At 33.2% G+C, this 281,374-nt stretch overlaps 16 protein-coding genes across 38 annotated transcripts; 7 read left to right on the forward strand and 9 right to left on the reverse strand.

Moving 5' to 3' along the window:
- Positions 1-25,494: 25,494 nt before the first annotated feature.
- MnM (myomesin and myosin binding protein) lies at positions 25,495-29,981 on the forward strand. The gene is made up of 3 exons (XM_068761737.1): positions 25,495-25,573; positions 25,868-27,304; positions 28,327-29,981. The coding sequence occupies exons 1-3, from the start codon at positions 25,504-25,506 to the stop codon at positions 29,979-29,981; spliced, it is 3,162 nt and encodes a 1,053-aa protein (XP_068617838.1). The 5' UTR covers positions 25,495-25,503.
- A 202-nt stretch (positions 29,982-30,183) lies between these two features.
- On the forward strand, positions 30,184-31,983 carry LOC137918827 (cytosol aminopeptidase-like). The gene has a single exon (XM_068761749.1). It carries the CDS (start codon positions 30,194-30,196, stop codon positions 31,790-31,792), a length of 1,599 nt encoding a protein of 532 aa, XP_068617850.1. The 5' UTR covers positions 30,184-30,193; the 3' UTR covers positions 31,793-31,983.
- Positions 31,984-32,609: 626 nt separating this feature from the next.
- LOC137918635 (glycosyltransferase 25 family member) lies at positions 32,610-37,911 on the reverse strand. Its single transcript, XM_068761476.1, has 10 exons — positions 37,641-37,911; positions 37,155-37,386; positions 35,941-36,056; positions 35,440-35,666; positions 35,056-35,365; positions 34,880-34,954; positions 34,491-34,548; positions 34,000-34,121; positions 33,714-33,911; positions 32,610-33,154 (listed from the first exon to the last, which is right to left on the reverse strand). Exons 1-10 carry the CDS (start codon positions 37,841-37,843, stop codon positions 32,986-32,988), a joined length of 1,710 nt encoding a protein of 569 aa, XP_068617577.1. The 5' UTR covers positions 37,844-37,911; the 3' UTR covers positions 32,610-32,985.
- A 3,044-nt stretch (positions 37,912-40,955) lies between these two features.
- Positions 40,956-46,173, reverse strand: hig (hikaru genki). 3 transcript variants are annotated; one of them, XM_068761804.1, is made up of 10 exons: positions 45,994-46,173; positions 45,755-45,846; positions 45,573-45,675; positions 45,383-45,471; positions 44,706-44,865; positions 44,454-44,627; positions 44,086-44,220; positions 42,364-42,507; positions 41,538-41,747; positions 40,956-41,370 (listed from the first exon to the last, which is right to left on the reverse strand). In XM_068761804.1, exons 1-10 carry the CDS (start codon positions 46,073-46,075, stop codon positions 41,108-41,110), a joined length of 1,452 nt encoding a protein of 483 aa, XP_068617905.1. In that variant the 5' UTR covers positions 46,076-46,173; the 3' UTR covers positions 40,956-41,107. The 3 variants fall into 3 exon arrangements, with proteins under 3 accessions (XP_068617905.1, XP_068617920.1, XP_068617912.1); XM_068761819.1 differs by lacking the exon at positions 44,454-44,627 and having other exon boundaries at positions 44,766-44,865; XM_068761811.1 differs by lacking the exon at positions 44,454-44,627.
- A 3,801-nt stretch (positions 46,174-49,974) lies between these two features.
- Positions 49,975-52,447, reverse strand: LOC137919220 (heparanase-like). Its single transcript, XM_068762229.1, has one exon. The coding sequence runs from the start codon at positions 52,412-52,414 to the stop codon at positions 50,873-50,875; it is 1,542 nt and encodes a 513-aa protein (XP_068618330.1). The 5' UTR covers positions 52,415-52,447; the 3' UTR covers positions 49,975-50,872.
- Positions 52,448-56,322: 3,875 nt separating this feature from the next.
- On the reverse strand, positions 56,323-92,708 carry Fkbp14 (peptidyl-prolyl cis-trans isomerase Fkb14). The gene is made up of 4 exons (XM_068761151.1): positions 92,432-92,708; positions 62,144-62,232; positions 59,442-59,629; positions 56,323-56,814 (listed from the first exon to the last, which is right to left on the reverse strand). The coding sequence occupies exons 1-4, from the start codon at positions 92,659-92,661 to the stop codon at positions 56,632-56,634; spliced, it is 690 nt and encodes a 229-aa protein (XP_068617252.1). The 5' UTR covers positions 92,662-92,708; the 3' UTR covers positions 56,323-56,631.
- Positions 92,709-109,788: 17,080 nt separating this feature from the next.
- Positions 109,789-152,774, forward strand: MESK2 (misexpression suppressor of KSR 2). 4 transcript variants are annotated; one of them, XM_068765412.1, is made up of 11 exons: positions 109,789-110,109; positions 110,345-110,531; positions 110,827-110,907; positions 118,394-118,572; positions 123,733-123,850; positions 141,894-142,035; positions 142,777-142,923; positions 143,908-144,153; positions 146,109-146,193; positions 149,551-149,656; positions 151,054-151,145. In XM_068765412.1, the coding sequence occupies exons 2-10, from the start codon at positions 110,350-110,352 to the stop codon at positions 149,622-149,624; spliced, it is 1,254 nt and encodes a 417-aa protein (XP_068621513.1). In that variant the 5' UTR covers positions 109,789-110,109; positions 110,345-110,349; the 3' UTR covers positions 149,625-149,656; positions 151,054-151,145. The 4 variants fall into 4 exon arrangements, with proteins under 4 accessions (XP_068621513.1, XP_068621444.1, XP_068621594.1 ...); XM_068765343.1 differs by lacking the exon at positions 149,551-149,656 and having other exon boundaries at positions 151,054-152,774; XM_068765493.1 differs by lacking the exons at positions 110,345-110,531; positions 149,551-149,656 and having other exon boundaries at positions 151,054-152,774.
- A 2,787-nt stretch (positions 152,775-155,561) lies between these two features.
- LOC137933481 (syntaxin-12-like) lies at positions 155,562-161,752 on the reverse strand. Its single transcript, XM_068777443.1, has 8 exons — positions 161,599-161,752; positions 161,356-161,459; positions 161,204-161,273; positions 160,568-160,718; positions 158,941-159,034; positions 158,229-158,350; positions 157,161-157,316; positions 155,562-156,662 (listed from the first exon to the last, which is right to left on the reverse strand). Exons 2-8 carry the CDS (start codon positions 161,456-161,458, stop codon positions 156,576-156,578), a joined length of 783 nt encoding a protein of 260 aa, XP_068633544.1. The 5' UTR covers position 161,459; positions 161,599-161,752; the 3' UTR covers positions 155,562-156,575.
- A 597-nt stretch (positions 161,753-162,349) lies between these two features.
- Positions 162,350-174,288, forward strand: PAN3 (Poly(A) specific ribonuclease subunit PAN3). Of its 4 annotated transcripts, none has more exons than XM_068777390.1 (17): positions 162,350-162,663; positions 162,771-162,870; positions 162,938-163,024; positions 163,235-163,354; positions 163,437-163,463; positions 163,558-163,642; positions 164,689-164,802; positions 166,213-166,311; positions 166,954-167,193; positions 167,694-167,848; positions 168,230-168,351; positions 168,636-168,738; positions 168,974-169,110; positions 169,319-169,397; positions 169,656-169,771; positions 171,127-171,289; positions 171,429-174,288. In XM_068777390.1, exons 2-17 carry the CDS (start codon positions 162,796-162,798, stop codon positions 171,543-171,545), a joined length of 1,839 nt encoding a protein of 612 aa, XP_068633491.1. In that variant the 5' UTR covers positions 162,350-162,663; positions 162,771-162,795; the 3' UTR covers positions 171,546-174,288. The 4 variants fall into 4 exon arrangements, with proteins under 4 accessions (XP_068633491.1, XP_068633497.1, XP_068633504.1 ...); XM_068777396.1 differs by having other exon boundaries at positions 164,692-164,802; XM_068777403.1 differs by lacking the exon at positions 163,437-163,463.
- A 2,225-nt stretch (positions 174,289-176,513) lies between these two features.
- On the forward strand, positions 176,514-185,733 carry sl (small wing phospholipase C gamma 1). Its single transcript, XM_068765171.1, has 12 exons — positions 176,514-177,017; positions 177,220-177,358; positions 177,438-177,600; positions 177,780-177,980; positions 178,277-178,392; positions 178,471-179,401; positions 179,913-180,094; positions 180,832-181,009; positions 181,230-181,295; positions 181,777-181,971; positions 182,776-183,607; positions 184,173-185,733. The coding sequence occupies exons 1-12, from the start codon at positions 176,660-176,662 to the stop codon at positions 184,421-184,423; spliced, it is 3,612 nt and encodes a 1,203-aa protein (XP_068621272.1). The 5' UTR covers positions 176,514-176,659; the 3' UTR covers positions 184,424-185,733.
- A 2,808-nt stretch (positions 185,734-188,541) lies between these two features.
- Positions 188,542-200,638, forward strand: babo (TGF-beta receptor type-1 babo). Of its 3 annotated transcripts, none has more exons than XM_068777418.1 (10): positions 188,542-188,858; positions 189,803-189,920; positions 190,745-190,896; positions 192,623-192,853; positions 193,478-193,708; positions 194,774-194,941; positions 195,065-195,237; positions 195,731-195,964; positions 197,179-197,310; positions 197,416-200,638. In XM_068777418.1, exons 1-9 carry the CDS (start codon positions 188,759-188,761, stop codon positions 197,302-197,304), a joined length of 1,533 nt encoding a protein of 510 aa, XP_068633519.1. In that variant the 5' UTR covers positions 188,542-188,758; the 3' UTR covers positions 197,305-197,310; positions 197,416-200,638. The 3 variants fall into 3 exon arrangements, with proteins under 3 accessions (XP_068633519.1, XP_068633527.1, XP_068633534.1); XM_068777426.1 differs by having other exon boundaries at positions 197,789-200,638; XM_068777433.1 differs by lacking the exon at positions 190,745-190,896 and adding an exon at positions 191,199-191,317.
- A 1,293-nt stretch (positions 200,639-201,931) lies between these two features.
- wrm2 (wurmchen 2) lies at positions 201,932-202,538 on the reverse strand. Its single transcript, XM_068762659.1, has one exon. It carries the CDS (start codon positions 202,450-202,452, stop codon positions 202,276-202,278), a length of 177 nt encoding a protein of 58 aa, XP_068618760.1. The 5' UTR covers positions 202,453-202,538; the 3' UTR covers positions 201,932-202,275.
- Positions 202,539-204,732: 2,194 nt separating this feature from the next.
- LOC137921450 (uncharacterized) lies at positions 204,733-206,066 on the reverse strand. The gene is made up of 3 exons (XM_068764219.1): positions 205,732-206,066; positions 205,539-205,635; positions 204,733-204,933 (listed from the first exon to the last, which is right to left on the reverse strand). The coding sequence occupies exons 1-3, from the start codon at positions 205,840-205,842 to the stop codon at positions 204,782-204,784; spliced, it is 360 nt and encodes a 119-aa protein (XP_068620320.1). The 5' UTR covers positions 205,843-206,066; the 3' UTR covers positions 204,733-204,781.
- Positions 206,067-206,719: 653 nt separating this feature from the next.
- Positions 206,720-208,547, reverse strand: LOC137920493 (anaphase-promoting complex subunit 15B-like). 2 transcript variants are annotated; one of them, XM_068763867.1, is made up of 4 exons: positions 208,258-208,543; positions 207,955-208,051; positions 207,079-207,108; positions 206,720-206,995 (listed from the first exon to the last, which is right to left on the reverse strand). In XM_068763867.1, exons 1-4 carry the CDS (start codon positions 208,375-208,377, stop codon positions 206,817-206,819), a joined length of 426 nt encoding a protein of 141 aa, XP_068619968.1. In that variant the 5' UTR covers positions 208,378-208,543; the 3' UTR covers positions 206,720-206,816. The 2 variants fall into 2 exon arrangements, with proteins under 2 accessions (XP_068619968.1, XP_068619978.1); XM_068763877.1 differs by lacking the exon at positions 207,079-207,108 and having other exon boundaries at positions 208,258-208,547.
- Positions 208,548-208,960: 413 nt separating this feature from the next.
- On the forward strand, positions 208,961-243,052 carry Mical (Molecule interacting with CasL). 10 transcript variants are annotated; one of them, XM_068764435.1, is made up of 28 exons: positions 208,993-209,029; positions 211,827-211,905; positions 213,418-213,600; positions 216,830-217,006; positions 219,526-219,693; positions 220,158-220,239; positions 221,020-221,207; positions 221,878-222,048; positions 222,754-222,951; positions 223,732-223,936; positions 224,406-224,582; positions 224,777-224,950; positions 225,755-225,891; positions 226,397-226,460; positions 226,729-228,002; positions 228,955-229,230; positions 229,322-229,453; positions 229,698-229,769; positions 230,943-231,097; positions 232,426-232,665; positions 233,276-233,445; positions 233,921-234,027; positions 236,049-238,286; positions 238,548-238,577; positions 239,343-239,472; positions 239,795-240,028; positions 240,977-241,061; positions 241,443-243,051. In XM_068764435.1, exons 3-28 carry the CDS (start codon positions 213,427-213,429, stop codon positions 241,477-241,479), a joined length of 7,095 nt encoding a protein of 2,364 aa, XP_068620536.1. In that variant the 5' UTR covers positions 208,993-209,029; positions 211,827-211,905; positions 213,418-213,426; the 3' UTR covers positions 241,480-243,051. The 10 variants fall into 10 exon arrangements, 9 of the variants coding, with proteins under 9 accessions (XP_068620547.1, XP_068620536.1, XP_068620561.1 ...); XM_068764460.1 differs by having other exon boundaries at positions 233,276-233,382; XM_068764501.1 differs by having other exon boundaries at positions 226,729-226,799; positions 241,443-243,049.
- Positions 243,053-249,237: 6,185 nt separating this feature from the next.
- On the reverse strand, positions 249,238-280,535 carry LOC137918472 (uncharacterized). Of its 3 annotated transcripts, none has more exons than XM_068761300.1 (11): positions 280,408-280,535; positions 268,814-269,002; positions 263,323-263,535; positions 261,399-261,831; positions 259,047-259,255; positions 258,598-258,774; positions 258,100-258,279; positions 257,359-257,538; positions 255,321-255,691; positions 254,434-254,618; positions 249,238-249,797 (listed from the first exon to the last, which is right to left on the reverse strand). In XM_068761300.1, exons 1-11 carry the CDS (start codon positions 280,451-280,453, stop codon positions 249,458-249,460), a joined length of 2,523 nt encoding a protein of 840 aa, XP_068617401.1. In that variant the 5' UTR covers positions 280,454-280,535; the 3' UTR covers positions 249,238-249,457. The 3 variants fall into 3 exon arrangements, with proteins under 3 accessions (XP_068617401.1, XP_068617394.1, XP_068617409.1); XM_068761293.1 differs by having other exon boundaries at positions 249,238-249,800; XM_068761308.1 differs by lacking the exon at positions 268,814-269,002 and having other exon boundaries at positions 249,238-249,800.
- Between the last annotated feature and the right edge of the window lie 839 nt (positions 280,536-281,374).

The raw sequence follows: 281,374 nt of genomic DNA on the forward strand, positions 1-281,374 counted from the left end.
ATTTATACTTTAATATAATATCATTCAAAATAGAAAGCACATTCAAAATGATTCTTACTGGCTTTATTACAGGCCTTTGAACGTTGAAGCCGAATAGGCAATAGGCACAACTTTCAATGGAAAATTGTCAACTGTTACGGATTACTTCAGTGACTAAATTATAATATCATAGCGTTAAGAACATGCCAGCATTATAAATTATATGAAACTGATCGTATATCCTAATCCTGCGTATTAAGATCCGGATTAGATAACGTTCAGTCTTCAACCCTGAAGTCCGAAGCGTTTGTTTCCTACAACGCTTATGTGGGTCGAACTTCATGACCCGGCGAAGAGTTCTGCAACGAGGACCATTCTTGGTTACAGAAGCATGGTTATGTTAAGCGATCTAGCCACCTTATCCAGGATCGTATAATGTTATACTTGAGACGATATTTTGAAACATTTCCCTCGAAAATACCACTGAATCATTTCTTGAGAGCTAACGCCCTAATACGCAAAACTGCGGTAGATAAATGTCCACGTTATACTTAGTTGAGTAATTGAAAGGGCCTTTTGGTGCATAAACTCGGTATTTATGATTACTAAAACATTAATCAATCGTAATAAGTTTCTAATTAGTAGATATTTTTTTCCACGACCTACCTTTGACCCTTTAAATTTTAAATATAACTAAAAATTGCTATCCTAAATCTTCTTTTAAAATACACGACATGGTTCAAAGGTGCACTATTCATTTTCTCAGATAAAATATTTTGCTTTCAGACTGAATTTTTATGAAATTCTTCTTCAATTATTTTGACGGCCCTTTACATAAGAAAACTACGTAATAGACTAAGTATTTTTTGTTACAAACAGAGGAGGTTTAAACATTAAACATTAAACTCTTACTTAACGGATAAAGTTTCAAAAATCACATTTGGCTCCACATCTACTTAGTCTAATGCTATTACAGTAACTCGAATCTCTTATCAACCTAATCCACTTTATTATCACAAAAATATTTACCACCGTATAACAATGCTTTTAAATTAAAAAACATGCTAAATGGTCATACAAGAATAAGGAATTTCATATTCAAATGTAAGAATCATCATCAATATCATTTCTGTTTTATTAAATTGTAACTAAATTCAAGATTTGAGACTTTTCATATAAAATAAATAATATATAATAATATTTTCGTAACTTATTACATAGTTTTAAATGGACTGTTTGAAAATATAACAGACGTTTTAAGCTTGTGTTTCACCGATCTGTTTATGTTTTCTATGAAATTTGACACCTACTTTTGTGACGTTATAAATCTCAACCAAATGTGTAATGCTTGAAATCGTCTATTATACACGTAATCGGTATTAAACATGATGATTTTTTTAATAAACGTCAATGACGACAACTTTAAAAATAATATTAAAAATAAAGCATTAAAAACTCATCTAGCTTTCGTGAAATAAAAGTAACACCCATTAATATTCTCGTGCGTCATTCCAAAAAATCTTATTGCCGAGTGCTGGTCAATATTGATTCATCCAGAATGTCGCTGAATACGAACAAAATTACTCTCAAATGTAATCAGCCAGATCAGTCATGAACATGACGCATATTCGCGGGTTATTTTCGTACGTAAGTGCAACTGGGCAGAGGGTGAAATATACGCTTCAACGCTGAATAATAAAAGATGCAGTCAAGAATTGAAAATTTTATTTCATATTTTTTTATGAATTTTTTAACAAATTAATGACAGATTTTTTTTATTAAAAAGCGTACTGGCTGAATACATCAGGTCATTTCCACAGCAAATCAATAATTTGTTGACGATTGAAGGTCCTCCAGCCCTGCCAACGCCAACCCACCTGCCAAGCATAGCGATTATGGCATATCCTCCCAATGAATGTTTTTGGCTACAGTAGCAGCAAAGGCAATACCGCCAGAACAAGGGGTGCTAAGGATCCCCCGCATAAGCCCAGCTACCATAACCACCAAAGATTCGCTCTTGCAACATACAACAAGAGGACGAGAATCTGTTCGAACGCGAGGAAGAGTTGAACAGGTTACACAGGGGTCTCTTGAGACTGTCCGAGGTTCATAGAGAGGGAAAGGACACAGTACGTTTTAAATTAAGTAACTTTTTCTACTTCCGGAAGGGCGACCAAACGTCCCGTAGATGCAACAGGTTTCTTGTCCAATTATCTCATCAACAATGGTCTCAAGATCGAGAATGTGTCACCTACTCGCAGGAAGAGACAGGGCTTCGTTATGATGAACTCTTGCTTCAGGAAACGCGAACACAGAAAGTGGACCTAGGTGAACCCGAACGGTGCGACGAAAGACAAAATTGACTTGATCATATCGATGAGAAAGCAGACATTTGACGATGTCTCCGTGATCAACGTGGCAAAAACCGGAAGTGATCACCGAAATTCATGAGGCACGTTAAACCTAAACGTTAAACTGATAAACTGATTAAGATCGCGGCTGATTATTTTTTTATAAAACAAGAAAGACCGGAACTAATACATGAAACTAAAACAATATAAATTCGTTATTTTTCGTAACAGTTTGTAGTTTTCACTATACTTATTATTTGAGGTACAAGAAATTAGTTAAACATAAGCGCTCAAAGTCTCAGAGTACGGATAAAACTGCTATAAAAGTTAATAACAAATGCACTGGAGAACACGGTACTCTATCGTTTTAAAAAAGAGCTTCAATATATTTTTTAATCGGTGAAAGGTCATTGTAGATTGGAGGTGCCAAACCTGTATGCGCCTAATATCTTGTACGTGGCTACTGTTCTACGATAGTTTACGAATAGATTCAATAAAAAACCACGTATTATGACTAAAAGACGTCATAATGATTCATATCATTACGACGAAGGAAGGCCACTGAAAGAAATGTTCACGTATTAGAATCGCATAGTGAGGAAGGTCGAAGACCTCTCCGAGACGTGGCTTGACAAAGGACACACAAACGCCAGTGTATTCCGCAAGAGCACTTTGGGCCCCTCCAAAGTACTGAGGACAACCACTGAAAGCGTAGGAATGCAACATAACGCTATGTTGTAAATACTGTCAAGATATTCACCCCAACACTAAAAAAAACAAAACCTTGTCAAACAGTTCATAATAATGTGATCCTATAACCAGGCGTTATAAAATCTACAAAGAAGCATACAGTCTAATTTTAATTCCATTAGTTAAACAGTCTCTGCGGCTAGAATCGCCTAAGATTATAAAGTAACATTTATGTACCAAGTTAAAAGAGCCTAAGCAATTCCTTGTTTGCTAAACGCTACAGTGTAAAAACGTAGACCTATAAACAATATAACTTAATGAACGGTTACAATATATATCACGGAAGTTATGAATTGCATAAAATTAAAAGAGTCGGAGGTTCTTTCGTGACAATTAAATCTGTGTTATCGCCGAACGCACGCTAGTTTGTGGTGTACTGGTAGCGTGTGGATAAGCCACAAATACTATTGCACCTAGTTTACCTAAACAACAACTTCCGTCTTTCCCTCTTTGGATCGACCGATTGAGACCGCAACGTAAAATTACTCTTAATTACAAATTGTTATGGTATGAAGAAATTATTCCGTAGTTTAATTAAATCACAATTTTGCGTTTTTTTTTCTATTATTAGACCCACCCAAAATTTAAGCAAAAAGTGTTGTAGTATGAGCATTGGCAGCTCAGCTGTAGAGGTCGGAGACATATGGTCGTAGGACAAGAGTTCGATTCCCGGGATTTAGTCTCATACATAATTTACAATTTGTGCAATTGTACATGGAATTTTTGTATATGGGATTGATTTTATTGTCTATAGAAATATTACATTTACTGTTCTGGAAAATGTGTGTTTTAGTTTGATAACTATAAAATACATGTGTGTTATAAAATGTAATGATCGGAGTCGGCGTACATGTCGAATGTAACGCTTGCCAGCTCCCGCTTGTAGGTGGACGATATTTTCGGCAGAAAACAGAAAAACAAGCGAACGTCGCCCACGGACGGACGAATGAAATCTCTGCCATTGCTGACTACAACCTGTTGGTATTCGTGAATAACCACTTTGCGTAATACAGGTGATTTATTTTAAGAAAGGCACAGGAGACTAATCTTAATTTTAGTGGACTTTAGGTATATGTTTAATGTACTATACAACTATTACCTTTCGCACTTTATGCGAGATCTAGTCTGAATTGTCAAGCTCTAATTTTATGATATACGGACAAATTTCTATCTTTTATTCCTAATTTATAATTTGGTTACAGAACATTTTAATCACGTCTTTTGTTGAGTTCGATATGGCATTCGTATACTAAAGTGATGAAATAAAAAAAAGAAATACGAGTATCCATGTATACATAATTATCATCACAGGCCTGCATCAGTAGGTATTATTTAATTACAAAATAATATTACACAATGTTTTTTATTCCTTGAGATATTCATACGTTTAGAACCAATCGCCTAACAGAATAATTTTGAATTGGTCTTCTAAGATTAAGTTATCTAAATATAGGTTATTGATATTTAAATTACCTCTCCCTAACGTAGGTTCTATATCTTCAAAAGTTACTAGTATCCTCAATAGTTCTAGATCCTCTATAAGTTATACGATTTTCATTTGTAGTTGGTGAAAGTTTTTAAAGACAAGCCGTTATAAGAATTGAAATAAAGTCACAAACTAATGATAGTTATGTGGAATATGTCCGTAAATAGCCTATAAAGAAATTTAAATTGAGCAGACTTACGCTCAAGCTGTGAAAGAAGCAAGATCTTTGGCATTATCAACAATTTCCCAATAAATCGAAAAAATATACTGTTTATGTATACGTTCATATATTTACATATATATATATATATATATATATATATATATGTATATATATATATATTTATATATATATATATATATGTCACTTATGTACATAGATATCTGTCAGCTTCTAGGGGCTCAGGTTGCCTTCCATGGGTCATTCAAGACCTATAGTTTGTAAATAAGCCTTTTTCAATGTACGCCTTCCAAACCACTTTTACAAGCTATTTCGTACTTAAGCTAGTTGTTCCACAAAGAAATTTGTGTCTGATCAATATCACATTGTTTATGAATGTATCAACAAAAATAAATTCTCAAGTTATAATATTTTATTTTAAACGACTTTTCGCACAACTTTAATTAAAAACGTTAAACATTTTTCATTTGGCGAACAGTCATCGGTATATTTTGACGATTGAAAAAACATATTCTGCTTCTCATAATATTGCATCAGAAATGTAATACGATGCGAATCCAAGTCGAGTCTGTAGAGGTTTTAATATAGACTTGCTTTTATTAATACACGCCTCACCTAGTAACTGGCCGCATCGTACAACTCGTCTACCTGAGCCGTAGGAAAGCAGCTCAACTGTTCCAAAATAGTGCTGGAGTAAAAATACACAAACATCTCCAATGTAACCGAAACATGATCATAATTTGAATTATCATTTTGGCTGGCTCTCTAACCTTTGTTAGTGCTCTTTATTACTAAATAAAACTATACAAAGAACGCATAAAAGCGACGTTACTCTCTTAATGTCTCCCATACACTGAGCAAACTGTCAACTGTCTCGTCTTAAATAAAAATTATCTAATCGACAATTATTTCACCTATTGGATCGTCTGAATGTCGGTATATTTAAATATGGTATTTATTACAATCGAATCATGATAAAGACAGTCTGTCTTAAAAGTAGTCAGTACTGTTCTGTCAACTTTTTTACACAAAAAGAAATATAACCGAAATTAATTGAGTTTTCTAAAAATTAGTAGAACAGTAATTAGTAGGTTCTATAGACCTGTTAACCCTTAAAAGTTAATACCGCAATAATTGATTAAATACATAATCAAAAATTTTATATATTCTTTTGTCCTGTTTTTGAATCTCCCGAATAATAATAGAAGTAGAAAGAACTACCAGTACAAGTATGCGTGAACATTTCTACACTACCATTTATCCATCATAAATCTTGTGGTGAAGATCACAGAAGCAATACGCGGAAAGATTTCTATTTCAAAACCCCGAGTAACAGCATACTACCACAATTGCGATACGGTTGACCGTGTCAGCAAAGGCCTGGTTCTGAGCCAAGGCCCTCAAAGTTCTTTTGGAACTTGATTAGTGAAACCGAGGTTCAGATTAGGCGCCCTCAGCACCCCGAAAAAGCGCCAGTAAAGCCAAACTTCCTTCAACACTCACTCAAAAACTCTTCTCCCACTCCCTAGTCTACTGATTTTTTGACACCAGATCAGTAGACCATTAAGAGAAACTTTTTTTAAAATACTTCTTTACTTATCATTACAAAATATTAGGTAAAATATAATAATTCGTTTAAGTTTATAACAAATTATCATATTTATGACATAAAAATATTAATTACCTGACATCATTTCTATTATTTATAACGAATATACCTAGAATAAGCTATGAACGTCGAGTTTGTTCAAGTATTTATGATTGAACAAACACGAGATAGAAAGAAGGTCGAGGTCTCATTATCACATAGTGTTGTAGACGGAATAAAAAATAAATCGATGTTATTAAGGTTTTGTAATTTTTTTTAACATCATTTTAATCAATATTACTGTTAAGATCATCATAGTGTTTTGACTGAAATTACTGCATTCTTTATATTTTTCACAATATTAGGACAGATTTTATTTCATGCTTCTAAAGGAAACTGTAACTTTTTTGTAACCAATTTTTATGTTTTTTAAGACTAGGAAATTATCGATAAACATAAGAGTACTTCGGACACAGCACGAAATGCCGTTTCATAGTAGATAGTTTTTCACCACGTTATCATCTTTTAGATAAAGGCTCTCTCTCAATAAATGACGTAAAGGAAATTATTGTGTATCTACGATATATATAATGTATCTGATATTTTAGAATTTACCATTAATATCTCAGATGGAGAATATAAATTATATATATAAAAATAGAATTTCTTCACATGTACAATGGGATTACCGAGGAGTTTCTTAAATTTATTTCAACGATTCATATGAAAGTTCATAACTCATCAGGATCATGCCAGGCGATATTCACCCGCTGCAACGCATAAGTCTCTTCCGAAGATCGCCAGGATCGCCGGTATTGCGCTGCCCGCAACCAGTGACTTCCCTTAACTTTGACTATGTTGTTGGTTTATGCTTAATCAATTGTAATTTACTTATACTTAAAGTATTCGCACACAACAAATATGTTTCTTGTTGAAAACAATTTTAAATACAATACTACATTATATCTATTTGTCTAAAGTGTTGAAATTTTAAAATTAATTACTTAATCATATGTTATTATTCGAATTATGGCATATAACTGTATCAAGTAGATGTTTCGTGTATCTCATTACTTATCTAACATATATATAATGAAAAAACTACAACATCTGTTCTTTAAAACTAAATTCGGCTGATTACATAATTATTCGTGATAATTAATCAGAATCATATTTGAAATAATCCCCGTCATAGAAGACTTCACAGATGAAACAGATATTTCCAGCTATTTCTATTGGTCAGAAAATTTTAAAAAAATTGTAACTCGTGTGCGGACAAAATAAATTTTAAATTTTTTCTAGTGTTAATTGAATCAGATTTAAATAATTGGTCTTTACTATTTTACTTTACAATGTCGTTTTAATGCAAACTTACAGCTTTGTTTAATAACGCCAATTTATACCTTTGTTTTGCCTGACCACTACCGTTTTTAATTAATTCGTATCAGTTGCCAAAAACATTTTCGAACGACTGAAGTAAACAACTTTGATAATTAGTGATTTTATTATTTCATTTACTGCTTAATAAAATAAAATTTATGATACATTATTTTAAAACGTGTACATACATGTATATACATATATAAAGAGGTATATGCTACTATCCGTCTCTTTAACCACACTTGCTTATAGAATTTTATAGAATCCGTTACAACCTGATTTAATCGGCAAAAAAAATATTTCTAAGATAAGACATAAAATTCAAGTCTCTAAGTCATATAGACCCAGAGATATTATGGTGAGTCAGTACAAAGTTGAAAATATTTTTTTGTATATATGCCTGTAATAACATGATTTAAAGTAATAAAAAAATGTTTCAAGGTCGTAAAATAAACGTATGTATTTAATTTCGCAAAGATTGGAGAATTCGGATGAATGGAGCAAAGGATTACGGATATTATGTTACACAGCGCAAAGTCCTGAAGAAATTATAAACTCTTTAAGGGCTCTTTATTTCAATATTTAGTTTTACTTAATTAAATAAACATTAAGAAGATCTACTGCATCTATAAGTAATTTCCCTGACTGAGTCATTTTTAAAACGAAAGACAGTAATAATACACTTACGGACTACTGTAGTACATTTATGACATATCGTATGACAAACTGACTGATATAGCAAATAAGCCATCTCAGTGGTCACTATTAGGACTAGGATAAATACCTATACTATATTCTTATTATATCCTTTAGCAATTAAAAAAAGATAGAAGTAAAGAGACAAAATGCATGTCGCGTTACTAAAATAGATATCATACTTTCAAATATCCGACCGTTTTGTAATAACCATTTTTTCTGTATTTTTAACTGCAACATAAAATAATAGAATTCTAGACTTGTTAAGTCAAGGATCAATATACACAAACGATGTCGATAAGTATTTATGGAACTGACTTAATAAGCATCGAACTAAATAAATTTGAAATTAAATGATTAAGTTATCTGTTAGCCAGAACATGAAAGTTAAATTTTACAATAATTCTTAAGTTCTTATTTCATTTCATTTAACATTGCAATCGCGCTAACATTGGAATAATGCCCCTCTTACTTGGAATTAGTCCAAGCTATTTTGCGTTGTTATGAGTTGGTCTACTAAAATTATTACACGGTTTAGTCACAAACTCAGTTTAGAACCGACTTAGCCATTATAACTGTAGATATTACATTTTTTTTAAAAAAAGACTTATCTATTCAACACCTTTTATGAGAATCATGTAAAAAGTCTACAAGATTCATCATGCTTTGTTTATAAGTCCTAGTTAACTATCTGAAAATGTCCAGAATTGTACAAAATATTTCTCATTAACTTGTTATTTGCTTTAAACTTGTGTGAATTGACATAATATATTTTAGAAGTGTTGCCGACTTTAATAAATTAAAAATTGCATGCTTAATTATAAAATACCCCTGAAAAATATAAACTAAAAACCAAAATTGAGCATGCCGGTACCTTAACATAATTACGTAATTACCTTTTCAGTTTAAAAAGACTAAATTATGTAAATTGAAAATAATACATTTATTAACTATAGCCTGAAGACAAAATATAAAAAGTGGCCAAGATTTATCCTAAAACAAAATTAAATAAATCAAAACCATTGAGTTATCATTTATGACATTTAGTCAAATATTTTATGATCAAACTGTTTTAAAAAGTTGAGTTATTATTTTTTCCGTTTAGATTCCTAATTGTCGTTTTTATAATTTGTGTACGAAAAGAACAGTTGTTAATTCTTTCAAACTGCAATACTTGTTTCAGATTTTAATCTAAAATTAGTAGCAAGTGTAGAAACACTTGGTCCCAGCACACATGCCAGAGAGATAGTACAGGCAGTAATCAGCTACTTAGACCAATAGCGAAATTGTCGACGTCGCAATTTTGGTGTAGTATAATTCACATAGTGCGCTGTTTCTTACGAACACAAAATCCCACGTCGGGACATAAAATGAAACCCTTGACTACAAAGCCGTCAATTGTTAGACATTATGCTGCAATAATTTTAATGACTATACGTCATTGGACAAATAAGTCAAAACAGTAATTGTAATGACTCGCTGAAATCTGATATGAAAATAATTGAATTATTTAACAAACTATAGCTTAAAATTATAAATAATTATCATTCTTTTTATTAAAAATTATTAAAAAATAGGCAAAAGTTTTTTAATTTATATTAAGTACTAGTAAAATTATTGTATTGACTGCTATTTTTGTTTTGGAAAGCAAATAGCAGATGGCTCGCATGTATTCTAGTTTGTCAAATGTTAAAAGTACAAAATGTAACACAAGCCACATTTTTGTTATTTAAAACGAGATTCTAAATTTACATAAATATAATGTATTTAAAAAATTAACCTTGTCTTTTATTCAGAATGCCAACCTACTCTCTTGCAATATTTTATTAATACGCGTACTTCTGAATTTAATCTAAACTTACTTAATATACGATACAAAAACACTTCAAATATGTAAAATTATTATGAAATATGAATATAACACAACATCTGTTGTTACATTGTTTCAATATTCATTCGCACAGAACTTGTATAGATTGCGTTTGCCAAGTTTAATTATTAATACTCATGCAAAGCTTATTAGTTTTGCATTGAATCACGTTCATTCCTATTCAACCATAAGATAAATTTCTGAGAAAACTTCGTCATGAACATTGTATAAACACAAAAAATTCAAAACTTTGAACAAAATAATTAAGAATAAATTAAAAAATAAATGTTGTTATTGTATTTCTTTACGTTATATTACATTTAATTATTTTATTTATTTTTGTATGAAAACCATGAGACATTGAATGGTTACTAATAAATTTATCTTGTTTTGAAGACTTTAGTCAGTGACATATTATAGATTTTTAAAATTAAAGGGGCTAAGACCGAAAATTATTCATTCGGAGATCATATCGCGGAACGATAGTGCTTTTCACCCTTTTTTAATATACATAATCTGGCACAGCGCCGCTGCTTCTTTAATTTAAATAACTATATATAAATAACTATATAAATTAGTAGTCCCTGCTGGAAGCATAAAATGCTTCACCTCTCCTCACGAGGAAAGGTGTGCTCAACCGCAAATTATTTCTCGACTTCTTAACTGCAAGTGAACTTCAGACTCCCTTGGGTCAGCCACTCCTTTCTCTCTGCAGAACAAATATAGAGTATTACTCTTATTTTCACCGCAGCGAACTATCAGGCCCTCCAAAAATTCTCATTGTGCACATGGGTTTAGTAAGCTACTTCGGGTCTGCACTATGCTCCAACATTGCCGTAAATATTTCCCTTTGTTTTCCTCTGAGCCGTCATGATAACTTGACAAGGCAGAATATACATGAATATACATACAGGATTGACATGCGTCATAGTCATTGCGCACCACCATTAGTAAGTAGATTATAATAAAAATTACACGTTATAAAATAATTTACTACCTTTAGAATATGGTTTATTAAGGCATCGAATCTGCAATAGAGACATTGACGAAAGATACAAACAAACTAACCCTTCATTATCATCTTTTTAGTCGCAGGGCTGGACGTCCACTGCTAGGCATGGGGCTAATAAATTTCTGATAGTATCAATTGGATCTGACTACTCCAAACTCATCTGTCCACGTTGTCTCCTCGCCAGAACCTTAACGCTCCGGCGGCCATCGCCATGCTCGCTATGTGGCTGCTGCCAATTCAACTTATTCTTACTACTCACAAAAATATTGGTTCAGAACCTTATCGCCAACACTATATTAATAATAAGTGAAAGCTATATGATTTCATTCCGGACGTAACAAAAATAAAATGGTGTTTTTTTATTTTAACTGCATTTAAAATAAGAATACATTTAATACCACTTACAAAACTTTCGTTTATTAATGCATAAATGAATATCTCCATTCTTACATCCGCTATTTTTTTCTTTCACATCAATATCATGTCTTTGTTGCGCCATGGCATCTTCACATATCCATTTTAAATTTTCGCATCTTGTATTATTTGATGACGATTACCAAATTTAGTAGCGCTCATATTGGATAATGTTTCAGACAAAAATTTTAAACCGTTTATTTTTAAACTTCTCTGTCTTAATTAATTATGAAACTTTTTAACTCTACCAACTTAATACATACTTAGTTTTGATCACATGGTGTGTCAGTTCACTGTTACGGGAAAAGTAATCTTTCTGTTGTTCTATCAACTAATATTTCTTTTATTTTTAAACAGCCTTAATGTTAAAGAATAAATATTAAACTATTGATTTCTAGATGTACAAAACAGAGTTACAAAAAGCCAACGAAATGTTAGAATGTTCGAAAAGTACTTTTCCTTCAATTAAACGGACTTTCAACTACTAGCCATTTGAAAGTCTGCATTGTTTATTACATTTATGAATATAGAAACGAGTATCTTTTTCGTAGACGTATATTATTTCTCCAAATACATATGTCTTGGTGAATTTAGATGGAGTAAATTAAGAGGAGCGGGGGCTTTTAATTGTATTTATAAGTACGTTGTATTTACATACTAAATTGAGTCGTTGCAAATCTAACGTACAAACTCTAATTGATAAGTAACGCATTGCAATTTTTAGAAAACACCAATGCTTTTGCTTACATCATGCAGATTTATGATAAATTTGACATGTCCCCTTTGACGCAACTTGATTTACATGCAAAGTAATGAATAGGTAAATTACAAAGAGCAAATACAAAGAGATGGTAGCCGTAAATACAGAGAGATCTCTTTGGCTTTAATCTACAAACATCTTTTAGGAATGGAAGAAAACTTAACACATTTAAAATATTCTTGCATAACAAGAGGTACCCAAAGGACTAGACACCTCTTCTGTAAGCTTTAAATTGTTAGTTGTTTGAATAAAGAAAGCGACAGAGACTCTATTTTTTTGATTGGATTGACGTTGGGCTTTACTAGTATTTTAGGTATTTAGACTCAATAAAAAGCATAAAATACAACAATCATAAAATACTTATTTTTAGACCACGTTTTAGCTTTCGTCTTTGAGTCAATCTTTTACAATTAGAATTTTTTATTTTGACACCCCTATCTGGAGCCATCTGGATTTAATTTGTATAGACAATGTAAATATTCTCATTGCCGTATAAATAACAAATTACTGGTGTAGGTACTATCCAGTTATATGTATTATCACGTAAACTTGCTGCTCATCTCGTTACTGTGCATACTCTTAGGGAAATATAGTTTCCATGCGACTACTTTAGATTACGTAGAAAAGATAACTCAGTCCGGAAAAAAATTATTGCCAACCCGAAAACCTGCTATACCAGTTCAACATAGTACTTGGTACTTGTTACTTAATATAACTAAGATGAAACCATCGACGGCATTACATTCATTATTGTAAACATGAGAATAAACCGCACCAGGTCTAGACGAGTAATCCTAGGTTAATGCATTTGTAATGTTAGGTAGAATTTATTCGGTATATTTCTAGGTTTAAATATAAGTCAAGTAGTAAATCTTGTTACACCAAACAGAGAATAGAAACTGTAAATATAAAAAGATTTTAAAGGACTCTTCCGAGTGATGAAAGAGAATTTCAGGTGGCTTCATATAGACATGGAGTTTCCAAGATTTAACCAGTGAGCATTACCAGAAGACATAACAAACGAGGATGCGATGCAACTGTAGCAACGTGGGTAGCACAATGTCACCTTGGAGCGGTGCCCCCGGGATATTTGCGTTCTCGCTGGCTCCGTTCCAAGGATATATAGGTCGAATAAGAGCTGCGCTAACACATCCTATACCGAAGATTATTTTTTGAAAGCTCTGTGTACATACTGATGTTATTGATAATTTTTTTCCTGGATATTTTGAGGCTTGTGAAAATCGTTCAACAAATTGCTACCCATCATTATAATGCGTTAGGTTATTAAATTAATCTTAGTGCCATGAAACTTTTCGAAATTGTTCGTGCAAAAGATTTTTCATCGCATAGTTTTCATACATATAACTCAAACACTAACCATTTACAAACCGAAAATTGCATAGACTTTCATAATCTTTTATAGCCAATTCTAAAAATTATAAGGTATAAAAAAGAGCTAACTAACTATTAGATAAAAAGTATTTAAGATATTTCGAAAATTGAACCTAATTTAAGGAAACTGAACTAAATTTTCGTAAAAGTTTATCTCCCTTTGATAGTAAATGTGTTTAAATGCCGAAGTTATGACATAAATCTAATGCAGGATTTTGACTGTTTGCAGCTCTCTCTGCGGGAAACTCGGGGGCTCCAACAAGAACGTCAGCACGGGCCGTCACATTATTCATTTCATCGACATAGAAGCCGCCGATTCGCTAAGTTTGCGAGGTAAATTGACGCAAGAACATTAGAGAGATAACCTCCGCTGGGCCTTTTACTGGATGATCGTTTAGCAGGATGGCAAAGAGTATATCATCACGTTACAGCTTTATTTTTTATTATATTCTTTTTGTGAAAAATTCGATTATACATTTACAATATAGTGTTATCAGAATAGACAATATTACTTTAAAAGCCAATGTGGTAATGGTTACAGTCGTTATAAATTAAATTTTATTACGCTCCGTTTGTCACTGAAATATTCATGTTTGATTGTTTTAAATTTATATTCTTATTTTATTTCTTATTAAGAAATTAACTTATTATTTTATTCGAAACGTATATCGACAACTGTTTTTTTTTCATATTCTCATCATACCAAAGAGTAAAACATTAAATAATAATTAACATTTAAAATAAAACGCTTCAATTTAATATTAATAAAGAGGTACAAAAAGGTGATTTCGATAATTAAAATTATGACATCAAATTACATAAACTACTTAAACGTATTTCTTATCATATAAGTATAAACAATCGTAACATTTTAATTTAATTTAATTTACTTTTTAACTAAGTATTTAACATAAAATGAAAAAAAATAAGAAACTACAACTTATGTTAGTCGTGGTAAAATGGATCACGGACGTGTCTAGTAAAATTAAAAAATAAAACATTATTTTAATTAGAGCTGTTTGCGTCATTTTATTGATTAATGAGTGACACATGTTGCGCTTCAGTAAAACTATGACAATAGTTCCCAGAATAGAAAAGCAAATGCATAAAATGCCAAGACCAGAATTTATGTCGTGTTACAAAAATAATGTAAAATAGATCAATGAGTTTACAAAAAATTAATCAAGATTTAGACCGATTTAAACGCGAAAAAAAGCAATTCTCGTAATTAGTTTCGACTTTCGCATTAATTTGCTTAAAATAATAAATAATTTAAATGTTTAATTAGTTCAATTGTAGTCTAAAATGTTAATATTTTGTAGTCTTGCATTGAATTAAATTATTTTATGATTTGAATTAAATCTGTAATTTATCTTCAATAAGATTAGGTAATTTATTGTAATTTATTACAAATAAATATTTTTATTTGCACGCAATTAAAATGTTCATAGACTAATTTCGTTGCAAATGCTTTCAACTGAGACACGGTTTTAATATGAACTTAGCGAACAAATTTAAGGTATTGTTAATAATTTTTTTTGGGTTAAAAACTTTTTATTTCTCAATTAAGCAAAGTAATTAAGTTCTTATAAATACAATATAACAAATATAAATCAAGAGGTCTGTTTCTTACGAGTTTTCATATATCGGTTCACTCTAGAACTTATCTTTTATTACAAAACACGTATTATACTTCAAATTGAGCTATCACACCTTGATAGACAGCATTCTGATCTAAGGGCGCCTGATAGGACCGAGCTTCGACTAGGTCAGTTGATATTAACTGGCTAACATTGCTACTACTTCGGAAAAAGTGCTGGAAAAAGTGGCGGAAGAAACTCCAACAACACTTTTATCTAGAATGAGAGGAGGTTAGCGACCCCTGTGATACACGAGCCGTCTTCGATTCCTACGAGGCCTGTTGGTTTTCGAACGGCTGTGTGCTTCTTTGTAGTGTTGTCTCAAAGTATATGGAGCCCCGCCATTTAAATATAACATGACAATTTTAATATGACATATACAAATATTTTGATGTGGGTGACTTGGTAGAAATGGTCAACCGTCTCATATCAACGTCTATTGCCATTCCGAATTCAATTTCTGACTAAGACTAATTTGTTGGCAACGCCCGTCTGCCCTCCTTTTTATTTTTGTTCTGCAAAAATCATTTTACAGCCCAACGACAACCTCAATAGACTTATTTTAAAAGTTATAACACTTTTTACTATTTCTTGCCTCATTTACAATTAATACATAAGTTAATTTCGTAATAGTTGTTACAACAATTAACTAGAATAGTACTATTATTACTGGTGATTTACGCTCAACTGTGACCATCGAATTTTGGGTACATTGAATGGCATTTTACTAATGCAAAACTCAAAAAGTTTTATTTTGCTTGTGTTAATTGATGGCCCGGGTCTTTTGTTATATAGTTATAAATAAATAAGCATCACATCTATACGCAATTATAATCACGTATAGTATAAATTAAAAAAAATAATGTTTTTGCTTATTTATAAAAGAAAGACCTAGTGCTAAACACAAGCGATATCCTTTCTTTTACAATTAAGTAGACAGTATTCATTGTTGAACATAAAAATATATTTATATTCTAAACGAGTTAAAAAGTCATAATTTAAATATTAATAAACGGTATACCGCGGAAGCTTGGTTAACAACGCGTAAAGATCTCCTTGTGAAAGTATCAACGATTTGCATGAATTTAATGTGTTAAGTTAACACTTCGAATGAATAATAACAGTTAGTAACAGGTCAGTTGCCTACGAAGTGGAATAGACAATCATTATTAAAAATTAACATTTTATTCACAGCTGCATTTGACTGGCTTTACTATGAATATATTTAATAATAAAGTTTGTTAATTAAGTTTAATAATAAAGTAAAGTTTCATGGCACGATGTCATTTACCTCTACATCACTTTTAACCACTTTGGTAATATGTAAATATTTTTTTATTATTGATGTACCTGCCAGTTGTACATAAATAGAACAGTGTGTAATATATATATAAAATTATGTGGGATTCTTCTCAGGGCTGGTAGTCTTGAAGATAACGATAACACAAAGTCCAAAGTAAGTTATCAACGGTTTGCCGATGCCAAGTTTGCGGTTGTCTGTATGGGATGTGCGACTCTGTACTTTGCAGGTTGCTTCCGAGACATGAGTCGAAGCATACCTAGATATTGCTTAAGAATGTCGTTGAAGGATTAGTTTCTTGCAATGATGTGTACCGTTTCGTTGTGGATAGCTAGTCCGAATGCGTCGATTGATAATTCCGTGACTTTTTATAGGTCGACCAGCAGCTTCAAGAGTCACTCAACTCCCAGAATTGAAGTTTTGACGTCGGTTACAAGGAATGTCCAGAGCAATGAGCCTCAAAGCCCAAAATCGAGTTTCGAGTGTTATATTTTGATAGGCGTGTTATTTAGCAGCGCAAAGCTTATTGCTGCATACCTCATATTTAAGACGATTGCTCCGTGTTAACGCGGAAATATCTGCGCCGGCATCAACGAGGAAACGTCGTAGTTGCGGGGCACACCAACGTTCGCCACGATCGACGAGTGATGCTCACAAAGGGTGACACCGGTGATATGAACACGCGTTGTGATGAATGACCGGCGCAACAAACTATACTATCATATCGATGGGTATCAAGCGTGCTGTTGCAATAAAGCTGTGAAAGAAAAGATATACGAATAAAAAACCCAAGTGGTCATTTTCAAATTTACGCAAGCTGCGTCTACGTCGAAACTCTCCAATTGGATGATGACTATGTGACACTCGCTGAATCACAAAAATCGGATAATGAACTTAAACATCTTCACACAGACTCATCGCTTGATTTAGTGGCCACTCCTATTCCTGACACCAATATCGGGTGCGACATCTCAACCGAAAAACTGAGACCGTACTTACCGCATGGCCATCGCCGTTCTACTTTCACCAGGCTACATAATCTTAGTCACTATGGATCGCGTGCAACAGCGCGCCTAATTTCCGAACGTTACGTCTGGCCTGGAGTTACCAAATACTGCCGCACCTGGGCACGTGAGTTCATAGCTTGCCAGCTAGCAAAGTCTCACGTCACATGACTACCCCCCTCGGAATTTTCACTACTCCAACTGGCCGGTTTAGGCACGTGCACCTGGATATCATTGGCCCATTACCTCACTGCAACTTATTCTCTTATTGCCTAACTGCAATAGATCGCTTTTCTCGGTGGCTAGAAGCCCTGCCCATGGCTACTATTACAGCCGAAGAAGTGGCTGAGAGATTTATATTTGGCTAGGTTGCCAAATTTGGTGTTCCTATTACAGTTACGACTGATCAAGAACGCCAATTCGAATCGAACCTATTCCAGCGTTTGATGGGCTCTGGGGCTTCATGTCGCATTCGGACAACAAGTTACCATCCTCAAACTAACGGGATGGTGGATCGTTTGCACCGGCAACTCAAGGCATCATTAATGACATTAACAATAACACTTGGTATAAAGCCTAGCCGCTGCTTCTTTTAGGAGTTCACACAGTTCGAAAGGAAGACCTCAAATGCTCTTCGACAGAAATATTGTACGGAGAACCTTTACGCTCACCAGGTAAATTCCTGGTAGCCAGTACTCCTCAATCAAATTATACCCCAGCAAAAGATTTTGTCACGCAACTGCGACAAAAGATGGCTGACATCCGCCCTGTATCCCCTTCACGTCACTCCCAGCTAACCCCCTTCATTTTTAGGACTTTGCTGATGCTACCCATGTTTTCATTAGGGATGACACGGTACGGCGCTCCCTCCAACTACCGTATATTGTACCATTCAAAATACTCGGTCGAAGGGATAAAACCTTAACCTTGGATATAACAGGAAGGCGTACTGAGATCAGCATAGACCGCGTCGAACCAGCACATCTGGACGCCACCCCACCAACTGAAGCGATACCTGAACTAACAGCTGTGCCTACTTCAATTGTGCTTTCTCCTGTGGTGCTAACTGAGTTAGCTCGAACACAACCAAAAACTACAAAATCAGGGCGCAGGGTTAAATTTAAGAATGTTCTAGATCTGTAAGCTAAGTAGTTAAAAGACGTTTTTGTTTGCTTAAGTATCCATCTGTATCTCATAATTTCTTCTTAAATGTATAATCATTCTTTTTTTTTATATAAAGCATGTTTATAAAGCACTTTCATATTGTTATTGAAATGATTATTACAATATTTACATTTAAGTTGGTTGCCATACCCATTTATTCCTTTTCTATTTAAGTTGTTGTTTTTTCTTTTATATATTAACCTATTTTTTTTCTCCTCACTTTAATTTTCTCCGTAGGGGGGTGGTGTAGCAAATAGCCACATACTCGAGTAAATATTGTTTAATATTTATAGCGGCAACATTTAGTTAGGAACGGGGTGTAACACAACCGAAAGGAAAAAATGATAAATGGTCATACAACAATGTCGAACACATAAAACTGTAAAACATTAACAAGTAATAAATACAAATTGTACACAGTAAGAAGTTGCTTCAAGAGTAACGCTCCTACCTCTGTTCGATGCGCCACCGATGATGACGTAATGTCGCTCCCACAAGTATATTACAATCAATCTTGTAATATTTTAGTGACGCTTTGCAAGATTTGAAGAACTTTTATTACCTAATAATTCAAATCATTTAACTAAATCAAATAAGTACCGCCACCTATGCCCACCCTGCTACAACAAAAGCAAAGTATAAAGCGAAGCATTTTTAGTATTTCAACACTAGATGGCGTAGAAAAGAAAATCTTTTATGTAAAAATTGCAATACAAAACATGGCATAAAGTATAATATATTAAAATCTAAAAATTTCTTTAAATTTCAAATCAAATTATTGAAATAAAATAAAATAAATCTGCTCTAGAACCGCAGATAATTACATCATATAGTATGTCGAATTAGGTATTTGAATCTCTTAAAATTAGAATAACTATAACTGCTATCTGTGTTATAGATTATTAGATACCGTTAATAAAAGAAACTATCTCATTACCTTGTTCATTGTCCGCGACTAAGTCCCAAAAAAAGCTAGTTTCATCCAAGAAAGGAGTTTTTAATTTCAAATGTAATTAGTCACAGGTGTGAAAGCTGTAACTGAGTGAATATATATACATTCATGCTTTAATGCTTTTTGTATATATATATATATATATATATATATATATATACCGGTTATGTACATTTATATATTGTTATACATATTCTACACCTGTTCTGTACATTTCATTTCATTACATTTTTGTACATAGTGCACTCTTAAATGTGTTACATTAATTTATTTAAACTATTGCAATACTTGCAGGAAAATAACTTCTTGAAGTTTAGCCTCTGGAGAGATAGATAGTAACTAATACTAAATCATAATTAATATATTACTAAAGTATATAATATTTATAATTTTTAATGATATATAATTATAAAAAATTTGTACGCTAAAATTAATCGTTTTTTCTTACTATGTTATCACCACGTTTTTTTTTAAGTTCAGTTGGTCTGTGAAGACAAGTTAGCATTCTGTTACGGAGGACGGGGTGGAAAGGTCTTATAATATAAAGTTATATTATAATGTTGAATCGACAGATAGAAGAGTCGTATAAGCGAACATTGTTGCAACAATCCCTCGAAGAAGAGGAAACTTCGAACTTACAATTCCGAAGTTTACGCGATTATTTCCTTTTTGAAAGTTCTCAGTCGCATAGGATTATTTCAAGTTTATGCTCGAATTTACTAAAGACCAAACTCGTATGGTACCTCGGATCAAACGATCTAGAAGGATCCGGATGTGATTTGAACAAGAGAAGTAAAAGTTGAACGGGAGACATGGCCATTTTTCTCTCAATATATTATTACTCTGTACATAATGTAGCAGCTTATTAAAACAGATAGTTATATAGTGATTAATGAGAAATGTGTTTCATATGTTAGATCAAGATGTTTTAAATTTAAGCTATCTCAATCAAATTTTTAGACGAATTCTGTGGCCCCGGTGCATTATGCGATATTGCTTATTTTTTATTATAAATAACAATGTTTAACATATTTATAATTTCATAAAATCTTAACCTCATGTTAAAATATTTCCAATTAATTTTAGTTATTCATGAACTCAGTGATAGGTCTGAAATATTACATAGTAATCTCAACCTATAGGTAAGTTAAAATTATAAATGGCATTGGCCATAAAATTTCGACTATAGATACATAGGTTATTGAACCTATGTATCTATAGTCGAAATTTTATTTTAGAGCCATCTATATCATCTGAGTAATGGTGAAAGCATCGTGATAAGTAAAACGACTGCCGGACAAAGTAGCCAGATGAACGATTGCCTGAAGCGCCAAATATTAATTTTTGACAAAGAGCATTACAAAAATCTTTTGTGCTACGTTTGCAATAGAAATAACATTACTTACTTTTTAAACGTGCTCAGTATGGTATACCACAAGGTGCCTCACTTATAAGTAAATAACTATTATTTATTTTTTAATAAATATATATTTAAATTCTTTTGCACAGACCTTTATTGTGTAATTTTGACATTTCGCCACTTTTATTATTTTTATTAATTTGCAGTAAATTTGTATGAAAGGCCTCCAAATTTTAATTTTCCCGGTGCGCTCAAAACTCTAGAACCGGCACTGTGTAAGACGGTGCTTTTTAAAATTTAACTTTGAGAACCGTCGCTTATTACATTGGTACCTATGGCATTTTGTGTGGCCTGTGTTTTTGCAATCTCGACATGTTATCGTTCAGTTCTGAGAATTATTATAGAAACGTGGCTTCTGTTCGTAATTGAAATTATTTGATTGTAAGCGCATTTAGATTAGTAATTCTTGTTTCTTTTACATTTAATGACCCTTATTAGGAGGATGTGGTCTTTGACTGCTTTGAAAAAAATTCTTCTCTAATAGAACGGAATTAATTTATTTAATATTTCAAGATCTTGATAACGGACTACAGTAGACAGAGTGGGGTGATAGAATCTGTAAACAAAAAAATATAAAACAATTTGCATGGGCATGGCTGCTGTGCAGTAGCAGTGCAAATGGGCTGACGGATTCTGGCTTGCTTAATTTTTATTCGTCAAGGTCAGAAAAGAAAACTGTGTAATCCTTTAACTGATAAAGTGAGCTCTTTGAATAACCCTAGTCCGCTTTGTCCTGTAAATGACTAAGAATATAAACGTAAATAAGGTGTTCTTTTAACTTTCGGATATGATCGCGAATGCGTTTAATATTCTCTGCCTGTTCCCACGAATTTATTTAAAATTTACTTTAGCGCTCATTTTGATCTGTCTAAATTTTCTATATGTATTCCGTGTGTTTAAAAAGTCCGACCTTGTAGGGATTAGGTTTGATACGATGCCTTAAGATACAAATTGTTCAATGTTATAAAAAACACTATTTAGTTTCACTAAAAAATGATAAATTGGGAAAAAATGTAATGACCCATGTTGGCAAGGATGGAGACTGCCGGATACAAGCTCGCTGTCGACTACTTGATCACTAATTTTAAAATTATAAAGTTGCCTAGTTCAGTCTCCAGAAGAGTAAAACTGTTTCATCTGGTGTGCTTAAGAAAGAGTTTCCCAGCCAGAATGGTAAATTGATTATTTGTGATCTCCTTGATGTTGGAAGGTACACAGATATTGTGATCGCTTCATAACTAGCCGACAGACTGAGGTCTATATGAGTGTATTAGAGCGTGTAGATAGGCACGCACGCACTCAATTATGCCATTGCATATATAGTAATGTAGGTATTTTGGGATTCCTAGCCGATAAGCTAACACTAGCACTGAGAGTACACAGGCATGGTTTTTACGTGCCAAGTAGATTACTTCAATGCGTTAGTTGGTCATTTCGTTAGAGTTATAAAACGCTTTTACCAGCGACATAGGTTTGACACTGTCGTTACAGTTTTTGCGCTATTGGTACTCAATAAATCGTGTTAGAACGGGAATGTAGACTGCCGCGTATAAATCAATACAACTAAATAGATTGTTTAGCTTCTTGTAACTTCACGGATCCTTTCGCTCAATGAACTCAGCTCAGATGAAGCTGTAAAAGCCTTCAGGCTAACAGCACCAACATCAACAGAGTATAAGTTTAACTTCATAAAATTATATAGATATTTTTCTCAAGTTTTCAAGTTCAAGTTTGTAAAACTAAAGGGTTTGTAAACAAATCCTGGTATAGTGCGAAGGACTGATGCGGAATAAAAACATATCACACTCGCGCTGATGACCTCCAAGATTTAACCAGCTCCGCGCTTGGTAAAATTGTTGAGTGGGGTGAAAGTGTTAAACTGACCTTTAGCCCCGAAAAAACACAAGTTATTGTATTCACACCCACAGCAAAAAAAATACTCAATAAGAATGAGCCTATACTGCCTTCCGTTTATACACATACATTCAGTTCTACTGGGAGTCATCATTGACGAGAAATTACTCTTTTATAAACATGTTCAGCACACTATCAAAAAAGCCTCGTGCATATTCAACAGACTTTGTCTTTTCTGTAGACCAACCTGGGGGCACATCCCGAGAACATCCGGACAATCTACATCAGTGTTATTGTGCTAATTATGACAAATGCTGCTGGCATATGGGGGCAAGCGGCTCTAAAAAAGGTTAATAAGGCGGTTGTTGAGTATGCAACGAGACTTTGCCATCAGGATCAAACAGGCGTTCAAGGCCATGTCCACCACAGCCGCTCTAACACTCGCAGAACTCACCCCTCTCGACCTCTAAGTCCGGGAGGTGCAGGTACTGGAACTCACAAAACCTACCGGCGTCTCTCATCTTTTACCTTGTGATACAGCTCTAGAACGCCTCCTCTCCACCTCCACCACCACACAAATTATTGCACTCCGCTACCAGAGTATCCATTTCTGTCCTTTCCCCCTCTAGAGATCATAATTATACTCTACTCTATCCCCATGCTTTGAATGGGGATAGGGTGGACACTGATGGAAGCAAGTCGGAGAACTCCTCCGTGGGCGCGGCATTCGTTGCTTTCCTGGAAGGCCGCCAGACCGCTTCCAAAAAATACAGACTTCACTCGTTTTGCTCGGTCTTTCAAGCCGAGCTCCTCGCCATTTTAAAAGCCTGCTCGTGGGCTTGTTCAACACACTTGAACACATACACAATTATTCACACAGACTCACAATCGGCCATAGCCGCACTACAGAATAGAAGCAACACCCGCCCCATCGTCACACAAATTCGCACTCCGCATACAGGCATGCGTGTCAGCTACATTATACTTTACCTGGGTCAAAAGCCACACAGGCGTTGGTAACGAAGCAGCAAAGAGCGCTGCCGCAACGCATTCTACATCGGCTTATGTTTACTTCCCAAAGAGTTTCGTGAAGAGCGCAATCCGCGCTAAACACAACCGCTTCTGGCAGGCCAGATACGAGAACTCAGCTCAGGGTCGACATACCATAGGACTCCTTTAGAATTATCCGACATAAACAAACTGCGAAAACTCATCAAAACATCTTGCCATCTCACACAACTACTAAGCGGGCACGGGCACTACAAGCAGTTCCTGCACCGTTTTATAATAATCGATAACGATAAAAAATCTTTTAAAAAAACACATACAAATTAGAATTAATAAAATAAAATAGGGGAAATCAATCTAATTCAGGTTTCTATCAATTTTTGTTGTTCTGGCATACTTCTTAAGACGTGCACAAGTGATAACAAAGTTTACATAAATTGTATATGAATATTAATAAATTAATAAATGAGAAAAATAGTATAGTCATTCAATTATGCACGAGAAGTTCGAACGAAGGACAGGCAAGGCAGACCAACTAGACATTGGGATGTCATTGCTAGAATGGCGTGAAAAATGTGACATAGAGAGGCAGGAAGTAAAAATGGAAAATGTAGAAGCAGGCCTTCGCCAACTGGAAAATAGATATGCAGAAAATCGATAAATTAAAATATTAATCTAACACTAGATAACATAGCCTCTGCAAGGTCTGATAAAAAAAGTTGTAATAAAAATAATAAACACTATCAATACATCATCATCGGGTTTTGTGCTCGGTTCTATTTTTATAAATCCATCGGTATAAGTTGCGTAAAAAAGTGTGTAAAAAGCCATCTATTGATTCTCTCGGTAAAAATACACGAATCCAATGTACCATAATTATATCAACTTTCTTAATATTTCTACTAGATGGCATTAAAGAACAAACATTTACGAAATAAGTGTTCCCGTACATGTTTTATTAATTATATGGTTATTTACTTATATTTACTGAAGGTGTTTTTAATAATCAATTTTAGAGAGTTAATTACTCTTATATATTTATTTATAAATTTGGCCCTTACGCATAAAAACAAGTAAGTTTTAATTATATTATTTTGATCTCAGGTGTCTATGACACATTATAGTCGGTTAGATTTACCGTAAGCAATAGTTCTTGGTTAAAGAAAAGCTATCCGAGTAACTGATCGGGATTATATCCGTGCGGTTGCGCAGAGTTATTCCCAGATCGGAGGGGCCGCGCGGGGCAGGGGACGCGGGGGCGTGCGGCATTAGCTCAGTGTGTCGGCGCCCGCCGCCGCCGCCATGGGCAACCAGCACTCTGCCTCACACGCCTCTCACAAACCCCGAAAGAACGTGCACTGGAAGTCTGCAGGTAAATGCAAACAACCCACTCTATCGAACACGTCATCGCCCGCCTCTGTATCGAGCCGCCCGCGGCCCCATCCTCTACAGCTATTTTTAAAAACATCTCTCGCTGAGATTCCTTAAGCGTGGCACAACAAAACAAATCGCGAGACTACTCGCTCATGTAATGATAGTACGCGTCTAAATTTGTATGGTGTAATATGCCAGAACGAACCCGTCGTATGGTGACTGATGAACTGAGGCGTTTGACCCCTATATACTTTACGAAATGGAACCTAAATTTACAACGTTGTGATTACAGGGCGACCGGCGGCGCCGGGCAAGCCGCATATAACCCCGATTATATCTGACGATGAACCGAACGCAATTACTCTACAATGGGCGCCGCCCGCGCACGACGGAGGCGCGCCGCTACAAGGATACCAGGTGGAATGCAACAGGCTGGGCGCACCGGACTGGATCCGCACGGCACCTCCTGTAGTCGCCCGGCCAGAACTAGTTCTGACTGGGCTTGGTCCCCCGCATAAGTATCAATTCCGCGTCGCGGCACTGAACGTGGTAGGCCGTTCAGACTACAGCGAAATTTCTGATATACTAACTGTATCTTCTGAACGTGGTATGCAGGAGGCACCAATTTTCCATCAACACTTAGAAGACGTAATAGTCCTAGAAAACGAAAAAACAGAATTTCGTGTTGTCTTTACGGGCATACCGCCTCCTGTTATTGGTTGGTTTAAAGATGACTATGAAATTTTTAGCAGTAGAAGAACTGCGATTACCACAACTGAATCCACAAGCGTCCTAGTATTTCATCAAACTTTAGCCAGCGATGAAGGCGAAATAAAATGTACAGCAACAAATCGAATCGGACATGCAGTCTCGAAAGCTAGGCTTGTTTTAGAGGCTGCACCAAAATTACGCTATCCACGCCAATACGAAGATGGTCTTTTATATGAAATCAATGAAACTGTCTTCCTTAAAACTTCAATTGTCGGTAAACCTGCTCCATCGGTAGAGTGGCGCCATGACGGTCAACCTATTATAGTTGATGATCGGGTGGAAATCACTACCACCCCGAAATTTTCTATGCTAAAGATACACTCAGCGCGCCGGAGTGATAGAGGAGAATACCAAATACATGCTCGCAACAACATAGGCGAGGACACGGCAGCGTTCCTAGTTACCATTACCGCACCGCCTGACCCCCCTCAGCAGGTGTCAGTTACTCGACAGGTCGACAAATCAGTAACTCTCGACTGGACAGCTCCTGAAGATGACGGGGGATGCCGTATTGGTAACTATGTAGTTGAGTATTATCGCAGCGGGTGGAACGTGTGGTTAAAAGCGACGACTAGTCGAAAAACAAACGTAACGCTTTTTGATTTAATAGAAGGAAGCGAATATCGATTTCGAGTGAAAGCAGAAAGCCCGTATGGTATGAGTGCACCAAGTGCAGAATCATCCCCAGTTCGCATTCCTGGGCGGCCTGTGGATATGGAATTTCTTGAAGTAGAGTCGCGTATTATCAATCAGATGTTAACACAGGAAGGCGAAGAAGTAGTTATGACACCAACACCGCGTCGCAAGCGAGCACACAATGCTCCTCTGACGACGCCAGAACCGGCGCTCTCAGAGCCCCCGGCACAAAAACAAAAGCCGAGCGCCCCAACAACGCGACCACACGAGAACAATGAGCTAGTCTTACGCCGGAGCGGTCTAAAATCAGTCGACCAAACTGGTAAGAATCAAGTTATCGTTGCATAACTTTGGTCTATTATTTCTTAATTTTATATTATTAAGTAACTGTTTGATACCTATTGTTCTGACTATGTCCGTACATAGTCAGAACACTAATATCTTTGTAAATTTTATTTTTATAAAGCATTTAAAAATGTTGCTTATATAAATAAACAATAAAGCTAAAATATGCCAACCACGAATCAAAATTAAGCAGAATTATAATTAACTTTTAATTGCTTACTTGGCTACGATTTGATAAGAATATTCTGTTAACATACTGTATAACAAGAGGATAGTCAGGGTACTAGGTATGAAATATTTCTCAGATTCGCGAGCATCTTAACCTATAAATATAGACTGCCGATTAAATAGTTTCTAAGCGAGTGTACATGCAATAAAATATAAACTTTCATAGTAAGCGTGTTTCAGCGCCTGCGAATTTGTATTGATACTAAAATTGCGAATGCATTTACATGTGTGTCGATTTTCTATAGGATTATTCTTGAAATATATTTTATTCTCTAAAATTATACAATTACAAATAAAAGTCTATGTTGGTTTGTAATATATTTTGTAAAATAAGGCAATCAAAAGTACTAAATTTTAACGTGTATTCTATTTCCATCATCTCTAAATTAAATTAGACTAAAGTTTATTCTTCAAATTAATCTCTTATAAATATAGTTTATTGTAATAGTACACTTTTTATAATAAAATGACTGTTAACGAACATAGCAAACGTGATAATGATAAATCAAATAATAAAACCCTTTAGATTCTTAAAAAAATTGATTTTAAACAATAAATCAAAATAAGCTATAATTGATATTTATAGCAATTCTTAATATTATGTAATATAAACCATAGGAAATCTCTTTTCCTTGCAACTGCGAAATTAATATAATGATTGCATTGGATCAAGTATTTTCCTGCTTTAGTAAAGTTACCGAAATAAATTAAGTACTTAAGACTAGTCGTAGAAATATTTAGATTGTACATGAACATGTTTCTTTATTACAGAAAAGAGGAAGTCATTTCAACTTGACTTGGAAGACGCGCTATCACCACCGCCACTTTCACTTTCTGCTCCAGAGTTAAGTACACGATATATGCCATTTAAGCCATTGCGTAATGCAGTCAGTTCAACCGAACTTTTACACGAACTAGCAATGGCACGCTTTTATAAAGCTGTAGCTTTGGAGGAAAAGCAGTCGAGACAAAGTGAAAAAATAAATTCAAAACAAGAAAACATAAACCGAGACGACATTCCGAATCAAACAGACATAGAAGGAGAAGAAGTTATTAAAATGATAGGAACGTCTAAATCATCAGAATCTGCACACATAGGAAGCTTTAGGGCACCTGAAATTTTTATAAAAACTGACTCCATTGAAAATAAACAGTACAAATATTCCACACGAGAAACATCCCAAGATTCAGAAACATCTGAAAACAAATGGCAACAGATGTCATTCGACGAAGATTACACGGCTAGTACAGTATCAACGGATGGAGAATGCTCAGATGAAGGTAGTCTTAATGAAGAAATAGATAGAGGAGATAATATTTTAGAAGAAGAAACATACAATCCTAGAAATAAAATTACTCGGCCGGCGGTAATCAAAGAATCCTTAGAAGAACAAGAGGAAGAGGAAGACGAAGCAGAGGATGTGGATGATGGATATACAACTAAATTATCTCCTCTACCTGATCCTAACTTTATCCCAAAACCTATACTAAAAAGAAGAGAAAAGGATAACCTAAACACAAATAAACGTGACGTTTCACAAAGTAAAGACAAGAATGTGGCAAATAAAAAGAAAGACGAAAAAATGAATCTGTTACAAAGAATTTCAAAAATACCCGTACAAACACCTTTTAGTTTTCCTAAAATTCTTAACAAGAAACAACAAGAAAAAGCACTAGAAGAAAAATTGCCAACTAAAAATGGCAATGACTTAGATAACGAAAACACCAGTATTAATGAAGAAAGGAAAACTGTCATAGATTATTATGGTAACATAGTAAAAGAATATGGAAGTCACAAAAAGAATACAACTCCGCTATATCTTAATACTGACGACTTAAAGACAATAGCTGAGAAACAACAACTGTTAAATAAAGAGGACACAAATACAGACAGTACCAAAATACAGCTCCAATCCGATAACAAGCAAAAAAGGTCTTTGTGTAAAACTTCTGAAAACAAACCCAAAAACAAAGATTCTCCGAACAAAACAAAAACCAAAAAAGCTTTGAACAAAAGCAAGAAAGATGATTCCCAATTTCTTTCAAAGAAAAAAATATCTACAAAGACAGAAGAGCCTATGATACCAAAAATACAAGAAAAAACAGACCTTAAAACTCAAATTAAGCCCGTACAAAATACACAAGTACTCCTAAAAAAAACTGAAAGGGCTACTATAATCATACCAATAGATTATCAAAAACTAGAAGAGCGAGCTAAAAGAAATGTTAAAACGGTCATTGATTATACCGTCGATTTTTGTTTATTATTACTGGCTTTTTGGGTTTATTTGTTTAGAGACGAGAAATTAGTAATACCCATTCTAATTTTAATTATTTACCGCCAAATACAAGAGACTTTTCTATTTAATCTTCCTATATGGTTAAATACACACGCTCCTGAATGGCTTAAAAAAAAAACATCTTGACCTTTTCAAAAGACACGAGTGTTATTATAACTTAGGTGTGAAAAATGAATGGTATGTATTGTTGTCTTCTTATGTACAATATTCAAAAACAAATCGAATTTTATAACGAATTTGTTTAAAATGAAAGTATTATATCTAGTTGGCGATGCTCTAATAAGCAAACGCATATTTTTCGAAAATCTGTTTTTTGGACATATTTGGTATATTTTATAATGATTTGCTTAAGGAATAATACAGTGTCTCTTCGTTTTATATCACAATTTAAACTGCAGCGTAGCGACTGCATCCCTAAAATTACTCCACGAAAATTAAAAGACCCAAAAGCTTGTGCTATACGTGACAAAGGTCTTGTTTTAGGAGTATATTACAATGACAATGTGAAAAACGAATCGGCAATTCTAACGGCTAGTGCTCAAAAATATGATTCACAGTGCAACGGAAAGCTATGGAAGCAATTAAAATTAGCACCTATTCCAAAACTAGGTGAAAATCGAATATTTTATGATTTAGATTCTAGATTTGCGTACGTTGCCGTTGCGGGCCTAGGCACAGAGTGTTTTTCTTTTAACTCTTTAGAACAGCTAGACGAAAGTAAAGAAGCTATCCGAATAGCAGCAGGATCAGGAACAAAAGCTTTACATGGATTAAAACCAGCAGCGATTCATGTTGAATCTTTTGGCAATGCAGAAGCAGCAGCGGAGGGTGCAAACTTAGCTATTTGGCAATTTCAAGAGTATAAAAATATAATAAACCAAAATCTGATACCTATGACCAAAATAGTCTTACACGATGATTGCGATGTTGACGGCTGGAATATCGGACAAATAAAAGCCGAATCACAAAATTTAGCTAGATATTTGCAAGAAATGCCAGCAAATTATTTAAATCCGACCTCTTTTGCAAAAATTGCAGTAGATCTGCTATGTGAACTAGATATAAATGTAGAAGTAAAAACCAAGGGATGGGCAGCAAACCACGAGATGGGTGGATTCGTAGCAATCGGAAGGTCTTCAGTGCAACCTCCTCTTTATGTTGAAATAAGTTATTATGGGACAAGTGAACTAACACGACCTGTTGTATTAATTGGAAAAGGAGTGACCTTCGATAGTGGTAGCCTAGACTTGAAACCAACTAAAGATTTACGTTTTATGAAAGGTGACATGGCAGGTGCAGCATGCGTTCTCGCAATAACAAGAGCGGCATCCATGTTAAAATTACCTATTAACATACGAGGAATTCTGCCCCTGTGTGAGCTAATGCCTAATGGAAAGAGTCCAAAATTTGGAGATTTGGTGAACAGCGCTAATGGGAAATCTATTCTTATTAGATTACCGTCCCGCGAAGGACGGTTACTTATTGCAGATTGTCTAGTTTACGCTAGGAATTACTGGCCAAAGTTTATAGTGGACATTGGAACCATGTCCAAAGAATTATTACATACACTTGGTGGAGCCGCCTGTGGGTGCTACACAAATTCTGAAGAATTGTTTTGCTATTTACAGTCAGCTAGCAGCCAAACAGGGGACCGAATTTGGAGGATGCCGCTTTGGAAATTTTATGAAGATCGAATATGTGATACTAATTCTGCAGATGTTGCGAATACTGCGCGGTTTAAATATGGAGATTCGCCCAATTGTGCAGCCTTTCTCAAACAGTTTGTTTGCGATAGCAACTGGATTCATCTAGATACATATAACATTGCATTCAGTAAGGGACGGGACTTTCCTTACCTAGGGCGTGGAATGACAGGTCGACCTACGAGAACCGTTATAGAATTCCTTTACCAATTGCTAGCTGATGCCAAAGTTTAAAAAAGACACAATTACAAATAGGAAAGTAAAATTGTAGTTAACTACATATACTGTTTAGATCCTTATGTATAAAAAACAAATTTTCGAAATGAATTTTATTAATATCCGTTTTCAATTAAACAATATTTCCATAAATAATTGTTTTTACTTATTAACTACATTTTCAACGTAATTAATGTTTAACTTTTTTATTTTGTAATATTATACAGGTATTTAAAACGAAAATATTACAAGTAATTACTTGCCCATTTAATTTATGTTCCAATCGGGAATCAAGTATGACTGAATTACGTAATTATTCAAGTACTACACTTTTAAAGTGAACTGTAATTATTTTTAATACCATTATTTTGATGGTATAATCATAACTTTCTTTTCTGTTACTTAAACTTGTATACCATTTATCGAAATTCGTTAGATCCGTATCTACAGAGAAACATTCTTTGACACAATTGGCTTTCCGCTATGTTTTATAAATTGCTTTTCTATTAAAATCTATAGTATTGTTTACAGTTTATCATAGTAGTAGTTCAGTCTTTTTGACTCACTTAAACCAATGCGCCTCACTGGAACACTTAAGCAATCTCATTACTTTATTTATTAGATTTATGATACTCTTATTTGAAGCCTTTAAACTTGTTATTTTGCTTTATTTAAAGAATTCAAATAAATTAAGACAATAATATGGGAAACACTGTGTTTCTGAAATAAACAGAATTTTATCAGTTATTCTTTATTTGAAAAAAATAACACTATAAACAATATTTCATGATGGCACTTAATAAAATTTGATTCATTAATATAACTCTAACACAAAATATAATTTTAAACTTTAAAAAATAAATGCACTGTCAGACCTATTCATTGATATTCAAGGTAAAATAGGAACTTAATATGATATGATCCATACATAATAATAAAACATTAAAACAACATTAATACGTTATGCTTATATTAAGGTATTTTCTACAATTAACAGCCTACTTATATACCACTTTCTGACAAATTCTCCTTAAAAAGAGTAGAGAATTCTGATCAAATTGTTTTTAGATATTTTCGATAAATATTTTTTTCTAATAGGACTAATAGAAAATATGGAATCTTTAAATTTTATATCCTCTATATAATATGTTATATTTATCTCTTTCCTAATTTCACAAGAATTCTTATTTATCACGAAAAATGTTGAAAGTCTATAGTTCATTCCTCGGATAATCGAAATTCTTATAATCTACCACCGTAGAATCTTCCGTGTCACTGATATATCCATCTTGACCCGTATAGTGGGTGGGATGCACCAGCAGGGGTGCGGCCGAGAATGCTTTTAAATTTCTGTTCGGAAAGTAGGATTTCCAGGTATCACTGCAATTGATATAAAAAAGTTTCAAATGTTAGTTGTTTCAATCAGTAACTAATACGTTGGGAGAAGATGTTTTTCGTATTTTATACAAAAATTTAAGACATATAATGTAAATAAAAATAAATGTTAGTTTAAATATAGTATACACAGGTGTTAAATTGTTCTATGGCTATTGCCATATTGTATGTAATGACATAATACCATTGCTATTGAAGTTTTAAAACTTGTAACAAAAAAACGCTCAAGTAGTTTTGGCAGTCTTCTCTTCATGTTAACCAGACACTACTTAGAGAATTCTAAAGGGACAATGAATTTCAACACAAATTTAGTCAGCTTGATAAACAAAATTTTACTTGTGTAATTTAAATTATCGTTAAATGCAGCTAAGTAGGTATCTTTTAATTTAAAATTTAAGTTATATAAAGTCAATATAGGATATGTGAGGATAGGTATGAATAAAAAATTACTGATGTATAGAGAAATATGAGCCGAATGAATTTATCATTAATTATTTGATTTGGATTTACTTAGCATAATAAGAGTTAGTATTGACTGACTTACTTGGTATGCTGATCAAACATAATGGGAAGGAATTCGTCGACGGGAAGCAATTTATCCAAAGGACTTGCATCTAATAGTTTTTGTGCACCTTGTTCACTAATCAAGTATCCTAGAGTCCAATAAGAGTAAAGTGGTATAGTCGTATGAGGTGTAGCATATTTCTCTTCTCCGTCAAGCAATATCTTCCTACCAATGTACCTGTTGAGAAACATATCTACAATGTTTACCCATTATCCCTAATAATAAATTTTTGCATTTTTGTTTTAAAATGTTTAGAAATGCTTACACAAAGTCCCAATCCAGTTGTTCAAGTTCCTGTAACAGCAACAGAAATTGTTGTCGAAAATAAGGAACAAAATGTATATCGTCTTCGAGAACTAGTGTGGTCTTGAAATGTTTCTCCACAATCTAAAACAAATAACACCTTCATTACATCTTTTGTTTTTTTTTGTTGTCAATAAAAAAAAATTAATAAGACATTTTATACTTATATACAAGCGTCTAGTGAAACAACAGTCGTCGAAAAAAAAAAGAAAGTTCGCATAATGTCTGCTTATGAAGTATAATGGTTATACATTTTAGCAATTCGTTGTTATTTCGAAGGTTTTAAATTATTTTCTATTTGAGAATTTCATTCACCGCCTAAAATATTTTCATAACTGTTCCTGAAGTTTTTGATGATTTTTGTTAAAACAAGTTTAAGGTATGCCTTACAAAATTGATATTAGAAAACCAACCAAAAACTAAAATCTAGAATAATGAACTACTACTCTTCACCTGTTCCCAAATGTAATAGTGACTTAAGAAGCATCCCACTTCTCCAGCTTTCATTGGCCTGTAAATGACACAAAAAATTCACATTAACTAAATTAAATTAAATTTGTTTAGCTGGTTTATGATATTTCCTTTAAAAGTGTAAAAAAAAAACCAATACTCCATCAGTAAATTAGAGAATTGTTTACGAAGTATAACATTATTTTATGAAAATTGCATCTAATTTAATTATTGTCTACTTTCAACAATAAAATAAGGCGCTTGAGTAATGCATCTATATCATTACAGTTTATTATTATAAAAGATAAAAACAATATTAAAAACCATTTCATGTGATAATTTGCACAAATTCAACTTACTTATTAAAATGAATGTAGATAAAAATTGCTTACCGCTTATGATACGGGTCTTCATAACCTGGCAAAAGAGTGATAGAATACTCTTTCAAATTGCAAAATTCCAGGTTTCTGAAAAATTTCATGTTACACCTTAGTTTAAACTTTGTTTCTTTCTCATTTTAAATACAATTGCGTATAATTACGGAAGGACAATAATAAAATGTAATTACCTTCCATCAATAGCATTAAACATTGTAAAATCAATGCCAAGTTCTTTCAAGCTCATTTCCATATAATTTCTTCGCTCTTTTCTTCTTTCAAGATTTATAACATATATTTCACTACATCCTAGTTTCCATGGTTCTGAATACTCAACAAACTTCTCCAATTGTTTGTCCAGAGGCAGGGGCATTCCACGGCTGATTGCTTCTAGTTTCACATTTAATAACAATTCATGATCATGTTTTACGTCATCACCATCTTCCAATGGAACTGTTACAAATCCATATTGATAGTCATTACAGATACTAAGTGTTATACCTATGGAATAAAAACAATAAAATTACACAATTAACATTAATGATTAAGTAAACAATTTTAAATTAATAACTAACCATTATTTTTAGCATTCAGTGCAAAAACTATGATATCATCTGTAGGCCCGCTGTAGTCCTTAATTATCAATGGATTATATGAAAGAAGATCTGACTTCTGGTGTCTCAAAGATATCAAAACTGCTGTATGAACCATTGGTACATCAAAACACCCAGTTTTTTCTCGATTTAAAATTGGCTTATAATCATCGGCCCTTTGGTAATAAAATTGATCTGTCATAGCACACCTAAAAAAAAACAAGATTAAGCTTTTCTTTGTATTAATAGTTTGAAAATACTAAGTGATTAACTAGCAATAACAAAGAAAACAAAATGATGAAAAAATAATCAAACTTTTAAAATAAAAGGTGTTTTACATAATGAATAATAAAAAAATTAAGACACACATGCATAATTTTGTAATGGATAAATGATGGGTCTGTTACAACTTCTGTAAAAGCAAACATTTTAATACAGCATGCAAACAATATTAGTTAACTCTATCACAAGTTAACAGCTAACCAAAAGTTTGAGTATAGTCCTTCGGAGGCCAGCATTGGAGCCACTACCAGCTTATCCTTATTCACTAAAACTTTTAGAGTTGAAGGATGTGTCAAAAATACATCAGCATCTATCATCTAAAAATTGAAATGTAGTTTTAAATATACATAAATGTCTTTCTAAATATTGAGCTTTGTTTTAACTTCAATGCTTATTATTTTGTTTATAATCATCAGCTTTTAAAAGCCCGATATGAAAATTTAGTCCTTGTTTTTGAAGAAGATGAAAGATGTTTAAGAATTTTTTATCTTCCTAAGTTTCATCATACATTATTAATATTTTTTTAAAACAATACATAACAAATGCTGTAAAACATAAAACACCTGTTATTCTCCAGAATATTATATTTTATAACCACTTTACGCAGATATACATAACAGTTAAGCATTACACAAAAATACAAAAGAAAACCTGGTGCACCACTTCATCTACATTGGTCTCTTCAAGACATAAAATAAAATATTGTTAATTTGCTGAAAAACTGCACTAATTCTGCAATTTTAACATCTGTTGTAAATATGAAAGAAGTAATATTTTTTGTCCAAATAATTAATAATTATTTAAACCAAAAATCAAATCTAAGTTAAGAGATCACTCACATCTAAGAAGTTGATTCTACTTGTATGTCACTTATGAACGTTAAATGATATTATCATTGTTTTATTACTAAATATGATTTCAAAAATGAACGAAGAGTAATTGTTTATGTTTTAATTCAATTTTGTGTCCACATAGAGAATTTAAAAATTAATCTTTTTTGTTATACATTGGCTCGCTATATGCAGACAGCCTATGTTTTCTAATTATTTTATAAATTAATTGAGGTAATGTTCTATTTTTGGAGTTACAATCATAACATTGAAATTACAACTTTGAATTTTACACTAATTTTGACTATAGTACTGGTTCACTTTTGATTTATGTCACTATGTTCACTTTTGCAATTTGATAAAATAAATAGCTCATAATTTTTAAACATTTTATTTACACTAACAAATGCCATTTAATAAATAACTGTGAATATAGACCGACTCACTTAACATTCTTGGTCAGCTTACAAAATTTCATTTAAATCAGGAAGTGACAGAATTTTTAATAGAAGTAAGATAATAATAATTTGTTAAACATACAAATCATTATTTTTATAAGTCGTTTAAAATTAAACTTTTACTTACAAATATATAATCAGCCCACATTCTTCTAGCAAACCTAAGTGCCTCTTCCCTCAAATAGATTACATGGCGAAAATGATGAGGGCTCCAATTTGTAGACTTTTTTTCATCCACATGGAGAGGGCCATTTGTATCGTTTGTTGTGACATATACAGCATTATATTCTGATCCATATTGACCAACCCAGTATTTTATTAGATCAATGCTGTTATCCTGATTATAATCACTATAAATCCTAATAAAAAAACCATAGTTATAGGAATTTTATATGCTTATTAAAGTTTATTACATAGAATGAATCAATAATGTACTGACTCCCGAATATTGATCCATCCTATGTAATAAATATTATACATAGATATAACATTAAACTGTTGTGATAACAAGTTTTTATTTCAAAACGGTTGGCCTGTTAAAAATAAATGCTTTTGAATACAGTTTTGATATTTTTAGGACCCAATGACCTTTTAGTTTGACCCATTTACTTACCATATAAAGATTCTGTCTTTCGGGTAATCTAGATTATTTAAACTTGAAAAAAAATAAGGTAAAGTGTGTGCTTTATTTCTAACCAAAATAGAAATAGCGACTGTTGGCCATTTATAAGTATTTTTAGGCAAATTTTCACAAAAATATGGAGAAAATTTCACTACTACAAAACCTAGCACAAGAAGTTGAGTAAATATTCCCATTATAAGAAGTGAAAAATGCAATAGAGTGATTTATATTATATTTTAATAACTATTGCAAACCAAGAACAACTTATCCGATAACACGGCGTAATGGTACTGACTCAATTTTTTTTTATAATTGGTTCAATAATAACAATATTGACAATAACGACCATAGGCAATATACCAGGGTTGCCATGAAAAAATGCTTTATAATTTGTTAGATAGATGAATTTTACTTGTATAAAAATAGTAATATTCAAATTTCAGAAATAAATTCGTTGCAAATAACATTAAAATTTTCAGAATGTGTTTTAAAATGCGTAATTAAAATTTTATCAATAATCAGAGTCTTCTTAAAACAAAAAATTTAATTTTAGATTTTCATATCTTCTTTGATTTTAGGTTACATTATTCTCATTTTATCTACCATTTTTTCAATTCTTCGGCTAATAGATTCTTTTCTTGTCATTTTCTTCTATTTTTAACTAACCTCCCTTTTTAAAACTTTTCTTCTTTAACATTTTCCGGACCTTTTCTTATTTCAAGTGATATTGTATTCATTGATTAGTACCAGCAGAAGGTAGTTTTAGTTTGCCCGATGGGACTTTTAACTCTCTTTTTTTTTAAGTAATTGGGAAGTGTCTATACGGCGTTGTCAAAATGCATGGTATCCAGAATCAATTTCAGAAAATATAACAAATATTATTATTAGTATACGTTTCTTTACACTTTGCTAATAACTAATTGACTAAATGATTGAACCTTTGAATTTTTGTTGATAGTTGAGGTAGCAAAAGTAGTGGTAGTAGCAGTTTCGATGAAACTGACAATTTTCTATTCTTTCGTGGAAATATGAGTACGGAAGTGCACGAGCAACATGAGCTCTGTACATAAACAAAACAGTAAATCTTGCTTTTACAGAATTTACGACCTTGTATCTAGAAAAGAATCATTTAGCTAATAATACTTTCTTTGAGGGGGCATAAACTTAAAATAAATCTCATCACAGTTGAAAATTCTCGTAGGAGTCCTTATTATTTTTTCCCTAAACTTAGCTTGTTCTTACATATTTCAGGACCTCATCGGGTGTTGTTGGTCAACTGTGAGTTACGGGTGTCCACTTAAAAAATAAATCGATATATGTATTCGATATACAATATCGGTACGTGACATCGATGTTTTCCGATATATCGTTTGAAAACATCGATATTTTTTTAATATCGAATATTTTTACAAAAGTTAGTTTATAAAACGCACAGAGTTTGTTGTCGTTTATATCTTAAATATGAAAGTATAATCAGAACTAGAGTAACATATGAGTATTGCTTTACTAGAATTGTAGTTTGCTCTAGTACCAGTGGTGAGATGATGTAAACGAGTTTATTTATGTTATTAAGCATTAAATGATATTTGTTTATTTTTCGGAGGTATGTTTAATGTCGGATCATCAGAATCAGAATTTTTACCACTCATTGTAATAATATTTTATCGTAAAAGATTCATCGATTACTTTAATTAGATTCAATATGCTTGAGGTAAATTATTTATTTCCAGAAACTTTTTCTTTCAGTCGTATATTTAGAATATAACGTAAGGTTAGGTGTAAAACAGTTACATATTGAAACCTTAAGTTTTAGAATGGGGCCCCTATAATAGTACATACACACTGATAACTGTTAAATTAACCAATCATATTAAATGCAGATCAAAAAAATTCGTATTATGGCTGATGTTGTCTACACAAGGCGAACGTTACGCTATTTGGCATAATAGTAAATATTTACCCAGTCTTCTTGGCGGGATAATACATAATATTTAAAAACTTGTTTTATAAATTATTTTATATAGAATTGAAAAAAAATGCTATTGTTCAAAATTATTGTATTTTTTTTTAAAAAATATAAAGGTGTATAGTGGTTTCAAATATTTTGACTTGCCTGGTTAATAATGTGCAGGATTTTTCTTATTTTGATAAAAATATTTGAACTGAGCTAGGCTAGCTTGTGTTAATATAAAATAGCAAGGTATGTTCTACTTTATACACAGACTGATCAGTGTTTATTTTATTAATACAGACTCAAGAATAACCACCCAAGTATTTTAAACAGATACATTACATGATCCTGAAAAGTTATCCCATTAAAAAGAAGAAAAATCTAATACACTACAATAGAGCTTTCTATTGTAGTGTATTATGATTTGTACATGCAAAAAACTTAATTAACAAAGTTGATTTTTCAAATTATTGTTCAAAATGTTGTGGGTATGACTTCTAATTTTAATTCACTTTACTAGTAATGGACTAAGTTTTATAAGTAATTTACACTGAATATATTAAAAAAAGTTTATTGGTAACTTAACAATATATGATGAAAAAGTAAAACATACAAAATTGATTTATCAACATCATTAATCAACAATGCTTGTATAAAAGTTAAATAAAATTTATAAAGTAAATCAACCATTATCTGAATAATCGAATTAATAAACATTTAATACAAAATAACAATGTTTTAAATATTCATATTTCTCTTCTCTGTTTTACAGAAATCAAGACATCTAACATAATTGTAAAATTAAATGCAAGTAATTGTTAAAGATATAATCAGAGATCAGACATTTGGATACATATTAGCCTAAAATTAAAGCATTATTCATTATCTTATTTAAATCTCTTTTAAAAAGCGTTGTGCATACCTTCTTGTGCAAATTGGACAAAAAAAATTGTCAATAAAAAGTTTCCTTTGTTGTCTTATGTATTACTAATTAATTGGAGATGCAACTATTATTAATTATCAGAGAAAAATATATTTTTCTTTACTTACTAAACTTCTAAGTCTATCTAATTTATTACTCAAGACAAATATACATCACATAATCAAATCTCTTGTTAAGATAAAGAAGTAATAAAGGTTCATTTATTTAACATGTAGAATAATTTGTACATTGATCTGTTAATACTTTAACACAAACATCTTTTTTTATTTTAATAATAACATTAAAGTTTTAAGATAACTTAATAATAAATAAAAATGGTTTTTATAAAAACATTATTTACTAAAACTAGACAAAGATTTTGGATTACATATTTTTAAATGCTAAAATGTATTTTTAAATACACCATTTCATAAAACTTCCTATGTACTATATAAATTTTTGGTAACATACATGAATTTTATTAAACATCTTAGAGAAAAACTGTAAATATTTATCCTTTGAAAGCAATAAATATTTATGAATTTTGTTCGACGAAGTTATCTTTACAAAGAGTATATTACAAAGTTAATCTTCAATATGTATTAATGTTGTATTTTCAATATATATTGTATCTGCTTTCCGAATTTCGGATGGTGGTAGGCAAAATGGTGGAGGATGGGACCAGAAACCGTTTTCAGTGCATACAATGGAAGATTCACCTAAAACTTGGTATCCTTCATCACAAGCATAAGTTATTAGATCACCCACCAAGTACTTCCCATTCTTAGCTGGTGTTTGTGTCAATAATTTTACTTTTTCGGGGACCAATGGATTAGGGCAGTAGATAGCTGTAAAATATAAGAAACAACAATTTAAGTTTTATCTTATTTCATACATGTGATCTAATTATATGGTTACTTACATAAGTATATTATAATTTATTGAAGTTTTTGCCATTATTATTTATTAAATGTATGTAGACTGTATGAAGAAGAATAGAAAATAAAAGTCTTACGTATGCAATGTGGTATATCTCCTGACCAGAGTCCATCAAGTTCACACTCGAGACCAGGTACACCCACAAGTCTGTATCCCCACGCACATTGAAAAACTGCTCTGCCTCCAAATGAAGAATTGTATTCCACAACACTCAGGTGTGGTCCCAAAGTCTTTAATGAAGGGCAAAAAGTTTCCTCGCATGTAGGAGGCAATGTAGACCAATGGCCTTAAAATTAGAAAAATATTATTTTCTTTATGCAATAGTTTAATTAATTCAAAAGAACCATCATTAATATATATAAGTCATAATATCATAGATCATTTTATGGCTGAAAAATGAAATAATATGAATCAGATTAAGTTGGTGAGGAAACTAACACTGAGTGCCTTAAGAAAATTTGAAAAGAAACTTTTGGAGAAAAAAAGAATGCCATGAGACTCCAACTTAAAAGAATTTCAATATTTAACGAATTAAACCACTTTTATCAGAATATCAAACAAAGCATTTACAATATAATTTTTGCATCGAGTTTAATAAATTATTTTTGTAAATTTTTAGATTCCTTAATTTTTAATTAGATTGTGGCTGAGTAACTCAATTTATTACATAACTAGCCTTAAACAATATTTGTAACTGAGGCAGAATTTCATCAGCGCTTGATTTGATGTTAACAATAACATTTTGAATTATTTTTACACAGGTTTTGAAATTAATTTAGTATTTTTAACTTTAAATAGTTTAATTAGTTAAATAGTTTAGTGTAAGTAGTTTGTAGTTTAGTTGTAAATTAATTTAGTTAAAAGTTTTCGTAATAATACAATGTAATAAAAAAATAACTTACCACTTCCCATGCAGTTAATTACAGCTGAACCATTAAGGTGGAATCCAGGCTGACAACTAAAGTGAATGGAATGTCCAAGTTTCCAGCCTTGTGCGAACTGTCTAATACGTGGGGAAGACACATTTATTGGAGGACATACCACACCTACCACAAAAAACATAAATATTAAAAACGAAGTAACAATACGACTAACATATCATCATTGTATAAACATACGAAAAAAAAGCAGTAAAAACTTAAATTAAGTATTAATTAAAAAAATCGTAATATCCAATTTCTTATTACATTTTTAAAAAATGTGTATGAGGACATTAGCTAATTAAATTTCTTTATTTTCTCTACATGTTTAGTGTACTAATAAATAAAATCAACATACAGTTCACAGGTTTGACGCCTGACTGGTGCACACTGTTACAACTTTTAATTCCCCATTAGTCTTTTAGGGGGTTGGAGCCCCCAGAGTCCGTAGGTTTTCCTTCGAGACCCTCGAGACCCTACAAGTGACCCCTGGGAGGCTAAATGATGAGAGATTGATTGACACCAGTTCATAGCTACTGATTCAATAAATTGGCAATCAATGCTGGGGTCGTTCAGGGGCCTGTTCTTTATCAAGCCCTCTCCTGATGACCTGTTAAAGCCGGGTACTTTTGGATATGCAGATGTCAGCGCAATTACAGAAAGACACATATCTGATTCAAAAGCCAGAGGAGCATTTATTCAGTCTCGCATGGAGGCCCTAGTTGTCTGCGTAAACTTGTCCTTACAGACAGACCGCAGATATGCATATTCACCGCAAAACACAGGACCATTCAACTGTCTCGGACTTTCCAAAGTGCATTAATACTAGTGATAGATCATTTCAAGCTATTGGGTATTACACTATCATCAAATCTCAACTTTGGGTCATTAACATCAATTAGTCATTAATTAGCTGCCAAAAAGCTTGTCGAGTATTTTAAGAAAGGTTGGGCAATATTTTACACCAGAACAGCTCTTAAGTCTGTATGTAGCACAAATCCAGTCATGTGCAGAATAGCTCAAAGCTATGAATTCCATACAGAGATGACCCAAGAGAATGATTATCAATGCTGTAGTGAGCGCTAAGCTTCAAAGCTTGGAGCATCATTGAAAAGTTGCCAGCTTATTGGTATTCTATAGACTGTATTTTGGAGAGTGTGTGTTGAAATATCACCAAATAAATCTCCCATTTCCTTTTTTCCATTAGACATCAAGCTGAACAGATTCATGACATCTATACATGGTTCATACTTTCCACCCGCACTAAGCATTTTACTATGATTTTTATAATGCAAACAGCCAAGGAATTCAAGAACCTATCAGCCTCATTAAACAATGAAACCTGCTGATGATGACTCCTAAGTTATAGTGGCCTGGATACTCAGGCAACTATAATTTAGGAGTTATCAAAAAAATTATTAATAGGTTTCTTCAAGGCAAGCATGTACCATGATAGACCTCATCATTGTTTAATATCAGGCAAAAGATAGGTGAAATGCTTCATCTACAAATGTTGAAGTGTTTTTGTAAACACTAATATAATCAACATATTTCATCAAATATTTTATGTTAAATAACAAAACCAATCTTAATTGTGCTCATATTGTGAATTATGGCCTTCTTTCGTTCCTGTAGTATATATATTACATCAATTTTGAAATCAAACTCGGTTAGCAAAAGAGAAAATAATAAAAACAAACTTACTAACAACTTTAATTGTGACAGTATTAGTGTGTCCTGCTGGTGAAGTACAAGTATATTGATCACTGTGCCGTGCTGACATTTTGGTCAAAGTTAAGCGATAATTTGTTTCCTGTTCACCATCATTATTTGCCCAAGCTGTAAATTTAAACATTATAATTCTAATCTGATATTAAAATAATTATAATACTTATTTTAAATGACTCTTGCCTATCACATCAACTTCTGATTACTTCTGTTAGAATTTCATGAATGCATGAATTAGGTTAATTAATTATTTTTTTTCATAGAAAGTGTTTTCTAATAGTGCAAAAGCTCTTTAATATCATAATAGTGCTATAAACATTTTCTAAAAATAAATAAAATCTAACCAGCATTATGCTGTCCTAAAGCTTGGGTCCAACTCCATTCAGGATTACCAAGAATGCGAGGCACAACACAGTCAAGCCATAATGCACTTTCTGGATACACAAATAATTCTCCTGATGGCTCCACAACTGCTGAACCACTAACAACAACATATTGAATAGTAGGAGGAGCGTCACCTTAAAGACAAAGTTAAAAATTAATTGTATACATATTTCATACTGATAAACTATTACCCTAGTTACACTTATTATTACCTGTAAAATTAGTCACTAATGTTGTTGGAACACACTCAGGAAATTTTGGGCTCCACTCACCATTTTCACATCGTACATGGCTTTCACCTTTTATTTTATATAATCCAAAGTGTTTACATTTTGATATGACCACTGAACCATGAGGGAAGTAAGTTTCTTTCTGAGAAATTATAAAACATTAAAATTCCTTACTAATTTTGTCCAGCATCTAAAATTCTTTACTTATTATCAAAAAAAACTGTACTACTTCCATTAAATGCATCAAAGCATAAAAAATTTAAATTTAAATTCATATTTATAAGAAGTATCTCGACTAAAGAAAGCCGTAAAAAGCTGTCATTAAAACTATTTGATCATATCATAGTGTATAATAACCATTGTTCAACTTATTACTTCATATTTATAAATATTTATCACTATAAAAAAGATAAGAAATACTAAGTTTAAATACATCTAAAGCTATAGTCAACAATTATTTGGTATGACTCTATTATACATTAATTTGAAAACTAGTAATAAATAATGTTCAATTTGACCGGAGAACCCAATAAGCAGGTAAATAGCATTATTTACAAAATAGTTCAAAGTGGTACTTCAAAACTTATTAAATGGGGCCTCTGTTAGTACTCTTTGACTAAATGAATATAATGGTATGTTTTGTTTAAAAAAAAACTTACATCGATGGACGAATTCTTGAATGAAATTGATAGTAGTTTGTTGTCATGGCGGTAAAAACACTCTCGTAATATCGGTTGAAATCTACCATCTAAAAATTGTATAGAATATTTTATATATAATTTAACGATATTTGAAACTAATGTTTAAAACTAAATAATGATAAACTTACATAAAAAACATAATTTTTACCTGGAGTAGTGGAACATAAAGGGCCAACCCAATTACCGTCTATACATTTAATTTTGCATATTAATCTTTCATTTAGGGGACCTATAAGGCCTGGAAATTTTACCTAAAAGAGATATTATACTGTTTAAAAAGAAGATAAGATTATTATTTAAAAATAAAAAAGCTGCCAATACTTCAATCACCTCAGAAATTTTTGAGAAATCAGATCTAAATCGTGTAATATCTAGATTATCATCTATACTAGTAACATCTGGCAACGAACATTTGTATTCATCTGAAAAATAATTTAAGTATGGAATAATTAAAACAGTAAATTTAATTTTTAAATTAAGACCTGTAAATTCAATTTCGAAGAACTAAATATTACATATTCTTACATTTTCCTAGCTTTTTATTTACTTCAATACAGTATCTTCATTACCTTGAGTGATAGTGGAGTTTTCTTGGCTTATACAAAACTTCAGATGCATAAACATAGTCAGAACAAGAGATAGTAATTTCATTCTTCCGAAAATTAATACTACGGGCTCTCATAGACAAAAATGATTATATATTAAAGCTAATATATTGTATATAAAGAAATGTTTTATTTAGGATTATTTAAATTAGAAATAGGTGACTTCCTTCAGTTAGATTCAAGGCTTTGTCAATAGAATGGAGTAATTGATTATATTTATTCTAACACCACAGAATAATAAACTTTGAACCTATGTTATGTTGATCGTAGCAAATAACAATTACATTATTAATTAAATTATTAAATTTTAGTAAAGCATTGGATAGAGATTTGTTTTGTTCTTTATGTATATTAAGGTACTTAGTCTAAGAAGAAAACAAAGACTTGTGACATCAATGGTCTGGATTTTAACAAATGGACTTTCTTCATGTTCTTGACAATTGTGTTTAACACTTCAATATGGGAAATTAATTCAACCTACATTTTTAATCGATTTTTTCATGTAATGAGAAATCGTACCATGATTTAACATGTCGAAAGTTACCATTAAAAAAGGTAGCAATGAAAAAAGAAGCATTTTCTCTTAACATCTGAAAACTACAAATAATCCTTATATTATTAAATAAATATGCTATCTTATCGTGAATTTTTTTTTATTCACCTGTTTATCACTTTCCCTACTGGTTATTTAAATGCAACTTCGACAAGCTTAGCTGTATAACAAAAAACCTACGATTTAAGAATATCTTTTTTAGAAAAAAAAGGCTTTCACCTTTGTTACAGAATTAAAATGTGCAGCTTCCTTATAGAATTTATGGATCTATGCATAAATATTATTTCTATAAATCAAGGTTCAACCACTGACTGCAATCCAATAAATAGTCACATAGTCTTTATTGTTGAAATACATTGGCCTGGTAGTAATAGGAAATACTAATATAATTCTGAAAAAATACTGGGCTTTGAATGAAAGTGCTCAGCAAATGGATAGATTCCTGCCGCATGTGCTAAAGTCTAATAATAGAGACATGCAATTCTAAACAAACTAAAATGAAGCTTATGTTTGTTTGTATTGATGATTATTTAAATAATCATCAATACATGAAAATACTCTTCCAGTAATAGATACACAATGATCACTAATTCCATAGTTGAGTTTTAAATAGGTGATGAATCTATAGACTTTATTAGAATTTTTTATGAATATGTATATAAGGAATTTACAAAAAATATCTTATCTGGTTCATGATAGCATATTTCCGCGAAACATTGGTAACCTAACTACGAACACGATCTGAGCTTGTCAACACGAAAGTATCGACCACGTTAGAAGCTAATCTCGCCCGCTCAAGTCTCACGGCGCGGGAACGACAAAAGAATCAGTTTTAAAACACGCCACCCTTGTCTCGATGCGCGACGTGGTGCCACTCACCGGCGACTCCAACCGGTCCTCTCCCAACTCTGATATCTTTTCAACTAAAATATCTTTGGAGAAAAGGTTCACATCTTGCTTCAAAAACCAAGTAGATATCAATTAGTCAATACAATAGGCAGACGCATCTGATGTTGATTTTTTTTATTTATTTGCTTTAGTTTTCGAATCCGCGTGCCCCGAGTCCGAAGAAGCTGTAAAAGCTAGAAAGGCTAACAGCGTTAACCGAATATAGCTAGTGCTAAAAACATACTGTATACGAAAAAATACGAGCTCCAAATCCAAATATGTTCAGGAAACTACATACATGTCCTTATATTCTTTACATTCAGGTTAAAATTCTTAGTTATGGAATGGATCAAATTAAAAATACAATTAAACATTGATTAAATATTTAATCATATTGTTTATTATAGTAACATTTTGTAGTATTTATTAATGGCAATAAAGCCGCTAATACAAAAGTTGTAAATTACAGGAAATGACTTTTTAAAAAAAATAAGCAATAGAATATCAAGCTTAACATTGAAATGTAAAGTCAATTACAGCTTTTACTACCAATGCAGTGTTGCAACAGACTTTTAAAGTGCTAAGAACTTTAAAGAAATATTGTTATTACACTGCAATTATATCAAACACTTTGAACAATGACCTACAGCTATAATTTAAAAAATAAATAAATTGGAACATAAATAAATCACTAAAATGCCAACCTGAAGCATTATATTTAAAGAGACAGAAAGTTTTTTCAGCATTTGCCACCAACCTCTTTTCTTCAAAAAGAATAACATTACTGTAGTATAACAAATGCTAAAGGCAAGCATTAAAAGCCCCATTATTTATTTAAAAATAGTATCAATACTGCAAGTATGCGCTAATGGCAGGATTATCTTTTTATATTACAATAGTATACACATTAGAGATGATCTCTTGATAAATACTCTGAATATAAACTTTCTAATATGGCACCCAAAGCATTTTAAGACATTACACAAATAACTTTATTAAAAAATTAAAACATAAATGCACTTTTCTTGTATTTAATACAAACTGTATTCAAATTCTTTTTAATATTATACAATTAATTTTAATTTCTTTATCCATGATAATTTCTAAAGCATTATTGTCTAAGAATTAAAAAAGAGAGAGCTTTAGCTACAATGTTTTAATTCCAGAAAGCACTAGCATTGTTGTCAATTTTAGTAAACATAAATACGAGAAAGATTTTGTTATTTAACTTAAAATTATGTCTTTAAATAAAACACACAATTTAAAAAAAGTAAATTACAATGTTATTAAACTATGTCCAGAATTACATACACTTGATAACTCTTAACAGTATAAAATAGAAATCAGAATAATATTAACAATAAATGTTGAAATAAAGATCATTAATATATCAAATATGTTTGAAACTTTACAAAATTAACACTGTAGATCTAGTCAGTCTTACATTAGGCACCGCATTATATCATAATCACAAAAGCTTATAACAATTTTTATCTCTGGATCTTGTAAGTATATGAAGTTACAAAATGATGGATATAACTTTAAACTTTGAAGAAATTTATTAACAATTTGGTATAAGAATTTATACAATACCAATCTTACAACTACTCATCTTTCATTTTCCGTTTATTAATAATTTAAACTTTCTGAACATACAAAGTTATTTTATCTAAAATTGTGCCCCAATTTTTAATCATAATGAATAAACAAAAACTATTACATATTTTAAAAACAGATCTTGCACTGAATACATAGTTGCACATTACACTACTTGATGTTCAATCTTATCAAATAAGAGCCGTTCAATGCTAAATGCAGTTCAATGTCAAATGAAGAGCAATTCTCAAGTAATGAACAAGGCTGACAGTTAAAACAAATTACCAGGAATCATATGATAGATATACGAGATAAATATAAATTATTAAGTTACAAAATATTTTCATTCTTTACTTAACATAGTCATGAATAATGCTATCAAAGCACAAAAAATAAGGTTTAGAGTAAGGAATTTTAACACTAACATTAACTTAAATTATATTTTAATAAAGGCATCAGAATCTATTTAATGTTACAGCTTCTTTTTGGGTATATGCTTATAAACTTATTTGGTAATTTGTGTCAACAACACTAAAAATAATAGTATGCATGACACAAGGTAGGCAATAAAATATTTATTATTTAAATAAGTAGTGTTCATTGGATTAGAGTTGAGGTCTTTTATACTTTGTTCATTGTATTAATTATAAGGTTAAATACTATACTTTCCACATAAGTTTTTTTGTAATTATTTTAAAATCATTTGCTTAATATTAAATAGGTTATTTATATATTAATTAAGAATCCAAAAATTTAAATCAATTAGTATCAAAAGCATATTTGAAGAATTCTTAAATTCTTTGATGATTGTACTTTAGAATTGATCTAAGACATAAACATATAAATGCAATATATAAAAAAAACCTTGGAAAACCAGATTATACACCTTAATAAAAATATAAATTGAGATTGTTGAAAACATCAGTTTTTTATTTTTCTTACAATATTAGCCTAATATAATTAAAACAATATACAACCACATTTTAATAAGGCAAGTATTATAGAGTAATATATTTTTTAAAATTTTTCTAGTTAATACTTCTATTTTAAATTGCTTGATTTAGTACTTGTTTAACTTCAGCTAATTTATGGGCTTTAAAACTTTTTACAATGTACCTCTTCATATATATATATTTTGGTTTTAGAGGATGTGTAGTTTTAAATGGTCCCCCTTTCAGTTATTTTAGAATTCTTGTAGTGTTTAATATAAGGTTAATAACACATTATTCTTAAGCACTTAAAAACTGCTGGTAGAGCCAATACAGCTAATAGGTGTTCTTTTCTTTATAGGCAATGTATAGGTGTACTAAGTAACCCTTTATAAGTTTTTCTTCACCATTCTCTACAATGATTGTACTGAATGGCTTTTAAACAAAAACATTAATTGCACAACTTCAACTATTGAACTGTTATAGGTTACTCTCTCATCATCTTCTCAGATGATATAAAAAGCTATCTCAATTTATTTGATTCTAAGTTTTTTGATGTACTTATTATTACTGTCTGTAAAATACATCAATTTAAAGATTAAACAGTAGTAAACATTAAATTATAAGTAAATTCAAAGATTAAATTAATATAATTACAAACACATTTTAAAATATTTATAAATGTGGACTGATATTTTCTTCCATGCTAAATATTTAATTTGTTGTTACTAACACATCTTCTATTAATTCTATTTGGCAACTTTATTATTGTTATGTACGCAGAAAACTAATATCATATCAAATAGGAAGATATAATTGACAGGAAAGTCAATGCTACATTCCTGGAATGAACTTGCTTAGATATTACTTTTTCATTTTACTTACATACTTTGAGAGATGTGTTTTTGATTACCCAAAATGCTATAGAGTATGGTGGCATTGAAACATGATGTCCATATTTTAAATGACGTGGTTCTAAATCAGGTAATGGGTGTTCGTAATACAGAGGCCAGCTATTAAGTAAAACAGTTTTTGTAATTCTATTGTTGGAAGGGGCACTAATAATATATTCATCAATATTCAAATCATTTCCATGTATAGCAGTGCCATTTAAAAAAAATCTTATTTTATCCATTTCTAAATTAATTGCATAAATTGTTATGGCTGATGTGTCATTTGTATATTTTCTGTTAGCACAGTGGGCATACATCCTTTGTAGAGGAGAACATTTGCAATCAATGTGTAAAACCTTATTACCCACTAGTTTCTTGTATAACACACTCACCCACCAATCTGGAAGGGGTTCTAATTGTTCATCTACTAAGCTATAATTTCCTCCAAAGAAACTCTGCCTAATTACAGTTGTAATATTGTATTTAGCACATAATCCCAGTTTGTCGATCCAGAGAGGAGTGCCTGCATAAGAATTTGACAATCCTGGTGCCCCTCCTCCATAAGAGCTGCTTGTTTCACTTAACCACATTGGTATTTGGATATAATTTCTAGTATAATTTTTCATAGTAATTATTTGTTCATTTAATAAATTGAAGGTTTTTGGATTCCAAAAGTCTTCAAGTTTAGCTGTTTTACTATTTAGGTAATATTGATGCCATGATCTCACATTTATATAATTTGAGCCATTACCTAAAAATTCAATCATATATGTAAGGCAAGTATGACAATTTGGTTGTGGTCTTGTTGTGTCTGGTCCCACTAAAAGTGACTTGTGATAACCATGATGATCTAAAGTTTTTCTCAGTTTTTTGAAGTCTTGAGCCAACATTTGTGGAGTAATAGTAACATTAAAAACATGATGCAAGGAGTTTGGTTCATTACCTAGCTGCCAATCGATTTTATATCCCTTTTGCATAGAATATTCTAAAAGTTCCACTGCATTATGATTGTTCCATTCATTACCATCACGCAGCAGTAGGTTGAAAGGAAATAATAACTTTATTCCTGTCACATTGCAAAAATCATTTATTTCCGACCATTTTCTTCCAGATAATATGAAGAATGGCAAAAATTTATGCCTACAAAATTTTTTTACTGCATGACATACAGATTTGGAAGCATTTAATGGACAATTTTTGCAAGAAATTAAAGGTGTATCGTCGCGACTGAAAATCAGTCTATCTGACATGGTGCCTCCTAGTCGCAGCTTTGCTGGAGCTAACGCAGCAGCAAGTTCTCTGAAACGCGGTTTACTGAAGTCAATCCTGTTATAATTTTGTAATTCTGAAGCGTCAATGCCGATACTTAAGAAGTCGTCGGGGAGAACGCTCATCACTTCTTGATGTTCATTAATTGTAATGTAACATTTTTCACCAGATTTATATTTAACAAATATAACTAGTAAAGCTATATTACAACAAATACCTATAGCATTAAGGGTGACTAAACGTTTATTAGACAACATTTCTCACGAAAATCAACTATTCGTATAATACGACCACGCACAACTTTGAAATGTGAATCTGAAATTTGCAGTGTAAACATTAATTATTGTTAGCTAACCAGCGATCATAGAGTAGAAAGTCCGATAATAATAGACTTACTTTAAGAGAAATATGATTATAATGTACCATATTTTACATTAGAACATGCATTTGTCTTAGCATAATTTCAAAATAATTGAAGGATTTTATAAACAAGCTTAAATTTTTTTATATTAAGTAGAATCTTATTACTACGATGTAGTAATGCCATAAATTATATTTTTTAAGCGTATATTGTATTCCTTTACTGATAAGTTTACTTTTACTGATAAGTTCGAATTAAGGTCAAGGGCCTTATTATGCAAAAATTTTTGAGGAATTTCATGTTTTAAAAAAAATAAAGAGTAACCTTAATTACATTTTTTCGAGTTAAGTGATTATTTTATCTATCAAAACGGTAATAATTAATATGAAATTAGTTTTAGTTGAAAATATTAATAAAATAATAAGCACAGAAGGTCATTCTTTTGCCAAATTATAAAACATAAAACGAACCGAAACTTTTACATTTAACTATTTTCCTTTAATTTTTTTTATTTATAGTATCAAGTTTTTTTAATGTTAATACACTAGAAAGTATGTATTTATAAGTATATATCTCTCTCTCTCATATAAATATATGTATATTCCAGAACGATGTTCTTAGCTGTCGCAGGAAGCGCCGCAGCACCCCCTGAGACGGCGGCGCCCGTGCGCATTGCACACTCTGCACTATACGTTAAGCCGCCCCTGGTTGTTCGTTCAAAAGGTAGAACAAACGATTTTGTTGTAGGATGTTGGACGAGACACCAGTCCTGTTCAAATTCTACGAGGAGGCTTATTTCCAACTGTTTCGAATTGTTGGATAAACAACTAAGGAATAAACACAATACGTATTTTTTTTTTACTTTTTGTGTTTTTCTAACACTTGATTCTATTGTTATTACACCCATTACTGTTTTAATTAAACAAAAACAGTTTATTATTTATGCAAATTGACGTGGGCTTTTAATATTTATCCCCCTATATTTTATTGTTTACAGAAATAAATTAACATAATTAAATGTATTACTTATATTAACATTCATTAATATAATATTGTAAAAACCATATAAGATAAAATTATTTGTTATCTAGATTTTAACCATATGTTTAATAAACTTAGTGACTGTTCCTAAATATGGCCCATGACCTTATTTTGACTGCCGAAATATAAATCATACATCGTTTATCAATATTTTTAGCCTTATGTCCATATCTGGGCAATTACATTTTGAGTATGACACCTTTGTTGTAAACGAACTTGTCCTACTGTAAATAATGCATCTTTAACTTCATAGATGGAGTTGCTTCGTAGAAAAGACTTCGTCTCTTTCACTTCCATTCATTTACAGGTTAATATTGTTTAAATATAATAATAAATATCTATGAAATAGACGCTGTTTTTAATATTTACTAAATATTAAAAAAGTAGAGCTAAAATATCTTCATTACTTTATTCAAATTCTCGTTATTTTCATAATGCTCCGATCCCAAAGGTTATAAAAATTATGATTATTTTGTGACTGTAATCTATACACAGAGACATTAAATTGCACTATTTTATTGCTTTTAGGCATTCAAAAATACATCTAAACTTTTTTTCTTATATCTTTCATGATTTTACTTATACGAAAGAATGAATGTTGAGAAAATAGTTGTAAATTTTGTAGGCGCAAAACGTGTTAAGGTTATTCCCGCGACACTTCTCAATAATGCTCATGTGGAAAACAGTCTCAACAGCATGGGCAAAAAATACAGGAACTTTTCTATTAATCTAAACTACGACGTGTCAACGAATGGACAGCTACAAGATAGCGAGCTACGTTTTGCTGTTGAAGACGATGATGAAACGAATCTTCCTACCCGGCTCTACAAAGAAACTCATCACCTGTTCTAATGTACTGCATGGTACATACATCCGTAGGTACCTTTCGACAATAACAGTGGAACAAGTCAGTTCTTGTAACAAATCACCCAGTTATAAGAATTTCGAAGAAACCACGATTATTCTTGCGTAATAAGAACTTGTACTTCGGTAAAATAGTAAAAACCTGCATCCTCTGCCAGAAAACACGTCAAAGTGAAACAAAAAATTTTTCACTACATTTACGTATAGTCGTATATATATTTATATATTCAATTGGATACATAAAGTGTTGTACAAATGTAAATACATTTTTAACAAGACATTTACTGCTCTGATAAATTATTAATGGTTCATCAGAAAATAAACTTCTTAGAGTATTTTGATATCTATATTATATCATCTCTTGGTGAGGGGACTGAAACTTGCGGTCATTCATTTTTGCAAACAATTTAAATCTGATTTCCATAAAGACAAAACTATTATACAACATCAAAATTACGAGAATTTACAAACCAGCGGTAGCCCAGTGGTAGAGGACTGAGACTTGCGATTGTAGGTCGCAGGTTCGATTCCGGAAATACAACCTTATATAATTCGCAGTATGTGCATTAATTATATAGAATTGCCAATGCTCACAAACTAGTTTCCAAAGGACTGATAGCAGCGATCTCTGCGTACCATAAATAATATACTAAATACCACATTGGGATCGTAAATCCAGCCAATCGTCATTATTACATTTGGGGATATATCATAATCGCCAACGTAGAGATTATGATATCTCCCCAAAAGATATCTTTCGATGAGGCCTATGCCGCTCGTTTCATATTCATTTGGATCATACATGATTATCACATTACCTGCGTCGTACACTGCTACTGCGTCATAATCATCTAACAGTATGTACCATGACACGAAGCAACTCACCATTCAAGACATCACAGCCAAATCTGACGCGAAGACACTCTACACCACATGGGTTTTCCGTTAAGATTGTCCACAAATCTCTCAAATCCACCCATCTACACTCAGTCGAGCATAGCACCGACGCTCTATAAAGTTCAACGAGGTCAACTGGCGAGTCAAAAACGCGCACTTCATCTACCGATTTATCAAACTATCTATATGCTTTGCTTGGGTAGAGTACTGAAGTTTTTATAGTGGACGCTGCATACTTACCGCACAACTATTAATACTCTTAGCACGCTTTGACGGACGGGGCCGCGTCGTGCAGCGATCTTTATATCACTTCTCAATTTGGTATAAATCAAAAAATGTTATTAGCTTTATTTTGAATAGACAATATATCTTAAGAGACTTTAGTATTATTTTAAATTTGTTATGAAGTGATTTTAACATCCAGAAATTGTTTCACTGTGTTCCCGTCTGAAAGAGCTTAGGAAGACTGATAATGCCAAATTTTCACTGTTTTTGATATAATGATCTTCTCAAAAAATTAGAAATCATTTTTTTTTCAAAAGCATATAATGTATGTAACATAGCATTAATGAAAGGAAAGCATTTTAAAAACTGAAAGAGTGTTTCTTAATATCTTTATTAAAATACACCAGAAAAATGTGATTGTAATAATTGATATGTCATAACACCTGTAGGCTGTTTATAAAGAATTAACTGAGATGAATACGGATACAATTCGATATAAGTTTGCAGTATAACTTCTTAAACTGTTATTTGCATACTACAAAGCCTGATAGCATCTATTAAAATTTCGCTATTATTCTTAGGTTAAATAACATTAACTCAGTCTTTTTAGCCCGAAATATGAAGAGTAATAAACGAAAAGAGGAAATACATGAATATTGTCAATTATTATTAACGCTTTAATTTAAACAAATATTCAAACGATGTTAATTTGTACCTGGGTTATTTTATTGATGGAACTTCAGAAGTTCAGCAAAACCTTTTAAATGAGATGTGTAAGAAATTTAAAATGTTTAATGACAACTATTTTAAGTTTACAATAAACAACACCTTAGAATAACTAAGTACAAACATTTTAACAAAATGAATAATTAAAATCCTGTCAAAAAGTATTACATTAAATTCTGACTTCTGAAAGACAAAAGTTTCAAAATAATAAATGTTGGAACAAAAACGTAACAGAACAAAACAATTTTGTTTCCTATGATTTTATTTCTAAACAGAATTTTTAATGCCGCATCCTAACAGAATATACAATGTTATTATTTGGATTAGGAAGCAATTAGCTTTTATTATTATTAAAAACTTTTACAGTTCGTCATGTTTTGGACCAGAGAACTCTTCATGGCTGATAAAACCGTTCTTGTCCTTGTCTTCGTGCTGGAAGATCTCTTCGACAAGCTTATCGTGACTTTCCAGCATCTGCTTAATATCTTCACTGATTTCAGCACCATCCGCTGGTACCATTTGCTTTTTCAAATATTCGCTTACCTAAAAGACAGGAATCGGTTTTATTTAATATTTTTTATAGAAAAATCATTAAATTTATTACTTAATTTTTACAAAGATAAATATATAATATCAATTGAGTATAATTTTAACATAATAAGTATGCTATAAGAGTTAAATTACTATTCTTTTTATCACTCTTGACGACTAGCATAAAATATTAAACAAGTAAGGCCTAATAATGTAAAATATTTGACGTTAAATTTTGTATTTGAGCAAATTCCCAGTAGGTGTAATATCTAAGGAGAAAAAAGTATCTTTGCCACATTTTGCGCCTGCTTAGGTAATTTATTAAATAATTAAAAAATTGTGCGATTTTTAGTTTTATTCTTTTTATTTAGTTATTCATACCAAAATAGCTTTTTATTAAAAACACTGAAATATTAACAGTTATTATAATTAGTAGCTTACAAGGAAAGTGTTAAGATTTCTTTTGCATAAGTTGGTTACAAAAAAGACTAAACGGAATGTACATTAATTTAATAATATATTATGTATATTGATATATATTTTTGAAAAAGTTTTCTTTCACTTGGAAATATTACTTTCGTATTATAATAATACCAAACATGTTTCCTAGCATTAGTTCCTAATTTATTGTATAAGTTGCACAAGAAATTATAAATTCTGTTTATTTTGTATTTAGAAATAAATGCTATTTGGTACGGTTTTCGCCAGTAATGTATGTTTAATGGGGAATTAAAGGCATTATTATTTTTTCATTCATATCACTGGGATCATTATAACCGGCGGGAAGAACTAGAATAATAATTTTGTCAACAGCGTACACAGCTTCTTGTTGTATGCTTTGGTGATCAACCAAAGATACTTAAATCAGATATCAGTTTGAAACCGCCGTTAAACGCAATATTATTTTAAATCATTTAGGATTAAGCCACAAATAAATAATCTAAAACGAAAACTTTGATTATAATGTGCAAGACAGCGTAATATGAGGGGAATGTACTTTCGATTTTGTGATATGATTTGATTTTTAAAATCGAATGAGTCTTCGTGTAATCACCTTCTCTATGAGAGGGGAATGGAATAGTAATTGCAGCCAAGGCTCCTGGAGGGCAAATTACTTTAGACAAAACGGCCTTTATCGAAGGAAATGTCAGAGCACTTTCAACAAATTATGGACAATGTTTCATATTTGCACCTGCAGTTTGTGCTGAACAAGTGAATACCGTTCTTCGTGAACAATGTCTTTCCACAGATTGGACGAAGCAAGTTTAGATCCTTTACAAGCCCTGTTTGTAATTAGATAAGCAGCCATTCAATAAGAAAGGCTTCTATGGTAATTCAAATTCTCTGTATTTGTATATATCTCTCTGTATATATTCTGTTCGTATTATGATACTCTTAGTGTAATAATTCCAACTAATTTCTACCTAGATTACTGGCTTATATTCGACCTGAAAAAAGATACATAACTATAGGATTAAATCTTCCGTTTATTAAAAAATATATATTGATCATTCAGGTGACTCATCCCGTATGACAAAACTTTATTTTATTTATGCCAAAGACTAAATATTTAAGTTTAAGAAGTTCATTTAGAAAATTTGTTTTTACAATTGCAATTTTCAATTTTGTAAAAAAATATAAGGCCGTTAAGAGAATAAAGTGGTAAAGATATTTTAAAAAAATACTGAAATAAGAAAACTTGGTAATATTTTCTGAGTGTAGAGAACACTCTACTCGTATATAGACAAAGCATAAAAAGAAGTTCGAGAAATAGACTAAAGGTGTAATAGATTATAAAGGATTCAAATTTTTAAGTTTTAATATTTTTTTTTATTTCATGGTCATTCATATTAAATGAACTGATATGATTTACTATATTACCTGGCATTGGGTTTGGCACATTGTTAGACTCCCAAGAAAAATTAGCTAGGCCGTTTGTGGACTGGTTTCTTTATCGCTTAGCTTTAGCCTTCGAAGATCAATATATCCAAAATACTAAATTTACCGGTTTTTTTCGTCATTTTTACAATGAGATTTTCTTTATGTTTTACGATTAAAATCTAATTGTGAGTAATGTTTTAAATCTCGGAATTCCAATACATATTATGTTTTGAAATTTGGATTTGAAACAAGAATGAATAGTTTTTTACTTATTTTTCCAAAACCCAAATTTAAACAAATATTACTCGAGCTTTCTTCCATTGAACTCATGACGATAAAAATAATATTTCCATTTTTTAAATAATAGGAAACTAGAAAATAGGAAAGTAATATAACCAAAGTAGAAAAAACGTGTGTTGAAAAAAAATATGTTGATCAGTAATAGAGATTAACATATAACTAATTAGAACACATAGTAATATAAAATATAATGAATTGTGTCCATCAATTAAACATGACACAGGGGATAAACCAGGAACCAAAAGGTTAATTTTAGTAGCTACATTGAAATGGGTAGAAATTACTACAAAATATAACAAAGGAGAAAGCGTTAAGAATTGGCAAGCAGTTAGAGCCAAATGGATATAGCCTTATTGACCAATCCTCCACCGGTGAAACTAGCCAGAACTGACCTCCTCGCGGGAGAGCTCATTGTCGCCATCAGTGTCCATTGCTTGAAATGCTAACTCTATACTCACTTCTTCGCGAGACAGCATGTTATCCTTGTCGTTGTCGATTTCTTTGAAGACATTGGTTGTTGGCGGGGAATCCCCAATGTTGATCAGTTCAACTTCGAAATGTAAGACGGCGTTCGGAGGGATAACATTGCCAGCCCCACGTTCTCCGTACCCGAGGGAAGACGGGATGGTCAACTTGCGCTTTTCACCTGCAAATTTTAATAATTGATTGGTTACATAGTGTTTGTGTTCTTCAAAAGTGTAATTGTTATAAAATTACTATTACAGTAAATTTTTGTTTGCACATAATTACAAATATATTACGACATTGCATAATATAATATCGGTACAGCCATTACAGCGTTACAACTCGACCGATTAGAACATTATTTAGCAAACAGTGTTCATATTAAACGTGTATAAATAAACCGGACTGTAAATACGAATGCGTCTTCAATGAAAAATATTAATTAATAAAATATTTTAGACCTATGTTCAGCAGTGGATGTCTGATGGCTGAAATGATGAAGACGATGATAAAAATGTAATGAAGATGATAAAAAAGTGAATCAAGTTCATGTTGCATAGAGACGAGTGATTTATAATATTTTTAAGTACTTTTAAACAGTGTAGTGATCAAAACACAATCAAGGAGAGTATAATAATCGGCGGGATTCAGCGGTGTTTCTGTAAATAATGTTTCTCAAATGGTTATATGATAAAAGGAAACAAATTCTCTAAAACTAATCGTTAAAAATAATAAAAGTATTACGAAGAGAAAGGGGAATATTTAAAAAAGGAAACTGGAAATTTGACTAAATTATGTCACTATATGACAAAGACACAGACTCCATTTTTAAACTACTACTCTCTACAAAATACTTCACGAACTCGTTTCGATTGTGTGAAACTGAGGCAATCGTTGTTAGTCAAAAAAATTGAAATGTAGACAACGACACTTAGAAAAAACGGGGAATACTGTGTAAAAGATAAGATTATACTTACTTGACGAAACGCACATTCGATGATCAAGAATGAGAAGGGTGCTTACCGAATCAGTTTATCCAATCGTCAAGAAACATCCAGTTAAAATGGATTTGTGGAAGGGGATTTGAAATTACTTAAATCTAAAGCTATAACAGATTACCAGGAAGAGATGAACGGCGGAAATTTCTGATTCATATTTAAACCTAATTCATAAACATCATATCAAAACTTGAAACAAAAATCAATGGCAATGAGATCTTGTATAATAGTGCACGGTGCAGAGAGCATCTATTAGATTAGAGATGATACCGACATCTCAATAACAATAAGCAATAGATGCGCAAAGTTATGACAATGGATACGTGTTGTTTTAAAAACAATGAATTCCATGTTCAAACTTAGGGAGCTTATCTCTTTCAAATATGTAATACAAACATTTCGCTTAGAATTTCTCTGCCGTAGTACCATTGTAAACTCGATTCAATTTATTTGGTGTGAACCCAATTAAAAAAATGTCTTGGCGCTAATTAATTATCGTTTGAACTTAAGGATTTATCAAACCTGTTATAAGATATAATAAAAACGATAAACTGCAATAAAGTTAAGAGATTATGTAACTACGTGGTCAGTGAAGAATATAAAACTGCAAACTTTGATTATAATTTGAAACGCTCGGAACCAATGATTGTTTAATTTATATTAAATAATGTGTAATAAAATTCTTAATGTAGTATAAAACGTAAAATTATTAAAGGTTTAATTTTTGCCTCACTATAATGACGCGGTTATACACAGTCTATATTTTTTGGTTACATATTCTAAAAGTCATCTTAAATTAGGATTAAATACAACAAAGCTGTAAAATTATGTATCTTTGTAACAGATCTTGAAAATAGAATGTGCGTTATGGATAAATAATGACTATTATTATACTATGGTCAAAGTAACGCTGTTGCAAATAGGACCCCTTTATCCCTTTGTAACTGGCCAAACTGTACCAATGAAAACATTGGTGGCAACATGTAAACTACGCATAAATTGCGAAGTGGCTTAATTAAAGTGTTTTATTGGTTTAATAAATATAATTTTGAACGGAGCCCTCCATAAAATATAATGCGTAAAAGTATCATATTAATCTATAACTGATGTAATAAAGGTAAAAAAATAACGTCCGTAAAGATAGATTTTTAATTACGTTTGTCATGATGAGTTTCTTCGATTTGTGTGATACTTTATTGAAATTTAAATATGATACGAAAATTATCGGGACGTAAATGTAGCAGAGTACTGTTGATCACGTGTTATTTTTTGATTTTATTTTACTCTGTGCTAATCTCAGATTGTTTTATTGTTTCATAGTAAATTTGCCGATCTCTTAATTTTTTATATAACATATGCTGTGTGTCGTTAGCCTCATTATACTTTTACATACTGCCCTGTACTGTATTTTAACTTGTAATTATTTCATGTGTAATTTTTTTTAATAACTTAAATTAAAACTAAAATTAATCTTGATAAATCGACCGGTAAATTTGTAAAAACTAATTTACAAATTACTAGAAATATTCCAGTATTTAATAAACGAAATTTGTAGTCTATAGTAAATATTAAAATACTTGTTATAACGGAACTATTATACACGGACAAGTGACCGCTGTCTTGCAGAACTTTATGTACCAATATAATAATTGAGTTAATAGTAGACTGATACATAAAAATTAGAAAGAGAAACTTACCAACACACATGTCCAATAATCCTTGGTCCCATCCTTTAATCACCTGCCCAACGCCGATTTGGAAAGTGAAAGGTTGGTTCCGATCAAAACTGTAACAATTTTTTTTTATCAAAAATTTTATAAATTTGGTCGAATGTTTTTTACAAGTAAAGAAATAAATATTGTATAAGTATATTGAATATTCATAATAAATAGAGGAAGCGGAATCATAGGTGTACATGACACGTATTCATTTTATGTTTAAAGTTCTAATAGGCTCTATCCTTATATTTAGGCAATGTGACTGGACCATGAAATCAATTAACCAATGAAATAATAAGTCACAAATAATTTTACATGTACTTACGTAGTTTAAAGTAAATAATTTAATTTACGTATTGCCTGATACGTATTTAATGAAAAAATGAGGTCCGTATTAATACAACTTTTCTAAGATAAAAAATTCTTACAATATTGTCATTCGCAAAAAATAATTAGCTTGTTTTTTATATAAATTATCATGAATTTTATTGGTATTGATAATTAAAACGAATGCAGATTATAAAAAGCTTTCGTAACTTAATTAACGTGTCCGGGGCCGAACAAAAATTTTATTCGCCGGATGCAATTATTAAATGGCCATAATCGGACGCGACACGCATTTAACGCAGCGGTGTTAATAATGTCGAAAAAGCCGATTTCCACATACAAAAAATAGATTTCAGAATAATAAAAGCAAAGAGAATCCTTATGTTAAGTTACTCTTGGCAACCAGTCTATAATAAGCAAGTGCTGGTATCATTGCTTTAATGGAATACAGCTATTTATAAGTTTTTTTTACATATATAATAGCTAGTTTACGTAACTTAACATTAATTTTCTATTATCTCGTTTTGGGCTATACAATTACAGTCTGTATAATATCCGAATCTACAATTTTCAATTTGAATAGCACAAAGAGCCTTTCTATACTCGACACGAGTAATTAAATTGCTATTTGTCTCTGAAAGCGCAGGATTTCGTGGTAATCTGAAACCGATTACAATGGTCCAATAATATTTCAAGATATTCTTATCTATTTGTACCATACAATTATATTCGTTACTTCTTTAATTGTTTACATAAAAATTGGTTAAATTAAAGTACATGAAACACGAAAAAAGGTTTATTACTGATTACTATAATTTAATTAGACGTTCATTAAATGTCAAGAATTCTTTTAATATTTAAGCTAAAATATATGTTTTGCACAGAGAAAGGTCGATAGCATAAAAATATACATTATTATTTATAATTTTCCTTTTTTATATGTTTTATTACGATTCAACGTCAATATGCATTTAACACGTGAAAATTTTCATTGTATTATTTTTATGATTTTCTTAACGATCTCAATTAACAACAAAATCAAGATAGTCTTTGATTAGCTTTTGATGATGAAGCTGGTGAGATAGACATTTATAACTGGTTTAATGACTCCAAACATAATCGTAACGATAACCTGCGTAAAGGAAGTCCTTCTAAGAATAGTTATGCAAATAAAAATAAAAAAGAAAAAAATTATAAATAAATCATCAAATAATGGACAGTTTTGAATATAAAAACATCACTTAGTCATCTCACTACTCGAGTTATTACCGTGAAGGGAAGGAACTCAAGAAAAATACTTTGTACAATTTATTATTTATATAACTTGAAGTTTTGTTTAGATAACGTTAGGCAATGAATAGAAAATTTTAAATTGTACTTTTCTATCAACGCGGATGTAAATATAAAATCTTACGTACTTAAGTTTTATCTGTTAAAGTTTCAAACAAGAAATTTCTATAACAAAGTACGCGTCTCAGCCTACATGTGTTCTAAAGTTGTGTGCAACGTTTATACACTACTTGTGGAAGTATTATGATTTATATATCTTTATTTTTAAATAAAAAAAAATTATTAAAAATTAATTTTTTAATCTATCTTATAGAATATAATTTCTATCTTATACTATGCACTATACTTTCTTTAACTGGATATTTGTCAATGAAATGTTGTCAATGAAATGCAGGGATATCAAAGTCTAATTTCAGAGACTGAGTTTTATAGTAGAGTCAAAAATAAAATATAATAAAAATTCATAAAACAATAATATGTTAACGTAAGCGTTCTGTTAAAAGTTCTAATATCGAATAAAGGAATTTTATTTTAACTTTAACAACATTTTATATGTATTTTAAACTGCCAAAGCAATGGTACAGCGTGATAACATATCGTATTACCATTACCGGTTAAATTATTGTCATACATTTTCATCGGCATTTATTTGTTTCCTCTTATGGACAGATTTATCTATAAAAGAGATCGATGGACGTTACAAATCTTCTTGGTTTATAATTCTAAGGCTCCATAGACCACACGAATGACTTTTCATTTGTAATAGAAATTAAGTTAAAAATTCGTACAAATATTAAAATTGTTGGGATTTAACTTGTGGCCTACATATTTCACTACAAGCTATAATGTACATATTCCCGACATATAAGTCGCTTCATACTGATGATATACATTATTCATTAATATATATATGTATATATATATACTGATACTGGTCCAAAAACAATTTAATAAGCGAAAAGTAATTATTACGCGCGGTCATGAGTACACTGGATACCTACCTCAGTATTGTTGATATAGTAAGTATTCGTTCGTAGAGAGCTATTTATATTTGAAAGCAAACCAAGAACATCATATATTTACTCACAAACTTACTTTAACTCTTGGTGCAAAGTAAGTTTTTCATATTTATCTTATGTTTCTTTTCCGACAAAAATTTAATAGACACGGTTACATTTTACATTTAATAACTGAGTGAATAATATATTCATGTGTAACTTGTACTACAAGCCTGAAAATTATCACAGTTGAATTAGTTTGTCGCAAGTGCCACAATCTACTGTAATTTAACCTACTTAGGCGTGGGACGTCGTAATTTTAGATATGCGTCCACTATTTGAAAGTGCGTACGATAAAAGTAGTTCGACAAAAGTAAAGTGAAAACCGCTGTTTGTGAACTATCACCTCTCTCATACGCTGGTAACCTAGCTATGAAACAATTTAGCGCTAGAAATTTTTATCAACATAATTGTTTAGATTGGTCTAAGCGGTCAAAAGCTATATTAACAAATATGATAGTGTACTTCATGTAGTTAGTCTTAATACGGTTTTATTGTAAAGTATAAAGGTTTGATAAATAAAACGATATAACAAGTGTATATCAGACTATAAATTAGGTTTTAGTGGTGTCGCGATATTAATGGCGCACCATAACGGTCGCGCCAGCACATTTTACCCGATAATTGACTCCTGCGGAACACAATAGTGACATGATTGGATCGTCTTGATAATGCTTATAACAAAAATGTAATTTCAAACTTAAACTCGCTGCTTTTTTATTAAAATGTGTTCAGCGGTAAGTTTTCAGCAATGTGTACATACAAATATTTTAAAGCTTTGTCGACTCATTCAACAAAAATTGAAATTGATTCAATATATTTACATATATATACATATAGATAATTTAAAGGCGCGTTAAAATATTGAAACTTAAATATTTAAACACAATTTTGTTCTTTCTCTCATTTGTAAGATAATAGTTAAATTTTCACAGGAAAACAAGCTTTCATATTAATGTGCATGTATAATTCAAATTTATCAGAATAAAGAGTTAAATATGAAACTGCAGTCCTTATCTAACAAAATAATTTTCAAGTAGAACTCCTTGAGGTAGAAAAGAACTTGTGATAATAAAACTTTTATGGCCTATGTGCGCAACGCGGAGAGTTTGTCAAAAATTGTCCGTTAAGAGAAGACATGGGGGAGATGCTGTGCAACATTGTTAATACATGTTTCACAAAATTTAATTTAAGTTGGTTGAGAAAATAAAGTTTTGAGACGTAAATAATTTTTTGTTTTTAATACTATTTCTTTACATATTCGCTGATAATTTTTTAACCTATACTTTATACACACTTAATACAGTACTTTATAAATGTTACCCTAAATAATAATGTTTGTAATTTTTTGGAGAGCTTAAAAGATAAAGTAAAAAGGGTTCTTTAATTATTACCTAACTTTTCACAACATTACTAACAGTTTTATAATTATTAAAATGTTATTTTAATTTATTAATTACAAAAAACTTACAGTCAACACGTATTTGCTTATTAAAAATAGTAGTAGAAAGCCAATTACAAGATCTTATTTATAAAAGCTGTTCGTTCTAAAGTTAAAACGTTACAAATTGGTAATGTACATAATATTACGCCTAAAATGTGTATTAACATGAAAAATTTTTTTTGGATTACATGAACCAAATGAATGTATCTAACAATAAATACGTAATTAATAAAATATATACACCATACAACGCAAAAGAAGAATGCGTCATTCATAATCTTTTAGAGTCTTGCTAGAAACATTTATGCAAAAAAGTCTAAGTCCATGTGATGCATTATAATGCTGGACCGGTTGTTGTCTCTTGTAAGAAATTCATTGCTACGATAATTTGAGTTTACACGGAGAATAGTTATCAAGTTGGGTTTTATCACGAGCTTGGTATTTGCGCGAATCTCCAATCCTCTCAGAAGTTCGGGAAAATCGATCGTATTGTTCGCTAAAGAAAAAACATAGGCTAGATCAGCAATGCGCTTACAATCCTGAAGGGTAGTAAGTGATCTTCTTTGCAGAGACTTAAATAATTAGCAAGGTATGTTTTTAAGCAACATTGAATGAATCTCAGGAATTTCTTCAGGATATTTTCAAGCCTATCGATATAAAAATTGAAGTGGGGATTCACACTTCTGAGCATTATTCGAGATGACTCCAGACGAAAGAACAATACAGAATTTAGATGGCTTTTATGCTTTCAAATTGAAAAGATAATCTCATTACAAATCCTAATGCTTGAGAAGCTTTTTTTACAATGTTGGAGATATTACAAATATATTATTATTATTATTAAAAAGAAGCTTAGAGTCAAATGATATGTCCAAATCTTTTATGCAATCATTTAGTGTATATGTGAAGTTTAATGGAGATGGTTTGCGAGATAAGGAGCATATGTAATATATCGATGCATTTAATTCTTTGTTTATTACGCAATAACAGGAGAATCGGGTGAGATAGGATTAGAGAGCAATGGCATCAACCTCAGTTGAGATGCGGTGCAGTATTTTCATGTCATCTGCGTACAATATTATTTTTGAGCGCGTAAAGCATTCGGATGTTATTGATAAATATTGTGAATATTAATAGGGCGAGCAACGACCCTTGAGGGACTCCAGGTGTACGAGTGTTGCTCTAGATAAGTAACCGTTAAGAACAATAGTTTGACATCTATAATAGATATACGGGGAAAACCATCTGAAGAGGTTTCCTCTGATACCTGCCAGGTACTACCTGCAAGGTGGATGTTATCGTCCACAGCACTCGCACGTTCTGGTAAAAGTTAATTAGCGCTATTTGCAATTAAAAAGCCGACAATTCAGCCTTAGAAGTGATGAGCTGTATTTGTAAAACAAAGTCAATGGAAATACAAGCGTGGGCATCACCAATAATTATTGACAAAATTGTGATGACGAGCAAATAGCGACTTAAGGTTGATAGAGTAGTAGATAGGTTTGTTTATAAAAATGTATTAACAATCAACAAAAAAAATCGAGTGTCAGAAATCAATACGTTAAAATCAGGCAGTATGATTCTCAAACTGTTCCAAAGAGATTTTGACCAAATATTGTGATCATCTATAAAAAAATCTTGTTTGTATTTATTTATAGCACTGGTTATGATGAGCTGTTTCTTATTGAACTTTTACAGATCTTAACCCAAACGAAGGAGAATCTTCACTCCTTCGCATGCAATATGGTCCTATTTAAGAGAATTTTGTTTTCCACTATTAGGTGGTCGTTGACGAAAATCATATTATTACTTCATAAGCTAATGTCCGCTCTTTATAACTTTACTTTTTAGCGGCTGCAACAAAATTTTCTTTAAGAAATATATTTTAATGAGTTTATGCATCTTTAATTTTTGTAATCAGTGTTGTTTTTTTTTTTAAACTACATCGCAAGAATTCATTACCTCTTTATAACAGTATGAAGAACAAGAGTAAAACACTTCCTAACCACAGACGGGCTAATTAATTTTTGTTTGCACCTTGCCGGCTCGTTGGCTGGTATTAACAAAGAACTTTGTTGTACAAAAAGAACTTTTAATATAAAAGTTCTTTTACATTGGAATTAAAAAATAATTAAATTTTAATTATTTGATACGTATCATTACATAATGATTTTTCTTAACTCTCTTAAACATTTCACAACAACACAGTATTTAAAATACTAATATATTAAGTTCATTTTTACCGTAAATTTCTTTCGCATGTATTATTACATAAATAAACGAAAGTTAAGCAGCTGACATACGCTTTAACAAGTTAACATATGGATTCCTTAGTTTATCAATATGTACTAAAACAAATCTTATGTACTTTCGAGTTCGCCTGGTAAATAAATTTAAATTAAAAAAAATTGTAATGAATTGTGACAATATACATGAGAAAGTTTGATATAAATGAAAAAGGTTGCTTTGTTTTCATAATGCGACCAATATTATTTCTCGTTTACATTATATGGGGTGGTTGATTATAGGTATAAAAGCTTTCAATTTATGAATGTATAGCTCGTTCGTCAGTAACAGCTTTTACACATTTTCATGTCTGCATGTATGAAGGTGTGTAAGTGATCAGCACTTAGAAAAATGTATCTTTATTTTATCTTATAATATCTAATATAATTCTCTATAAGAATGCAACAGGCCAATGATTTTTGGTGTGACAAAGTTTGCATGAAACAATAATTAATTTTAATATGAAGTAACAATATTATGATTATATTATTCATTATTTCTGAATCCAATGATTATAGATAGAGTGTACCATACAATAATTTACAGCAACTGAGTAATAGATTCGTTCCCTTAAAAGCTTCTATAAAAATATATACTTATTTGATACTTTATTGATGGATTTTAAAAGTTGAAATTTTTAAGTGTCGAGTGCTTCCCAAAATACCTCGTGCCCCACAGGTTTTCATTTTATAAATGTACATTAGTATGTTTTGGATGTAATGCCCATAAAATACAATTTAAATTATGGTTTACGTGTAGAAATCTTACTCTTCGTTAATAGTTAAAATGGACCAGCTTAAGTTAAATGGCCTAGAGACCCAAGAGTCATAAATAACTATTTTTATAAAACCAGCGTCACGTTCTGTGCGAGGGCAGCGGAGCGCGGCTGGTAGCGTTGAATTTTTCACACCCCCACCTATGCCCCCGCGCTTCCCACCTTACTTAATAAAATATCAGACAGACTTCGTCACATCTCAAAAACATAAAGTCCACTTTTTCTGTTTTATGTTACTTTCCACTTCTTAAATACTGTACACATTCGTTATTTTAAAATAGATATTTGCCTGTTAAATAATATTCCCCACACAAATCGTCCCAACTTTTCGTGCACGCTTTTGGAAATTCTGTATATCAAGGCATTAAAAAGTAACCACTACTGCATTTGGTTGCTATGCAGAAAGGTGAAACTAGAACAAATTTTAACATTTTTTTGGCACCGGGATCAGTTTGTGGCAATAAATTCCGAATGAACGAGCACTTTTAGAAATTTAAGCCGTCTACGCTCTGTAAAATATTTCATTCGCTACAATGTGAAGAAATTTACTTAAAGCTATGTTTGCGTTATAATATCAAAAGATACCAATGACTTTGTAAATTTGATTGAAAAAGCGCTTTCTTTTGACCTACATGCAAAGATCATTTTATCCAGATATGTTTAGTAATGTTTATAGATAGTTTATAAAGGATAAATTCATATTCTTACAACCGCTTTGTTCATTTTCTCGCATTTATCATATTTATTTGAATAAATTTACATAATGGTTTTCGACATTTTTTAAAATGCACAACAACAAAATAACAAAAAAGAAGTTTTTTGTCACTCTTAGAACAATTAATAAAAAACAATTTATAGAAGTATACCGCGAGGAACATATAACGCCGAGAATGCTCCATCGCAACTTTAGATGTTATGTGTGCATGGATTTGATATTCCCAAGATATCGAAATATATTAAAATCCAATTAACAATAAAAACACAGTGGAAGGAGCACACCGCTCGTGGTTGTGAGTAGGCTCCCGCTAGGTGATCCGACGACATAGTCAGGGTCGTGGGAATTCGCTGGATGCGGGAAGAACAAGACCCATCGTGTCTGTGACTAGCTGTGGTTGTCACAGACTCGGCTCACATTATGGTTATAAATACAATTACTTAATTATATATAGTCTGATTATTCAAATAAACTACGCAATACAATGCAAATGTGGATGGTATACGTTATTGCGCCTGAAATTAAATATCCGTAATGTCAAACAGCAATTTCAGGTTTACTTCGCTTTTTGACAACATGAGGTCAGGGATCTAATAGATAAAAACAATTATCTCCTCATACGTTAGTAATAGCGTTTCTTATCACTACTTTAGAGTATTGTACCTATAGTTTTAAATCAATACGTTGTTATTTTAAAAATACTGGAACTGGAGCTAGACAATAATAATGGAAATTAAGAATGCGGTGCCAAAAAGGATCATTAAATCAACATCATAATCGTGCTGTATTTACCGTACCGCAATAAATATCAATCTGTTGATATTGTTGACAAGGAGTGTAGCAGCCGCCGGCTGCAAATTTCGCCCAAGACACAAAATGTGGCTTTAGTGACAGAAACGAAATTTACTACGTTCTATTTTATGAGTTTGAGATACGCCTTACACTTATTTTTCTGATAATGCGTTGGTAAAAACAATATTGAATAAGTTAAGGTTTTGCCTAGCCGTGAATTTAAGTATCGTAACATCTAGAGCTTAATTTTTGTAATGTTACAAATATAAAAAAAGACTCACTACAACGAGTACTGAGTAAGCAAATCGATATATTATGATTATTATTTAGAATATATGTGAATAAAAGCCATGTAATATGTCTTGTGCTAATCTGTTTTGTTGATAGAACCCTCAATAGTTGAATAGAAGTATTAAAAGCTCTTCTCGTCGATATTAGTTATAAATTTATAGCAGAGAAAGGTAATATCATTTTATATACAAACTTAGCTAGATTTCAGACCCATGACATTCTCATGACCCACACCCCGAATCAGTTAGTGACAAAAAATTATTAAATATCAATAAATACAGTCAATTGTACGAAAGATATAATATTGTAAATGGATTATATATATATTCTAATAAATTTGAAATATATAAAAGTTTACTAAAAAATGAAGCAAGAAAATATAAATGTATAAAACATTAAGGATATCAATATTTATACAGGAATGTTTGCGCAGTTAAAATAAATATACATTCGCCAAATATTTTCTGTATAAAGGAGAAGAAATCTATTATTATTATATTTCATCTCGCCAGCGTGTCTGTTGCACCGATCAACTTTAAGGTTAGCCAGAAAAGTTCAGTGTTAATTTTCTCGGCAAAGTTGTCAGTTTCATAAATTATACAGTAAAAATATAGATAATCTGTTAGTGAGATTGATAAACATTTAGTAGTCATTGCCTAATGGAATACGTATCTATTCACGCGCACACCATCCGAATGTACTATTAATTAAATGCTTTACACTATATATGTAGGTATTAATACGTTAGTGGCGATTGTTTTAATGGATTGTGGAGGATAATACTTTAATGCCTTGAAAGCAGTTTATTGCATGAATATAAATAAATCAATGTATCTCTATTTCTAAAACCAGACAGTTACATATTAGCTTTATGTATATTTATGGCATTAAATAAGAAAACAGTTCCATAGTATTAACGTTACAACTGTAAGGAGAAGTCTGGGAATAATATTCACCTTCTTAACTTTAATTCTGAAGCTTATTTAATGTAAAGGAAATAAATTATGCAGTATGGTGTTAAAAAAAATCACTAGGAAAAATATACGTCGGATGTAGACGTACAAGATTTTATATTTATATCTAATTTAGATTTTAAGCTATTTTATAAAGTGTCCGTACACGTCACTGTGCTTTGCGAATGTTATTTGAATTTTAGCCGTGGGCAATCATTATACTAGCGTTAAATATGTATCGAATTTTAAGTACTGTTGTTTGTTAATATATAGTAAATTCATGCCGACGTATGTTCTTAATTTTAAACTATCTTTATTTGAAAAGAGTATAATGAATGAATAAATCAGTTATAGTTTGAGCTTACTTCGTCGTTGTATTATCTACAGGAACAAAGACTGTCACGATAACGTCTCATTGAATTTTTAATAAAGTTGTTAGTTGAGAAACCAGATGTCCACCAACAAATTCGCACGATGTTTCAAATTTAACATTTATTGTTGATGTATTTTACGGCTCAGCGAACGAAAAGGACGAAGCTTCTCTATTATATATATATTTTTTAATTATACATTTAAATCGCTAAGTACATTAAAAAGGACTGTTAAGTGAGAATATCAACCAAAATTAAATTCTTAACCTATGCATATAGACAGCTTATAGCAATTTGTATATTATATTTTAAGCATGTATAAATTTATTTTAAGCTCAGCGAACTGTTTGTAAATTAAAATCTAATCGATTTTACATTAATATTTACCAAACTACTTTTACTGGTTAACGAACTTGTCTTTTCTCTGTTTTAATAAATAATGCCCTGCAGAGGGCGTCTATCAGCTGATGATGATGACCATGATCGCGTCTGCGTCTGTACTGCGGCGGAGGTGAAGTTTTATTATGCGAAGAAGCGCTAAGGCATTGTAACTCCAGTTGATGTTGGAGCTAGTTATACCGTAGAGTACAGAGAAAAGGTTGTAGTCGAGAGAGAACGTTATCTCTGCATCATTGGCTTCTGGACGGCAGACTTGGTGCAGTTGATGCTGCCTTTGGAAGGAGAGAAAGAAGGTGGAACATGAGAGTGAGATAATCGCCATATCAATCAATAGGGCGATTATCAAAGTATAGATAGATGAGGCCAGCACTCATAGATCACAGCAAACACAGGGATAGACTATGAAGGGAAATTGTATATCTGGAGTCAATAATCAGCGATCAGAGAAGGAGCGACAAGGAGATTCGAAACAAAAATGAGAATAGTAAAATTCTGATAATTCCAATTTTTTTATACGCATCTGAATCCTGAGCAATCACGGTACACCGAAGGAAGATCAACGCTTTTAAAATTTGGTGCCGGCCAAGGATGCTATGCAAAGTTTGGACTGCCAGGAGGACTAACAAATCTGTTCTCGATCAACTCCGTATAAAAACCAGGCTCTCCATCATTTGCTACAAGCGGATCTAGACCACTTAGGCCACCGTTCTCAAAGGCAACCTGAGAATCTCGATAAGCTGGTTGTCGTAAAAAATGTAGAGGGAAAGAGACCAAGAGGGCGATTACCATCCCGTTGGGCGAACTCACAATAACGGAAGCACTCAGAAAACCGAGTGTTTCCGTTATTGTGAGTCCTGGTTTTCCACAGTTGACACCTGGAAAACCAGGTTATAGAGAACTGTGGAGGCATTACAATGAATCCTCGACCAAGGCTTTCCTTCAGAGGCAAGACCTTCAGCAGTAAAGATATTTGACCAAGAAGAAAAGATACTCTGAGCAGGCTACCTGTACTGGCTTATTTACGGATTTGTGAAAGCGTTATGGTAGCCCAGCCGAGTGGCATATAACGACGAAGAATAATCATCGATAGTGCTTTAGTTGAATATGTTGGCCATTATCTAACCTTTGTTCCGGAAGGCGAGTATGCCGAGAGTAGTTATTATATCAAGGTTTAATGGTTTTGTTTTGTCGCCACCGCTCAGACTTTAAATCAAATATACAGATAAAAAACTAAATTTGAAGTATGCCTCGCTTTGAGACAAACTTTGAATAGGTAAGTTCTGCGGCGTTATGAAATAACCGTGAAACAAGCAGATCTTCATAAAATTTAGATTGTTTTCTGTCTGAATTTTTCAGAGTTGTAACAAAGCTATATGGTATATGTGGTGAAGGAAGAATGGTAAGGTAATAAATATTTATAAAATAGGTAACTAGTTATGTTTCTGTATTTTGAAGCTTTCATGAACTTTATATATTAAATTTTGTTCATTTTCAGTCTTTATTTGAAGTATTAAAATATTAAAACCTTTCTACCATTTTCCAAACAATAATCTATAAGCTATAAACTTTTTCTAAGACTATTATTTTGTCATGTATTGGAGAATTTCTCAAACGTCTCCTCCGCCGGACAGTTTCGTCTTATAGCGTCCGCTTTTAGTCTATAACTGTATTAGGAAGAGGAATATCACAAAGACTTTCAAAGACACTCGATAACGTGCAGACTGGACGTTGCGAAGTACCTTAGTCTGAGGTTGTCGTTGTATTACACGCCCGGTAAAATACGAAAAATAAACCTCATGAATCTTGAAAACTGATGTATGAAGTAAAATAAAACAATGAAATTCTTATAGAAAACAATAATTTTATAAAAAAAATTACTATATTTAAAGAAAAAAGATAATATTGCGTGTCATCAAACTTTCATAGCTATGAATGTGTATGTATTGTATTTAGTTTACATATTAACTAACGTATGCAGTTAAATAAATGTAACTAAATGTATAAAAAAATCGTTAATTAAAATACACAAAAATTTTACTTTATTTACGTAAATGAAACATATGAGCATTTGCCACATGTATCAATATATCATTTTATCGTAACTAAGTGAGATGGATAAATTGCTCACAAGTTTATATAATATTTATTGGACAGAAGGGTGAGCAATCGATCAAACGAGCAAAGGAACGGACGCACGGGTAATACAGCATAGCTATTCCATCTAAATAGTTCGTGCTGTTTTTAATTGAATCTATTGCAGTCATGCTTTCGTATCGCAGAATTTTATTTTTCATACCAGGCAAGCACATAATAATGACTTTCATAGTCAAGCAGGCACGTCTAGAGAAAAATTAATTTGTCGTTTAACTTAAATAAATTCCAGGATGGATTTGGTCTCAATAATATGTTATATTTTAATATTATGTACATGTTCCTTTGTTAAAAAAATAATGTTGGTGTTAATATATTTTTTATTTGTATTAATAAACTGTAAAAAAAACTTATAAATAATAGTATTGAATTATCTTGATCACGGAACGTTAAGAAATAATAAATTTCTTAAAATAAGATCATTGTTCTCTTCCTCTTTTAATGTGATTTCGATCGAATGAGTTTACATAATATGTAGTATGTAAAATGCACTTTATATATCTACATATAAATTAAGTGCATTTTTGAAATCTGTACGCTTTATTTATTTCCAATGTTATTCCGTTTGAAACTTTATATTAAATAGTCATTGAAAACTGACTTCATTATATAATATTAGTAATATTAAGTGCAGTACGAATTTTTTACTTCCTCTCATTTAAGTTTTGCTCCTTGTAAATAAAAGCGACGAGTTAATTAACACTAATGGTGTGTGATTCTAGTTAGCCGTCTATAAATATAGGGTAGTTAGCGCTCCCGTAATCGTAGATCCTACTCGAGTAGTCAAACGGTTAGTTTACACTAAGCGACGCGCTGTGAAGTAAACTGGATGTACTATATTTACATACATACGTAATTACCAGGCAGATGAAATCTACATTATAACGATCCCGAGGGGATGGTAGGAGGTTACACTTTTCTAAACTCTAGTAAGTAAGTATATAATAGTTACAAATCGCGTCCCTTATTCAGAATAAAAGTACACGTCTCTTCGTCATAAGAACGAGAAATTAATCAAGATGTCTTACTTCAGTTTATTCTGATGATGGAAATATAAAATATTTTTTAACTCTCTATCCCAACCCCAAAATTAATATAGATGTAGCCAATATAGACGCCAATATAAGAACCTTTACTCGTAATAAAATATCGTGTTCCTGAGGTGAGATGTAAGCCTGGCTGTATAAAATCAACCAAGGCTCACATTACATTGCTACTCCACCATCGTAGCGTATCAGTTTATCTTTCTTGAATCCGACACATACGGGCTTATACTTCTACAAAATAAAAACAAACAAGAATGGGAACATTGTGAAAATAACCGTTCATCTTGAACATTTGTCAAGAGAGGCTTAAGTTAACTTAGTAGGGAAATGCGTATACCGAAAAAAAATGATCACCGCACAACCCCCACACTCATATTTACCTGTTTATACAATATGTGTTTGTTTAAATAAAGCGTTGCCTGGGATGTATTATAAGCAATTATATTTGGTAAATATATTATTGGAGTCTTTTTTTAATAACTTTAACGAGTAAAAGGTCTAGAATTTCCGAGATATACTCATATTAACTTACATTAATATCTGTGTTAGTTCGATAGAATAAATAATAAATAGATTATAAATAAACGAAATAAAACTTTATACGCTCTTTTTATAAGCAGATTTATGCAGCAAAATGATTATGGCAAACTCTTCAAGGCAGCTTCAGTGGTATATAATGTATAAGGATTTATTTATATACTGGTTATGCAGAAATGATTGAATAAGGAGGCTAATTTGTCTTTGAGCAGGCATAGGGTCGCTCGCTTACGTGGTTAAGCAGCGGATTGCGCTCGGGTGTGGATAATGCGGTTTTGTAAGACGCAGCTGGCGGTGGCTGAGTGAGCTATAGCGGCGCTCTGGCGTCTTGAGAGCGATCAGTGGAGCGCTTTTCTCAGGCGTCGCGTGTAAAAGAGTTCTTAATTATTAACGCAGGCTGCTCGCCTCGGAAATGCGTTAAGTACTCGTGTAGACCTACGAACGTAGGCTGAATAAGTTTCAAAACTCGTGCGGCGCCAGCATTACATAAAATAGCTCGGTGTAGTGAAGCCAATTGTCTGCAATAAAACAGCCAAAGACCGCTGCTTCGAACGTTGTTCGTGTATTATTCAGAGGGTGAAGTTGGGCACATCTGTCCACGGACAATTCACGCTCGACCGCGTACACACTTACAACGCGATCACTATGGTTTTGCCTTTATATTACAGTGACACTGTGATTTTTACTGAAATTTTACACATTGAAATTCTTCGACACAATTCAACTGTTACAATAACCTTAGCTTTTCGAAAACTATAAATATGTATCCATTATGCTTTATAAAAGCTTATTTATTTATTATTCCTCGTTATTATTTCACTCCTTGATAGTTATAATAATTAAGTATATAATGTAATGATATATGTGAAAAAGTAATATATAATAAGCTTTAAATGTTATTGACACTATTAAATTATAGTTTGTTTATGATAAACACACACACACACATATACATGCATATATATTGTAATAAAATAAAAAATACAAACGTATATATAAACGCTTATCGCTTGTTTAGGAAAGCAAATCTAAAAGCTTCTGTATTTCTCTTGTAATATTTAGCCACAGTACCTCAGAGCGCACTTTTGTTAATTATAAAGAGTTCGCTTTATTCCTCTGGAAGAGGAACCATTTCAGCGATTTCATTAATTTGGAGCCTCCCTAAATGGCTTAAGCAATGAGAAAACATTGTAACTAGGTGAAATATGAAGGAGCTCGGTAAGTTTTAATTCTGTCGATTCAACTTCTTGGATGGCACGTGTTTAATATTTCAGAGAGATGCGGGAGAAGACCGCATCGTTACCGGTACGCCGGGTGGTAACGGTCTGAACGGATATACAGACTCACTGGAACGCGTAACAAGAAATAACAAAACTTATCAGTATTTGTACAATACAAAGATTATATTAGTGTATGATTGATCATTAATTATTATTATAAACATTATATAGGAGATAAAAAAATCTGAGGTTATCACGTTGATTTTCACGAAACAAATAGACGATTTATAACAGAATTGTTAAGTTAGCGTTAAAGTAGTAACTATCAAGTTTCTTGTCTGGTTCGAACCAGGCAGTAGTCTATTTATAAATATTTATTTAAATGTTTATTGCAATAACGCCTTGACTTTTCGAGGATGCTAAGAAAAGCGAAAGAATAAATAATAGTTTCATTGTTTGTTATATTAAAATAGCAGTCGCAGCAGAAAAAAGCATGTTGTTAATTTCTTTAACACAAAATGTGACCCAGTATATAAAGACGGTGATGGATTACATAAAAAATAGAAAAAATTGTGAAATATGTGGCATAATATATATATAAGAGATTTACACATATACTTACAACATTGGCTTACAAACTTTGGAAGTTTAGTAGGAATATTTGGAATGTATTTTACAATATTTCATCCTCAATAGTGGGTTTACAGCTAGGATATTAGTTCAAACATCATCATCATAATTTCAGCCATGAGTCGACACATAACATTTCTTGACGTAAGCCTCCTCCTTAGATTTCCGATAGGACTGGTTAAAAGCAATAAGTTGTTTAATGAAGATTTCAAATAAATATAAAAAGAGAGACACGTGCTCTCTTTCTGTTAAAGTCGACGCTGATAGGCTCACGTGCTGTTACAGCTTCATCGAAATGAATTAGCGGAAACAGAGTGGTCCGTGAACTAAAAGAAACATGAATCATCAATAGATATTTTCTTTGAAATCTTTAAAGTGGCTGATCCAGTTTTGGTGCAATCTGTTAGTAGAGCTGAGGCGCACGATACGGTTTACGACTGTTTCTCGCAAGTTCTTGAGGGCAGCGGCCGTGAGCGAGACGCTCCCAATAGCCTATCTCGCTTTTTTGCTCAAAATCAACAGCCGCGTCACAAAAACTAAACAAACTAAAATACCTAATCGATAAAATAAAACAACAGTCTGTATTTTGAGGTTCCGCGCAACTTTCATCGCAATGTTAATTAGAGATAGACTCCTATGGGACAAAGAGTGAAGTTTAACTAGTTTTTTTAAACAACGTCTAAGTAAAGTTTGTGTTGTAAATTCTTTGGCTTACGCTGCCATGATCAAATTTATTTATGATATTCATTTAAATAGAAAAATTTAGGGCAAATATAGTAACAAAGAATTTATACTAATATTGATTGTAAAGACTTTGAAGATGTTTTAGTTATTGAGATGTTTAGTTTACTTTAGCAACAAAGCTTTATCGATAGGATTGCGTTGAACATCAACTAAATAGCGCTTGTATTGAATCATCTTCCAATGGACGGGCTGATTGTGTAACATTAGTATTTGAAGTTATAAAATATTAGTTAAGCTAACATTCCGCGCCTGATGTCTATTTCAAATCTTGTTCTTAAGGCGGATGTCTTTAATCTTATAGATACATAGAGCATCGCAAACGGGTACTGCAATAAACAAGTTTCGGTTCGAGATTGCGATGGAAAGCGATATTTTTTCAGTATTAAATATTAAACGGCAGGAAACCTCACCCGGGCTATAAAATTTGGCCGCTATGTATCACCTGGGCCTCCGTTTCTTCCCGCAACCTATAATTTTATTTTATTGACTTAGCTTGGATATACTTACATTCGTTTAAACATAGATGGACAAACAAAGTATGTACATTTAATCGATATAAGCATTTGTAAATCTCTTTAATAAACTTTCCTTTATCAAAAACATTTGAGAGACAGACCTTTATTATAACATTATGTATAATTTCAATGAAAATACTTAAAATGAATAACTGCTATTTATATTTTTAAAGAAAGGATACCGAGAGAGATTTTGAATTGGTATACGCCGATTTTCATTTGAGCTGTATTCAAAGTTGGAATCTTCGCGCGTAGCGACGGATTACGTCCGCTCACTTAACTACGAAATTCATTTTATTTGCACTAGGGGCGTAATCCTTGTATTGCGACGTTCTCTTAGACTAGACGGTTTCGTGATGTCTGAATTTGTAAGATAACAATGTTATCAAAACCTCTTTGACATCTTAGGTGATTTAGTACATTGTCACTATTGTCTCCTTAGCTTAATCCATTTGCATCACAAGCGTATATATACGCCTAATTTTCCTGGACACCATCATCGGAGTGTATATATATACTTGGACCTACATAACGCGCTCCCTAATAGTGTAGGTTAACACAGACAAGTACTGATGCTTCGGCGACTCTGAGGCGGACGATGGTTCGACGTGGTCTCGAACCATCGTGATAGTACCACGAGGGTTTCGGGGGTAGCGTATCCACGCATACCCCGGGACGGGCTATCGAAAAATAGCAAGGCGCAAGGGAAGACCGCGTGGCGATTCCTGACCGGGAGATACCGCGGTCCCCCGTTTAGCGCAGAGGGCGACCACCGGGGGGGGTTTTAGTGGGTAGGAATCCCACATACCCCTGTCCTCCCCCCAGAGGCAGGGCATCTTGAATACCAGAAGATTTCCCCAACCGAAAAAAAAAAGACAAGTACTGATACCGAAAAAAAGTTCAATTACTTAAAAGCAATGACGATTTATTATTTTAACTCTTTTTGATGGCAGCTGAATTTATTTTAACCCGAAAGAACAGGAGGGAAACTATATACTAATTTGCAAATCGTGCAGTGACTTTATGCATCCCACATTTAAAACATTAGCAAACTGTACAAAATTACAAATAAATAATGCTGTAATAAGTTTTTTCTTACTTTTAAACCATTTACGTAAACAGTTATAAAATAACTTGTTTATAAATTTTTCATAAAATGGAGAAAAGCGTCACGTACATTTCTTAACATATGTATTATGTGTAGTAACCACTAACGACATCTAAAATTTTACTTAAAATTAAAAGTAAAGTAAAAATGAATTAATATAATTTATTTAGTTAAACCAAAACATTGTAATACCAAAATATTGGTTTTGGCGGACTGACAGGTTGGGGTGGCAGTAGGTAGGCCACATAGCGCGCAGAGCAGATGATTGCTGGGACTTTAAGGTTCTGGAGTAGAAATCACGCATCGACAAACCCAGCGCAGGATGTCCATCCAAATGGTGGACTGATGACCTTGTTAAACCTACCGGAAGACGATGGATGCTGATCGCTTTGTATCTGTCTAATTGGAAATCTATGGAAGTAGCTTTTGCACAACAGGGGATGTCCTATGGCTGAAAAGATGATGATTATAATAAAACAAAGCACTCAAGAAAAAACATAAAAAACCTCAAGTAATGTCTTCATTAATCCGTAATAAGTATAGTACGCACGTTTTTATTATGAATAATACCTTTAAAAAAATAGGTATTTATACCACTAAAGAAATTTAATTTAATTGGTGAAATATTTTATTTATTATATTACATTATATGTTCTATTATATTATATTTGTTCAGAAGAATGTTTTTACATTTTTTTAGGGGAGGTCCATGTCCAGCTATAGACATCCAACGGCTGGAATGATAATAATGATGACATGTAATATGTTAACTTTCTTAAATCAACTTTAATCGCATATATTTAATTTGATATTTTATTTGTAAAATTTATTACTAGATATCAAGTTAAAACGAGATAAAAATATTCATGTAACGGAGCTTTTATATACAATAGCAAAGGTAACGACGATGCTTCCGGCAAATACACTCTTTTTTATCTACCTACCTTTAACTGACGGCCAGGCTATCCTGGTAAAAGCACGTACCCCAACGCCATCTAACAAAAAGCATACATTGGATTTTTATTTCATATCATAACGCAAAGCCATTCAATTCGCAGGAGCAGCTTCTCGCAGTGCCAGCGTTCATGTATGCTTTTTGATAGAAAAATTGGGCGTACTGAATGCAATTATTTTCGTGAAAAGCTTTTTCAGTGAATCGTTACAGAAAAAATATATTTCGCTTAGCAACTAGCAGGTAGTATAAACATAAACATTAAAAAAACTATTATCGTTAACATAAACTTTGTATTCGGGTAGTGGTTGTTATCAAGTGTAATCATGCCTATTCTTTGAAGGAAACTTCAATGACACCCGAAACATTATCGATATTGACCCAGAGTTATCAAGTATAAAGTCGATGTAGCAATATTTATTCCTTATCTTTGTAATGAAAGCACCAGGTAACCTTGACGACAGTGAAGAACATTTACCATTATATAACTACAATTTGTTTATTACGTTTTGATTGTATTCTTTTAATTATATCATAATTAAAAATTGGTAAATTCTGTAAGATCCTTTGATATCAGTTTGTTACTAGTTATTATTGTTATATTTATCTCATTGACTTATCAACTAGTTACTTTTAGTTTTGAGTAGACAGGCATTGATTAAAAATTAAGTTTTTAGTTATTTTGTCTAACACCTAATTTAATTTCACTGAAAGTTATGCTTAATCTGCAAAATTTCTTCTATAAACTTGACAAATAAAACAAGAAACCGGCTTTTAGATAAAGAAAACTTATAATAGCATAACGCAAACATAAAATAAATAAATAAACAAATAACACAATATATAAAACAAAGAAATTAAAGTAGTAAAACTTTATAAAATAAAACTATATGTATTCAATAGCATAGAGACGTGTTAACGGCAACCATTTGAAATGAGAGAAGAGCATGAATAGTTTTGTGCAGTCTATGCTTACTTCCAGTGATAAATCTTTCCTATAACTAATTAAATTTTGTTATTTCGTTTGTTTTACATTAAAACACAGATACGTTTTAACCAAGGAAAACTATTATTGAGTAACATTTGAAATATCATATAACATGATTTACTACTAACAAAAAAATAATAAAAATAACGACGTTTCTCCAAACAAGTCCGGTGTACAAAACTCTCCTACGCCTTCTTGTTTTATCTCTCATTATCAACATTACTTTCAGATACGCTCGTAAGGCTCAATGGACAAAGGTCATTGTTTATTCACCAAGTGTGTTTATGAATAGTTATGTTCAAACATTGTATTAAAAACAGGATGTTGAAACGGCTCCCGAAATCGTCAAGCATATAAATTATGATACCATATATAGATAACATTCGTTCTTCTTTGATAAATTTACAATAAAGTCACTAGTATTTTTAAACTTTATTTTAAGAGCGTTACATTCATTGGAATTATTATTTACTATTTAGTATAACTTTAATCGATGTTCTATAAATCTACATGTTTATTTCATGGATAATCAAACTATTTGTTAATACTACTATAAGTAAAGCTACAAAAAAGGTTCCCCAATTTTTGTCCAAAACGTATATTAAAAGTAAAAAAAGTTTAAGGCATTAGTTATATTAAAAACTTTTTGTGTAAAAGGGCCAAAAATGTTGGCGAGCGTGTTGACTGTATAAACGGATTAAATAAATAAAAAGGATGGCAGTAATTTACTTATAAGTTTATAAAACCAGGTAACAGTAAAATAATACGTTATAATAGACTGAAAGAAAAAAAGAACATACACGAACTGCATCGCTGCATAAACGGTCAATATAAAAAGTATAACAAACCAATAAAAATGTAAAGAGGTTTTGAATGACCTAGTCAGTTGCCAATATTTTACTGTTCTTCTACGTAATCTTGTGAATAAACATGATTTTATAATTTTTCGGTATGGTTTCAAGCAGAAAGTAAATTTAACCGCGTAATTAATTTACAGTTCGTCGGTGATTTCGTGGTAATGCAACTTAAATGCCAAACCGCCAATGTTGACAGTATTATTGAATGTGTAGTGAAAGTTAGCTCACAGATTGACAAGCTATATTGATAAATAGTCGATTAACAATTTTCTTAACGGTAAAAACCTTGGACTAAAAATATAAAGTTAATTATCTTGATAAATAGGTAGATTTAAAAGACGAAATAGTTAAAATTCTCATAAGATATATTTGTTATTTTACTGTACTGTATTTCAATATCATATTAAATTTCCGTGTAATAATAAATAATTTAATCCTCTGGAAATTGCCATGTTTTGTACATTCACTTGCCCTTGTTAGTAACGTTGACGGAAGCGAAGGATCATAATTATTCTTTTTAAATCGAGCATTTTCATGATTAAGTGAATATTTTTAACGATGCATAGTTAATATAAATCTGTACGAAATATAGAGTTAAATAGCTAATATTGCAATTTTGAACAGAAAATTGTGACTACATAAATAACAGATTTTAATTTATATCTGTTTCAAACACAAATTTAGTTCATACAAATAGAAATGAAAAAATATCGGATCGCGACGTCATTATATCAGCATGCAGAATTATTTAGTCTCGGACGTTCTCGTGCCTATCGTTTCTACTGCGACTAATCTTTTAATCGCAGCGGGTATTTTGAGCTTGTGCAAGGAATATGGATATTAATAATTATTCTATCTGGATTCAATTAATAGCGTTAGCTTTTTTGAGAAAACTTACATAAATTTACGTAATCAATAGTACTTATTACTATTTAATGACTTAATATCTGCTTTAAAAAAATATTTGTTTAACTATTTAAACTATTTAATTATAAATTTAATTAGCATTTGAGAAGATCCGCATACGAACCAAGGTCACTGATGTAGCTCGAAGAATAACTCGTCTTAAGTGGCAGTGGGCGAAGTATATCGGGGCAACCGACAACCGCTGTAGCCGAAGGTTCTCGAGGGGCGACTACGAGCCTTCCGTGTGGTTCATCGATCTACCTAGTGGGCTCCCCACTAGGTAGATCGATGACATAGTTAAGGTCGTAGGAAGTTGCTGGATGCGGGCAGCGTTTGACTGGTCATCGTGGCAACCTTTGGGGTGGCCAATGCCTTGCAGTTAGCGTTTATCGGATGATATGATGACGATGGTAATGATTTAGGAGTTGAATTAAAAAATACAATTTTAAACGAGTCTGAAGTACAAAAAGACGTAGGGAGATTCCTTCCTCCGATGATGCATACAATTTTAATTTCAAAACATCGGGGTAATAGGATTGTATGAATACATCTTTGAATTGAAGTCCGTATTTGCCATAATAACTGGACTGGTATGGTCGGCAACCTGTGAACTCGTGTGATTCCTCGGCCTAAAATAGATCAAAATCCAATAAATCAGCTCCCCGCTTAATGGGTCAGGGAGTTAACAAAGTTTATCTGCCCCAAAGTCGAGTTATTATAAACGTTTCTGGAGCCTTATTAGAATTTATAAATATTTTAGTTGATCTTATGATTCATCTCATTCTTTGCTTCTACATGTCAATCATTTTATGGCAATTACACAAAAATCTAAAGAAACACACGGCTATATGACAAAAAATACAAAAACATGTTATGTAATTATTAATAAAGAAAACATTCGTGGACTCTATTCCCAAGTGAGTTGTACCAAATGTGCTTGGGTTTATTGAATTCTTAAGGTGAATAATATCCAATCATGAACGTTTGTGTTCACCGCAGAACTTATACTTCAAAGTAGTAATAATCAACGAAAAATTAACCATTTATGAAATCAAAATACAATAAAGATCTAAACATCGGTTAGTGCTAGACCCACTAAAAAAAATTATTAGAATCGTATAAAGGTTAATTAAAATAATTATAATAGCATTCATCGCCAATCTTGAGAGATTGACAACTTTGTTTAGTGCAAACAATAAGACAATTGTTTGGTGACATTGTGGTTCGTTCACACGATTCACAGCGTCGCTGTCAACAATCGCATCGCGTGAAAATGTCAGCTAAATGGATTCCGACACAACATTTACAAATCTTACCGCACTTTTAAGTTTGATGAGGTAAGTAAACATGTTCTTTGATTAAGCCTAATAAAGCCATTTAAAAATGTAAAAATATGAACAATCAATTTATTATTTAAAAAAAAACAATCAAGAATGAATTGCTAGAAAATTTACCATACAATTTCAAACCTAAGATTTTTAATTGAACAAACAATTCATTTTTTATTTGATCATTCGAGATATTTATTAAATGTAATATATTAAATAACTATTCATCCTATGTATATACGTAATGTATTAAATTGCCTAACTAATATATGCTTACGGGGTGTAGGTCATATACATTTCCGTTGATTGATTATAGGAAACGATTTTCGAAATCTCGCCACATTTCAAATTTAATTTTCTTTTAGGCGATTGAAACTTTCTCATTAAATTTCTATCAGGGACGGCGAACGTCCGACAACACAAATACAAAGTAATCAAAATTGGTAATGAAACCGCCATCGAATAGAAATGAAATTGATCGCTGTCCGCATTGCGAACATTATAATCTCGAGTCTCTATTTGTTTTATTACACAACTTCTTCTTTTTCTCATTCGTGCATTTTTGTCAGAGTGGTCGTGGTCATGCGCCGGTTGGTTCTGGAGCCCCTGCTGCATTCGCTAAGCGTCGCCATGCAGCTCGTTATTGGCAGAGTGAACGCATTCATTTACCAACTCGTTTTGAGGCTATTTGTCCATCTCGTCAGGGAGCGTCCTCGTGATCGCTTGCCTTCCACTTGCACTACCAAACGTTCCATTGTCTTCATTACGGGTGATATGTCCAGAGAACAACAAAACTATATATATATATATATATATATATATAAAAATTCCTAAATTCTATCTCTGAATCCTATATGAAGCTTTTACACCTCTAATCGATCATCCTGTTTACGGAGTACTTAGCACGCCCTATCCTGTAATCTGCAAACTTAGTAACTTCTCTCTTTAACACAAAGTGCTTCTATATAATAAAAATCGTTAATGAGCTAACAAGTCTTACAAAACTCCTACTGTTGCACCTCAAAGCACATTTACCCCGGACGACGACTAAAGCTATGGTAACTATGTCCCAACTCTGTTCGAAATTATTTATAACATTTGCCAACAATCTGACTTATTCTACCTCACGAGTAGTTCACGCCCCAATTTGTGTTCGGGAAGCCATTACGCCAACATACAAGGGCTATTCCCCAAGACTCATTGAGTCCCGTACTTGTTGGGTTACTGAAACACCGCCACTGTTAACAGAGCTACACGACACTGCATACAACAATGCAATACACTTGTTTGATTTATATTCGTTCTACAAAGCTAAAGTCCCTCACAGACCTATAATGCCACGTACCCACGTTCCGTGACTGGTTCCGCCTCCCAAAACATCCTTTTGAGGATCACTTAGCAACCAACCAACTCCAAATAGAGACATAGTGGCCATCAAAATCATTAATCACAATTGGACGGGTACACATTGTTTGAACACCGCCCGACCGTTGTATCTCTACTCTTGCGTGATATGAAAAATTTACACATATTTTTAGCATCTCCGATACCTAATTCAAGTGTTTTCGGATTCTGAATCTTCAGGTATAATACATTAAACAGTATTTTAAAGGTGCACCTATCAGTATTGCTAAAATGTTTTTACACGTTGCAAACTAATTAGAAACAGACGTAAGTCTATCAAACAAAGACATGTTTACTAACATTCGGAGCGCATCTCATTAAACTCAGACCCGCGCAATGAGTACATTCAAAGTTTGTTAGGTAATTTAAATCAATGAAAACCGGAATATTACTGTTTGTAAGTATTTGTTACTAATTAAACATAAATATCAATAACTTGCCATTGTTTCATTATTGCACTAACTAACTTCACTTATTTAGAAAGGATTTTCACGAGCCGCCATCTATACATGAGCTAGTCTTTACGGCCATCTATATGATTAACAGAATTTTTTAAATACTTTAAATCTTAATGCGTCCAAGTGCATTCATAACCACTATTTCATCATCATTTATTCATAATCTTTTAATTTATTTGTTACACTTAGTCTACTCAACGTAAAACAAGCTTAAATAAAACAATGATATGAACTGCCCCGCAGGTCCTGGCAAACATCTTTATTCCTTCTGATTGCATATAGATATCAAGTGTTCGTCTGAACTGGTAATATACATGGTACATTGCCCCTGCAACCGACAAGATATATTTTAAAGACATTTTTCTATTTAACAGATAATAGGCTTAAACCGCAAGCGGTTACTCCAACATAAGCTCTCTTCTCGGCTACTTTCAAAATTAAAGAAATATTTACGTCTGTATTTTGCTCTATCACCACAGCGCGAACCTTTCTATGTCTGACCTCACTAACCGCAATTTAAAACGGAATATTTATCCCCGGCCTTCGCTTCAGAGACATCGCCTGGTGCTCAAAAATTTATTTTAGAGCAAATACGTTCCAGGCCCCATTACTGTTTGACTTTGAAAGTGAGGTAGAGAAAATAAATATCTTTTCACGACGGACTTTGTACTCTTAGGTTCTAACAGGCGCTTGTTACACGGGTAATAAAGTTCCACAGCACTTTATCTCACGTAAATCTTTGAAATTAATAAGTTGTCATATCAACGGTATTCTAATCATTATAATGCAAAACTAAATGAGAATTACCTTAGACTATTTTTAGTACTAATTATTATTTTATTTTGACTTCTATTTTGCAATATTTAACATTGATAACACATTAATATAGAGAGCATCCGTACCTATAAATAAACCTGTCGTTATTCATATTGAACCACTTTAGACCCTCTAAATATTTAAGAAGTAAAATGTCAAATAGTCACAATTAACTCTGATTAAACCTCATTAATATATTTTAATAATAAGATAATAATTTACCACTATGTAAGTTATGTTTATAACAAGAAGTGAACAAAAGCTTTTAAACAATATAAATTTTGTCTGTAAGAGACCGCTCCCTGTAAAAGATCATATTAAAACCAACGCTATAATACGAAGTTTTCCCGCCGATATGACATTAACGTGGAATTAAGTTTTGCGCGAGTACTACACTACACTTCGTGTACTGTTAATAAATTTCCTGAGTTTATAATGGCCATCTATCTTTATTTTTAGACTTCCTAATCAATAGTATTTATTCATTCGTAAAGATCAATATTGAGGACAGCAGCGCCTAATAGGTAGGACAGGACTATTTAGCGTGAGTGAGAAGAAGAAGGATGTACCTAAAAAGGTGTTAAGTACACCTGGAGCCGCATTCCAGAATCAAATCTCGATCCTCAGAGAATCTAACATGAAGAAGCGACTTTAGCGAATTTAGCCGCGTTTTGGTCAGGCGTCTAAACAGTTTTGTGTCCATAGAACGCTTAGTGATATTCTTTTTGAGCGTTTGCGTTTTTGCTCACAAGGGTACCAAGTACATCACCCAAAAATGGATGGATTAGACTAACTCCACTTTAACATTTACGAATATGCTAGAAATGCGAAGAATGGAGTCTTGTGATTATATTAGTAGTATGATTGGAACAGTTACCACGCCCAGTCAGCGAATACTAAAACAACAGAAACAATAAATATGAAATGTAATATATATTATCTTAATGAAAAGACCGCTTATTGAATAATCTAATCATTTACATCAAAGTGGGTAATAAAGTTTTTTTTTTTGCAACGCAAGTTACAAGCGTGGTCTAATATGTGAACATGTTTGCTATACAACAATGGTATTAAGTTTGATTAACAAATGTAAAAAAAGTTTAGAGAGAATTGGAGAACTGAAATGAACAAATTTGAACAAACATGTCTGTTGTACAGGTAAGTACATGTTTCACCAGTATCAAAGTAGCTGTAAATAATCAATTCTCATCTCTAAAGAATGACGTTAACTGATGAGATATCCGTGCTCTTGAAACTAATGACCTCCGCCTCCACTTCCTAATCATTTTTACACACGTGCTATTGCACATGAAGTGTAACGCTACTTAGTGAAAATATAGCATCTATAAACGGCTGTTTTAAATATGAAACAACATGACTCATCATTAATAACTTTCTGAAATAATCAGGTCAGGTCAAATAATAATGCAAAGCAATAAAATCGTTGGCGCTAAAAACAATTCAGAAATAAGCCGTTAACGTACACATTGCAGAAAATGCGTGTAAGTAAGTTTCATTTTCATTTGAGAAGAGTTACATCTCGAAAATTAAAAAAAAATCAAGCATTAAGCCTCGTCGCAACCGGATACCCACATTTATACAATACGTGATGAAAGTTTGTCACTGTTAATGTTGTATAGTTATCGCGTCATGTGCTAATATACAATTTAATTTTTTAAAACGGTGTTTCAGAAATTTTGATAAAATAAAAAGAAATTATTCTGATCTAAAAACGGTTAAATTCCTAAAATACTATACGAAAATCTACTAATTATTTTTAGAATGTTCGCTCTTTTTGTCCTTTGAAAAAAATTCACTTTCATTCATTTATTGAAAAACTCGTACATTTTTCATCTGCCGTGAACATTTTTAACCACTTACTGAATTTACCGAATGATATATAAATAATTGTTATAAAGGAAGAATTTTAAAATGTATTAAAATCTGATTCATTCAATGCAATTGTATATCAGAGTCTAACTCTCTAAGTTGAAGTAACTTGGAAGGTAATAACAATGGGTCGTAAGTAAGGTTTTTATCGTATTGATCTTAATTTATTTTGATACTATACTCGTCAACAAAATGGTATTATGTTTTACAAACAGAAATTCTAGTCGAACTTCTTGCAACAGGAATCATTATACTGAATGACATTAAAGCAGCTTACGCCGAAATTAAATTAGCCGTGTTAGTAATTAAACGTTAAGTTTTCGTACACTCGTATAAACGATAATAACAAAAGTTTTCCTTCGAGTGTAAGAAACAAGCGCAAGTTCAGTGAGCTAATCACATATCTTAGTCTCGGATTCGGGTTTCGGCTCGCCGGCAGCTTTACTTCGAGTCATTTCGCTTCCGCCATTGCAGAGACCAAAGTTTTTAAATTTTCCTAGCACTCTATATAAATAATCTAATCGAACAATTTATTTTTCATGTAATTTCTCTTAAATTAAAATATGTAAATGGAGGTAAGTCTGTGTTTAATGTAAGGTTTAAAATTATGCTTACACTGAGTACCCGAGGATGAGGGTGTGGATGGAGAGCCAAAATCCGCGACAACTATAGAGAAGATATTTGTTTAAGAGGCCAAGACCCACAAGAGGTTATTGCAGGACCGGAACAAGTGTAACATAAGAAGCATTACGGCTATATAACATTTTTTTCCAAGCGTCGCTTTCGATAAATGTACCATAAAGAAAAAAAGAATACGATACACCGGTTTGAAAATTTTATAACGGTATTTTTAGAAAATACTGTGATTCCGTTTTCCATTAGAGAATTTTGTTCGTTTTAGGGGATAATTGAAGGTTTATAAATATCAACCTTTGCTGGCTTACTGTTGCATATTTTCCATCTCGTTCATTATTAAACAAGATTTAAAAGCGTTGGCCCTAATCACTAAAAATAGGAAGACCACTCCGATGACCAACGTGCCTATTTTAAAGAAAATCGACCAAATTTATAAAATTACATACAAATACAATTACATTGACAAAATTATAAAATACCTGCTTAATTTATTCATCTAAAATATTTTAATCAGAAATTAATTATACACTACTATAATTATAGTAGCGCGCGCATTCTTAAGAAATTTTTAGAAAAATTGTATGATTCAGAACAAATATCATCCTCGTTCTTATAATCTTAAATTCTGGAATTCACGTAAGAGACAACCTCCTATATCCTAAAACGTTTCTAAACAGCAAAGCTCAGTTAACACGTTTTGTTTTTCTAGTTAATTTGTATTTCTAATAATTAAAGTTTCAGATAAATTGAAAAGGAAAAAATCGGATCAAATCTTATGCCTAAATCCGTACAATGCGTAAACTCGTTTCGATTGAAATGGATTCTAAGTTTAAAAAAATTGTCAACAAATTAAATTACAAACATTTTATTATTTATAATAGAAAAAATTTAATAAATGCATGCGAGGTATACAAATAGTTTATATAGCAGAAAATTGATAACGAACGGATACGGTTCATAGGAACACGTTGGCGAAATAAAGAAACAATCACTTAGCATGTTTTTGCATTTAGCAGTTTCGTAACTTATTCCAGCAATTAACTTGATATTTTCAATAACCTGACATTTAAAATTATTGTAATGGAATATTTAGAAATTAATAATTATTAAATTTAATAATACAAACAATTTAATGTTTCGTGTATAAGAATTTTATAACAAAATATTAATATCATTATTGCTTCGGATTCTTAAGCAATTTTTTTAATAATTGTTGTACTAATGATCGCACTTTATCGGCTTTTCCGTCTATAATCTACAACCGGATTTTGCCCCGCAGAACGCGTCGATTCGATGCTTTGAAATGTTATGTTGAAACAAACGAAGAAACAGCAAACATCAAACAAAACGTTTTTTTTTATTAAATAAATAATTGCTTACCTAGAGTCAAACTTGTGGCCATCGTCGAGGGTACCGGTGTAGTGCATGGTCAGCGTATCTCCGTTCTTAGACTTTACGGTGCATTCTTCAGGGACGCTTACAACATCAATCTTAAGTTCTGTGACCTCAGTATCAGCAAACGTAGCTATCGTTAATGCCAGCAACGCAAACACGCAGCGCAAAGTCATGGTAAAGTTACGAAAAGTTATCGGGTAAAGCGATAAAACCATGTGCTTCCAACGACAGCTACGGAACAACTGAGCTGGGAGCCGCCAACTTGGAATTCGTACCTATAAAGTTTGCTGCCCGCTAGTGTTGTTCGAATAGTGGGAAGTTGCACTGTCTCGTTTTTACCAGTAAGCACCTAATACTTGTTAGAACAAGACAGAGTGTTATCAGTTGTGTGACGCGGCGCCTCTAGGAGCATGCCACGCTAGCGATGACGTGATCTCCTCGTTGGAAGAAACAGTAACATGTTCCACTTTTACCAAAAATCTTGAAAAGTAACAGTAAAACTTTTTTAGAATAATTAACCTATTGAAAGACTACGTGCTACTGTCCTAATTTGTGATGAACAGGAACATAACCAAAAAAATTTAGAATTTTCCATGCCGGGTTAATTCCATCTTCTACCAATTTTGGAAAGATAATAATTTTGTTTTTGAGGTTTTTTCTTGAATACTTAATGTTCTCATTTAGTGTTAATGAAAGCGTTCGCTGCAAACCGCTGTAATTTTCACCGAAAATGACCTGTTAATTATTTACTCGTAAACTTTAGAACGTAAAGTTTGCTATTATAATAACATTAATGTAATATTTTCTGAAAGTGCAGCGGATATCAAATCTTTTATTTAGACCTTGAACCACCAAATATTAAATTTATGTTATGATCGCCTCTCTAATAAATTACAAACTTTCATTCTTTATATAAATAGTTATATTTCTGACGATTTACGTATATTTTACATTTTTACGTACATTTTCAATGTAGTTATTTTTACAATAATTTTATGAAACTAGACAATCCACTTAAAGAAAATGACTAACCGAGGATTTTAAAACTGTTGACTTTAATTTGCTGAGTAAAACTTTAACTAATCGATGATTCATAAAATAAAAGTTTAAAAAGGGATTTTTTAGGAAATATCTCGCTCATCGATTTTTAATTTGTACATTACACCTAGTTACCTTTACTTAGTTTTTTTAGCAATTTATTTAGTTTAATAGTATCAATCTACATCTTAATAGACAAAAACAAGTCGACATTGTCTTGTTATTAAACGTACATATCTTCCTTTATTGTCCTATTATGTCGATAACGATGAAAAGTAAGAAAGTCAAGAAACAGGGGTTTAAACAAAATTATTATTTTTAGCATGAAAAAATAATTTTTTTGAATTACATATAAATGATACTTGGACACAAGACTGTTAAAAAACCTTATTTATTTATTTATCTAATTTCCAAAACGACTACAATTTGATTCCGATTATCTGTTACGTAATTTCTTAATTGTGAGCTGATTGTTAATGTTTATTTCATTTTGTTAAATACAAATACAAGTTCAATGCTAACTGCCAACCTTTCAGTTAATGGCATGGAAATATAAAAATGTAGAAGATTTTTAATGAATGATGTAACAAATGAAATAAATATTTATTCTTTCAAATAGGCTGTGCTTTAAAAAATTCTCTTCTTTAAAAAACACTCTTAAAAATCAAGACATTGATATAACTTACCTTTAAATTTGTAATTATACATAGACTACTGCCAGGTCCGGAATGTTAATTCTATCTAGAAAAACTCAGCCAGAAATTCGAAAATTACCCTTTAAATCCCGAATTTTTAATTTTTTCCCGTTTCTAATGATTGCTAACCTTAGGATTGATAATAACTGTAAAAATAATGTTTCTTATTGTTCGTATATATTGAAATAAAGAGTAATAAATATTGAAGTTCTGAATTAGCTTGAAGGTTTTGCCTTATTTACGGTGTTCAGGACGTTTGTAAAAGTGATCACAATAAAACCCTGATTGTGTGTAATTGCGTATAGGCTCTTTTCAGGACACCTTAGCAACCTTCATAGTTTTTCTTTTAAACTGGGGTATTTCATCATAGAAAAGCCCCTTTTTAGCATTGTTTTGTTGCCCTATTGACAGATTACATTAATTAAAAGTTAAAAAAGGGATAAATAAAGTGTGAATGAGTAAAAACAAACCGGAAACCGTATTTATTTAATCATCAAGACATTTTGGGAACCAGAAGGCTTAGAGACTTGACATTTGCTAGTAATATCCTTTGTTTTAAATTTGCGAAGCGAGCAGTGGACAACTAGTATCCTGTATTGTGCCTTGTAATTCTTTTTTACCTTATTCTAGACATTATGTTATTAATGACAAGAACAAAATATCACAAAGTATTCAATCACATAAGGGTATTATACCTATGTAATAAAATAAACGTTAATATTATGATAATCAATAAATATCACATTAAATTGTTTCTAGATAACATGATTACGATTTATACTATTTAATTTTAATTTTTATTATACCATACAAAAATCTTTAAAGTTTGAAAGATTGGAAGGTTTCTTTACGTCATAGTAGGCTATGGATCGAACTAATTATTTCCTTTTTTAAACCTATCACTTTAATTTCATATAAATCTTACAGCAACTAGCCGTCGCTAGCTATACCTCTGGTTCTTCACTAACCGCTGATAACGTGCAATAAAGAAGCGACACTGATGCGAAGTAACTTGGAAACGAGATTGGGTTTCCCCTAAGTTACGCCATTAGACACTTCGCCCAGAGCATAAAGCTTTGCGTTCCTATTCTGTCCGATCAATGATGGACAGACAGAGAATGGGTGCTTTTAAGGGTAAGTGACATCAAAAGCAAAAAAAATTAGCAAAAGAATTATAATTAGTGGCTTTAAGAAGAAAATATATATAAGAGAAAATTTATACAAATAAGAAGAAAAGGAAAATTAGCTTTAATGCGTATGAAATTAATATTATGTATGAAAAATAAGCATATTTTAAAATAGAAATATGTACTTTTTGACCACATAACTTGATCATATTAAATAAAAAATTTACGAAAATACTTTCTATGTTTATTTCGAATGTAACTTCAAAATATTAAAGTTTAAACAAGTTCTACTTCGAGACGCAGACTCTCTCTAAGGACGATTCGATACAGAGGCTACCCGTTCACGCAGCACTACGAATTAAATTGATGAAAATGTAATTGGAAATATAATTGATAGGGGCTATCGATCTCCTATAACTTGTTTATTTTTCACCAATAGGCGACCACTTTATATGTTTTTTTTTTTTGTGTATAAAAGGTCACTTATATTTTCAAATTCACGCGGCTTGAGGAAGCAGAGCACAGGAAACCCTAGCCTAGAACTTATTTTAGTTAGAAAGCTTAAAGGCTTAAGAGGCCGCTTTATAATAATTTCGTCACCGGATTGGGAAACCGCCGAGCTTAGACACTTGGGTGGATGCTCCATGGACGGTACAGGCACAACAGTTCCCGATAGGTAACCTTGGCACGAGGCCGATATTCAGTACCCGATTAGTTTTCCGACTTAAGAGAGCCTCGACTAACATTACTATTACCCGGTTAACATTACTACAGTCTTAGAAAGACTCTAAGGGTCTAGGCCACGCAATAAAATTCCCATAAATTTCTTACCAAACCGGTAGGAAGCGGTCTGCATTTAGCGTCTTTAAACGTATACTACAGAAACTTTACATTAATTCGTAAATTAACATTTGTTTTTAATGTTTTTTACGGTACTTAAATGTATTACTTTAAGGGGCTTATTAACTGTTATATTACCAATGTTGATTGATTCAATTTTAATTTCATTAATGTTTTTGTGTTTGTTGATTTTTCTTCTTTTCAGCCGTAAGATAGGCCTCCCCCAAAACATCGCCACGATGACCACTCTTACGCTGCCCGCACCCAGTCACTTTCCGCGGCCTTAACTATGACGTCGATACACTTAGTGAGAGGCTTACTCACGTGGCGTCTACCGACGGGTGGTCGCCACTCGAGGACCTTTCGGACCCGACGGCCGTCAGTTGCTTGAGCGATGTGTTCCGTCCACTGCCACTTCAGACGAGCAATTTTTCGAGTTACATCTTGTATTTTGCGAGACTTGCATGTATAGAAATTACCGACAGTCATAAGCTACTACTACTAAGAAAGATTAAAAAAATTAAACGTGACTCATATTTTTGAAGTCTTGTCATTAAGCTTTTAACAAACTCTCCTAAAACCCACGTCCATATGTAATTTAACAGAAAGGTAACAAAAAGCATCGTCATTAGTAATTATGACTATTTTTGTCATTATATTCTATCATTCTCGGATAAAATCCGCTTTCGATTCACTTTACTTCAATTTAGCTTTACTAGTGTTTCAGTTTTAGCAAAGATTTACGATTTTAAACAGTATTTAGTTATCTGTGAATTATGTCATCGTTGTGTTGCGGTATTACTGGAAATAAAAAAAAAACTACGTTAAATGTTCTTGTATTTTAATTTGTGACTGCATTCGACAGTAATTAATAAAACATATATTATATTGCATCGAAGTTTTTCCACGGCTTTACGTAAAAGGTCATGTTGCAATAAATCGACACTATAGTTCCTTGGAATAAAACACGCTTATTTATTGCACACTTTGTTCGATTTTTAATAAAATTGACTTTATGTATGCCTATGGTATTGAAAGTAATTATTTGAGAGATATGGAATGACCCGCACGCGAGAGATAATTTTGTTCTGTTTTTTATGTTCGTATCTGTTACTACGCTGTCTGTTTTTTTTGTCATGTGAATACATTGTAACATAATAAAGAATAGGATTTATGAGTCTTTTTAATACATGCAGAGAGTTCAAATTAATTTAGTTTTTACAATTATTCACTCATACATAATTTTATTACTTATGATTATTTGATTGAACTGAAGTGAATTGATATCATGTATAATTGCATCCTTCAACTTAAAATAAAGCTATGACGATTCCAAACGTGACCTGATCTAAGAAGAACTTATAATAAACTCAGAGGGATCACATAGCGATCTCTTTCACAAATATAGAGGATATGTTACCACTTTTTACGGCGACACAAAAGATAAATGGGAATGTATTGTAATACAAAAGAATTAGTAACTTTATGGAGTCTAGAGAAAGGTACAACAAGCTTGTAATATCATCAATTTATAATTTAAATCGGGACAAAAGTTTGTTCTACAAGCCATCGTCTCATTTTATAGATTGCACTAACACTGCACTCTGTAGTGCAAAAATTCGATCGATATCAGCAGCATTATCCTGTAAAAATAACCCGCAGGACATAATGCTGTGAAAAATATATACATTCAATATTGTAACTATGACTTATTGAAAATGTATTATTTTAAAAATCAATGTACAAAACTATTATAGTTATTTTGTTATTACGCTTACACAGAATAAATAAATTTACGTTTAAACCTAAAAATATGCGACAATGTTCTGAAAATATCGTATTTTTCACAAAACTTTTAGAAGGAGTTACCTTATGTTTGAATCAAAAAACTTTCTTTATGATATGATAGATAGAGTGTAGAGTTAGTTTCAAATTCAAGATGTTGATGTTACTTATAATTATTTATATATTATTAAGAAAGCCATAAATGTAACAGATTGCTAATAATAAGCCTCCTCAGTGTTACGTATATTGTTTACGCTCTAACATAGGTGTGCATAAACTTTAAAATAATAATATCAAGGCAAACGTTTATTAAACAAATTAAAAACAAAAAGTCAAAAAAGCTGTCGTAGCGCCACTTACTGAATACGTCTTTATTTTTTTAAATGTCATCATCCTTTAACTTAAAAAGATGCCTACTGTAAGGTATAGGCTACTCCTCAATACATCTATTGGAGGATAAATCATGATCGCCAAGCTTGGCAGGCGGGTCGGCGATCGCAATGTGAAATGTTCGCAAAAAACGCTGCTGCCCATCCTCTAGAAATTTATTTTTGAGCAGTAGCAATCTACAATGATAATTCACTAACAATGAATTAAATATGATTGTGTCACGGGACCCGATCACGCGACCAACGGTCTCTCGGGCCTCTACCGCTAGGCTACCGCTGCCCACATAATGTATATAGTATAATAAATAAATCCATAGTAGTAAGAGATTTGAGTTGAAGGAAGAGATCATAACCGAAACAAATACCAATTTTGAGGGATTTTGGAAAACCAATATTATTTGTAATAAATAAAATATGAAGGCCAATAAAGAAACTTTAAAATTGATTACAATAGCGTATTGGGAATACTAGATTTTATTTAGAGTTCTGTACAAGTTAATCTCTATTTAAGTAATTTTGTTATCTTTCGAACAGCTTGTGAAAAGTCACATTTTTTCATTATTTTGTCTTTAAAATATCTTTTCAAAAATTTTAAGCCCAGGAAAGTAAAATATCACATAGCTATTCTACCAGTTTTCACTGTACATTGGTTTGTGCCCGGACTAAAAGCACTATCATGAACTACAGACACTAGGCCACTCTCCATTTATGAGAGAACTTTTATCGAATCGTAAATTGCTCAGTAACGCGGCGTAGCAGCGCACTTATGCTGTTTAGACTCCTTAAACTTTAAATTACAACATTTTATTTTTTTAATAATTTACTTGGAAACTCTACCTCAAAGAAATGAGTGATTAACACTTTATACGTATCTAAATAGAGTCAATGTTTCATTTTAGTTGTAAGTTCGTGCGCATAGAATAGAACGGGAGGGTACCGTCGTGTTTCTCTGATGACGCCTTTGATACTTCAATTATTATTGAGCAGATATTGAAACTCAGGTACTATAATAAAATAAACTTCGTTTATGTTAACTCTGCGGTACGGTACCAGTCAAATTTAAAATAAGCTATACAAATGTATACGAGAAAGGTCGATGATAACATGTAAATTACGAAAATGTTTAACTCAATAATAAGAACTAAAATTGTATTATCTTCAATAAACCGTATAATTACATTAACATACATTTAATAAATGACGTAATGCGGCTAAAACATGATTGTACTAAAACCGTAGAAACTATTACAATGCGAAAACTTAAACTACTCCACAACCAATACACCAAAAGTAAATAGTGGTTTTGATCTGGGAAAAAAAGTCTATCTCTGTAAAGTCATAACAAAATCTTTATTATCGGACGACTTTGGTAGTGAAGACGTTAAAAATCCGGCGGTAATATTGTGGGGTTTCTTTTCTATAATAATCGCATAAAGAAAACGACGTGGCGGGAACTGGGAATTCTGACAGATGATGCCCGAGGACGCATTTAATTCGATCCAGAATAGACATGTACCTTGTTAAAGATAAGGGAATACACAATACGCATTGAATATTACATTTTTGTTTATAACTTATGATACAGAAGTGGAAGAACACTCGCAGGAAGAACGTAATTGAATAAACATTATTCTATTAAAAGAACTTGACATTTAGATTTCGTATAAAGATGTTATTGCACCGAATTTTGTATTTCAAAATCCTGTATAACACTGCAAGTAATTGATAGGCTTGTCGTGAATCACTATCGGTTGATCGACTTCTTTATAATAATCTATTTCATCAGTTTCATCGTTCATTAGGTTTCCCTATGTTTATTATACACGACAGAAATAAAGACAAAGTTATAACACCACAAATACAACCATTAATGGTAATTTATCAAAGACGCAATATTGATAGGAGAAAGCCACATACAGTACTAAAATTACAACAATATTTTAGCGTAAAATATTCAGTAAATAGGAGGCAAAAAGGAAAGTTTATGAAACAAATTTATGAAATGGATCAAACTGCTCGGGAAGGCCCGGATAAAGCGGAATTTCCCGCGCAGCATAAGTCATAAGAGTTGTGAAATTTGCGTTATATCCGCACGTTTCAAAATTTTTTTTTTAAATTTCTGACATTAATAAATGACATTGGTCAATACAAACTGAATTCATAAATAAGAGATATTTAATCATAAAATCATTTGCGCTGATACTTACACGAAGTTTAAAAAACTAAACTTATGAAATGCAAAACAAATAATTAAACATGATATTTATCTAGTTTAAGCTAGTATATCTCTAAGGAGTCAGGGTAAAATATCTTATAGTGACGTTCATGAATTTCACATTTATATACCAGCGGTTATTTATTAAATACTAAAGAAAATTGGTTGAAAGAAATTTGGGCGTTTATCAATATCATATTGTCTTCATTTATGGTCACCAGCGTGTTGAATTCTTAAAATTTACGTTATTTTAAATTAACACAAAATTTTCAAATTGTACGAACTACAAATAAATATTCGAATATTATATTAAGTAATAGAGAAAACGTGCTTATTTGACTTAGACATCATATTTGTAATCCAGAGCAAGGTATAGTAAGGAGCCTCAATCACTTTGCCTTGTCATGTACGGAACCCCAACACTCGATGAGATAGATCTAACATGTAGAGGTTTGCCTCGCTTATGCACTTTATCTATTCCGAGATGAGACTTCGTGTAATCTAAATACACACAAGCCGCCAAATTTCCAGCCAGCTATTTGCTGTGTCGGAAATGTAATTTACACCGGAATAACTATTTATATAACTAAGCTTCTGAAATGTAATACTTAATCGACAGAAAAAGAAATAGTCTCTAGATTTTTTTATTATTTATATCTCAGAAAATATTACCTCTTAGTTCAATGTTAATATAATAGGTTCCTTGTAGATCCATGAATTCGGGTAATATTATTATTAAAAATTAACGCTTTGTTTATATTTTTGGGAGTTTGTCAGAATCTTAGGTAAACAAATACTAAAAAGTTGAACATTTATACTTACGTAATTGAGGATAAAGAGATGGTAATAATGTTTATAAGTAATCGGAAGAAATACTTAAGCCGGTGACCTTTACATTAGATGGATATTTTTATAGATATTTTAATTTAAAAAATATTTTTGAATAAGAATGGGTTTCAATGACAATGTAATTTTTATATAAAATTTGATTTTAAATTTGCTGTTACTTGCAGTTACGATCAAAATCCAAACTACTTGTCCCAAAATATTAATTTACTTTACTTTGTTATATGAAGCGGGGACTGCTGAAAACTTCCTTAAACATGATGATGGAACATGCACCACCGTTGAAACTGTGTGCTTAGTCGATGTATTTACTGCTCTATGTACGCCTATCACGATGTTAACTATCAAGGTATGTGAATCTCATAAGTACGTGTGGTACGTATAAATAAGTAATAATATTTAAATATAAACTTAAAAAAGTTAAAAGTATGTATCAGTATCAAATTAAATATTTAACTTGCATTAGTAGTGATTATCGTACGTGATGATTGGACCTAAAACGTGGTACTTGTGTTGTGAATAAAAAGCATTTTCGTGGCCTCTAGAACTCTGAATTAACAATACACGGCAACACCGCACCTGTATATTCGCTAGCAGAAATTATTCAGTTGTTTCCGGAGCTCTCAACGTACTAGTATCACCGTTAACGTATCAGAAGACAGATACAACAAAACCGGTGAAAATGGACAATTTTGGTTTCGTTTCGGAAGAGAATGTATACGCGCTTAATGCAAGCACTAATTTGTCGTTTTGCAATCAAGATGTGGCAGTATACACGTCAGGAAGCGATAGCAAGTTAGCGAAACAATCGGAAAGAAATTCTAGCTGGTGAGTCTTAATATCTTTTGAATTAAAAAAACATTTTTGAACAATCAATTAGAATATTACTACGGGTGAAATATATAAACACTAACACCTCATGTATTATTTTTATACCATGTGGAATTAAGTTCTTTAATATACAGTTCTTTTAAAATACTAAATTTTTATTAAACTAATGATAAAATTTTGCGTTTTTTTTATCTAATCATTAGTTAATGTCATGTATTAATGTCAAAAGGTATAAATAGTTTTTTTTTATTACGATTCACACTCTTAAAATGAAATTGAAATAAATTCTAAAAATTTATTTTACTAGATTTTACCATATTGGTATTTCAAAGAAGAAAAAACAAAACATTGATCGTAGGATATAATGATTTGAAATAATTTGCATAAATATTATCATGCTGTTGGCATCGCTCGGTTCTTTATTTGGCAAAAGCACTTAAGTTAATTTTATTTTTATGTTTGTATGCTTTCATAGAAGCGTCATTTTTCTATTATTTTTATTGATTATCTTAGATTATTAATATTTTTTTGTTTAGTTAAATTACCACAACGCTCAATTTAGAAGCTTTGTTATAAACTTTATTTAACTATTTCTTAAAGTCATCTTCTTACGAAGATCAACCATTAGGGCAATCTTAATCTTTGACATTGCGGCTTTGAAGATCGAACGGGTGTTCTTTTCAAAACAATCGCGTAAGCGCCAGAACATGCTTTTTCTACCAACACATCACTTTCCGTGAATCTTGCCCTGTACGATAAGTTGGACTAGCCCTTAATTTAATCTTCTCATCATATGGCTAAAATATTGTGGCTTTATAGTTTTTAATGTATATAGCTTTCCTGATTTCTCCTCGTGATTATTGATGTTTGATGGTTCATGTCCCAGCATCTGCATTAGAATTTTATATCTGAAAAGTGTATCTTTCGTTCCCAATCCAGAGATGAAGCCAAATTGTGATCTTCATATTTATTTCATCATCTTTTTTGTAGATTCTTTTAAATACTTTCATAAGGAAATTAGGATATGACTTATAAGGGAAATAGTTCTTTACTAATTGCATTTGTTCGCAAAGGTAATTTTTGGTAAGACGGAAAAGTAGATCTGAGAATTAAATAATCTTACTATTTCCAAGTTCAGTGGGTGCACAGTTCTATGGATAGATATTTTAATTTCTTATGAAATTTTACTTTTATTGATAGTTTTCCAGTGAAATCATTTTTTTTGTAAAATTGAATCCAGATCAGGTGTTTCGTGATAAAATAAAGTTTTTATATATTTTTGCCAAATATTAAGCTTGTCTTCTATTGTTTTGGCAAGATTTTCCTAGTCATCCAGCAATAAATTATAGTTAGTGTTGTATGTATCGTAATTAACTATAGATTCTTTAATATTCTTATGTACATTAAATGAGGCATAGCTTGTCTCAAATTTTTCAATAGCAGTACAATGGTCATCCATCCATTTCTCTTTCACTTCAACAACTTTTCTTTGGATTATGTTATATATGGCTTTACATTTTAATCATCAACTATATACGCTCTTCGCTGTTCCTTTAGGTCTAAGACCACCTGGGTTACCCAGCAGTTTTTAGCTTCAGTATCTTTATTATCGATTAAAGAACTCTTCTACCTATATCTACTAGATTCTCCCTTAATTTGCTGCAAGTTTCTTCGTCGTCTATGCTTAGACCAAGCTCTTTATTCCGGCAATCGCAGGATCTTTTAAACGGTTCATATCCACTATCTGTCTCCTTGATTTTCTCTTTTATATTTTTTTTAATCTTGATGTCTAAATACTATTTGTTTCTACATCTTTTTTTGGCAATGTTAATATTATAACTATCTAATCCGACAGACGTCCTATCTCGTTATGAATAATCAATTCGAACCACAAAGCGAACTTTAGAAAGCGCGAAGTTTATAGAGAACTGTAAAATGCACAGTTTCAATATTTATTATGTTTTAAAAAAAATCAATATTCTGCGTAATGTTAATGATTTTCTAAAAGTTCTGATATAAAACGTATAAAAATATCATGAAATAAAGCTAAGATTAAGAGAACCTGAATGGAGATGAGAGACATGAGAGGGCAGTTTAGGGTGTACATAGTAAAAAAATAAAAACATTAAAATATTCCACAAGTTATTTTTTATATAGAGTAATTTCCATAAAATATTAATCTATACGGGGCATCCACCAACAGAAATTCCGCAAAATTATCTTTAGTTATAAACGCGGCTTACACACATTTTTTTTAATTTTCCGCAATTCTTGTCTGTAATTTCACACTACTGGACCGTAAGCGCCAAGCAACGGCTCGCTATTAAATAACGATATTAATAGCTAACTAAACCAAGGATCGGAGTTAACAAGAGAAGACCAATCAACATCGAACCTCAAGAGGTCAACACTCAGCATCCAACAAGAACAAGAGTCATCGGATCATCAAGAACAACAAGCCATAAAGACCATCCACAAGATGACATCCATCATCAACGTCATCAAGTGACATCACCCATCGAAAAATCGACTCTGATCGTACGAAGCAGACGCACGCTCTGTCCACGCCCTACCCGCGACCAGCGCTGCCGCCTAGAGCTCTCCCCGCCGACTTTTCGACAGCTAGCCGACTGTTCGTTCACTCACCGCACCGCACTGCAACTCCGCTCGCGTGAGTGGTGCGCACACACCGGTTCACCCGCAACACACCGACTGTCGCGCAGCCGAATTCCCGCTCGAAGCGGGACACGCGTCTCGTGCGGCTTGGCTCACCAGAGACGCCTTATCTGTGGTGTAGCTAGTTCAACATCAACATGGGCTAACCCCGTTCCGAACACCGTTGTTCGGCACAGGGGTGCCTAGTTCGGTTTAGAAACCGATTTAGATTAGGAAGTGCCGTTCGCGCTCCATCCATCAGCTCCCGTGAGCAAGTGATGTTTACTCCCTGCCTCCTGGCAGGGAAGTCGCGTGTGTTAGTGCAGTACCCGATTTCGGTAAGTACACTTTACTGCTTACTACACATTAAATTATTTTTTATACACTCGCAATGTCGAACCAGCAACTGTTGGACTTTATGGCGCGTCACCCCGCCCTGTGGGCCGCTCACCTAGCCCACTCACACCTCCCAGCTCGGTTCATCACCGACTCCCCGGCATCCCCAAACGCTGGTCCCACGGCCGAGCCCGAGCCGGGCCCACTACACTCCCGTCCCTCGTCGCTACCGTCGTCCCCAACGACGCCGGCTCGGACTCTGACTCTACAATGAGGGTAAACACCGCTTCCAAACTAAACCCTAAAAACGACGAGGGCTTCACCCTCGTCCAAACCTGGCACAAGAAGGCCGGGAAAGCCCGTGCCTCCGACGGAGCCTCATCGGGGGAAGTTTCCCCTCCCATCCCACCCAAACCCATCAAAAAAACCACTAGGAGCCTCAAGCCCCTTGCAACAACCCTCGCCCCCTCGCAAGAGGGCCCCGCGGTGCCTAACCCGCCGACCCCAATCATTCTCCAGGACAAGAGTGCCTAAATCAAAATTTCGCCCTGGCTCGACAGCCACGGCATATCCTACCACAAAGCGCACAACACCGCGCAGGGGATAAGAATCCACCTATTAACGGTGGACCGTTTTCGGACGCTCACACGTCACCTCCGCTCTTTGAGACTCTCGTTCCACACCTACGCCCTCCCGGAACAGCGGTAATTAAGGATCGTCGCTCGCGGCCTCCCTCCAGAAATCCCCACGGACGAGATATTGTCCAATTTAAAACCACAAGGCATCCCTGCCCTCTCGGCAAAGCGGATGATAAGCGCGCGCACCCGGAAGGAAATTCCGCTACTGCTTCTCGCAGTTGAACTCCCCCCAGAGGGTAACCAAATCTTCGACATTAAGAAGATATGCGCCCCCTCAAGCATCTCATTCGAAGCCCCTCGTAAGAAGGGCTTAATCGGGCAATGTCATCGCTGCCAGCTGAACGGGCATTCTGCCCGCAACTGCTACGGACGCCCTAGGTGCGTCAAATTCTTGGGTGACCATGGCATACAGGATTGTTCCAGAACTCCCGACGTAGAGGGCCCTCCAGCATGCGTCCTCTGCCAAACGGCAGGCCACCCCGCCAACTACCGGGATTGCACTAACGCGCCCAAGCGGCGGCCGGTAGGCCTTCCCAGCGGTACACACGTCGCGCAGGGCCGTCCGGCCGCCACCGTCATACGCTCCCACCCCCGCCCGCCTTAATGTGGGCCAAACCCCTCTCACCCGCACGAGCAGCGGCTGCCCCTCAGCCCGCGGTAGCGACTCCAGCGCTCCCATTTAAGGCTGCCCCAAAACCGCAGCCAAAACCAGCCGAACCCTCCGCAGGCCTCTCTCAGGAAGGGAGGAGGGAAGGAGGGAGGAGGCACTTTGATTTATTTCAAAAGGTCTCTGCACTGTTCCCCTCTTGATCCTTCTCCACTCAACAACTTGGAAGTCTAAGCGTGTGTTTACCGGACACCCTTCACTAATACTAATATCTGCATACCTCCCTGGTAACAAAGAGATACTCCGTTCGGATATTAGGACGCTCACCTCCTTAGGTCCGACAGTCTTGATTGCTGGTGACTTTAACAGCAAGCACGACAGCTGGAATCTCAGCTCTAACAACTACGAGGGACTCTCCTTGAGTTTAAACCCATGCAGCTACTCAGTGAGTTTCACGTGCCCCGTAAAAATCTGAACCAGAACCGTCTCCAGCTCTAACCGAAGCACGAGGTAGGCTGACACGGCGTTCGGGGAAAGCTTCCGTGTCACCGAAGCCATCGTACCTTCCATATACCACATATTCCATTCGCCAAACGCGTCCAGCTAAAGCTGTCGCTTGACAGAGCATCTCTCGTACTCTGGTTTGCTTTTACTCTTCAAGCCGCATCCATGGCCAGAAAGTCTACTCTCTCATTTCCCTCCGTCGTCGCTTGCGCTTTCACTTAATATAATCAAACATTCTTCTCTTTTTCTCGTACTTTCACTATGCTTTCTTTTATTATTGACGCTTCTGGATGGAAGGTCTTTCAGACCCGATCCGGATCTTCAGATTGTCCCGAGGGCGGACTGTCAGTCGCTCACTACAGCGTACGACTGAGTTGACCCTGTGGCCGCGAACCTTGTTTTGAGCTGAAGAGCACATTTTAATTTTACAAATTAACTTGTAGATACGGAGTTAGGAGTAGCAGTACAAAGTAACTCAGTGGATTTTGGCGACCCTATTATGAATCAATAGATGCTGGCCGATTCCTGCCTCTGTTATTGGAAATTTAAATGCGAGGCCTATATCCTGCAGGGAAGGTACTGAGACTGATGTGATGGCGATGATGGTTATTAAAGAACAAAACACTTGTATATCTTGGAATGAATCGAGACGTAATCCTACTAATGTAAGCAGGTTCTCTTTCATCTATTTAGACAAAATAGAACCTTCTAATCAGAAGCAATCTGCGAAAGCAGAAGACAGAATGGCACTGAAACAACTTACCGTCGTCTAGATACGATCACGACTTTCGATAATAAAAAAAATTATTAAAAAGTATGATTCTGTTTTTCTTACTTCTGATTTAGCTGTTGACTTGTTTTTACATTAGACCGCTAATATGATTAAATGTTGTAAGTTTCACCTTATGTTTAGAGTAGCTTTAGCTTTAGCGACGGTATAGGTTGTTAAAACCTAGTTGCAAAAAACTGCGCGGTTATCTAACCTGAAGTGACGAATATTATAGATTTTAGCAATTTCGGAGCGCTAACCCTTTTAATAAGACAATGACAAGGATGGATGGATGGATGGATGAATTGAGGACCTATATGAACCAGTTAATGTGATGTATACCTCGACATAATGAGCATAGTAGGAGCTAGTAACAACAAGCTATTTAAAGGCAAGTTTTAAGTTTTTTTATATAAGGGTTTGACCTCACGATATTTTAAATGTTTTTTTTCTCAATTTGAAGGACTAAATTAAGACATATCCAAAAGTCATATTCATTTTTTGTGATCTTAGTTCCATCTAACGGCAATGATTTACAATCTCTAAAATTTTTTTAAAATTTGGTTGTCAATAAACAATATATGGCCGATGTTAAAAGGTATATTTGAAAGCAATGGCAAAGGTACTAATTAACTCACCTGAACGAGAAATTGCTCTAATACCACATCGATCTTAAACACTACTCAAAGAGGAACAAAATGGAATTCTGCTTCTTTCAAACCATTTTTTATCTTATTAGTTGCTGATTACAACGTCATAAAATACATTTCCTAAACTTTTATTCACCAAAATAAAATTTCGTGCCAGTAAAATAGGTACTTCTTCGGTTTTTTTTTGGTAAAAATAAAAAATTTCAGCGATTGAGGAAAAAATTAAAAAGGAGAGTTTAAAACAAATGATCATATTGCGCCATCTATACATAATATTACTGCGGAACTACTGTGTTAATTTCTGTTCGTGTTTTCTTTCAATGGCGCTAGATGTCGCAATAATATTAATTAATACAAATTGAAAATGAATGATGATTTTATTAGTCATTCAGGTTTTACTTTTCGACTTTAAAGTAAAGATTGCTTTAATTCGTTTGAATTACTAGTAATAATTATATAATTTATTAATTTCTGGAAGTTCAGCACATGGGACCTCCAAACCAATATAAAACAAATATTAAACATATTTTTTTAACGTACTTAAAAAAAAAACAATTTTTTAATAGTACTGAACAAACATAATATATGGGAGTTATTGAAGCTTCTATAAGTCATAATAAAACACTTTATTTACCCTTTTGTATACTGACATTTTAATAATTTTGGAACCGTCGACATAGTCTCTGTTTAAAATATATAGTATAATCGTATAAAGCATAATTGAATTAATCTCAGAGTGAATCGAGTACAATTTATATTTGCCTCAACAAACGGCAAGAAAATAACATACCTCAACACATTTCCCTTATTGGCATTTGCAAATACCACAGGCTAGAGGGAGCAAGTTTTTAAAATTATTCACTAAACGTTTAGATACAAAAAGTTTTCGTAATATCCTCTGCAAAACTTTTATACATTGTGTGTACATTTTAATAATTAATAATGATTCAGCAATGGCTCAAATTACGCGTTGAAAATATCTTGTGATAATAAAACCAATCAGTTCATTACTACATAAAGATATTTTTATTATTTTGGTACTATTTAAAAATATATTTTTCGAATATTACATCGTTTGGTTTATTAAAAATACAAACCTAATTGAGAAATTATTTTGAACTCTAATCTTTACTGCGCGTTTATTGATTATTTGCCGTTTAATTATATAATAATGTACGTTTATTTTAACTTCACTTTGAAAACCCTTACACAGAGAAGCAGTTTATTATATTATTGTGAAGTGGGGGTTCTTTTTCAGACTCTCAATTTCACTGGCAACTTTGTATTTATGAATATCAGTGCCAACTAATTAAAAATTAAATTTTCAAATTGTTTATAAATAGCAGTGTTGAAAATGTGATGATATTAAATAGTGTTTATTAAAGTGATATTCACATGTGTGTAAAAATTATGTATTTATTTCTTTTAAACAAAATATACTTTTTGTAGACCACTACATTAGGATGTCTAGTAATTCCAGCGAATTCCCTTCGCTACAACTTCCCGGGCTTTCGATTGAATAATTGACGTGTTAGTGCGCGCATGCGTACTTAGGCCAGTGAGAAGGGAGCTACGAAGTTACTTATAAGTCTGCACTGCGAGGAAAGTCTAGACCAACGGTCGTCGTCGCTCAGGAAGGTTGGCGTTTAGTGTCTTGTGAGATTATTTTTGCTGGTGCTCGATCGCTTACTTAACACCTCCTGACTGACAGAAATTTAACAGCACAGTTGCAAGTAAGGTAGGATATCCTTCTCGTCTTATTTATATTTTTTTTATTTTGAATTTAAAGTTTTTACACATTGCCTTGAAAAGTACGAAGTTCACCTAATAGTTTCGTACGTTTGAAACTAGTGCAATAACTTTTGTCTTGTAGTTCGGTGCTTTAATTGTTTTTTCCTCTTAAATTGTGCATGAACCTAGCATACTCTACCTGCTTGGTATTTTTGAGGCTTATTTTTTGTTTTGATGTTAAGTTGGCATGCAACGTGGTCTGCTGAATGGCGATTCATACATGGCTCTGGGCCAGGTATACCAAGGTACAACTCTTCCTACTAAAAAGAGTGATATTAAGAAAACTCTTCAAATTGGAGGAACTGCAAAGAAGAAAGTAGTATCATTTTTCAATAGAAGGAGATCTGAAATGAGCAAAGTGTTGACCGAGTAAGTAGAAATGGGTGTCCAGTTATGTGCACTGCTTAATTTTCCCTATTCAATTTTATAATTGCTTCCACATCTTATATTTTATTTTAGTATTGCATTGTGGTTGCCTGTTTTAATATTGCTTAATCTACAAAATAGCATATTCTACCATCATGAAACTTATAAAAGTATAAAAATTATTCTGATATAAAAAAGGAACAATATGTGTTTTTGCATAAATAGTTATTTGTTTTTATAATTAAAATCACAGTAAATGCCCCTTTTTAAAAAAGCTAAGTTCACTGCACTCTTACAGAAAATCAAATTTGGGACCGAAGGACAAGAGAGCCATAGAAAAAATGCCTTCCCTCAATGCCGAAGAGACTGCTCTTCTCAGGTAAGTTGTACATACTATACATTCAGCAAAAGAATGTATCAACCAAAAAATATATACTTGGTTTTCAAACCAATTGTAATAAATTATTTTATTGCTCTTGAATTTGTTGTTTTTATTTGTCTATGTTTCGCTTAATTTAATCTGAATATACTATTTTTTTTTAAATATTAAAGGGCAGAGGAGAGTTTATATGTAAATGTAAATGTAAATTAACATCTTAATTTATATGACATATTTTATATCCTTGGCCAGAATTTACCTTAATGCTTGCTTATAATAATTTTCATGTGTTGTTTATAAAAATGCATTGTGAAATTTTTAACTACACAATTAATATTATACATAGCAATTTTTTTGCTAACAATGTAAATACTATCAATTACTATTTTATATGATAATTAATATGAGTGATATGAGAAAAAAGTTTTTTTCATAATGACATATTAATTTTTTTACAATTTTCAATATTTCAGTAATGTAATAGGCGCTTACGCGGCCTTTACTTTGTTGAACGATTTATATAGCAATTGTTTTAGGATACTTTCGTACATATTGTAAGTGGCGTTTTCAGCACTGACTGACTCCGTTTTGGCCGCACGCCAAGAAGCCCGGTCGATGCCAGTCCTGTACTAAAGCAGGCCATTTACAGAAATATACGTTTAAAGACATTTAGATCTGATTAAAACCAAAAATCTACCAACAAACTGAACTATTCGTGTACAGTAAATAATAAAAAAAAATAAGACAGTTTACTCACACACGACAACTAGATAAATAATATTGCATTTTGAATACAATATAAATTATGACATCCTTTCAACCTTAAAGGAGTGCTTTAAATTGAGGTAGAAAATAAAATAAATATATCTACTGGCAACGCTTACCAGCGTCTACCTCTTATAGAAGTAAATTCAGAAGATCGAAACTCGTCGACCTCGCTGATGACGCAACGACTGTAGGTCAGAGCCAATTTAAGCTAGCTCAAATCTAAAAATCGGTTACTCGATGTACGATTGATTACACCTCTAATTGACGTCAAGTTGAGTTGACCACCTGTATGTAAGCAAGACACCAATAATTTAGAAAAATATTTGAATTTAGTTTAAGATTAAGTTAGGAAATAGGTTAAAGTTAGGAAAGGCATAGAGGCTATTGGAATTTAGATTAAATAAATGGAAAAGTTTGAATATTTAATTAAAATTTAAATGGGCTAGTAGCGAACAGATCATTCCACAAATTCTCCCAGCGCAAGTAGAAACTTCTCGATAATATCAACCGATCCGGTTCTACCATCCCAGGCATACTCAAAAAGGAATTCTTAAAACATTTTAAGCGACGGCCAATTGCGAGGTCTACTCACTGGGACCTTTGTACCATTCACTCCATAGAGCGTCCGCCTAAGTGCTTAAAGCTCATCCAATCCGATAAATTGTATAATGCAATTCCACGAGTAGCTCTCGAGCGTATTTACTGTATATATTTCCAATATAAAACTAGGAAAAACTCTTAAAGTAAACGAACGACCTCGAAACCTGAGACTGCGTGGTCAGTGTAACACACAACGTCATTTGAGTACCTTAACATACAATTCGTGGTGTTGTTTTCATTTTATAAAACGTTACAATTGTTGTGTTTCCTAGGATTTTGTATTAAAATTAGTCTACACGTCATACGTTAACCGTTTTTGTTTTGGATGAAATTTACCATTACCTTTATGATCAATATGTGATCACAAAGGTTTGGTTCTTTAACAAATAATTTAACATAACATTGCCAGGTGACTGGCAATACCTAACTTGTCATACATTCTTTGAACTAGGTAATATATGCTTTTAAGCGATAGTTTTCGAGAGGAATGATTGATTGCTTAAGATAAAATCTTTTCTTTCAAACATTCATGAGTGATGGCAGGCGCTTTTATAGCTCTTGCAGCTCTGTGGGGCTCGCGAAACTCGCAACATTATAATTTATTGCATTCTCGGCGGATCTCCTCTCATTCTTGATTCGTTCTCATTGAGCAATTCCGAATCTTCTCCGTGACTGCGAATGTGAGCCGGCCAAAAAAACCTGACGTGGGAGACCACATTTCTGCAATACTATTTAAAATAATATCTTTTAAGATTAGATATATCCAAGTACGTACAAACAATTTTGCAACTTAAAAATATTAAATAAATATACAATCTACTGTAACATTTTATATAGTCACTTCTAGCATGACAAATAAATATAGCTAGTAAGATTACTAACTATATTTAAGATAATCATCATATCTGGTTAAAACTTTTGAATCCTCAAAATAATGCACGCAACCGTTTGTGGTTTGACGACGGATTGTGATTTAGATCTGTTCATGAGGTTAAAACACATTTTGATATCTTTATTTTTGCAGATGAATATAATATTACAAACCTATATAAAAATCATATGCTTCGTGGTTCATGAATATGCTTGTTCAACTTGCGTTTTTCGCTAATTAAATGTCGGATTATCGTATTGCCACATTTTCCATTTATTTACAAACCCATCGTCTATTGTGAAACGTCACGTTTGCCATAAATGTATAAATAAAAAAATGACAAATGCAATATGAATACACTGACGTCAAAATACAAAATTTAAATTCGAAATGCACTACTATTCACACTTGCACTTTTAAATCGTCGATTATAATAACATGACACGTAGTAAGCTACCACCACCGTCTCGGGAAAAGCATCTGATGATAATAACCGCCCAGAAACTCAACGGTTGCTCTTTTTAAATGAAATCTAACAATTTTTGATGTATACATTATAATATCAAGTCCACGCATTTCGATCAACCAATAACTCTTGAATGCTATATTAAGATTTATTTAATAACATACTTTTAATATTATATTCAAAACTAAGAAAAGGAAGAGCTCAGATATCTCGCGGAAGTTTATTTGATACGTATTATATACCTAAACTTAGACCCATGAAGTACTTGTTAAGTTTTTGTAGGGGAAACTTAGCGTTACACGATTATTTTAAATTCTTGTATTTACCTTGTGACTGCCAGAATACTAATCTCTTTAAAACATTTATGATATATGTATATATATATATATATATATATATATATATATATTAAAATTTTATATATTGATGTATATATATATATATTAGTTTTATAATACAAAATTTTTAAATAATTAGTTTTCACTGTTCTTGGATCGATGAGCTAGAAAGGAAAACTCACGATGTACACGTTCTTTCTAGAAAAGTTTCTACTGTTAAAGGAAACAATATAATACAACATTGGTTATCTTGTTACAATACCCGGCTACTAAATTTTAACCACAAAACCGTTTTGTACCATTTGAATAAGGTCGGTCCCATAAAAAGCTTGATTTTTCAGGCATCATATGAATTGAGGTAAAACCTTTTGGAGCGAGTTGATCCTTTGCTGAAGCATAAAGAAATCGACCCATTTATAAAGCGAATGATTACTAGGGATGGAAAATGGGTTACATAAAAAACTATAGACTTAGAAAATTATATTGCAAGTGCGGTTAGACGACCTAAATTACCACTAAGTCCCGATTGACTACCAACAATATTTTACTGTGTTTTGTGTGATTGAAAAGCTAATTTTCACTAAAATGCTACCCCTGTTGATAACTCCATTTGTAGAACGACGACTAGTGTCCAGAATTGGCTAAAAAGGACTATATGTATTATTTGATATAACCAGGTCGTATGCATCTTTAACGACTCGCTTAATTCTACTTCTAACTTTGATACAAGGTTTTTACCTTTTTAGTAACCAAAGACGCGATCTTCTAACGCACAGTTATGAAATTGTGTTCAAAATAGATAAAACCTATATATAAAACACAACGGTTACATCGAAATAAAAGAATAATACTTAGAACTTCATATGTACTCAACGTCAGACAGTGATCATAATCGGGAACGTATTAGAAAATTATTATCATTTAACCGGAAGTACGGGTCTAGAAACAATTAAAAATTTCACCTGTTTGCCATTCAATATAAGCAAAGGAAGGGAGGTTTGTAGTGAAAGCGAGACACCTAATTACGATGTTCAAGCCATAACTCGCGTACAAAAATATGGAAAAATCAAATCATAGGTCTCTACATTAATCAATCAAGCCAACTATTAAACCGCGCCTCCTTAAATGTTCGCTATATATTTTCTTTACTTCGCATCGCATAGAATTCTAATCGAAGCAGAGAGAAAGCCTTATGAACGCAATATTTTCTGGACTTAATACCATACGACTATCCATCAATTGTTTGCGAACAGCTAAATATTACGAGAACCGGAAAGTAATGTCGCTTCTTAAGTTAACTTCACACTACTACATTTTTAACAAGTTTTTATTTCCAATCAACAATATATTCACCTTCGTTATCAACAACATTTTACTATCTAGTATACAAATTTTAAAATCAATCGGTTTATCTGTAAAATATGTCGACGGAAGCGACATTACTTTCCGGTCCCCCTAATTCATTCGGTCATATAGCTTATGGGAAACCAGATACTATACTAATGGTCGCCGTCAAAGTGGCCGGACAATGTGGTCATGGCTTTATACCATTCCAAGATGCTCTGCAGTTTAGGACAAGACAATACTGGAACTTCATAAAAAGTTCCTTAAATTTGGGAGCCGCAGGCAATTCTCTAAGAAATAATAACTTCATCATTTAACTGCTTGTCAAATGTTTCCATGAGATAAGCACTTTCAAAATAATATTAAATTTAATCTCTTTTCTAAAATTATATATTTTTTCTTTTAACAATTTCCACGATAAAATTGTCGTGCATTATACAGATTACTCATTATTATTTAAAACGCGTATATTTCGCGTATATGTTGAAAATTCATATTTTGTAGGTTATATTTTTTGTGCTATGAAAACAAAAATACATATGTGTAAAATCCGGTTAACAGAACTTTGATAAAAAGAGGTCTAAAAATTAATGAGAGTTTTGTTTGTTATTAACATGAAAGATTGCTGCTAATTGATAGCATATTGATAAATATTATAATGTAAAATTCTGTCGTACAATAAACCGATTTTATTTATGTGATATTCATTATTGAAAAACATTCGTTAGATAGATTGAGCTTGAGCTCACAAACAAATTGAAATTTACATTTACGATGGCTGTATTAAGGTACGCATCCAATAATAGCCTATTTATATTTTATCACAGTTGTTTTATTTTTTGTTATTTTTATTTTTGTTGTTGGATTACTCTGAAAGTAGAGTAAGTTGATATAAATATTTGAGTCCATTTTGGTAGTTTCAAAGAGACTCACTTCTTACCAAGAACATTTAGATTTGACAGATTATTTGTTGCAAGCAGTCTAACATTTAAAGAAAAAATATTTACAAAATATATAATCTTATCTCTTAAGAAATGTAATTATTATAAAATTAATTAATCACAGTATACTGTAGCTGACGTCCTACCGCCATTGATTTCAACGTTACAGCTTTGTTATTTTATTAATAATTAAATGAAGGTCTACAACCAGTGTATGTCACCAGTGTTGACTTGCGACACAGAAACAAGATCTATCATTTCTAAACTCATTTGTAAACCCACTGTCGCTCAACGAACCATCAAGACGATTTTGTTCGAGATTCCTCTATGAGAATCAGTATTGAGGAGATCCGTAATCAAACGGAAATAACCGAAATAGCCTAGCCGATTGGCAAGTTGAAGTGACAGTGAGTAGGCCACAATACTTCAGAGCAAATGGCCGCTGGCGCTTTAAGATTCTAGAGTTGAGATTGCTTAAATTATGTGCTTCCTTAAGTTTCTTATAACTGTGATTTATAAACCGTATGCTCAAAAATAAAATAGATAAAAGTGAATGTTGCCTTTTAAATCATTTTTATTATATCGTGATTTAAATAGGAGTTTAAAAAGTTATGTCCGAAATATTGTATTTGGTCACGAACGAAAAAAATATGACGATCAATACGTTATTTTTCGTTGCCTTTTAAAACTTTAAAAGTAAATTTCATGTATTTCACTTAATACTTCATTACATTTCTGTGAAATGTATGATCAATGACTTAATAAATAAATATTATAGATAGAATTAATATCAATTTAAAACAGAATGCAATCTTAATAGGTTTTATTAATAAGTACCATATGCTATATTTCTTATCATAATAATATTAATAACAGTTAGATAGCTATTAATAATAAATTATGGCAACTCCAAACTCCTGAAATAGCTCCTCTAACATTACGCTATAACTACAGACCGACTTTAACGTTTATTTTTTATAAGTTTCACACTCATTAGAAATTCCTTATAGAGAAATAATTAGTAAATTCTACAAGAACTTGTAAAATCTCGAAAAATTATATCACTGTATAATCTTTGCGCATTTAGCAGTTCACAAGATAAAAAATGTCGATTTATCAGCTGCATCAGCATTTGTCGTCAAAAATTTAATTCACATGTAATCCATAAATAAAGTGTGTACTGGAATACATAGGACAATAACTTCTGGTAGTACAAAGTCTGCAGGGAAAGATAGTATTTTATAGAAATAATAGCTTTGAACGTATCGACTACGTAACGAATAGAAAAGTTAATGCATTGCAATTTAGAGGCTTCGGCTTGTCGTATTTAAGCCACTGTTTTAGCCTGAATACCGAGTTAGTATTAACTGCAAATCTAAACCGCTGTAATTAGCTTTGTAGCTCTTTATTTCCTTTTGTTTTACCTTATGTTAAGTACGAACGAATGATGTTATCAAAATTTGATGATCGTTTGATATTAAACGATTGTCACATTTTGTTTATGTGACATATAAATGTAATACTATAATGTGGTAATTGGATATATTTAAATGAGGATTTTGTCTAACTTGCATTTGAGATTTTTTTGTACAATGAGCATATTTTGGTAGCCACAAAAATGTTAACGTAGTGCAATGTAAGCCGTAAAGAGTAAGCTAATGGAAAATTTTATTATTAACTTATCTAGGCATTATTGGAAAAAATTTTACCTTATGAGGCTTTAAATATTCTTTTTTTCTTAAGCAACTAGACATGTAGTATAATTTTTATCAGTCAAAACACGTGACAATAAATGTGTGAGTGTTTTCGTTCACGTTTTACCTAAAGTATTTTTGTGGCTTTAGGTTAATTATTTATTACTTTTTATATTTAAAAACATTATACTGCGTTCTTGGTCAATCTGGTTTGAAATTGTATAATCAAATTAAACGAATAGCTTTAGAACATTGTTAGCTACAAAAAAAGTTACATAAAACGATATAAGTCGTAGAGTGCAAAGAAATTATAATTTTATAATTGAACCATGGGCAGTATTATAAAATATATCTTTTAAAATTAATTGCGTTATTGGACACTATTATATTATTTTATAGTTTTCACCTCCGTATGATTTTTTTTATTTCGCTGCCCTTTAATGAGATGAATTTTTTGAATACAGCATGGATGACATCGAGTTGAAGAACATTCAGCTGCAATTCCCAAGCTCGCGCCGTTTCAGCGGCGACGGTGGCTGCGTGGAGGTGCGCGTACGTACGGACCGCGGTGATATTCTGGTCGCCGTGCAAGGGGACCGCTCTAAACCAGCCATCTTTACCTATCACGACCTCGGATTAAACTGTAAGTTATATTTTATACATTCTTCTTTTTGTCTGGTATAAGGTAAATTCGTTTGAAAAGTTATTGTAGGTCATCGCATACATCATACCACGTCGAACTCGTGGGAACTGCAAATGCTATTTGGGCAGCAGTGGAAAAAAAACCGTATGACGTACATTGTTTGACGTAGATGTGACCCATAGATTTCCGATAGGACCGGTTGGAGGCGGTATATGGCGGTATATATAGGGTTGCCGAATTATAATAAAAAATATTTTTATACCTAACATTAGTTCAATGGCCTGAGTGGTTAATAATTTTAATTACTTCATTTTTCATATTCTTGTCATAAGCGTAAAAATTACTTATTTATACCCTGAGTTTTATTAAATATGGGGTCTCTTTATTGGTTGGTAGATACGCCTAAAATTATAATGTAGATTTTTCTAAATATTGCGTGACAATAATCTAAATATGAAAAAAGTATTTTATTAATAATAATAGTTTGCAGGTGCACCCATTTATACGTTGCTATATTACGCATCTAATTAAAAATCTAAACAAAAATGCAGTTTTGATACCATAAACATAAAAAAATGGTGCAAGAAACAAATGAAAAAAGCATTTTTTCAGAAACATTCCCGGCGATATACCTAATAATTTACAAAATTTTCACGGCGATTAGATATACATATAGTGTTTGAATCTATCGAGAACAGATAGACAGGCAGACACAAATTCATTTTTATTTATATATAGATAATATATAAGAAAGAAATATGATTATTTTAAAACTTCGTGTTACGTAATACATAATCACCGATCAATACTCGGCCGTTGGTCTAGATTATTTGCTTCAAGCTGTTTTCAACTATAATGGTGTACAATAAAATAGGTTTTTTAAAACGACATTCAATTCGATACTGTCGCGACGTAGTTGCATTGTACTGGAGTTGCTTCTTTGTTTCTTTTTCATATCCATCCAAAAGCTACTTGACATTAAAAGCTTCTTGTATAGAATGTATAGCAACTTTTATACCACTTTGCGATAATCTAATAGAACTTAACCATTTATTTATAGATATATTTAACTTATCTCACATTGATTTTTAACCAAGACAGGATAACGTTTGGCTGATCCTTTTTGATATCTTAAAGCACAAGACGGCAACCTTTTCTTATGTAATAGCCACTAAATTTATGAGCCATATCACATCAAAAGAATACTTTTTTTTTTAGATAAAACAATTTTTGGGATTTTTAACCACATTTAATGATACTCTTCATTTTAATGTAACAGAGACAAAATTTGAACTTGAGATTTCTTTAGGGTCCATCTGTTCTATTTTAAACGTAGAAACGCGCAAGAACGCATCTAAATGTCCATTGATCTAAAGTGCGCACAAACTAGTATTACGTGGCAAACGACGTATCTGTTAAACAAACTTTTTTTAATTCCCAAACCTTTGGAGTGTATCGATTTAGCGTTTGCCTTGAATTGCGTTTTTATAACGTTATTGCTTTGCAATTCTTGCAGTCAAATAAGATCTTTTATAAATTGAGCTTATTTATATTATATTCATATTTGTATGTGTTTGATTTGTAATGGATGCACGCAATTAGAGTACGTCGCGTATGCGATGCCTATTCCTAAAGGAAAGAGATACAATTTCGTTTCATAGTGTAACAGTTCGTCTCGTTCTATTAGACTTTAATCGCTATGACTAATTCTTCGGTTTCCACGGACAAAAAACTACCATTTAAGAACTTATATTAAATTCGGCTCTTAATCATACCAGCTTACGGCGCACGTTACAAAACCCCTTCTTAAAGTAATACTTAATTTAATAAACTACCAAATTTATATTTAGACATGGTTCTCTGTGATTGTAGTCACAATCTTTGTTTTGACAATACATTTAATTAAATGAGTCTCATATAAAAATAAAATCTTCTAGTTATCTTTTAAAACATTTCGCTGTTCCGATTCAGGTTATTGTATTTCGCTCTACGAATTTACTTTGAGACCAAAAGATGTTCAAATCTTTTTTACGTAATAACCACAAAGGAAATCTTATAGTTCCACTAATGTTACTCGTATTTGATATGATATATAGGTGATTTCATGAAATTGATTTGATTATTTTATATTGCTTTGAAGGATATCGATAAATAATACCTTTTACTCTCAATGTTGGTTAGTCATCTGTCTGAAAAGGCAAAATTTCGCACATGACTCCCCTGTATTCATCAGGTGACTTAATTTTTCATACTTTTTCTGAACTTAAAATTTTGAAATGATTGCGACAATGACGTGAATTTTTGCGAGTAAATCGTGACTTTTATTAATTATGAACTTTTTGTATTGTTATCTGATATCTTGACAGCACAGTTACATTACATATGATAAATCAATACGTCTACAGGCACAAAACATTTAATACTTCAACATTAAAAAAGAGTGCATTTAAGTAATGTTCAAAACATACTCCGTATGTAGTTAAAGTCAAGATTTCTGTTTTTTCTATAAGCAATTTCTTTTCAGTTTGTCTTGCCTACTAATGAGCGAACCATGTGCATTCTCTACGCTCACTGTTAGCTGACTATCATTTGTTAAGGACAAAGTTTGAGCTTTTGTTTTTATGTATTTAAATTTAGTTTTAAAATTTATGTCCCATTAGATATAGAAATGAAATGTTCCATTTGTTAAACTTCAAAGTTTATTTTGATAATGTTTCAAAATATCTAGTTACTACTCTTTTGTAATATTATTTATCACAAAGTGGACAGAGGATCTTGGTCTTAGGAAGTCGTTTATGTATAGGCCGCTTCCTAACGATTTTATTCTGAATTTATAGGGGAGGCCTTTGTCTAGTACGTTTACGTACTATGTCTGAAAGTATGATGATGCATTTAGTATTATTTTAAATGTGGTTTTAGTCGCATATTAAATTTTACCTAAGATTACAAAGGAAATAAATAATGTCATGGAGCAAAAAAATCAAAACTTCTTATTATATATATATATATTATTCATGTTAACCGTGCACTAATAGTGGTTGCTCACAGGCGTTTTTACTTATATTCTTACACTAAACAAGAGTGATTCAATACACGCCATTTATAAGAATAAATGAAGTAAACATGTAATGGATCTAATAAAATAGTGGTAAAACTTAACACCTAAGTCTAGATGGATGTGTGGTGGTCATTATATATTCTGACCACCAGGATGCGGTAAACATCAGTTGTAACAACGACACTTGTACAATAGTTATTTAACTAGTTCCAAAACATTTTTATTGGTTTTATCTAATTAAAAATAAAAATCAGTTACCATTAAAATTTGATATGCATTTTAAATGCAACACGTTATTAGAACAAACATAAACTCTGTCTGCATTATTTCAACGTTTATACAAATACTGGTATAAAGAAAAAGCTCTTAAAGAATTCACTTGGCATTTTTAATGTTAACTCCAGCTCCGCATGGCTTTTACTAAAAAAAATAATTGTCGTTTCATAGTCACTGGGTGAATCTGAATAGCAAATCAAATATAAAAAGTTAGCAGTACGAAAATTTTGGATTAAAAATTTTATTGCTATTATTATGTTTATTTAGCTTTTGATTATTATAATGAACAGTTTTTACGTCGTAAATATTGACTGTTCATCCCATTTAATATTTTTTTTGGTACCGCCTTGACAGTTCGGTAATCTTTTGGTTAATGATCAGAATAGTGTATTTGTTGATTTTTGTAACAAAAAATCTGCGCATTTCGACTTGTAACTGAAAATCAATAGTTATTTAGTAATGAAACCGTTGCAGCTCGGTTTAAAATTAAGGGACATCCGTCAAGGTGAGCTTTTGTAAATGTTATCCGGCCCGTAGTGAATAACTAATATTTGGTATACTCAAATCACAACAGAATATGCCTCTTTTTTGCATTTCAGAATCGATTCTGCGCGATCGCCTTGTTTTCTTTGTGGAGTAAATAAAAATGCTTTGCATACTTCATGCCCACCCAACTGTCTTACGAGTTCCGAGTATTATAGACTAAAGTCGATTTCATTTATTGGAATTTTTATACAGTGTTTACTGTGCATGTATTTTAGCAAGTTGCTATTCAAACTGTTCGATATTCAAAAGGAACGAAAATTAATTTAATTTTCAAATTGTACACTATAACGAATCATAGTATAAATTACTACATATCTAAATTATACTAAAGTATACTAATGTGTATGCGAAAAAATTGCCATAATTAAATAGCAACGCAAGTGATTTTTTAATTTTTAAAGTTTTCTTTCGGCTAACAATTATAATTATATATTTTCAGTCCATTCAGTAAGAAACTCGTTTTGTAAACCGCACTTAAGAAACACTTTCGCCATAACGTAAACTTAAAACTTTGCCTTATTACAATTTTTTTACTCTTTTACATCTTTTATATGAGATAGTTTAACTTGTAAATCAAACTCCATACATAATTTCGTACACGTAAACACCAGTGCTTATAGTATATTTCGGGAACATAATTCACATTTAGTCGGCCGGCCTTCCTATTCGATATTTGGGCCAACATGGCTCTGTAATTGCTCCTATAAACGCGAAATTCTAACGTAGACTGTTTACTTTCGGGAAATATTAAATGATCACGAGAAATGGACATACTGTTTTTGCTAGAAATTAATTAGAACAATTTGGATATTTCGTTGGTAATGGATTATACTAAAAAGCATCCTTATAATCTATTGTTAAACAGCTTAAATTTAACGTAAAGATTTTTTACTATCACATATTCATTAAAAAAAGATTTAAAACGTAACGAAAATTTAATTTGATTGAGCCACAGTAAAAAATTACCATCGTATAATTTTAAAAATATATTATTCAGAGAACATACTGCCCAATTCAGCAGTGGACGTCTTCGGTGGAAATTATAGTAACTGATTTTTTGTTGAACATTTCACTTAATTACATTTAAGTGTACTTCTTACGAAAGTAATTATTCGTTAAGCCAGTAATAAATAAATCTTCGACCGATTCCAATTTATACGTGTTATATATAAAAATTTCTTTGCTGATTTGTGACCTAACACAAATAATATGCGTTGATTTTAAATAAAATTATTAACTTTAACATGGACTAAATAGACTTATTTTGTGTTTGTCAACAGATATCTGTTTCCAACCGTTCTTTAACTTTGTGGATATGCGGGCCTTGTTAGAAAACTTCCGCGTGTACCACATCAATGCTCCGGGTCAGGAGGAAGGCGCTCCGTCGCTGCCCGAAGAGTAAGTTTACTTTCAAATATTTTATTAATTTCACAAATTTGTTCGACATTCTTCTATGCAAAATTTGATTTATTTTATCTTTGTTTGAGTTGTTTTTTTTACGAGACCTGCGTATTTAGGATATATTTAAAAATTAACGGCAATTTCCTATTAGTATACAACATTTACTGTTTTATAATGATGGCTTTATTAGAAAACAATAAGTGAGGAGTGTCAGAATAAAACTTGATGATTACAATTTTTCTGAAAAATTACATCTCCGGTTAGGCTGGTGCGGTTTAAATCATGCATATTCCTGTAGTAAAAAGTTTGACATAAATCATTATATTAACAAAACATAATACATTTTATACATCTTTGTTACGCAGATTGAAAGTTAATTGAAAGGTGACATGATGTTGCCAGACAGTTTGAAACTAATCTAGATATTTTAGTCAGATTTGACTAGAAAATTACTTTTCCGTTTTTTACGTATGAATAGGTGCTTTATTTTAAATAAAAAAATATAAAACCTAATAGGATTTACAGTTATCAATTCATTACAATTCATATTTTTAATTGCACAGAGACCAGGTAGTCATGGAACTATCATGTTTTCTTCTGTCACTCCTCTAGTGTTGTAGCAGTTGTTAATTTTATGGAGACAAAAATAATTACTAACGCCTTAAAAAAACGGAATTAGTTTTGCACTAAATACTATTACACTTTACTACACTAAAAGTAAGTATAGAACTGTACATAATATGAATATATAGGTAAAAGGGCAACTTCCCTGAAAAACATACGTACATTAACTAGTTTTACTCTTTACTAGGGCGTCCTTCGGTTTTAATGCGCACTATTTTGAAATGATGTTAGAAAAATAATTGACATTATGTAATAATAAATATAATGCATGTATTATCCGCCGATGTCAATCAAAAACAGCTAGTGGGCTTACACTGTTTGCGGACTGAATTTATGATAACAGGATTATTTATTTTTTTAGTATTAATTCATCGAAAAAGTCGCCTATTTTATTTTCATATGTCGTCAATGTTTGTTAAAACGTATCAGCGAACTCTATACGCGTGTATCTTATGCTATCGATTTTAAGCACAAAATTAATATGTATACGATCATGCTCAAGGAAAAGAAGTTTAGCTCAGATGAAGAAGTAATTGCGAGTTATTTTATAAATTTTATTATTAACTTTTGACTTTTTTATCTTTAATAGAGGTCATTCATTACATTTATCAATTAACGAGCCTCCAATCCAGCCTTTTGTTCGAGCCGACTTTGTAAGACAAAATCGTTCACGTGATATCCCCTACTCTCACAATGAGGAGGCAAGTGACTGACATTTCAAGGCCGATAATAATTATCGATCTAAAGCAGGCCTGTCGTCGTCGACCTACAACTTTATAACAACCTAATAGCATTCATTCATTGTTATCAAAACATTCACACAAAAAAATTATTATTGCGAGCATTATAATGTTAACAGAATGGTTTAATAAAACATTTTAAAACGATTCATTCGATTCATTCTTAACCGGTACATCAATTACTTACGGTTTTTAGGTAATTCTGCAAGGCTGTACAAAATTATATATATATATATACATATATATATATATATATATATATATATATATATATATTATTTTTTAATGTAGACATTTTTTTCTTCACATGATGAAACTCAATAATAATACCTCGCTCATGTCTGCCATGATAATAGCAACTAATCGTGTCGTGGTACAGCTTTCTCGAGCACATTTAAATTGGAATGCTTAACGCGTATTGAGTGACAGCCCCAACCAAGGTCCCTCGACAGCCATTGCACCCAATCCGTCCTGGAACTGTCTAACCTAGACCTAGCTTGTTGACCGGACAATCCGGTGAAATATCTAATGAGCCCTCAAGCTCATTTACAATAAAAAGGTCTAAATTAAAGAGCCTTCAGACCTCTGCCACCTCAAACCAAACTGTTGCTTGCGACGTTACCTTGTTAGCTGCGTCATCTTTTAGATGTGATGGCGTAATGCTTTTGCATTAGGGCTTTTCAGTACTTATAATAGCCATAGCCTATTAACTTAAACGACCTTCCCGTAGACCGCAAGTAAAAAGATATTTAAGTATGTAATAGTGTTAACAAAAGGATTCAAAATTATTTTTCTTTATGTTTTACGGTTTTATATTAAAACTCGTAAATTATATATGATTATTCAATAATAGTAACATTCCACTTTTATCTGTAGTAAACAATTGCATTTGATAATTATAATTAGGTATTGCTTTTTATTTGTCTTATAGATCATAAAAATTTAATTTATTTACTTCAATGCATTCCTTTCTCTTCGGCACCGTTCTTAATTGCATGTTAAAGAAAATAGCGCCAAGCGTTCTTCACTCCAAGCGCTTGAGTTATGAAAAGGAAAATATTTTCCAACGGAGGAATTTTTTTACTACATGAAGTCACGAACAAAAGCTAAATAGTTTTATTATTTTAACACTATTTAGCTTTTATTCGTGACTTCATGTGGTCACAAACAAAATAAAAAATAAGTATAATCTTCAGTTTCAAAAAGTTGTAACTACTTGCTGTCACTGCTTTATTAATAGGTCTACCATGTAACGAGCAGAAATATTTATGTATTTTATGTCAATATCGTGTATTCATGACGAGAAACAAAGAAATATATATACTAAAATTTCATAAATAGCAAAGTGACTAAGGGTTAATTATTTTTCCCTAATATCTGCAGCAAATCGGGTACCATCACAAATACGAATAACAAACTGATCTAATAAATCTTTTAGATAAATTGTTTTAAGCTTTTTGGATCTTAATTTAACGTATGTCCATATTAGGAAACACGGTTTAGAAATATAACAAATGTTTTTTTTTCTACATTTTACTTATAACAAAGTCGTTAGGTAAATGATCTGAGATTTCTTAATTATATTACAAACGGAATAAATTAATTTTAATTCAGATCTTACCTAAACATCGCGCTTAAAGGTTTAAAATTGATTATATATTGGCTCCAATAAATTTTGTAAATTTGAATAAGATATTTAATTTTTATTAAATTATTGCATCGTATTTTTAAAAGAGTTTAACATGCACTAGAACATGGATGCACAAACCGCGGGCCGCATGCGATCCGCCGGTCGAATACTGGTGGCCCGCCGACTGAAAAAATAATACTCTCGAACATTCGAAAAATATTGAATTCTTTTCCAGAATAAAACCAAAAAAAATTAATTACCTTAACTTCTGGCGGCCGGCCCGCCATCAGTTCAAGATTTGCCCGAGTGGCCTCTAGTCTTAATAAGTCTGTGCAATCATGCACTAGAACAACGAAACATTCATTTAATAAAATTAAGTGACTTTAGCAGTCTGCTTCCACTGTCCTGTAAACGTTTGTGCATCGATTCCACTGTATTAGTGTGTACATTCAATACATAAAAACAATTTCCACAACTTAAAGTTATGCTCACGCAAAGTACATGTAATGCGTTTTCATTTAGAGTGACAGTTTTTTACAATTTTATTCCAGAAGTTTTTGATCAAATTATGTCGTAGCAGTTGTCGAATTTCTCCCAAACTTTTCCGATTTTCGAGCTATGCTCGTAACAATAATAAATTATGCGCAAAACATCCATCTTGCAGAAATTTTACGGGTACGTATTGTTGTACTTTATAGAAGTTTTGATAAAATATCTGTATAGTCTCTAAAGCAGTAGTCCTCAAAGCGGTCCAGGTGGACGCATAGTAGCCCACAAGAGATTATAAAATAGTGCATATTGATCACGCGTGATGATTTTTTACTGTATTAGTTATTTTAAGTAGTACAGAGAGCAGCATCAACCGGTACTATTTTTGGATAAATCTTTCCATAAAATAAAAATTAATATACTTAACTAATCAATTTCTAAAGACTTTTAAAATATAAATCTAGATACAAGGGTTCCCTGTCCCAAGATTCAAGCTTTCTTCGTAGGATAGAAATACTGTATGGAAGTCGGTTACGCTCACGCCTACCTTTTCAGAGATACCGTGATAAATTTATATATTGCGTGAAGTTTTATATTTTTTTGCAATATATATTTTTCTATTACTTAACACTTGATATTTCAACGTATATGATCACGATGTTGAAAATGCATTCAGTGAAGTCGAAGTGCTATCTGAAGCAGTCTCCTGCACTCGCTATAAGATTAGAAACGATGTATTTTCTACAGCTGAGTAAATCCCATCTCGCATGAGAGGTTATTGGATTCGCTCAGGCAGATGCTATATAGAAGTCGTTGAGCTGAAAATATAATTCTATATGTCACATTTTAAATAGATTGGAATACGTAAAGTCAATTTTTTTATCACGTTATTTTCATAAACGCATAAACTTTTTTGTTCACTTTCACACCGATTTAAAGAAATCTATATAAATTTATTTTTAAAACTGAATCCATTCATTTTAAAGTTTTCGATACGAGACGTTGGGACAAAAAAAAATAGATTTATTGATAAAGGTATTTTAAGAGACGCTGCTATTGAAAAGTAGCTGTCTTTCAATAAATATAAAATGGTTTATTCTATAAATATGTGATGTATTATGTCGAAGTAGATTCGGAGGGCATTTCTTCTATACATAAACTACTAAATACACCTCCCTGAAAAATTGATAGTTCGTTTTGGTTAATACCAAATCCCCTGGTCACCAGATCTTACCACTATGGACTTCTTTTGTGGCGCTATCAGAAGGGTAAAGTCTTCGATGCAAACCCAAGGACTATTTCAGTGCTTAAAAATATATCGATTGCGAGGTTAATGTTATCTCACGATCTGCAGAGAATTGCACGAAATACTGATGCCAGATTCCAGGAGTATGCCCGACATTATTTTTTTTCAATTTAGGCAATATAACATTTAAAATATTAAATCCGCATAATCCTTCTTTTTATTTTTAATTGAAATAAATGTTTAGTAGTAGTATTGTTTTTTTTTTCAATTTGAATATAAAATTCGTATTTTGCTACCAGACACCGTATATATACTAGCGCTCCCCTGCCCGCTCTGTCGCACGATATATAAATGCGTTGCACACTGGCCAAGTTTTATACCTATAAGAGCTATAATTTAAAATGTGAATTCTTTATTGAACCACCACAACCACCTTGTGGATGGAACTTCATAAAATTTGCTGACCTCTACACGGCAAAAGTTATTTTTCTACAAATTTCAATCCTCTTAATCTAAAGGTTGCAGAGATATCTTGGCGAATCAATACATAGGTGATAATCTCTAATATGCATAGTTAAATAGATGAAAAAGTTTGTTTTTTTATGGCAAACGAGAAACACGGAAAATAATAATTAAAAAGCATATATTTACTTTAACATTTTTTCTAATTTTGCTTTTTATACATAAGTACAAAAAATAAATAAAAAATCGTTCAATTGTGCAATTATACCATTATATCATTTGCTTTTACAATAGCAACTACTTTAGTCTTAATGACAATTTGTTTACGAGATCGCTGTCTCAGAAGAGAAAATAAATTATAACGATTTTAGTTGAGAAAAGCTCGGTAGACGGTAGTCTGTTATCTATTAAGTATATTATATCTGTTTGTAAATATTTAAGTAAGCATAGTTCAGTTTCAACATAATATCGGAGAAAAAAGTTTATAACGGAAATTTCAAACTCAATTATCCATATTTATTCAACATTTATGACATATAAGAAGTATCAGATTAAAATATTAAGTTACTGATGATGAATTATGAAACATATTTAAAAACGAAATAATGAATACGTTGTTATAAACATAACACAATCAGTACATTAACTTCGCTGAAAAATAACAAATAAATATATTTATGTTATCTCTTCTTAGCTGTAACTTTGGCGTAGCTTCCTACTTTTGCACTGAAAACTAAACTCAACCAAACAAATACAAATGAAACCTGACGCGCAAATGAGAAACAACTGGAACGGTCTCCAATTACTCTCGCCCTCTGCACCGCTTGCTGTCTCTCGAGGAAAGTGAAACTCGAACGAAATATTTGCACGGGTTTTAATTTAAATATCATTCCATTTAGTGATTGCAAAATCACTTACACGAACCTTATTTAATTGATCTATACAAATGTAATTTCGGCAAATTAACCTTTAATGTTAGTAACAAACACGTCTATCAAATACCCTATAATTTACTTAACTTTGTAGACTTTTTTAAGACTAGAATTAATAATAATAAGATTTTTCAAATATTTCTGAAATATAAAATATTTCTCGTCTGAAGTGGCAGTAGGGGCTCGTGCAACTGATGACGTGTGAATTGTTTGGAAAGGCTCTCGAATGACGCACAAGAGCCGGTAGATGCGGCGCGGGTAAGCCCCACTAGACAGAGCGACGTCATTGTTAAAGTCGCGGGAAGTCGCTGTTTGCGGGCAGCTCGAGACCGGCCTTTGTGGCAAACTTTGAAAGAGGCATATACCTTGCATTTAATGTCTATCATTAGGATTATCTAAACTTGTTTTGTAACGAGAAATTTGGAAAGTGATGGAACATGTTATAGAAAGATAATAATTTTATAAAACGCTTTTAACATTAAATGAAAGCGATGATAAGTTAACTGCATAATGAAAATACTGCGACACGTATTTACTTTCTGTATAATTTAGCCCTAATGTTTGTGTCCTTGCTATCGCGAGCGAGTTCATCGTGCGGGTTGTATTGATTTTTTTGTTCGGAACGCGCCGGTGACATCCAAGTAATATCCATTTTAATAAAGTCAAGCTACTTACCGATTACTCCTTTTTAATTTCGCTAAAAACGTAATCAACCGATATTCAGATTCTACTGCGGTTGCTTCATATCGCGCTCCTCGTTTACGAAATTCTATCAAGCCCAGTTACAACGATCTACAGAACAACGACAACAAGACACAAAAATTGGTTAATAGTCCATACCGCTTTTTGTAATTATCTAATAAAATTATGAAATAAACTGTATATAATAGGTACTCAAATGAGTCTTTCTTTTATTATTCGTTCTTAATTCGATAGCAAATCTAACCTTTTGAAATATCGTACAGCGTTATTTTGCTACAAATGACCTTTATACGTAGTCATTATTGTATTTCTATTGTATTAAAACAATACCCAGTTTACATGCTCCATCATTGAAATGCCTTGAAATTGAACAATAGCGTGCGGACTATAGCCCCCACGCAGAGGAAACAACTCATTAAACTAGTTAAAAGTTTAAATTAACACTTATTTAATAAAACTACAACAGATTTATCTATTGTCGTCTTAAATTAATTTGATATCATGAACAAAACTAGTGAATATCGAAGATAGTAAGAATGAAAGCAATACTATATAGCAACTTAACATTACGTCGCGGTGTTTTAGAGCATGCAAATTTATATGATCAGCGTACTAGTCTTAGATAATTTTTCTTTTCTTAAACAACTAACTTTCTATGACTGAATTCGCTTTTTCAATACTTTATGACGTTGATCTTTTCCATCCGTGACGTCCTAAAACATTCCCGACTGGACTACGCGCACGTCTATTTATAGCTTTACACTCCGTCGTGGGTAAATTGATGTTCCCTCGCTGCGATTAGGTTAAATATGAGTCGGCGAGTGCAATGCTGCCTTTTATTGGTATAGTGTGCGCCTAAATGCTAGTTACCTTCTGACGTATGTTAGTCGCGGTAATATGGGAGGTTAGGTCGACAAACGTACTCACCAGTCACGGGTACTGGCGAACACGATGTTCTCTAATATCTCATGTGCGTTTTGTCAATCGCGTTTTTTAGCAAAATAATTTAAATTTTTCCAAAAATGATTTTAAAAATAACCTTTGTGTAGGAATAGCCAGTAATATTTATTAATCGTCAATATTAAAAATATTTAAAACAATTTTCAATTACATTATTATTTGAACTTAATAAAAATTTGGTGGAAAACCTGTTAATCTAACTTAACCTAATGCATAGTTTTGTAAATATCTATAACATCCTAAGCTTTACATTTTTACTTGGGAAAAACTGGCCGTCTCTTTTTCTTTCAGATCATTATTGTTAATTTTATTAATTACTACTCGTTAGTAAAAAAAATTCTTACACTCTTAATATTAATACATTATGAAATACTTAAACGTTACTAAATAATGCAAGTGCTACGTAAATTTTGGTTAAATTTATTAAGATTTATTGTGTTTCTGTCCGAGCGTGGAGTCTTCGCTCAATAAGAATTATTTCTATTAAAGTTAAACTATTACCTAATCAAGTTAAGGACTCGTTGGATATATTCTAAGTGAACAATCTATCCAATAGCGAAAACCACTTAAGGGTGAAACATTTAAGTCTGCTCAATTAGCTTTTGTAACCAATTATTGGAGTGTTATAAAACATTAATTGCTTTTATGTTAGTTAACAAAATCTTTGTTTGTTGTGCTTGATATATTTATTATAGTATCTATAACAGATTTTTTATTGGATGTACACTGTTTGGATTAATTTTTAATACGGCTACATAATGTCATCGTTTCAGCTTACTGCAAGGGATAGGCAAAAGATATTTGAGGTGTTATATTATGGTACGCAGAAGCTGCTTCCCATTCTGTAGAAACTTATTTATGAGCAGTAACAATACTATATGTGTGCAATACACAAAGTATGAATTATATAAGATCTTATCCCGGGAATCGATCCAGCGACCTACGACAACAGGTCTCAGTCCCCAACCGCCGGACTGGCTACCACTGTTCACATGTAAAGCGTGCGTGCGTGGGTACTTAGCAAGCTTTTTTGAATAATAGAAGGTGCGAGGGCAGAATGGGAAAACTTGTACTAAAACCAACGTATTTTTGTGAGAAAGTTGAGGGGCAAACTGACATGCGCTCCGAGTCACAATCGTAACGGGACTGGATTCCGCGCCGGCGCAGCCGCTGCACTGCGCGAGCAGGGGTTGCGCGGGCGCGGCGGGCCGTGACCTACATAGCCGGCCGGCAAGCATATGTCGCAGCTAGACTGCTAAAATAAATGTTGCGTACAATGTCAGTTTGACCCTAGAATATTTATTTATTGAATACATATATACAATTATAAGTAGATACAATTGAAATTAATTTAGGTGTTTAGGTTTATGTAAATAAAATCTTTTTTATTAAAATAAATGTAAATAAAAATTTTGACAAATAACAATTTAAATAAAGTGACTAGTGGTAGTGAGATCACTACATCAGCCCCCCCTTGAGACCGTCAAGGGCGATAATAGTTAGGAAACCTTACTTTTCGTCCAGATCGCGTAGTGTGAGTATTTTTCTCAGGATCTGGTGAGCTCTGGTTTCCTGAGCGTGTCACATGTGTTTTTGTATCGTGTTTGCGTGTGTCATGTGATTGTGTCTGTGTTGTAAGAGTGGAATTAGTTGAATGTGTTGCTGTGTGTGTTGTGTGTTTAGTAGGTGTGCATGGAGTGGTGTCTGTGTCACGTAGTATGTAAGCGGGCTTAACTCGGTCTACCGATACTGTGACTTTTTTACCATTGACCAGGATAGCGAAAACTTTATCGTCACGCTGAAGCACCTCGTACGGTCCGGTATACGCGGGTTTTAAGGTACCGCCGACATTACAGTCACGCAAGAATACGTGACTGCAAGTGGCTAACTCCTTAAAAACGAACGTCGGACGCGTACCACTATGGCGAGCTGCAGGTGAAGGCTTCAAGCTCTGAATTATACTCCGTAGTCTTGACGTAAACTCCATCAAGTCTAGGGTATAGTCTGCCTTTGAGTCAAAAAATTCACCTGGCAGGCGTAGTGGTTCGCCATATACTAGCTCGGCTGAGGTAGCGTGCAGGTCTTCCTTGTAGGCACTTCGAACACCCAACAAAACAAGCGGGAGAGATTCTACCCAATTCCCATCACCGTGACAGACTATGGCAGACTTCAACTGTCGATGGAATCTTTCCACCAGACCATTGCAGGCCGGATGATAGGCAGTGGTACGGCGGTGGTTGAATCCAGAAATGCGTGAAAGATTCTTAAATAACGCGGATTCAAACTGCCTGCCACGATCGGTAACTATGTCAGCAGGACAACCAAGTCGGGATATCCAGCCACTGAGTAGGGCTCGTGCCACTGTCTCGGCTGAAATATCTGCCAAAGGAATTGCCTCAGGCCAACGCGTAAAGCGGTCGATGGCGGTGAGACAATACCTAAAACCTTGTGACAGAGGCAATGGTCCTACCAGGTCGATATGGACGAACTTGAAACGGGCTGCAGGAAGTTTGAAGGTGCCAACGGGAGCGCTTGTGTGGCGTGTAATTTTCGAACGCTGACACGCTAAACACGTTCGCACCCAGTTCCTGCAATCTTTTTTTACCTCTGGCCACACGTAACGCTCGGAGACTAGTTTGGCTGTTGCATTAGCCCCGGGGTGACTGAGAGAATGAAGGCTCTCAAATACCCGTCTCCGTAGCATCTTGGGGACGAAGGGCCGTACCACGTTGGTACTGACGTCGCAGAACAGCTCCGTGTTGCAGCCTGGAACCTTAAGTTTTTTCAGGCACAGTGACGTGGAGCCTTCTGCGAATTGAGTGAGCTCTGGATCGGAGTGCTGAGCGACTGCCAGCTGCTCCGGATCTACTGGCTGGGAAATTTCTGCAACTCGCGAGAGGGTATCGGCCACCACATTATCTTTACCGGATATGTGCTGTATATCGGTGGTAAACTGCGCGATCAGATCCAGGTGCCGGAACTGTCTGGGCGAGCAGTTTTCTTTCCTATTGTGAAAAGCGTAAATTAGCGGCTTATGGTCTGTATAGACCGTGAAGACTCGGGCCTCGAGCATGTGGCGAAAGTATTTTATACTTTCATATACGGCGAGCAGCTCTCGGTCGTAGGGCGAGTATTTTTGCTGAGAAGAACTCAGCCCACGAGAGAAAAATGCTAGCGGCTCCCACGACCTATAGTTCCTCGACTGCTGCTGCAAGACGGCGCCAATAGCCTTATCGGACGCGTCGGTGACAAGCGCTAATCTAGCGTCACAGCTGGGATGAGCCAGCAAGGCGGCCTGACATAGGCCTTCTTTACATGTCTCAAAAGCCTCGAGCGACTGTCCAGTGATATCAACAGGATGTGAGCCTTTCACTGATCCTGTGAGAAGCGCGTTGAGAGGAGCTTGTTGTGAAGCTGCACTTGGGATGAACCTGCGGTAAAAGTTTACCATCCCGAGGAACCTACGAAGTTCTTTCACTGTTTTAGGGACAGGGAAAACCTTGATCGCCTCAACCTTCGCCGGCAGCGGTGTGGTACCTTTACCTGAAATGCGATAGCCCAAAAAAGTGACTTCCGGCGCGCCAAACACACATTTGGCCGTATTGACGACCATGCCGTACTGCTTCAGCCTAGCGAAAAGTTGTCGCAAGTGATCTTCGTGCGTCTTCTGGTCCCTAGAAAAGACAAGAAAATCGTCTAGGTAAGCGTAGGTGAAATCCAGGCCCCGTAGCATCTCATCGACGAAGCGCTGAAACGTCTGTCCGGCATTACGAAGTCCGAACGTCATATAAGGAAATTCGTACAGACCGAACGGCGTCGTGATGGCTGTCTTCGCGATGTCATCCGGATGCACTGGGATCTGGTTGTAGGCTTTTACCAGGTCAATGGTAGAAAAGATTGTGCAACCTGACAAACAATGGGAAAAGTCGTGTATGTGTTTGATAGGGTACCTGTCGGGTACAGTTCGGGCATTCAGCATGCGGTAATCCCCACAAGGACGCCACCCGTTGTCCTTCTTGGGGGCTAGGTGAAGGGGTGAAGCCCATGCAGACTTCGAAGGACGGCAGGTACCGTTCTGCAACATCGCCTCAAACTCCGACTTGGCAATCTTAAGTTTATCAGGCGCAAGCCTGCGTGGTGTGCAAGAGACCGGTGGCCCAGGTGTAGTGCGGATGTGGTGAACTGTGTTGTGAGTCAGTGTGCGATGAACGCCGTGTGGACGAGTGACTTCAGGGAATTTGGCAAGTATGTCGTGATACACCGAGTGACCAGATACCACCTTCACCGAAGAAATACTCTCGTTAGTATTCGCGGGTGACGCTACAGTCGCGAGCGTTGTGACGCCGTCGATGAGTCGCTGGTTTCGTACATCTACTATAATATTGTAGTGTGAAAGGAAATCAACGCCTATTATCGCCCTCGTAACGTCAGCTACAATAAAATTCCACGAAAAGTCACGGCGCAAGCCTAGATTAAGCACTAAGTTGTAAAAACCGTAAGTGTGAATAATTGAGCCATTCGCAGCACACAACTCGAAATTTGTTTTTGAGCGATATTGTTTTAAATATTTACGGGGAAACACACACAAGTCACTTCCTGTATCGACTAATAACTGTAGTTTAGTTCGTTTATCCGTGACGAATAGGCGACCGGTAGTCGGGCAGTCGTCGGTCGCCATCACCGACTGCCTTTTGCGTTTCCCGTAAAATCGCAGGGCTTGACACACTTATTTGCTGAGTCCGCGAACTTGCTATGGTACCAACAGATTGGGAATTTTCTATAGTTTGAGTGAGACCTAGTGGATGATGCTGATGAACGACCTCGACGTTTTGAGAAATTCCGATTTTTTGACTTTGACCGCGACATACGGTCGACTTTTTCCGTCAATGCTTGTATTTGTCGGGTCAATGCGGCTATCTCACTAGATCCACCAGAAGACGTACCCGAAATTCCGTGTTCATCCGATCCTTTGTTCTTGTTCTCCTCATTCGCCATTTGTTCCAAAGGGGTCACCACTAAAGCGTGCGTGCGTGGGTACTTAGCAAGCTTTTTTGAATAATAGAAGGTGCGAGGGCAGAATGGGAAAACTTGTACTAAAACCAACGTATTTTTGTGAGAAAGTTGAGGGGCAAACTGACATGCGCTCCGAGTCACAATCGTAACGGGACTGGATTCCGCGCCGGCGCAGCCGCTGCACTGCGCGAGCAGGGGTTGCGCGGGCGCGGCGGGCCGTGACCTACATAGCCGGCCGGCAAGCATATGTCGCAGCTAGACTGCTAAAATAAATGTTGCGTACAATGTCAGTTTGACCCTAGAATATTTATTTATTGAATACATATATACAATTATAAGTAGATACAATTGAAATTAATTTAGGTGTTTAGGTTTATGTAAATAAAATCTTTTTTATTAAAATAAATGTAAATAAAAATTTTGACAAATAACAATTTAAATAAAGTGACTAGTGGTAGTGAGATCACTACACATGTTTGTCATATAGTGAATAATACCATAATAGTAAAAGATTTGAATCGGAGGAAGAGGTCATAACCTAAACAATGTATTTTGGGGCCTTAATAAAACCTGTTATTTGGAAGAAATAGAAAAATGAAAAAAACGCTGAACTAAATCTATTGATGTAATAAAAGATTATGTAGAAAAATTAAAATGAATTTGCCGATAAAAAAATTAATGCTCGTTACTAACTTTTCTTATGAGTTTTCCCGAATTTAAATGTTATTCGTGCAATAAAGTTAATTTTTTTTTAAAAAAATTCTTTAGAATTATAATAAGTCTTTATGCTGGTAAAATCAGAATAACTTACGTAAACATGTTAGTTGATCCGTTAAATTTGCAGTAATTTAATTCAAAATACAATCAGTAATAAAGGAAAAAGTACAGCTTCCAGTATTTATACTTTAATTTTCTCTCTTTCCAGAAAAAAATTAAACCTAATTTAATTCTCAATTTAAGGGACTGGTGTTACCGTGAACACCTTGTAAAGTAAACCGACTGTTTTTAAACCTTACTAAAACGACAGTAAACTGATTTATAAGTTTTAATAACGTAGGATATAATTTAAATCTAGGACATCGATTGCCGCAGTTCCGTTGCCAACAGTCGTCACGAATAACAACATGCATTATATACCGTATATGCACAGATTTGTTTGTATTTTTGTTTCTTGGAAGCAAAGTAGACGTTTTGGTTTCTTTGTTTTAAATGTAGGACGAAAACAAAGCGCCCGGTTTGTTATGGGATACGCATTTTGAAGCGCAGGCTAACCTTCACCATTAAGCTCTTTTCTTCTTGTTCGTATCCTCATTACTAATTGTTGTGGCCACACATATAGGTCACCACCACTTTTCTCCAGGTTTTACGGTTTCGTGAAAATTTGAGAAACCGTGCACAATCAATGGTGTTTTGTGCTTTTGGAACCGCTTCAGTCCAGCGAGAAGGTGACTGTTTAGCATTTATGTACACAGTAGCCGAAGTAATAGACTATAATACCCAAGCAGATTGTGGATAGTCGGGTCTTTAATCCGAGCTTTTAGGATAGCCCATAGAATCAGAGCGACGCGCCGTCCATGAGATTCTTAAAATTCGGCGCCAAAACCACATCTCGTATATCATTTGCCTTGTAAAAGTCTTAATCATCCAAGACTTAAGCCCTTTTTTAAACTACGTTTATAAAAATCTATCTCGTTGCTACTATGTTTATTATATCATTACTCTCTTATCTCTGCTCTCTATTTTTTTCAAATCCAGAGGCCTTTTCAATCTTCTCTTCTTCTTCACTTTATTTTAATATCCATTTTATTTTTGTTTTCGGCAAATGATATAATGTTCTTCCTTTATGTAGTAAAACTGTACAATTCTACAAACGAATAAATTGTAATAGTTTAATCCGCAGCATTATTAATATGAATCTAAGTATGGAAGCTATTACCCTATAACATTTTATGATTAAATTATTGCATAGAAATACCTACCAGAAAGTACTGCAGAAGTATAACAACAACTTTCAGTGTTAATTAATACAAAGTTAATTCTACGTGACGTCGAATGTCGGTTTTATTAAAGGGTACTCACAGTGACAGCGCAAAAATGAGATTGATTATTCATAACGTTATCTCTGCAAAGGATAGGTGAATAAATTGCAATAATAGGTTAAAGTCGCGACAAACTGGCGCCGACATCGCGCATGTCAAACGTGACCTCATACCGGTCACATTAGCTTATACAGTCACGGGAATATAATTAATGAAAGAGTTATTTTACCTCATTATATGTTCAATATTTCTGAAATACAGCTTACAATATTGCCTTACAATTACTTTTAATAACCTTGTTTATTGTCTAAGGTTAGCTTTTGAATTGGATGTTAGCAGAATATAAGAAATTTTCAGATTTAAGTTTCAAAGGCGGAATAGAACGCCGTGTTCCGTACCGCAGTGTTATGTAACCGGGCGCCGCTCGATAGAGACTGTACTAGTGGCTGGGATGGGGCGAGCTACTAACTTACGTCTGCCCATACCTTTTTATTTTGTATTAAGAAAATTGTAAAAAAATATGTTCGTGTGATATTTTTTTTCTTTATTTTAATTAATTTACGATAACAAAGCTAAGTTTCTTCTAAAAAGAACAAAACGATTCAGTTTTGTTCATAAAATAATTTATTTCACAGGCATACACAGCTACACAACTAGAAATGTTTCTTATAATTATGGGGCTTATATCATAAATAAGTCAATTTATGTTATCTTCAAAAAATATAACACTAAATATTTAAGACTAAATTCAAACATCAACTACGTAAATTAAAAGTCATAAAATATATAATAAGCAATCGAATTATAAAAGAATTGGTAGAATTATTGAAATATTCACTTTAGAACTATTCGATCATATTAAAATTATTGATTATATTGATGAATGTAAAATTAAAAACTTTAATAAAATCAATTATTCGTAAAATAAACCTATTAGTGTAGGGAGCGGTGTATTTGTGTAGGTACACAAAAGTCGGTTTGAAATAATAGATTGGTTTGTTGCCGCAGTGTTACGTAATTACTCTAATACGAATGCCCTTATTAGCAACTGCCAATGCGCTCACCATTAGACTTATTCATGCTATCTAACTTTTTCTTAATCATTACTGCTTTGCGATGAACGTTTAATAGTATTATCGTGATATAGACAAAAGTTTCAGAAGTAAATTAACACTTTTATTGTCGCATTTTAACAAAAGTGTAGTTTTACATTTGTTAAATTTTATGAATATTTGAGTCAATTCCCATTATTGTTTCTGTATTGATTGATTCTTTTATATGTATTATCTCTATCTTTTTATCTACCTTTACAGATATTACCGCAAGGTCTAAATTACCATATTTATGAAACATTTTTACAAAATTATTTCGTGAACTGTTATTTTCGTTTTTCTAATTAATTATTAAAGTCTTAAACTTTTTATTTCGTAAAAACAGGTAAAGCATAAACAAATTCGGTGAGCGTCAATACAAAATATTCACAATTTTATCACTGCGTGTATCTGTATATCGCTGTGATTGTGTTTGAATTTTACAACGAAACTTGTAATTTATGTAGACGATACCTAATTAAACTTTGAAAAACTTTTAATCACTGGGAAGATAGATGAACAGCGACCACGAGGCCGCTACTTCGTGCGCTGGTTTAATCAATTCCGAACAATGCTTGATACCATTACACACAAAGCAATATACACTGCCGAAGATCTGCACAGATGGCGTAACAAAGTGCGTCACGAACTTTTCAAAAAAGAACAGGATCCTCAGTAGTGAGGATACGACGCGGTGAGGAGGAGAACCGCCTAATTTGAGTGTATATATGCCATGACTTAGCTTTATTACTGAGGTAAACTAACCAATCAATATATGTACGTTACTTATTGATCCTTCCAGATTTAAGTAAGCCTTTAGGGGCAAATTGGCTATGTCTGCTCCTTTTACGAGACTATGACGAGCATGGGATTTTTTACCTATTAGAAGAAGAGGATAACATGTATGTCGGGCGAGTTATCAATGGGGGCATGAGCGTGCCTGTTCGCTGGCATTAGGTGACGTAATAGTAACTTCGGGAGGGTTTTCACCATCTATATAAACACGAAAAAGCCGCCTTTGGAGCAGATATGCAAATTAATTTCTACCCACTTAAAACAACAAAATACTTTGATATAAAAGTATTAAATTCGGACTAAAAGATATATAAGTTTAGGACACCCGATATACTTGTCTTTGCTCAAGTCTCAGTGCATCTATGACGTTGCAGCGCCGTGGATCTACAAAAATAAATTAGCATGTTTGGAAGATCCGCGCGCCCTAGCTTTATAACATAATAGAATTTGAAAAATACTTACAACTTGTTTTGATGCTGGTCTTGCGGTTATTTCATGGAAAGACGTTGTTGACACTGAAAGTTCTTAAAGCTGTTGTTCTTAAAAATAAAATTAAGAAAATAATTTTATAATTCGTTAAGTGAACTTTACTAATCATTTTTGAGACTAAATACGATTCTCTTATTTAATTACACATATTGAAGACAACTTAGAAATTACGTTTCGGCTATATTTTGGTTTAACATTTAAAAATTTTGTTTGTATGTTTTTTACGATTTTTGTTACGGCTAAGTCAGAAGTAAAATCATATTGCACTTCGGTTAGCTTTCTGTAATGAAGCTTCACCACATATTGCTATTTAAAACTGGTTTTCGGAGCTCAGACTGAGAGCTGATGATCTACGCGAAGGACGTCCAACAGCGACTACGGAAACTAGAATTGAACTTATGCGGTACATGCTGCAGTCGGACAATAAAGATTCCTACCAGGTATTTCCTGCAAGCTCGAACTTTGGTATATGTCTAATTCATACATAACCACATCCACGCAGTAGAGTCCACTTTTAAAAAGATAACGCGTCAGCGCATAAAACCAAATGAACAAAGATTTGCTTATGGCGTCTGCGGAATTGTTGGTTAATCCACTTGTAAGGAGTGCTCGCACCTTTAGATTCTTATTCATTATTATAAAAAAAGAAAAATTATGGAATACAGTTTCAAGATGTCGGAGAAAGCAGCGGCCGCGTTTGAAAATGCCGTTTCACAAGACACATCCGGGGAGTGCGAACACTACTACTCGCAATGGTTTTACAGTATGCAACAATGCATATATTTTTAGGGGGATTATTATATATTAACAGTTTTTGACATGTTTCAGTTACATTTATCCGACTATGGATGAATTGGCTAATCAATTGAACTACGTGCTCGGTCATTTTGGTATCAAATCCTTTATCGGATTCGGTGTGGGCGCAGGCGCGAACATTCTCGCCAGATTTGCTCTCGCTCACCCGGAAAAGGTAAGTTTTTACTTAAACCTTCGTCAGGAGGAATGGCACATGTTTTTTTACGTAGACATTATTCGATTACTCTAGCTACCATGCTTACAGTAATTAAATACAAAGCGGTAAATAAAGTCTTTATAATTATTAATATAACAGAATACTTAATATTCACTAACAAAACCAGCAAAAAATATAAATAATACCATCACTCGTTAAAATTATATATATACTAGTAATCTTCACTTAGATACAGAGTTTAAAAATAAGTCTTTTACTCACGTCGGCAAATCAAGACGAAAGTCAAGCCATTGTGTTATGGCTGATGACCCACGGATCCGAGACGTGTTCACTTACGGAGAGGGTTATTAGAAGGCTTAAGGTCACCCAGAGAACAATGGAAACGGATCGGAGCTTCGCTGAGAAATCGAATCGTAAATGAGTATCTGCAGAACCAAGAAATGAAATTGAGCTCGGAGAAATGAAAACGATGGCTGTTGGGGTCAAAAGATCTTCGACGAAGAGTGGCGACCACGAGTCTACCGGCGCAACGTTGCTAGGCCCCCACTAGGTGCATCGACTACATAAGGTCGCGAAAAGTCATTAGAGATGGGCAGCGCAAGTTCGATCATCGTGGCGACCTTTTGGGAACGCCTTTGCTTTGCAGTTGATAACTAATGGCTGATATGGTGATGACGAATCAAGATACTTCTTTCAAAGTATATGACCGGTATGCAAAGAAAGTTGATTTTATTGCAGGTAGATGCTTTAGCGCTGATCAACTGCACGTCAAACCAGGCGGGCTGGATCGAGTGGGCTTATCAGAAGATGAACTCCCGCTCTTTGCGCTCCCGCGGAATGACGCAGGGTGTATTGGACTACCTCATGTGGCATCACTTCGGACGAGTATGTTTTTAATTAAGACAGATATTGTACCTTTATAAAAAATAACTTCGAAATAATTGGTTTTTCAACTTTTAACAAAAGTATTGAGATAAAAATGCTTGAACTTATAATGTTAACCAGTGTTGGCAAAATTTTCACGTGCGCCGAATGCTCTTCCCGTTTGGCCCGCGTTCAAATTGACATGCCGCTTGTTCTGTTAAAATTTAAATGTACTCCTCTTGCTAAATACGTATACTTTCTTATATATATTCAACATACATGTCGTATTTAATTTATACAAATTAAGTAGCAACGAAGGCGTTATTCGTGAAGAAAATTCTTTAATATTTTCAGGTTTTAAAGTAACTTTAGATGCTTTCAGTTTTAAATTAAAGTTAACGCAAACAATGTCGGCATTTGCATTGCAAAGGCGAAGTGTTCATCGATGCGTTCACAACCGTGTTAGCTTTGTGTGCATAGCGAAGCTGTACCGCGACGCTGTTCACGCTCTTGTGGCGTGAGGTCCGCCCCAAACGTTCATTTGAATTCCTATCCACCTATCTAAAATAGCTCAGTGTCACCACAAACATTTAAACTTACGCTACAAATTTCGCCATGTAAAACAATCTCTCTCATGTATCATAAGCTTTTTCACTTGTAACCTTCGCCTGTGGTCCGATCCACCCTTGTTTTCTAAAAACACTGGAATTTTGAACTAAAAGCGATTGTAATAAAATTAATGCGGCGTTGCAATTCGCCGTCTAGACAATGACTTAAACGTTTTTCATTTTATGCAGCTCGGCGGCGAAAGTTTAAAATAAAAAGCTCTGCGAAATTTTCTGCCCTGGAATTTTTCATTTATTTTATTAAAGTGCTATATGTATGTTAGCGAATAAAATATTACGACACAACTGACATCTTGAAATAAAAAATAGAATTGTTATATACCTTTAACGAAATTTAAAGTGTTGACTTTTGAATTTGAATGGAGTATTTTGTCGTCAGTTCCCCGAGGAGCGCAACCACGACCTAGCGCAGATGTACCGCGCGTATTTCACGCGCAATGTGAACCCCACCAATCTGTCGCTGCTGATCGATTCGTACGTGCGTCGCACCGATCTGAACATCGCCCGTGACGCCGCCACCATCCGAGCGCCCGTCCTCAACATAACCGGCGCACTGTCCCCGCACGTCGACGATACCGTTACCTTCAACGGCCGACTGCAGCCCACCAACTCCACTTGGATGAAGGTGAGTGATCAACTCCAGTTTCAACCAGCATTTTCAACCAAGTAAGTGCGACCATATTATTGGTAGTATATTTTTTTATTGATTGATTTGATGGATTTATTGATTTTTGACAACTATACAATAGAAATGGTTTTCTGTCATCATTATCATCATAATTTCAGCCGTGCGAGGTTCACTAATGGACATAGGTCTCCCATATAAATGTCCAACAAGACCAGTGGGAAACGGACTCCACCTGGAAGACGCTAGCATCTTGTGATAACCTTAACAAAGTCGTCTGTCTCAATACTTTGTGTTAGATATTGTGTAACTACACGTTGTAGCGTAGGAACGCTGCGATTCGTAGACTAGGAGACTAATATCGTCGTCTTATGTTACTAATAGTTCGTGTATTAACTTTTGTGTCCTCTTTGGCAACATTCAAAGCTTAAGACAATATTTTTTTCCGAGTAGAGATTAAAAAAAGAAGCGCAGGCAATATACAACATCGCAACTTCACTCCACTTTGTGGGCGGCCGCACTGTGCAGCACCTGTCGGTCCGTGGTCTCTACTCTAGAATTTCTGCGCGTTGTGTAGCCTGCGCACTGCCACTTCAACTTACCAATCCGCAGGACTACATTAGTAACTTTCGTTTGTCTGCAAATTAGTTCATTTCTGATTTGATCTTATAGAAAAATCCCAAGCATAACCCTCTTTACGGACCGATACATTAATCGTAAGGACCCTGATCACATACCGAGGCAAGCCCTAGAATGGAATCCTCAAGGAAAGCGAAGACGTGGCTGCCTAAAGCAAACCTGGGGGCGGACGATCACTGCAGAGGTGAAAGCAGTTGGAATGACGTGGAGCAAAGTAAAGCACGAGGCTCAAGACCGCACGGGATGGCGACGTATTGAGCACGCCCTCTGCCCCATCTTGGGGACATAGGAATAAATGATGATAACATTGGTCGTAGACCTTCGTCTTTAACCGCTGAATGTATTGTACGAGGTGTTTCATAATTTCCAGACCGCTGCTCAGCGGAGCTGGATGCAACGATAACTGTTAAAACCGCTGTTCATTGGTTCCTTATATACACCCATAATACTAATAAGGCAATAACTAAATATCACAACATTTTTAAATCCAATTACCCGGATTTTCCTGTCAGCGGTTCAGCAGTAAGATGTCATTTATAAACTGGTTTTTACCGATAAAGCAACTTTGTAGTTATATTATAACGGTCTTTTGAATAAACTGTTTTGCGTTAGAAAAGAAATGAACTTGCCCTTTTTTTCTACAAAAAATTAAGAAATTACATCTAATTTCTACCATTTTTCTAGCGAACTTCAGCAAATGGCAAAGTATCATACAAACAGTTTGATAAATAATTTCCTTTAATTCAGTGTAGTAGATGTTTCAATTTTCCTGTTATCAAGTACCGAATTATTATTAATTTTATTTCTTTATTTTCGAAAAGTTTAACAAAAACTTGTCGATGTTTTGTTGACCTTTTCTGCTTATTAAAAACTTTTTTTAGTAATAAATTTACGAGTTTAGTCTTTAACTTATTTGAGTTTTCAATATGTCACTTCCGTTTATTAAACCATCAACGTAAAAGCTGGGGAATATTGGCTGAGAAGCCAGTGGGTAAATCTCTCTATAACTAAGAGTAAGTCTGTTTCATTCGACGACATTAACATAGTATTAAACTTAAAGTCATAATGTGTAAATCTGCTGTCGTATCAATAGATCTGACCAAATCTCACATCTTTGCATATTTTTTGGACAAAATAACTATGCTTCACTGGTTCTGGCTTTTATAAAGCATTGTTTATTTCCAAATTTTTGTGACAATCCATGAATTAAATTTTATAAAATCCAATGATACCCGGATTTTCAATAGAAGTCTGGTAGAAATTTGATCAGAAGTGGAAATGAATCGAATTTCTGATAAATAAAAATTATCTCACAGATATCTGACTCAGGCATGGTGCTCGAAGAACAACCGGGCAAAATCTCCGAAGCTTTCCGTCTCTTCTTACAAGGAGAGGGCTATGGTAAGTAAAAGGATTAGTCATTCTCGTTTGATTTGTCTGGGAATTAATTATAAAAATAATATTATAACTTTCGATAACGTCAAAATATCCTACAACATCCGCATGTCAAGGATACAAAACTTACTTCATCATTTTCAGGTGACCATGTAAAGTGATTTGATTAATTTTTATAATAAATATTGACATTCGTTGAATGCTGTAAGATATTTAAAGAAGCTTTTTCAAATTATTTTTCTCACAAGAGCATTTATACTTTTTATAAGAATTATGCATGCTGCAAATCAGAATAACAAAACGTTTACAAAGGCTTTTTAATCTAATGTATCGGTTACTAAAACCTATTAATTTATGTATAAACTTATTAATTTTTATGGACTTCAATTAATGCTTTTGTACAAATATGCGATAAAATAATTATAGAATATTTCGATTAAATACAAATACTTCGACTGCTCTGGTAAATACTCCACTATGGACAACCATTATCGTTATTAAAGAGATGGAGTTATCTAACAGTTTTTCGCCATCCGGATTCATCACGTCTGTTTTTTTACGAAGAAATGAAATAAATATTATGTTAGTACACTCACGTAACAGATGAAGCCGTCTAAAGTATAATGTAAGTGTATGTACATGTTATACAATGCAAGGACATCATATATTTTGTAAGTAAATATATGCCAGGCATAACAGTCGTATTTATATCTATATATACCACTGTTATGCTTGGCATATGTTTATACGTATATCTCACGTCCTTTTAAAAATTTGTCTATTTCTGAACCAGCCAGTAATTGTGTAAATGTTTACTAAATAAAGATAATGGTGGCCATAGTCTGCGAGCCGTTAATGCGTAATCTTCGGCTTTGTGTTTCAACGGTAAACATATGCACCCGCGCTTAAAACATAATGGAATCTAACTCGTACGTACATATTTACGAAAATCTTAAAACATAATGGAATCTAACTCGTACGTACATATTTACGAGTTTAATTTTGAAAATGTATTGCTTCCCAAAAACACCGCAATTGATAATAATGTTTTTATAATAAGCATGAAACATTTCCATATATTTAGTGTAGAGCTTAATTTTAGTTATTAATTAAATTATTTTAAATAAACTATTACGTAAACTCTAAAGTACCATTTACTTTTTAAAAAGACTCCTTGTGGAAGATGTTCGTAAGGCCGTAAAGCTACCGACTAATGAAGAAAATGCTTGTAATAAATATGGATTATAACATAGTCTTAAAATGTTTCTAATTCTAACAGAATTATAATATTTTGCTGTTATTTTATATCAATTAAACGGCACGTAAAAGTTTACAGGTGTTTACGTGTACGCGTACAAGAAATGAATGATGCAGATATCCATATTTCAAAATACTCGTTAATAGTTTTAACATTAACTTTAAAACTAGTTTTTGGTTTGAAAGTAATAATAAATGTATTACCAATTATGTTTGAACCTGGATTAACAATTGAGTTTCGCGACATCCCTAAATACGCGGTATGTATGCGAACAGCTTTGTGTAGTTTTTGTGTGCGAGTAGCTTTTGACCTTTTTGTAGTGATTTAACTTTAAGTTGTGGTTTGCTTGTAATCTTCTTAATTCAATTCTTATCATTGAAACCACGGTTGTCATGTTTTTCACAAATCACTTTCATAAAATCACTATATTTAAAAGTATATAATTATTTATTAATACTTAAACCTGTATCCTTGCCAAATTGATTAACTTTTTTTTCTTTAAATCTAACATGATTTATTAGTATTTTTTATTGCATTGCTAATGGTGTATATATCATAATAAAGGTCGGAAAAAGTTTTTTCGTAATTTTTAAGACAAATGTGACAGTAAAATCTCTCAGTATTTGGTTCTTGGTTTTTAGCTGATTTAAAAATAAAAATTTTGAAAATAGAACTATAAAAAGATAAAGCTTCTATACACTAAAACAAAAAAGTCTATATAACTTAAAACTTTTTTACAAAACAACAAATAAATACAGCAAAAGCTAGACCATTTATGTACTTGATACACCTATTATACGAAATTGGTTCGGTGTTTTCAGTTTTCATTTTTGAGGATGCGAACTTAGGTCGAAATGTTACTGATAAAGTTGATGCCATTTTCGAAAAATCGGAACATGATCGGCTTATGCTAATAAGTTAAGGCATTGCGGATAAACTAATGGTAAACTATTAAATAATTTGGACCCATTTGAAAAAGTTCGAACATACAAAAAGCTTACTAATTGGATGCTCTACGAAAGAAAGTTAATGAATCAATTTCCACAGTGAAACTTAATAATTTTTGACACTATTGTATACTGGTGAACCGATTTTTAAAGTATTGTCAATTCTGAGTTGTTAATTGTTCGCTCTTCTTACAACTTGTGTAATGGCGGACTTAATGCCATATAGATTAGTTTTTGGCGACCATCGATTTCGATCTCTACTGCCAATAGCTGATTATATTATTTTAAGAAATAGCGTTTATCTCTTTTGTTGTTTGCGATTTATAATTGATAATAAGATATCGTCAAACGCAACACTCTTTAGACAGTCAGCAAACATTGCGACACAACTCGGTTATAAGTGATCTCAAATAGCCCTTGCATTGTCATATTTCCGCCTATTTCGATCTCTTCAAGATTGATCGGATCGTGTTGCTTTAACATTATCCTACTACAGGTATTTGTTATAGTTTTATCAAGTCTCTTCATTTCTACACTAGTAGAATCACACAAACTGCGTAGTGATGTATATTTTATAAATAAGTAGCTGTCCCCAGTCCGATACCCTGTGAGCTGCATTACCTTTTATGCTTGTAATTTCATAAGACACATTCTAAGTCATTTATAACAAATGAAAATCTATATTGGCCAAGATACATATGATAGATTTAGAAAACAAGCATTAATAAGAACGCCTCGGCTCAATTCACGGCAGAAGAAATTTCCCGGAGGTTCTTAGCTGAACTCTACTCGGAGAAAGAAATAAGGTTGTAAAAATATCGTGATGAGTATATATATATATAGATTGATAGATAGATAACAAAGAGGTAAAACATATATAATTTGCGTAATAAGTACGAAAAAACTATTTCCAACACCGTCAAATAAGGCATTCTGGAACTTTGGTTTTCATTTATGTAATATATAGTACTAGAAGTACGTTTATTTAAAAATAAAAACATATTTTGCCAAATGTTATAAATTATGTTTTTTATTATTCTTATTATTAAGTGTATCCATAAGGCAATCACGCAGTTGCACGAGACTAAACTCGGAGCACCTGTGGGTATGCGACATGCACCATTATATTTACATTGTTTTTCCTTTCGAAATCCGTAGCCGTTTTGAAACTGCACAATATAGGCGTACAAAGAGTAAATAGTGTCGCGAATGGACAAGCAAAACACAAGTAGACCGTTTGTTGGTAGCAGCTTACCTAGTCAGAGTGAGTTCACTTTTAATTTTTTTTTTTTTATTTTAAGTTATGGTTTGTTTTTTATATCTTTTGTTATTTACCAAGCTTTATATTTAATTACATCCACGTATATTTTTTCTTTAAATGTATTACCCTCAATGGCAACGTTTCATCGTCTTGTTGCTCGCACTCTCTCTCACACTCTGTGAGCTACGAAGAAATGACAAGTTAATTCTCATAAGAGTTCATTGCTGAAAGTCTATATTGAGTATATTCCTTGTTTAATCATGACCGCCAACTACAAATAAATGCAGAATTAGTTAAATGTTAGCTATTTTCTCATAAATTATAGTAAAATGTTAGCTATTTTATGTTTAGCTTAGTATAGCGTTGGATCACAGAGATAATGGGTCCCTCAAAATATCTGTAAAACTTCCTGAACTATTTAAAATTGTTTCGTGAAACTCTAACATAATTTGCGATGATTTTTTCACATTTTATTGACATGGTTTTGGCATGCTGTAAAATAAATTTTAATGCAATGTGGTCTGTTTTTATGTGGGATAGCCGAGTATTGGTTTTGCTCGTTTCAAACGTATATAGAACAAATATTTTTAGCTCGATCTGGGCTCCTACCTGTCTGTTCCGCACAGGCCGCACAATAACGGCGATAAAATTGAATTTGTGACCATATCCGATAAGAAAAGATCAGCCTGATCATTTTGAATCTCCTCTCAACTGCTGAAACATGTCAGAGTAGTCTCCAGTACACGTATCTATACATAGGCTATCTGTTTATATGCCTTTCGCAGACCATCATGTGCAAACAAACACATATTATTTAAAAGAAACCCGAAAACAATATTCATATTTACAATTATACTTTCTTAATTGAGAGAAACGAGTTAAAAAAAGGTTCTTTTCAGATTACTAATTTCATTTTAACACACTACATTGACGTATTATCCACTGACCCGTTATCTTTGCAGACTGGTGTAGTATAAAAAGTCTTTAATAATTTTTGAAAAGTCTTTTCAATAACTAAAAGGGGGTAATTGCATGAGCGCATTTTATCAAACATTGTTTTGTTAAAACCTTATTTATTTTAAACAAAAAAATTGTTACATGTTTAACAGATACAAATATTATTAAATTTTATTTTATGTGTTTTTTTTTGTGTTAATAGACCATAAATTATCAACGTTAATAATAATAAACCTATAAATTTTGTTACGATTGTCCCTGAATTTTAATAACACCCACAATGTGATTTTACATACCAAGGAGTTTCTTCGCCGACTAAATATCTTTTAAAATAAATATTTTCTTTAGCCTAAATTCATTCTGGAGATTAAATGACATTTACTTAGAATTTGGCGGTGAAGTGGGTGCTTACTTAGTGATCATTATGCGGTTGGGTGTTACAGTGGCGCCTTTGTCACCAACGAAGATTGTAGCATTCCGACGGCTGTCGGATGCTGGCCGGCGCCGCCCATGTCGTCATTCGCCCGTCATCCGCATCACAGAAAACCCTATTTCGGAGGCCGTGGTCTGCTAAAAGCTATCAGTACGTTCACCCCCCACCCCCAAGTACTCCCTGCAAACCTCTAATCCTCTCCTCGTCCGCTGTCACGCTCGCTAAAGGGCGGTCGCGGAACTTTTGTTGAAGTACATCGATTTTATCTGCAACGACAATGGTGCCCTCACAGATCTTGAATTGTAAAGTTCCGCGTTCGCTTGTCAATTGGATGACGTTTGCATAACGAATTTCTATGGTATTGAGATATGACGTATGATTATAAAACGTTGAGTGTACATATCGAGGCAAGACAGCCTCTGTAGTATGAATTTGAAATCTTCAATGTTGGATGGGACGACGCGAGACGGGCGACGCTAGCTTCGCACAAGGGAGTTAGTCGCACTGGTGTAATATTATGGTACATGATTAAGGAAAAAAAAAATTAAATACACATATATGTAAAACTTGTATACACCATATGTTATAGCATTCATTATCAAATATTCGGGTAGAGTAGTGATAACACGTTTAACTTATTATTTAAACACAAAATATGAACACGCGTATCGAGGTGTTGTTCCACTTAGCTGAGCTGTGTGTAAACATCCCATGTGTATGCGCTGTAATTTACTAAATAGTGTCTGCTTTAACCTGATGCAAAAATTAATTAGACGTTAACCCAAACCTTTCTTAGTAACTTGCCAATGGAATTTTAGCACTGAAACCTCTTGGAGAAATCAGTCGTAAGATATGTGGTAGTAATAACTTGAAAATGTGTCTCAGAGAGCTGCATTAACGAAGTCACTGGGTGCTATGCAAAGACCAAGATAGTTTTTTGAAATAATTTAACGAATAATTGTTTTTAAAGGAAAAATATTAATTAAAAATAATTAATTTTGCGCGTCCGTTGGTTATGATTAATGGCCTCTGTCATGTACCGATGTGTTGTGATCTATTTATTAAAATGTTTTGTGTAACTTTTTTAAAAGGCCTCTATAATGTTTGTTATCAAATGTTTTCAGTATTATTTCTCAGGGTCGACTATTGTTACCTTGTTTATGTTCCTGATATAATGTGATCACCTATATTTTACTTTAATCTCGCAGAAAGTATTGTAACCTGTTATTTATGGATTAATTATTTTAAGTCTGCAAGTAATAAAAGGTGGCCGCAATTACATTAAAATATTTAAATATTAGTTTAATAAGTTTTGATATACTTTTATAAATTAGTTATTTGATTAATATAAACATTTGAAGAATTTGATATATTGTGCATTACATAATTTTGCTATTTAGAAACAGAACAAAATCTCTAATTAGATTAAACATTTATATGTTATTTTTTGAAAATGAACGACGACACGGGAAAAAAGGAAATCTCTTTGTACGTAGGATAGCAACGATCTAAAAGTAGGTCTGGGTAGTAAATAATTGTTAGCTGTAGCTCGTAAAGCTATTTGTTTGACATTTTCCAAGCAACGTACAGTTTACCGTACATAGTACTGCGTTGTCAACTTTGGCCTGTGACAGTTAACTTTCTCACGCATAATTCCTACGCTTCGTAGAAGTACAATGAATAAAATAAATGTAATATTTAGTAGAATCTCAAAATAAGACAGCTAAAACAGTCGATTCGTTTGAATATGTTAATCAAATTCGTGTTTATTTAATATTAAAGATTTTATAAAGTATTGTTGTATTATTTCACAATTCCTACAACCTTATGTAAATTAGTTAATGTACAGCAATCCCTTATATTTTAATGACTAATAATATCTATAACGATGATATATGGTAACCATGACATAATAATAACAGTTAAGTTCAGTTTAAGCATGGCATGCATTACATAGATTAAACCAAAAAACTTTGATTTGAGAAAAGCTTGAGACGTGACGGTACGTTACCTTCTGAAGACAATGTTTTTGGAAAGATGGTTCTTTGGAATTTAACGTGAAGAAACGCCTCGGTACTAAGTTATTATCGACAGTACTATGGATAAATACAGTATTCCTGTATGAAAGACGTTAGTGCCAAGGCCCAGGAAAATTCAATCTCCGCCGGTATCACCTTTTTGTGCAGCAGCAACCTGACATCATTTGGAGTTGCCGAGAGGTTCGTTCGATATATAACACCTATCCATCTTGTATGTGCTTAATACGTGAATCCACGTTTAACATAACTACCCTAGTGTGCCTGAACATGGATCTACGTTTGAAAAAACTGCTCCAGTATGCCTGAACGTGGGTCCACGTTCGAAATAACTACCCTAGTATGCCTGTACGTGGATTCACGTTCGAAATAACTACCCTTGTATGCCTGTACGTGGGTTCATGTTCGAAATAACTACCCTAGTATGCCTGAACATGGATCTACGTTTGAAAAAACTGCTCCAGTATGCCTGAACGTGGGTCCACGTTCGAAATAACTACCCTAGTATGCCTGTACGTGGGTTCATGTTCGAAATAACTACCCTAGTATGCCTGTACGTGGATTCTCGTTCGAAATAACTACCCTAGTATGCCTGTACGTGGATTCACGTTCGAAATAACTACCCTAGTATGCCTGTACGTGAATTCACTTCGAAAAAACTACTCTAGTATTCTTGAACGTGGATCTACGTTTTAAAAAACTTCCTCTGTATGCCTGAAAATAGATCCACGTTAAAAAAAAGTACCCCAGTATGCTAGAACTTAAATCCATATTCGAAAAAACTACATCACTATACTTAAACATAGATCCACGTACGAAAATACTATCCTATTATGAAGAAGCAGCGAATGTTTCAGAAACATTCGCTGCTTCTTCGTAGATATTGAACACACGGGGGTGGGTTAAGCTTACGCAAAGTTAAATCTCATTTACCTGCAGCGGACAAGAGATTTCTTATTGATATTCTCTGAGGTCGATAAAGGAGATTATTGCGGTCACAGCCTCTACGTCTAAACCTTCACATAGGATCGGTTCATACCGGATCCCATTCAGCGGCCTCTTTTTATACTATGATTGTCTCACAGTAAACCAATTTAAGTACTCTACAAATATGCATGTTTAACAAGCATTTATGTAAACGTGACGTAATACTATGATAAAAAAGTAAGGTGGATTTATTTATGAAATGTGAATTCTTTGTTTATTCTTTCAATTTCATCCCCCTCGATCAATAAAACACTTTTGCCTGTAGTTTTTTTTTCTGTAAAGCTTTCAGGACCTGCGATTCGGTTTTCATCAACTCAATCGTGTCAAAACAGTGTCCCCGCATTGGCCTTTGTTTTTACTTAATAGCCAGAAGTCGCACGAAACCAAATCGGGTATGCGATAATTGCGAATCGATGTTAGTCGTGTTTTGCTGGTTTTTATTTCCAAAAAATTGAGTGATTTTAGCACCACCAGAGACTTGATGCGTTTCAGACAAAAAAGGGTATGAAAATGATTTTCCAACTTTTGACAAATGGACGCTTGGCAAATGTTAGACAATCCTAGCAACCTATGAAAAGAAAGTTACTTGCCTTCCGGGAGTGTTAAATGACAATTTCACCTTACTTTTTTACTTAGTATCTATCCTCGTTGAAGCTAGGTGGAGTAAGACTACCTCGGCATCCAGTTCCGTTCCTTTACATTATGTGTGCTGTTCCCTATCGGAGAGCAACTTAGCTAGTAAAATTATTAAGCTAATGAGCCATAGTTTCATATGATAATACATTGCAATGAAGTATACAAAACATCACTTAACGTCTGATGAATAGCTGCTTTCGTTTAAGAAGTCTCACAATGAATTCTGTGATGCTGTAAGTTGTCTGTTTCAACTAATTTCAATAATTTTAAATTAAATATTGTTCATTCATTCACTCTATAACTTTTGACAAAGTTCATACAATCACACTTTGATAAACAAGTGAAAAATATATGTGTTGATGATAATGACCATAATGTGGGAGTCATCAGTTGTAAAGAAAAAGATGCGTTTACATGTAACCACTTTTTTTTAAATTGCGCAATGTACAAATTTAGTTTAATGTCATACATTTAATCATTATCTGATTTTTAGTCTCTTTCATTAATTTTTTTTAATTAATTAACATCCATTGGTAATAAATTTTCACAGCTCCACGTTTTCCAATCACATATTAAATAAAAATGCGACGAAATTGGAATAAACTGGGTTCTTTCGTTCTGTGTTTACAGAACAAAAGAACGCTTTCACAACCACTCAAACGACAGATGCATGTAAACGTATCCTTAGCTAGTTATCAGTAATATAACATTTTATGGTATAAATTTTATTAGGCAGATCCAGAAGTTGTGTGATGTTAATAATCATCGAAACTCTGTTGTTACTTGATATATACAAATATAAAGGTTTTTACATTACGTCAATAAGATTTCACAAATTCGAAGAACATAAAACTTCAAATGTTTTGTATCATATTTTTATTGATATTATATAGCTTTTAGCATAAATTACAAAATTAAATTTCCAGAAATAATATAATTATACAAATATATGAATAGATTATAATGAAATACATTCACGCACAGCAAGTACTACTACACGCACAGTCACAGCCGATACTATCAGACATTAAATATGATAGTAGTCATTATATTAGGACGTAAATATGAAGATTTACCATAACTTTTCTTATCTTAAACAAATTAATTTTATACCTTCTGTATGAAAATCTAAATTTAAAGATCATTTTCAGTTCACTGCTTAATATTTTAGTTAAATACCACAAATAGTGTGTGAACACAATTTACATTATTACACAGCACAAATTTTAATAATAAAATGTGTCAATAAAAGCCTAGACCAAGGGATATACTTTTATAGTAGTTTCTTACGACCTGATTATGTATTCCTTCAGTGAGCATTCAGTTCTAAAGCAGCATATATGGGAATGATCTTATTCATTACAATAATAATACATTATAATACAATTAAAACTTGACTTGGTACAATGTGACATTAAAGTAATTTGACTTATTATTATAATGAACTACATATGATTAAATCATAATATACATGTACATACTGATTAGTAATCATTAACGTACTGAAAAATGTTACTCTTATTATAGTATATTATACTACTGGTAGTATAAAGCCCATAGAATAATAATCATTATGTATCAATAATTAAAATTGCCTATGTATTAATAAAATAACGTTAAATATTAAGAAGAGGCAATGGAAATCTATCTATCAAATAAATCATAATTTAAACATCACCATACTGTCTACCAAATTAATCTGAAAACCATAGAAATCAATCTATAACATTTTTTACATTTTCAAAAAACTTTGGTATGAATCCTAAATCAACAATGAAAACAATACAAACGATTAAATGTTACTGCTTACAAATCTAATTCTTATAATGTATTTGATAATTATAATACAAGTCCCTGAGTTAATTTAATGTGATTATTTATGGAAAATAACAATTAAAAGAATAGTAATTATTATTATAAGAATGATGGCCAAGTACAGTTTCTTCTTCCTCAGCTTGTTCTGAAATGACAATATATTTTTTGTTTAGTATTTTCTACATAGATGTACATACATGAGGATGATCGAAAAAAAATAATCATGTCAAACAACAAGGCATATCTTACTTACCAATCATTACCATCATGTCAGCCGATAGACGGCCACAGCAAGGCATAGGCCACCCCCCCAAATATCGCTACGATGACCGGTAATGCGCGATCACATTTAGCCACTTCCCACGACCTAGTCTATATCGTCGGTCCACCAAGTGGCCGGGGAGGAGCTACCCACGCTGCGTCTACTGGCTCGTGATCGCCCGAAAAACCTTTTGGCCTCAACTGCGGTCGGTTGTACGCGCGATATGCGTCGCCCATTGCTAATTCAGACGAGCAATTGTTCCAGCTACGTCGTCATCACTAAACAATTCCTGAGTATAATTATTACTCATACTTGAAAAGTATTACTAATACAATTATTACAGTATTGCAAGCTAACAAAACAATGTATATTATTTATTACCTTATAATTAGCTGCCTGTCCCAGTTCTTGAACGCCGCTCTCGACGTTGTCCGCAGCATAACTAACGTTGAATTCAATAGAATCTACCACTGCACCTTGGTCATGAATCATAGAACCCAATTCCTTGAATATGTGGTTGACGTCCACTATGTCGCTCTGCAAGAACATACAAATACAGCATAATGCATCAGTGGTACAAAACAGTACATTTATATAATGTCCTGCAAGAGAATTTCCACTATAAGATATACAAATGCAGTATTCACTTTAAAATATATATAAATATATACAAATGCATGAATGCAGTTGAGTCCTAATTGGTATATATTACTAAATTTTTGTGTTTCTTTTCTATACCCATTATTATTCAGTGGTATAAAATCATAAAATGACTCCTATCCACAGGTCATTTAATAAATAAAAATATTGTATGAATTATTTTGTATGATTCTTTATAAAATATTATGCTTCAATCAATGCTGAACTACACATTGTCTATATGGAGAATTTATGAAAAGAATTATAGCGTCTTACAATTTTACATTTTTACTAAAATAGGCCTTTGGTAATGTGATATACATTTATTTTATATTAAAACACAGCAATATCTTTCTCTCTTTATCAAATAATGATTCAAACAAAGTACTTGATAAAAATTATGATAAGGTTTTAATTTGGTGCTATAATAATGGTCATTAATAACACAAAAAAAAATTGTTTACATTTGTAATAGAAAATTGGTGTTATATTTTTCAACAATACCCCAATATCTGTATACATTCAGCTTTATAATCAGTATATTTCAGTGCTACAAAACAGTGCATTTACATACTTGATTAGTATATAGATAGATAGAGAGAGAGAGAGATAAATAGTAGAAGTCTAGTATATTTACAGCACATTATTTATCTTTATCTTACTGATTATCTTCCTTTTCATCAGTATTTTTTGTTATATCAATTTATCCCTGGTAGAAAATCCCTTCAGTGCTAAATTGACCATTATGCATTTTATAAGTAGCATTTAAATAGTGCAAGTGTTTCATTTTGTTGGGCAACATGAACCAACCTCAAGCTGCTGTATGTCCCTCTCGCGCTGCTCAAGCTCCTGAAGCTCACGTTCTGATTGCATTGTCATCTGCTCCTGCCTAGCATTGTTTCCATCATTGGCTTCATCAATCAAGTTGCCACCTATCCACAAATACCATTGACATTGATTCAAAACATATTAACCTATTTTTAATAGAAATAGGATTCAGTCAAGTTTTGAAAATTGGGTACATTGTTAAAATTTTAAGTTAAAAAATTGAAAAAAAAAATTTTTCAATGTTATGTTGTTTGGTTTTTTGTGACAAAGAGAATTTATGAAGATGACACTTAAAAATACACACTTTCTACAACCAAACAGTCCAAAACTGTAATATTATTAGGTAAAATTACTATTTTTGTTGATACTACTAATACTACTAATTATTATAACCTAGTTGTCACTACATGAAAAAGTATCTTCATGTAATGACAGCTAGGTTAGGTATAATAATAAAAAAGTGAAGTTGAGGTATGAAGAAATCAAATAATAACCATGATACTTATTATATCATTGTTATTCTTTGATTTCTTCATAAACTTACCAAAACTTTTTGACTTATCAAAATATCCCAAATCTTAATATGTATTTAGCTATATATAGCACATTGAATACTTAGTAATGTTTTCAAATGAATTATGTTCCATTGCTGATATACAGTTAATCTTATTATGTTGTGATGAAATGCACTTACTGTGAGGGGCAGGTGGGGAAGTGATTCTAACTGTTGAAGCTTTAACCTTTCGTACATCTTCTTTTGTCTTTTGTGCTGCCAGTTTTTGAGTAGCCTGCATAAAAATGAAATTATATCCAATAAATAGAATCTTTATCAATTATTTGATGAAATTGTTTCATTTAGGATTAGATAAATTAAGGAGTATCATGAGGTAAATTTTTTAATCTACGATCGTAAATAGTAAATTTGACAATAAAATGCCATTTTGAAAACTATAAGCTCGTCTTTGGGAAATTAATTCTTTTTCTGTTATAAAGCTTCGAAATTAACCATTCCGCAAGCAATTTCAATTTGAGGCAATGAGGGGAATTATATTGGAACAAGGCCGCTTAGATCTGTGGAACAAACCCATTTTTCGCTGATCCCGCCAACCGAGTTTTTAAGATGAATGTAGAAAACGAAAAAAAAGAACTTTTAAGACATATTTGTGACAACAATTGTGACCGTTATCCACTCAGAAAATTATTGCAGGTTCTGCACTGTTTCTTTTATCTTTATAAAATCTCTTGATTGTTAAACAGATATTGTGTTAGTCCACTACGACGCCCACTTATATGATGGACAAGGTTGACGGAATTACTGGGTTTTGGACTCTTTAAACTATGAAGAGCCCTATATTCCGCAGTCGACTTCCATCTGGTGAATTGACGATTATGTTTGTCTTTTTTATCAAAAGTGATGTATAAATATTTTTTATCTGTCTGTCACGTCGTGCAATTACTTATGAGTGACACCACTAAAAAATTAAAGGAAAGAATTAAAATTTTAAGAATTTCAAATATATTTTTTTTTTCTAATCTTTTTTTACATCTGCGTGGCATCGTGGCTGGCACCTACAATTCTGTACTGATTTCAATCACCAATAATTCTATAGAGTTTAGTGGGTGTATATAAGTACCATACTCCATAATCAATTATACAGAGTATATAATGGGTGCCAAAATGATGAATGTAAAGCTAATTTGCTGCTTAATAACAATAACAAAAATAATATGGTTATAAAAACTATTTTCAAATTCAAATTACTATATATTGTAACTGATTATAGTTAACTATCATTCTGTACAGTGAAAAGTTATTTCCCTGTTGCATTTCAATTATAAAAATAAATTAATGTAACAAATTTCAGATTGATAACTTTTTAGATTAGGATAAAGCTTCATGTTAACAAATGCTCTGTATGTTTACCTTGATTCGATGATGATGCTTTAACACTTGTTACCAATCATCTTATGTGTATACTTCCACTAAACTACACAAGTCGACAAAATTTACAAACATCCAAAAACTAGTCATTCTCTGGTGTTACAAATGTATGTAGGTAAATGTAATTATTTACCACCACATTGTGAACGAGTTATTTTCTAGGCTTTACATTAAAATAATTATTTATTATGTAACATAATTTAAATGACTATTAATAAAGTCTAAATTTTTCAACATTAAAATCAAACTAGAAAAAATAATTCTAATGACAAACAAACAAGTTTTTCATCTCACTTGATAATATAACTTGAGGCAACAACTTCTTTGTTCTTTGTTAAAATTCTCATAGATTTCAAATGAGTATTATACCAAAGGTTACCTGGAACGCATTAAGAGTCGTAATATATTCATCACTAAGACGTTCACATTGGAGTTTCCTAGAAGTGTTGTCACCAGACATTTTCATCAGTTCCATGATAATAGGAGATGTGTCTTTTGCCAGCTTTTGTGTGTAGCTCTGTATTTGACGTCTAAAAGAATGAAACACAAATATTTTACCAATCACATATTTACAACATACAATATGCTAAACTGTGTAAAAGTTTTGTTTTACCCTTTAACATGTTGAAAAGAAAGTATAAAGCTTTTATATGTTGTTTATATAGAAACTATGCACAAACTGCTCCAGAATGAATGACAATATTTAGTACAATTATTGGACACCAACTTTAACTTCTTACAGTTTTAACACAATATTGCACATGATTTTTATTGCAAAATCTTGTGTAGCATAATAAAAAATAGTATAAAATATTGTTTGATACCAAGTTATAATTAATTTAATTATGATTTAGTCTAAATTTATTCCTTGTTTGTTTGTAGTCAAAAATAATTAAAACAACTCATTGTGAACATCAGAAACATCAATTCATTCAATCAGACCTATACAGAGTAAAAAAGCGTAAAAATCCCCAGGCTAGTGTAGAATTTTGTACAGCAGATAAATATTACTTACAGCTGATGTGCAAGGTCTTGAGAATCTTGCAGTGTATGCAGCTGGTTAACCATCTTTGACATAGACGACACTAAAATATAAAAATATATATGAAATAAATCTAAATTATTAATTGCAATAACTATAAATTATTTGAAATAAACAGATCTTACCATTTTGCGAAATTTTCTTTATGTTGCTTGCTGCCATTTGAGATAACCGGGTAAAATTATCGGTCTCTCCGTATGACGCATCTCCAAGGTATGAAGACTCCATTCTTTAACAAAAGATTATCTTTAAGCAACTACTGCGATGCCATATAAAACATTTTATTTCCACTTTACAGTCACCTAATCGAATCAAAAAATGGCGTTACACTAATTAGATGATGAATATTAATTTCTTTTTAAAATTACCTTACGTAAACAATACACTATTTGCTCAAACGAAGTCTAATCGAAGAGCAAAAAATATTTGAGATAACAAGGGATCAGTCTCACAGCAATATGTTAGGCAGTAGAGACCAAGATATCAGGTTTGACTGTTGGCCAATACGCAATTCCGGATAACGTCAAGGTATTGAATGAACTGTCCACAAGCACAATATTTTTATTGCTAATAGCTATGGTATCTATGCTTTGGTCACAAACGATTTTTATAAAATATTTACTCATATTTGACTACATTCCGCTCATAAAGTAAGTTAATGTTAAATTTGAGTTTAAACGTATTAATTATTTAAAAACGTACTTATTATTTTGTTAACGACATAGTCGTCGCTACAAGTAAAAAATGTTCCTAAAATAACAAATGGTTAAAATAAAAGGTGCAAAATTAAAAAAAAATACCTAAAACATCTCTTTAAAACTTATAGTAAAGTATCAAAAATGAAAAAATCTTGTTAGAAAAATAACAATGTAGTTAATAATTTTACTATCATTATAATTTTACTAAATAAGAAATTAAATGACTAGTCTGTTAAAACTGTAAAGAGACCTAAATTAGCTTAAATAGTACTTAAAATTTTGGTTAATTGAAAAATTCGTAAAGTCTACATTTTAAATTAAATTTACCATAGTAATTGTCCGTCATATTTTCTCTATGGTCAACGCATATACTTATTTACACACGTATACAATTCTACATACACAGTTATATATACGTTCATGTATTTGTCTTCGTGTCCTTATCCACGGCTTTTGACTTAGACAAATTTTAAGCTTAACTTTTGGTTTGGTCTTTATTATGAGTTAGTTTTATAAGAACGGAATATTTTCTGTTCGTTAGTTTAGAAAATAAGCCTAGAGGACCTTTATATATAAATATAAACGGTTTTATCTTCCATCGAAAAGTTCAGTAACCAGAAAAGACGGTACCTGGTAAAAATGTCTAGATTCTTTGTTATCAACTGTGATTTATATATTTCGTAAGAACAGAGAGAGCAATGAAGGAAATATATTGTTAAGATTATAAATTATTAGGTATAGTTCGCTTTTTTGTTATTACAACTTTTCTTCGTAACGTCAGTACGACTATGCTAATACCGTCTATCCTACTTTTTTTAACATTTTTATTAATTTTTTGCCAGTTGGTTGTTTCTTAAGTTCGAAAACATGGATCCATCAATATTTTTACAATACTCACCCCCTAATGGGCTACCTCAAGAATCTAAATTGGCGACGTATATGGTATGACTTTTACTTTTTTATTATTAATATTGTGATTAGTATTCAAAACATAAACAATATATTTCAGAATCGTTCAACATCTACTCCGACAAGATCTTTGAACCAAGCTTTGGGTAAACTAAGTCTTGAGTCTTCCCCAACTGCCATTAAAAAGGTAAAATATAACAAAAGAGATATTTAATTCCATGCATTTGTTTTGATTATTTCTTATATACAAACAATAGGAAATAAATGTTCAATGATATACACATCTAGACATCAATAGCCTTAGATTATAGTTTATACAAGTATTGTTTCATCACAGGTGTAGGCAATTCATAACATTTAACATCCCACATTAATTCATTGATACAATTATTTTTAGGTACTTATTAATGAATTTGTACCTGTGAACTACTTTACCCCTACAAACATACTCCCAGAGTCACCAGAAAGTTCTCCACCTTCTACTTTAGTCAGTGTACCCAATACACAAGTACATCAGGTAATTTATAACATCAAGTGTTAATTGCAGTAAAAAGTAATTTTTTAAATTGTTATTCACAAACTTTCTTTTAATTTGCCAGATTTTATCAAGCATCTTTAAATTAAAGGTAAATTTCAGTGTCAAAAAGTGCCTTCAGTAATGTTTATTTATTTCTTGTTATTTTGTTGCATATTAATAAATTTTAATTATTTAATTTATAGGAGAATGTTGGTGGTACAACATACTTTTATGCGACTAATGAAAGTCTCAACACATCTGGAGGATTGAATTCCTCAGCCTCAATAGGTAAGTCACTATAGTTTCTCAACACTTCGGTTTAACACCTTAATAAATTTGACCTTAGTAAATACACATACATCTCACAAATCTTAAAAATAAAAGCTGTTACATTAGATATTCCTCATAATCAGGAGTCCTCTGACCTTTTAGGTCACTTAGGCAGATACTCAATTATATGACTCAATGCTCCCTGCACCTTGTCATCTGCTTTTCTTTAACACATTTTGATTTGAGGAAGTCAAAAAAGGATATTCCTTGCTTGAATTTACCATAATTGTGTTATGGTATAATATGAGTCTTGAAAAACATACAGTATCACAAACTATTCATTAGAGAGACAATTGACATCAAAGGAATCACCAGTAGTTACTAAAGTAAGACTTGCAGATGTTATATAAATTCTCATACTCAACCTTAAATGTGTTTATGAAATAAGTAAGAGAAATGAATAAAGAAAGTAGTAGTAGTTCTATGTAGTATAGTAGTTCTGTTTCTCAAGAATCTTGACGGTTTTCCAAAACAATTTCTGTTTTTTTTTTATCAAAGAGATTCAATAAATTTTTAATGGAATATATACATTATAGTAATTATAAGAACAAATTCATAAAAAATAATGATTGTTTTAAATGTGATTAAAACTCCTTGTTCAACTCTACATTTGGCCATTCTCGAGAATTTTGATTAAAGATAAACTATCCTTTCACTGGAAGTTGTTTGTAAAATGTGGCAATCATAAATAATTAATACACAAAGCATTAATTATATAAGACAGTATCCCGACAATTGAATCCACGAATTGCTATTGTAGTCTCAGTTCTCTACTACTTGGCTACCAATGCATGTATTTTAGAGGTACAAAAAGTTAATATCAGTGTCTTTCATGATTTTTTTATGTAGGTAGTCTTTTTTAAGAGTTGGTTAGTTTGGTATTGTACAATTTTTATCTCTAACTTAAGCCAAGAAAATGCATAATTGATTTATTAATTTTTTTCATATCCCTCTTAAATTGATATTGGCAGGAAGTTAAATAAATCTCTAATTTGCATTTTCAGCAGGTTCCGAATCATGTCTTGGAGCAAGTGTTGGTCCAAGTACAGCCTCTGCATACACATCACAAATGTACACTGGAACACCTACTCATATGGGGCCCATTGTTTCTAAACCTGGTATGTATTCAGAAATATCAAACGTCAAAAGTGCTTTCAATTAGATTCATGTGTATGTTTATACATAGCTATATAATTATCAAAAAATATTATGAAGAATTTTAACATAACCACAGCCTGCTTTCACTAATACATCAAATTATTTTTAATGTATTTATTTGTATTTTTGAACATATGCAAGCAAATACTTTATTTTAGATCAACAACAATGCCTTTCTTCATTTTAGGGATAGAAAAAGGGGTCATACAGATTGGCAGTACAATACCAAACATTGTAATCATCTGCTGTACAAACATTTTTAACTGCCTAAAGTTGAACACAAACTGCTTACCTTTAATTCTGTCTTTACAGTGGTATTTCTTTGCAAATGTATGTTAGAAAGAGCTACAAAATGCTCCTCATAGTTTACCAATGAGCTTTAAAGGCTAACAGTTGTGCTTAGACTCTCATTACTTGAATGAATTCTCTGACTTTTGTATGCATAAAATAATGAAATAAAAACATTCCTATTTTTAATAAAAGCCTGTTTCCCATTGGATTTTTAATAAGATTTTAAGTGAATTTACAAAACTAATTATTTATTAAACTACTATTATAACCACCGGCAAGCTGCTTGTTAAGTCCTAATTAAGTCCAAAAACATATAATGACAATTGCTTCTAACCAGACTTATTGGAAATCTATGGGGAAGGCCAGTGTACAGCAACGGAGGCAACATTGTGGCTAAATTGATGATGATTGTGCCAAGCTTTGCTTTAATTTTCACTGCAATTGTGATTTCTAGGTCTATAAATATTTTTCATTTACTTTATGTATTTTATAATTAATATTGTGGAAACTAATTTACTTTTGCAATTGGGATACAAAATTGATAGAAAACAATCAATAAAATTATGTATTTATTATGATTGCTATTCCTGGAATAATTATTTTTTGACAGTAAGTGTTAAGTCATGAATAATATAGAAATAACATAAAAATTACAAAAAAATATTGATAGTTATTTCTTTATATTTTTGGCGAATTTAAAGATGCATGTGAACGGCATTTTGTGTCTGAAGCTTAGCGAAATAAATTAAACCTATATTTTTAATTAATCTGTATATTGTGACAATGACTATGTTGCTCTGCGTTTGACATTGCTGATTAAATTAAATGTTAGAGAACCATCAATTTGCAATCAATGAGATGAAACTTGTGTGGTTGTGTTATTACAATTTTCTCTAATAATTAATATGTGGTGGGTTTTTCTTTTAATTTATCTGATCTTGCCTGCAGCTTTTTTAAGTTCAAATTTGGAAACTAAAAAACTTGATACAACAAAAATCGACTCAAAAATGTGGATATAATCAAGTAATGGAAAAAAATATTAATCATAAATTAATCTGTTTTAAATGTATATTTTCTAGGTCTCGCTGCTTCGTTCTATATGCCAGAAACTATTAGAGCCGAGATATACCAGAGGAATGAAGATGTTTTCCTTCAACCTGATATTCATCAATTCCCAGGTAAATGTAGTGTAAAATAAAGACTAATTATATATGTACATATTATATATAATAGTCATTACTACTGACCTTGTCTGCTTGATATGCTATGAAAATTATAATATATACATAATAATTTACCTGAATTATAAATTTGCAATAAGGCAATCAATTTAAAGAATTAATGTCAAAGCCTTCAAAGTATTGAGTAACTGGAATATAACATTAAACAGTACAGCACAATTGTATACTAACAGTAATTGTTTATGTTATGTTTCGATCCTCCCTGGTATCTTCAAATCAAAATGGTATGAATGACAGCCTATACTGTGGCAAAATCACCTAGCTCCTATAACCAAAGACATCTTCCTAAAAAGGAAAAAATTTACTTATAAATTTAGTAAACTCCTGTTTCATACTTAGTAATTTTACTCAAAAAAATGTATGCATAAATAGTTGTTCAGTACCCGGCGATAAATATTGCACTTCAACCTTTGGAAAGAGACAATTGTCTAATTTCGGCTTTGACTTCGACTAAGGTCGATGTGAAATATTTTCGCCATGTATTCTAGTCTAATCTTTAAAATTTAAATAAATATCAAGAACATGTGCGGGATGTTGGGACCATTCATAAAAGATTGATAATATAACCTTTATTGGCAGAATTACCTGAAAATGTGGAAATGTACTCTGAGCTGGTGCCACTGGAAGGCATTGGACCACACTCGCTGGCTTCGTCATTTCGCGCTGCGCATCGTCAGAGCGGCGAGCACCTCGCCCTGCGTCGTCTACACGCGTACTCCGCCGTGCCCACCAAGCGTATTGACTTGTGGAAACAAATCGACCATCCTAACATAGTCCGCCTTCAAGAATGCTTCACTACTCAGGCCTTCGGAGATCATTGTAAGACATTATAAATTTTAAATAGTTTAATCTCGTATTATAGGCATTAAACTGAAGATATATATTTAAAATAAATAGGTATACTAGAAGTTTTTTCTCGCCCTAAATTAAGAATATTTTAGTGTAGGGATCACAAAAGTGCCGCAAAACATATCTATTTTTTTAAATCTGTTTTTTATAACCTGGTTAACAAGCATCAAGGAAAAAGCTAGTTGAAAACTATTTTTTTCATGTGTGAAATAATTATCTATAGTTTATTTGTAAGTAGAAAGTCAAGATCACAGTAACTTATTGAAGAAATACTTTGGAAGCAACAGCTAATTAGAAATTATTTTAATGTTTAAGGCATTCTCAACACCAATAGAACGCAATGAAAGAAAATCGTATATTATGTTCATAATAAACGATTTTCTTTAGCTAAAATAAATAAGATTATTTTAATTCAGTTTGCAGTTGCATTATTCTCTTATCTAACAACATGTAATCTTTGCTTTTAACAGCCCTGATACTAGTGTATGACTACCACCCTGCTTGTGTTACTCTCATGAGCAAATATCTGTCGGGCAGTGCCACGGGCAACTCATCAGAGGCTAATGGTACATACCACGATCCTTTTTCTTCAGACCCAGATGCTCCACGCCCATACACACACCAGGTAATTCACTTTCATGTTTATATATATATATATATATATATATATATAATAAAGAATTATATATATTTAAAATAAAATTTATACATTCTCAATGTATGATTTGACTTTGTACATCTGTGTTGGATTTTTTTACCTTCAACATTCTTGTAAATAAATTAATCATTATTGCAGGTTGATAAAGTAGTCAAAATGTTTTTAATTTGAAATAGCTTTTTCATTGCTTCTTAAAAGATGGATTCTTTTCTCCTAATTTGTTGATTAAACTATCTTAATTCATTTGTCAATCTAACATGCATATATTGAAAAATTTAATGATAAAAATGTTGATAAATGACTATTGTACTCTATTTGCATTTTCACAAATGAAAAATGTATTTTCAGAAAAATGCTATGCTTCGTGCAGTTGCATGTGGAGCTTTGCTTCCTGAAGCGGTGCTGTGGAGTTTACTTGTCCAGCTGACTGCAGCTCTACGCGCTATTCATACAGCAGGCCTCGCTTGCAGGTTACTTATTAAATATGTAGAAGTGATTTAATAACGAACACAATGCAAAATGGGTTTTTGCGAACCAACTGATGGTATTTGAAATCTTTCAGGGAGTCCTATGTCTAACAGACATACATGTTGGTCATGATGATGATTAGGATATCAAGTAATTCGAACAATAGTTTTAATATCATGGTCCCATTGATGAATTTAATGATCAGAAGGAAGAGGTCTTTGTTTCTTTTAAAAAATATATTCATGAGCAGTAAATGCTAAATAGTTTTTTTGGCGTATGCCCACAGGACTTTAGATCCTACCAAGGTGGTAATGAATGGATGTCGTGTGCGTATTGCCTGGTGTGGAGCAGCTGATGCCGTACACCCTAACGCGAATGACATTACTCAGGTATATAAATAATGCCTTTTGTATTCTGTATTTTTGTACCGACAGTCGCTTAATCAACTTAAATTTCACATTGTAGTTAACATGTCATATTAACATTCAATCGCAAAAAAATTTTTGTCCTATTTTGTCATACAAATCTAATGCCTGCAATGATAATTACCAGTATATAACATTGAATTTAAGACTAAAAATTTTTTATAACATAGGCTTACTGAAACTTTTTGTGTTCCTAAAGGCCCAGCAAGACGACTTGACTGCCCTTGGTCGCCTAGCCCTGGCACTAGCCTGCCGAACCATCCACTGTGACAACCTGGCTGCCTCTATGGACCTGGTCGCAAGGACTTACTCTGCGGACCTTAAAAATTTAATCCTGTATGATAAAAACACGCAATTTTAGGACAATTTCATTTTATAAATTTTAAAATTAGTATGCAAGTTACTGTTGTTAGACAATGTTATGTAAGATACCTATATAAAATAATTTTATCATTCATTTTAAGCTATTTATAATTATATTTTTATTTTTTTCCTGTTCAATTATATCATAATCTAAATTGATACCTTTATTATTTTCAATTAGGTATTTGTTGTCAAATTCCACTGCGAGGCGCTCGGTCACTGATCTCATGCCTATGATAGGAGCCCGGTTTTATACTCAGGTATTGTTTATTGTTAATTTGTTTGCTGCTAAAGTACAGATGTTTGATCGAGAAAGATTATTAAACAACACTCTTAAAAAAACTATATTGTTGTTTTTACCTTAAATGAGTTATTTTTTCCTTATTTCTTCTTGCCTAAGTGTCGTAAGTTATATATGCCTACTCCTGCATTGTCATTGCTATTGTTTATCGGGATCATATATTAATGTGTTAACATTTCATAATGATCCTAACAAGTTTTCATCCTTTTTTCTATAGGTAGAAGCTTTGGAACGTAGAGCTGATGTTTTCGAGGAACAACTCGCACATGAAATTGACAATGGTCGTCTTCTACGTATCTTGATAAAGCTTGGAGTTGTTAATGAGCGACCTGAGTAAGTGCTTAAATTCATTTACTTCAAATCACGTTCATTGTCATTGGGTCTGACCCAAAACTGCTTAGAAGTGCCTTTACAACAGATTTAAAAAAATAATAGAACACCAATGTTGTATTACAACACACTGTTTAATCAGTTTGTCTTATTGTTATCTTCAAGAGTAGGATAAACTGATAACACCAACTCTTTCCTTTCAGATCCAAAGAGTAAATGTTAACGGAAGTATATCTCATGAGTCACCTGTAGAAATGGGGTTATCATCTGGCTCAATTTTAAGCCCTTTCCTGTTTCTTTTGATTTACCTCATTCTATGAGGGATATTTGTAAGATTGTATTGTTCACAGACAACACATCTTTAATTTTTAGGTTAACTTACATCAATCTGTAATTGACAACACTGGTTTAGTGCAAATAATTTGCTTTTAACTAACAACAAAACTAGGCTAGGTTCTTCATTAAAAACATGTAACCAGGGTTTTGATGAACCTTATGAGTCAATAAAGCTGTCTTATTAGGTATTATATTAGATGATAAGGTAGAGTGGGGTCATGTAGGAATATTATGTCTGTTAACTTAGTTCAGCAGCATATGCTGTTCAACTGCCCGATGTTGATACCGCACGGTTAATTTATTTTAGCTATTTTATACAGTTCAGTTTGGTCTACTTTGGGTCAGTGCTGTTGTTCATAAGTTCTTTTTTTTATTCTAGAAACAAACTATTCTACTAACATACACTGTACTCACAATACCTTTATGATTACCTGATGTATGTACATAAAAATCCAAGTGAACTTAAGACAAACTGACTTCTGTCAATGTAATCTAAGGAATTAAAATGAACTTACTGTATTCGCTGATAGGCTCCATAAAGTGTCACACTTACTTGTAGGTCAATGTATACGATTTTACAACAAACTACCAAGCGACATGGTAAACTTGTCTCTTAGTACATTCAAGAAATTTATTAAACACAGGCTTTGTCAAGAGGCATATTATATTATTCTATTTCAAAGTCGATGTACATGATTCCTCTACAAACTTACAAGCGAGGCGGTAAATTTTGTCTCTTAGTACAATTAAGATATTTGTTAAGCAAAATTTATTAACACAAAATGCGTATTACTCTATTTCAGAGTAGGTTCACGATAACGATGTTTGGAAGTGAACTGTTTTAATTTTTTTTTGTCTCAATAAAATTACCAACCCCCCTGAGTTTATTGTTAGTTATTCTCAGTAGGTGGCGCGATACGAACTAACGTAAACTTAATTTAAGCTGACGATTATAAATGATTGTAATAATAGAATAAAGCTACTTTGAGGTTGTATATTATTTTCCATACCACTACTTTTAGGCTAAATATGGATGCATCTTGGTCGGAGACTGGCGATCGCTACATGCTGAAGTTGTTCCGGGACTACTTGTTCCACTCAGTTACAGAAGATGGCCGACCGTGGCTCGACCAAGCTCATCTCGCACACTGTCTTAACCAACTCGATGGTGGTTCTAATGCCAAGGTATTTGTATAAATTATATATTGGTAAATAGAATTTGCCAAAATTATGAAATAACCACTTTTGGACAAGTCCAACGTCTTCCCTATAATTTTATTTACTACAAATTATGTGTGTGATAAATAATTTTAAACAATTTTAGGTGGAGTTAATGTCTCGTGATGAACAAAGTGTCCTGGTAGTTTCATACGCCGAGTTGAAACATTGCCTGGAACAAGCCTTCGATGAGGTGATGCAGGCGGCCTCTGAGGATCCGTAGATCTTACTTTGTGTATTCTTTACCATGCAGGCCAAACTAACACCACGCACATCATTTTATAATCGGCCTATATAGGTCGTACAAAGCGCGAATTATTAATCTATGTCTATTGCATGTGGACATGATTAACAATGTGATTTTTAATTTTATCTTTCCGTGTTTAATGTCGCCCTCTTTTAAGTAACATGTATTCGCGTATGGTATTCTTATACCATGATATACTATTGAATGGGACACGAAACGCAGGTAGAGTCTGTTGTTGCACGATTAGTTTTGGAAAACGACAACCCAGTACTGAGATATAACACGATCTCATTTTGTCAAGTGAACCCTGTTACTGGGCACTTCCTGACGATTTAGCGTCATTTTACTAATAATTATTTTTATATATATATGGGTAGTAACGAAACGAACGAACTAGATATAAATGTAGTTCTATAATGCCCTTTTAAAGCTTTAAGTGTCCAAGTAAAGTTTTGTACATAGCCTGTCTATGTATCGTAACAAGCAGCCGCCTCGACAAATGCCACAAACATTCCAAAGTAACAAATCCCATAAGATATTGAAATGTTAGACCCTCAACAAGTAAAGTTTTGAGCATTTCTTAATATGATGATTACTTAGCTTTGCCAATGCATTTGGTATTTTCATGGTAGCAAACCAGTTGGCCTAATACCATGAAGGCCTGGGGACTATTTAAATTTTTTTAAAGTTACTTTTTTAATTTTATGATAAGTCATAGGCCCAGTTGAGATTTCGATAGCTTTGCATTACAGTTTTAAGTATTTTACACATGCATTGACACGAAAAATATTATAAATTTGTTTGCAGTTTTAATTTTATCTGCATTTTCAGGTGGCTTTTACTGTTTGTAAAGGCTTTTACTGTAATTTTACCAAAATTTTGTTTGGCCTTTACTTATTCTCCTTATTATTCACTTGGCACTTCAAATTATTTTTGAAATGTAGCCTCTTTAGTTTTATGACAAATCATAAACTCAGTTGAGATTTCAACAGTTTTCACTATAATTTAAAATGAATTCTTACTGATATTTTGATAATTCTGCTTATTGCACTTGTCATTCTAAATTTTTTTTTATTGTAGTCTCTTTAATTTTGTGACAAATTATAAATACAGTTGAAATTTCAATAGCTGCTTTCATTATACACTTCATTTTTTTAATATTTTGTTGCTGCCTTTTCCGTTTTTAATTTGTTTTTCTCGGTGATTTTTTATAATAAGTCATAAGCCCAGTTGAGATTTCAACAGCTTAGAATTACAGTTTGTTTAAGTATTTTTACATTAAAAAGAAAAAAGATTCTAAAATTATTTGCAGTTTAATTTTATCTACTTTCGAATCCGTATAATTTCACCCAAATTTCGTTTCATCTTTACTGGTATTTTCCTTCATTTTGTTATAAATTTTTGCAATAATTATTTTTACTTTTCAAATCAATTTATGCTTAATTCTACATTTTAATTTTTTTGTATTCTACATGCATATAACTTACTAGATCTATTGGCACCCACACACAGTGCTTCTTCTTAAAACCAACCTTTTGTTAATGTCTCCATGTGGTTCATGGTTTATTCTTTGCTTTTTTTGTTATGCCTAGTTTAACACTTCGGTCCAAATGACTATGCGAACTTCAAGTCATTTCAAAGGGTTCAAGGGGGCATTGCATAGCCTAAACATAGCTAAGCAAAGCTTGAAGTTTCCCTCGGGATCCCTGGCTCAGGCCGCTACATTAGACTTTATTATTGGTGTAGAAGGAGGGCGCCGAGCTCTTAGGTCCTTTAGACCGGCATTCTATGAACTTAGCCAAGAGCCCTCAAAAGGAGATATCTGCTTAGCTGTCACTAAATAAGGTTGCTATTATCTGGCTATCATGACTACCATTTCAGAAAGCCTTAACGCTGATAAAATAAGTGGCCAGTTTCCTGCAACACTTCTATGTAATATGATCAAGGATTCCATTTCGAAAGTAAAGTGCCCAGAGCCATCGTGACTGATGCTCATTTAAAGATCTGGGCAATCATTGGCAGATCCAAGTTGATATGTTGGGGTTGTATAAGTGGTTCATTGCGCACACACTTTCTGGGGCATCTGTTGCCCCACTTAAGAAACTGTTACGTGTAACCTGAAGTCCCAGGCAAGCGGATATGCTTACGCAAAGCACAAGCTTGCATATGTGCAGTCTGGTCTAATGACAGCTTTACAGTATAAATAGTTCAGCCAAATTTTATGTTGGCTGTTATATATTGTTAGTGCTTGCAATCATTACTGTGTTGTGTTTTGTCTTGCAATGCTCTGATATGTTTTTAATTTATGATATAGAATGACTACTATGTACCAGGTATATCAGGCTATATCCATCTGACGAAAAATGCTCAAAAGTTTACTCCATCCTCTTTATAGTAATGTTATATGTAATAAAAGTAAGCATGAAGCGTTAAATGCATTACGTACAGAGCAGACAATCAGCTCCTTAGGTGTCCCAATATGGATTTAAGAGCTGATCATATACTATTGCACATGCAGTGACCGAGTTCTATGTCACGTAGATCTGAATTTGTATAACGTTTTCGTAAGGTGCTTCCAGTATTGACGGCATGAATAAAAAAACAACAAAATACTTGGAAATATTAACTTTAGCAGATAACTACACATAAAAACAACATTTATTAACACATACAGCTAATACACTGATTTAGATTACAGCTTCTTAAAGCACATTTTTCGTATAAGACGTTAGTTTTCGTTTCTTATTTATTATTTGCGTCAATATATTCAAATAATAATAGTTCTAATGTAAAATTAACATATGTAGAAGTTTGTATTCCTAAGAATCTATTGACTGTGAGAGGTATGTCTATTATCACTCTGATATCCTTTTCATTGTTTTTCAATTGATTAAAGTAGGATTATTAGTTCTTATTTGCAATAACATTTTTACAAGACCACACATTGAACTAAAATCCTCTCAATAATCGTTCAACATTCTATTTTTTTAATTTATTATTCGTTAATTATCTTGCGAAAATAAATCCACTATAACACTGTCAATGACACAGTATTTATTTATTTGAAAAACTCTTATGTTGGAAATAGATGGGCACTTTTTTCTAACGATAATTTTTACTGCCACAAAGCTTAAAATAAACGAATATTTAATAAATATTGCCCCCATTATGTAGTTCACACAATCTTAACTGTTGTTTAGGCTACTTAGTTTATTGGAATATTAATTGGAACATTATTTAAATTTTAAAACTGTTATATGTGGACACGGAAATTAAATTATTGGGCCTAAAATTTATCCGTGCCATAGACTTCATGTAAAGATTTTACAGTTTATCAATTAAATATAAAAGCTGAGTGTCAATTAAAGCGACGTAACATTTAACACTCCAAACACAATATAATACATTGAAAATTTAGGACAGAAGTAAAACATGGCTACGTCTTTATTTTGTATACATTATATAGATTTTCATTTTTCGAACTGTCGACACCCCACTTACTTAAATTTAAAATCTTTCAATCCATCCAAAGGTTGTCTCTAAAAGTCGCGAAATGCGATAAGACCGCCACTTGTACTTTTATATGTTGTAACGTTTCTATGTTTTTAAAGGTGTACGTAGATTATAAATATATTATTTTCATATTTAGATTCAGCAGCTATAAGCCTGCAAATTCGTTTTTGTAGATGGTAATTTTTTATAACAATTTAAATTTTCGGTCACGGGGCAGGGGATATTTTTATGTAAAAAAAAACATGCCTTTTCTCTAAATAACAGTAACATTGTTATTTAAAAAAGAAAACTATATGAGAGAATATAGTTTTTTTTAAATACTTAAACATACATTAAAAATGGTCATTTACCTCTATTTTGTACTCACCTGAATGCTCCTGTATTCCATGTGGTTTCATTAATTATAACTTGGTTAATTTTAAAGAAACTATTGTTGTGGCAAATTCCGATCTATGTAGAGGTTGTAACTCTGTATTTTCACAGTGCTCATAAAGTAAATATTTTGTGATAAGTGTATATTTTTTTTAAATAATAAAAACTTTTTAAATATTATGAGTTTTATTTTGTATTCCTAGTTACTTTTACTTATTTAATAAAAATATATGTACAAAAAGACGCTAAAAACAATTTTGCTTTAAATGAAACCAAAAAAATAGTTTGATGTCATTGATATATGTAATTTTACATGTAAAGGTTTTACATAAAATTAAACTATTTTAATACTTATAACTTAATTTTTATTTTATTACTGATTAAGGATTTTAAAGCATAATTTTGAGTTATATCAGATAAATGTTAGCTCAATAACATATATTTATTTTATCATTGTGATTCGGTGAATTACTTAAATGGTTATTGGTCTTTGTTTTCATAATTTTACTCTGATGTTTGCTTTTGTTTTGCTTTTATTCATTTTAAAAATATAAAAATTTGCAATACACAAACTAGAATTAAAAAGTGTGCATTCCGTTGCTGCCAAAAAATAATATTTTTCAATTATAAGAGGCTAACATTCTATCCTTTATATACTTACTTGGACACTTAAACATAAATAGTGATGTAAAATTTGCAATATTTTTTTACAATTTAGTCCTTCTTTTACTATATTCTTAAACAGCTTTATTCTTAATTTTGCTGAAATTAATAAAATTCCTCATTCAAACACTTTCTTTTTCCATTCCCTTTCAGTTAATTTTACTTAAAAGACCGAAAAATTAAAGAAAATATATAAATAGTATATTTAACATTCAAATATTATAAAACATAAATCTTAGGATTTTAAAATATTTTATTAAATTACAAATTTAATACAGACTATAAAAATTAGTAGTTATAAGATTGGCGAAAAGTTTGTTACTACTGCAAATTATAAAAGTTTAAAAATACTCATTTAGTTTTGAAATGTCAAATAAACAAAATATTAGGCGAAAGTGTGTGTATGGTACAATACGAATAGTAATATACTTAATGTTTATTCATTAAAGACATTTTTTTTCAACTGCATCCCTCGGCAAGTGATTCCCATGTAGTCATTCGTTAGACGCCTCCTGGAAACATTGCGCAAAGAAAGAAGCGCCATGAATCCAGTTTACTTCAACGGTAGCAACAATAGACTTATCCATGAGGCCGATCAGTTAATATCTTACTTAGAACGTGGATCATCAGTTTTAAAGTTTTATCCGCGTAAGAGGCCTGAACGCCGCACTTTGTCCGTTCGCCGTGAAACACACCAAATAATACTGTTCAGAAATGGCGCACCTCAGCGAAATACCCTTGAAGGATCCTTAGATATCAGGGATATCAAAGAAGTGAGAATCGGAAAGTCCTCTAAAGATTTTGAACGTTGGCCTGAAGAGATTAAGAGACTTGAAAGTTCAAAATGTTTCACTATTTATTATGGAACAGAGTTTAAATTGCGCTCTGTATCTTTTGTTGGTAAGTGTCTCTATTTTACAACCTTGTGATAAATATAGATCAATGTGTCGAGTCGAAATTATGTACTTATAAATAAATTTCATCTAGCTCTATTATTGTTTAGATTTACGGCAAATTCATTATTGTTTTGCCCAAACATGTTAGTATAACATTTCATTGTGATTGTTTGCCCTGGATTTGAAATAACTTGTTTACATTATAGCCCAAACGGATAAGGAATGTGAAACATGGGTTAAGGGTATACGGTCCTTACTAGAGGAAGCTTTTAATACACCATACCCATTACAAATAGAAAGATGGTTAAGAAAGGAATTTTATGCAATAGAAAACTCACATGAAAAGTAAGTATGTTATACCTCAATGTATAGAGAAACATAGTACTTTTTACTGAATATTGTTTAAAAAAATTTTAATCAACAGGATTTCTCTTAAAGAAGTTAAGGCTTTTCTTCCCAAAATCAACTGCAAAATTTCTACAAGCAAACTCCGTGATATTTTTCAAGAAATTGATACAAGTAAACGTGGTGAAATTGGATTTGATGATTTTTCTATTCTTTATCACAGATTAATATTTGATGAAAATGTGAGTAATTATTAGTTAATTGTGATATGAAGTGATTATGATAAAAATGTGTCTTCATTAACAAGTAGAACTATCCATTAAGTTATGTAACGAGGTTTAACTAAGCATAATTCATTCACATATATCTATAGTAACATTTATTTTTCATCTTAAAAATAAAAAAAAATATATTTTTGCAGAATGTACATGATATATTTGATAAGTACTCAATGTACTGTGCCAACGGCTCAACCATTACTCTACATGAATTCCAAAGATTTTTACTTGTGGAACAACATGATAAACTAGGGGAGGATGATGTTAAGGTCTCACAATTCATCAGGGATTATTTACGTGATCCTCAAAGAGATATATATGAACCTTACCTTACATTAAATGAAGTAAGTTTTAATAATTATTGGTTTTGGATGTTGTATTGTATTAATAGCAAAATGGAATAAAATTAAGTGCCTAAAAATTTCAAATGCTAGAGGTAAATTTTTGCAAAACAATGATGTTATGCAGCAAAAAGCAAAGCTGATTAATAACTAAAAGGTCAAGATGTCATGGGGTTGCTGAAAGTTACATAAATGCTGAACATACCACCATATGTTATATTTTTAAATGTTTATGGATACAGATTTTCCTGAGTATTAGCTATGAACATATATTTTTAATAAATAATTTTTGCTTTTAGTTTATTGAAATGTTATTTTCTAAACAAAATACTATATGGGATAGTAAATATAACAATGTAACCCAAGATATGACAAAACCACTATCACATTATTGGATTTCGTCATCTCATAATACGTAAGTTCCTTACCACCTAATTGAAAGATTTTTTCACATGTGCAATGTTAATGTACTAATAAAAATATTTTGTACTAGATACTTAACTGGCGATCAATTTTCAAGTGAATCATCATTAGAAGCCTATGTGCGCTGTTTAAGATCTTGCTGCAGGTGTATAGAGTTAGATTGCTGGGATGGACCAGATGGAATGCCATTTATCTATCATGGTCATACATTAACAACAAAAATAAGGTTTATGGATGTTTTGCGTACTATTAAGGAGCACGCTTTCATTGCTTCAGACTATCCACTTATTTTATCTATTGAAGATAATTGCTCTTTACCACAACAGAGGCGAATGGCAAATGCCTTCCTAGATGTTTTTGGAGATATGTTACTTGTACAGCCAAATGAGAAGAATGAAACTAGCCTTCCTTCACCATATGATTTACGCCGAAAAATTATTTTAAAACACAAAAAATTACCTGAGGGTGCAGAAGAAAATTCTTTTGCTGTCCGTCAAGAAGAAGGTAAAGATATAGATTTACGAAATTCGATTAAAAACGGTATATTGCTTTTAGAAGATCCAGTTGATAAAGAGTGGCACCCACATGCATTTGTACTGACTGAAAATAAATTATATTATACTGAAAATTATAGTACCCCCAGTGAGACAGATGCAGACAGTGATGGAGAACCAGAAGGAGATACTTGTAGCATTCCTCAGGATGAGTTACATTTTGGTGAATGTTGGTTTCATGGGAAATTGGCTGGTAACAGACAAGAAGCCGAAGACCTTCTAAGGGCACATGCTCATCTTGGAGATGGTACATTTCTTGTACGGGAAAGTGTAACATTTGTTGGTGATTATTGTCTATCTTTTTGGAGACAAGGTAAAGTTAACCATTGTCGAATCAAATTGAAACAAGAACGGGGCCTTACAAAATATTATCTTATAGACACTGTATGTTTCGATAGTCTTTATAGCCTGATTACTCATTACAGGCAACATCCACTACGGAGCCAGGTACAACATTTTTTTTATTATTTATTTATTTTTATTATATTACTGTTATGATTCTGTAGGAATATTATATAGAATTTGTAAACTAAATATAAGGCGTTGTCGCTAATTGAAGCTAGTTAAACATTAATATTTTTTACATTTAAAAATATATATATATATTCACATATAAATATAGTTTTAGAGTGACATTCTACATTTGTCATGAGTCTTCTAAAAACTATGAAAATATGAAATATTATCATGAAATGTCTAAGATTCATATACACAATGTTCATTGAAAGCATTATTATCTGATTTTTAAGTACATGAAGACAACTAGATTAAATTTCTTTAAAGACGATTACTTTAATTATTGAAATGAATGACATTAAGTAATTAATTTTTCCCTTGGTTAAAAAGGAGTTAGTTGTAATTTTTAGGTAATTCTTTTAATTTGCATTTTACACATTTATTATGTTTTCGTATATCTTTGGAGTTTTGTTAAATTACATGCAATTGCTTTGTATTTTAGGAATTTTTGATAACCCTTAAGGAACCAGTACCTCAACCAAATAAACACGAAGGCAAAGACTGGTATCACCCACACTGCTCAAGAGCCCAAGCAGAAGAGTTGTTACGTAAAGCTAACATTGATGGTGCATTCCTGGTCAGACCAAGTGAAAAAGAACAAGGTTCCTTCGCAATCAGTTTCCGGTAACACAGACATACTATCACATGCATTAGTTTTTTTTTTCTATTACTTTGTTACAGTCAAGGAATTAAATAACTTAACCTGTGAGCAGTTATATTTAGAATTGCAACTATTCTTCATAAGTTTATATTAAGAAAGATGAAAGATAACTTCATATTAAATTTAAACTTCACCTAAATGTTATTGACTCCAAATGTATTCCACAGCTTAATCAGAAATATAAAAAAGTATGATATATCACATGGTTTTGCTTTTCTATCTATAATCTATTATCTGTACAGTCTTCTTATTCTATCTACAATCTGCACAGTTGTGTTTTAATCATAATTAAATCGTCAATAATTGAAAAATAAAAATTTTAATATGTCAATGACCAACTCGATATATGTGGTTAGATGGAAATAAGATAAAAGATAATATCCTTTAACTCAACATTTGAAATTTTAAGAGACTTATAGAACTACAACTTTAATTTTAAATCTTATTATTATTTATTTTTGACTCTGCAAGGTGTTATAGTCGTTGAAAAGAAGCAGGAAAAAACACTGCAACAACAAATATTTTTAAACACCAAGCGACATTATCGTCTTTAGGCGAATATTATTATTTTTTTTACTAATTTATTTTCAATATGCGTATGACCAAGAGTCTATGTATGTTAAGTAAGTATGTGTGTTGCTATATCTTAAATGTATACTTATAACATTATTACTTAAGACAAAGTTTTCTCTTATTGTAGGACCGAAAAGGAAATAAAACATTGCAGGATAAAACTTGAAGGCAGATTATATACGATTGGTACTGTAAAATTTGAAAGTCTTGTGGAACTGGTGTCGTATTATGAGAAACACCCGTTGTATAAAAAAGTTAAGCTGTGGTATCCCATTAGCGAAGATATTATCAGGAGAATAATTACGGTATGTTAGTAAAAGTATAATCATAATTTTGTGTTGAAGTGTCATTTAAATTAGAACAGCGAATGAAATTAAATTATTTTTAATCTATTATATCTATTTACATTATTTACCTTTAAAGTAATAATAAATATCTCTGTTAATGTACTTGTATAAACTCATTTAGACACAGTGTTGCTTTAATATGATTTTTAATAGAACATTATTATTTATGTGTTATTAGGAACCTGATGACAGTTCAGTTTATGGAACACCCGGGTATATGGATCCGACATCCTTCTCCTCGAAGGTAAGTTTACGTAAGTTTACTACGTTTGCAGCGGCTACGTTCGCGAAACCAGGAGTAATTTGTCATCTCATTCGCATAACGTCATGTGGTTTGACGACACAAAAGTGTCAATAAAGTGTTTCTGCTAATATTATGAATAAGAGGAGTCTACACAAAATAGTATTGGTACATTTCGTGCTAATAAATATTAATTTCTGCCGTCGGAGGCGAAATGTTTTGGAGCGGTGACCACGAGCCAGTAGACGCGGCGTGGGTAAGCACCTCACTGGGTGAACCGACGATTTAGTGGAAGTCGCTAGATTTGGCAGGATGAGAGCGTCGTAAGAACGATAATTGTGGCGGTCTCTGGGGGAGGCCTATGCCATGTTCGCAGCGTCAATATCATGATGGAATAATTTTAAAAATACACTTCTATTACTTATATCATTTTTCTTTCATTACATTATCATTCGTTCATGTCAACTAAAATATTACGCAATAGGTCACCGTGAAGGCGTTGTACGACTATCGAGCGAGACAAGACGACGAGCTTTCATTTTGTAAGCACGCAATAATAACGAATGTGGATAAGCCTGATGAAGGATGGTGGCGAGGCGACTACGGAGGCAAACGGCACCATTGGTTTCCAGCAAATTACGTGCAAGAAATCGACATGCCGCATATGCCAGATATCACGGTAAGTATATTTTTTTTTAAATAATAGTTGCCGCGTGGCTCCTACGTAAAATAGGCCTACTCCATTTCCTCTTGTGGGTATCGTATGAGTCGACAGAAGGATAATGTTTCCAGAGGATAAGCAGCAGTGTCCTCTGGTACGCAGATTTCGCTACTGCTGATATGTCCCCCTTATGAATGGTTCACCAAGCAAATCAGCTCCCAGTTCCTCGCAGTACCGCTGTTCCTAGTAGCGGCCAAGGCAACCACAATAAGGCTTAAGAAAGTTATTATAGCATTATATAAAATAACATATATAAAAAATTAAGGAAATAAAAATAGTCAATTAGTAAAATAGTCCATTAGTTATTTAAAATTTCAAGAAATTTTGCGAATGTAATGTAAATGAATGCTGTGAGAATGATTGAAAATATGAAGGATGGAAAAAGGAAGAAAAAGAATTTGTGATGAATGCAAGAAAGGGTGAAAATAGGAAAGTGTGTGAAAAAATCATTGTAAAATGTCCCTGTAAATGGTCCAAATAATAAGATAGGGGAAAGGGAGGTCCTTTCCCCTAGCTTATTATTTGGACCCCCGTAACGGGGCAAGGGATTCTAATGATCTCAGGTAGTTTTGGGGTGGTTTGAGGCCCCCTCACTAGATGCACTGACGACAATTAAAGTCGCCGGAAGTCGCTAGCAGCGCCGTACATCGCCATCGTGGCAATCTTTGGGGTATGCCTATGCCTCTCAACCGTCTGTCTGCTGACATCTACATTATTATGTGTGTTGTTGAAAGCAACATTAATATGTGAGTTTTCCTCTAGGGCTGTTTGGATAACGAAAACGCTGCATTGGGTTCTCTACAGAAAGGCGTAGTTGATGTTTTAGGCGCTGTCGTAGAACTCGTTGTTGGCGAGGAAAGCGGTTTAGCCCGCTGGCTGGTAAGGATTCAAAGCCCATCAATGTGCGCCCCGTTTGACATGGCGGCACCTACTAGGGAAATAGCACTCGAATGGCTTTCCGCGATCAAGGAAGCAGCTCACAGCGCCAGCGCCAGATCTATCCAACATAGGAAAATGGAACGTACGTGGAGAATCGCCAAAGAAATGTCAGATTTAATCGTGTACTGTCGTTCAGTCGCCTTCAATCAGGACAGACTAAGAAATAAGGGGTTTATCTTCAATGAAATGTCGTCTTTCCCCGAAACCAAAGCCGAGAGAATTATGTGCCAACAGGAGACAACACAAACGTTTTTCCTTAAATACCACACAATCCAACTGAGTCGTATTTATCCTAAGGGCCAGAGGATTGACTCATCAAATTACAATCCAGTGCCGTTTTGGAATGTGGGGTCTCAAATGGTCGCTCTTAATTATCAAACACCGGATAAGCCTATGCAAGTGAATATGGGAAAGTTTAAAGAAAATGGAGGTTGTGGTTTCATTCTCAAGCCAGAGTTCATGTTTGACGAGAGATACAGCCCGCAAGATAGGCGAAGTATAGAGAAGAAAGTCAAACCAGTTACGGTTATGTTGCGCATTATCGCCGCCAGGCATCTCTGTAAATTGGGACGCGGAACTGCTAGTCCATTCGTCGAGGTTGAGATCATCGGCGCTGACTACGACAGCGGTGTGAAATTGGTCACTAAAACAATCAGTAAGTGATTCTACTAATATAATGTCTATGGTTTCTCAATATGCGAATAAAAATGTATGTATTTCATACATTTCGTTTCACAAAAATTTCCGATTTTCCCAGAGACTGTGACATTCACAATATAAATACAGGAAGCAAAAACAAATTATCTAACACAACTACAACAAACAAAACTAAAACGATAACGTAAACGAATTTTTGTATAAGCAATGTATACGCTTATACAATAAAATTACAAAAAATGTTCAGAGAGTGAATCCATTGCTAAATTTAAAAAAAAAATTAACAAAGTATTTACATTTGTGTGCTAAGGTTGCAACTATTTCACTGTTTATTAATTTATGAGTTTCTTTCGCCTGTTCTACTCAGTTACACAAGGTTGAGTCAACAAGAGATACGATCCATCGTATGTTGAATAAAGTTTTTTTGAATTAAAATGAAATACGCTCTGAAATTTACAACGCGAACGGTCCAATTTATAATTATATACACACTGATTCAAGCGCCGATTGGTGTAAACACGATAGTACTTTATATAACCTTACAATTGTATTTATTATTGCAGCTGACAACGGTATTAATCCTATATGGAACGACATCTGCGAGTTTGAAGTCGCCAACCCGGACCTTGCCCTTATTCGATTTGTGGTCCAAGACGAAGATATTTTTGGAGACCCCAACTTTATTGGTCAGGCAACGTACCCTTTCAAATGTCTAAGAACTGGATATCGTAGTGTCACTTTGACAAATGGCTTCTCAGAGGAACTAGAACTATCGTCTCTACTCCTGCATATATCGTTCATACAGACCCATTAGCGTGGTCACCTTTAGTTAAATAATGAGCCGTTACTAGTTTTACAGTTTAATTTTTCAAGTTCCTTTCAGGGTTATATCAATATAATAATTTGTATTAATGGCAATATGCTATTACTTTTAATAGAAAAAAGGGAGTTGAACGTATACAATTTATTTATTATTTAAAATAGTACTATAACAAAAACCCTGGTGACTGATTACTCAAATGGTATCTTCGTATCAATGCGAGAAATGTTTTTTAAGGCAGTTACTAGAAATAGGCAATTTAACTACATTCGGTATTGTGACATTTCAATTTTTTTCTTTTATATTCAATTAAGCATAAATAACGTTTAAATAATGAACCAACTGCTAAAACCTGGTAGTCGTGCTTGTTAAGTTGAAGAATAAGCTGCTACATTTTTATTTAAAATATGAATATTAAATTACGTGACGGCTTAAAGACTAGAATGAAGCGTGAAAGTGTTATTTAATTTGTTATTTCACGCTATACTAATAATTAATAATATTAAACAGTTTTGTGGCCTAAATCGCGAAAAGCAGCTAACAATTTGCCGCAATTTTAAATAAAAATATTATTTAAGATTACAAGCCACTTATTGTATTTTTATGAAAATAGCTAAATTTTTCAATTTTTTGAATAAGGTGTCTCTTTTATGCATTTTTATTTTTTGTATAACTTATAACATAAAAAATATGACTATTTGTATAAAACCTTTTATATCGTAAAATAAAATAAAGGCGTTTTATAGTAAAATTAGGCTATGTTACATTTATATATAAAATCCGTGAGAAATAATCTCTATAGTATAAGACGTGTGATCAAAGAGTCAATTCTGAATTTGAATGAAGATTTAATAAAGCTAGTATTAATTATTACTATTTCTTACTGTACTACGACCAATACACGTTATATGCCACATAATTAATGTAATGGACCATAGAGTACCCAAAAATTATCACAAGTTTAATAACATCTTTATATTTTAATATCTAAGATATATTACATTATTAAATGTATTGTTGTTGAAATAAAAAACCTATTTATTGCTAATATGTGACTGCTATTATTATTATTGAAATGGTCATGAATGTTATTGCAATTTTTATTACAATGCGTTACGAAAGTTTATTCATGTTTTACAAACAACACAGTCTGATATAAAATTATTCCAAGTAAATCATTCTTATTATAAATTATTCGAAGTATGTTGAACCATTTCACTTTGAAGTATATCTCCGAATTTATTTATATTGAATTTGTCATTTATTTTATTGCCGGAACTTTACTTTTAAATTACAATCAAATAACATTTACTGCATTTACGTAAGACAACATACATAACGTTTTTTTAATACTATAATATAAATTTATTATATATTATAGTATCTATAATATATATTATTATAATATATATTTTTAATACTTTTAATGCTATATTTTAGATATATTTATGATTTTTGCAAAATTGTTATTGAAAATACTATTTTATCAATATTTCAATTTATTTTAACATTTTAAAGTGTTATTATTATATCAACTTCATTATTTACTTGAGTATACTATGCATAATAATCATAATAATGTAAATCAATCAAATGTACCCTATACGTTGATTTTTTAAAAGGTTATAAATTCAAATGTCAATGTAAAACATCACAAGGATTAAGGAACGTAATTTAGTTAATTGGTCTGTCAAATAAATTATATTATCAATTAAACTGGTTTTATTTGATTAAATATGTAAGTAAATAATGCAATTATGTAATATAAATAAAAAGTAATATGCATCATGCGCTAGATGAAAAACTATTTTAAAGAAATATATCTGAAAACTTTCAGCTAAAGGGGCATTTTTAACCTTAAAAAATTATTCGCTCTGGTTAATGGTAGTTTTACATGCACACACCTCCTTCGGCTGTTGCAAAAATTTCTTCATATATTCGAAAACGTATCATCTACTTCTCCTCTATAAAAAAAATGTTTGCTATAAATATTAAATAAAGGCTAACCTAGATCAAATGGTCCAGCTAGGCAAGTCGTAAATTAGAGAAAGTATTCACTCGCTGAATTCAAATCAAGCAGCGTTCAGGATTAAACATCTCCAAAATACCGCAATGTCTGGAGATTAAGATTTTTGATAAGTGGGTATTGCAAGTGATGACTTTTGGATTTGAGACATGATTGTTTAAGACAGGCTTTACAAGAAGGCTTAAGGTTACCCAGAGAGAAATTGAAGGGGCTATGAAGTTTCGTTGCGAGATCGAATCAAAACCAACCGACGACATAGCCAAAATCGCGTGAACTCGTTAGATAAGGGCTGCGCAAGAGGTCGTGGTCATTCCGGAGATCATTGGGCGAGGCATATGCCCTGCAGTGAGCATCTAGTTGATATGATGTTGATGTTTTCCGCAGATGTATAAAATGCTATGTATCTTTGAAGCATTTCGAAATAACTTTATGTAAGGAACACACATGCGATTGGCTCCACACAAGTCCTATTTAAAAAAGTATAGTGAACCTCTCTTTACGCCTATGGTTCCCTATTCTTTAATTACCATATTGTGCAAATGCGTATGCGACACTGTAAACGATTTGGTCTTTTACGTCGCTTTAGTCAAGTAATTATTCGAGTTACGTCGGAATAATATCATGGAAAGTTCCCACAGTCGAGCGATTCTTTGTTATACAAAATATATACAAAGAGTTTAAGGAAAAATGTACAATTGCCGATCTTTATCACACGAGACAATTTCTTCCAGATAATATATACGGTATAAAACATTTAATAAATATAATAATACATACAAACATTAAACTGACTTTGATCGCATTTGCCTCAGAACGATTAAAGATTCAAAAAGAATGAAATGAATTAGAGGGTAACAAGTCATAGGTTTAGTAAATATTTCTTAACCATTTTCTCAAAAATAGGTAGTGACTTAGCACGTCTTATATTCAGCGGAAAATCATTCCACAATGTAACGGCCTGTGTGGTAAAAGATTTAGCCATAAACGAAGAAGAATGCGCCGGCATACTTAATTTCAGATTCTCTGTTGATTTCAAAAACTTCTCATGTGTATCGTGAAGAATGTGTAGAGTCAGTGGATAGAAAAGAACATTATAGAGTAGATAAAGGATGTGAACAATCCGACAAAACTTTATAGGTAAACAATTCAGCTTAACGCAAAAGTCCAAAATATTATTATATTTTTCAGAGTCCAAATATGAAATAAATACAGAAGTTTTGAAGGCGCTCCAGTTTATTTAATAGGTTTTCAGTGAAGTTTAAATAGCTGACATCTACATAATCAAGGATGGGGAGAAGGAGGAACTTTGTAAGAGACATTTTAATTTGTAGGTAGGTAAAAAGTAATTTACATGTATTATATATTTATAAGCTTACATCATTTTTTTTATTTTCATTAGATTCGTAATATGCTAAATCATGTCCGATTTCTCAGTACGGTCGACATTTGAAAATCAAAGTATGTCGGGCGGTTCAGTGTATTTCTTAAAGGTCTTAAACCAAATGTAAATACCTTAAAGAGGTATTGAAGAAACATTTTAAATTAATGTAAAGCAACATCTGCCTATTTTTTGAAAAGTAATAGTACTGGGTCTAAACGATGAAAAAGGGTTGGTCAAATCATAAGGACTGCGATCGCTGAGATGTTGACGAGTATTCAAAGTTGAATATAAATGCATTTCAAAAAACATTATTATTACAAGATTTTATAGTTAAAGGGATTACGTGGGCACATACATGATTTGTTGACTTTTATTTAGTATTCCTTGGCTTATTACCATTATCACAATGTAAGTATTGATTATTTTCATAATTTTAAATAAAAGTTATTTTAATTTATAGTACTTTATAAAGCTACATTTTTCTTCTATAAAACTTTGAATGACATTTGTGATTTTTAGGAAATTTAATTTACATGAATTGTGTATTCATTATCGCCATCACACAATGCTTTTCAAAGTTTTTTGCAGTAAACTTTACCACACATGGTAATTTTTAAAAATCATGGCAACAAATTATATATTTTATCTGTGACGTAAGTCTCTCACGCGAAGTTATTTATTCTGCCGGAGGGAATTTTATTTTCATATTAATAAATTGATTTTCTTTTGTGCATCATTAAAACTGCTTTTAACATATCTATATTACATAATAAGCGTTTATTATATTTAATATATATATATACACATATATATATAATTATTTATTATAAAAATGCCATTAGTTTCACGAAGAACACTCCTATGGCCGTACTATTTGAGTGTTAATAACAAGTGTTTGGTTGTGTCGGGATTATAATTTGCTATGGTTATTTTCAATAATGTGACTATGGATACTCTTCACCTACGGATATGGCTGATACTGTTAATAATTGCAGCGTGTAGAAAACTGGATCTTGTAAACGGTCGGTTTTACATCTATGAATAAAATATGCCCTTACAGGACTGTAATAATAGGAAGTGGTAGCAGTGACTTTAGTAATCTGATATATTTATTATAGTTTTGTCTTAATTTTGCTCATTTTTAGTCCATAATTACTAAACTAAATTTCAAGCACTTTCATAAATATTCATGTTTTCAATATTAACTTCGCAATATTTCGTTCCATATCAAAATTGGAAAAGAATTTAAGATATTATTTAACTTATAGTTTACGTATAATCCATTTAAATAGTGAATTATGTGTACTTATGATTGCTAGAATTATATATAAGAATTTTAGAATGAATAAGTAGCTTTTTTAGAAACACAGTATATACTCAAACTAGTAGAGGGTTTGTTCTCCTACAACAATTAGTACTCTTAAAATTTTAAATTTTTGTCATATATTACTCTCTTCAATGTCATTAGTTTAACTTCATAAAATAAATATGAAATATTTATATCAATAAATCCTAAGAGGTAGTATTTAAAATAATGTATATAATAAATTCTATAAGAACCTTCAAAGTTGATTTGTATAAACCACTATAAAATAAGATCACTAATTGTGTAGTTTTTGATATTTGATAGTGAACATTTTTCTAGGCTATCACTTTTCCATCAGGTGTTTTATTAGACAATGTTTATTCTTCCATTTATTATTTACAACCTAGTTAACAAAAAATAAATTATAATATATATTTCATATTATGAAAACATATCTTGAGTAACAAAGTCAACACACACATTTACTAATGTGACTGCAAGACTGGCTTTGGCTTGTAAAGAAAATAAATAACATGTTACATTTATAATTTACATTCCCATTCAACTAATAAGTTATAAATTGTTAAATCTCATTTGGAAAAAACAAATTTAATTTGCTTTTGTTTAAATTTAATAACCCTTTCTTGGTTAATATTCTAGGTCTGAAATGTTATTGCAATAGTGATAGCCCAAGTTGTCCGAATTCTACATGTGAGACTGATGGATTCTGTTATGCATCAACTACTTTAGAAAATGGAGTACAAAAATTTTCATACCAGTAAGTATTTTTCCATATGTTTGAAATTATCTTCTTCAGTTATGCTTTCATATCCTCTAACTATGCTACAAACAAATTTTACAATTTAAATGAAAAACATTTTGATTTTTTTAATTTAAAATTAACTTGTTGAAACTAAGTATCAGAATTTTTATATTTTATGTATTGAAAAAGGTACTTTAATGGTGTACATTCATTTTAAAAATGTTGTCTTATTGTTATTAACCATTGGCACATATTCAACACAAGTCCACATTTTAATGGCTTATTAAACCTTATATTTTGATATATTTTTAATCAATTTTATAAAATAATTGACCTGTATAGAGAGCTGGCCTTAAGGTGTTTGAACACGAGCCAAGCCTTGCAACTAGACGGCCATCCAATTATATGCAGGGTACCAAGATATTATTGCTGTTTTAAAGATTACTGCAATTCAAATGAGATTTCCCGAGAAATATTATACAGAGTGGTACATGCCTCAACCATGGGTAAGATTCTGCACTTGTGGGTGTGTGATACCTACTTGACAATGCAAATTTTGAGTTTGTTTGATGTACTATTAGAACATAATTGCATTGCCACTTCTTCCCCATATTTGTGTTGAGATGCCAATATTCTAACAATATAGCTTCTGATTTAGTGATTTGAAAATGTACCTACTAAGCAATAATATTGATTACTGACCCCAAGGTCGGCGGTCAATTAATTAGTATGTTTTGAATGATGTGCCGTAATCATAACAAACACTATTCCTCGAGTGTGCATTGGTTTTGCTTTAATCTACTAAAACGTAATGTCTGGTGGTTCCACTTGCGGCGCAGCTGTATCGAGCTGAAATCTCTGATACCCATCGAGCATCCCTTCAGTTGCTCCACGACGAGAACTAGAAATGAATCAGTGGTGATACAGTGTTGTAAGTCACATGACATGTGCAATCACGACCTGCGCCTGGAGTTACATACGAAGCCGCCAGGTAGGAGCAACAGGGAACTAGTGCTCGCGATTGTCGTTAACTTCTGCACCTCAGCTTCCTGCCACCATTACTCCTTACCACGTACTCGTACTGGTTCTACAGTGCTACCCCGTTCCCAGCCCACCGTCCGGCGACGGCTCTGTCAGAGCTTGGTTTTTGGCGCTAGACTGCATGGCTATTTGATTTGAACTCTGGTTTTTTTTCTATTGTAACTAAGTATTATAGTGTCGAAGACCGGCCGTGATCACCAAGTTAGTGCGAGATAATACTTTCACTACCTAATTCTTTGATTTGTGATGTAGATGTTGGCCTCAAGAAACAATATTCCCTCCTGGGGACAGGCCTATTTGGTGTCGCGACGCCGAAAGCGCCGATATGTATTGCTGCAACACGGACTTCTGTAATATTGACGTCTTTCCAGGTACGGAACACGTTGGGAATGTGTGACCGTCAGGGCAGCTATCTGGGTAGCTTTGTTATGTGATGTCCGCGTAAGCATCATGTCGACTTGTGCTATGTACAAACGAATTGTTACGATATTATCGCCGGGAAATAACGACACTGAATAAAACCAATACAAAAATTATATAAATATTGCATGAGAATGACATCATCGGGAGATTTTTTATTTGAGAGATTGAGGTGTTTGTCTCGTTGGTTAGAGACGATTATCTAATAATACAAAAGAAATTAAGATAATCAAGGGCAAAACGCTGTTGAAATTATAAATAAATTACTATTTAGTTTACAAAAGTTTATTCCAATAGACCTTACATATACAGTTGGTCAATACGCAGCAATCTAAGTTATATTTTTGATTAGGTTAAATCTACAAGTGATCATCAGCCGGTATTTTAAAATTTTGTTGCCATGGCTTGTCTAAATAACTAACTGCATGCTATTTTTCAAAATCGCCTTTATTGTCATAAGGATGCTTTTATCTTTTCAATTTTATCAGTTCTATGGACAAATACAGAAAACATCGTTGGTAACATAAAAGAGTATTTTTTTAATTATTATAATTTCATTATTATATAAAGATACTGTATGTTATTAGATAAATTGGAAAAATGAATAACTTAGTCTACGAAATCACAAAGTATAGAACAGGATCATGAAATAAAAAGGTGTGTTTGCTTGGTGTTTGTTGACAAAGGGTGCATGTTATTGTAAAATATTTGCTATTGCAATGATTATCTGTTTCAACTTTGGATTGTCACTGACGCGTATGGGTGACCCGAAGAGATCTGATCTAATTGAACATTCCGACTGAATATGTAGAAGCTGAACCCTTCACGCGCAGACACGCCCCACATAAATCATGTATGCGAAATGTTTATTTATTGACAGCTTAAGTGACAAACTGCACAGTAACTCACAGCTGCGCATTTTCATCCGACCGTCTCCTTGAGAATAATATTTTGGGTTACGTGTTGTGGTCTATATGGTTTTATACTTACCGCCTAAATATACAAAATTTATTGCACGAGTTCGTCTTTGCAATCGCTAAAAAGTATTGTGGGTTGTTTTTCGATACCCTTTTAAAGATTTCATTCTTTTCGTGTAGCCGTAAGTATTTAACATGTTATTATTTATAATTATGAGAAGCGATTAATTATGAGTCAAATCGAAGAGCACATGCCTATGTACATTTGATTTGACGCAAAATTACTCATGACTCAAACGTCGTAAGACGAGACGTGACGTATATTCTTTTGAACCAAAGACACGAGTACTTCGGCAACGGCATGGCAAGCAGTGCCGTGGATTTTGGGGCTGGTGGTGCTGGGCGTATGTGCCGCTATTAGCCTCTGGTGGGCGAAGCGGTCGAGCAAGGTGAAAGAGAGAGGTTCGCGGCCGCTTTATCCGGCCGAGGACTCGATGTGTGACACTCGACATCCCATCACAGCCACTATACGCGACATGATTGAACTCACAACGTCTGGCTCCGGATCCGGTATGTAATCTCTGCTTTTTCTGTTAAATGAACTAATTAAGAAATTTAACTTGTGTCGTGCGTAAACGAGAAAAATGCACGTTACAGACAATAACTCGAAATTTGGTAAAATTGATTAGTCGTGATAAAAAAATGAACTTGTTTCCTTCTGCTGAAGGATACTATCATTATAAAAACTGAAAGATCGCAGTTACTCAAAGGCACCTGCGCCTCTTCTGGTACAGTAGTTTTTAGTCGATGGAGGTGATCACGTATTCATCTGAAACAATTTGGGACTTTGTTCAAAGCAAAAGAATTGCTCGCTTGAATTGGCAATGAAAAATTGGTGAGACACAACGTCAGCCTACGGCAACCACGAGTTGGTAGTTGCGGTTTAGGTGTCCACTGAGTAGACCGGCAATAATCACGGTGGCCGGAATTTAATGCATACCGCACGTGGAGACTGGTCATCGTGGGGATCTTTGCAGGAGGCCTAGGTCTTGCAGTGGACGTCTATCGGCTAACATGATGATGATGGAATGTTTCGTGTAATTAGAAACAACAAACCAGGTTTTCAAATATCGATTGTCAATAACCGATCATTCTATTGTTCCTTTTTAATAGTAACGTTTTGAATTTTCAAAGGCTTGCCATTACTTGTGCAACGATCGATCGCGAGACAAATCCAGTTAGTGGACATCATAGGCAAAGGGCGTTTTGGTGAAGTGTGGCGGGGCCGGTGGAGGGGGGAGAATGTCGCTGTCAAGATATTTTCATCAAGGGAAGAGTGTTCCTGGTTCCGAGAAGCCGAGATTTATCAGACCGTTATGTTGCGACACGAGAATATACTGGGATTCATAGCTGCCGACAATAAAGGTATTCATTGGTAGTAGTAAAGCTTTACGGTTTACACCTTCAAATTAAAGCAAAGGTTGGCCTTGTTAAATCTCGTTTTCATGTTTCAACTTATAATTTATATAGGAAAAATAATTTTGTTGATTTCTTATTATTTCTTACAAGTGTTTTATTTTTAATGAATCTTATGTATTTGTGTACGGCATATGAACCATGGCAAAAATACTGACTAAAATTTTGTTTATCTATATGTTGCCACGAGAACCCGCGACGAGGCACAATGTTTCATAAAATTAAACTCACATTCAAGCTCGCAAAACCGACAACAATATAAAATTATTGTCAAGTAATATTAGCCAAAAAATAACAATCAACCGAATCGAATTTCAGCCGTTGTTGGTTGTGCCCTTGAGTCGGAATGTTAAGCGGGCTGTCGAAGAGTCACAGCTCAATTCGAGGTCCCCTCGGATGTGTGGAGGCTGCTATGGAGTTCTGTACAAGGAATATGCTTTGACCTTAGCTATCCATCTGTTTTTCCGTAACCTAGTATTGTATAAATGATATTTATCCACAAAAGCCGCCTACCCACATCTACAAAATACAAATTAAGAAACGAATTCAGTTCTATTTTAATGAATTATTGGCATATAGTTTACGTATCGTGGAGATAAAATTTATGAATGTGTTATGCACAATGAAGTGTCAACTATTGGAGAAGCAATATTATACACTTTTATCAGTAAAAACGATTAAATAAAAGCATTGCTATAAAAACAAAGCCTGAGACAATACATAAAAGCGTAAACATTACTGTTCGTTCGTTGCCATAACTTAAAAGTATGTGATAAGTGCTTTAGAAATATGAGCTAACAGTGATTGTTCAAATATAACTCGACAATACAGATTACAGTGACAAGCGCACACACAGACCTGTGTTGTTCTTATATCCTAGTGGCCACCACTGGCTTTCCTCGCAGAAAAATCGGACTCGTAAAAATCAACTAAATTTTATAATTCGTTAGCATTTTCATGAATTTAATCAAAACAATTTGGGAGTGGTGGTCGTAACACATACCTTGGTTGCAGATAATGGTACTTGGACGCAACTGTGGCTAATAACGGACTATCACGAGAACGGCTCACTCTTCGACTTCCTCACTGCACGAACTATAGATTCCAACACGCTGCTCAAAATGGCGCTGTCGATTGCGACAGGATTGGCTCATTTGCATATGGACATCGTTGGTACTAAAGGTAAAAATCAGGGAAATTTTATTACAAAAAAAATACTAATGGTTTTTTTATTTTTGTGATTTATTGAATTCGAAGCGTAGATATTATTGTCACACTATTAAACTGTAATGTATGACTCTACAGGTAAACCAGCAATTGCGCACAGGGATTTGAAGTCGAAGAACATATTGGTGAAAAGCAACCTGACGTGTGTCATAGGTGATCTTGGATTGGCTGTGAGACACAACGTGGCTAGCGACTCTGTGGACGTCCCGTCCACTAACCGAGTGGGCACGAAACGCTACATGGCTCCAGAGGTAACAGTTTATTTCTACTTTTAACATTGAGTAGATATATACTTCAATAGTGATTTCTCTTCAAGTTGCAACCACCAGATGAATTATGGTCACCGATAACGCTCTCGCGAATCCCTCTACTTTAAACTTTGCTTTATTTAAATCTACACTCTACCATTTTTATTCGCTCATACCGTCTTTTACTTGTTTATTTCCTATGTTAATTTTTATTTGTATTAAATTCGCCGTTGAACTTTAATACAATATGAAAATTTTATTTGTGTGAAGGGAATTTAATTAAAATACATTATAATACATAAAGCGTCATTTAATTACATGTGAATTTTAAGTCGGTTATGGTATTATATGCATATATAGCAAGACAAAATGTTACATCACAAAGTTATTATTATTGAGTTTTTTTGTGATCCATGAGAGATCGTGTATTGGCGTATAAGACGATTTATGACTACTCCGCAGAAGGGTAATTAAGCATTATTATGATCTTCTCGAGGTTTTGGACGAGAGTATGGATTCGCGGCAGTTCGATCCGTACAAGAGGTCGGATGTGTACTCGTTGGGATTGGTGTTGTGGGAGATGACGAGGCGCTGTGGCGCGATGCCTGATGAGTACCAGCCCCCGTACTACGACTGCGTGCCGCCCGACCCCGCGCTCGACGACATGCGTCGCGTAGTCTGCGTAGAGAAACGCCGTCCCAACGTGCCCAACAGGTGGCATTCGGACCCTGTGAGTATACCTTCACCCGCTAAAACATGCTCATAAACACAACCTTCCAAAACATATTCTCTTCCAACATACCCCAATGTCTAAAGATTAAGACCCTGTTCTAGGATCTCAGTAGAGCTACCGGATAAGTAGGCTTTAATGAATATAGGCAACACGAAGTTGATGACTAATGCCTATACTGTTCCTACTCAATTAGTTGCCGATATACCAGGGATAGGTTTGTCGGTTGTCCAGCTCGGTGTAAATCTAACTTCGAGAATATCATTCACTGAATCCAACTGCAGAGTTCGGAAGATCTTATCGAACGAAAAGCGAAACATCTTCTCGTTCAAAATACCGCAATGCCTGAAGACGTCTTTGACCAGTGTGTTGCCAGTGATGACATTTGGGTTTGAGACGGGAGCGTTTATGATAGGTCTCATAAGAAGGCTGAAAGACACTCATACAGCAATGGAAAGGGCTATGCATAGAGTTTCGCTCAGAAATGAGGAGCTCCGCAAAAAAATCATTCACCGACGTAGCTCGTAGAATTGCTCGACTAAGTGGCAGTGGGCGGGGCACATCGCTCTGACAGTCATGTGGCCGAAAGTTTTTGGAGTAGTGACTACGAACTGGTAAGTCTTGTTACTTGGTTCATACTTTTCGACCAGTGATAGATAAACGGATTTAAATGTTTATGCACATAACGCATTTCTTTAAAAGTTCATTCAACCTTCAAAAGATTTGTTGGTGACACCTAAGGTTTTAAAACCAAAAAACGGATACACGCATCATTCTGTCATTTTCTTGAATAAGCTGCCGATTAAGAATAAGATTTCAGAGTCTGTATGAATTGTGAAAATGTTTATTATAGAATTTTTATTGCGATCTCAATCGGCAAGAAAATCATAATGGACTTAGATTAGCTTTTTGTTATGAAGTTCTATCTCGTACTACCGTTCACAACTTGTTTATCGAGTTCAAAGGTGATCTTACTAATCTCATTGATGAACCGCTTGAAGGACGTCATTTAACTTCTGCTGCGATTAAAACTTAAAGATATCTTTTGCACCGTCCACCGTATAGGTACTATATTAGGGCTCATGCTAAAAATAATCTTTCCGAGATCCCCTTCGTCCGCGTAAGATGAAAGTGGAGGACGTTATAAAAAATGACTAATCCCCAAAAAATGTGTTTTTGTAAATTAGATTTTTCATAAAGTAATTCTTTTGCAGATGCTGTCGGCGATATCGAAGGTGATGAAAGAGTGCTGGTACCAGAACCCCGCGGCACGGCTTACCGCCCTGCGCATCAAGAAGACGCTGGCCAATATCGGCACAGCCGATCACATCAAATTGTAACGTGTGGTAAGAATTCATAAAAAACTAAAATTTCATATCTGTTATTATTTTTAGTCTTACACTCTAAACAAGCTTGTTAGTTATTTTACGTTCTACTGGGCCCTTTCCTAGGCTCCGAAGATCGAACATTCTTTGCTTACATCCTTAATGGGAGAAGCGGTTTGGATGTAAGCATGAACCAACCGGCTTGGCGAGTTAGTCTTTGAAAAGAAGATTCCGTCTGCCGGCGATTGCTCCCCGCCAGCAGCGACCAGCGATTCTACCTCGTAGGTTATATTTAAGTAACATCAGAATGGAGCATTTATTTTACTAACACTTTATATGGACATTCGAGATGTAGTGATATTTTTTGTTACCATGTACGTAGATTTAAATTTGGTTAAGGTAATCGCGTTTATTGATAATATTATTATTGTGCATATCGTAAATTCAACAAAGTATAACGTTTTTATTTTTGTATAAAAGCTATTTTTCTGTGATATAGACCGCAAATGGCAGCTGACAGCTTTGTTTCGATGCTGATCTTGATCAAGTGCTAGACTTGCCTGCTTGAGTGATTGTGCCGTAATCATCAGAGTTAATCTAGAACCATTAGCTCTGTCTTCCTAAATGATTTGCTTACGGTTCCATGTGAATGTTTCATAATGATCCTATGTCATTTGTATTACATGTAATAACTAATTTGGGCAATATACTTTCCCTAATTATCTGTACTGGCAAACAAATGTAAAATTACAAATGATAAATAAACAAGAAACAATAAAATTTCGGCATTTGCTTATAATAATGATAGGGGAGACTGCATGCACTTGTCACTTTTCTCAAAAGTCATTTACAAAGCTCTATTTCAATTCAAGTCAGAAAAAACATTAGTCAATAGTATCAACATAAGCATATTGTATTGAATAAAATGGCATTGAGTCCAACAATCATTATGTAAATGTAAATAAATAAAACAAAAATTTGTTAAACTTGAGCAAACATGTAGCACTGAAATGATCTCCCCAATATTTAAATGTACGAATAATGTTCATCTAGAATAAAAATGTCAATAAGGAAAAATTGTAATACGATGTGATATATTAATGCACCTGATTAATGATATTTCATGGATGCCTTTTAAAAAAAACATTAATTAGCGTTGCTGTAAAATATCGTTTAAGGCTGAAATACTATCATTACAATGTTCGTTAACGTTAATGCTTCCATTTAATGTGCATTATTAAAAATGATTTGAGAAAGTACCACAGCAATAAAATGTCTAGTGACACTATTATTATATTTGCTAAATAAATATTGAGGCACTGGTCTAAAATACTATTTTAGCACCAAGTACGCAATTTTTTCATAATATTGTATAAGTTATTCTTAATATAAAATTATATTATTTATTAGAGTCTTTAATAGTTTTAAATTTTTAATATTTGAGATTAATTGTTTAGATAACTTCTGCCTTTACCCTTGTGTGCAAGCAACATAGACCGATATGTAGTTACACCGGAAGAAGGTTTACAACTACCCTGTCTGTCCACCGTTGATGTTTAGAGTTAACACATATCTTTGATAGTGTAAATAATCATCCACGAGCAATACCTTAGTATGTATATCATACTTGAATCGACATTCGCTAGCAGTAAAAATAGACTGATTTTATAAAATAAAATATAGTATGGGCTTGTATTAAAATAATGTGAATATATTTTTATCGTGTCTGTAATATAGTGGGTTGTTGTAGAATCATTTACGAATTACGGTGTGTTATTTTTTATTCTTTTTGGGCTAATTAACAAAAAGTATGAACCAATTGTTTTATATTGCCTTATAACATTTTGACTTGTGTTACGTTTTACTTGTTTAGCCCAGTCATTTTACATAACATTTTTCACAAATTATTCTACAACACTCCCAAAACTTTATGATGATTTAAAAATTGCTAAATTACCTCAAAGTAAGCAATATGAACAACTTGTGATACTATGTATGCCAATCTCTTTTTTATTGGTGCCTACTTTTGATATAGTAAACATTTGACTTTCATTCCTTTTAATAAATTATCAGAAGGAATAAATATGTTTATACTTTTGTATATTTAAGTAATAAAGATATTAGTGTTCGTAAACTATTAGCTTATGTTTTGCTCCGGTAATGTATCAGCTCTTATGAATAGTACCTGTATATATAAATGAATAATAAATAGACTTCTAATAAGTTTGGATAAAATTTAAGTCGCTGTTGTCTAAAGCCAAAGTATTTCGTCACTAGTTTTGACTCGGTACTATATCTTATAACACTTATTTATTAGCATTTTAAAGAATAAACTTAGCATGATTAAAAAAAAAGTTAATCAAGTTTTGAAATAAATTTAATGAAGATAGATAATATAATAATTTTGCAGTCCACCAAGGAGTGTTAAAAAGAAGAATGACATTTGTGAACATGCAAACACATAAAATTTATCCTCACCTCTAAATTTTCGACAATAATATGGTCATATTTTCCAAGACTACCACAGATCTTAAATGAATTAGTAAAGTTAAATAAACTCACTGTATATTTTTGCCCTGGTCATTAAATTTTAAAAAGGAAAACATTTTACACTACAAAAAGTTCCAACGAAAATAAAGTTTCGCAATAATGCACATGTGACGAACATTTTGATTTTGCATATGCTTCCACAACCCAATATTTGAATCAAGCGTGTCATCTTAAAGGCGCCATGCTCCATTGGTCCAGTTTTTTTCCCTAGAAATAGATAAAAGAAACGGAAATTGATGTTAGTGATGTAGCATTAGTGTGTATAAATAACTTTATTAATAGCATCAGGTAATAGACTTAACACGAAAATTATTTCTTTTTTATAATAAAATACAATTTTTGACACATGTCATAAATTGAAGATACTTGTTTTTGTATAAACGAGACTTGTTATAAAGACAAAACATTGTGAAACTTTGATGTATAGATTTTTAGTTACGTTAAATTCATTCACAGTCACCTTATGTACGTAGATTATTATAATTGAGAGATAAATATTTAGACTTATTAGAGTTAAGTCGTCAAGTTCAAATTAATGTCGAGATAAATAAATATGTACAAGCATCAAGCCGATGGTTTGAGAAGATTTGATGAGCAATAAATACCGAGAGAGTACAAGTAATGTTATTACTAAACTGCAATAACTTAATAATGCGGACGAGAGCGGCGTCATATCACACGGTCGTACGATATCGATGGTTTATTCGAAATACGATTATTATGTACATACCATTATTTAATTATCCAATACATAAGTTCTATGACTTGGTTATGGAGTGGAGTAATTAATTTAAATAAACAAGTGTTTTTACAATTACCCGTTTTGTTTATTACTTTCTTCCATTCCCTCAATGTGCCTTACCCTTTTTTATCTAGAATATAACTCTTTCAAATATCATAAAATATTTAACGCAAAAAGCAGCAAGTTAACGCAAGCGAAAGTAATACGACTGGCCTATATAAATAATATAAACAAATATTTCAATTATAAAAATCTGACATAAAATTAATAATTTGAAAACAAATTGCGCGGAAGACTTAAGAATCACAATATTTTAGTTATTTGAAAGGTGCCATCAAAAGACTAATATCATAAAGAAGTTTCTGAACTTAATTTCCATTTTAACTGCAATAAAAGTTCGAAGAATTGGTTCAATTCGAGTATATTAAATATTTTCAAAACGATATTTGCGATGAAGATCTTTTTGATGGGATCTGATTGGAAAAAATACATTACTGAATAAAAAATTAATACTATCTACGAATGTTGAAAACAGACAAGAATAGATAAAATGATTTTTTAACTTTCATATTCCTTATGAAAACACATGAACAAATAAGACAACATAATGTTTTTTGGAATATCAAACTAATATGTACAATTTAAAACCAAGAATATTACAATGGAAGTCATGAATTTTTTAATTGAAATCAATGTTCAAATAATGTTTTCTGGTAATATTTTATAGTTAACAATAATTACTAATATATGCATATTTGTAAAAGAGTGCATGAAAGTATATAAGTACAGTACATTTTAAGAATTAAAGGTTGCTCTGCTTTCATAACATCCCACTCGATCTATTTCAAATTCATGACAAATCATCTCATTCGCTTAAGCAAAATTCTTCACTTGTTTAAAATTGCTGAAAAAAGGTAAATGCAACTGTACCATACTAAATTACATCTTGTTACCAGCTGGTACATTATATAAGTGTATAATAGGTCTAAAAATATAAGGGTTTTCAATTGATATTTTTTGAAAATTAAACTCCATTATGTTGGAATGTAGCTGGTCATCTATGATAGACTAAAAGAATAAATAAAATGTCATCTATTTTTTCTTACACTTTATTGGACGGATTATGATTAATACTAAAAAAATTATAACTAGTAAACAATATTTTTGATGTCTAGATATACCTTACCAAAATAAAAATCTAACTGTTAAAAACAATTACTACTTTCATATTAAAAGGAAATTATTAGTAATAACAGACACAATATAAATTGTATTTATGAGATAAATATAAACCCATAAAATGTTATTGCATTAGCATTACTTGGAACTGTTTATAATAATGAAGTCATTGCCACTAATTATTTAAATATGATTAAAAGTATAGTTTAATTCATTAAATGATAATTTGCGCTTGGTTATTTTAAGCCATAAAAATAAATGAGTTTATTTTTAATACCTGATTAAATCTTTTTTCTCATATTCAGTTCTGAAATTTAAAAAATCTACAAAATTTTGACTTGCATAGTTTTTAAAACTATCTTTTGAGTAAACACGGTTTTAATCTGATATGTACTATCATCTTAAACTTAAAGGTTAGTAAAAAGGTATTTAAATATAAGAGTAGAAAAATTAAGCTCTGGATGGATCAATTTTTACAAAATAAATGAATATAGTATTTTCCATTTCATGAATATTTACGAGTAGGACACTTTTTGTTCATAGGCTTCATCACCAATCCAATATTCTTGATCAGGAAAAGTTGTATGACGTAATCTACACAAGTGTGCACCAAATCTCAGTAATAAAATGATGACAGTCAAAACAAACATTGCTAGAACAGCAATAGCTGGATAGAGCATCAAAAAAGCCATTATTAAATATCACTTTCTCTCTTATGCAAATCAAGATATTCATGTGACGATGTCAGGGGCTGTTGTGAAATTGATGGGATCACTGATTCATGTCTATGAACCTCATGATAGTCTTCTAAATTATATGGTTGAATGAATTGGACTGGTTGATATTGAGCTTCTAGCTCTGTAAAATCAAGTGGTGGCTGCTTATGAGGAGTGGCTGACCATATAGATACTATCCAACGGTTACCTGTAAAAGAAGACAAAAAGCATGAAACAAATATGTAAGGGTCATTTTTATAATAAAAACTAAGTCATGTATTTCTAAAATGAATTATTCAGATATGTTTAAATTTTTCGTGTTTAGGACTAATACTATGTTGAGATAATTCCCTATTTTTATTCAAATCACCAAAGAAAGTAAAACCCTTAGTTATACTTCATAATTAAATGTGTTTTTAAACAATTTTATAAAAAAAAATTAAATTTTTTAAATTTCTTTATCAAACGAGTAAGATCTTTCGATAAAAATATACAGTCAACCATAGGGTACGATAAGAAAATAAATTGTGTACATATCTATTTACAATGAACTTAAAAAAAACTCATTTTATTTAAAACTAATCTGTATCAAAAAACACTAACTGGAACAAAGTTTGAATTATGTAAATATTGACCAATTGATACTATTGTAAAAATATTGTTACTTGCACTAACCAGTGTGGCGGTCTTGCCAATATTCCGAATATTTTGAACAGCAACAGATAATGTTGAGGATTAACAAAAATCCCAGTAAAACAGAACAAATCGCAATTGTTATATAAAAAGGCGTAAAGTCACCAACTCGTGATAATATCGGATTTATAGGCCGATATGTGTCATTTCCTGAAAAGTAAGCGTGAGGTTCATATGCCGACATTCTCTCATGAATAACCAACCTGTCGAAGAAAAAAACGATGTGAAGATTTTAAATGATGCATTTGAATACTGATATCCTGATTTATCAATCTCTCATAAATTCAAGCTATACAATGTATACAGACGCCAGACGACATTAATATTTTAGGGCGTGGACATTAACTCACTTTTCGATATATAGCTTTGAATTTGTATAAAACGCTTGAATAAAAATGGATATTACACTGTTTTAGTCAAGAAAGTACAAAATTTACTGGAGTTTAAAATAAATTGCTATTACCTTGAATTTGTAGAAAAACGGTTTTCGGTCTCCAACTCTCAACAAGTGACGCTAACTAATTGTGACGTTTGACAAAATATTGCCTCCTTATTAAAATTTCCTAAATTTCTGCTTAATATAGAAAAGAAGAATTTTATGTTAGTAAATTTAAACAATCAAGTAAATAAAAAATAAATTTATAGACGAATTTTGAGGAGATGTTGCAGAAAAAAAAATATAACACTGAAGTTTGACTTATTTTTCAGAATGTTTGTAAGATTATATCATTAAATATAAGATTACATAAAGCCATAATTTTTTTAATTTAGAAACTACATTGTATAAATTTATTACCAGGTTTGATTACCAATTGATTATGGTAATATTTTTACTTGGACAACAGTTTTTTTCGTAAGTCATAATAACGTACACAAACTTTAAATCGTTCGGAAGTTTTTTTGACGCATTTAAAAAAATAACTATAAATTGATCGCCTATTTTCCCACAGACATTTGATAACATTGTACAAATAACAAAAGAAAGTACATTATACTACTGAGTTTTATAATTGAGTTTTCCAAGTTTTGCTAAATATTCCCTAGTAACTTTGTGACAAGGGATTGCACATGCAATAAGTTCCAACACATTCCAACTGGGACGATCTATATTTTTCACCTAACATGTTAGAAACTAATTTATGTAGCTCTCATAACAAAATTGTATTCTTAGAGATTTTTTGCATTATACTTTGAAATTTAAGAATTTATTTATAACATAAGAAATTATGTCCTGTTATACTACATGAACAGTGTTCTTAAAGTAATATAATTTTTTTACTTGCCTTTAGGTTTTTTTTTGAAATATCACTTTTACTGCACACAAGCTTCACCATCAAGAAACGACTAATGAAATTAATAAGGTCTAATTAACCTGATTAAGGCTAAAAATGCAGCAGTAATGTACAGAGCTTTACTTTAAGATCTGTTAATGGTTATATTTCATTATTTTTATTATATACACAATCAAATTCTTGAAAAGGAAACAAAAATCAATAAGAGACCTTTATACTAGAAACAAAAAATTTATTTCATACTACTTAAATTTTTTTTACTCTATTACACTCATGTGATATAAGTAATTTTATTGTAAATAGGTGACAAATTTCTTAAATTACTGAACAGGGTTAAATGCACTCTTATCAGATATGTCAAAGTCTGGTGATTCAGTACTATCATGAAGGCTTTTAGGACCCGACTCATTGTTATTCTCATTGTTCTCTTCAGCATCTTTAACCTCTTGTAATTCTTCAGAGTCTTCAATACCTAACAAACAAGCAGAAAAGTATATTATATTCAACAGTATATTATAGTGTAGTAGTATAATCTGTAAAAAAAAAACGAAGAGCACATTATTAAACACCAATTAAATGTCTTGCCATCAAGCAAACAATCGAACAGTTGTGGTGCTTTTTTTAAATATAAATCAAATATTTTAGAAGTTAATTTTTTTAAACATAAGGTTTAACTAAAATGGTTACATTGTAAACATTACAGAAAAACTATGTTCAAGCCTTCTTTTTTATTTTTTTTACATAGCTTGTATAGTAACTACACCAAAGGATTTTTTTCTCCATACTTCAAAAATTATAGAAAAGATATACATATTTACATTACTATCAAGTATTGATGTAATATATATTGCTATGTCATGTTACGAAGGTAACAAGCAAAAATTGAAATTTTGCAGTAAATATTACTAACAAATCTATTGCAATATTTCTTTAGAGAGGGGGAGAAATAATTTAATTACGCAATAAACATTTTAATCAAATTTAGATAAATCCTGGGTTATATACAAAATACTTTCTTACTGCAAGTTATTTAGTGAAAAACCAGTATATTTCTAATATGTAAATACTTCATTCTACCTTCATCTTCCTCATCATCAGTTTCTTCCTTTGCTGGATGATGAATCTCCTCTCCTACTGGAGCTTTTACCGTAAATTTTTGGTCGATGGTGTTGAACTATGAAATTAAATTGAAACGATTATTTTATGATTTTAACACCCATTTACTTTTGATCAAAAATTAAAGAAAATATTTATTCAACATAAAACGTACTTTATTATTTTCTCGTTCCATATAAGAAAACTCAGCATCTTCATCACAAGAACTAACGGAGTTAACCGGTGCAATGAAAGGGGGCAATGCAGCGGGGAACTGATAATTCATTATTTCGAGAGAATTAGACTTAAAAATTCTAGCCTTCTGTCCTCTAGCTCGGACGAATCAAGACTGCAATTAATCAATACAGCAAGAGTGTTTTATTGCACAAGTGGCCTTTGGTAAAAGCCATGCAGCCACCAAACCTTAAACAAATACGTAATTTTTACTTTGATAAGTATACAAAGATGAGTATTTGTATACTTATCAAAGTAATAGTACCTGATTTAATATGTTTAGTGTCTGCGATTTTTCGGTTTATCTGCCTATGAATATTGTTTACGAAAAACGAATGAACTTTTTCTGCTTCCAAATAAATGAATTAAATAAATGTGCAGAGATAACATTTATCCCGCTTCCATGTAATGAAAATGATAAAAAAAATTAAGTTTTTCGGCTACACCGCGGCTATAATTAATAATTAATTTTTAATTCTTAATAATTTTATGTAACGGGGTTACTGCTAGACAACTATTATATTTGAGATAAAAAGGAATGGTAATTTTGATTGAATCGAATTGTTAATGTACCTGTTAACGATTAGAAAAATAAAATTATTTTTAGGACCTATCAGCTGATTTTGTCTATGTAGCTTAAGAATTGGATATACTTTAGGAAGTTATTGTCCATGATTTGGAAACATTCTGTTGTAATGTCTAAGTCTACAGAAGATGAAATAGTATGCACTCTTTAAATTTTTACAACTACTCTCAAAGATGAGTTGATGCAATCAGCGATCGTAAGGCTGTCGATATGGGCTGAAATCCAGCTAAATATATAACAATATTTATTTATTAATATTAGCATAATTTTTTTAAAATGCCCATGTGATAACATAAAATTTATAAAGGAAATTAGATTAAATAACAACTGCATTAGAGGTTGAGAAAAGTTTATTACATCACTACATTATATTTTGACTAAGAATCTTGAGATACAATTAAATTGTAATTGATAAATAGTAATGTTGACTACATTTTTAATTACTGACCAGGCCACAAAGCGCTCTGGTCAGATAAATCAAGCTCTGACGAGTCATTAACATCATCAAGGCTATCAGGAGCCGACTCATTGTTGTCCCTTGGAGGAGTATATGGTGTTATCAGATCTTCTTCCTCTTCATCCTCTTGGGATTCTTCAGATTCATCAGATTCCTCATTACCTATGATATTGGAAAAGTTTGTTATGCTATTGAGTATTTTTTATTTTAAAAACTGGCTATTTTAGATGCATTAAATCACTTACCATCAAGTGGGGGTCCTGCTTGTTGTGGAGCTTTGTTAAAAAAAAACAATTACTTTAGTATTTGTTAAGCTAAAGATTAAAAATATATTTAGTAAATGAGTTTAAGATTTCATTTACAGAAAGTTAAAGTATACATGATAAAAGAATGTAAACAACAAAATCCAGCACACAGAACAGATGTCCACCGGGCCTTATGATACTGATACTGGACAACCGAATCAAAGTCATGGCAAATTGCTGGATGCAGGCAACTGACATACAACAGTATTGAAAGTCTTTGGATAAGGCCTATGTCCAGCAGTAGATAAAAAGCATGTGTGATTGTTTGTTTATAGTAAATTTTAACTTAAATATCACACATGCTTTTTTATTTAAAATTGTCATTTTAAATTAAATCATTTCAAATTAAAGTGAATCATTATTATTAGCATGGACTTGTGAGATCGTGCTCATAATTAGAAAAACTGTAAATAGAATTGAGTGGACTATGCTTTCTAATGGACTAACAAAAAATATGCTAGTATATATTCATATTCAGTAATGTTTGTTGCTGTTAATTTTTAAGTCTCACTACTTAGCACATGCACACTGATCTAATATTTGCAAGATAAATGTTACAAACTATATACTTATAGAATGGGTATATGAATAAAGAAATTTTTATGGTTAATACAGTTGAAAAATGCTATGTAAATATTTTTAAAATTTTTATTTATGTAATGTAAGCAATCTGTGAAAATTGTATGAAAGAAATATAACTGAACCCAGAAGACATTTGTAAAAAGACAGTATTTTTTTAAATCATTGTAGTTGTTATTTTGTGAGCAGTATTAAGTAAAACTTCTTAAAAATAGATTTAATATTAATATTTAGTACCTTCTTCCACAGTATAAACTTCTTCTTGCATTGGAGGAGGATCTATCTTCTTACCTATTGGAAGTCTTTTCATATATTGTTGACCAATGGAGTTTAGCTATAAAATAAAACTTAAAACGTTATTAAACATTTTAGTCGATATTTCTTATTTATAACGGTACATGAACGAGAGTAATGTTTTAATAATTTGATATACTATATAGCTTATGTATACTACACGGCTATCCAGTAACTTCGCTTATTATCTCAAGTTTTTAATGAGAATTTTAATAACAAAAAAAAATTATTATAAATAATACATACAGAACGTTTATTTTCTTGCTCCAGGCGAGTCAATTCGGCGTCTTCATCGCAAGGGCTGTCTGCATTGAACCATTTAGGGTCAATGAGAGGGGGTAATAATAATGGAAACTGTAAATTCATTTTTTCGCAGAACACCGAGATGTATTCGAGAGATTCGATCAATACTTAACAAAGTACTTACATAGACTGAAATTAATCAATAAAATAACTTTTTTCACTACGGGCATTTGATACATAACGTTCATCCAAAAAAACCTAAACATGGGTGTAAAGTTATATGAAAGAAAATTATATTATTACAAAAAGAAAAATACATTTTCATGGAGAAGAACTATTTGTAACAAAGATTTTTTTGTAATCTTTATTGTTCGACATGCTCCATACTTTTTATGGATTTTAGTGGTTCGGTTAATGTAAATAAGTTTGATAAAATAAAATAAATATTGGAGAAAAACAGATTTCCTCCTAATCGCAGCAAAAAAAATGTGAAGTTTAAGTATAAGGTATGAAATTGTAGATTTTTTTTAATTTATCTAAAATTATTAAGAGAGAAAGAAACAATCGGATATAATATATTATGATAAAATTACTAGAATCTTTAAAAATAACATAAAAAATAATTATACAATTTATTTACGGTAAAGCCAAAGTTATGTATGTAGCTAATGGAATTAATTGTCCAAATTTGTAGTCTGTGGTTGATGTGCTTATGATATGAAAGCAACAGTCAAGAAAGAAGAGATGAGATAATAAGTTTTGCTGCGATTTTAAGGTCAGTAATATTTAAATATATTTGTAGAAGTGTCAATTTTGTTAAAAATAAATTAAGATCAGAACTCACTACGTTGTGATTGTCGATTTTACAGTTTTACCTTTATTGTAAGCAGTTTGTAAATGCTTATGACATTACGTGCCGAGTTGCATTAGGCTGTAAATTAAAAAATTTGCGCTTATGGCGATATATTTTAGCCTTAATAAAGATGTTAATATTTTGAACATAATATTTAGTGTATTAAATTAATGTATTTAACCCGCAGCTTTTCTAATTTTATACTGCAGTACATTCACCTATTAGTGTCACACTTAATGTAGATTGGTATTTTGAGTGCGCTGAATACGAATTTAGCAAAGTTTGTCAATGCGTTGATCCAAGCTTTTAATTGCCATATAAAACAATATTTTAAAATAAATAATAATTCGTTTAAAATATAGTCGATTAAAAACTTTTACAAGACTTTTTTTAAAGTTTTAAAAGAACAGTGAATTATTTCATTTTTGTTATTAGCTTTTCTTATATTATCACTTCTTGTTGGTAACCTAAATATTTCAGCGTCTCTCGTTTTCCAAGAAATATTTTCTAATATTACACTCAGACAATCGCAGTCGTCCGCCATTATTGTTTTATAATGTTGCCAACATTTTTGCAAATTTAGTCGATACACATCGAATTATAAATGAATTATTTATTGCGTTAATGTATAGTTTCTGTAAAATAAGTTATTGATTGAGTATTTGGGTGCACCAATGAAATTTTCGTTTTATATCTAAATAATTAAAAAAACACTAAAAATCTTACATTAATGCATTTAAAAAATGCGCCATTGTAACGATGATGTGTGATGCCTTTTAAGAAAAATTTATTGATTCTTTTTTTTTTAAATCCCTGGAGCAAGTGTTACTTTTGATCAAAATTATGTTCTATAGTTAATATGAGAGACCACCATTTTTACTTATTTAAAAAGATCAACGTCGTCATCTTGAAGCTAGGATGTCCGCGTGTAATATTTATAAGAAATGATCTTCTTATTAGCAGATAGACGTCCAAGACGTCCACTGCAAGGCATATGCTCTCTTAAAGATCGCCACGATAACGGGTTTTAAGCTACCTGCATCCAGCGGCTTCCAGCGACTTTAACTATGTCGTCGGTCCAACTAACTGACGGCCTGCGCACGCCGCGTCTACCAGGTCGTGGTCGCCACTTGAGTACCTTTTGTCCCCAACGCCTACAAAGATGTATTAAAATATAAAAAAGGAATTTATTTTCGATGTAATAATAAATACAAAAGGTGCTAAGAAGATCCTCATCATTCTTCGCAGCTGGTCTAATTTCGCAAGCGTTGGTCATGCTGTGCGTGGTTAAATGTTATCTTAAAAGAGCGGTGTGACTTTCTTGCATTATTCTTATTTATATAAACAAACATAAACTTCAGATCGGTTAGTGATATGATAGATTCTTTTTTTTAATTAAAATAGATGACTGTTCTGGCAGTGTTTGCCGACTGGCTTTGAGCTGATGCCAGGTAGTGCCGGATTGTTGATTTGTACGCATGTTTGCTTTATCAAGCTGATAACATTTGGCAAACATTTAGCACTTTCTCTGTGCTGGCGACGTATTGATTTAAATTAACGAACCTATAGCCTACTGATTTGGGTGGACAGCTTTCGCTGGGCTTAAAAGAACGTGCAATATCGATAGCGTTATGGAAAACAATACACTTTACATTGTCAGTAACATAATGCTATGTCGGAACAACGTGTTATGTTAGCACTCCACTTTAAAGACAACTTTCAAATATTTGTTGTCCTAAGTGTCAAAAGATATATACGTACACGCCATGTGGTGGGCGAGGTAAGACGACCACTTAATTTTATATATATAAAAGACAAGTCACTTGAATTTTACATTTTGGCTTATGCTGCATTTTGATTTTGAATGTACCACTTTTAATCACAATAGCGGTTGTCCACGCATTGCTTAAATGATCGTCAAAAAATTACAGACGTTACATTTCGATATTTGGATATTAAAATTTCGTCTTAGAGCATTTAAAAATCGTAAATTGATTTTCTATTCTATTGAAGTCCAAAGGTTTTAGACAAAAATAGTTAATACTTCCGTAATCTCTCGAAATATTTGTTAAGCCTATTTAAATCGGCAATTTTATAGGAAAGTAGCGGGAATCATATATTGCAACACTTTACAACCTACGTTTTACACTTTGGATACAGGAGGGAATAAAAGTATAAATACAGGGAGTGGAAAATCAAGTAGTTAAATAGGCAAAGTATTGTCGGATGATGATCACTCAAATAATATAATCATCGTCATCTGGTCCTCCCTCAAAGACCGCCACGATGTTCGGTCTTGCGCTGCCCGCATCCGGTGACTCCCTGCAATCTTGACTATGTCATCGGACTAATCACGGGGCGTTCACCGGCTCTTGGACGTCCCAGCGGCCATCGATTGCACGAACGATGTGCGCCGCCCACTACTATTTCGTATGTGTAATTCTTAGAGTTATGTTGGTGACCTTAAGTAATATGATAATTGTATACAAAGTAATCTTTACACTCAGAACATTGAAATAGTTTTCCCACGTGTCCAACATGAAAATAATACTCTCACAGGCGTATCACAATTTATTACCTGTTTTTCTTTCCGATTACATATATGAATGTTAAAAGAAAAACAGGTTTATGTACACCTAGTTTCGGCCTTGGCAAATATAAACGTAAGATAAATATTATTTTCGCTTACTAGATTAATATTATATCAATTCGTTTTTAGTAACATACAACGGGTCTGGTGGTCATCGGAGGATTTAGTACCATAAAATTTAAAGTTTAAATGTGTCATTTTTAATGCGGTAAGTGTCCAGAAAAAAAATTTGTTTGTATGAATATTATTACATTTTTATGTGACAGGCTTGTGGCTGCTATATTTAAAAATGTAGTAGTGACTGAGTAACTGGTGACTGTAATACCTGTATCTGTACCGCGTATAAGGAAAGCGCGTCGAGGTCGGGGGATACATCGGCCGCTCCGTTTCCTCAGTCCGTCCTCAACGCTCGAAGTACTAATTCTCTTTTTGCCTCGGCCCCCACATTTCTCTGCGCTTTCCTATTGCGCGGTACAGCGGTTTCTGTAGCTCTAAAATATCCTTTTGATCCTAATAATTTCCTATTGTCAAAATAAAGTAATGAAGTTTCTAATTTAATTACATTTAATTGAAATTTTATATTTCTGATTAAGTTAGGCCTCAGCCATAAAAAGAGAAAGCGAGCTGTTTACAGAATAGTGACAGCTTTTTTGCTTTACTTTCATCGCGTTACCAATATACCTAAGTAATTCTGAGGAAATAGCAAAATGTGTTTATAATATTGCTATTTGCGTAACATTAGTGACAGGTTAAATTTAAAGACAGATGGGAATACATGTACAATATTTTACTCGTCTAGCGTCCGCCTTCGCGATTGGCTTTAGTTAGAGCTGGGCGGCCCCCCAATATGCTCTATAAATAATGTAACGGCTCAAGCCCAAGTTTCCGGGGGAGCCTTCGAGCTTAGCTATTGTTAAATGGTTTAGTGTTTAAGACGCTTTCTCATATCCGGTAAAGCTGTGAACGATATCAGACAAACAACATTTGTCAAAAACTATTAAAATATTATTTCATTAAAGAGTTTTCAAAATATTACAATCTAATTCATGTAAATTGTTCAACAATTTAGGAGAGTTTCATTATCATTAGTGTTACATTTACTGTGTGTTGTTAAATATCTAGTCTTAATAAAATGCCAAAAGATAAGAACTTCTGTTTGTGTTAATATTCACAGCACCTAGTTATGGACGATGTTGTTACTGTTTTCAGACAATGTTTAATGTTTAATTTAAACACAGCATCTAATCATAGTTCTGTTAAGATGTTTACGATCGTTGTTTTCTTGACTAAATCTAGTATGTTATAATGGCTCCAAAATGTACATTATAATTTTAAATTTTGTATTTTATTTTTGTTTAAAATATATGAAACACTAAAATTCTCAAAGGATATCCATCATTAAAAACCTCAACCATCATTAAAAGCCTTACGTCAGCTCCTCGACGACGAGCTTTCATACGTATGCCTCAATAAAATTTCCTTTTCTGATATAAAGATGTAGGCAGAGCGATCAAAGTGAAGTGTACAGCTGCAGTAAATTTTTTGGTGACTTACATATCAATGTTATTGTTACACTGCTATTGTTTGAAAAATAATGGTATTAGAAGCTAGTATTGTACATATATATATATATAATTTAGCGACGTGTATCAACACGAATACAATCGATGAATATATAAATTTAATACATAATTCAATAATGTCTTTCAATTGTTCACAGACTATAAAAATGAATTTACTAGGGCGGAAGATGACTTCGCCCGAGTCCGCCTTGGCGGCAGAAAAGTTTGACAACTTCTGCTCGGCTGGCACAATGAAGCAAATTTTAACCCTTTATCGAGAAATTTGCACCACGCTTAACTTGAAACCAAACAGACTTCCCGATTTCTACCCGGAATTAAAGGTCTGTACCATTTAAAAGCTATCGTAAACTATTAGTATATGAGAAGGCAGCGGTTGTAATGAAACTTTAATGTACGTGTTATAAGTAACATCATTACTCTACATTCTTCAGAAAACTGAAGCCTGCGACTGCGAGTAAGAAAATCATTTTGAATCGAATAATGTATTACCCGTTTAGGCATTAATTAATATGAAATGGCCTCATTAACTTTATTCTTCAATTCAAAGATTGATTTCATAAGTTTTTTTAAGTAATTAATAGAAATTTCAATCTATTTTTAACTTTTACTGAACCATGGTTTCGGAACCACAAAATACAAAAACAACTTGGCTGTGCGTCATTAGATGTATAGGTCGATCAGCATCCTTATTCCTTTGTTTATATTTATTTGAGAAGCCTGTTTATAAATGTTAAGAAGCTACCATTATTAAAACAAAAGCAACCGAAGAAAAAAGTTTATGTTCACTTTGTTGGTAAATGAGAGAAGAGATAGTTAAAGCGATATTAGACATTTTTATGGAAATGTGAAAGTAAATATCACTTTTAGCGAATACGTTTACGGTAGATAGACAAAATGCTCTTCTAGAAATGTGTATAATATAGACTTGTGGACAAGAATATTATATAAGGAAATAAATTTGTTTGTACTTTCGGAAGTTCGCTTGATCTTGCTTTATGCTTGCTTCGCAATTGTTAATTTTTTATGCTTATATCTCCGTGTAAAATTTATTCACCGAGTAAACAGCATAGCATTACAAGTGAGAGGGAGTTCCTTTTAGGCAAACTATTCAAATGTTAAGTAATTTGGTTTCGTTATTTGTTGATATTAAAAAATGTTCTTCGGTTGTAGGAGATGAGTCTAACTGTTGCCTTTTTTTAATAAATATAAGCCTTTACTGAACACAATTTGTAATGTACAATTTGAGATAATCAAAATTTGACAGTATTTGCGGGTTTATTTACACAGTTAAATCAAATATATTCATCAGTTTTTTGATTTATAATTTTTAATACTTTTTTCATTATGTATAAACGTGTTTAAATTAGTCATATCGTAATAATGAATCTTTTTTCGTCTGCGTATGGTGAGCTGGCGTTTCACTAAACTAATTATTTATAATTTGGAGAGTTACCGTTTACGCCCACCGCTGCGGAACGGAGTCAGTAGTACGTAAATAGGTGTAGTGTTCAAGTATTCTCTGCGATTTGCATCGAATTTGGCGTAGTGCCACAAAAATATTCCGAATCGCAATACTAGCTCTTCCATTGAAAAACACCGCACTGGAGATCAAATCGATTCCAGAGTTATTTTTTTAAATAGACTGATAGTATTTTCGTAGTGTAATTTTTAGTTTAAATAGCAATTCATGCTTCAAAAATCTTACATGTTTTAGTTTTAATGTAATAATGTCTTCCAGTGGGCGTTCATCGCTTGCCACGATGATGATGATCAGCTTCAATACGACACTACTTATTATTTCCTGTTGTTTATTGAGTCCTGAGTACCGCCACATTGCAAGAAGGGGTTTGCACTCACTTTTAGACGAATATGACATATTAGCCATGTCGTTTCGCTAACTTTGTAACTTTTACTAAAACGGCTACATTATTTATAGTTTTCCTTTATTGAATATTTATATGACAAAATAATTGCTGGGGCCGAAAGTTTCTCGAGTCGAGATCCTTCTCTAAGTGGATCAATGGCATTTCGCTGAGCACGGCCGTTCGTCTTGGCGATCGTTGAGGAAGACTGATGCCTTACAGTGGCTGTATAATTGCCATTCTAATGATCAACATTATAAATTAAACCTAAGCTAAGTCGAGCTTTCTTCACGGGGTATATACTTTATTGACAGTAAGCGAAATGACAATCATACTTTGCGCATGCAAATTTTATATAATGTTGCACATATCAAAATGAATAATGTTGAGTGGGTCGTAATTATTCATTATACGAATAGACTACTATTCATAACGCTTGCATTCTCAGTACTTTAGGTAATCATAATGACGTGTTGTTTATCGCTTGCGATTATATCTGCCCCGAACAATTTTTCTTTGTTACGCGAGAGTTCGAGTAATTTGAAAATATTTTGCGAATGTCATATTTGGAATTGATATGTTAAGCGCTATTTGCTGCTATGTATGAATATTTTATTTGACTAACGGATATTTGAAACGGCAGCATTAAACATTTGAATAATTTATACGGGATAAGGAATAATAAGATTATTTGCTTATTATTTGGACCTGCATTTTATGCGATTTATATCCTGATTTATCTATTTGTCATCTCAAATTGATAGGAATATTCCGTCCATAACGATTTTTTTGTACATGGCTTTTGCGAATTAAATAACAACTCAATAAATAGCAACGATTTTTTCTTATTTGTGACATTTATGTTAAGATATACCTTTTGATCGAACCGTCTTGAATGCGCATCTAAGGAAGCAATATAAATGAATTCCTTGTCTTCAATAAAAGAATATATGCAGAAAAAAGAACTTCTGAGTTCTCGTGTCTAATGTGGCTCTTTTGGTTCTCTTGTTTTTTATTATGTTAAAATGTCGTAAATTTTCGTAAATTTAGAGAGATTTTGAGAGACGATTAGACGAGCTCCACGTTTCCAGATGGTTAGTGATATATAAATATACCGCTTTTACTCTCTTATCCTGTCCTCGAGAATAAAATAAGAAATAATTGGTAATAAAATAAACTTAATTATTTTGTGTAAAAGAACTTTTCTTATAATAATAAAAAACTAAGAAATGATAATTTCCTTTCGAAGTAAGTTATTCATAAGGGTATCACCCCGGTTGTCTCCGTTGTCTCCGCTGTCTTACTTGAATGAAGCTCCGGGTTTCGCAATATTTTTGTAGCATATATTGTATAAAGCCACCGCACATGTATAAGGTTGATTGATAACCAGAATTTTGGAATGCCAATGTTGCTACGAATGATTCTATATTTAAAAATTTACGATCCAAAACCTTTGTTTTAAAAAGAAAGACCCGATCAGTTTGTATCAGGATTTCTGAAGTGTTTTTATGTTTCGTTAGGATATTATTTAAAAAAAAGTAATTATCAGTGAAATTAATGGGGTTTATAATTTTGGACAATATGTAAATCTTTACTTATTCCCTTTCTTATGGTAATCTACAACTGTAAGTTGTAACAAGAATTTTCCGATTGTTAATTTATGACAATATTAACTTGTACTTTACAGGCGAAACTGGCGAACTCATGGAAAGCTCAAGCACTCTTCAAAAAGTTTGATCTCCGTGCTAACCATAAAATTTACGGAAAGGGGAAAATATGTTCACAGACCAGAGTACTCATTATAGGGGCCGGGCCATGCGGGCTCCGGGCAGCTATAGAGTGCCAGCTTCTAGGTGCTAAAGTGGTAAAGTATATAAACTTTATTTACTAATAAACGATATAAACGTGCTAAAATTTGGCGGAACGTACACAAAATAGGCGTGTACTTAGTCCGGACATAAATAATGTACTAATTAAAAATAAAAAATATATTACTTTTAAATTTATGGTTCAGTTTGCGAGTAAGCTTGTGTGTTCTAAACGCCGTGATAAAGTCCCTAAAGCAAACCATACGATAGGCAGTGAATAATTTTCCGGTAGAAAGTGTGCGTGCTGCTATTGATAACTGGTCTCAAAGTTTAAAGGACCGTGTTGCAGCCGATGGTGAAATAACATGCAGCTTTCGCCTAATAATTACAGTTACTGGCAGGACTCTGCATCTGACTACATAAATATTTTACAGATAATAGTGACTTAAAAAGGGCATATAAACAATTCATGCAACATGTAAATTTTGCTATATGAGCCGTTTATTATGAAAGTAACTTTACTCCATTTTTCAACTTTTTGACGGTAACGATGGTTACATGTACAACTTCATATCAGTGAAGCATTTCAGGTTGCTTATATTCAGAGCAAATACAGCTAATTTTTCACACAGGTTTTCGGAGTTAATTAGATAACGGAGCCTTGTAGTTTGAAAGTGGGCCAACTTCATTTATGTCTCACTTCAAGATATTTTACTATTGATAATGCCGGAAAGCAGTGATGAAGTTAATTCCAATTATAAATTAGTATTTACAAGTTAACCTAGTTGTATATTATACCTCAATATGTATATTGTAAATTTTGGTATATACAATTTTCATAATGATAATGTTTATATGTACGTTTGGGATAAAACTATTGCATCCAGAGGTGCTCAAGAAGTTGTTTCATGCATCTTAAAACATGTTAAAAATTTAAGTAGTGAAAGACACATTATAGCTTATAGTGACATGTGCACCGGGCAAAATAGAAACATAAAAGTAGCTTTCATGTGGTTAAAAATTGTCCAAACTTTGGATAATCATGTGGAAATCATAGATAATAAATTTTTAATATTAATAAATAAATTATTTACTGTTAGTTCCCCAAGATTATTAAAAAGTGTCGGAATGGTAATAATTTTATTGTAAATTAAATGATACAGGAAGATTTTGTATCAATAAAATGTATCGAAAAAAGACGCAATTTTTAAAATGGTAAAGAATTCTGATGGCGAATCGGTAAACTGGCAAAGAATATGTTAGATGCGTTTTGTCAGAAATGAACCATATAAAATTTTCTGTAAGACATCTATGAATGAAAACGAAAATTTCAGTTCAATTCCTGAATTTATTACCACGTCGAGGTAGACCAAGAAAGTTCGAAAATATTTTATTGACACCATTTTATAAAAATATTAGATAAATTACGACAGCAAAATTTAAGGATATAATTGACCTATTACGAAACATACCACCACAACATCATGATTTATTCAAATCCCTTTCACACGCACAAAATGTAGACGAATAGTAAATTTTTTTATTGCAATAAATTTAAGTTTATAATTTTCTATGTTCTGTAATAAATTAAAAAAAATGTTTTGAATCGCATAAATTATGTTTCCGAAGTGTTTTCAATGTATGTAAAAAAATTCAGTATTGTTTTTTCAATTTGAAACATCTTAAATTATGTTGAATGGACTTGGGCACCTTCAAATTTTATAATGAATCTAGCTTTTAATTTTGAAAGTGGCCCAACTCCATTCTTGATAAGAAAACGCACGTTATTTACTTAATAATTGCCACTATTTTAACAGGAACTTTAAATTTGACATCCTGAGATTTAAGCGGTATAAATCATGAGTATCCTTTATGTATATTTTTAAATTCATTGAAACGCAAAACTTTAAATATCTCGATTTGAAGATAAATGAAGTTAGGGCACTTTCAAAATAAGCGGTTCATATATGGCATTGCACAAGATATGATATCTGAAATAATTTAAGTAATAAGGTAATTTTATTATCTGCTGCAATTATCATATAGTATTTAATCGTACTACTTTTCTTATCTCTAATTATCTAAGTATACATTGTTTTGCTTGTTGGTTGTGAAGAAACTGATTAATGACATCGAAACAAAACTTATTACAGCTTAATGATTCATCTGTGCACAAACGCAAGAAGAGCATGGTATCATATACAAGTTTAAAATGAATCCGACCTTTCGGAATCATTCGGAATGCTAAACAAGTATGGTGTGTGACAGCTCCAGATGAGCTGTATACACTCTAGTGTACTGAAATGGCATTCAGTCACTTATGAACTGTCCGCCTAAGATATTGGTGACCTAATAATCTAGTAAAATAAACTACATAACGATCTGTGCCAAGGCTCACGCAGGAGCCTTCAAATGTATACACCCTAAACAGGTCTAGGTCATGCGCCTTTAGCATGCTGCCATTTCTAACCCGGCAAAGCAGTTAATGTCAATGAAGAGTTTGTGAGACAGACAGAGTTTGATTTTTATTTTTACAGGAAGGTTCAGATAGTTCAAATCGTTTTTTCTTTCGCAGGTGGTACTAGAAAAACGCGATCGTATGTCACGTAACAATGTTCTACACCTGTGGCCGTTTGTTATACAAGACCTGCGCGCACTTGGCGCAAAGAAATTTTTTGGAAAATTTTGCGCGGGCTCTATAGACCATATCAGTATTCGTCAGTTGCAATGTATTCTTATGAAGGTAGGGAAAATAATAATATTTTTAATTCTTGAATATTTTATTAGCTTTTTAAAATTACTTTGTTGTTACTACTAAAGCTACAATGTTCGAGGAGTGGTAGCCCTGCGGACTGTGTAGACTGCATAGAGGACTGTGACTTGCGATCGTAGGTTGCGGCTTCGATTCTCGTGATGCAATGTTATATCATTCACACTGTGCATTAATTATGTCCTCTGCATGCTATAATACTTTACTGCCATCACAAATCCTCCTGCCAAGCAGTTGCCACGCGTGGCGATTGTTTCCCCTCCTAGAAATATATAAGGTAGGCGTATGAATGCCTTGCAGTGGGCGTCTATCGGCTCAAAAGAGAGAGAGAGAGAGAAATACAAAGAGACACAAAATCTAAAACAACAATGAACCAACAGTTAATATAATTTGTTAACTTCGTCATTTTAAATAAACATATATTTAATAATTAACAGGTGGCTCTGTTGCTCGGTGTTGAATTGTATGAAGGCGTTAGCTTTGAAGAACTTTTGGAGCCTACAACAGGAAAATCAGAAAGTAAGTAATAAAAGTATTACCGAAAATAATATTCCTCATACAAATACTGTACTTTCAATTAAAATTAGGATTTAACACTAGTTCGGTAATGCAATTGGTAAACTGTTCCTCATAATATTTGATTTTCTGGCCAAAAGTAAAAAGAGTTCTATTTTCATTACAAGATAACAACTTGATGAACATGGAAACTAATTAAAATGGTTTATTAGGTGAGGCCTTATAACATGGGGTTATAATTTGTACACCAATTAACATAACTTATCAATGGGGCACTCAAAGTCAATCTATTTGTCTTTGCTCCCAAAACAAAACCTGTTTCGGCAAACACTTCTTCATTTGAACTTCTTATGTTTTCATTCTTTTTGATATTTCAAATGAGGACACTTGGGAGTAATTTAAAGTGTATCGACTCGTGTCACGGGTCGACCTAGGAACAGTTTTTTTGCTTATCAACTTTTGCATGTGAGTCTGTTTTCTCCCTCTTAACCGCACAATATAAAACTTTATTTTGACACAATTTAAAACGTTTAAAAATATAAGCGGACGGGTAAGTTTTTTACATTAATAAAACTCTAAGACTACCTTCGCTTAATATTTGTATACGTTAACTGTTGCCTAAAGGAAGATGAAGTAATATAGAGAGTGTCCAAAGTGAGTTTGTAGTTCTGTAATAGTTATTGCTGAGTTTCATTATGGCTACTATTGTGTACCAATGCTAATATAGCTAATATAGCATTTCAAGAAAAGTAAAATGCAGCTGTTTAACGCGTATCTGTGTAGAGTTGGGATGGCGAGCGCGTGTGTTGCCCGACAACCACCCTGTCTCGAAGTACGAGTTCGACGCGCTATTGGGCGCCGACGGGAAGCGTAACACTTTGCATGGATTCAAACGCAAGGAGTTCCGTGGCAAGCTGGCAATGGCTATTACAGCCAACTTCATTAACAGGCACTCTGAACAGGAGGCGTCGGTGAGTGCTAAAGCTGATAGTAACTGAGTAATTAAGGCGTAAACACTAAAAATAATATTTTTGTAAAAAGTTAAATAATTAGAGTGTTCAGGCTCTTTGTGCAATTTGCTGTTCTTTGCTTTATTCATTACCATGCCATGCTTGGACTAGCAGATGAGGATCAGATGTGCACTACTGTCAATATACCACTTTTAAGATTCAACTTCAAATATATATATATATATATACATATATACATATATATATACATACATACTTATATATATAATATATATATATATATATATATATATATATATATACGATTTATAATATGTATAAGTATTATTAAAAGAGATCACTTTAACTTTAATAATAATTTTTGTTATTCATTCTAAATATTACCTTACGCATGCCAATGGTAGCAATCTTGATGTATTTCTAGAAGTCCGCAGAAACTCCGAGAAAATATATGATCATCATATATTTTCTCGGAGTACCTTAAAGTGTTATTTTGGAATTTATATTTGGTTATTGTAAAGATTGAATTTTTTGATTAATAAAATCCCTTCAATTTACAACGCATAATTTACAAGAAGACAGTTCACATGTGTATTTTATGGTCAACGACTTACTTACCTTTAAGAAAATTTTTATTGTAACATAATATAGTTAAAAATTTATTTTTCAGGTACCCGAGATCAGCGGAGTTGCGTTCATTTTTAATCAGAAGTTCTTCAAAGATCTTTACGAAATGACCGGTATTGATCTAGAAAACATTGTTTATTACAAAGATGATACGCACTATTTTGTGATGACTGCAAAGAAACACAGTCTTTTAGACAAAGGAGTCCTATTAAATGTGAGTTAATAAAGAAAACTTTTTTCTGTTTCCATTTAATTTTGTGTTTACAGTGTGATGATTCAGAAAGTGAAACTTGATATTTTTATTTATTTGTCATGTGCCTAATTTTTGTGTTGTGTAAGTACTAAAAGAGAATATTGAGTAAACTGTCTGTTTTCTTGTTCATGTTAGCATATGTAATTACCCTGAATCTTTTGTGCATTTGATACATTTACATGTGAAGGTTTTTCACTGAACGGGCGTTATGCACGATCGATGGCTTATTTTCTTGAACAGTTTACAACGCCTGTACGCCATAGACCTGGAGGATAGAGATTTTACTGAAACTGACAAAGCTAAGCTTGCGTTCAACTACTATGCGTATATTGGGGTTAACTATCATAAGTGTCTCTATATGTTTAACTGGCTGCCATTGACTCTATCTATTGTGGGTGTTATTTTGTAAAATCCATTGTAGTTTTTTTACAAAAGAAAAAACAATTCTTGTTAAGTTTTATGCCTTAAAATGCTAATAGAGTTTGAAAATATGCTTATTTTATTATTGAATATCCTCACATATCCTCTGATCTCTATTCGTTGAAAGGAATATTTCTACCAAATTTCAAGTCTTTAAGACAGGTTGTAACAAGATTTATAATCTTACATATGTATAAATAATTGCATCATATAATTAATTCCAAACTTTATTCTTGTTTGTTTTAGGATTATTCAGAGGTTTCGCGATTGCTTAGTGTGGAGAATGTCGATCGGGCAGCACTGATGCGCTATGCGCATGAAGCCGCGCGTTTCTCAACAGACGGCCGACTCCCGCTTACAGATTTTGCGCTGAATCATTACGGGGAGCCCGATGTAGCCCTCTTTGATTTTACATCAATGTATGCAGCAGAAAATGCCAGCATGGTAAACATGTTTACTTATTACTTTACTTTGTAATGGCAATTTAAATTCTTTTAAATTTACTATCACTTTAGAATTGACGGGTCCTCTGCTACCAAACACAATGCATTAGACATCCTCACACAAGACCGTCCACCTTGTTGGAAACCTTTTCAAGTTCGCTATTTTAGAAATTTATGGGGAAGGCTTATGTCTAGCATTGATTTAGCTCGCTCTGGCTCATGGGTAAAGGGACGTGACGAGTTTACTAATGTATCAAGTTGTTCTTCATACTTGAATGCATATTTTTGTCAACATGCAGTGCCACTGAACTATTAGACAATAAATTTATAATGGTAAAACTTATACCAGAAATATGATAAAAGTTTTGATCACTAAAGCATTTTAGTGCCAGCTTATTAATGAATAACAACCACGTCAAGGACACTACAAGTATAATAGCTTATAGGTAATTTGGAGAAATGATTTATAAATCATTTCTCCAAATTAACAGGGAGCTCATTTTTTACTAGTTTTTATCAAATTGGGCTCATCTGGTACTCTTCTTTTCCTGTGTAATGAACATAAGTGATTCACATTGTTATTTATATTGTTGTTTATATTATGTGATCGAATGTTTTAATGAATGGATATTTGTTTCAGAAGCCTTTGTTGAAATTAGTTAATAATGTAGTGTGCATTAATCGTGCTTACTACCAATTATATGCTCAATTATACTTTCACTTTACTTGATTTAATCGTTATACATTAATTTTTAAAATTATTAAAAATGTCACATACCAGGTGTACGAGCGGCAAGGATTTAAACTTCTCTGCCAACTTGTCGGCGACAGCTTGCTCGAGCCATTCTGGCCTACTGGTTCAGGCTGCGCTCGTGGATTTCTTTCGGCCTTAGACGCAGCCTGGGCTGTTCGTGCTTGGGGTCAATATCCTCCACCACATCCATTAGAGGTTATAGCCGAAAGGGAATCCATATACCGTCTTTTAGGCAAGTCTGATATATATTTTAAATTTCGGTAACTATTTTAAATTTGCCTTAGTTTTATGCTACGTGGGATATTTCATTTATGTGGCCATTCTTTCCCAAAAGGTGTTATCATAATCCACAGTTGATTTTTATCAAAGATTCTACTTCTCCCAGTGTTGATGCTAATGGCAGCGTTAGAAGTTCTCCTGATAATTAAATAATAGCAACAGAATCGATTTGAAGATAGGTTCTCTGGGTATCCTCGAATGGAAACAGCCCACCTGAACTGTCAACCTAATTCGAGGTGTCTTTGTTCCAAGGGTTTTGCCACCGTCACTCACAGCTGGATTGATTAAATTAAACGTATTTAATGTAATTTTTATGAATCCGAAGAAGAATAAAAAAATAAAAGTTAGTTTAGAATAAATGTTAGTAATGAAGGAAATCAATGAATTTTTTTATTATTATGTGTATATTGTTCAATTTTTAGCTCAAACCACTCCCGAAAATTTGCACCGCGATTTTGGAGCTTACACATTAGAACCGAGCACGCGATATCCTAACTTGAATCGAACAGCGGTAACCCCGCATCGTGTAACATCCTTTTACGACTCTGACGATCCATTGCCTTTGGATGGTATATCAATGGCCAGAAAACGACGTCGAGGTAATCACCTCTACTTTTATCCTAATATAATTATCCTTAGGGAATGTTTATGTTATGTTTATGTATTATGTTATCCTGTAGGGAATCTTTATGTTTATTTCATAAATAGTTAATTTATAAATAATAATTTTATATATAACGTATCATGATCATTATTCCACAAAAGTTTCATTTATAAAATTTGTTAACTAAAGGGGAGCTGTCTGATGAGGAAATGATTGCGTGGATGGGATCTCCGGCGGCAGAAGGGATTCGTGGAGCGGCCAGGTCCTCTGCGTTGATAAACCTCATACGTCGTTGTGAGCCTGGCCTTATTTCGCCAGATTTGCCGCCCGACAGCATCTATCACATATTGCGTTGTCATTATGGTAATAGAAGTTTATGTGCACTTCACATTAAATTACGCAGGACATATTGTCCTTGGGTGTATGCTAAGTGCCGCTTGCGTAAGTTAAATCAATTCCTCGCGACGGACGCTGCTCGAAACTTTGTAGTCTTCATATGTTTGTACCAACTCTGAAAGTATGAGCCTAGCTCTTAAAACTTTGCTGTATAAATAATGATTTTTTACAAATGTTCCTTTTTTAAATCTGTTTTATAGTTTCTTAATCGGAAACACATAAGCAAAGATTATTATTATTTATATCCATGTTTGGACTATTAAATTTATTGTACATTTATCTATATCATATAAAGAGTTCACTTGAATACATCAGGAGAAGAATGCACGACAAGCCTGAAAGAGTCTAGAGTAATGTGTAACAAGCATATATTTGTTTCTGGTTCTAACCTTATGTCCATCACAATGAAGACCCGTCCTTAAGACACTCTAGGAGGTCTCAGCTCCAACAATAAGTAAACAATGAGACTAATAAAAATTTTCAGTTCAAAATATGAGAGCAGATGAAAAAACTCGTCAATAATATGTTAATATGTTTCCATTTCTTTATTTATAAGCAAATTGTGCTGTAAAAATTAACACATATCAGGGACGGTTATTAGATGACGGATATTAAAATCAAGTTAACCCCTCAGAAACTAATTAGATGTTTATTAATATAAAGTAAAATTAGAATGGCATTTGACAGTGTGCTTACACATTTAACAGCCCGGGTAAACATTATTGTCTTTACATAGTATTTCCAGCATATAATTTTTTTTTGTGAACTTAGGAATCATGCCATTTGCGAAGTCCTGTAAACCGGATGATGTGCCGGAATCCAAACTCCGGCTATATTTGGGACGTGTTTATCACATCTTCAAGGGACAAATACCTGATACTCATTACCAGTGCGAAACGTTCGACCAGGTTGTTATACGTTGTTCATATTTTAATAAACAAATTTCTTAGTATATAATAAAGCATGTACAGAGCCACACGATTAAGATTATGTCTTAGTTTTCTACAAGTAGTGGACTGTTTTACTGCCGTCTTAGCTAAGCTCGCTCCACACTAACGGGTAGAAATTTTTTGTTGTTCATGACAATATACATAGACATTTATTATATTTGTTTATCTTGATCAGATAATCGTGTTAGCTTTTGGAATATGTCATAGTTTTCTTAAACTTCAGTAACAAAGTCTAAATGAAAATAGCCATATTTTAAATGATATAACGTACGTGTTATATATCTTTAAAAATATATTTTAACTGTAAAAATAATTCATAGTATTTACGTGTGTTATTTTTGTTTAATAATTATTAATAATTTTTCTTATGTTTAACAAGGGAGTGTTCCTAAGTGATTCCTGAGCCTTATAATAACGTCACCTTAATCTGCCAAGTGTTTGAATAATTATAATTTGTTTTTAGATTGATGAACAGAATGAGAATCATGAGCGAAATGCGATGGAGAATCCAGTCTCTGTATATTCGAGTAAGTAAAGTTAAAACTTCATAAAATTGTAAAATGCACTTGTAGTGATTTACGTGGTTAACTAATCATTTCCATGTGGATCTTGTTTGTGAAGATATAAGTTATGATATGAGAGATTCTTCCTCGATTATACAAATAGTTTCGTTCTTTTTTCTAATTAACCATTAAGATTTCAATATCCTTTGCAATACTAAAATTGTTTGTAAATAAATAAATAATATTTCATTATGTTATGCCTCATTTGACCATTAAATGTTTTTTCGTACAGATCCTGCAGATGTCGATCAGCCTACCTACCACAGGTATAAAAGAAGGCGTCGCCCCGGTTGCAATCCCCAAGTAAGTAAAGATCCTGTTGAATACATAAGAAAAAAGATTGGTAAATTAGACCTTAATGATATAACACAATTAGCGCGACTTATAGAAGGCCATGATGCTATTACCAATGAAAAGGCACACACTGATAAACAAAAAGAGATACAGGAGGAAATAATTGCATTATTGGATCCTGAGGATTCCCCCGATCCTAAAATGGTTAGAGATTCTTTAGCTCAACTCCTTCAAGGAAAAACAAAGGCGCGATATGAGCACAGAGGATCAAAGCAATTGAATTTGTTTAAATTTTTCCAAGATGAAAACCTTGAGACAAAAATGTCGAAACCGGCCCGACGACTCAAAGGCTTGGCCTTTGATTCCATTAAAGTACCGGATTTCTCTGACTTCCTTCAAGATGATTCTGTCGATAAAGACAATACCTTGGTCCAGAATGAAAAATTAGAGAAGAAAGAATTTGTTCAGTTACCTGATACTAATAATCAAGAGTTCACCCGGTCCGTTTCTGTTGAGGCTCAAATTCCACCAGCCAGACGTCTGTCGGAAGTCATTGCTATCAACCGAGAGCAATATTCACCAAGTTCCGAAAGGTCTTTGAAGGGTCGTGCGAATTCTGTTGGATCTGCCGAACCATCAAAAACTACGAAACGAATTGCTGAAATATTCGAAGGAAATAAAATAAGACCAGCACCCAGTCTGGAATCCCGCCCCACCCGATCCGGTTCCATTGGGAGTACAGAGATGGCACTCAAATGGCAGCGGATGGCGGACATCATTGAAGGTAAATGCCGTAATACGCCCAGTCCTGATCGCATGAAGAAGTTAGAATTAATTGGAAACCCAGAGATGGCGTTGCGTAGACAAAAAGTTGCCAACCTTATACAGGGAAGTAAGCCAGAACTACGGTCTGATTCAGTGCATAGAAAGAACTCTGGGGATATGGCTTTTAGAATGCAACGGGTGTCTGAAATGATGCAGAAAAAATATGCTGAAGCGAAAAGACCGAAGACTGGAGGTCGCAGGAAGGCAGCACGGGAAATTATGAAACAGCGTTTTGAGAAAAGTCTCCAAATGTTGGCTGCTGAGCCCCGAATGGACTTCACTTCCTCTGCGGATTTGGAGAATGATTACGGGTTGCAACAATACAGAGCCAGTGCACCACATTTCGACGACCGCGTGAAGAAGCTAGAGAAACAGTTGCAACACTATGTGAGCTGCGTATATCGTTGTGTGCTTGCATGGTGATCCTAACACTCATCCATCGATTCGTCGATACTTGATCTCTAGTAATATTTCACTTCTGTGTGTGTGTTAGTAATAATTTATTTTATTCAATCAATACCAAATACCCCGCCTCAAGTTACTTGAAATATGTGTCTGTTTGCATGGATTTAACTAACAGTTATGTGCTATAATGTTAGATACAAATATAACATTAGATAAATTTTGTCTAGGCATTAGCTATGTGATAAATTTATTGCCTCTGACCGTTACGTTAGTCTATACATTGTATATGCAGACTTAGGTTCTGCTCGTGTATTAGTCTCATGATCCAAATTTTTATTGATGTGTGTCCATTTACTATTTTCACTAACAGCTTATTGACTCCTTCATGAGTTTTTTTTTTTAATATTAAGCATGATTATTATATTGTTAAAAAATTAAGAATACATTACACAAACACACTGTGCTTTAAATAAAATGAAAAAAAAAACAACAAGTAAAATGATAAAAGTTTTACGTTTAATCTAGGTAACTTTACTTATGTTTGTACATTGATGATCTTGACCAAATTCAAGTCTCATAGTCTTATTACTGTTATCAAGTACATTGATATATTTTCGAAAAACGGTAATTTAAGTAATAATTATTCGCCAAAGACCAGTACATAAACAAAATTTAAATATTTTCGTTTACTTTTTGGTGCTAAAACAATTAGGTAGGAAAACATTATGTATTAGAGATTTCACTATCTATTATGCAGATGTTGTACATATGTTCTTAATATCTGATGCCAACTGAAATATTATTTGTTCAAACATATTAGCTGCTAGTTTTTGTGAAAGAGACCCTAGTGGAACTTTTATTGATCTGTGTAGTTGTAAACATATGTAAACATATTTTGTTTAAGTTATACATAAATATTTTAATATCCCTACAGGAAGCTGGACGCGTTGTAGGGGGTAGTGCTAGTGGAAGTAAAACAGTTGGAGGTGGCTCTCGTGTGGCTCGTCTTGCCGCTGAACTGTCTAATACGAATAATCAACCTTCAACATCACAGAAGTCTAACAAGCCTAAAGATTTAATGAGATCGGTAGGCAAAATTGAGAGAGACGACTGGAATGTTAAGGTAATAGAAAGAAAGATCATGGAAAATCGGCTTGGCAGGCCAGAACCAAAGGCTGCTGAAAAAGTACCTAAATGGGATAGAGAACAAGTAAGTTATGAGAGTTTTATTATTCTAAATCATTAAGACTTTCCTTTAAAATAACTTTTTACTTATCATGTAACTTGTAATCCTATTCCAGTTCCTTGGTCGTCAGCGCCGCTTAGAGGAAGGCGAACAAACGGAAGAGAAATGGGGCGAAATCGACGAGACTCTGAATAAATTGGAGCAAAAGTTAAAAGACTCCGGCCGGCCTGATCAAGGCACTAAAAAGGTAGATTTTTCCCTAAATATACATCTCCTTTGCAAATGATTAAATTACAAACACAGCACTGCACACTACACATTTTATCATGATAAAATTACTTGATGTCTTAGCAAAACGCAACGATAAACTCTACACTGCTAATCAACTATTATTTAGAACGGCTAATTAAATTTGCAACGTTGTATTTATTGTATATTAAATATACATATTGTCCTGGATAACATTAATTTTTATTTACTTTTATTTCCAGGTTGCCGATTTAGCGATTAAATTCGTTAAGAAGGACGAACCTGTTGCCGCGAAAGTTGTATTGAAGGAGGAGGTAAAATTTTTAATCTAATTATTGTCAAGATTCTTATAATTGTAGGGCCTAGTATATTATAGTATTAACGATATCAAGTAACTGTATTAAATGTTGTTGAAGTTTGTATATCTCATTCCTTAAACAGTTAGTAAGCCTGATTATATTCACGTTGATACATTTTGGATTGTCTCTATTGCTATATCGTATTCGCCATTTAGCGTTAATAACAGAAAATGCCCAATTTACCTCATTGTTTGATGATACTGAACTAAGGATGCGTTTATATTGGGACATAATTTTTGTCTAAAAGTATTGATGAAAACAACTGTTGTTATAAGAAAAAAATCATAGGTACTGTATTGAGCTCTATAGATATTTTACGAAAGATGCATTTAGGCATATTGTTCATTAATTCTTTTTAACAAATGGGAATCCTTACCTGGACAAAACAAAAAAGTTCGATTATAAGATAGTTTAAAAAAAACTGCATAGTACTTAATCCTCTAGGAACCAATATGAGAACATATAGAGGAGTATAACACAAAATTGTGGCAATCACTTAAAATGCCACGATGGAAATACAGATGAAAATTTTATTTAAAGTTTTTATTTAATTTTATCTTGAAAAGTTTTAGTGAATCAGGTATGAATTAAATAAAATATTGTATTATATTAAAAAGGATAATGAGTTATTGTGGAAGAAAATCTTTTAAAAATAGCCTTTTGTTGTGGTTAGTGGGATCTGACAATGATCAGATCAAATTGGATGATTTCACCTGTTTTTAAACAATGGCTATATAAGTTTATTTCCCTTGCTTAAATCCCATTGGCAGGAAATTTGTTTGTTACTTTATTAATATTAACTTACTAAACCCTGTGGAATGGCAGGATAAGCGGAGCAGTTAAAATCACAGGTTTTGTTTAGCTTATTTTATTTAATGTACATATTCATACTGATTTTTGTGGTAATTGGTTGAATGATAAAAAGCTTAATGGGTCGCAGCGTCAACTAGCAGAGAGTTACAACAATTTCTCCAGAGAAATATAAACATACATAGATATACTTTTGTTGAAATAGCTACAAAGTACAACTATTACGGATGCACCAAAATCATCTCATATGTAACATTAATGTATGATGCTATATGTGTTATGAAAATTTTAGCCTTAAATAATTTTTAATAAAAACAGAATAGGAAAGGTTGGCGTGGCCCTTCGTCGACGGGCATGCAGTGCGCCGCGTGTGGCAAGAGTGTGTTTGCGGCGGAGAGCATCACCACCGACGGCATGCACTTACACCGAGCTTGCTATCGATGCTACATATGCAAAACGGTTTTAAGTCCCGGGTAAGTTTTATCAAACAATGCATTCAGTTATCCAAATATTGAGTAGATTTTGATGTACGGACATCATTAGGACTATTCGCTCTGTCCTTTCGTTCTATCAATAACGCAAGGTAGTGGGGAGGACACATCTCCGATGCCTCAAGCGACATTTAAGCATAGGCGAAGACTCTCTATTCGAGAGGCAAACCTCGCCTCTTCTTTCAAACCTTTGGCTGCCCTTTCCGAACAGTCCAATGCCTCCAAGGCCAAGTTTGGCTATCTATCCATCGCCGAGGAGCCTAAAGTCCTCGCCCAATACCTTGAGATGTCCCAAAGACGTATTCCTCACGCCCATAACACAGCAAGCGCTAACCACACTGCGCTACCAACCACTGCGCCACTCCGCACAGTCCTGTGCGGAGTGTCGCATGTCGCATCACGTTATTCATAACAGAATAGAACACTACTCACCACACCACAACACCTATTTTTTGGCTCGCCTATGGTCCACGCTGCCGTCTCAAGCCGCATATACACAACATCAACGCTACACGGCTCAACTCGGGTAGAGCGATTTACTACGTGCGAACAAGTTCGTACAACTAGAATGCATCTGTCCAGCTTTTGTTTTATTTTTGAGCTCACGGACACTTTCTCTCCTTGACTCAGTTCCGATGAAGCTGTGAAAGCCCCCGCGGGCGAAAAACATCAATTTAAACCGAAACCAAGCAACCAAGCCAGTATCTATTCTGCTCGGTATTTAAATAATGCCCCCAATCTTCTCCGCGATACACAAGCCACATTGGGCCCGCGAGGCGCTTTACTTCTAACGCGGTCATAACTAATCAACAAGGTGAACCGTGCGTTCGAATTTACGAATAATAATTGTTTTTATCATACGTAAATTATATTCCAATCAAATAGAATTGAATAAACATTTAAGTAAATATTTTTTTAAACTGGTCCTAACAATGATCAAATGTATGTTTCTCTAATTCAAACACATTTTGTAATAAATGGTACATACATAGTTGAGGACGTTAAAGATAGCGAATGGATAACAGTTCAAGCAATACCATGATGACCTGTTTTTTTAGTCTATAAATTAAATTTAAGTGTACAAGTAATAAAGACCTGAAAAATGCGAAATTAGTTTCAAGGCGACTTTTTCGTTGCATTTACTGTCTCTAATCTAATATGTGATCTCAGGGCAAATTGTTGGAAGTCATCTTTCAGTTTTCGTTCAAAAGGTTACGATTTGTTTACGTGATAATGTTTGATCGTAGTTCACACAAAACTAAAACATGTAGCTGATTACATAAATAAAACTACTAAATTTTAAATTACAGGCAATGCTTTAAGGAACCTGGCCGTAGTCGTTTGGTATGCCGCCGACACGTAAGCGTGAATACGCTACAACCACTGGAAACCACTGACTGTTATGCGCCTGCAACGGAGAAAAAAGCTGTCGCTCATACTCCAGAACGTATTAGTTTAGAGCTCTCAGATAGCGGTGCTCGAGAAATCGACGAAGACGAATGGACTGATAGAAACTGCCTTGCTTCCGAAACCTCCTGTGCTGGTGTAAGGTTAGTATTATTAAAACAATATAAGTTTACAAATACTTCTATATATAAGACGTTTGGTTTTTGAGACAACATTTATTATTACTGCTGATGTTACGAAAATCCAGACCGAATGTTAATCGGCGTACTATATACGATTAAAAAAAGTGATTTAAGAGACTTTAAACTTTAAAATAGTTATTTGTTTGTTTGCTTTGTTAAGGAATTCCTTAAGAGTAGTCTTCTCTTTGAGCTCTAAATGTCTAATGTAGGTGAAATTTGAAGTGGACCATATTCAGATTAAAGAAGAAGTAACATGAAGATTAAATGACAAATAAATTAAAAGTTATTGAAGATAACATGTATAAGGGGACGGACAATTTTTTATAGAACTCAGTAATGATATAAAACAAAAATATTCACACAAATGATAGAAAAACCTTATGTTATCAAATCGGTTAAACAAATGTTAAGTTCCACGATAATAATATTTCTTCTTTGGAAACTGTTCTATGTGGCCTCCGTCACATTATTTGTTGCCTGTCTTTTTAGGTATGCACATTGTTTATTTTTTATTAGTGAAATAACGCTTTAAGGAATTGGTGCATCCAGTATAATAGTTGTGTGTTTCCAGCGAAGAGGAAGGTTCTTCGGACGAGTGGACAGACGCGCAGAGCGATGCCGTGGGTGGGGACGAGGCGAGGCATTCCCAACGGTCACCACGACACTGCGAACCCCACCGTAAAAACGACACGCTGTTTATCTCCGATGACTCATTCGGTTACGATGATTTCAGCGACGACGGTCATTACATTTAGTTCTTTTTTACAGTAATATTCTTTCTACCGTACTATAATAACGCTATAGCTATAATCAAGATTCATAGATTCTGTGCTGCCTATTGTTATGTTTATTTGTCAACTTATGTAAGAAAACAAAAAGAAAAGTCCTTTGGTCCGTTCAAAGGTTTTTGAGCGGTGATCACAAGCCGGTAGATGCGGCATTTTATAGGCGCTGCCTGCTAGGTGGGACGACGACATAGTTAAAGGCGCAGGAAGTCGTTGGAAGCGGGCAGCGCAAGATCGGTTATCTTGGCGATATTGGTCGGAGAGATGTATCCTTTGCAGTGAGGGGCGTTTATCGGCTGATATTATTATGATGTGTCATTTTGTACCATTCTACCTTGTTTATTATCGTTTTCTCTTTACACGTGATGCAATAAAAACTGAAATTTACATAACATTTTTAGACGTGAAAATTTTTATAACTTTTACTACAGGTGTCGAATCGTCGGGAAACGAATCATGTTCAAAAATGCGCGCCGCTCGTGAAGCAAGAAGGCGTGAGGTCCCGGCCGACGCTCATCCACCGACCGACAGCAGCGAGGTATCGCGCTGCATTGTTGCCTAGCTGCCACGTCTCGCACGGCACTTAGTAGGGAGGTGCGCGAGGAACGCCTCCTGCACGTGCACGTCGTCCTTTCAATGCTAAATTCATTTATAACTATTTTAAACCACAGCTATTATACTACAACAAGCAAATTATTTGTTTTACATTGTTGAAAAAATGTAAATACAAGATCAAAAAGATTAGGTAGTATCCGTAACAACATTAGTGAGTTATTAGATATTTCATAATACTTTACGACGTATTTATTATTCGGCGGTAATTCTCTTAAATAACAAATTTTCCAATCAAGTAACATAGATACCGTTAGAAATATATATTTTTGATAATCTAACAATACAAAAAGTGAAAATATTTAATAATGATGCTACCTACTAGTTTACTACCTACTTTTTGATATTGCTTTGTGTTGTACTATTTATTATGAATATTGGAAATAATATAAGTATTGGCTAATTTCATGACACATTGCTCATGTGTTGTAACCAAGGACGGCGGGAGGAGGCGCAACTATAGTGTAGTTCGCCCACACTAATGTTTGTCTTTGCTTTTTGTTTATTTTTGTCATGTATATGTATTTCATGTGCATGTAGATCTTGTTTTTAATTCTTATTATAGTCGAGGAGGAAGCACTGCCTTAATGTGATCGGTGAGACGAGGGAAGGAGTGATAAACGTTGCAAACAAGACTAAGAACAAATAAATCGTCGAATATCCATACTGAAACTTAGAAACTTTTTTTAGGTAGGGTAACTAATTTCATATGTTTTATATATCCGGCTAAACAAATTTAAAAACTTTTTTTTTACTGAATTTATTTGAATGAGGAAATTAAAATTATTTATTTTTTATTACATAGTTTCTTTTTCGTCATTAGGTTTCGAAGTTAAAGTACATGACGTTGAGATATTCTTGTGAATCTGACGCGTTTCATTGATTTACTGTGGGTGAACTAAATGGAGTCTATCATATTGACAAACCACATTATTTGGTAATGATGGACCTATTCAAGGATATTTTTTTTCATGTGCGTTTGGTACAAATTGAAATAAACAAGTAATCGTAAACGTCGCGGTCGACAGCAGACTGAGTTTGACGTTTGTCAGTCTCCCCTGTCCTACCGCTCACATTCCTTAAGAGGTGACTGGCACATTTGCTTTGTATTTGTGCAACTAAAACTTTTCATTTTAGTTGTGTTAATGTTTACAGCTTAACAATATTAGTAATAAATATTTATCAATAAAGGCCATGGATATTCCATTAAGGATTTTTAGATTTCATTATTTATACAAAGAAGACGAAAAATAGATGTGAAATAATACGTTTGTATTAATAATTTTTTTTAATACAATATTATTTACATAAGGTGTGAAATGGTGGTTGACTATACAGTACAATATTACTGATTTTTTTATGCAGTTTATTGTAGGTTCACAAAATGATAGTTTTCTTAACCTATTAATAATTACCATGGCATATTACAAAATATTTGTTACTAATTTTGACTTTATTCATGTTGTTTAATTATAAGGCATAATTATATTGCTGTATGCTTCAAATATTATGGTAGTGTATTGATAAAGACTTAATACAAATAGTTTATTTTCCAACCACATTTTCCTTTCAATAACTAAGATTGTTAATTGTGAATATTCAGAAGACTGTCCTCATAATTTTGGGAAAATTTATAATGTAATGTTGAATGGAATTTCTTTAATTACAATGGTCATAAATGTACTTGAAATTCTCTTAGCTAAACAACTGTTACGGTGGCTTTTCATAAAATAATCGCTTTTTACATTCTTACTTATTTGGGTTATTCTGGTGATGTTATATGAAGAGAAATGAAATTTAACATACATAGCACTTTATTTCTGTGGCTTTAGTATTTATGACTATACTGGCGAAAGCCGGCAGTCAATAAACCCTCTAGCTTATAACAATTAGTTTCTACGACTACACTATTATTATAATTTGTTAAATGACTACTCCACTCAACAGGTGGAGTCAGATGAAGAGAGTGAATCGAGTGACGAAGAGGTGTCGTCGGCAACTGAAGTATCTACCGATAGTGAATTCGCACGCGAAGAGTGCGTACCGTTACAGTGTCCCCCAGCCATATTAGTCACAGAAGCTACTCCGCCAGCTCCTGCGCCACCGCCACAAGAATATCCTCTCAGCAGAACCAGATCCGCTGGCGGACTGGCAACCAAACGGGCATTGGAATTAAAAAGGAGGTATTTGTTAGGTGAACCCTCTCCACCAACAGTGCGGAAGTCAGATTCCACTTCCCAGTTAGATACTAAACTCGAAGCTTTTCGCTCTAACATAACTGAATTTCAAAAAATGCTTCATCCAGCTCCAGTACCTACAAACTTGACACAAGCTCAGAAACCAGTTGTAAGTTTTCAGTTTTCTAAAGAATTACAAGACAAAATACAACCAATGCCAGATATCATTAAAAATTTATGCACAGATGCACCTGTTGATTTATTATCAAAAGGGGACTCACCGTTATGTAAAAGTGATTGGAGAGAACCAATTACAGAAGAAAAGAAAGAACTTGACTTAGAGTCAGATTCACTCTCTGAAGATTCTTCAAACACAGAAACTGCTCCAAATCAAGCCGTGCCAAGAGTAGAAGTTCATAATGAAGGAGGAGAATTGATACAACTCGACAGCTTAATGCTTGTTACTAGTGGATCAGAGGGCAATGAAAGAATTTCAGGCGTTGCAGATAAAACAGGTCCTACTATCATAGCAGCAGAATCAGAATCATCAGAATCTTGTCGTGATGCTACCACACTTGCTTTAACCGAGACAGAATTGTCAGATTGGGCAGCGGAAAGCGCAGTATTAGATGTTTGTGGTTTCGACGACAAAGAAGAAAACAAACGCTGTAAAAACCCAAGGGCTTTAAGTGGCCCAAAGTTAGTACATGATGCTAAAAGTATTTCGGCCGTTGCTTCACATGTTTGTGGTCGAACAAGTCCATTAGACCCTATAGTATATTCAAATGCACTGGAGCATTTCGAGTTTGTAGACGAGGGTGATCAAGATCCTTCTATAGAAACGCCTAACACGCAACGGAACGAAGGTTATATGGAATTAGTAGAGAACCAAATAGATTTTTACCCTGCAAGTAATGATCGTTCCATGAACTTCATTGAGAGAACTTTTACAGAAACGTTAGTAAAACCTACGAGCGTTGACGTGAGTCGGGAAAAAATAATCAATAACTTTTCTGATATTATTCATTTTATTGATAAAGATGATTCGCAAGAAAACAGTGAAACAAAAGATGTGCATGTACAACAAAATAATTATTCAACGCAATTTGAATCCAGCGAGAAATTAAACATTGACAAAGTTCAGCGAGAAGACAGTGTTCCCAGCAGTAGCGAAGAATTAATTTCTGCGCAAAAGAAAATAGAGTCTATTAGTTTATCAGATATGTCGCCGCCACTGGAGAAATCCAATTCCGTGAAAGAAAAGGTTGAATCAGACAGACCTGCATTACAACCTGACGCATCAGTGGAAGATATTTCCCCTCCATTAGCACACGATTCTAGTCTCTCCCCAGGGTTTACTTTCAAAAGCATTAATTTGCCACTTTCGATGACTTCACCTATTTCAATTAGATTGTATTCACCTGCAATATGCCGCTCAGCTAGTGAGAATTTCGATAAATCTAATTCAAGAACATCGGACGCCCCTTCTAGTAGAACTGACCTTCAAATATCCCTAAATTCAAGTTCTGGCTCCATGTCGCCTGTTAGTCCAATACCTATGTTGGACACTACTACTAAAGTACAAGAGCTTAAGAGAGAGAGGGAGGAACAGACCGAGGTAGTAAGAAGGCTGGTTCTGGAGAGACTAGGGAGTGGACCCAAGCTGGGCAGAAAATCAAGTCGCAAAACGAGGGTTTCTCCAGCGAGTAATTTTCCACCACCCGTCCCTCCTCCACCAGTATTAGCCGTAATTCCTCCACCGCCACCCCCACCGTCTCCGCCGCTCCCACCGCCACCACCACCACCACCACTACCACCACCACTACCACCACCCCCTCCGTCGACACAAATGTATTCCTGCCCCCCTCCTAGACCATTGCCTCCTCAAATTTCTTTGCCAGTTACACCTTCATTTTCGGATCCGGAACTCACCAGAGAGAGGAGAAGTAAAGGTATTATGAAGAGCATTTCCAATTATTTGAACAAACGCCTTGGACCTCGCCACAAGGTAAATGTAACTTACTTGTTAACTTTTGTTTTAGAATTACACATTAACTCATTTTACAACAAACTTCATTTACTAAAATACAATGTGAATAATGTAAATATAAATACGAGATAATGAGGCTTGTAAAAAAACATTTTATTGAGAGTGGTGTTCGCAATTTGACAGAGAAAATGTTCAAGGAGAGGGGCAATAATATTTGGGCACTATAAAATTTACATTTTAACGACACCCCGAGTAGACTAACCCTAGTTGAATTTTCAGTGGGTCTCGGAGCCGGACCTGACGACGCACGTAAGCAAAGCATATCAAATACAGTATCGTGAACTCGTGAGTCGCATGCTGTACTCATCTCTCTCGCACCAATCATCCGCTAATTGTACGTTGTCTTGTCTCGCTCAGACGTGGTTATTTGTCGCTTGTGCATTTCGTTTTAGTCACGAGTTGGCGCTGGATCTTTCTGTCTTTAACATCTTTACATAAATAATTCATGGTCATAAATTATCTGGCACGTAAGTAATAGCAATAGACTTACGACCATTTCCATATTACAGGCAATCCACGTCATCGTTATTAGCTAACAGTATTGGCCTTCAGTTTTGAGAATGTCGGAATAAACTGTAAACTCTGCCTGATGTTGTATACCAATAGTCTCTGGCTTTTTTTTATAAACAGCTATTGTATGCATGGCTTTACTTGCGATATGTTCTGTCCCTCGTGTGCTTGTTAAATACCTCCGTTAAAAATATTTTTAAAATCGCATAAACGGAAGGAGAAGTTATTGCTTATTTAAAGTTTAAAGACAAAACGAGATTTTTGTAAACGGGAAATAACTCTTGGAAGGTTAAGCATGCAGCATATCTAGTAGAGGGTACATTAAATATTAAAGCAGTATTTTTTTGGTTGTCTGCCGATATCTTGGAGAATGTGGATCAACTTACGCTAGATTATTGAATTTCGCATCAGTGGGTTATGTAGTTTACTTTTAATTCTAGAAGTCGCGCTTAGAATTAAATGGAAGGTCCCCATTTTAAGTTTTATGTATTGTTTATTTTGCAGGCAAATCAGCAAACTCAATGCGGTGCCCACAAATCAACGGGTGCGCTTCAGGAGGCTCCTCCAGTACCTCCTCCCCCTGCTTGTTATTCGCCTCCCAATGATGCACACTCTTCATGTAGGCGAGTGTCAGGTCAGTGTTTAGGAAATCATTTATGTCATGTAAACAATGTAGAGATTCATTTTCATGTAAAATTAATAATATGAACCACCTTTATACGGTGTCTATATATAAAATGGATAACAAAATTCTATAAATAAATAATATAATTTAATAAAAAATAATAATATTAGGAGACGTTATATGGCTAATTGTTTTGTCATTCTGGCATCATGATTGAGTTTTAATATTCATTATTTGCTTAATTACACCAATAATATGCTGCTGCTTTATATTAAATATCGCATTAACGGTTAACAAGCGGCTACCTTATCCATACCACACACTAACCCAGGCGCAGTGGACGTGGACGAGCGCGACGCCATGCAACTGTGGTTCGAAGCGCGTTGGGCTAGGTTGATGGCTCAAAGACGAGTGCGCGAGGCGTCCTGTAACGAGCTGCGCCGACGAGAAACATTCAGCCATCAATCTACATTTCATCACCCGTTCCAACGCGAGCCGTCGCAAGATGAACCAAGTGCAAAAAGGCTTGCGAGGCTCGAACGACGTTTGAGCAGACCTCTTTCTGGTAAATTGATTACACCTTCAACGTATCTATTTCAATCAATTGTTACCAAAGTAGATCCAAGTGACCAAGTGGTCCATGGGACATTCGACCGTAGACTACGTTGGCGTAACAAAAAATTAGCTTTATATTTTGTAAGAGTGCGAATAAAAATTCATGGCTTGACTTCACTTAGATAGATAATGTTCTAAGAAGCTCAGCGAATGTTACTTGTAAAAACTTGAACATTTCATATTCAATAGAAATCAAGAGCTGTAAGGGTGGACCCCTTACCCCTGGAACCATGTAAATTTTGAAAACGGTCTATGACAAAAACAGTCTGTAAACCTCTGATTTAAATACACAAAAATGATAATTTGTGACATTATATCGTCCAGTCTGTTGTATACATTCTGTATACCTTATTTTTGTACGACACATGAGGCTTAGTAAACTTTTTGAAATTTTTTGTTGAAATTATAATAATACTATTAATTATTATAGAACGTGCATAACCACCTCGGTCATTTTAAGATAGCTTTTGGAAATAATGCCGAGTCTTAGGATAATATTGGTATAATCAATGGCAGCAACTGAGATTTGAAACATGTGAGATGTTAGAAGACTAAACTTAAACATTACATACCATACAGTTATACAGAGTGGTTACTTATAGGTGTAAAAACTTTAAAGGTGATGTATAGCTCATGTGTCGAAAAAGCTTTAGAGCTTTTGCACTATATAGTTTGCTGGTACTGACAGAAAACAAAAATTTGTAGGAAAGCGAATGTTGAAAATACGTTTTGATGCTATGTTATCACTGTGTTATTTATTATTTCTGAAAGCATTGATTTTGGAGAGGTACCAAACAATAATTAACAATCGATGAGCTGTATATTCACCGCTTTAAATCTTTTACAATTTAAACAATCACCTGTATAAATATGTAATTTGTTTTTTGTTTTTGATTAGCGGAGCAGCAAGCGGCAACAGTTGCTGAATTAGTACAAGTGTCTGCACAGCGCGAAGCGCACCAAGCCCTAAGGGCAGCCAACAGGTAAATGTTTTATGTCATCTTCGATTCATTTCGATTTTAAATGTAAACAAAAATTAAACGCGAAATTGAATAAATATTAAATAAAAAAAATTGGCTTAGAACTTATTGTACAAAATATGTAAATTGAAATCTTTTTTAAAGTCTATTTTCTATAAATTTGAAACTACGAGAGTTCCTCAATAAGAATATTTTTAAAGAACGTAAAAAAAAGCTGAGTGTACATGATGGTATTTCGCACTGTGTCAGTTTTAATTTATGAGCAAGTATTACGTAACGTCTGACAACGTGTATAAATACAAAAATGTATTTTATTCTCAACAAATATTATAAATACATATAATCATAAATCATACAAATATTAATTTAAAACTTTTGTTTTAGGAGACTAAGTTCATCCGGCGAGGGTGTAGGAGGTTAAGAATTTATCGAATTTTCTAAAACTGAGAGGTCTATGTTACCTAAGAAAGTGCTAGTACTAGTTGAGAAAGAATTAGAAGATGAATACCTGTTGTGAAGTACTAATAGCACAAAAAGCTTTTGAAAGAAATGTTATTGGAGATATGAGGCACGCATCAGTGTTACATAATGTTGGGTTGTATGGTGAAACCTTGCTTTGAAAATGCACATTAATGTCCTACACATTGTTACCATAAAAGCAATTTTATTGTCACAATTTCGTAACTAGATTGAAGAGAGATCATAGGGCTGGTGTGTGGAATTTTGAAATATGAATTATAATTATTTACCATGGCAATTATTATTAGGAAAGCTTTAAATAAGCTTCGTATTATATAGCTAGTACTGTATGGCGATGTCAGATATTTAAGTATTTATGCCTTTGCTTACAGCCTGTCTCTACGAAAATTTGTCGAAGTAGTTTAATGCATCGCGCCTGTAGTGTATATGTTTAGGATTCTCAGCGTTTTAAAAAAGTCATCTTTTTAATGTTCAAGAAACATCTGTGTCTGTTAAATTTGTCGTGTACCTGCTTATGCTTTACAGACTGCAAAGCATCGCTCCTATTCGTATCTCACAACAATAATGAAATCTGTGATTTATTTCCTCCTGAAACAAAGTCATTCAAAATTTGTACCAAGTTTAAGTGTGCATTCATTGATAATATTCACTAAGACAAAAATCTGTGGATTTTCTTCTATGGAAAATGTTACAAGATTAACATAAATATAATGATATAAATGCAATAGGAAAGTAATTAAGTATTCTCGGAGGATAATTAATTGATTTTCTTTTTTTACTTTTTTTGTGAGATAGGTTGTGCATAACACCATATTTCAATTTGTTGTTGTTTTTATAACAGATTTCGATTTTGTGTAAATCATGAAGTTCACATCGGAAGAGAATGCAGTATTTATGATAAAAAATTCTTTATAGTTTCGAAAGTCAATTCAAATGAAATTACGGTTTTAACAAAAATATTTAACTATTAGTCTCAAAATGATCACCACGTTGAAAATTAATGTTGTGCTAGGTATACCAAATGTGTTAATTATGTATTATATGTAATTAGCTTAGAATTTTGGAAAAGATTATGCAATGGAAATGTTTTAGACCTATTTTATGATTATTTTTTTATAGTAGAAGGCTTTTATATAAATCTTAACAATTTTTAACTACACTTTTATAAATGACAATAATTAATTTATTGATGGCAATTCAAATGCATGTAGTATTATGCATGTTAATAGTGTTCTGTCCTAAAATAATAAGGAATTTTTTTTTATATATTTTTAAAATTTTTAATTTGTATTTTGTTGTAAATTAAAAAAAAATACTAACTTGAAAAAATTAAATCAGCACTAGCAAAGTCGCTTGTTGTATTTAGATAAAAATATTTGCATGCAAACCTCTAATGTACCTATATTTATTGTTTTAATTTTTAATCTAAGAGATGTTATAAATGGATTAATGTGTTATCAATTTCATATGTATGTATACATTTCAAAATGCTTGAAATCTGTATCATCAATAAATTTATAAAAAAATTTAATATAATTTTTTTAAAAATAAATGGAATTTTTGTATGTTGAGTTTTTATTTATAACACTTATCAGAAAAATATGCACTATATCGAAGGTTACCAGACTTTGGTTTCTATACATCGAGTGTTTGGGCATCGGTGTCTAAAAAGCTACTGGTCCGCAGACTGCTGAATGCGGTCAAGTCTTGCTTCACGCGAAAAATTGCGAGGACCCACTGCACTCGGCCCTGATCCTTGCCGGGTTGCTTCCCTTGAACCTTCGGGTCCGGGGAGCGGCCACCTTAATTGAGGTAAAACGTGGTCTTTCCAGGCTAAATAAGGGACCGAGAACTGGTGAAACCGGTAAGCTTCTCAAGGCTACCACACCCGTCTGGTCAGGTTTGTGTGGAGTTCTTCTGCCTGGAGGAAGATGGGGAGGCTGCCCGACTTGCCACCACGGCTGCCGATCTAGCAACTTATACCGCATAGAGGAAAAGGCGGGTGCGGCTTTCTGTGTCGGGTGGGACGCCACACAGTGTACGGCAAAAAGCTTAATTTGGGTAACTTCTAACTGTATACTAGGCAGAGCTGCTGCTGTTATCGGAAGCAACAGCGTATGCGGCAAAGACGTCGGCACATTTGTGCACCGTTTTGAACGTCTCACAGTCTGCCCTCAAGACTGTGGCAAGATCTGACACCCTTCATCCCTTAGCATTGAGAGGGAAAGAGAATATAATGGAAGAATAGGGTGAAAGTGAAGAAGGCGTCCCGCATGACGCAGAACGCCGCACTCACCTTATCCTCTATGCGGCTGCCGTCGGCATAAATTACCAGATCGGCAGCCGCGGTGGCAAGTCGGATTTCCTCCGCACTTTCCCCCAGACAGGAGAACTCCACACCAACTAGACCAGACGGGTGTGGTAGTCTCTGGTAGCTGACCGGTACCTCCAGGTCTCGGTCCCCTATCACCTGCCGGGAATGACCCTTTTTATCTCAAATAAACGGGCTGCTTCATGGACCTGAAGGTCCAGAGGAAGCAACCCGGCAAGTATGAGGGCCGGGTGCAGGGACGCGGTCCTGTGAGTCCTCGCGATCTTCTGTGCGAAGCCCCGCTGGACCGCGCCCGCGGACCAACAGCTTCCTAGCCGCCGGCGCCCATGCACTCGGTGCATACAAAATGATCGGCTCCAGTACCGCCAGATACATCGTTCTGATCACCTCCGAGTTCAGATCCCAAGATACATTTGCAGCTCTGCACAGCTGACGATAGAGGCCCTGAGCGCTCTTGCTCACGTTCTTTACATGTGTGTTGAACGTGAGCCTATCGTCAACTGTGAAGCCTAGTATTCGGACTTCCCCAGTCCGGCCAAGCGGCTCACCCCCCATGTTCAGTAATGGGTAGTCGTACTTCAGCTTATTGGTTAGCACCATCACCTTTGTTTTGTGTAGTGTAAAACCTCAGCTTGTTTCTGACTCTCCATTCATGAACATGGGCGAGAACGGCGTTAGCCCGACTCGAGATATCCTGGGCCTTCTGCCCCGAGAAGACCAGCACGAAGTCATTTGCGAACGCCTGGCAGTGTGTCCCGGTTTTTGCCACCTCCTCTAGGAGAGAGTTGATGAGGAGGGTCCAGAAGGTTGAACCGCCTACGGATCCCTGCACGCACCCCTTGGTGGTCTCTCTGGCCCACTCTGCCCCCGCGTACCGTAGGGACCTTGCGATCGCTAAAATAGCTGTCAGCAAGACGCCGCAGATTCGCGGGCAGCGAGTCTCTGCCAGTCTACACTGTATAGCAGGCCACCAGGTGTTATCGAAGGCTCCCTCTATGTCCAATGATACCAGCACTGCGATCTCCTTCTCTTTCAACCGAGTTCGCAGATGCTGGACCAGGACATACCCATACCCATATCTTCGGTACACCTCTGCGGCATAAAGCCGTATTGGTGACGACTGATATACGGTGCAGTGTACCACCGGATCCTACGGACCATTATTTTTTCCAGGACTTTGCCTAAAATCTTGCCTAAAGTCCGATGGGCCTGTAGGATTTCGGGTGCGTGTAGTCTTCCTTACTTGGCTTCCGCAACGCTACGACCACTGCCTCCTTCCATCCCGTGGCGAAGTGGGAAAGCGCGAGACACCGGTTGGAGAGCGCGAGATACAGAACGGGGTTCAAGGCGACGGCCGCCCGGCAGATGTCCGCGGTGAGTCCGTCAGAGCCAGGTGCCTTCTTGGCGTTAAAGGTCGATACGGACCATCGGAGCTCTTCCATCGTAAACAGGAGATCGCATGTTCCATCATGGTCCTCCGAATTGATTTAATCGGCTTTTGCTCTTACAGATCTATGGTCCGCATTGTCCTTCCCGGGGTCATCCTCCGGGAAGAAAACCGCCAGCAACCTGGCTGATCCCGCTGCGTCCAGCACTTTACCTGACTGGACGAGGGGGACGTCCTCTCGCCTCATCTCCGTGCGAAGCATCACACGGTGGATCCCGTCCCACATGGTCTCGCGATCCTGCCTCTCACAGAAACGCTTCCTGCTATAGGTCTGAGTGCGCCTCGCCTTAAGGCGGTACGCCTCCTTCGCGTCGCAGTACTCGCGCCAGACCACACTCCTTACGAGCCGGCCTCGCGGCCCTGATCCTTCTCTTCTTTCTCAAGACATCTGCCTTGAGGAGAGAGAGCTGTTCGGACCTCCAGGGCAATTCTGTCCTCTTCCGCTTGGAGACCTTCGGCAGGACCAACTCGCAAGCGTCCCTCACGGTTTCCACATACCAACCGACCATGCTGTCGAACGCCCCCTTTTCGGTGATCTGATTCACCTCGGTAGGCGTCAGGCAGCGATCCGATAGCAGCCGAGCGACAGTTCGATGGAACTCGCCCCAGTCTGCCCTACGGGCAGTGTACTGCCGTGTGGTCCGCTTGACGTCCGTGCCTTGGGACCTCTCAAACTTCAGATTGAACACAATTGCCCTGTGGTGCGACGAGGATATGTCGTCTACAAGGCTCCAGCCCACCGCTCGGTCGAGCAGGGTGGTTGAGCAAGCAGTGATGTCGACGCGACTGGAGTAATGCTTACCGCCCCGATACGTATCAAACGTCGGCTCAGACTCCTGGTTCATCACGTGCACCCCCAGTTGGTCGAGGGCGGCTGCGATCTCAATTCCTCTTCGGTCCATGGACCGGCTACCCCACCAGGTGTTATGCGCATTGACGTCGTCACCCAGCACCACGTTGGCGGTCCCCATGCCCTCCACGGCCAAGCCGATCCGGTCCAAGTATGGTCCGACGGGCGTATTAGGCTCCAGGTAGACGGACACCACCTCTATCTACCAAGCCGCAGTTCTCAGCCTGGCCACAGCAACGTTGCCGTACGTGAGTTGGGGACATTTAGTGATGTCGATGGTGTCGTCGAATAGCACAATGGCCGCCTTAACAACCTCCCCGTTGCCTCGTGCGACGCATTTTATTTTACCACTTTTGTCCCTGGGTAGTGCCTCATCCCGCTAATAGCGCCGATATACGGCTTCTGGACCAATGCGAACGCCCAGCCTTTCTTCGGCGCTTCGCATATCAGCTCGGTCGTAGCGAGCTTGGACCTCTGCAAGTTCTGCTGCGCCACGCGGTACTGGTGGTGCCGTGCGCGGAGAGTACGATGGGTCACCTGGGTGCCCTTAGCAATACGCTACGGACGCCCGTGCAATTGTGTCCCACTTTCTCCGTACAGGACAGTCTTCGTCGAATGCGCCGTGGTCCCACCTGTCTGCCTATGCTAATCGGCAGTTCCGGCAGGTGTGAGGTTTCCTGGCTTGCCGGTCCGGGCACTCGGCGCGTAGGTGCCGGCCACCACAATGGCTGCACCGATCTTCGCTCTCGGCACAATGCCGTTTGGTGCGGCCTTAAGCCAGACACCGGGTGCACTGGACGAGCGAGGAGTGGTCCTGCACCCGCACTCGCTGAAGGTCCACGTGCATATAGCCCGCAGCCGTCAGCCGTCCCCAGAGTGCAGGCGACACGCGCATATCCACGTGGACAGTCTGCACGTTTCGCGCCCTCCTCCTGAATCTCACCTCTGCCCTCTGATCATCCTCAGAGACGTCGACCAATAGATGTTTGAGCCGTATAGACTGGGCGGTATACGAAAGAAACAACTGTATCCCCAACGAGGAAACTCTTCCCGGACGCTGCATCAGCCCACAGCGTACTCCGCGAAGTTCAGGTGGACACGTGACTGATCCAGATGTGTACGAGGCACGGGGGATTCTCTGAGTACTTGTTCAGGCTTAAGCCCAAGGAGAGTCCCTCGTGCCTCAGTGACTCGAAAGTGGACCAGACCGTGTTGCACATTATCTCCAAGTGTCCTGTGTTTGGAGACTTTGCACTGAGGTTGAGATAGGCAAGAAAGTGGAAGAGGAAACATTTCTGAGATTCTGCCAAGAAGTGGAGTGGCAGCCTATTGCTCGGAAAAAGAGCAAGGATTAAAATAAAAAGAGTAAAAAGTATTTACTCCCGCATTGTAACGTCTCTGCCCCAAACAAAGCAAAAAAAAATTAACCATTGATTTTTGCATCGCGACTCAAGTTCTGCGTTTAAAATTTGTCAATAAAAAAAAATGATTAAAAAGAAAAGCAGGCTAAAGGATAAGTGAAAATCAAACTATTTTTTATCTGTTTACAGGACAGGAAACCAATCAATTCTTATTTATTTCATTTGGAAAACTGAAAAAAAAACTATAAGTTTTTACGTTGTATTTATAAATATAGTTATTTCCCTATTTATTATTATTATTATCATATATATGATAATGCAATAACTTGTATAACAACAATCACTATATTATATATACGGTAATCAATCTACTCCTTTTTTGACGCTATCTAAAGGTTTGATACCCTCATTTAAATTGTGCTAAGCCCGAGTAGCTCTTGTAATATCACATTCTCCACTTCCGTATCTTGTAATGGATTTATGACATCGCCAGAAAATGTAATCAGTTTTTGCAGTCGTCATGCAGATATTTAAGGCTTTTTATTTTGTTAACTACAGGAATCATGACCTGGGTACAATGATCGATGGAGACGAAGTTTATATGTAATGTCAATGTCGTGCCGACTCAAGTAGTTGTAGGGGGCGCGTCTTTAAGTTGTAGACGATGAATTTTCGGTTAGATATTAAGATCCAGGTGTTTCCTGACATTTATGAGAGTCATGAAAGAATATCACGAAACGGGGGATCTATGAGACAAAAAAAAACTTTTGTGCCTTTCAACGCCCTGTTGGTATGTTAAAATAAGAAGATCATAATTATCACAAAATATTTATTCTAAGATATGTGGTATACAAATAATACTCATATATGCTTGTAATTAATACGTTTGTTTTTAATTATATTACAATAAAAATATTGGCTTTCCGTACGCAATTTTATTAATTTAATGTTGTGGTAAAAGGCGAGCTTGGACAGACAGTACGAACTTTTGTTCACGACTATTGTCACTGAAATATTTACAAAAGTCATTCTTTAAATAAATTAATTTCTCATTTAAGTATATATTCCTATTGCTTTCCAAATGGCACGATTAATTTCCTTTTTTCTATTGTAATATGGGTAAGTGTATTTCAATTTTCATTTATTAAAACTCTTCAAGCTTGTACTTGTCAAAGTTTGTCTTTATTTTGTACCATATAAATAGTAAAGCAGGCTAAACCAATAGTCACTTATTCATTTAACTTAAGTCTTTATAGTGCTTAACATTCTTAATTTATTTGTGAATAAAATAATGTCCGTTTTCTAATAATAAAAAAATCTGTCCATAATCTTTTCTTTTCTCTTAAATTTATTACAATTAAAATTAAAGATAATAAATTAATTCTTATAAATATACGTAATAAAATACCTGTTATGTTATATTAACCAATACGTCATAAATACTGACTCTGTGTAAAATATAATAGGACAGAAAAGTAAGGTCACTCACAATGATTAACTTCAATCTAGTCTTACAAAACTAATATCAAGCACATTTTATTGTTATTTTTATAGAAAAAACAACGTCATTTAGTGTTAATTAATTACAAAATATAGTGTTTTTTATTGATAAACATAAGAAAAGATCAAGGTAATCATAGGTTAAAAGAAAAATGAGCAATTTATAATATAAGATTTACAGTATTTATTACAATACTGCAGCATTCGAGATTTCCATTATATGAGTTTTTTACTGAGTATATAAATATATATAAAGTACTGTATATTATAATTTACGATATTGATTTGTTCAACTAATGAATGTAATGTGTCTAATCTTTATCTCAAAGAGGTTAAAAATAAATTAAAATTAACCTAGAAATAACTAAGTTACAAAATACGCTTTGATTATTAAAGTACATATCTTTAGTTATTTTTATTACCAAAAGATTAATATCTAGGTTTATGGTTGTGGTGGGGACGGTGAGACGGATGCCAGTCAGGATGCCTTTGTTCGCGATGGTGGTGATGATGGTGACGCCTCTTGTCTCTCGTTTGAGGAGCGGGATATACATCAGACACTACTAGTTCGGAGCCATCTTTCGGAGCTTCTCTTTCATGTCTTCTATGGCCGTGTTTCGCGCCAGCAGCCTCATGGAGTTCTTCCCATGCTTGTCGGTAGTACCTGTTCAAACCGCTGCGTGATTCTGAGGAGGATGAGTCTAGCGAAACTACGGTGTTGCAGTCTGGAGACACGTGGTGTCTGTATCTTTTTCCGTCGTGGTGTTTTCTGCTGGTGGTAATATCAAACATTTTAATGTCATTAAAATGTATTATAAAATACACTTAAATATTTCAAAATTATACAATACACACTTTATTGTACACCTTTTGTGAAGGTGTATAAAAGGTGTATCAAAAGGTTTCATTGCAATTTATACGGAGAATGGATAAATATATGCAGTAATCATTTATCCGTGTAGCCAATGACATTAAATTTACATTTTTTAATTTATAACAATTATATATATTTAATAAAATCAATAAAAAATAGATTAAAAATATTACTTCGTTGCAAAAACATGTTTCAATTGTTTCCAAATCGTGATTAAGGCTTCTTATTCCCAGCTTCATCAAATATCAATCTACAATGCGTTTAAGCTGGTAGACTAAATAAAACATCCAGTGCAATAAGATTATACACAGTATATGGTGGCATGTCTATGTTTTTATACGATTATTTCAAAAAGTAATAAACAATACAGCAGGAGAGTGGTGATGTTGGAATTACTGACCGAGCGGATTACTCAGTCACGACGTTGCAGTCGTCAACAGAAATTATATTCAAACGTCGGTATTTGATCGATAAGAGATGGGCTAAGAGTAAATTTGGTTCGTTCCTGAGATTCGGCGGAACTGCTTTGGCTGTGGACAATCCACGGTCAGGGCTTAGTCGGTGTTCAAGGGCTCCCGAAAACATTGAACTGATTAAAAGCAGTGTACGTAAAAATCCACGAGTTTCATTACGGAAACAAGTAGCTTCACCGGGTGTGCGATTTTTCATGGAATTTAAAAAACAAAAAAAGCTCAAATTACATCCTTTTAACTTTGTTCAAGAACTGTTTGACTTTGTTTGAGATAAAAACAATTGTCAAATGATACGACGCCACATATTTACTTAAAAGGCCTGGCCATTAAGCAAAACTGCTATTACTGGTCACTGAAGCATTTAAAACCATTTAATTATCCCAGGATAACTGTTTGGTGTATCCTATTCACGACTATGATATCGGACCATTTCTTGAAAAAACATTCGCGATCAGGCGATAAATGTTAGTAGTGAAAATTATCGACGCATGATTACGGATTTCTTTTTGCCGAACCTGCGAGCTCATTTTTCTACTTATCACACACGTGGTTCTAACAGGATGATGCAACTGCACACATGAATAGTCTGTACATGAATTTTGCTTTGGGAATCCTGCAATAAGAGATCAGTCGCTTTGCGGATATCCCTTAAATCCGATGGATTTTTTTGATAGGCTACCTAAAAAAGTGATTTCAATAGCAATCCCCGAGTTCTGGTGTAATTAATTGTTTTATTTAAGTTTGAAAACATAAATTTGCCACCAGATACGCAGTAGTTTATGTGCAAATGTAAAGTAGTTGTCGCAACTTAGAATAAATTGAATTGCGTAAAACCAAAGGTTACCGGGGAAATAAATTCAATAAAAAGGGATAGATAATTAAATATAGGTAATAAATGAAGGTACTATCGTAATTGTGTGTGTCGTGTGTTTTGTGCGTATGATGTAGTCTGACAAAAGAATTAATTACCGGCAATTCCAACAAGATTGGGTATTGTTATGAGTTAAATAAAAAAAAAAACACATTCAGCCTTTTGCTGGATACGGACAGCGTACGACTTTTGGCGGAGGACTACGCAATTCTTATATCCTTGCAATTCTACAACTTCATTGGCGCAGGAACCCTCCTTCTTTTACTAGTGAATGCGCAAGCGCACTGGGACAAAGAACAACCAAATACTTGACTACGGTAGATGTGAACTTATTGGGGTATTGTCCTCATACTTGCACTATGATATATAATATCAGTTATTCACAAATGAAAGAAAACCTTTTCACGGCTACATTCGATAACTTTGTGGATAAGCTGCCCCCAAAGAGGAGTGGTCTCATTGCTTCTCACAATGATTTTGCAGGATGCAAAGAGGCAGCAAAAGAATCTACTTGCAAAAAAATATCATTTTAAATTGAAACTTTAAGCCGATAGATGGTGTGTGGATAAGCCGCCGCGTTAGATGGAACGACGACATGGTTAAGGTCGCGGGAAGTCGCTGAATGCGGGCAAGGTCGATTATCGTGTCGTTCTTCGTGGGAGACCTATAAAACCAAAACATTAGAGTTAGTATATTTTTCACACTATAAGAATTTTCAATTTCACCTCTCGTATACACAACATTGTTTATTTTTATTGGTGTACACACTCATAAAAATGATAATGTTCTTTATTTGTGCTACAACTTTGCTGCATTTGCAATTGGTGGTATTTACATATTCATAGCTCGTGCAAATTATATTTTAAGATGATATTTTGCTTGTAATCATGTGGCAGTGCTTTTAAGTGCTAATTATTTTTAAACGATTTATTTTTCACATGTCGTTATATCATTAGGTGCTAGTGCGGTTGTGACGTAAGGCAACATGATGGCTGTTGGAGACACCAATATGTTTGAATTATATAATTATCCTTATTTATCAATACCATAGGCGCTGAATGTTCTAAATGACATATTTATTTATATACAATTACATATTAAAATATTTTATTTTGTATAACATTATTATAAAAGACGTATTTTGAGATGGTTCAAATAAAGAATGATACTAATCCGTTTATATATGTTATCACAGTCATTCTTATTCGTTAAATGAGTTATTATAAGGAGCAACTCAGCCACCATGTGCACCACTTCTGATACCTTAAAATATAAACGCACTCGCTATAATGGGTTGGAGAAATGGCCGGCGCGGTGTGTGTGACGATGCGCGCGGATGAATTCCCGTCTGCCCACTTGCTGGTCCGGGAAGGGGAGAGCCAGCAGCGTGTACCAGCGGGAAGGAAGCTCGCGCACCGCCGGCGGAGGTCGCTTCGGACCGCCGCTGACGTTACATAGCATCCATTGTTATTCAAATCATAACAACATACTTAAACATATGTTTCTACATCCTGCATATCATAGGTATTTTATTATATCATATAGCAGTTAGAAAACTGCTACCGGAAACGCGCCTAGGCATCCGAGAGGGTCAACGAGCATAGTTACCTTCAACGAGGTTTCTCTTACTTTCCGTACAGTGTTATTGCGATAAAAAAATAATTATTTTTTTTAATTTAGAAAGCTTTACAATTATTGTAAGAAATTTTGTAATGTGGGAAAAATAACTATTATTTAACAATTGCTTTTACTATCGTATCAAGGGACCTTTAAGGTTGATAACTTAAAACTAACTTTTGAATGACGGCTTTAATATTATCTAGTAGTACAATCAATTACTTGTTGATGATATCCTTGGGATATTATTATTGTTAGATGACAAAATTCTTCGGTATAAAGATATTTTCCTACAATAATAAACCTAAAAGATTTTTAAACTAATAATAATACTTAAAAGAGTTTAAAGAGATCAGTGTGTTTCAATATCGATGGAGGTTATTAAAATATTAAATTAGCAAAACAAAATATGATTAAGTATAATAGGCTCTATAAATTTTGATACAGAATATTTCTTTGAATTTTGTGTTTAACGTATTTATGTGAAAATGTTAAAAGTCCATTCATATTTTAAGGTACTATGCATATGTCGTCGTGATAGCAAAAAGAGAAAACAGTGTTTGTGTAATGTAGTATAAGTGATGTTGATTGCGGTCAGAAAGTAAATAATTATGTACAGTGTCAGTCAGAAGAAGGAGTTGCAGAACAACCTAACATAATAAGTGTTATTATTATTATCAGTAATAATAAGCAGCAAGTAGAGGCATATTCATATTAATAAAGCTGAAAAGGAATTTCACTAGTTCGTAACTAGTTTTAAAGTGTCATGAACGAGTAAAAATAAAATAAAATGGTAAGTGTAGTGAAACAAGTGGATATTGAATCAGCTACGTAGCCAAAGTAAGAAGGAGCAAGCAGAACTATTTCGAATGGTCCTAGCTTACTTAATTTAAATATATAATTTAAATTAAAAAAAATACATGAAATAATGATGTAATTATTAATGGTCATTTGATTGTTTAAAAATAAAACTACAAATTGAAAAATGTAAGCCGCAGTAAAAAAAAAAATTACAATATGCAAACAAAATTCAAAGAAAATTTCTTTTTCATATTTTTCATAAAACTATCGGAACTTATCAGAATAGTATATGTAGCTCGTGAAGAATTCTACAATAATAAATTGGGAACTCACATGGAATGTTGCAAGTAAAATATAATCCTCATTTCACTTACATTTTTCATTTGATCGTCAAATATTTGTCTCGTTCGTATTTACGTATACTAGAGCTAGTAGTATAGAGGTAGCCTAGTGGTTATGGAACTTAGGATCGTACAGCATCATCATCATATCAGCCCATAGACGGCCACTGCAGCCCATAGGCCTCCCACAAAGATCGCTTCAACGACAGGTCTTGCGCTGCCCGCATCCAGCGACTTCCCGCGACCTTAACTATGTCGTCGGTCCGCTTACGGTAGTGTATCCACGTGTACCCACATTTCAAAATCTTCCAACTCAAAGCCATTTCTCACAAATGATGAATGAAATCATTCAATCCAGGGCCTGCGGGCAAAACCTTAAATAAACTTGTAACAATAAACAGACATGTATGAGTAATTTAACGCGTTACCTTCTAACTAATATGACGATGGTAGTTATGATGGCGACCAGAAAGACCAGCGCACCGAAGGCTCCAAGCGCGACCACGGCGCCGATGTTCAGGCGTGCACCTTCGCGTCGTCCGCCGTCTACCGGCAGCGGGACGTTTACTCTCGGAGTTTGTTCCGCGCGAATGTTATTACCGTTTCCAACGATCTGGAATTGTTAATATTTAATATTCACAGTTCTCTATATTAATAAAATATCTTATATTTTTCTCTATTTGAATAATTGGAATAATAATATATTTATTTATTTTTACATAGTGTACATTGTTTTTTTTATTTATTAGGCAATATACAATTGGCTCTGAAGCTTTTAGCTTTTCCAAAATTTATCGACGTTATCACGTGCCTGGAAATTGCGAGATGTTAAATCAAAAGATTTAGTACGTATTCTATTCCTATGTAGTGATAGTCGACGAATTCTTGACAAATATAACCGCCTCCTACCTTTATTTTATTCTGTGACAGCGGGTAAGAATAACCTTGGCGAAAATTATATTCAAAATAGGTTTGAACGCTAGAGGAGGTTCTCTTCCGTATGTCATTCTAGTAATCATTTGTAATTCTGGTCGATGGAAAGGGCTAAACATGTATAATAGATAGTCTTACAAGCTCATTTTATAAACTACTTGATTATTTTTAAACATTTTCACTACACCGTTCTTTCACATAATTTTAAGTGTAACGTTTACGTGGTCACATAAGATCAGAAGTTGGTGTAAATGGACTTGTTGTTGACCACCTTTAGCGTTAATGATCGGCGAGGTCAGAAAGTTAATATAATTATTTTAAAATAAAGGGTAGTAATTTTAATAAAATGGTTCAATTATTACTGACACAACATCATACTTACTTGATTCTCTCTTGGATGGCTGGCAACAATAATATGAGGGACATTGCTTGTAGCGGAGTCTTGTGAATCACTAACGGTTACTTTTCGCGGAGGCGGTTTTTCATATGATCTGGTTATAGGTTTTTCTGTCGTTGTAATCTTCGGCCGCGGTTTTCGCGAGATGTCTAATGGGAGGAAGGGCGTTGGTGATGAGATAGGTCGTGGAGACGAACGCGGTCGAGTCGAGAAAACTAATCGTGGCGTGGTGACAGGCAATGTTGCTGGAACAGGTATCGTAGATGTCGAGGATGGAGGTTGCGGTGTAGTGGTGGACGTTGTCGTCGTTGTCGTCGTTGTCGTTGTTGTTGTTGTGGTTGTCGATCGTTCTTCGGCTAATAAAAAAGAGAGAAATTATGTATGTATTATAGTAATAGAAACAACCGATTATCTGATGTAAAAGAATGTGATACAATAGTTTTGTATAAATACTGGATGTATCATATACAACGTAAAAACTAATATATTAACATTTTATCAGCATTTTATAGTAGAGATTTGTTTTATTACGTTTAAGTAGCCAGATGTTTTTGAAAGATTACCTACCTTCGCGATATCGCCTCTAAAATATTCATTTACCCTTTAAATATTATCGATGTTGCTGGTGTTACTTTCAACACTTCTTTTGCCACATCCAACTCTTTCAAAGTTGCAGATTAAAGCAACTAATCAAGCTGAAGCCAAAGACCTCACGGGGACCTTAAAATGCTGACCGAACTTCTAAACTGATGAAATATCTAAATATCTACTTAAGTCGAAGAACCCAAATGAGCCTCTGAGAATTTGGATGAAAAAGCAATTAATTAAATAAAGTGATTTCACACTGGCCACTTCTGCCAACACTACTTTTAACTTAATAATATTTTTCTTACTTTTGCACATGCGCAATTTAATTCAAAAGCATGTTACATATTCACCCAATTTGTTTTATTTCCTATTTTTGAAAGTGTCTTACAGACACTTATCTATACAGCAAAAAATACAATTGGGAAAATAGCGTACTTCCTTCCCTCCGCCCGTCCAATATATATGTGTAAACAATCATTCGGTCATTTTATGCCAAAAAATTTTTAGTGACGTGGTCTACTTCATAACCAAAAAAAAACCTGAAGCCGTTAATAACAAACACAATTCTTCATTTAAATCAATCCCGACCGTTGTTTCATCAAATGAATAATTTCGCTAGACATATCTGACACATATACTATACTGATGATAGTATTTTCTAAACCGCAACTATTCGTCACTATCTTGTAGAGACGAATAGTTGCAAAAGTTACATTTATGTCACTTTTGCAACTATTCGTTGTGTGTGTAAATGAATTGTTTATGTTTTATAAATACTTATGTAATATGGATTTCATTATTACTTCTTTTGAACATTTTGGAAAAATTTTTAGGGTTTTTAATTTTAAACTATATTTTAAAGTTGTGGAACATATCCGCAATTCACCATGCGTCGCATGTATTTTTTCACACGATTTTTTGCTCGCTTTTGTAAGGAACATATCTACCGTGTAAAAAAAAGAGTCAGATGTATTACATTCTAAATACTCTCGTTTTAATATACGTAATTTATTATTCATTGTCATTTATTTTGATTTTAGATTTTATTTAAAACGAATTGTTTAAATAAAGATGGAAGGAGCCATCGTTCGTACAATTGACGGACGTCGGCCGAAAGGTTCTCAAGTGGGGACAAGGTAGCCGGTAGATGCGGCGCTAGTAGGTCCCTCACTTAATTTATTGATGACATAGTCATGGAGGGACAAATGGAATTTGGAGGTGATTTATGTCTTGCAGTAGGCATAGATCAGCTGACATGATTATGATTATATTGAGTAATTTTTGCCTACTCAACACTGGATATCCTATTAGCTGTCTACGCCCAGACCTTGCATTGTGCGTATTTTGGCTGACATAATTATGATGATGAAAGATAATTATAGCTCGTATCTGACTACTAAATAGTTGAAAGTATCATGAAATGATGTATACGTACGGCGGCAGTGCGGTGCTGGTTGGTCCCAGAGTCCACTGGCGAGGCATCCACGGTGACGGGCGCCCAACAGTCGGTATCCGCGAGCGCATTCGTACTCTGCGATTGCGCCATAAACCGACGCGTTACCCGCGATGGACACGCGGCCATTTTGAATCGGTAGGGGCGCCTCACACTCAATTACTGTATCACAACATCCAATTAATATAATAATCCATAAAAACTTAATACACATTAAGTCCACTTTTACCTATTTATATAGAAATCTGTTACATATATAAATACATCCAGCTTGGTAAGTGAAATTGAGAAATAGATTATTCGCCGATTACAACTCGGATGGGCTGCTTTCGGTAAGTTCCGACACATCTTCTCTTTCAAAATAATGCAATGCCTGGAGAGGAAGATCTTTGGACAGTGTGTGTTGGTGATGACTTATAGTTCTGAAACGCGATCGTTTACGATTGGCCTTATAAAAAGGCTCGAAGTAATCCAGAGAGCAATGGTTCGCGAAACGAATCGAGCATAGCCCCTGAAGTTGGATAGGGGCAGTGCAAGACCGGTCATCGTGGCAATCTTTATTTAGGGGAGGCCTATGCCTTGTAGTGGCGTCTATCGATTGTTAAGATAATGGTGATAATGTGTAGCTTAAATCTTTTAAATTTAAATGCCTGAATAAGTATTAAGTATTTACGTATACATAAAAAGCTTTCTAATTAATGGTATTCTCCACTCAACACCAACCTTCGCATTTTGGTGGTGGTCCATTCCATCGTTCGTCTATGTCACATACGAGGCGTGATCGTCCCGCCATCTCGTATCCAGCATCGCAGGAGTATTGCACATGTGACAAGTAGGATGCTGACCCATTAACTAACTCATAGCTTCCGTGCGTGATCTCCGCAGGAAGTCCACAGTCGATTCCTAGAAAATCATCAATACACTGTAACATGCATTTAAAAAGCATATCTTCAAAACCATTCACAAATTTATTTAGTTAAAGTGTAATCATTTTGTGACTGTGAAAATGACTCATAATGAAAGTATATAAAAGGATTTTCATCAAAATTTTGAGTTACACATACTATAATTTTACTGTCTAAATTATAACCTTTACAATGTATGATATTTGTTTTAGAAATATTCGGAAGGAAAGGAAATTACTTTAAATTTAGATTTTGCTAATTAATTTTAATTGCGATTGATTGTACGTAAGTATAAAATACAATTTAATTTTAATACTTTTGCAAACGGGTGGGAATTCATCGTAGAATCCAGTATCCAAGCAAGTTCGAACAGTAGGCCCCACTAAAAGGTGTCCTTCGTCGCACAAATATTCAACTGAGGCTCCCACTTCGAAGCTTTCCGCAGTCATGGTGGAATTTGGAGGTTGCTCTGGTCTACCACATGCTTTGGGTTCTGCATAAATCGACAATACTTACTATTACAAGTGGTATTAGTCTAATAATTTTAGAAAAAAAAATTAATAAGGAAAACATATCTAGTAAATAAAATTCATTCATTCTTGCATTCAGTAAAAAAACTTGCGATGCTTTAATAAAGTTAAACAGTTTAAGAATAGACATAATTATGGTAACATTCGCTGTGCTGATTCGCTAGTTGAAAATGTTATCGGAACCGTCGCATGTGCAATAATATTTTATCGCAAAAACGAAAAAACTATTACTTACGGTGCTGGCAAATATAATTTAATCTCGATTGACAGTCGGTATCTGCCCATAGCCACCCTTTACTGCCATCGAATCGGGCACAACCTTCGGTTCCTCCCGGTGCATTCCAAAAGGATACTGTAACGTCATTTCCGTTCACCCATTTCCAATTATTGGGATCTTGTGGATCTCGAACGGCTCCCATCCAATACTGACTGCTACTGTCACTTCTGAAGAATATTATTCAGAGTTAATCGCTTTTTTTTAAAAAAAAAAGAAACGTATTGCTTGTAAAAATAAACTTTTTTCATTATAATAAATTACAAATTAATAGTTTGGTTTTGTGAGCACTTAATAGTTTATAATTTATTATACTGAAAAAAGTTTTTTATACAATGAGTTTACTTATACGACCGCTCAGCGCATTATAACGATTATCTTTAATTAATGTACGCAAGCAATCGATACATGGCAAAGACTGTTGATCTTTAATCTTTAATCATACGGCGCATATAATTAGTGCTACTAGATCTTCACCGTTAATTACTAAAGCTCGTAAAAATCTATAGTTGTTAAATTGGTTTAGTTCAAATTATCTCCCTCAACTAATAGCCTCATTTTATCTTATGTATTAGCCTTATTTTACCTGAAACAAACTGCGTAATAAAAATTAATTATACAAAAACCTCTGAAAAGTTTAATTGTATCATTTGTAAAAATCTTAGCAAAGTACCTGTATTATCTAAATAACTAAGTTCTAAGACATAAAAAATAATAGAACAGCTATTTTATTTCTTCAGTTTTTGTTTCATTCATTAAATTAATTTTGTTTTGTATGAAAAATTTTGAAGTGGCTTTTCTGTACTAAGCCGTTATGTTTGCCAGCTGTAGAAATGCTGACTAAGCAGTTAATAAGTTCATTGTATTTTATAGTAAATTTTTTGAATATTTTTAAAACAATATATTTTGACTACTATATGAGATTACAGTAAGTTACAACAATCGAAATATTCTATTTTCTGTTCTGTTGTATTTTTAGAACTAATTTTATGAAAAAACCAGTTTGTGAAACCTTTATATCAATGCAGCTTAAGTTTAAACATAATAGTTTGTAAATGGTTATAAACAAAACAAATAAATACAATATTGATGGTCTTTTTAGCACCATAAAAGAAGCCGTAAATTGTTTTTCCCAAAAATAATTGTTATTGCTCCTTGGTATACTTCTTAGTTCAGAAAATATTGGCCGTACTTAAACTTTATCAAGGTAGAGGCAAATTATTGTAGAGTTCGTTGTCAATTAGATCGCTCCATGAATGCACTTTGTCTAGCTAGCGGAATAGATAGTACACGACATCTAGATTTGTAGCACTCAATAAAATTGGCTCAAATAACATCGCTATGTTACGCGTAGCGGATTTATAATGCTCGTTCGATTTAGTACTGACATAGTATTAAGCTTTCTTATAACGTTACCTGAAATGGAAGCTTCATTTTCTTAAGACAAATAGTAAATAACTCCTTTTCATATTCAACATTAAGGGCCGAAAGGCTCAGGAGTGGTGACCAGGTGCCGGTAGACGCGGCGTTGGTATTACCATTAGGTGGTCCAATTGCGCAAGACCTGTCATCGTGGCGTTCTTTGGAAGGAGGACTACGGCTTGCAGCGAACGTAAATCGTCCAGCATGACGATGATGATTGTAAGCGCAACGTTTTGATTTAAGATATTTAGTGAATGAATTTGTTAAGGGAAAAACAATTGACAATCAAGGAATATTGTACATCACAACGAAAAAGCTTCATAAAATAAGACTTCTTATTACACGGCAAAATTGAAGAGATAAGAAACTTTGTAATTCAGACAAAATATTTTGTTATGGTAAAAAAAGCTAGTGTAATAAATAATGTGTAAATGACATTAATGCACTGTACACGCTTGGCAATGTATAAAAAAATATTATAAATTTAATATATGTAATAATATAATTTAATTTTTTACCTACAGTACAAATATATTTTGATCTTTTGATCCCTTTAAATATGCTGCAAACATTACGCACGCATGTAAGTACATCAATCATCATTGTGGGGTTAAACAATCTTCCGCGGCAATTGCCGCAACTGGCACATAACACTCCCATGGGGAATTTAAATTTCGCAACAGCTATAAAGTGAACGACTATTTTATGTACGCAAGCGAAAACAAAAGTATAGAACAAATACAACTGAGTTTTTAAAAGATTACATAGAAAATTGTTATTTCTATGTACTAGCAATTAAAAATACACTTTCAATAAAACTAATAATGTTTCACACAAAGATCTAATTGTAAGATTTTCGCTGAAGCTTCAAAAGTCATAAATTAGACTTACCGGTGCCTACGCCATAGTTCCCAGCTTATGAATCCCTGAAGCGCTGGATTACTTTCGTCAACCAAGGTGCCTCCCCTTGAGCGGCAAAAAGCTAGTGAATCTCGGAAGTTAAACGGCTGCCCATCGTAGAATATATAACATTTTCCATTGTACGTTGCGGTACTTCCGGGAGGTTGGTCTCGAAACTGGGGACACCTTTCTATCGGCAGCGCTTGGTCGGTGTACACAAATGCTTCGCAAATAGAGAGCTGACTCGGATTTGTACCCTCCAAATGAACGCTGACAAATGCACCAGGCATTGGTGGATTGCAGGGTAGGAACAAAGGTTGACCTTCCTCCAGAAATCCAGTAAATCGGTTACATATCGGGTTCGTACCGAGATCTGGACGATTATTTCCGACTCTTACAATTACTACTGCTGGCTTGTTGGCGCCTGTAATTAAATAAGTAATCATTTATTTCAGATAACACATGTATAAAAAATTTTCTTAAAAATCAAAGAAAAAAAAAAAGAAAAAGCGATAATGCTTTTCAAAGTATCTATAAGTTTTGTTTTTTTTTCTGAACAAATGTATTTGTCTCTTAAAACTGGTACTAAAATGTCTACTAAAATCGGTAAATTTGTTATAAGTGTTTTATTGACTTATTTCTAAGAACTAATCTGCGCCGGCTTGATTACACGATGAGTTTAAGTTGACAGCTTTTTGGCGACATCGGACGTCGCTGTCATTTTCTACCTGTCGTTAAGTATTTCCCTTGTAATAGTCGTAATTTGCCATTTGTTTATGTCGTCAATACAGTACTAGAAGATTGTGTTACATTGTATTTTCGATTGAATAGAACATTTTTCGCAATGGGAATAATAACTCGCCGAAGCGACGTTCACACAACCGAGGTTTTTCGTTACGTCCTGCGATTGTTTTCAACATTCTTAGATGTATGTGTGAAGCTCTCAATAACTGATAAATGAATTCATAAAATTAGGAATTTGATTTAAAAATCTTTAATTTAAAATCATTCTCCTTTTCAAACAGAAGCTTCCTTGCAGAGCGTACAACATTATTTTGGATATATTACAAATAATGAAAAAACCATGATTTTTAGAAGTTAATTATTAGGCAATAAAATAACTTCTTTATATGCATGCATTAAATGTATCGATTACATTGTGCCAACATTGTTAATTAGCAAATTAAACCACAAGTTCTCGATTCGGAGGACTAATCTCGGATGTTTGACTACCCTAATCAGTTAGTATATATTTTTTAATCCAGAAAAGGGTATTTAAAACTTTAAGTGGCATTATTGATAGTCAATAATGCATGGTGTAATATATTGGTTTGAATATATATACATATGCGTAAAATTACGTTAATATTACAATAAAGTTTGATTTATTTATTGCACATGTTAAGTAGGTTCATGAGAACTTTTACTTGCCTATTCTTATTTAATAGAATTCGTACGTCCTAAGTGAAAAGAATGCATAAATCTAAAAGAACGCTCTTTGTTTAGTTGACATAAGTAATGTTCCCGCTTTGCAAATGGATGTAATCAGATTTGAAGAGGCCTGCAGGAAAACCAAAGTCATCGACGTAGTCCGAAGAATAGCGCGTATGAAGTGGCAGTGGGAAGGGTACATCGAGTGGCGACCACGAGCCAGTAGATGCGACATCGGTAGGTGATACACTTGGCTGACCGACGACATAGATAAGGTCACGAGAAGTCATTGGATGCGGGCTGCGCAAGGCTGGTAATCATGGTGATCTTTGAGGGTGATAATGCCTTGCAGAGGGCGTTCGTCGGCTGAAAAAAAGGAGAAGAACGATTCCGGGATTCTAAATAGTGACACAGGTCAAACAAGTTTACATGATAGAAGTTCAATTTTGGGTGTCAAAGAACAATGTAGACAACAATATCTTACCACAGCAAGGTTTTCCGAAGTCTAGTCTTACGAGCTGCACCATGTAAGGTTCTAGCAGATTGACGTACCACCAAGGCACGCGTTCGGACTTCGTCAGGGTGCAGGTCTCGGCATTGAATGAGGCTGAAGTGCTCCCATCCAGCGCTCGCTGGGGAGCTCCCCCGTCTTCTGTAGAAATTTGCATTGGCGCCTTTCCAGCTGCTACATTCAACACTACGAAACAAATCGTTCAACAATTAATATGCAATTATATACAGTGGGCAGAAGTAAGTTACCGCCCGAGCACGTTGGTGAGGAAGATGATAGCAATGGCAGCGTCACGTCACAGATGGCATCTGAATTTAAATCGAAGTTTTGGTGGATTGATTTTGAAAGCAATATCCTATGTCGTTTGTTGCAGTCAATATAGTACAAATACAAATAAAGTGATTCATGAGAAATGACACTAATTCTTCTTTTTATAGGCAATACATTTCTTATACAATTCAAATCACGCATCGAATCATTTGATTCTTCTGGATTTGTGAATAAATTCTAATTGGAGTAGGTTTCGCCTGACGGGTTTCAGGTCACTGGAGATTCGCCACTTGACACAGTTTACAGTGATTACGTCGTTCTTCTTTCATTGGTAGCCAGAATGCTAACAGAACAGTAAATATTTATTGTTTTTATATTTTAATACCTAACATGTAATACAATTCTGCGTTAGGAAAACTGCTTTGTTTCCTATCTATGAGTTTGTTTTGTTTAAAAAATATATTAACTGAACTCTAAGTACACGATGCTTAAACAAATGTTACTTTTTAGACTAAACAGTCTTTAAAAAACAAAGTTTGTGAATTATTGCATTTTAACCACATAAGTTCTTTAACCAACAGCTAGTGGTGGTAAATCGTTATTTAAGTAATAATAAGTTTTTTGTACCATTCTCACTTACTTTAAACGTAATTAGACAAAATTCGATTTATATAGTCTGCCTGTTTGCTGTTTTAAATGAATTGATCATAACTTTTTAATGTGAATACGCTCTGTTAAAAAAGTCGGTACAAATTTTTATTAGATGTAGTTATCACACGTATGATATGTATATGGTATTAATAATAATTCTAAATTGTTACACCGTTACAGGCACAGCTGGCTGACTAACGGTGACCACATTAGCGCATGCGCGACCGCACTTTGAAGCGTACGGCTTCGTAAAGTGCGCTCTAAGTATTGATACGTTTTAAAGCTTTGATTTTTCTTCATATCTATATTTAACATCGAGTTGCAGTCAAGCATAATATTGTGGTAAATTCTTCAAGCGAACTACATTCAACTTAAAATGGTGGCTTTAATTATTCCCACTTTATTACACCAACAATGTTATAATAGATACTCTTATTTTTGTATGAATTACGATGCGTATCCTGAGTCAGTCAATGTACAAAGAAAATAATTAATTATGTATCATGAATTGAAGAAGAATTATGTCTGACGCTGAAATAGAATTTTGGTATACATACAAATCCCATGAACGTGTGAAAAACATGGTTAAAAATTTATTACCAGCAGTCATTATAACTACCCGAAAATTGGTTCCCTTGTTGTAAAAATTTATTATATCTCTTTATAATTATGTAATAAGAAAAAAACGATGGGCATTTAGTAAAACAAGCATCGTTATTACTATTCAGTTAACGTAAAGTATATTGAACGTTGAATTGTGGTTATTATTATTATTAACTAAACGATAATTAACAAAGATTACTAGGATACATTTAAGAATAATTTATGTCCCGCAAGCTTCACGTGGGGAATAATACCTTTTAAGGATGTAATGTAAAAAATAAATATACTAATATGTAAATTATACATAGTGGTAGAATCAATTCTATGTAATTTTTATATTCGAAAAAGAATTTGACAAGCGGAGTACTTCTATTAAATTTTAATTCTCTGAGACCTATGGTTCCAGAGATATCGTGATGAGTACATAGGTGGAAATCTTTTATACATATTTATACATGTACATGACAATTTACATAAACTTAACAATTTTACATTAATTAATATTTTTTTGGAAGTATGATTTTTGAAAATGTGTCAAACATGGTGATAATGCATATGCGTACGTACGCAAGAAAACCTTATCATGCTATGACTATTAGTGGCAGTGGGCCAAAAATAAAAGTTGCCGAATACAGGCGAGATGGAAAGTACAATCGACGGAGCGGAACAACACGGAAAAAAATTGCAGCAACTGACAATACCAAAGACGAGTAAAACAAGAATACAAATATAATATAAAATGGTTATTCGTTGGTTAGACAATTGGTCCGGTAATGCGTATTATTGACTGAGCGACGTTTTATAGAGAACATCAAATTATTTAAATTAGACACCATGACAATGAGAAAAAGTTTAATTGCTTTCTTCTTCAAGTTCGACGTAGCATTGAAAGTTTTATTTCATTGCTTGGCAAGATTCATTACAATGTAGCGCTCTCTCATATAACCTGTAAGCTATAGTACCACATCACATTTGCGATAAAGAAAAAAGAGATAAAAATTTTGACTAACAATTTATTATAATTTTTGTAAATATAACTTAAAATATTCACAACATGCACTAGAAGAGATTATTACAATTATATCATGTACAAATCTTTTAAGTAAAAGACATCAACGCACCGGATACTTTTAGAAACTTACAGAATAGTTGTCAATAATAGGTTGTACATCAAAATGTCAACAATTAATCGTATCAATGATATGTCTGATTTCATTATCATCATTTCAGCTGTTAAATTACAAAATATAATAAATAGACAAAATTCCATTAACAGGTAGGGTTAGAACCAATGAAAGCAGTGCTTACATCGTTTTTTTGAGAGGTGAGGTATCGTAAGAAGAATAACAGCTTTGCCGTCTGCCAGATCATCTACGTGAATGTTACGGGAAACATTAATTTAAGAAACGCATGAAGCATTCACTTCATCGTAATTGATAAGTTTACGGACGGTACGTTAAATTTATGCTAAACCTCTTTGCACTCGTAAAATTAAGTTTTACGATATTTAATGTCAATAGTTAAATTCGCAATAGCGCCCACGAATAAAATACTCTTACTAGTGGAAGAAAAAATGGGCACATTCATTATTATCGGCGTAATCAAAAGTTCTTATAAATCTATATGTAAGTTAAATTTCTGGCGTTGTTTAATTCTTCGTATTGTTTTTGAATAAGTAATAAAAAGTCCGTAATTTTTTTTTTCATTAATAGAAAAATAATATATTGACATTTTAGATTGATTACTCTGTTCTATAAGGTGAAGAGTATAAATAAGTAAATAGGATAAGTGTGCAGCTATGTATACTCTCGGAAATAGTCACGAAACCGTTTGTGCCCTGTGGTTCGATTCAAATCTGTTTTTTGTCATCACTTGAGAAAGTGAGCAAACCAAAGTCTTTTCTCACATAGTATTTATTCATTATCAGTACATACAACAATTACTATAATATCTTAGATCGTTGCACCTTACCTTAAATATCATATTATATTATAATATTACCTATAGATAATGTAAAAAAAACTTTTAACATTGGGTTTAATTTTAGGACATGTCCTAATCAGGTACATGAAGGGTTAAGGTTAAATATTAAAACTGTGGCCTTGATTAAATTCAATAATAGTTTCACAAAATTGTAATTTTTTATGAATTTACATGTTAGACGATTGAATAAAATTATGCAACAAACGTTATTAGCCTTTTATTTTTTTTACCTCGTGCATGACATTTTTAAATCTTTTATGTAGTCATAAAATTTACACCAAAATTTTATTGACGGAGATGTAACGATATGTTAATGTTTTTATTTGATGCTTTAATCACTTAAATAAAACGCTGGCCTCTGCCAAATATCATTACAGTTCCAGAAGAAGATAATTGATATTCAGTACGCGTGGTTTAGAGCGATTCATGATTAAATTGACCCACAGACCCAGTGAAGACCGTGAAGTGATTTGTAACTAGCAGTCTCTTATATTAAAAAAAAGAATAAAATCAATAATTTCTCATCGTAAATTACAAAATTTAATTTATAATATATAGCTTAATTTTTGTATTTGAACACTTATTACTATAAATCAAAAATAGAGCTGCTGAATCTACTGTTATAGTACAGAGAAAGTTTAGTAGATTATTGTCGATTACAGTTATTAAATTATAAAAGAATAAATATTACTCCAGGCGGTTATTTTTGTTAATTATTGGTATTGGTAAATAATGGAAAAACGCATGGTCAATAGTAGTCGCTCGGTTTTAAATGAAGCACACGTGTTAAGTTGTAACGGTCATTTTAAAAAATAGCATATAGCGGCCCGTGTCGAGACGCCTCAGGGAGCCTTCGGGCTTTGCTATCTTAAAGGAGGTTTTTCTCCCTGTCTCTACTAACCCACGGAATATGCAAAAAAAAATTAATTGTACTGAGCCAATACATTTTAAATAGCACAACAGTAACCACCGTATATCATTTGAACTAAAAAATATAGGGTGTTGTAGTCGTTACAGCAATTTCCTCTTTGACCGAGTTATGAGTATAATGACACCTGCCGGCCACCTGTCGTCGCGGAACTATTGTAGTTACAGAATACTAAAACGCAAGCGCAAGTTATGGAGGTAGCAGTATTCTATGAACCGTTAACCGAAGTTAAACCAGAGCAGTCACTGGACGTTTTAAAGATTTCTTGTACTGATAATGACATTAACAGATAGATGTAAAGAATTTCTTAAATTTTATTAATTTTTAAATTTATTACTAAGTACATGTTTATCTATATATTTTATTTTAAAATAAAATCGATTATGTAATAGAACGTAAAAAAAAGCTTTGTGATAAAAGAGGCTAGGGGACTTTTTGCATTTACAGGTTTATTTGAGCTAATTCGGTGAATTTACTGAAAGATTACGTTATATATAGGAATCGATCGCATCACGCTGCTAGCCAGTAAGAGTCTTGACATGACGTGCGAGACAAGGTACAACTGTTGTCACAAAGGGCGTGAGTGTCGGAAAGTTTCCGAACAGAGAGAGCCGTGGGAGTGCACCACAATGAATCTTCCGCTTTTTCGAATTCATTCACGGCTCATGTGAAGTGATTTCTCGACGATGAAAGTAAAAGTGGGTCAGCGCAAGCGACGTTTTCGTACGGAAACGATTGTTATTATGAAGCTTTTCGTAATACATATACCGCCTAGATAATGAACAGTTCTGCTAACTTTTATATTTAAACAGTCCTGTAATATATTTATTGTAAATTTTAAATCACTTAAAGTCTTTAAATATTTTCATTTCTATCCTTTTGACCTGTTGTTATGTACATAACTATACTTACGGAGAAAATCATAAAATATAAGAATTTAAAAAAATCCAAGTCAAATGAACAATAAATAGCACAACAAACTAATAAATGGCATTACAATAATACGAAAATGATTGCTAAAGTTCTTACCGCAAAAAGGTATGCCATCAGGAGTCCATCTTCCATTGGGTCCACACAGTCGCCTCGCTGGCCCTAGTAATTCAAACCCTCTTTCACACGCGTAGGTAGCAATGGTGCCTTCTGCCAGACTTTCATCGGAGAACGATACTCGGGAATGCGCCGGAGCGCCTGGGAAGCCACACGTAGCTGCGGCATAGCCTGGGTAGCAAATTACACCATTAATAAATCTTTACCAATAGGAATAGATAATTATCGTATTACAAATTAAAAATAACTGTATTTAGATATTTTTCACACACGCACTTTTGAATAAGTTATTTTAATATTGTAAGTAGTAAGCTAGCTACCTCTAGTTCAAAATGCTGGTCAGCTGATAAGAGCCGACTAGAAATTCAAACGTTGCTCTTGAATGAAATTTAACCATGTCAATGAGTCAACAAGCCAAGTTCCACTCATTTCCATCGCCCAAAAACTCTTAATTGCCATAATAGGATTTAGTCAATAATATATTTTGAATTTTACATTTAAAGTAATCAAAGGAAGACCAACGATATCTGGTGGAAAATTTTTATACGTTCGTACATCAGACCTATGTAATGTTAATGTTCTGTAATTGTTATTTATTTATTTAAAGTGCTTTTTGAAAAACGGAATATTTTTGTGTAGTAATATACATAATTGCAAAAAGGGGGTGTAATTTATTACGATTTTAGTTTTCAAATATTCTACTAGTTTTTGGACAGTGATAAAAATTTATCATTTATTTAAACTCACAAATTCTGACTATATCATTAGTGACAGAATGAGATGGTGGATAGAGAGAGAGAGAGAGAGGAGATGAAAAATTTAATTATTAACCATTTTATTTTTAAATAAAAGTAATATTTGCTTATTACATTGTGAACACAACCACAATATAATGTATAACGCAAAACAACAAGTTTCGGAAAAAATTAAACTATTTATGTTTCAGTCCTCAATTATAATTAATTATCTTTACCTCTATCTTTTATCTAACCGATATGCGTAAATAGGTATGCGTGGAAGTGTCATCAGAATGTCAACCCTTTTGGACGTATTTATTTAAGAAGTTTACAAGTAATTTTATATAATATGGCTGCTACTTGGAGTGCCCAGCGACAAAATACAAAAGAATTTAAAACTTCACTGCTCCTTCTGCGTCTCGGTAATCTTATGGTCTTGGTATGTTTGTTGACCATTCACCTGCGTTCCATGCGTCTTTTTCGGTGGGAGCAATCGGTGACCGGGGGCTTAATAATTGCTTATTGTATTGCGGAGCTCGGTCTAGCTTTATGTGCCGGTACAACAGAATGCAGCGGACAAGCCATTCAGGTATATATTTTAAAATATGCACGGTTCCGAATAATATGAAGTAAAGAAATTTTATATTTGTCTAATACATATGCTATTTTAATACATAATTATAAATAAAGAATGTGTAAAAATCTGTACAAATTTTTGGAAAAGTTTCAGCGTTATTAAACTTTAAACCTGACGGTAGCAAAAAAATACGGAAGATATTTATGCCTGATAAGTTAATGTTTAGTTCCTTTCATAAATATAGATCGGAGTGTAAAGATATGATTTTAGTAGAACGCCTATTATAATTAATTTTAAAGTCGGTTGATTAAATATGATCTCGGGAGTTCTGCTGCAATGTCATGTTTGTGCTCTTTAATTAAACCAACAAGCCTTAGTAAAATTTTAATGTTTTTTTAAAGGCATATCTATGCGGTACTGGTGCAGCGTTGTTAGCAGTGAACTCGGGGGTCCTTTGGCAGAGATGGAAAAAAGCCAGCCAGCTAACGCACGTTGTCGCGGAGTTATTGGGCGTGTTGGGCGTGCCTTTAAAACGCCAGGTTATTACCAAAGTCTCTCTCAGCGCTATCGCTGCTGGTGGTTTTCTACTTGATCTTGTTTTTGCTCCCTATTTTTCGAAAAATCCAGAGACTCGATTAATATGATTAGAAAAGAATAAATTATGATTGACAATGCAGATTGATTTTTCATAAAATAATGTTTTCACATTTGTTTCGTAATAATATTCACTGCGATGTACCAAAGTCACTTCAATATTCACAATAATGCTGCGTCGAAACATTGGACTACTTTTTTCTAAAGCTCGAAAAAAAAGGGGCAGGTAGGAATGAAGGTATAGCCTTTGAACATTTTTGAAATGCTTTAGTAAAAATCGAGACGTGATTCATTTCTTATGTTTTAATATATTGCAACGTGGCCACACCTTACTTTCTAATTCTTTCTACTTTCGGCTATAAAATAAAAAAATTACAATAAATTTGCGAAATGTTATTATAATGTTCCAATTCTAAAGTTGCATTAAGTAATGGTTTTTCCCTTACAGTAAACTACCTACTTATTTTTTTTTTATTAAATTCTATGATCGTGAAAATGTTATTAAAATGTAACATAACTCAAACCTTTTTTGTTGTTGTGGGAGTTATTTAAGTAAGTTTTATCAACCTTGTAACTGCTTTGGTAACTTTTTAATAAAGTCCTGTTTAGGTAAAAATTTTAAAATGTTGTCAGGTTAGCTAAACACGGTACCTATATAGTCAGTAAATTTTCATTACATTCATTATTAAGCTTTCCTATAACCAACGAGGTTGTGTTAGTGACTTGGAAATTACGGCGAAAGTCGTGACTCAGTAAGTTATTGCATGACCAATTATTTAACGCGTCAGCGGTGTCGGAATCTCCGTGAAATGTTCTAAATTTAAATAGATCCGTGATTCAGATGATCCGTATCATACTAGTTTTGGCAAAAGTATAAAAATCGATATAAAAAATCTGCTTTGTTAATCGAAAACATTGTGATCCGAGGTCTGTTTATGTTGGTGTTAAGAATAAAACGATTTTAAGGCTCCAACATATTACTTAAAAATTGACATATACATAGCTACATTTAGATAATATTAAAAAAGGGTTGTACAAGTGTTTTTTTAAATTTTCTTTAGTATTTTGGATTAAATTAAAATCATCAGTATATTTGCCGGGTATAAGATATTTCCTAGAACTGTGTTATAGAAGTTTTATTTTTAGAACCTATTACATGGAAAAACACTCTAAGATAAAACTTAAACTTCTCTTAGATACCAACGAAACGATCTTCAAAATTTAATAATGCGTACAAATAGACACTTCTCTAAGCAAAGTTATCTATTGCATAGTAGGAAATTTTTTTTTATGCATCCATTTCATGTTTATTTACGGTATTATAACAGCAAAGATTTTTATAAGTCAATTACATAATAATTGATATTTATTTGAGTGGATTATCTTATTTAGTTCAGTTTGTATTATTAAACACCTATTGAAAATTTGTCTTGTGGAAATATAATTGCTCTAATAGGAGAAATACAACATATTTATTTAAGCGCGATCTTGAAAGTGTATATATAATTTTTGCTTGTTATATTTATAAGTGTTGAGTAAAGGCAAGTATGAATATTACGGAATTCGCCAAAGAACATAAAAATCTTGTTTTTTAAAAATATAACAAAAATTGGCAAATCGCCTTGTTAATTCATTAAAATTGTACCGATGTTAACTTTATAATTGATAAATAAAACTACGAGTATAAATTTTGGCGTCCGTTGACCCACGGTCAAGCAACTAGTGAAAGTTGAGTGGAGCCTGTCTCTAGAACGAAACAAATCATACTTTTGCGCACGAAAGCAGTGCAGAACAGATGAGTAGTTTACCGTACACTGTCGAGGAAATTAGTAAATCTAGCCAGTACGTAAAATCAAAATGTTTAAATTATAATCATTTTAATTGACATGAATGTAAATGAAATTCTTATTAGAAATTAAAAAAAATATTTATCTGCTGTCAATGCTTTAAAATAAATTAAATAACAATGATTATCTAAAATACAAGGCAATGATATCCTAATTCCTCCTTCCTAAATATAACCGCGTGATTACTTAGCCTAAGAAAGCGTGGTGACCTGAACGATTCCACAGACACAGTCCGCGTTCGCAAAAGCATCTCCAAGAAACTTAATTTTTGTCAAATCGATTTACTGCTTTTATATTTCCAATTTTATGGTTTGTGATTATGGAATTCAATTTCTTGACCAACGAATATTAAATTTTGTAAGCGTAATGATTATTGAAAAAATGAATATAATTCAATAATCTTTTGACAGTTTTAAAGAAAAAAGTATTACATATTTCTACATTAGCAATAACAAAAAAGTGCAACAATATAAAAAATGTTATTATCCATACTTCTGTCAATGTCACAGATCTTAGTTTTAAACATGTTAGTGCTTGTTATTGTACATTTGACGGGATTTTAGGAAATTTGATAGTGGACATTATTATAAATAGACGATATACGGTTAAATGGATACTATTCGTTCCATACGACGCTAATATTTCTCTAAAATAGCTTTATAAAATAAACTTTTTACCCTGTAACCATAATAATAATATTCTTCATTCGAAGCAGTTTTTTTTTTTTAAAATCAGTCTTTTCTTATTTGACAATGTAGCAAATTGAATTTTTACATTGATTATAAATGAATGTTATATTTTAATATGTATAACTACAGATTATTTTTTAAAAAAATTATTATATACATTAAAAATTATCGTTTAGGAATTCAAAATAAAAATTCAAGGGTAATAGTTTTGCTTAAGTATGGTAGTTACATAGTATCCTGTAGTAGCGACATAAAACATTCTGTATAGTTTTATAAGTCTTTTATCATCATCATTATTTCAGCCGTTGGTAGGCTATTGCTGAAAATGAGCCTCCTCCATAGATTTTCTCTAAGGCCGGTTGAAAGCTTCATTCAGTTCAGTCTTAACCTTGTCGGATGTCATACGATGCGTTCGTCGATACCTTAACCTTACCTGAACCTTAACGCCCCATCAGCGATCTGTTCTGTGCACTACGTTGTCTGTCTCCTGCCATTTCAATTTGCCAAGCCGCTGGGCTATGACGGTTACTTTTTATGTTTATGCTTCAGTACTTAGGTTCAACATAAAAATGTTTAAAAATTGGGTACGTATAATATTAATTCAAATTTTACATTCACAATTGACACCGTTTTAGTTATTGAATTTTTATTTGGTGTTCTACAATTATGTAACAGTGTTTTCTCTATTATTTGAATAAGCAGGAAGTAAATTAAAGCATAAGCGATTAGAAAATACTTAAACGAGTTTGACATGTATAATAAAGAAGCTCGTTATATATATTAGAAATAAAATTAATTTTCGTCGTAAAACATGCAATAATTTAATAACATAAATACTTAATTATAGCATCTAGTTTACTCATTACCCATAACATACTTCACACACATTTACGCTTTGTTATATCAGCTTTGTGTCTAAAAGGTTATTGACCGATAGCTAGTATGCTATAAGTAATGTTTGCAGATAACACTTGCATGATAAAATACTTATTAGTAGCAGTACTTGATAGTCACTTAATTTAAAACATTTTTTCAAGCAAAATCAAATTAGTAATAAAATAATATTTCTCAGTCTAAACTTTGGGTTTCCTTTTGACTCAATAGAAGTCATTCCCGACCTAATTGATTCACATTAAGTGGGTACACAACTGTCACATTCATACCTCGGGCTATCGCCAATTCATTGACGTTTTGTTTTACAAACGCTTACTGTATACACAGAATTGCTATAAAAACTACACACCAATAAATAAATATTTTGATAAAATATTAGCAGGTAGATTAAAATGAACTTAAAAAATATTTTTAACTGGCGAATATATGCTTTGCCATTGGACTTTCGATGCCTGTTAAGTGTTAAAAAAGCGATAAAGCTTTACTGACGAATCTGAGAACAAGAGACTTTGACGATGCCCGTTTCCAAAATATATAAAAAAGATCGTATTAAAATTTTCGCGGTACAGTAGGTTGAAAGCAGTCGAATTTCCATTCATGAGATATTTAACAAATAGTCACCATATAGTGAGCCTGCTTATCGACTCTACTCTAGGCCTCAGCAGACTGAAAGATTCCGAATATCTTGATGAAACCTTAGTCCCCGTGGAATCCGAATTTGGTCTTGCTGTTGTCTATATTGGATATTTGGTATTTGAACTTAAAAAAACTACACTCCAGTGGTATTTACCGGATGCGTAAAGCAAGAAGTTAGTGGGGTAGTTAGTTATCGGGTTACCTAAGTCTTTAAGGATTTTTGTAATTTATCGTCCAAATAACACTCAACTTTTAGGTATGCAAAGTGTATGAAAACATAACTTTATCACTGCTCCCAGAAGACAATAGCCTGCTGCTACCGATCTGTTCGGAACCGAAAAATAATTTTTAATCCTAAATCGATTGGTTTAAATAGGGAAGTATTGTTGTCAACTATGTAAGAGCAAAAACATTAAGTTTGTTATACCTCTGTGGTTGTGTGATTTCTAGACTTAATAATCATGTACTTCCTAGTATTAGAAGTAATTTCAATGGTTATCAATACTCTTGTGAACTATTCTTGATATATATATATATATATATATATATATATGTATGTATATATATATAAGCTTTATAAGTATACACATTTTAAAATAAGTTTTAGCCATGTTCATTATGATATGTCTTGTTTTGCTATTTATAACGGAAGAAGTGTATAATGAAATATTTACGCTTTGCTAATAATTAATTAATTAATTATTGCTAATAGCTAAGCTGTCTTTTACGGCGGGACGTTTGTAAGCGTGGCCTATGGTCATTTTGACCTGTAGCAAAGCCATCAGTATAGCGACTTGTTGGCTGGGTATGATAATGTAATCATACCACAACAAAATGTCAAAGTGCTCGTTTCCTACTTAAGAACGTGCTAAAAACACGGTTCATTTACGTGTTTGTGGCATGCAACGGTGCAAACAGGTCCAGCGGTCAGACGGGTTAATATCTGACATGATTGTCACTATGTGGGTGGAAACCCTCGCCGAAAATATTACAATTAGACAATTAGATGTAACTTTATTTCATATGATATATACCTGTACTATGTCGTTACATTTGAATGGACAATCTAAAAGCTGCACTTGCTCTAATCTACGGCTTAAATTATACAGTTGTAATATGAGATGCAGTTGCGTTAAGAAGTGGTATATAAAAATCTTTTTTAAATTTTGTCAATAACTTAAAAGCATCCATATAAAATTAAAGAATTATTATATTATTAGCCAGTGTTTACTACGAAATTTGACTGAAGTTTCGTAGAATCTATGTCCGAGAAAAGGTCATTTCAAAAACGTTTATGTGAATCATGAGAATGCCTTTCTTCGAGGATTTAAAATCTGGAAAACAACGTCTACGATCTCGCGCGTGTGATATGAGCTTTTTGAGGCGAACTTCGACTGCTTTCTACAGTGAAATTCTCACTTTTAATAAACTTAGCGTTAAATGTAGACTTGCAATTGTAATATATTTTAAAAGAAACAACATTTACTTGGCTATAAAAATAAACTATAACCGCCCAACACTCACTCATCAAGCCTTACAAATGCTCAATGCTCATCTTGTATATTTTTAATTTTATTTGCTTTTTTAACTAGACCAGACCGGCGACGAATAGTTGGATATTACAAACTTCAGGATTTTATATATCTTAAAACACCTAAAATTTTGCTTCATTACATAAAGGATTTGAGCGGATTTCTATCACCATATTTAATATTTTTAGTTACTTCCAGATCTATAGAAAATCGCAGTCGTAACAGCTAACGGGTGCGGCAACATTCTTGAACCGTTACATCGTCCAATACGCAGTTAGTTTACGCATAATTAGGTTGCTAGCCAATCCACCCAGTGATGTAAATTGTGGCACGCGACAGGTCATCTTCGATTTTTTAATTCATAGAACGCAGGCTCATAACTAATAAATAAACACACATACATAAATTAACGACGCGGAGAATGGTTTATGCCTTATAATCTTATAGTGTCGACTTTCTAATTATTTTTAAATAATTTTTGTCATTTATTAAAACGACGCGTTTTAATAATGTTTTAGTAAACTGTCACGCTTTTGAACATCGTAGACTGATTATGTTTCAAATCCATTAAGTATTTATTTTTGGGATCTTCATTGACAAAAAAAGCCTCCAATTTAAATGTACAACTTAGGTATATATTCTATTATTAGGTATATATACTATTAAAAAGAAATGGAAAAATAAGTTCCACCGTAAATTAAAACTTCCATGTATATATATCGTTAAGTTAGATAACTAACAGACATACAATTAAAATTTACTATACCAATTTTCTTGACACAATTATAACTTCGGTTAAAATTATATGTTTTAATTTAAAATGTGAACAATATTTTTTGTCAATGACCCAATTACAAAACTTTGGCAACTTCCCTTAGAAAACATGCATTGAACGTTATGTGGCCTTTGCGGTATGAAGAAACAAGTGGGTCGATTCTTTCATAAAGATAATTTTAATTGTCGACGATCCAAAATATGGTTTAACCTGCTGAGCTAAGAATTAATATATTTTGAACATTTACCTAATAGCATTTGCCTACGTATAGCTTAAACTTACATTGCTTAAAGAACAACTTACGATAAGTACATCTTGATAAAAATGAAAATTACTTTGTTCACTGGTATGTGTACATATTTTTTTCTATTGGTTATTTTTATATGAAATGTATAATATTTCATGATTTTTCGTAATTAACTGAGGAAATATTAATTTAATAAAAACTCGTCAGTAACTGTTGCTTTCCTGCCAATTTCGATTGTCGTCTTATAAATCAAGTAATTGTAAGTTATATGGTATTTTTTAGACAACGAAGTAAAATTCAGTTAATACTTTTAAATCGTAACAAAAGGGACTTTCTTATAATTTGAACAAACATAGAAATAAAAGACGCACAAAGTAACCACTGAAAGTGAATTATTTCATCTCTGTATTTTACGCCTCTTGGCTGGAAAGACTATTGGTGAGAAAGAGCGTTTTGACCTCAACTTTCGTGTCGGAATGCTAGTCCATAAAACTTTCACTCAATACCAAATAATTTTGTGTAGAACTGTGGCACAAGGATATTAAATATTCCGTTATTTCGTATAATTCGTGACGTTTTGTTGAACAAGAAATATTCATATAATGTAATTTTAGTTATTATTACTCTAAAGTTACAATACTAAATAAATGACTACATATATAATACTTGTTTTTTGTTCATAAAAAGAAAATATCATTTATTAACATTATTTTATAAATTTAATATGTTTTTGTCAAAACAAATTAACTTACGTAAAAGGAGTAAATGATTTTTAAAAAAATTTCGTGATGTAATATTTAAAACTTGAATGCCGGATGTTAGAAGATATAGAACTTCCGTAATTTTATACGGAGGGGACAACAGTTGTGGTTGTGTCTTTAAGTGGTAATACATATATTCTGTGTATTATATTTTGCATGTAATGTGTTTTAAAATTGTAGGCGACATGTTCAATTCGAATATTTTATTTTAATTATTTCAAATTCATTATTTATCAAAAGCGAAACGAAACTAGCTCGTACTGAATATTGTGAAGCAACGTTTTAAGTTTGTTTACTAAACATCGCTAGAAGTAAAATTTACGTTTTAGCGGGTGCACTAAGATGTCAACTGACCTCTGATTCGGCGCCAGAAACTTTATTGTTAATGATCTTATAATAGCAATCGATCTTGAGTTCTAACTTTACTGTTAAACTGTATCACAAGGTCGTGTAGCTGTTAATAATCTGATTTGATTCGAAAAATTAGTATGAGCTATACCCGTCAACAATTTACTTTCGTAAAACTAGCCGTCGGTTTCCCTTAACTACAAAATATTTTGGTTGCTATAAACTGCGGTTAAAGCATGGCTTTTATAACTATGGCTTTAAAATTATCCTACGAAACGACATTTATAAGTTGTTCATAAGAGACTTGAAAAGGTTTTGTGAGGCATTGCTAGACGTAAGTAACACGTCCGATGATTATAATACTGCCTTTTATAAGACTCTTAGAATTATCTAGCTTCATGGTATCAATAAAAAAAAGTGGAATATCGATAACTGAAATAAAACATTTTAATTTTAAAAAGTAGTAAGCGATATTTATAATTTTCAAAAACAGTGAACGTTTTTATATTTAGTCTACATTACAGGTATGAAATAGTATACTATAGTATTGTTACATAACCAAATCTTCTTTATTAAATTCATTTAATTCTACTACACCATATTGTTATATAATACAGACATTTAAGAATAGCTCATTAGCGACTTTTACTACTGTTATTGGTTTTTTTTCAAATAAACTAATAATACAGGCGCATATAAATTAACTCTTTTGCATTTTTTTTTAATTTTTCTAATCATTATGATAATTTTATCTGGAGGTATATCATAAATTGTAAAACATATTTTTTCGGTTATAAATTTTCCCAAACTTTCGAATAAATCTTATATTCCTATTTAATTGTTTATTCAATATCAATAATATAAAGAAAAATGTTTTGTTAATACACAAAAAGCCCTAGCATCAATGATAGTAACACCAAACACAGGAAATTAATAAATGAATGTTGCTGTGGAGTAATACAAGAACAGTTTTGTCTTATCACTTTTCTATTAATTATATATTTTTAAAATGTTACTTGGTGTTAAATCTTTTTAGTTCGGAATTTTATACTAAAAAAGAAGGCTATGTTAAAAGAAAGTCTGGTTTAGGAATAATAATTAATGTATTAACAGTATTTATAAAATGGTAGTCTGAAACGAAGAAGAAAACATTGTATTATCCAAAAAAAAAAAGTTAAAAGTTTGCTGGATTATGTCTTACTATTTAAAAAAAAAAATATTTAAATTTTGTTTCCCGTGTACACTTAATAACTTGTAGTTAGATAGTTAGAGATTACATGATACAATTTCCAAAAATGAATATTATAACTTTATAACAGAAATTAAAATTACCGTTGAATAGCTTCGCCCTTTGGGGGTACGAGCTGGTCTGGTAAGTTTGCTAATGATAGATTGATAACTGATAACGTTTGATTAATTTAGAACGCACAAATGTGTTCACGTTTATGCGTTCTCCAAGAAAATATGTCAATGCGGTCGATGAAAGCTGTTAGATTGTGCAAAAACATGGTCTCACGGTGTAGCATCATCATTGCCTACGCAGTAATAGCGTTGTTTTGATCTACTTAACGAGTTGATCTTCGTCGGAGACGGTTCAGAGAGCACGTAATAGAAATTCTCATCTATATTGCATTTCTTGTTTTAATATACGTCTTTTTCTTGGTAAACAAAAAAGTAGCGCATATTTAACAGTAAAATATAACGGTTTAGTGGGCAAAGCATACGTTTGACACTACACTGCAGCATAGTACAGATCAATTTATGGCTTACGAGGTGATCATAAGAGTTGTATTATGAAATTACTAGTCAAAAAAGTGAAAATCTCAATAACATCCGTGAATCTAGAGAAGATTTATCCGAAAGTGGCTCATCTTCTGCGGTCGGCGAAACGACATCTCTCACCTACTTTTCATTATTTTGTTCCAATAAGTAGACCCACCTTGCAGGAGCATGAGGGCAGCATAACTTAGAAGTATCATATCCATGATGCCAATGTTCACACAAAACGTTCAGTTACGACACTCGCGGCGATTTAATATTGTAGAGCGCAGTCATGGCGCGTATCGCTTGGACGCGGTCGGTGTGCGACTGAGCCGGTGCGGATACGACAGGTGTGCAGGCGCATCGCAGGTAACCACCGATAGCCCGTCCCCAGCCTCTCTTCCCGCGGAGCTTTCGCGCGCTGAATAACGAATTTCTCGAGCTCCGGTGTGCGAAGCCTACTTTACGTGTTTTGATTAGCAATGCGGCTAATAATGCTTGGAAGATAGGTACTAGAACAGTAGCTATTGGGTTAGTAGGTTGCCAAATGTTTAAATTTGGAATGTTGGAGAACACAAATAAATGAAAATTTACGCTTTTCTGATATTTTAGTCTTTGTAATATAATAACTATAACCGTTGCTCAACCCCTGCGGGTAGAATTTCATGATATCCGCTGTCTCCTACTCAACGAAAGAATTATTTGCACCAAATTACAAGTCTCTAATATTTTAAAAATCCTCCGCAGGGTTCCAGAGATATCGTAATAAATCAGAACAATGAAATGGAAATCTCTCTCGCACACACACATACACATATATATAAAAATAATCTCAATTTCTACAAGTACTTTTTCGGGAAAATATATCACAAGAAGGCTAAAATTGCGAAAAATATATTATTATATCCATAAAAAGGAGAATATTTGAGTAGGCCTCTTAATATGTTATTGCATTGACATTGGAGAATCCAGTGTATCTAACATTTAACTTAGAAAATTTAGGGATATATATATATATATATATATATATATATATATATATATATATATATATATATATATATATATATATATATATATATATATATATATATATATAATATCTATTTTATAACAGACACTGCCTTTACTTTCGACGCTGTCGC

Source organism: Battus philenor, unplaced genomic scaffold (assembly GCF_028537555.1).
Source record: "Battus philenor isolate CCGP_79_NKW_IND1 unplaced genomic scaffold, ilBatPhil1.0.hap1 SCAF_1, whole genome shotgun sequence".
Lineage (NCBI taxonomy): Eukaryota > Metazoa > Arthropoda > Insecta > Lepidoptera > Papilionidae > Battus > Battus philenor.

Excerpts from the sequence above, each read along its gene's own strand:
- MnM (XM_068761737.1), top strand. The coding sequence starts at position 25,504 with ATGGGCAACCAGCACTCTGCCTCACACGCCTCTCACAAACCCCGAAAG. Across the intron at positions 25,574-25,867 it reads CGTGCACTGGAAGTCTGCAG|GGCGACCGGCGGCGCCGGGC; the intron begins GTAAATGCAAAC and ends TTGTGATTACAG. Across the intron at positions 27,305-28,326 it reads AAAATCAGTCGACCAAACTG|AAAAGAGGAAGTCATTTCAA; the intron begins GTAAGAATCAAG and ends TCTTTATTACAG.
- LOC137918827 (XM_068761749.1), top strand. The coding sequence starts at position 30,194 with ATGATTTGCTTAAGGAATAATACAGTGTCTCTTCGTTTTATATCACAA.
- LOC137918635 (XM_068761476.1), bottom strand. The coding sequence starts at position 37,843 with ATGGGAATATTTACTCAACTTCTTGTGCTAGGTTTTGTAGTAGTGAAA. Across the intron at positions 34,955-35,055 it reads TTTAATGCTATTGATGGAAG|AAACCTGGAATTTTGCAATT; the intron begins GTAATTACATTT and ends GAAATTTTTCAG. Across the intron at positions 33,155-33,713 it reads ATGTTTGATCAGCATACCAA|TGATACCTGGAAATCCTACT; the intron begins GTAAGTCAGTCA and ends TATCAATTGCAG.
- hig (XM_068761804.1), bottom strand. The coding sequence starts at position 46,075 with ATGAAATTACTATCTCTTGTTCTGACTATGTTTATGCATCTGAAGTTT. Across the intron at positions 45,676-45,754 it reads ATTTCTCAAAAATTTCTGAG|GTAAAATTTCCAGGCCTTAT; the intron begins GTGATTGAAGTA and ends TATCTCTTTTAG. Across the intron at positions 41,371-41,537 it reads AGATATACCACATTGCATAC|CTATCTACTGCCCTAATCCA; the intron begins GTAAGACTTTTA and ends TATATTTTACAG.
- LOC137919220 (XM_068762229.1), bottom strand. The coding sequence starts at position 52,414 with ATGTTGTCTAATAAACGTTTAGTCACCCTTAATGCTATAGGTATTTGT.
- Fkbp14 (XM_068761151.1), bottom strand. The coding sequence starts at position 92,661 with ATGGTTTTATCGCTTTACCCGATAACTTTTCGTAACTTTACCATGACT. Across the intron at positions 59,630-62,143 it reads ATTATTGGACATGTGTGTTG|GTGAAAAGCGCAAGTTGACC; the intron begins GTAAGTTTCTCT and ends TAAAATTTGCAG. Across the intron at positions 56,815-59,441 it reads ACATGCTGTCTCGCGAAGAA|GTAAGCGAATATTTGAAAAA; the intron begins GTGAGTATAGAG and ends CCTGTCTTTTAG.
- MESK2 (XM_068765343.1), top strand. The coding sequence starts at position 110,350 with ATGCAACGTGGTCTGCTGAATGGCGATTCATACATGGCTCTGGGCCAG. Across the intron at positions 142,924-143,907 it reads TGTGGCATCACTTCGGACGA|TTCCCCGAGGAGCGCAACCA; the intron begins GTATGTTTTTAA and ends TTTTGTCGTCAG. Across the intron at positions 146,194-151,053 it reads CTTACAAGGAGAGGGCTATG|TGGCGCCTTTGTCACCAACG; the intron begins GTAAGTAAAAGG and ends TGGGTGTTACAG.
- LOC137933481 (XM_068777443.1), bottom strand. The coding sequence starts at position 161,458 with ATGGAGTCTTCATACCTTGGAGATGCGTCATACGGAGAGACCGATAAT. Across the intron at positions 161,274-161,355 it reads AAAGAAAATTTCGCAAAATG|TGTCGTCTATGTCAAAGATG; the intron begins GTAAGATCTGTT and ends TTTATATTTTAG. Across the intron at positions 157,317-158,228 it reads GGGACATACAGCAGCTTGAG|AGCGACATAGTGGACGTCAA; the intron begins GTTGGTTCATGT and ends ATGTTCTTGCAG.
- PAN3 (XM_068777390.1), top strand. The coding sequence starts at position 162,796 with ATGGATCCATCAATATTTTTACAATACTCACCCCCTAATGGGCTACCT. Across the intron at positions 163,464-163,557 it reads CAAGCATCTTTAAATTAAAG|GAGAATGTTGGTGGTACAAC; the intron begins GTAAATTTCAGT and ends TTTAATTTATAG. Across the intron at positions 166,312-166,953 it reads TGATATTCATCAATTCCCAG|AATTACCTGAAAATGTGGAA; the intron begins GTAAATGTAGTG and ends CTTTATTGGCAG.
- sl (XM_068765171.1), top strand. The coding sequence starts at position 176,660 with ATGAATCCAGTTTACTTCAACGGTAGCAACAATAGACTTATCCATGAG. Across the intron at positions 177,359-177,437 it reads ATAGAAAACTCACATGAAAA|GATTTCTCTTAAAGAAGTTA; the intron begins GTAAGTATGTTA and ends TTTAATCAACAG. Across the intron at positions 178,393-178,470 it reads ATTTCGTCATCTCATAATAC|ATACTTAACTGGCGATCAAT; the intron begins GTAAGTTCCTTA and ends ATTTTGTACTAG.
- babo (XM_068777418.1), top strand. The coding sequence starts at position 188,759 with ATGGTTATTTTCAATAATGTGACTATGGATACTCTTCACCTACGGATA. Across the intron at positions 192,854-193,477 it reads AACGTCTGGCTCCGGATCCG|GCTTGCCATTACTTGTGCAA; the intron begins GTATGTAATCTC and ends GAATTTTCAAAG. Across the intron at positions 193,709-194,773 it reads CATAGCTGCCGACAATAAAG|ATAATGGTACTTGGACGCAA; the intron begins GTATTCATTGGT and ends CCTTGGTTGCAG.
- wrm2 (XM_068762659.1), bottom strand. The coding sequence starts at position 202,452 with ATGGCTTTTTTGATGCTCTATCCAGCTATTGCTGTTCTAGCAATGTTT.
- LOC137921450 (XM_068764219.1), bottom strand. The coding sequence starts at position 205,842 with ATGAATTATCAGTTCCCCGCTGCATTGCCCCCTTTCATTGCACCGGTT. Across the intron at positions 205,636-205,731 it reads TGGAACGAGAAAATAATAAA|TTCAACACCATCGACCAAAA; the intron begins GTACGTTTTATG and ends TTAATTTCATAG. Across the intron at positions 204,934-205,538 it reads TGATGATGAGGAAGATGAAG|GTATTGAAGACTCTGAAGAA; the intron begins GTAGAATGAAGT and ends CTTGTTTGTTAG.
- LOC137920493 (XM_068763867.1), bottom strand. The coding sequence starts at position 208,377 with ATGAATTTACAGTTTCCATTATTATTACCCCCTCTCATTGACCCTAAA. Across the intron at positions 208,052-208,257 it reads AGCAAGAAAATAAACGTTCT|CTAAACTCCATTGGTCAACA; the intron begins GTATGTATTATT and ends TTTATTTTATAG. Across the intron at positions 207,109-207,954 it reads AGTTTATACTGTGGAAGAAG|CTCCACAACAAGCAGGACCC; the intron begins GTACTAAATATT and ends TTTTTAACAAAG.
- Mical (XM_068764446.1), top strand. The coding sequence starts at position 213,427 with ATGAATTTACTAGGGCGGAAGATGACTTCGCCCGAGTCCGCCTTGGCG. Across the intron at positions 222,049-222,753 it reads ACAAAGGAGTCCTATTAAAT|GATTATTCAGAGGTTTCGCG; the intron begins GTGAGTTAATAA and ends TGTTTGTTTTAG. Across the intron at positions 232,666-233,275 it reads ACCTCCTGTGCTGGTGTAAG|CGAAGAGGAAGGTTCTTCGG; the intron begins GTTAGTATTATT and ends GTGTGTTTCCAG.
- LOC137918472 (XM_068761293.1), bottom strand. The coding sequence starts at position 280,453 with ATGGATATGATACTTCTAAGTTATGCTGCCCTCATGCTCCTGCAAG. Across the intron at positions 258,280-258,597 it reads ATTCCCACCCGTTTGCAAAA|GAATCGACTGTGGACTTCCT; the intron begins GTATTAAAATTA and ends ATGATTTTCTAG. Across the intron at positions 254,619-255,320 it reads GCCATCCAAGAGAGAATCAA|ATCGTTGGAAACGGTAATAA; the intron begins GTAAGTATGATG and ends TAACAATTCCAG.